This window comes from Homo sapiens, chromosome 1, assembly GCF_000001405.40.
Source record: "Homo sapiens chromosome 1, GRCh38.p14 Primary Assembly".
NCBI classification, from domain to species: domain Eukaryota; kingdom Metazoa; phylum Chordata; class Mammalia; order Primates; family Hominidae; genus Homo; species Homo sapiens.
This window is the reverse complement of record NC_000001.11, coordinates 24,249,262-24,484,430: the sequence shown is the minus strand read 5'-3', so window position 1 is coordinate 24,484,430 and position 235,169 is coordinate 24,249,262. Positions and strand designations below refer to the sequence as shown.

General features: G+C 45.9%; 3 protein-coding genes and 1 long non-coding RNA gene across 36 annotated transcripts, besides 28 other annotated features; 2 read left to right on the top strand and 2 right to left on the bottom strand.

Moving 5' to 3' along the window:
- Positions 3,141-3,250: an enhancer, noted in NCBI's record as "active region_401". NCBI's record gives its function as "activates an Ori minimal core promoter by ATAC-STARR-seq in GM12878 lymphoblastoid cells {active_cell/tissue: GM12878}" and the evidence as "EXISTENCE:reporter gene assay evidence [ECO:0000049][PMID:35858748]".
- On the bottom strand, positions 11,448-70,907 carry NIPAL3 (NIPA like domain containing 3). 23 transcript variants are annotated; one of them, NM_001322855.2, is made up of 13 exons: positions 68,527-68,629; positions 68,132-68,406; positions 64,791-65,140; positions 44,191-44,259; positions 42,205-42,376; positions 39,187-39,246; positions 34,805-34,950; positions 30,927-31,023; positions 28,158-28,293; positions 25,455-25,543; positions 23,887-23,950; positions 20,311-20,405; positions 11,455-15,445 (listed from the first exon to the last, which is right to left on the bottom strand). In NM_001322855.2, exons 3-13 carry the CDS (start codon positions 64,881-64,883, stop codon positions 15,246-15,248), a joined length of 1,221 nt encoding a protein of 406 aa, NP_001309784.1. In that variant the 5' UTR covers positions 64,884-65,140; positions 68,132-68,406; positions 68,527-68,629; the 3' UTR covers positions 11,455-15,245. The 23 variants fall into 23 exon arrangements, 20 of the variants coding, with proteins under 20 accessions (NP_001309786.1, XP_011540110.1, NP_001309784.1 ...); NM_001322856.2 differs by having other exon boundaries at positions 68,132-68,363; NM_001322862.2 differs by lacking the exon at positions 68,132-68,406 and adding an exon at positions 51,218-51,327.
- Positions 26,321-26,822: an enhancer, noted in NCBI's record as "H3K27ac hESC enhancer chr1:24784099-24784600 (GRCh37/hg19 assembly coordinates)". NCBI's record gives its function as "activates a minimal SCP1, AML or CMV promoter by ChIP-STARR-seq in primed H9 embryonic stem cells {active_cell/tissue: H9 hESC(primed)}" and the evidence as "EXISTENCE:reporter gene assay evidence [ECO:0000049][PMID:30033119]".
- Positions 28,106-28,618: an enhancer, noted in NCBI's record as "H3K27ac-H3K4me1 hESC enhancer chr1:24782303-24782815 (GRCh37/hg19 assembly coordinates)". NCBI's record gives its function as "activates a minimal SCP1, AML or CMV promoter by ChIP-STARR-seq in primed H9 embryonic stem cells {active_cell/tissue: H9 hESC(primed)}" and the evidence as "EXISTENCE:reporter gene assay evidence [ECO:0000049][PMID:30033119]".
- Positions 64,648-65,847: an enhancer, noted in NCBI's record as "CDK7 strongly-dependent group 2 enhancer chr1:24745074-24746273 (GRCh37/hg19 assembly coordinates)". NCBI's record gives its function as "activates an origin of replication core promoter dependent on BRD2, BRD4, P300/CBP, MED14 and CDK7 cofactors, with strong dependence on CDK7, by STARR-seq in HCT116 cells {active_cell/tissue: HCT116}" and the evidence as "EXISTENCE:reporter gene assay evidence [ECO:0000049][PMID:35650434]".
- On the top strand, positions 69,387-127,432 carry STPG1 (sperm tail PG-rich repeat containing 1). 6 transcript variants are annotated; one of them, NM_001199014.2, is made up of 10 exons: positions 70,649-70,757; positions 82,975-83,112; positions 92,364-92,507; positions 92,752-92,870; positions 100,428-100,529; positions 104,608-104,778; positions 110,621-110,729; positions 114,592-114,757; positions 123,390-123,580; positions 125,812-127,432. In NM_001199014.2, exons 5-10 carry the CDS (start codon positions 100,515-100,517, stop codon positions 125,886-125,888), a joined length of 729 nt encoding a protein of 242 aa, NP_001185943.1. In that variant the 5' UTR covers positions 70,649-70,757; positions 82,975-83,112; positions 92,364-92,507; positions 92,752-92,870; positions 100,428-100,514; the 3' UTR covers positions 125,889-127,432. The 6 variants fall into 6 exon arrangements, with proteins under 6 accessions (NP_001185941.1, XP_047289637.1, XP_011540705.2 ...); NM_001199012.2 differs by lacking the exons at positions 70,649-70,757; positions 92,364-92,507 and adding an exon at positions 69,387-69,520; XM_047433681.1 differs by lacking the exons at positions 92,364-92,507; positions 92,752-92,870 and adding an exon at positions 69,387-69,520 and having other exon boundaries at positions 70,628-70,757.
- Positions 71,034-71,153: an enhancer, noted in NCBI's record as "active region_400". NCBI's record gives its function as "activates an Ori minimal core promoter by ATAC-STARR-seq in GM12878 lymphoblastoid cells {active_cell/tissue: GM12878}" and the evidence as "EXISTENCE:reporter gene assay evidence [ECO:0000049][PMID:35858748]".
- Positions 92,124-92,373: an enhancer, noted in NCBI's record as "active region_399". NCBI's record gives its function as "activates an Ori minimal core promoter by ATAC-STARR-seq in GM12878 lymphoblastoid cells {active_cell/tissue: GM12878}" and the evidence as "EXISTENCE:reporter gene assay evidence [ECO:0000049][PMID:35858748]".
- Positions 96,429-96,655: a silencer, noted in NCBI's record as "fragment chr1:24714266-24714492 (GRCh37/hg19 assembly coordinates)". NCBI's record gives its function as "represses an EF-1alpha promoter that drives an FKBP-Casp9 reporter gene in an ReSE screen in HepG2 liver carcinoma cells {active_cell/tissue: HepG2}" and the evidence as "EXISTENCE:reporter gene assay evidence [ECO:0000049][PMID:32094911]".
- Positions 99,862-99,911: an enhancer, noted in NCBI's record as "active region_398". NCBI's record gives its function as "activates an Ori minimal core promoter by ATAC-STARR-seq in GM12878 lymphoblastoid cells {active_cell/tissue: GM12878}" and the evidence as "EXISTENCE:reporter gene assay evidence [ECO:0000049][PMID:35858748]".
- Positions 118,415-119,614: an enhancer, noted in NCBI's record as "P300/CBP strongly-dependent group 1 enhancer chr1:24691307-24692506 (GRCh37/hg19 assembly coordinates)". NCBI's record gives its function as "activates an origin of replication core promoter dependent on BRD2, BRD4, P300/CBP, MED14 and CDK7 cofactors, with strong dependence on P300/CBP, by STARR-seq in HCT116 cells {active_cell/tissue: HCT116}" and the evidence as "EXISTENCE:reporter gene assay evidence [ECO:0000049][PMID:35650434]".
- Positions 118,918-119,212: an enhancer, noted in NCBI's record as "tiled region #15224; K562 Activating DNase unmatched - State 4:PromP". NCBI's record gives its function as "activates a minimal TATA promoter and a strong SV40 promoter by Sharpr-MPRA in K562 cells {active_cell/tissue: K562}" and the evidence as "EXISTENCE:reporter gene assay evidence [ECO:0000049][PMID:27701403]".
- Positions 119,104-119,153: an enhancer, noted in NCBI's record as "active region_397". NCBI's record gives its function as "activates an Ori minimal core promoter by ATAC-STARR-seq in GM12878 lymphoblastoid cells {active_cell/tissue: GM12878}" and the evidence as "EXISTENCE:reporter gene assay evidence [ECO:0000049][PMID:35858748]".
- Positions 119,949-165,074, bottom strand: GRHL3 (grainyhead like transcription factor 3). Of its 6 annotated transcripts, none has more exons than NM_198174.3 (16): positions 164,863-165,074; positions 152,819-153,005; positions 149,725-149,786; positions 147,604-147,949; positions 147,280-147,353; positions 146,642-146,795; positions 146,328-146,439; positions 144,669-144,763; positions 142,158-142,316; positions 141,659-141,737; positions 141,406-141,539; positions 139,500-139,534; positions 137,790-137,878; positions 136,878-136,963; positions 134,309-134,373; positions 119,949-120,246 (listed from the first exon to the last, which is right to left on the bottom strand). In NM_198174.3, exons 1-16 carry the CDS (start codon positions 164,877-164,879, stop codon positions 120,060-120,062), a joined length of 1,881 nt encoding a protein of 626 aa, NP_937817.3. In that variant the 5' UTR covers positions 164,880-165,074; the 3' UTR covers positions 119,949-120,059. The 6 variants fall into 6 exon arrangements, with proteins under 6 accessions (NP_937817.3, NP_001181939.1, NP_937816.1 ...); NM_001195010.2 differs by lacking the exon at positions 119,949-120,246 and adding an exon at positions 129,113-130,057 and having other exon boundaries at positions 164,684-165,074; NM_198173.3 differs by lacking the exon at positions 119,949-120,246 and adding an exon at positions 129,113-130,057.
- Positions 131,964-132,013: an enhancer, noted in NCBI's record as "active region_396". NCBI's record gives its function as "activates an Ori minimal core promoter by ATAC-STARR-seq in GM12878 lymphoblastoid cells {active_cell/tissue: GM12878}" and the evidence as "EXISTENCE:reporter gene assay evidence [ECO:0000049][PMID:35858748]".
- Positions 132,901-133,030: an enhancer, noted in NCBI's record as "active region_395". NCBI's record gives its function as "activates an Ori minimal core promoter by ATAC-STARR-seq in GM12878 lymphoblastoid cells {active_cell/tissue: GM12878}" and the evidence as "EXISTENCE:reporter gene assay evidence [ECO:0000049][PMID:35858748]".
- Positions 133,071-133,160: an enhancer, noted in NCBI's record as "active region_394". NCBI's record gives its function as "activates an Ori minimal core promoter by ATAC-STARR-seq in GM12878 lymphoblastoid cells {active_cell/tissue: GM12878}" and the evidence as "EXISTENCE:reporter gene assay evidence [ECO:0000049][PMID:35858748]".
- Positions 141,058-141,872: an enhancer, noted in NCBI's record as "H3K27ac-H3K4me1 hESC enhancer chr1:24669049-24669863 (GRCh37/hg19 assembly coordinates)". NCBI's record gives its function as "activates a minimal SCP1, AML or CMV promoter by ChIP-STARR-seq in primed H9 embryonic stem cells {active_cell/tissue: H9 hESC(primed)}" and the evidence as "EXISTENCE:reporter gene assay evidence [ECO:0000049][PMID:30033119]".
- Positions 145,652-146,278: an enhancer, noted in NCBI's record as "H3K4me1 hESC enhancer chr1:24664643-24665269 (GRCh37/hg19 assembly coordinates)". NCBI's record gives its function as "activates a minimal SCP1, AML or CMV promoter by ChIP-STARR-seq in primed H9 embryonic stem cells {active_cell/tissue: H9 hESC(primed)}" and the evidence as "EXISTENCE:reporter gene assay evidence [ECO:0000049][PMID:30033119]".
- Positions 146,279-146,907: an enhancer, noted in NCBI's record as "H3K4me1 hESC enhancer chr1:24664014-24664642 (GRCh37/hg19 assembly coordinates)". NCBI's record gives its function as "activates a minimal SCP1, AML or CMV promoter by ChIP-STARR-seq in naive H9 embryonic stem cells {active_cell/tissue: H9 hESC(naive)}" and the evidence as "EXISTENCE:reporter gene assay evidence [ECO:0000049][PMID:30033119]".
- Positions 148,893-149,515: an enhancer, noted in NCBI's record as "NANOG-H3K4me1 hESC enhancer chr1:24661406-24662028 (GRCh37/hg19 assembly coordinates)". NCBI's record gives its function as "activates a minimal SCP1, AML or CMV promoter by ChIP-STARR-seq in naive H9 embryonic stem cells {active_cell/tissue: H9 hESC(naive)}" and the evidence as "EXISTENCE:reporter gene assay evidence [ECO:0000049][PMID:30033119]".
- Positions 161,301-161,816: an enhancer, noted in NCBI's record as "NANOG-H3K27ac hESC enhancer chr1:24649105-24649620 (GRCh37/hg19 assembly coordinates)". NCBI's record gives its function as "activates a minimal SCP1, AML or CMV promoter by ChIP-STARR-seq in naive H9 embryonic stem cells {active_cell/tissue: H9 hESC(naive)}" and the evidence as "EXISTENCE:reporter gene assay evidence [ECO:0000049][PMID:30033119]".
- Positions 161,817-162,334: an enhancer, noted in NCBI's record as "NANOG-H3K27ac-H3K4me1 hESC enhancer chr1:24648587-24649104 (GRCh37/hg19 assembly coordinates)". NCBI's record gives its function as "activates a minimal SCP1, AML or CMV promoter by ChIP-STARR-seq in primed H9 embryonic stem cells {active_cell/tissue: H9 hESC(primed)}" and the evidence as "EXISTENCE:reporter gene assay evidence [ECO:0000049][PMID:30033119]".
- Positions 162,402-162,541: a silencer, noted in NCBI's record as "silent region_432". NCBI's record gives its function as "represses an Ori minimal core promoter by ATAC-STARR-seq in GM12878 lymphoblastoid cells {active_cell/tissue: GM12878}" and the evidence as "EXISTENCE:reporter gene assay evidence [ECO:0000049][PMID:35858748]".
- Positions 162,440-178,503, top strand: GRHL3-AS1 (GRHL3 antisense RNA 1). Its single transcript, NR_183722.1, has 2 exons — positions 162,440-162,765; positions 173,614-178,503. It is a non-coding gene; the product is annotated as a GRHL3 antisense RNA 1 (long non-coding RNA).
- Positions 175,438-175,732: a silencer, noted in NCBI's record as "tiled region #347; K562 Repressive non-DNase unmatched - State 12:CtcfO". NCBI's record gives its function as "represses a minimal TATA promoter and a strong SV40 promoter by Sharpr-MPRA in K562 cells {active_cell/tissue: K562}" and the evidence as "EXISTENCE:reporter gene assay evidence [ECO:0000049][PMID:27701403]".
- Positions 186,280-186,527: a silencer, noted in NCBI's record as "fragment chr1:24624394-24624641 (GRCh37/hg19 assembly coordinates)". NCBI's record gives its function as "represses an EF-1alpha promoter that drives an FKBP-Casp9 reporter gene in an ReSE screen in HepG2 liver carcinoma cells {active_cell/tissue: HepG2}" and the evidence as "EXISTENCE:reporter gene assay evidence [ECO:0000049][PMID:32094911]".
- Positions 197,134-197,732: an enhancer, noted in NCBI's record as "OCT4-NANOG-H3K27ac-H3K4me1 hESC enhancer chr1:24613189-24613787 (GRCh37/hg19 assembly coordinates)". NCBI's record gives its function as "activates a minimal SCP1, AML or CMV promoter by ChIP-STARR-seq in naive H9 embryonic stem cells {active_cell/tissue: H9 hESC(naive)}" and the evidence as "EXISTENCE:reporter gene assay evidence [ECO:0000049][PMID:30033119]".
- Positions 197,398-197,692: a silencer, noted in NCBI's record as "tiled region #530; K562 Repressive non-DNase unmatched - State 21:Repr". NCBI's record gives its function as "represses a minimal TATA promoter and a strong SV40 promoter by Sharpr-MPRA in K562 cells {active_cell/tissue: K562}" and the evidence as "EXISTENCE:reporter gene assay evidence [ECO:0000049][PMID:27701403]".
- Positions 197,733-198,331: an enhancer, noted in NCBI's record as "OCT4-NANOG-H3K27ac-H3K4me1 hESC enhancer chr1:24612590-24613188 (GRCh37/hg19 assembly coordinates)". NCBI's record gives its function as "activates a minimal SCP1, AML or CMV promoter by ChIP-STARR-seq in naive H9 embryonic stem cells {active_cell/tissue: H9 hESC(naive)}" and the evidence as "EXISTENCE:reporter gene assay evidence [ECO:0000049][PMID:30033119]".
- Positions 205,479-205,980: an enhancer, noted in NCBI's record as "H3K4me1 hESC enhancer chr1:24604941-24605442 (GRCh37/hg19 assembly coordinates)". NCBI's record gives its function as "activates a minimal SCP1, AML or CMV promoter by ChIP-STARR-seq in primed H9 embryonic stem cells {active_cell/tissue: H9 hESC(primed)}" and the evidence as "EXISTENCE:reporter gene assay evidence [ECO:0000049][PMID:30033119]".
- Positions 229,044-229,610: an enhancer, noted in NCBI's record as "H3K27ac-H3K4me1 hESC enhancer chr1:24581311-24581877 (GRCh37/hg19 assembly coordinates)". NCBI's record gives its function as "activates a minimal SCP1, AML or CMV promoter by ChIP-STARR-seq in primed H9 embryonic stem cells {active_cell/tissue: H9 hESC(primed)}" and the evidence as "EXISTENCE:reporter gene assay evidence [ECO:0000049][PMID:30033119]".

The window sequence follows — 235,169 nt, the reverse complement described above, 5'->3', positions numbered from 1 at the left end:
TGGTGAGGGGAACCCTGCTCATTAAGTCTTCTGAGGTTAGGCATGGCCTGTAGGCTCACACGGAGCCATTTCCAGGGGCTGCTGAGGGCCTGTGCCCTGTCTTGTGGGGAAAACCCACGGTGGAAGGCAGAGCAGGTGGGGAACCCCTGGCAGTGGGAGGTGAGCAGCAGGGGGCTGCCGTGTGCTGGTCTTGAGGGGCAACAATAGCTGAGCAAGATGAGAAAACCCAAGAGATGTTGCAGAGTACACGGTATGCTCAAAGCATTCCCTGAGACTGTCTCCAAAAAACAGAAGATGGGGATGGGGGAGAGAAAATGTCACATTAAGGTGGGCTAATTTCCAGCTATTAGAACCTTGTGATGTAATCATCTGATAGAAAAAGGAAAAGCATTATTAGCCAAAGTCATGGTTTGGTGAGGCCTGAGACATAAGGGTCCAATTGAAATATAAATTAGACAAACTTTTTTTTTCTCTGTTGCCCAGGCTGGAGTACAGTGGTGTGATCTTATCTCACCGCAACCTCCGCCTCCCTGGTTTAAGCGATTCTTCTGCCTCAGCCTCCCTAGTAGCTGGGATTACAGGCGCATGCCACCACACCTGGCTAATGTTTGTACTTTTAGTAGAGACTGGGTTTTGCCATGTTGGTCACACTGATCTGGAACTCCTGATCTCAGGTGATCTGCCTGCCTTGGCCTCCCAAAGTGCTGCTATTACAGGTGTAAGCCACCGTGCCCGGCCAAATTAGACATTTATCCAAGTGGGACATTCGACCAATCAGGCTGTTGGTGTCAGGTGATTTGGCTTGAAGTGAATTGACTCAGAGCCCTACCATCTGTGTATCTCTCTTTTACTTCAAAGGTTTCCCATGCGGTGCTGAGCTTTTTCTTGATTTACAAGTCTTTGATTTTTCAAAAGGCAGCAGTGTATTGCAGGTGCCCACAGAGCAGCAGAGTCTATTTTCCTTCTTTCTTTGAATCACCGTAACTTATTTTGATGGAAACTGATGCCTACAACTTTTAGGAACGTGCTCTTTCTCTTAGATGAGGCATGTCTTGAGCTGGATTCAGAGCAGCTTTCACACTAAGAACCTACCAGTTTGTTACTTTTAGTCCAAAGAAGTGGGCATCGCCTGAATGTCCTGGAAAGGCCCCCGCTGGACAGATATCCAGGGCCTGCTTCCTGGGCACTGTGGACTGTGCAGGGGCACAGCGCCCCACACTCTAAAGGGCCTCACACTTGGTTTAAATGCCCTGCATTTATCATCTTGAAATCCTTAACAATCTCATCTCTGAATATTTTTCCATCTGTAAGCAAAGTCAGATGGGACAATGCAGCCGTGGGCAGATTGGTACAGTATATGTGTCTGCTGTTGTTTGCTGCCCATTCACATATAGCATTCGCCATGCCCCTGAGCACCGAGTTCTGTTGGATCCATCACGTGTGTGCAAAGCAAGTCCACGGTAAGTGTGTGATGGCCGGGCGCAGTGGCTCACACTTATAATCCCAGCACTTTGGGAGGCCAAGGCGGATAGATCATTTAAGGCCAGGGGTTTGAGACCACCCTGACCAATATGGCAAAATCCCAGCTCTACTAAAAAAAAAATACAAAAAATTAGCCAGGCATGGTAGTACAGGCCTGTCATCCCAGCTACTCGGGAGGCTGAGGCATGAGAATTGCTTGAACTAGGGGAGGCGGAGGTTGCAGTGAGCCGAGATCGCCCCACTGCACTCCAGCCTGGAAGACAGAGAGCGAGACCTTTTTTTTTTTTTTTTTTTTTGAAGACCGAGTCTTGCTTTGTTGCCCAGGCTGGAGTAGTGCAGTGGCGCGATCTCGGCTCATAGCCACCTCCGCCTCCGGGGTTCAAGCGATTCTCCAGCCTCAGGCTACCAAGTAGCTGGGATTACAGGCGTGCGCCATCACGCCTGGCTAATTTTTTTGTATTTTTAGTAGAGACAAGGTTTCACCATATTGGCCAGGGTGGTCTCGAACTCTTGACCTCAGGTGATCTGCCTGCCTCAGCCTCCCAAAGTGTTGGGATTACAGGCGTGAGCCACTGTGCCAGGCCGACCCTGTCTTAAAACAAGGTTAAGTGTGTTATGTTTATGATTCTGTGGGGGGCCAGGATGGGGGTGGGGAAGGGCTGGCCTAATGGGAGGCCATGCTTTCTCTTCCAACCCAAACTTTCTGTAAACACAGAAAGAAGGCTGTGGACAAGGAGCCCTATCATGTCCTCCTTACTAATGCTACCTCCTGTGTCAGCCAACAGCTTACACTGACAATGATGACATAGAGAGACAGGAAAAGGTGGGGCAACCCACAGTGTCTTTTCCTTTCAGTCTTTTTTTTTTTTTTAAAGAATCGGGGTCTTGCTGTCACCCAGGCTGGAGTGCAGTGGTATGATCATAGTTCACTGCAGGCTTGAACTCCTGGGCTCGAGCCATCCTCTCACCTCAGCTTCCTGAGCAGATAGGACCACAGGCATGTGCCACCACTCCTGGCTAATAATGTTTAGTTTCTGTAGAGTCAAATTCCTGGGCTCAAGCGATCCTCCTGCCTCTGCCTCCTGAGTAGCTGGGACTTCTGGCGTTTCCTTTTAGTCCTTCTTGACTCATCAACAAGCTGAAGGCAGAGAGAGGTGGTAGAATGTGTGCAATCAATAAATGAAATAAACACAGTTGAGTGTGTTTCATGCAGGGTTCTCACTGTTCTGGTAAGAACAAAATACGTATGTATGAGCTATGAAACACAAATTCTATACTACAGTGATTACAGATACGAGTTAAGTGCTCTTATATTTGCATTTAAAATGGGTATTGCAGAAAACAAAGATGAATGGGTAAAAAATTCATGCTAATCATTTAAAATTTTAATTTGCCTTTACTGAAAATGACATTAAGTAACACATTTAAAAAGTCAAGAGAGAGACTGTTGTTAAAGAGAGAAAAAAGCTTTTAGAAGTCCCTTGGTGGCACTTTTTCTTGGTTTTTGAACTAAGGGCCCCTCCATTTTCATTTTGCACTGGGTCCTGGGGAAAGGAAAGCCTCCAGGCACAAGATACACTGCCTGCTCTGTCACTGCTAGGGCCACCCCCACAGCTTCCATTTCCCTTTCTTGGTTCTCTCGCTTCCTGCTTCGTCCTGACACTGTGAAGTGTCATTGCTCCCTCAGTTATAACATTCACCACACTTTATGTGGTTTGCTTTAATTTCTGACTGCTCTGCATGGGGGAGGGGCACTCTCTCTCCTTCTCCACTGTATATCCAGTGCTTAGCTCCTAGTAAGTGCTCAGTGACACTTACTTTTCATTTTTTACTATGAAAACTTCACATAGGCTGGGCGCAGTGGCTCATACCTGTAATCCCAGCACTTTGGGAGGCCGAGGTGGGCGGATCACCTGAGGTCAGGAGTTCGAGACCAGCTGGCCAAGATGGTGAAACCCCATCTCTACTAAAAATACAAAAATCAGCCAGGCGTGGTGGCGTATGCCTGTAGGCCCAGCTACTTGGGAGGCTGAGGCAGGAGAATCGTTTGAACCCGGGAGGCAGAGGTTGTGGTGAGCCGAGATCGCACCATTGTACTCCAGCCTGGGTGACAAGAGCGGAGCTCAGTCTCAAAAACCACTTCATGTAGACATAAAATAGAGAAAGTAATTTAATGAACCACTGCCCTGTCTGCATTATCCTGCCATTCTTATATTAACTCAATTATTTTATTTTTTAAATTTTTTGAGACAGGGTCTTGCTCTGTCGCTCAGGCTAGAGTGCAGTGGTGCAATCATGGCTTACTGCAGCCTCCATATCAATGGGCTCAGGTGATCCTCCCACCTCGGCTCCCCAAGTAGCTGGGACTCCAAGTGTGCACCACCATGCCCATCTAATTTTTTGTATTTTTGTAGAGACAGGGTCTCACCGTTTGTAGAGACAGGGCCTCTCATGCACCATGCATTGTGTGCATTGTTTTACCAGGTTGCCCAGGCTGGTCTCAAACTCCCGGTCTCAAGCAATCCTCCCGCCTCGGCCTCTTAAAGTGCTGGGATTGTAGGTGTGAACCACTGTGCCCGGCCTCAGTCATTTTAGTCTCTCTCTTTCAAGCTGTTGAATTTCCTCAAATGTCTTGCGATTCTTGGTGGACAATCCCATTTATAAATAAAGAACTACAGTACTTACTAGAGATTTCCTTTGCAGTTGTGTGCATTTGTTTACCCGAAGGCGTACCATCATCCCCTGAATGTGAGGGGGGATTTTCATCTTGGAGGAAGTGAGCAGGCCTGGTCATCGGCTTCCTCCTCAGGTGCATGAGCATGGAGCTGCTGGCTGCCTTGGGACAAGACATCTGCTGAAGGACATGGGACTCGGCTCCAGCTCTCCATAGGTCTGTCTCCCGACAGAACAGAGCTGGAGGTCCATTCGTTTCCTTGCCTGCTGCTCCAATATCCCTACCATGGGCCGTCCACAGCCAAATCTACCACTCTTTTTTTTTTTTTTCAGACGGAGTCTCAGTCTGTCACCCGGGCTGGAGTGCAATGGCGTGATCTTGGCTCACTGCAACCTCCGCCTCCCAGGTTCAAGCCATTCTCCTGCCTCAGCCTCCCGAGTAGCTGGGATTACAGGTATGTGCTCCCATGCCTGGCTAATTTTTGTATTTTTAGTAGAGATGGGGTTTCACCATGTTGGCGAGGCTGATCTCAAACTCCCGACCTCAGGTGAACCACCCGCCTTGGCCTCCCAAAGTGCTGGGATTACAGGTGTGAGTCACCGCGTCTGGCCATCTTCCGCTGTTTAGAGTAATTCTTAGGGTTCCCTCTGGGGCTGATGTTGTTCTGTGTCCACAGGACCTATAAATAGTCTTCCCTTTAATCCAGATTGCTGCCCATAGCACACTTGTTCTTCTCACTTACTGTCTGAGCTCAGAGCCACTCTGGGGCAGAGAGGAGGTGAATGTGTGTGCCTAGGTTGCCATGTTGAACAGGAACCACTAACAGATATTCTTGGCATGGTTAAATAATTGTTTTCTCTCCCACTTAAGGTCAGGGAGTGTCTCTTTTTCAATCTGTGGTCTCCAGGGCTCATCCAGAGCCTCATGGGTCTGGGTCTCCTTTTTTTTATTTTTTTCCCTGAGACGGAGTCTTGCTTTGTCACCTAGGCTGGAGTGCAGTGGTGCAGTCTCGGCTCACTGCAACCTCTACCTCCCGGGTTCAAGCAATTCTCCTGCCTCAGCCTCCTAGGTAGCTGGGATTACAGGCATACACCACCACGCCCAGCTGATTTTTGTATTTTTAGTAGAGATGGGGTTTCACCATCTTGGCCAGGCTGGTCTCGAACTCCTGACTTCAGGTGATCTGCCCACCTCGGCCTCCCAAAGTGCTGGGATTACAGGCGTGAGCCACTGCACCTGGCCTGGGTCTCCTTTTTATAGGGCCTCTCCTCTAAGCTGAGACACAGCATCAGCTAGTGAGGCTGCCTCCTCAGTGCTTGAGTTTCAGCTCCACAGGGCCCCTCCTCCAGGCACCTGCATTTTAATGATTCCAACCTGTTACCTGTCTTCCCCCAGCCCTAGGGGTGGCAGCTTCTGACAGTGTCCTCTCCACAATACCTTAGCCCTCTTTCACCCTTTCAGTTACCTTGTAAAAAAAAAAATGTATACTTAGTTAACAATTATGTATGTATTTATTGTAGAGACAGGGTCTCACTATGTTGCCCAGGCCGGTCTTGAATTCCTGAGCTCAAGCAATCCTCCCACCTCAGCCTCCCAAAGTGCTAGGATTACAGGCGTGAGCCACTGCATCCAACCCTAGTTAACAATTATTTATGTTAAATTTTCTGTTCCAATAACTGCTGTGGCTTCTGTCTCCTGACTTGACCCTGATGGACATGACTGCCTAAGAAATGATACATACCTGGGCTAGGCAGAGTGGCTCACGCCTGTAATCCCACACTTTGGGAGGCCAAGGCAGGCAGATTGCTGGAGTTCAGGAATTCAAGTCCAACCTGGGCAACATGGCAAATCCTGTCTCTAAATTTTTCTAAAAAAATTAAAAAAAAATTTTAAATTAGCTGGGCCTGGTGGTCCCTCCTGTAATCCCAGCTACACAGGAGGCTGAGGTGGGAGGACCACTTGAGCCCAGGAAGTCGAGGCTGCAGTGAGCCGTGATCACACTATTGCTCTCTAGTGTGGGTGACAGAGTGAGACCCTGTCTCAAAATAAATAAATAAAATAAAATAAAGAAATGATACATGCTGGGCACAGTGGTTCATGCCTATAATCCCAGCACTTCAGGAGGCAGAGGCAGGTGGATCACCTGAGGTTAGGGGTTCAAGACCAGCCTGACCGACATGGTGAAACCCCGTCTCTACTAAAATACAAAAATTAGCTGTGCGTGGTGGTGGGCGCCTGTAATCTCAGCTACTCGGGAGGCTGAGGCAGGAGAATCGCTTGAACCCAGGAAGCAGAGGTTGCCGTAAGTTGAGATCGCACCATTGCACTCCAGCGTGGGCAATAAGAGCGAAACTCCGTCTCAAAAAATAAAAGAAAAGAAAAGAAAAAGAAAAAAGAAAAAGAAATGATACACTACGTATATCAATGAAAGGACAGATGGCCTGGCCCAGGGAGTTTATGAAGACTGACAAGCTAATAGCTGTCATGCTACTCAGAACCCAAGGAAGTTTCATTCTATGCAAAAAATAAATAAAAATAAAGAATTTAAAATAATAGTCTATTGATACATAGAGGACTGAAATTTTTTTTAAAATACAGACTTTGAAATCAGTCATATGTAGGTTTGAATCCAGGCTCTGCCACTTACCCACCAGGTGGCCTTGGACAAATTACTGAACTTCCCTGAACCTCCGTTTCCACATGTGTATCATATAACAGGGGTTGAACAGCTTCCTTGTGGGGCCGTTGTGAGAAGAAAATGCATAAAGTATGTAAAGTGCCTGCCCAGAGTGAAAGCTCAATAAAGGGTAGTGGACCTAGAATGTAGGCGGTGTTAAGAGGATGAGACCAGAGATCATAAGACCTGAGTTAAAGTTCTGAGCCTGCAACTGACTAGCCAGTGACATCCTCTCTGTGGCCCTCCCTCTCCTTACACCTATACCAAGACCAAGCGTGGCTCTACAATGCTGGTCTCATCTTACCGGCTTGCAGCAAAATAGGCAAATAATGACAATGTCTGACATTTTTCATAAAGCTAAATTATTCAGTTTAAAGGATTATTATCTGAGATTTTGTTCTTCTTACTGTTTTGGTGTTAATGTCTTTTTTAAATGAAATGACAGGATAGTAGGGTATTTTTTTTTCCTTCCTATGTTCTGATTTGACAAAATAAGTTTGAAGAAGAGCAAGGAGCTGAGACTTGCCCAAACAGATTGGAAACATATTGGAAAGCCTTGATAATTGGAACAGTGTTACTGGTGAATGTATAGGCAGACCACTGGAACAGAATGGCAAGTCCCAAAACTATAGATATTTAGTGTATTATAGAAGTGGCATCCAATTCTTCAGGGCAAATTGGACTATTCCATAAATGGTATTGGCATAGCTTGGTAGCTATCTCAGCAGAATAAAGTTGGATCCATACCTTGAACTGTGCACCAGAATAAACTCCAATGGCTTTCAGATGTAAACACACAACCAGACTATTGTCTAGTAAGTCCAACATAAAAAAAAAAAAACTAAAAAGACTCAAAGATGACGTGGGGAATTCTTTTATAATCTTGGAGTAAGTTAGACCTTTCAAACTATGTTTCAAAATCCAGAAGCTATAAAAGAAAAGACACTCGATTGTGTAATACAAATATTTATATAAGTAAATAACATATTTATATAGACATAACTATATGTAAAACAAAAAACACAGAAGAAAAAGTCTCTTTCATAGTAAAAATAAATACTAGAAGCAAATCAAAAGGCAAGTAACAAACCGGGGGGAAATAATTGTAGGTGTTATCACAGAGAAAAGGTTAATTGATACCAAAGAGCACTTTCAAATAAATAAGAAACCAAAAGAACCATCGAATGGTGAGCAAAGCCTATGGACAATTTACAAAAAAAAAAAAAAACAAATAGTGGCTGGGCGTGGTAGCTTATGCCTGTAATCCCAGCACTTTGGGAGGCCGGGGCGGGTGGATCATCTGAGGTCAGGAGTTTGAGACCAGCCTGACCAACATAGTGAAACCCCATCTCTACTAAAAATACAAAAATTAGCCAGGTATAGTGGCACACACCTGAAATCCCAGCTACTTGGGAGGCTGAGGCAGGAGAATCGCCTGAACCCGGGAGGCGGAGGTTGCAGTGAACCGAGATCACACAATTGTACTCCAGCCTGGGCAACAAGAGCAAAACTCTGTCTCGGAAAAAAAAAAAAAAAAAAGTACATGAACATATGCAAAGATGCTTAGTCTCATTCCTACAAAGAGACATTTGTGACTTGACAATTTTGATAGAAGATATTTTCATAATTATAAGACAATATAAGAGATTGCTATCTAGTTTCCTGAATCATCCCAGGAGACCTACACAGCTGAGCTTTGTAAGATCAGAGTGTAGGGACAACCGCATAACTGTATTTCTGACGCTATTGTTTAAAAGACAAACAGGAGAGTTAAAGATAGGGCTTTCTGGTTTTTTTTGCGTCTTTTAACTTCTTAAAAAGTAATCCTGAGAATTAAGTGCATCAAAGTTTCTAGAGTGCCTCACATTTCAGTACAAGCTGGAGAAGGCAGAAAGCAATGCTCTCACTGCCATGTGAATCTTCTCTCCTTACACCTGGGCAGCTTTCACAGCACTATGCTCCTACCTGAATACCTTATGGCATCACAATGGGAAAATGTTTGTTTCTTGGCTTGCATTTGCTTTATATTTATAATTTTAATATTCTGCTTGGTGCATTTTGACATTTAATAAGGTCATGACAGAACATGGTGCTGCTGCACCAAACATCGTCTTTTTCTTAAGCAAGCCTTGGACTTTGTTTCCTTTTTTATTGTTTGTTTGAACAAAGAAAGCTGATTTTGTAGAGAAACTAATAAGAAACCTATTAAAGAGAACAAGATTAGCTACAGAGTTAGTAGCCTTTTGCCAATCTCTATTTAAAAATTTTTATTTCATGAAACCAAAAAGTAAAATAAAAACTGAATAAACAAAAAAATTAATGAGAACAAGATTAACGACATAACCTTTTGCCAATCTCAATCTAAATATTTTATTTCATAAAACCAGAAAGTAAAAACTAATAAAAATAACCACTGAATAAGCAGCAAAAAATTAATGAGAACAAGATTAACTATAAACAGTAACTCTTTGTCAATCTCTGTTTTAAAATTGTACTGTTTCATGAAATAAAGTCTGAGAGTTGTGGATGATTCTGAAATTCCCTCCAGGTCTCTGAAAGGCTGAATTTTTTTTTTTTTTTTTTTTTTTTTGAGATGGAGTCTCACTCTGTGGCCAGGCTGGAGTGCAATGGCACAGTCTTGGCTCACTGCAACCTCTGCCTCCTGGGTTCAAGCGATTCTCCTGCCTCAGCCTCCCAAGCAGCTGGGACTACAGGCGTGCACCACCACGCCCAGCTAATCTTTGTATATTTATTAGAGACGGGGTTTCACCATGTTGGCCAGGATGGTCTTGATCTCTTGATCTTGTGATCTGTCTGCCTCAGCCTCCCAAAGTGCTGGGATTACAGGCGTGAGCCACCGCACCTGGCCGGTAGACTGAATTTTATTCCCTCATCTGGTTTGCAGGTGGGACCATTGCAAACGTGGTCCCCAGAGACTCAGCTAATGAGCTTCTGTCCTTCAAGTCTGCACCTTCCTTTGAAACTGGGCCAAAGGTGATGTCCTAACCCATGGCAGACCTTACTCCCATTAAAATCCTGTTTGCCCACACCAGGAGAGGCAGCACAGTGAGGGAAGAGCTCAGGTTTTGGAGTCAGGCAGTCCTGGGCTCAAATACTGGCTCTGCTGTTCACCAGCTATGAGACCTGAGTCTCAATTTCTTTTCTTTTTGAGATAGGGTCTTGCTCTGTTGCCCAGGCTGGAATGCAGAGGTGCAATCATGGCTCACTGCAGCCTCAGTCTCCTGGGCTCAAGCAATCTTTTCACCTCAGCCTCCTGAGTAGCTGGGACTACTGGCACACACCACCATGCCTGCTAATTTTTATTTTAATTTTTAATTTTTTTTTTAGTAGAGATGGGGTCTTGCTATGTTGTGCAGGCTGGTCTCAAATTGCTGAGCTCAAGTGATCCTCCTACCTTGGCCTCCCAAAGTGGTGGCATTACAGGCATAAGCCACCATGCCCAGTCAGTCTCAGTTTCTTCATCTGTAAAAGGATATGATTAAAATTTACCTCATGGAACTTTTATAAAGGAGAAATGAGATATAAATATGAGGTCTTAATATATCATGTGGCATACAGTAAGTGCTTAATATATGAGTATGTATATATGACTCTGTATTTTATTTTTGTGACTGTACAAATAAATATATAGGTACCATACTACACCTGCCTTTGCAAATTGGAAACTTGGAATGAAGAGACATATGTGCTTAGAAATACTTAAGATCAAAAGTGTTCATTATATAATTTAAAAAAGAATAAAGAGAAAAAAACCCCATTGTTTCAATATAATACAATGCCTTGATGGGATGCTCAATATAGTTCTAAGACTTTACATCTATTAACCCATCCAATCCTAAAACAATCCTTAATAATGCTGTTATTCCTGTTTCACAGATGAAGCACAGACAGGTTAAGTAACCTGCCCAATGCTACACAGCTAACAGGTGAGAGAGGAATCAAATCCAAGCAGTGTAGACAGAGAGTCTGTGCTTTTTTTTTTTTTTTTTTTGAGATGGAGTTTCACTCTTGTTCCCTCTTGTTGCCCAGGCTGGAGTGCAATGGTGCAATCTTGGCTCACCGCAACCTCCACCTCCCAGGTTCAAGGGACTCTCCTTGCCTCAGCCTCCCGAGTAGCTGGGATTACAGGCACGTGCCACCATGCCTGGCCAATTTTATATTTTTAGCAGAGACGGGGTTTCTCCATGTTGGTCAGGATGGTCTCAAACTCCTGACCTCAGGTGGTCTGCCTGCCTCAGCCTCCCAAAGTGTTGGGATTACAGGCATGAGCCACCGTGCCTGGCCAAGAGTCTGTGCTTTTAACCACGGTGAAGGTTGCAGGGGAAGCTCAAGTGAGCCTCAGCTGCAATAATGGGCATCTCTAGATCTGTACTGTTAATATACGAACTATATGGAAATGTAATTAGATGAAATTAAACATTCAGTTCCTTGGTTGCACTAGCCACATTTAAAGTGTTCAACAGCCACCTGTGGAGAGTGGCTACCATGTTGGGCAGCATAGACATAGAACACTTCCATCATCGCAGAAAGTTCTACTAGACAGTACTGTTCTAGATAATTCTAGGAAGTATTAGCCAAACATAAGACACGAACTCAGCTGTCACTGCATGGATTTTTAATTAAATACCACTTCATAATGTTATTTGCACCTAGTACTTTTTTTTTTTTAAATAAGACATGCCATAAGTCGTGAAGTTAACAAAATATAAGCATCCGCACAGAATATATTCTAAGGTGACTTCATTTACACCGCTTCTCAGAGAAACACACAAGTAACCTTTTGTCTGCCTATCAGCCAGTGTTGAAACAGCTTTGGAATTCACATGGAAGGCTGCCGGGCTGGTTCCCCAACACTAGCCTGATGGAGTCCTGTATCCGCACCGTGCCGTCAAACTGGCTGGTTTCCACTAGAAAAGCAATGGAGAGTCAGCTCTCCCTTCTTTACCCAGCGTTCAACTCCACACTGCAAAAACTGCATAACCTGAACCCTGCTGTGATGGCAACTGAAGTTTAAACCCAAGTTTGGTGACCTTGCTTTAGGTACCTGGGCTGCTCAAAAGGAGACCGAGGTGTGATATTTAACATTGCTTGCAACATTCAAGAGGGCTTGGGGACGTCAGAGCCATGAGTAACAATAACGAACCAGGGCTATGAGTGGAATCCTGATGTACCCCTTCCCCATCTTAACAGCCAGTGCTGCGTATGGCCATCAGCAGACAGTCCATTTATACCACTGGACAAAGATTGGGAGGAACCAGCCCAAGACAGATGATGGCTCCACACCCACTGTGCTTCCTGACTACTCAAGTGACCTACGTGTGGCTTCCAGTCAGGAAACTACCATTTAACTTTCTGCTCAGCCCTTTCATGGCTCAGGTTGGTGGGATGATGCCACTGCTCCAAACCCGAAGGCAAGGGAGCTTCCCAGGCCTCAGCAGCAGTTCCTGGGTGGCACTGTCCCCATGATCTGAAGCAGACATGAAATTACAATACGCTTTTATTCACTCATCTCAAGAAAGCTGGCTGGCCCAAGCCTAAAAGGCCCATACCAAAAAAAAAAAAAAAAAAGGGAAGGAAGGGGGCAGAGTAAGTTTGGGAGCATATATATGCCCAAATTATTAATGATCACCCGGGTTTGACACATCTAAATAGCCTCCCTGCTCACCTTCTGTTTCTCCCTCCTGCCTCCACTCCCAGCTTTAGAAAAATCATTTGGGAAAGGAGAAATATATAAATAGCAGTGAAACCTGATTTTAATTTCTGCTTTTTGTTTTTTGTTCTTGCAGGCTCGGAGAAGGTAACTTATTCCCCCTTCTGATTCTTCCTCCACACTGAACAAGCCCTCCTTTTCAATCAGTGCTGGTCCTGCCCTTCTCTTCCTCATGAACCATCAGTGGCTCCCACGTCCTCTTGGATACACTTTAAACTCCTTAGCCAGGTATTCAAGACCCTCCATGATTCGGCCTCCACTGCTTATCTTTTTTTTTTTTTTTTTTTTGAGCCATGGTCTCATTGTCACCCAGGCTGGAGTGCAGTAGCATGATCATGGCTCACTGTAGCCTTGGCTCTCTGGGCTCTAGCGATCCTCCCACCTCAGCCTCCTGAGTAGCTAGGATCACAGGCATGCACCACCACACCCAGCTAATTTATTTATTTTTAATTTTTAGCAGAGATGAGGTCTTGCTATGTTGCCCAGGCTGATATAAAACTCCTGGGCTCAAGTGATCCTCCAGCCTTGGCCTCCCAAAGTGCTGGGATTGCAGGCATGAGCCACTGTGCCCAGCTTCCACTACTTAGCTTTGAGACTCATCTCCCACCACCTTCCCTGGCTTTCCTTTCTTTGCCCAGCTCCTCTTAGCTCTGTGCCTTTGCAAATGCTGGCCCCTCTGCCTCGGGGGTGATCACCCTATTTTATATGCTTTATACAAATCTTAGATTTGCCACCCATCTATGAGTGGGGCCAAAATCATCTCCACTTCTGAATACCCCTTTGGGCTCAGGGTCCGACCTTTAGCAGGGTCTCCATGACGGTCATTTTCTGTGGCCCACGACCGCACTTCACACCCATCAGAGATTCCTGGGTATTTGTGCCTCCCTCTGCTGGCCTGGAGGGCAGGAACTATGTCTTATTTTGTAGCCTGGGTCTTCCAAATGCTTAGCACACAGTAAATGCCTTATAAATATTGTTGAATTGATACCCATCCTAAGGGAAAGGGGCCCACTGCCCATTGCCGCCTTAGGCAGTTAAGACCACACAATACAGAAGTGGTTAAGACGCAATACAGAAGTGGTTATCACAGACAACAGATGTCAGTTTTTGGAGTCAAGATACTAAATCAGTATTAAGCACAATCCATAAAGATAAGTGATCTATCACACTGGTCTATTAACACTGTTATCATGCCTATTAAAGGCTGTCTAGGGAAGTGGTGAGTGTAGCTCTAAGTAGTATTCATTGGATGGAGAAATGCCACAGATCCTATGGGGAGTATTTAACCTTCCAAAGGAACCCTAGGGAGGAAATTTTCTAGCAAGACTGCATGGGGCCCTGGGGGTTTTAGCAGAACATCTTTGTAAATTCTTAGGCTTTCCAGATGTGAAATCTCGGGATTGAAGCATCGCATCAGAATCACTGGTGGTACCAGTTAAGAATGCAGACCCGTGGGCCCCACTCCAGTCCCACTTAACAGTGTCTGCAGTTGGGGTGCAGGAATCTGCATTTTACATATGCTTCTAGGGGATCCTTATGCCCATTAAAGTTTGCAAACCTTTATCCGCCCCTCTCAAAAGTATACCATCAGTCTAGGGGAAGACAGTCACATATGCGGCCAGGAAGAAAGCAACAGCCCTGTTTTGGAGAATGCTTGCTTCTCCCAGACATATATGCATGGGGATGAGGACCCAGAGAGTCTCTATTGACTTCAAGGAAATTAACCAGTAACTCAAGCTTGGCTTGTGGCTCTGTAATGGAGAGACGGAGGACAGGTGAAGAGGCTGTCTCTGAAATGAGCATCCCCATCTTTCCAGGGGGCACTGGTATGCAGGAAAAAAATAACACATAAAATGGCCAGATTTTCTACCTATCCTTTTTTAAGTGGTGCAATCACCTTTTGTAAGAGTAAGGGGAACTTTTCTTCCTTAATGGGCTAAAGCATCATCACCCTCTCCTATCCTCCATATTCTTCCCCTTCTCTTAACTTCCTAATTCCTTTGGTGGAGGAGGTGGACAAACAAGTAGTCCTCACAGGACCAAAACCAAGTTTCGTTTTCAGAGTAGATCCAATTTGAACATATCAAGCACATCTTCCCTAGAAGGGCACAGATGACTGGAAGGCAGATGTACATTTCTGAAAACACAAATGTCAGAACCTTCCACCCAGGGTTGGCCCAGCCTGCCATGTGAAGGCAACACGAGTGCTATCACAGATGCGGCATCAGGAGTGTCAGGGTGAGATCAGGCATGCACATGAGGTGGAGGAAGACGAGATTTAGAGATGTCCAGCCTTTCGCTGGATTTGAGAATTAACAGCAGACTCTCTGTCTTGCCTTAGCTCTGAAGGATACAGCATCCTTTGGTCACTGTCAGAGGAAGCTCAGTTACCATCCTCAAGGATGGTAGAAAGGCTTTCCAAATCCCCCTGGGCTAATCCAGGCAGAGGCTGGATTCTATCCCGTCCACCTGGAATAATGCTTCCATCCCCCAACCCTCATCATTTGAAATTTCCAAGACCAAGATAACGCATCCTTTCCCAGAGACAAAGGCTTTTTGAGATCATCATCCATAGAGTTCTCAGTTAGAAACAAAATGAGACTTGAAAGGCAAGTTTTAGGATTCAGGGTTGAACCACTGTCAGCCTGGAGGGGACAGTTATAAATAGAGGGAGGCGAGTCTCATTCCTTCTTGGTGTGCTCTAGGACTCGGTAGGGGACCCCAGAGGCACTTCTGGAGCCGTGCTCTTCTTGCATGACTGGCAGGGTGGCAGGAGCGTAGATCTCAGAAATGTTGTCATTGTTTTCCAGAGCCCCATAGGAAAAAGAAGCTTTAAGTTCAGGCTGGACAGTCATCCCTTTATCGTGCATGTTCTGCATACCTGAAATGAAATCCATTTTCTCCAAATCATTACGCGGTAAGGGGGCCAAGGAGGCCGCATCTCCCTCTATCCCGCCACAGACTAATTATAGTGCTCAGCAGCTAATCATGTGCATTGTCAATTTCCTGAATGCTTTAGATTTAAAAGAGAACACCCACAAATATACACTGGAACTATTACGGTTGCTAAGCAACAAGGGATGAATCTTCAGGAAATATGCACACAGACCAGCTGCTGTCAGGAGGAACCCTCAGTTGGCCTAAAGTGAGGTGGGAATGTCGGTGTGGGCCCCAGGTGGAATGGAACTAGCACTGTGCTTTGAACGTGGTAGATGCCAATGCTTCACTGCTGAATTAAATCAGGAACCAGGAAACTTTGTTACACTGTCGAGGAAAGAGGGTAATTTTTGTGTCATGGGCACCTGAAGGTGACAGATGCATCCTGATGCCAGAGGGAGCATCTTGGACTTTAACTTTAAATTCCCTGGTCCACTTATAGGGGAAGGTGAGATTTGCTTATTATTACTTCTGGGTACTTTGACAAGGGACTCCTACTTACATTTGAGGGCAAAGCCTTTAATCTTTAATTCCTTTACCTTTGTCCTACAATTCCCCTAGTCAGGTCAGGAGGGACGCAGTTTGTTTGTTTATTTATTTATTTATTTATTTATTGAGACAGGGTCTTGCTCTGTCGCCCAGGCTGGAGTGCAGTGGAGCGATCTTGGCTCACTGCAGCCTCAACCTCTGGGGCTCCAGTGATCCTCCCACATCAGCCTCCTGAGTGGCTGGTACTACAGGTGCATGCCACCATGCCTGGCTAATTTTTTGTGGGTTTTTTTGAGGGGGAGAGATGGGGTTTCAGCATGTTGCCCAGGCTGGTCTCAAACTTCTGGGCTGAATTGATCCACCTGCCCCACCTCCCAAAGTGTTGGGATTACAGGTGTGAGCCATTTCGCCAGGCCGATTACTTTTGAGGCCAACTTTTCCTGCCAGGGAATTAAGACTTCAGATTCTGCCTTCAGGCCGAGTCATAAGAAATTGAATGCAATGAAACTATGATGATAATAACAGCTGACATCTAACTGTTTAATATGCCCTGGGCACTGGGCTAAAGCACTTTCTTTTTTGAGGTAGAGTCTATGTTTTCCAGGCTAGTCTTGAATACCTGGGGCTCAAATGATCCTCCTGCCTCAGTCACCCAAGTAGCTGGGATTACAGGTGTGAGCTACAACACCTGACTGGGCTAAGCACTTTAAATAGTAACAGTAACAACAATAGCAATGACAATGGCTTATGTGTATTGAGTATTTAATTGGTGGCAGATACTGTTCCAAATAGTTATAAAGTTCTATCTCATTTGATCCTCAGGATGACTAATAACGAAAATGAAGCAGCAGAAATGAAGCATGTAATTTGCCTGGGATCACACAGCTAGTAAGAGGCAGTGCCAGGGTCCAAACTCGGGGGTTTCAACTTGGAAGTCCATACTTTTTATTTATTTATTTTTTTTGAGACGGAGTCTCACTCTGTCCACCCAGACCCAGGCTGGAGTGCAGTGGCGTGATCTCAGCTCACTGCAAGCTCCACCTCCTGGGTTCACACCATTCTCCTGCCTGAGCCTCCCGAGTAGCTAGGACTACAGGCACCCGCCACCACGCACAGCTAATTTTTTTTTTTTTGTATTTTTAGTAAAGACGGGGTTTCACCGTGTTAGCCAGGATGGTCTCGATCTCCTGACCTTGTGATCTGCCCGCCTCGGCCTCCCAAAATGCTGGGATTACAGGCGTGAGCCACCGTGCCTGGCCGGAAGTCCATACTCTTAACTGAATGCTGTGTGGCTTCCCTATATACCTGCACTTAATCCCTAAACAATCCTATGACAGAGATGAACTACTGTCCTCATTTTCTGGATAAGAAGAGATTCAGAGAGGTGAAGTAACTTGCCCAAGGTCACACAGCTAATGAGAGACCAAGGTGGGATCTGCCACCAGAGACCAAGGTGGGATCTGCAGTGCTCTTACCCACTCTGCAAATGGCCTGGGAAGACCCAGTCTGTGAAAGGCCCTTTGGCTCCCTATTGCATAAGACTTAACTGATGGTTCTTTGAAGGGCACAGTTTAAGAGTCTGTGCTTTGGATTTTGGGGGAGGGCAGAAGAGGGAAGTGGAAGAGCTGAGGAGGTGCCCGTTCTCAGGGAAGAGAGCTGGCTTAACAGGCCTGGATTACCTTTTGGATTTTGTCAATGCCCTCCAGCCAGAGACCAACAGGAATACACCTAAAGTCTAACAAATATGGGTTTATTGACACATTGCAATGAGAGAGGTGTACACGGCGGGGAACCACGAACCATGTAAGAGGGGGTTAGAAAGGAGTTATTGTGGGGTTGGCTTGGACTAGGTGATTTTTGGGGAGGGTTCAAGGAAGTGAGGCTTTGCTTTGGGTTGGATGCTGTCAGGAAGCAGGGCTAATTCCATAATTGGAGATCTTAGCTTTTACCTAGAAGATGCCTAGATTGAAGCTAAAGCTGTGCCTGGTAAAGAAGCGGCAGTCTCTCACATTAGCAAGGTCAGAGGGATGTTTGGTGTTTTTCATGATTTGGACAATGTCCATTTTTTGTCTATGTTTAGTCAGGCTAGCAGAGTAGTCCTGTTTGTGTTCTTTTATTTATTTATTTATTTTTAATTTTAGGAAAAAAACCCTTTTCTTCCCATTCCACCTGCTTGTGTCCTGATCCATCACAGCTGCAGAGTGGCCTTGTCTGCTGCTGATGTTCTGTGAAATTGTTTCTGTTCCACAGGAAAGGGCCAAGGCCTGGCTGAGAGTGCCAGGCTAGTTCCTGGAGGTCAGGGGCTGTTTCTCGATCTCATTTTTAAGAAGTCTTTCAGGTGCTTGAATTACTCAAAGGCTCTCCAAATTGTGATGTGGTAAATTTCTGGAATTTGAATACCTCTTGAACAGCAGTTGTCTGTTGTGAAGATATGAATCTAGGTAGACAAAAGGCAAGATCCTAATGCTGACCAGGGAAACCAAGTGGCTGGAAAAGCACCTCTGTTTAGACTGAGACTGTTCAGCAGTTTTATTCTGCATGTTCTACCTGCCACCAGGTCAAACAAGTGTGTGAAACTTCCAAAGGTTTTTAAAGCAAAAGGGAAGTGAAACCAAATATAACCAGGCATCTACCATGTCCCAGACACCGTGCAAGAGGCCTTTACACATATGACCACTAGCCTGAAAGAAGGAATCCCAGTTACAAGTGAGGATGAGAGGCCTTGGGAGGTCACACAGCAGGAAGGTGGTAGAGTTGGGATTTGAATCCAGGTCATCTGAACTCCAAGCCCACGCTCTTCACAGTACAGAACACCTACAATCGGAAGTGTCCTGACAAGCCACTGCAAGGGCAGGGTCTCCCTGATTCAACAGCTGACTTCCCACTGGTCACAAGGTACAAAGAAAAAGCTGAGAGCCACACCCACAAACATACCACAGAATGTTGATATCTAAGACTACCTTAGGTTACCTTCTATTTTCCACCAGAAAATACATCTATATATATATATATATACACACACAAATACTGATATTGATATATACACATAGTTTGTAAACACACAAACACACATATACATACACATACTTGCACACACAGAGTTGACACCTCACCTATCTGGAATTCAGCTATCCAGCGCCCTCATCTATCCGGAACACAGCCGAGAAACAAGGAAGTTAGCAAAAAAGGAATCTGAGCAGCCAGATTAGACGTTTAAAAAGTTCATGCACCAAAGCTCATGCACTTAACTCCTAGGAGAAATCTTAGGCCCCCAACTCAGAGCTCCTTCATTTTGATTTTATTTGTAATCTGAACAAGCTGGGTTGAAGGAGCACATTGACATTGAGTTGCTATACTCAGGCAGGCTGGCTACAGCAAGAAGGACAGACAACAGCTTAATAACGAGAGAGGAGGAACTAATATAAAAAGTAGACACATAAACCCTGGGGCCATTTAATGTAGGGGCACACCAGTCAACCCTGAGAACACACCTGCATCACAGCGTTACAGCATGAAAACCTCTCGAGTAAGCAGTCCTCTAGACCATCAGTGTGTTTATATTTTGTTCATGAGATTGTGTTAATGAAGGACAGGAGATTATGTTTTAGAGAGAGTTCCATCTTGTATAAATAAAATTAAAATGTTGAGTTAAGTGTGAAAGCTAATGGTCACCAGCAACCTACAGAGTTTAGGTCAGCAAATCTGAGGTTGGTCCAATGTCTTAACTTTTCTAATCCGAATTCCTTTAGGCTAGACAGGCACTCTCCAGTCCTCCGCAGGTCCCACCACTCCCTGCTGGGCAGTATTGGGCTGATTCACATGCTTATGTTACTGTCAGGGCTTACAGACATTTAAATTTGTGTTTCTCGGTATGAATCCTTAGCTCGCTAGGAAATTAGGCTTTCCAGAATGATGCACTCCCTTGTGGCATCCAGGGAGTGAGATTATAATATTTTAATTTCATTCCACTCATTCTCCTTCCCCTTTCTGATCATTTCATTCCAACTAGATGAATGGATTTTTCCATTTGCAGGCATGAAGCCTGGGGCTGCAGATCCTAATTATATTGAGTATGAATCAGAATTTTATTTAAAAGATCCCCAAATAGACACAGAACTGGCAAGATGTGCTCAAAACCAACCGAGGTGCCTCAGCCATTGCCTACCCTTTTGCACAAAATTAAAAAGAAAAGAAAAAAGACAGTGAGAGAACAGTCACACGATAAAGGCACAGCACAGCAGTTGGTTGTCTCTTTTTAAACAGGAAGTAGCAGTCATTCTATATGGATGTTCAGCTAGACCCACGGGGCTTTAACCTTACCTGGCATGGCATCCATGGAAATATAGGGCTCAAATGGAATGGGCTTCTTCCTGTTACGCGTGATTAAGAAGACGCCCAAGAATGCAATGAGGCACCTGCGGAATGGAGATAAGATAGGAAGAGAAATAAGGCCAGGAGCAAGGTCGGGCAGGCACACTTTCAGGCTCAGGTGATGGAAAGAGGTAAAAAGGCTTGCAGGCTGCGGAGGAGGGCTCACCGCCCAAGGAGCCCTGAGAGGCTGCCAGCCTCTCAGGGGATCAGCAGGGGCAGATGCAAGTTGAATAACAATAGCTGGAGTGGCCTCACATGCCCTACACTCTCCATGAGCTGTAATCAGAATAAATTAGACTCTCCTGGGCGAGCTTCTCATGGCTCTTCACTTCCATTCAATCAGGATTCTCGGAAGCTTGCCTTTTAAAACATTTTCTTAAATTGAAGTCATTCATTTCAATCATTACTGAAGTATAGATAGTAAAAATCAATAAAAATTGGAGAGTCCCTGTACTCCTGGTCTCACTCGGCCAGGTAGGTGTATAGCCTTCCAGGTTATTTTTTGTTTTGTTTTTTCCCTTTTTCCTATAGCTTACATAAACAAGCATACTTTCTAAACATTAAGGTATAATTTATAAGCAGCAAAATGCACAAACCCTAGATGTCTAGCTGAATGAATTTTACTTGGGGAATCATCAACCAGTTCAAGACAGAAAATACGTCCATCCCCCTCAGAAAGTTTTCCTGGGCCCCTTTCCATTTCATGCCAGCCCTTCCCCAGAGGTAACTACTATCTTGACTTCTCTCACCATGGATGAAATTAGTCTGTTCTTTAATTCATGTAAGTTAAATCATACAATATGTACTCTTTTATGTCTGGTTTCTTTCATTTGATAAAATGTTAAGATTCATCTTCCTTTTTTATTTTTTTGATTTTTTTTTGAGATGGAGTCTCGCTCTGTTGCCCAGGCTGGAGTCAAGTGGCAGGATCTCGGCTCACTGCAACCTCCACCTCCCAGGTTCAAGCGATCCTCCTGCCTCAGCCCCCCAGTACCTGGGATTACAGGCACGTGCCAGCATGCCAGGCTAATTTTTGTATTTTTAGTACAAAATTTTGTATTTTGTATTTTTAGTATTTTGTATTTTAGTATTTTTAGTATTTTTGTATTTTGTAATTTTGTATTTTTAGTAGAGATGGGGTTTTGCCATGTTGGCAAACCACCAGGCTGGTCTCGAACTCCTGATCTCAGGTGATCCACCCGCCTCAGCCTCCCAAAGTGCTGGGATTACAAGCATGAGCCACCATGCTTGGTCAAGATTCATCTTCTTTATTGTATGTATTAGTAGTTCATTATTTTTTTTCGAGACTGAGTCTTGCTCTGTCGCCCAGGCTGGAGTGCAGTGCTGTGATCTTGGCTCACTGCAACCTCTGCCGCTCGGGTTCAATCCATTATACTGCCTCAGCCTCCCGAGTAGCTGGGATTACAGGTGCAAGCCACCACGCCTGGCTAATTTTTGTATTTTTAGTAGAGACAGGGTTTTGCCACTGTGGTCAGGCTGGTCTCGAACTCCTGACCTCAAGTGATCCTCCCGCCTTGGCCTGCTAAAGTGCTGGGATTACAGGCGTGAGCCACTGTACCTGGCTTATAGCTCATTATTTTAATTGTTGCGTAGAACCCATTGTCTGAATATACTATGTTTTTCCTACTCTCCTGTTGGTAGACATTTGGGTTGTTTCCAATTTAGACCTATGATGAATAAAGCTACTATATAAATACTCATGTGCGAGTCATTTTGTCAACAGATGCTGATATGGTTTGGCTGTTTCCCCACCCAAATCTCATCTTGAATTGTAGTTCCCACAATCCCCATGTGTCATGGGAGGGACCTGCTGGGAGGTAACTGAATCATGGGAGCAGTTACCCCCATGCTGTTCTCATGATAGTGAGTGAGTTCTCACGAGATCTGATGGCTTTATAAGGGGCTTTTCCCCCTTTGCTTGGCACTTCTCTCCTTCCTGCTGCCATGTGAAGAAGGACGTGTTTGCTTCCCCTTCTGCAATGACTGTAAGTTTCCTGAGGCCTCCCCAGCCATGCTGAACTGTGAGTCAATTAAATCTCTTTCCTTTATAAATTACCCAGTCTCAGGTATGTCTTTATTAGCAACATGAGAATGGACTAATACAGATGTACTCTTTCTTTTGGGTAAAGAATCTAGAGGTGAAATTGCTGGATTATAGGGTAAGGCCACTTTTTTTTTTTTTTGAGACAGACTTATGCTCTCATTGTCCAGGCATGCAATGGCATGATCTCAGCTCACTGCAACCTCCACCTCCCAGGTTCAAGTGATTCTCCTGCCTCAGCCTCCCGAGTAGCTGGGATTACAGGTGCCTGCCACCATGCCTGGCTAATTTTTTTGTATTTTTAGTACAGACGGGGTTTCAGCACGTTGGCCAGGCTAGACTCAAACTCCTGACCTCAGGTGATCCACCTGCCTCAGCCTCCCAAAGTGCTGGAATTATAGGCACGAGCCACTGCACCCGGCCAAGGCCAAATTTTTAAAAGTTTGTGATTTTTTTTTTTTTTTTGAGACGGAATTTTGCTCTTGTTGCCCAGGCTGGACTGCAATGGCGCAATCTCGGGTCACCACAACCTCCGCCTCCCGGGTTCAAGTGATTCTCCTGCCTCAGCCTCCCGAGTAGCTGGGATTACAGGCATGCACCATCATGCCCAACTAATTTTTGTATTTTTAGTACAGACGGGGTTTCTCCATGTTGGTCAGGCTGGTCTCAAACTCCCGACCTCAGGTAATCCACCTGCCTCGGCCTTCCAAAGTGCTGGGATTACAGGTGTGAGCCACCTCTCCCAGCCTGTGATTTTTTTTGATGAATGTGTTCTAGACATGGATCTGTGTCAGCACCTACAGACTGGCCTCAAGTTTTCAAAATGGCAGCATGGCATGCTATTATCTGGATATGGCATAATTTTTTAACACTTGTATTCTACTGCTGAGCATTTCTATTGTTTTCAATTGTTTGCTTATACAACTAATTTAAAAATTAATAAATAGCCTCATACATGTGTATTTGCATCCCTGTTGAAGCATTTTTCCAAGATAAATGATTAGAATGGAATACTGTATCAAAAAGTATGCTTGTTTGGATTTTTTGTTGCTGTTGTTAAATTTTCCTCCCACATTCAAGTATGCTAACAGTGTGGTAGTAGGCGGGCCTCCTCATCTTCTTGCCAATGTGGAATACTATTAATCCTGTTAGTTTTTGCAAAATGATGGTATCTCATGTAGCTTCAATATGCATTTCTTAGATCCGAGGTGAGGTTGAGAGACTTTTCATGTGTCAAAATGTGATATTTGAGAAATGCCAAAGAGATTAGAGTCCAAAAGAGAAGGGGAAGATAAAGCCCTTAGAGGAATAAAACGCTCACCTCTGGGGACAAAGCTCCAAAACCCCACAGCTCCTCTGACTCTAAAGGATGGGGCGGCTGTAGCAATAAGGGAGAGAGAGGGGCAACCTGCTTGGAATTCTACACACAATGTTTTGGGGCTGGCAAGCAGGACAGAACTCACCCCAGTGCAAACATGCAGATGTGCAGCACGTCCTCCCCGATGAAGTCCAGGTAAAATATTGCACCTGCAGCAGCAAATCATAGAAAATACCGCTGAGCTGTTTTCAAATCACCCATCTGCCAGTCTGTCTAGGATTTGGCTAAGCTCTCTTCCATTTAGGAAACTAAAATGATCAAAACTTATGACTGTGCCTTACAAGAAGAAAGGAATAAAAGCCATTTAGGGGATCAGGTTGTCAACTTTTTTCCACCTTAGACCCCTCTGATCTCCATGTTGTTTTTTAACTTTTATTGGGGGATAATATTAGACTCACAAAAATGGTGTAGAGTTCCCATGCACCCTTCCTCCAGCTTTCCCCAGTCATATCTTCCATAACCACAGTGCATAATCAAAGCAGGAAAACGACAATGAACACTTACTAACCAAACCACAGACCCTATTTACCAGTTTGTGCCTGCAGTCATCTCCCCTCCATCTTTCTTAAGATAGATAAACAAGGCTTTGTGCTTATGCTGTTAGAGCTTTCTAACCTCATGTGGCCAGTAGATCCCAAGTCTGTGGGTCTACTCCTGTGGTATGGGAGTGGGGTGGGCCTACTGCGCCTGCCCTGAGCCAGCCTTTGTCCAGAATCATCTCACCCACACAGGCCTCCAGCTGTATTCCTGAGCTCCTGATTCCCTGCCTTGACTTCTGTTCTCACTCAACCATGGTGTTTGTGATTCCTTTCAACCTTGACTGGACTTCACGCTTCTTGACCAAGCTTCTTGACCCTGACTTAGCTTATGGCTTCTGGCTGCTCTGGGTCAATGCCTCATGGCCCCTGGTGCTGCTCACAGCATGGGCCCTGGAAGCTGTGCGCCTCGTGTGTTCCTCCTGTGTAGACAGGAACTGCGGCACCACTTGTCTTAAGTGTTGGCAGAGCATAGGGCTTTACAGCCAGGCTTTCACCAAAGGAAAGCACTTAGTTCTTATTGGATTTTTTACTCTGAAGATTTTAGTCACCTATTATGCCATTTAAACAAATTAACAAACAGCTTTATATGATTGCAGCCTCTGAGGCCACTACAGAAAGAAAATGCAAAAAAAAATTAGAGGTGAAATAGAGGAAAAGGGGGCTGTAATGCTAATGATCACTTATTGAGCATTGATGATGTTGCAGTGCTATGCATATTCATAATCTCTAAAATTATACAGAAGAGATTTGTGGTCACTTAGCCAGTGGGGGTTGTGGAGCTAGAAGATAGCAAAACTTGTTAAAGTACACACAGTATGGCATAGGGCACATTTGGATCATACCCATTACAATTCTAGGAGCTAAGTGTTATCACTCCCATTTTATGAATGTGGAGCTGAGGCTCAGAGAGGTTAAGTGATGTTTGCAGAGCTGATGTGCGTCTGTGCTGGGATACAAACCCGGGTCTCTCTGTCTGGAAATCCTGCACATTCTCCATGAACCCATAAATCACTCTACGGGGAGAACAAGTCAGCAGAATCAGCCTCCCTCTGCCCTGGGATAATACCCTGCTGCTAAAGTAGAAGACAGAAATCTAGCAATGGGTCACCCTTACCTGCTGTGATAGCAATGGTTGTGGACAGAATGTAGCCCACACTGGCAATCAAAGAGGAGTCGTACATCTGTGAGGCTTGACTCAAAAACCTTCAACACAAAAGCACTCCAGTCAGTGGGCTGTGGAGACGTTGGAAAGGCTAAGAGCTGACAACAGTAGAGTTTGGTTTGAAATATGAAGATGATACATTTAGGAATGTTCCTTGGGTTTCTAAAAATGCCACCCTCATGTTACAGGACATTGTGTATCCCTAGTCTGGGGCCCATACTTGATTCCCACTCTTCCCCTAGACACACAGCTAAGGCCCATCCCCATTTCCCAATTGAACCATGCCATCATGGTCTCACACCTTTGGCTGCACGGCTCCTGTCACCTGAAATGCCCTTCTCCTCACCCCCCGTATCCCCACCCCACTAAAAAGAGCCATTCCTGCATCTCTTATACCCCTGCCCCCAGAAACTCTTACAGCACTAATCACGTTCTGCCTAGTGTCATAATTATTCTTTTAAACAAAATTTCTTTTTAATTTGAAAATAATGTGATCACTGAAATAAATACAGGAAAAAGAGAAAATTAGAGTCCTTCCTAATCACTCCATCTATGATAAACAATACCCTTGTTTTGGAAGATATTCTTTGCCCTTTCTCTGCATAGTTGCTTACACCATGCTCACCACTCAATTGCTTTTATTTTTTTACTTCGCTTTGTGGCCTAGGCTGGAGTGCAGTGGCAAAATGACAGCTCACCACAGCCTCTAACTACGGGGCTCAAATGCTCCTGCCTCAGCCTCCTGAGTAGCTGGGATTACAGGTGTGAGCCACTGCATGCAGCTTGGCTGTACTAGTTTCTTCACTGGCTGTCCCCCAGCCAGGGCCGTGAATGCCTGAGGGCAGTGAGTGACTACCCTCATCATCTCTGTGTGCTGAGCACCCTCAGTGGGCTGCACTGGCTAGGGAATGAGTAGCTCCTTAGGAGGTGGGCGGTGGCATCTGAGCCATGTTTGTGACACCTGGAGTGCTCAGCACAGGGCCTTTGACTGGCAGGGGCTTCCAGGTGATGACTGGAATTGTTGTAGTGGGACCAAAAATAATAACCAAAATAACAATAGCAAGGCCAATAATCATAGAAGCAGCTCATGTTTACCGGGCATTTCCCTAGAGACATTCTCATAAGAGCTTCATGTGATTCTCTTAGGTAGGGACTGTTGTTCTCATTAGCAGGTGAAGAATCTGTCTTGGAGAAGCTGAGTAGGCGACAGAAGAGCAGAGCAGTGAGGGCATGGGCTGGGGAGCCAGACACCTGGGTTCAGATCTCAGCTCCGCCACTTTCTAGCCTCTTACTCTCTCCGCATCAGTTCCTCGTATGCAAAATGGGGATAATATCCTGTACATCAAAGGAGTGTTGTAAGGACCAAATGAGCTGGTTCCATAAAGCACTGAGAAAAGAGCTGGGCTCACACCGGGCCAGCAGCAGCTGCTCCTATGGTGCCTGGAGGCCATGTAGCTGGTGGACCTTCAGTCTGAGCCTGAGCTTCCCAGGTTGAATCAGCCTTGTGCGCTGCTGAGTCCTGTGTACCTACACAGGTTTTGTCACCTACAAGATTCCTAGAGCCTCTCCTCCCAGGCCCTCTGTTGGGCTCCAGGACTCAAACGCAAACAAGACACAGGCCCTGCCCTCAGGCTGCTGCCTTTTATTTAACTTCATGCTTAGAAAGAGGAGGGGGCACTTTGCCTTCCACTCAGGAAGATTTGGAGGTGATATACTGAAGTCAAGAAATGACAACTTTTCTTTCCAACCCAGCAGACAAGCAGGTGCCTCCTAGGGATGGCCATGCTTCCGAGGCCCCTGAGACGATCATCTGCCCCGGAGAAGATGGGAAGTAAGGCTGCCTCCAACCACAAATTTCTCACATTCTGGCCAGGTGTTGTGGCTCATGCCTGTAATCCCAGTACTTTGGAGGCCAAGGTGGGTGGATCACTTGAGGTTAGGAGTTTGAGACCAGCCTGGCCCACAAAGTGAAATCTCGTCTCTACTAAAAATACAAAAATTAGCCGGGTGTGGTGGCATACACCTGTAGTCCCAGCTACTTGGGAGGCTGAGGCAGGAGAATCGCTTGAACCCCAGAGGCAGAGGTTACAGTGAGCCGAGATGGCTCTACTGCACTCCAGCCTAGGCAACAGAGTGAGACTCTATCTCAAAAAACAAACAAACAAGCAAACAAACAAAAATTATCACATTCTGAGGGAGTGGGGAAAAATCCATCCACTGCTGGCTTCGTATTTCTTTCTTTTTTCTTTTTTAATTCTGTGTCTCAGCTTCCTGAGTAGCTGGGACTACAGGCATGTGCCACCATGCCCAGCTAATTTTATTTTATTTTTTTGTATTTTTAGTAAAGACGGGGTTTCACCATGTTGGCCAGGCTAGTCTCAAACCCCTGGCCTCAAGTGACCCACCCACCTCAGCCTCCCAAAGAGCTGGGATTACAGGCGTGGGTCACTGAGCCTGGCCTGGCTTCGTCTTTTGAGTGGCAGGTGTCCCTCCAGGTGACAACTCAGCAAATTAGCAGCTCCTCTCTCCATGCTGGATGCCAGGCCCTGGGGCATGTTCTGGCCTCCTTGTGGCTTCACAGCATACGTCATCAGGCCCCCAAAAGAGAAGCAGCCCGAATGGCAGGGCCCAGCAGGAAAAGGATTTGTAACTCACGCAGCCTGATAGACGGCGGTTGCCACCATGCACACGAACATCACGTAGAAGATGGGGTAGTCAAGCTGCAGGTTCCCTTGAATGGACAAGACAAGCATCCCAGCCACGGCCTTGACTGTCACCACTGTCATGGAGCCTGCAGATGGGAGACAAGGGCGAATGGGGAGCCTCAGGGAAATGCAGAGAGTTAGGTCCGGAAAGCCAGTCTATAACCCCAAAGGACTTGGGGAGACAGAGGGGAGGGAACAGGAACAGAGTCAAGCCGGCAGTTTGCACAGTGACAGACGCCGTTTGCACTGGGTCTCGTGTGCACCTCTCCCATGGACTCCCATGCTCTGTGCTGACTACATCCTAAAGGAGGGAGGAAAGCCAACCCCCTGAAGGTAATCCTAGACATCACTTCTAAACTGCCAAGCATGGGCAGTAAGTTCAGTTCTCTGAGGCCCGGAGTGCCCAGCACTGTGGCCAAAAGGATCCGAGTGGATCAACGAACTTACCAGTCTCATGGCAACCACAGGAAAAACATGTGTTGGGTAAACAGCTTAGGAATTGTTGGGTTTTTTAGTGCTCAGTCACTTGTATTTTTTGTTGTTGTTGTATTTTTTTTTTTCCTTTTTGTGGACAACAGGGTCTCGCTATATTGCCCAGGCAGGTCTTGAATTCTTGGGCTCAAGCTACCCTCCCATCTCTGCCTCCCTAATAGCTGGGATTACAGGCGTGAGCCTCCGCGCCCAGCTGGTCACTTGTATTTTTAAAAACATTTCTCCAGTGTTTTGGAATGCACACCCCTGTGCATATGTGCAAACATTTCCAATATGTGTGTATCTGTTTTCAAATTAAAGTCATGTGACCCTGAACTTAAATGGTAGGCATGTTATAAAATTTGTACAGGAATATAATTTAAAAGGCAGAGAAAAAATGATTGAAGTTCTAATATTCTCTCTGTGTACCCAGCGAAGCATCCTGCTCACCTCCCTGTGGAGACCCTTGCTCCACCCTACTGTTCAGAAATGTCTTCTAACTGCAGACTTTCAGACTGCCCTGCCAAACAGGAGTTAGAGACAGCCCCCAAGCGTGGTCCAGGTGAAGCCCCCGGTCCCTGCTGCTGTGCTTTGCTTTCCTATTCTTCAGCTTTGGTTTATTTCGCTTTCTCCTGCCAACACCCCCAACACGCAGTGTCTCTTGGGCTCCTCACCCATTAGGCTACTGTTTCCAAACGTCAGCAACCACTTAGGCACTTGTCATCAGGTAGTCCTTCTTAGTCAGAAGGGGATTGGCCAATGGCCTCAGAACCTTCTGGCCTTCCTACGTAAGAGGAGAGGATGTTTCAGGGCCGTGATCCTTCCCATCCACTTTGAAAACAAAGTCACCGAGGAATGAAGGACTGATTCATGCTATGATGTGGGTGAACCTCAGAATCATCATGCTCAGTGAAAGAAGCCAGTCATATCAGGCCACAAAGCATACGACTTTATTTATGAAGGTGTTCAAAAAGGCAAATCTACAGGGACAGAAGATAGCTTAGTGGTTGCCTGAGGCTGGGAAAAGGGGAACAGGGAGTGACTGCTAATGGGCACAGGGTTTCTTTTGGGGGTGACAAAATGTTCTAAAATTAGATTAGGATGATGGTTTCACAACTCTATGAAATACTAAAAACCACTGAATTGTATACTTTAAACAGGTGAACTTTATGGTATGTAAATTATATCTCAACAGAGCTGTTAAAAAATTAAGGAAACCCTGTCTTCGGTGACAGGTATCTATTTGGTTGATGGCTTGTGGCGGTGGTAGGGCACACAGTAGGAAGGTTGGAAGAAAAATGCACATATTAGCCACCTGTGCACATCTCATTTAACCCCCACTCCCTTCCGTGACTTGGATGTTCTCATAGGCCCCCCCTTTAGAGAAGTGGACAGCGTGGCTTAAGGAGGGAGGGTCATTAGCCTGAGGCCACTCAAGAGCAGCGCGGTAGCAGGCTTCACCAGCCCTGACACCAGCCTGCTCCTCCGCCTCTGTCTGCTTCTCCTCAGGAAGGATGGATTCCCCACAGCTCTATTTAGCTATAAAATTATATGCAGTTCTAGCCAGGTACAGGGCCTCATGCCTGTAATCCTGGCACTTTGGGAGGCCGAGGCAGGGGGATCACTTGAGGCCAGGAGGTCAAGGCTGCAGAGAGCTAAGATTGTACCACTGCACTCCAGCCTGGGTGACAGAGCAAGACTGTCTCAAAAAAAAAAAAAAAGGAAAAATTAATATGCAGTTCTAGCCTCAAGCTGATTCAGGAGCTATCTCTTCCACAGCACCCATCCCTCTAAAAGGAAAAGAAAAAATAGATGACAAAATCTAGTTTTACCTTTGAATCAGAATGAATCCCTAAGCTCTGATAGGTTTTGCATGGATCTTTTCAGGGCTCAATCGCTGGGGCATGCTCTACTACTACCGTCTCTGAAACAAACTAACTCACCTCATCCTCACTCTACTTTATTCTTCCTCATTGGAATTGTTATTGCCCAAACTTACATGACCTATGAATTTGGCTAGTTGTTTAGTGCTATTTTCTCCCTTTAGATTGGAGGCTCCTGGAGCACAGGAGTTTGCCTCCGGTCAGCAGGGACCCAGCTCCCCAGAGCCACTGATGGAGACAGAACAACCTCAGCCAGTCTCAAGCAACTTCTGTGCCCAGCGGCTACAGCTCTGCAAACAAAACCCACATTTCCATTTGGTGCTTCTTGGTGGTGGCAAAACTCAATCATCCAGATGCCAACTTACCAAGTAACGCCACCAAGAGAAGAATCACGACAATGTTGTTGGCGTTCTTCTCCTTGTAGAAGTAGAGCAGCAAGCAGAACAGAATGATCTCCACCAGCTGTGGAAGGCAGCAAGCAGGGGGGTCAGTGGGGACCACAGAAGTAGGCGAGACCGGGAGACCCTGGTGGGCTGGGCCATCACCAGAGTCACAGGGTTGAAAGGGAATGACTGAGCTATGATTCAGCATTTCCCAAACTACTGTTAGACGTTCAGGGGAAAAGGGAAACACAGAGTGAATCTCTCTAATCCCTGGCTAGTACTGAGAAGGAATTCCCTGTTGTCCTGAGGCTGAAGCTTTGAGGGTGACGTGCTGCTCTCATATCCACTCTTTCTTGGAGGGCCAAGATGCATCAGGCTGAGATGGTTTCTTCCCACTCCACTGCTCCATGGGCATCCCCATTAAAACAATGGGTTGGTCCAAGAGGGAGACACTTGTTCACCAACCTATTTGGTCAAGAATGTGAGGCCAGGCACGGTGGCTCACACCTGTAACCCTAGCACTTTGGGAGGCCAAGGCGGGTGGATCACCTGAAGTCAGGAGTTCGAGACCAGCCTGGCCAACATGGTGAAACCCGGTCTCTACTAAAAATACAAAAAAAAAAAAAAAAAAAATTAGCTGGGCGTGGTGGCATCTGCCTATAATCCCAGCTACTCAGGAGGCTGAGGCAGGAGAATTGCTGAGATCACGCCACTGCACTCCATCCTGGGAGACAGAGCGAGGCTCCATCTCAAAAAAATAAATAAATACATAAATAAAGAATATGAGTATATACTCCCTGTGCTCCCAGCCAAGCTTCCAGTGTGAAGCTTCACAGAGTAGAATGAGGAAGGCCTTTGGAGTCAGGGAGACCTGGGCTGGAACTTAGGTCTGCCTCTAAACTAGTCGTGTGGCCTTGGGTAAGTCACTTAACTTCTCTAAACCTTAGTTAACCCTCTGTGGAGTAGGGTTAAGAATTCTTTTTATGGGCCCATAATCATAGCTTACACTAAATGACGTCTCCTTGTACGCCAGGCAGTGTTCTAAGCATTTTATCTACGTTAAACTCACTAAATCAGCACAATAACTCTACGAAGCAGGTACTACCACGATGGCGTGGCACAGAGGAATTTAAACCTGGACAGTCTGGCTCCCAGGCCCATGCACTTTCCTGCTAGGCCACACTGTCTGGTGCTCTATCAGTAGAAACTTACCACTAGACGATGGCAAGTCCGAGTTTGAGAAGCTCCCCCTCCTTGCATCAACAACTGTTCCTTTCTACCCCTTAAAAGCCCAGATATTTGCTAACACTTTCCCAAGAAGTTAAGCCAGCCCTAGCGCCCAGTGCAACTAAAGCAGAAAACTTTGACAACAGCTTAGTCTCATTTGCCTATCCCAAACCCCTTATCAAAGCTGATTTAGTATAAAAAAAACCCAGAAACATTAATGGGCATTTTGAAACATTTAAAACATTCCTTCTAATTAGAGACCATAAAACACAGCTGCTTTCATTTCCCCGTTTCTTCTTTGTCTTTGTTCCAGTGAATCCATATTTTAACGAGTTGTCATTATAGTCAATGCACGATTTTGTACTGGGCTGTTTTTAGTTACCATAAACAATCTTCATGTTTTGTGAAGTTGTCATAATTATCTTTAATTGCTGCAGAATACTTCATCAAGTGGATGTGCTGTCAATCATCAACATTCCCAACCACTGTGCCTGCATTTGAGGGGTCCCAATTCTTCAGCCATTCTCCATGATTTTTTTTTTCTTTTTCTTTTTTTGAGACAGGGTCTCACTGTGTCACTCAGGCTGGAGTGCAGTACTGTGATCATGGCTTACTGCAGCTTTGACCTCCAGGGCTCAAAGCTATCCTCCCACCTTAGCCTCCTTAGTAGCTGGTAATACAGGCATGCATCACCACACCTGGCTAATTTTTACTTTTTTTTTTCCAAATAGAGACGGGGTTTTGCCACATTGCCCACACTGGTCTCAAGTTCCTGGGCTCAAGCAATCCTCCTACCTCGGCCTCCCAAAGTGCTGAGATTATAGGTGTGAGCCACCACATGTGGCCCGTTCTCCATGATTCTAAAATGAACACTGGAATAGCACTGGACATTATATCATGAGATGGCTGTGCATATGTGGTGCCTCCCAACAGTCCGTGAGTACTGTGGGCATGTCTCATTTATTTTTTATAACCATAGTGTCTAGCACACAGCAGACGCTCAATAAATATTGACTGAATTTGGTTTGGCCAAATCTCTCCAGCTGGCAGCACTGCCTCCCAGTCATGATGAAGTAAGACAACAGAATCATTCACTGAGCATCTACCACCTTCTGGGTGACTTAAATGCTACTTCCTGGATCTCCCAATAGCAATTTTAAGTCCAGAGATTCTTGCCACTTTACAGAGAGGGAAACAGAGAAGGAAAGCGACTTGGCTAAGGCCACACAGCACTTAGGAAGTCTTGGGCTTCAATCCTCTGAGTGAAAGGCCTGTTCTGGGGTAACGCTTTGCCCAAGGAGGCGGTCTTTTGCTCTGTCACCAACTACATGCTGGGGCTGGCTGCCTGTTGGGAAATGACACAGCCCCCATTTCAGGGGAAGTGATCCTCTGCCTTGTGGATAATCTGAGGAAAAAGGATGTTCCAGGGCCTCTAGACTCAATCAGAGACCAGGCTGTTTATGTCAGAGGAAAACAGTGAACACCTTTGTCGGCAGGCCACGGGGAAGGAAGATGGCACCTGAGGCCAGGTGGGCCCGGCCTTCAAATCCAACCCTGCTTTTATGAACTCTGAGCAGGTCAGCTAACCTCTCAGAGCCCTGGTTTTCTCACCCATAAAATGGGAAGAACATTTACTTTACAGGGTTAAGAGAATCTGAGATGATACATAAAAATGTGTTTAGCACAGCGCAGGGCATGGAACAAGAACGTACCAGTAGCTTTATCACATACTTTAGATGTTTTCCTTAATCAGTTGATTTATAGACTTAAAATGGGATAGAACTGGGGCAGAGGACTGAGCTCTGGCGGAGGGGTTAGGAGACAAAATTTCCCGTGTCTCCTGGGCTTCTATCAGCAGTGTGATACTGGGAAAAAAAATAAAATAACATTCTTAAATGGTTTACAGTTTTAACTTTTTCTTCCCCTTACCATAAAAGTTTGAAATGGTTACTGTAGAAATTTTGGACAATTCATAAAGATGAAGAGGAAATAAGAACTGAGTCATAACACTATCTCCCAGAGCCAACTACTGATGGAATTTGCTTTCCCATCCAGGCCTTCCTAGGTATATTACATGACCACATACCTATACACACCTCTAAAAAATAAAACTGACATCATAATGGTTTTGATATTACTGTGTGGGGCACAGTGGCAGTTCATTCGTTCTCATTGTGTACAGTGATCCACTGTGTGAATACAACACAATTTATCCATTCTACTGCTGGGGGGCACTTGAGGAGTCTCCAGCCTGGAGTTATAAAAAATAATGTTGCTGTGAACATTCTCATACATGTCATTTGAGAAACACATGTATGCATTTCTGTTGAGTATAAAATGAGGGGTGGAATTCCTCCATAGGATATGTGGATATTCAATTTGGTAATTAGTGTCAAATGTTTTTCCCAAGTGGCTGTACCAATTTACACTCCCACCAGTAGAGTTTTGATATTACATAAATGAAACAAGCATTTCGCCATGAGCTGTGTACTCTCCAGAAGCACGGTCTTTCATGCTGGTAAAATGTGCCGCAACTCACGGAATCCCCTATTGCTGGGTATTCACGTTTCTGGTTTCTAGGACTTGATCTCCCTCCTGCCATCTCAGGGGGAACGACTGGAGGCTTCTCTTACCATGTACAAAAGGAAAGGCCAGCTCACGAGGTGCCTGGTGACATTCTCGCCTGTCATCTTCTCGTGACTGTTGGGTGCGAATGTCACCAGCAGGTAGGTACCCACGACAGCCAAACCGCAGCCAACAAAGGACAAGACGTAGCGCCCTGCGGGGAAGAGAGGCTGTCACGGACTCATTGCAACAACAGGCCCAAGATACAGTACACGTTCTCAGCCATGAAAAAACAGGCTTCTCCTGCAACATACCATGACCTGGTATTGTTTGTATTTTTGGTTTTTCTTTACTTTAAAAAATAAATGATTTTCCTTAATTTTGTTAAAAAAACAATTAATGTAAAAAAATAAAAAACTTTAATGAAGTATAACATGCATACAAAAAGTGCTTGAGGAATTCTCCCAAAGTGAACACACTCATGAAACCAGCTCCCAGATGGAGAAAGAGAACATTAGCCAGATACTGAAATTTCTCATTTGTGAAATTGATTACTAGACCCCACCCTCAGGGTTACACTATCTTGACCTGTAACAGCACTGATGGCTTTGCCTAGCTTTGTGCTTTATACAAATGGACCCATACGGTGTGATCTCTTTTGACTCAGCATGATGTTTCTGAGATTCGTCTGCGTTGTGGGGCACAGTGGCAGTTCATTCGTTCTCACTGTGTACAGTGGTCCACTGTGTGAATACAACACAATTTATCCATTCTACTGCTGGGGGGCTTTTGAGGAGTCTCCAGCCTGGAGTTATAAAAAATAATGTTGCTGTGAACATTCTCGTACATGTCATTTGAGAAACACATGTATGCATTTCTGTTGAGTATAAAATGAGAGGTGGAATTCCTCCATAGGATATGTGGATGTTCAGTTTGGTAGTTAGTGTCAAATGTTTTTCCCCAGTGGCTGTACCAATTTACACTCCCACCAGTAGAGTAAGACAGTTCTAGTTACATTCTTGTCAACACTTACATTTTGTCTTTTTCATTTTAGCCATGATGGTATTGCACTGTGATTTTAATGTGCATTTTACAGGTAACATTTTAAAGCTAAAATCACTTTATGGGCAAACTAAAAAAACAAATAAAATAAAACATAAAGGCAAACCTTCAGAGCTCAACACGTACCTTTTAAAAATTACCTCATCCTTTCTCAACTGGCTATTTAACCTAACGCCAAGGGAACTATATAATAACTATATAATTACTATCAATATTCTACGCCACAGACCTGTCAGAGAACTGTTAGTGGTCCAGGTGGCATGGCTCTTATCTCTCCCCTGGAGTCTTGTCACACTCCTATTGAACTCTGTAAGGTTGGTGAAAAGCCTCCAAGGTCCGGCCCAGCCCCAGGCAGCCAAAAAATGGCTGAGAGTTCTAAGACACACTTATGGTGACCACAGGCCTCTGGACTTTTCTGGGATAGAACTAACTTTGCCTATTTCATCCCACTGTCTAGAGAAAATGTGATACCATGTTAAATGTCTTTTATCTTTATTCTCAGTACTAGGCCTCGTAAATGTAGGAGGTGCTCAAAAAACGGTTGTTCAATTGTTCAATGAATGAATGAGCCACGGTTAAACTCAATAAAGTAGGTCTGTTATCTAAAGTTTTCTTCAGGCAGGGATGGGTCTTACTCATCTCCACACCTGCAGCGTCCAACACAGGTCTAGCACTGAGTGAATGTTTGCTGAATGTAATGGAACTCCAGGTAAAACAGCCATATTCAGCTGTGCAGGTTGCTCACTGCACAAGGGCACCTGGCTCAATAGGTGAGATGGGCTAAAATCCAGCCCATGGTCTGCTCATCAAGGCTTGTGCCTACAAAACTACAGATGCCCAGAGGGGCCTTCTTTTTCCAAGTCACACAGGGCACTGCTTGGACTAGCACGGCTCTCATCCTAGGATTACCTAGAGTATTCCCAAAGGGATGCAAACTTCTATAGTGGTCTTAGAACCAGCCCTAACCCCCGTGCCCCATCATTAAGACTATTGAAATTCAGTCTGTCATTTGGTCTTCTTGGCAGTAGCTCCAAAGTCTCTACTTTTTTCTTTTGGCAAAGTTCTGCTTTTTTTTTTAGAGTAAAATTCTTTTCTTTTTTGGCCTCTTGGTCCCACCTTGATCTTATTCTATATCAATGATTCAGAGTGGTCCCCAAACTTGGCTGTATATCCACAACATCTTGGAAATTTTCTCTCCCTGAAGTTCTGTTTTAAAATTTTTCAGACATATATTAAAGTTCAAAAAGTTGTATAGTGAGTACCCATAGTCCCAACAGCCAGATTCTAAACTGACCTTTCATTATACTTGTTTTCTCACAAATCTATCCATCTCTCTATCCATGCATTAATTCATCTTATTTTTGATGCATTTCAAAGTGATTTGCAGGCATCAGTATACACTTCACCCTGGGAAGCTCTATAAGAATGCCAATGCCCCGGCCCCGGCCCCAGCCCAGAGCGCAGAATCTCTGAGGACAGAGCTTGGGCCACCATCACGTCACTCCTCAACTCCTCAGTATGGCACATAAGGCCTACACATCAGCCAGTCCTCCATGTCTCACTGATCTCCCTCTCACTTTATTCATTACCCTCTGGCTACACAGCCTTACCGAGACTTGGACAAACCAAGCTTGTTCCTGCCTTGGATCCTTTGCACCTGTGGCTCCTGGTATGTGGAAAACCCGGCCCACAGACCTGGGGATGGCAATCTCCTTAGTATCACCTGGATCTGGGCTTAAAAATCACCTCCTTGTGTAAATTAGTTCAACGATTGTGGAAGACAGTGTGGTGATTCCTCAAAGTCCTAGAGGTAGAAATACCATTTGACCCAGCAATCCCATTAACTGGGTATATACCCAAAGGAACATAAATTGTTCTATTATAAAGATACATGTGCACATATGTTCACTGCAGCACATTCACGATAGCAAAGACATAGAATCAACCTAAATGCCTATCAATGACAGAGGGATAAAGAAAATGTGGTACGTATACACCATGGAATACTATGCAGCCAAAAAAAATGATATCATATCCTTTGCAGGGACATGGATGGAGGTAGAAGCCATTATTCTCAGCAAACTAATGCAGGAACAGAAAACCAAATACTGCATGTCCTCACTTTAAGTGGGAGCTGAATGATGAGAACACATGGACACATGGTGGGGGAACAACACACACTGGGGCTTGTTGGAGGGTGGGGGTTTGGGGGAGGGAGACCATTGGGAAGAATAGCTAATGGATGCTGGGCTTAATACCTAGGTGATGGGATGATCTGTGCAGCAAACCACCATGGCACATGTTGCCCTATGTAACAAACCTGCACATCCTGCACATGTACCCCTGAAATTAAATTAAAAGTTGGGGGGAAAAATCACCTCCTCAGAGAGTCTGACCCTGATCAGTCTAGGAAAGTGTTCCCATCTCCCCAGTCCCCGAAAGCATTCAATTTTCTCTGAAAAACTCACTACAACCTAAAATTATTTCATTTAGTTGCTTGTTTATTGTATCTCTCCCCTCCCACAACACACACACACACACACACACACACACACACACACACGACTATAATCTCTGTGAGCAGAAGCCCCATCTATCCTACTGCTGTATTCCCAGCACCTATAACACAACATGGGACTTAGTAGGTGTTTTGTGGGAAACGCTTCTTCCCCACTTCTTGGGTTTCCATGTGGAGGGACCTCCATTAAAGTGACACTTCTGCCTCTTGCCCTATTGGTCTACATTTCTCAACTTAGGTGGAGCTAATCTTCTTAAAAAAATAAAAAAATTAAATACTGGGGCTTTGATCTTTTTTCTTCCTTCTCTGGCCCAAACTATGTGAGGCAATAATTCTGGCTAAGTGTCTCCACTCTGTAAACCCAAGTGTTTCTTGGGGGGACCCGCCCAAGGTCTGACTGGGAGCTGGAGGGTCCTGTGGGGAGAGTACAAGGACATTCCCTTGGCTGCTCACCTAAGCAGCTTTATGCTTTAATCTAGCTCACCTAAAATGCTCTAATCTAGCTTTTATTAGGAGTAAGGCATGACTTCTGATCATCTGTGTTTGACTCCCATTGCTTTAGAACTCAGTCAGGGAGAGAGGGTTTCTTTTCTTAGGCCTCCTAAAATCCCAATAATAGATGCTCAAAATTGATCCAATGGGGTGGATAAAAGTCCATTTTTAAAAGCCTCACCGATGATTCTGAGGTGTGGCCAGGCTTGAGAACCCCTGATTAAAAAATCCAGCTCTCAGGAGCCTGTTGAGGGCAGAACATAGAACCACAGAGGACAGCAGGAGGCAGATAACCTCTGAATTAGAGTGAACTGGTTTTACAATTAATAAAAAGCGTTCATATAAAATCAAGGACACAGCTCAAATCACTGAACTTACTCAGAAAGTCTTTCGGTTTCCACTTTTCCTTGATGAATATGATTCCTATGATGGCACTAGCTGAAAAATGAAGCACAAAGAAAAGGGAATTGAGGCTGCTGTCAGCTAAAGGGCATCCCTTCACCCATGCCCTCTGGGTGGCTTCTTTGCATTGGAGCTTGGTACTTCCTAACCTGTCACTCATGCTGCCAAAAGCTTGGTTCCTGTGTGATTCCATCTAGGAAAGGGAGGCTCAGAGAGGAGCCTTCCTTCCTGAGGATTTCCTACAAGGCTAGAAGCATTGAGTACCTGCTGTGTGACAGGCAATTTACACAAGTTATTTCTGGCATGTTCACCCTTGGAGGTGGGTACTCTCATTATTCCTATTTGACAAATGGGGACACTGAAGCTGAGAGAGGTAAAGGGCCCACTCGAGATCATGAAGGTGGTAGGGGAAGGCAAGACTTGAACCCAGGACTGCAGGAGGCCAGGCTCTTACTTCTTCCACTGTAACACCCACCTCTGACATTTCCCCCGGCTCTTTCCTCTCCCTGGCTCTTACACGTTCACAGATGTACTCAAACGCCCTTGGGACTGCCCGAAAGGATAGGGCTGGCAGTCACTGTGAACAGACCTGGATCACTCACTACCCTAGTTCTGCCTCTTCTGGCTGTGTGTCCTTGGATATGTCACTTCACCTGAGTCTCAGTTCTCTAGTCTATGAAATACGGTGTTAGATCCAGCTGGCACCAGCTCATAGAATGTTAAATATTTTGTTAAATATTCAGAAAACCATCCGTAGCTTGAAATCAGCCACAGTGGGAGTGATAATGTCTATACCATATAAACTGGCAAGCGCTACAAATCAGGTCTTCCTTTTCTCCTTTCCACTTTTCCATCCCCTTTCTCCATCCCTCCATCTCCTCTTCTTTTTCTTCTCCTTTGTCTCTCTGAGAGGTGGTTTACCAGCCCACCATTGAAAATTACTTTTCTGAATGATAGGGGTAATTCAATGATATATGTAAGTCATTTGGCACACAGTCAATCTCAATAACTAAGCTAATATTATTACTAAAAGTACCTGGAGCAGTGATGGTTAAGTCATAGATATCCAATAAGTGATAATCATTATTATTTTTAATATTACTCCTCACTGGATGACCTCAGAAGCTATAGGGCCCCTTCATTTCCAGTGGCTGATATCTGAAGTTTTATCATTATAACTTGGCCTCTTTAAAAAAAAAAAAGAATTTGGTTATTTGAACCTTATTAAAATTCGAAGACTAATATTTAAAGCACCAGTCACTTAGACACTTATTTCTCATTGTGAAAAAGGTTTGGGAGCCCTTTGGAGATACCTGCAGTGGGCAGAGCAGAGTGATAAGGCTACAGGTATGATCACATACAGGGGCTGGGGAGTAACAGAACACAAATATAGAAAATGGTCTGGAAGTAAGACAACAGGGAAAGGCTGAGACTCTGGCAAACTACTTGCCTCAGCTAAAGACATTCAAATTACATTAAAAAAGTACTGTGTGGGAAAAAACACACACCATGTCTGAGGACCTCATTCACTTTGCAAGCTGCCAGTTCAGCAACCCTGGTTAGGAAAAACCGGGACTTATAACAGGATCAGGGAAAGTAAATAGGTTTCTGCTCCCTTGCCAACTCCTGGTGATTGGTAGTGACTGTTGGAAGCACTGAGAATTCTGAGGCCCCATCTATGCTCTCTAGGAAGGAATGCCATGATTGATTAACGATGTCTGCCTTGAGCACAGCAAGGGAGGGGCACATAGTTACCATGCATCTGCCATCCCTTGCATAGAAGAGAACCTCTTAACTCAAGGAGGAATAAGACCCAAAATATGACTTTCTCCTTTAAGAGCAGAGCAGAGCATCTGGGCAGAGTAGTGCTTGCCAGCAAAATGGAAAGAAATATTTCAAAGCAAGTTCATTGTCCTGGCTGCTATGCACACAAAAAAAGCTATTGTTCACTAATCTACTAACATCTTTTCTTTAAGAAGAATTTTTTTTTTCTAATTCTGTTTTGCTTGTGTTCTCATGAACATTAAAGCTCCCTTGTCTTTTAGTTGGTTCAAATGTTCTGAAACACTGGTTCAGTGATTACAGAAATCACAGAAAGCTGGCAGATGAGAAAGTTAATGGCCAGTGTGGTGGCTTACAATTGTAGTCCCAGCACTTTGGGAGGAAAGGCAGGCAGATAGTTTGAGCTCAAGAATTTGAGACCAGCCTGGCCTGGCCCCAAACCCTACAAAAGCTTAATTTGTTTTTTCAATAGATGAGGTCTTGCTCTGTCACCCAGGCTGGAGTGCAATTGTGTAATCAAAGCTCACTGCAGCACTCAAACACTGGACTTAAGGGATCCTCCTGCTTCTGTTTCCCAAGTAGCTAGGACCACAGATGCATACCACCATGCCCAGCTAATTGTTTTTCTTTTTTGTTTGTTTGTTTCATTTTGTAGAGATGGGGTCTCTCCATGTTGCCCAGGCTGGTCTCAAACTCCTGGCCTCAAGCGATCCTCCCACTTCAGCCTCCCAAGTAGCTGGGATTACAGGTACAAGCCACTGCACTCAGTGACAAGCTTAATGTATCTTGATGGTGAAAAGATGCATGGGTTAAGGTTTATCTTCCTTCTTCTTTTAGAAATAAAAAGCAATTCTAATAAGCCTTCTGAATCTTAAACAGAACCTGGAGCCAGACAGCCCAGTTCATATCCCAGCCCTGTTACTCACTAGCTGTGTCATTTGGGGAAAGTAATTTCATTACCCCGTGCCTCAGTTTCCTCATCTGTTAAATGGGGATAACAACAACATCTCCCTCAACAGGTGGCTGGAGGATTAGCAGAATTAATATCTGTAAGCACTTACAGGGCCTGGTGTGTCTGAAGCCCTTTGTATTAGGCTATTATTATCCAAGCTAAAGCTGGTTTGTTCAATGGGCACCTTTGATCCTGGCGCTGGCACTCTGGTCACGCAGCTGGGAGCACCCCAGGGGAGGGTGGGGCAGCCCTGGTCTTACCTATCACAGAAACTGCGCTGAGGGGCACGATGAGTGACAGCGGCGCGAAGGCGTAGGAGGCGAACACACCCAGCTCGCCCAGAAGCATCAGGAACAGGCCCAGCCACCATGTCTTGGTCTTGAAATAGGCCCGGGGATCCTTGGAGCCTGCCAGGCGGATGTGGCAGTACTTCTAGAAACCCGAGAAATAATGCAATTTGCTCAGATGTTTGGGGAAAAAAATGCTATGATGTAGGTACCCTAAATCCACCCCCAACTTGCAAATAAATTGGGAAGACTTGTCAGGTTCTTGTGGAGTCCTGACTCAGAGAAGAGTAAGACAGTGGGGATCTAAATACTAGATCTAAATTCTAGGACAGTAGCTCTCCAACAGGCTGGGAATCCTTATAATCCCCTGAGAAGCTCTGTCAAAATACCCACCTGGGCCTCATCCTGAGTCAGTCTCGGAGAGGTGTGGATGAGCCTGAAAACAGGCATTTCTAATGCACGTCACAGGCAATGCAGTCTCAGGGTGGGAGCCATAGTCTAAAGATCCCACTTGGCCTGGCCCTTGGGTCGACCTCCTCCCTCTCTCTGCAGTTTCCAGGATTCCCCACGTTTGGATGACTGTGTGTTCGGCACACTCCTTCCTGTCTACATGCCAGCAGCTCTCGCTGGGCAGTTGTGTGGGTATCAGTGGGCCTTGCTCTCCCTGGGGTGGATACGTGGCTCAAGCATGGTCAATATTCTTTTTTGGGGGGAAATGTGAACCTGGGACATCGAAACTGAAGCAGTAACTAAAGCAGGCTAGAAAGTCATGTTGACTTAGAGGGCCAAGTCTGCCATTTGGGGAGGATCATGATGTGGGCTGCCCAGAAGCAGATAAACAACCAGAGATGCTGCCCTGGAGAAAGAAGAGAATGAACCAGACAAGTAGCTAAGAGACCACGTGGTCTCAGCGACACACAGAAACATACACATCCCAGAGCTGAGATGCATAGAGTACAGGTGAACAAGGCACAAGTGTGTGCCCACAGGGATCACAGTCTCCTGCCTGCTCCAGGGAGGGAGAGCAGTTCACTGCAGGCAGAAGCTGGGCAGTGCTGGTGGAGTGAAGCCGGCCAGTGTGCTGTGGGATTCATCCTGTTAGCAGGTACCAAGTCTTATCTGGGTTTCCCAGAAGCAGTCCCTGAGACAAGAATGTGGGAGCAGGTAGTCTGTATGAGATAATTCCAGGGAGCACGAGTAAGGGAAGGGGAAAGTGAGGCAGGGAACAGAGATGAAAGGTGCATTCATGAGCGGATTAGTCCCGTGGGCAACTGGGACTCAGTCCCACAGGGGACCCTCTGAAAAACCCTGTGAATCTCACCTTAGAATCATCCTAGCAGAGGATAAGAGCCTGGGGCATTTATTCCCTGCCTCCCACCCCTGCTGGCAGAAGGCAGCCTCCAGGGGCATTAACGTCCTGCTCCCCCAGTGCACACCCCAACTGTGCCTGCATGCCAGTAACACCAGCTCCTTGGTGCCCCCATGAGAAGCTCATTAGCTATCAACTTGCTACACACCACAGCTGCTTGTGAACTCAGACAGGCCGAGGGGATTTGGAGGTCAGTGGGGGGATCCACAGCAGCTGTAGAGGGCATCCCTGAGGCTTTTAAGTAATGAACAGTGCTGTAATTAGAGTTGAATTTGACAAAACTATGGTAATTCCAGCAGCTTTGCAGCAAGGCAAAGAGGGATGAGACCAGAGCCAGAGAAGCTAGCAGGAGGTCACTGCAAAGCCCAAGGAGAGACAGTGAGGACCTGGCTAGGAGGGCGAGGGCGGGATGGAGTGGGGCCACTGAATCAAGAGAAATCCTGGAACGGCCCACAAGGTATTGTCCCAGGTGCAGCCCAGGGATGCAGTAGGCAAGGCCCTGCAGAGAGGAGGCAGCTGGACCTGGATAAGACACCCTGACTTGTCTGCTGTGTCTCTGTCCCCAGACAGTGCTGGTAACTGAAACTTACCTGGAGGTTAAGTGCAATGCTGACCACGAGGTGCCCGAAGATCGCCAAGAGGGCGCCAATCAGGTTTTCCTGTAAGGAAAGTTCACAGGAGTGGACATGATTTGGGCACAAGCCAGGGGGCCCCAGGACACTTCTGACACTCAACCATTTGCTGCCCCAAAACAAAACCAGAAAAACAATATCAGTGACAAAGCCACACTCCAGACCCACAACTGGAATGTTACTACTGAAGGTTAATCTGGCTGCTTTGCTGGTTTACAAAATGCTGCCCTGAATTGGATACTTTGGTGGCCCGATCACACTGACCTGACAAGGTCTAAACCTGCTGTGCTATTCCCTTTAAAGTATTAACTTGCCACCATCTTGTGCAGAAAAGCAACATTCCAAAATCAGAATTTACAAGAGAAATATAGGCCAGAGAATACTTTTTGCTATCTTGTCAATAGTGTCTTCAATTTCCCAGAGGGTTTCAATGAAACTCTTTTAACTGGCTCACTTGCTTAGGGCATTGTCAATTACTCAATTTATAAAAAGTTAATTTACATCACCTATGAGTTAGGTTCAGACTACCTGGCACGGAATTTTGTACTTTCTAAAATGATTACCAAACATATATTCATTGTAGACTAAATAGGAAATATATATAGATAAAAATAATAATATCTTAGACAAGGTAGCATGAGAAAAAAATGAAAAAAATAACAATAACAACACCACCATAATAGAAAAGTCACTTTTAATTCTATAACCCAGAGATAATGACTATAAACATTTTGGTTCTTATTCCTGCAAACATTTTTCTGTCCATAAATTTACATATCAATGGAAATGTTAATTTACTTTATAAAAATAAGATTACCATCTGTTTTATAATCTGTTTTTTTACTTAACATATTGTGAGCACATTTCCCTGTCAGGCATACCTAATTTGTCATTTTTATTAAATGTCAAATAACTCATTATTTTTGGATGTGCCATATTTTATATCATTGCTTTGCTATTACTGGATATTTAGGCTGTTTCCTTTATTATTAATTTTTCATTTAACTTTATTTTAGAGTCGGGGTAAATGGGCAGGTGTGTTACATGGGTAAATTGTGTAATGCTGAGGTTTGGGTTTCTAGTGAACCCATCACCCAAATAAGTGAACACAGTACCCAATCGGTAATTTTTCAACTCTCACCCCCACCCCTCCCCGTTTTGGAGTCCCCCGTGTCTATTATGTTTCCTTTTAAAAAAACAATGCTGTGATTGAATAGCCTAGTGCACACATTTTTGTGCGTTTGTATGGATTAGTCCCTTGGGACAAATTCTTGTAAGTGGAATTGCTGGGTCAAAGTGTACTAGCATTTAAACCACACTATAGCAAGTCCCCAACACACCCTCCATCCATATTCCACCACTGAACACCAAGGAATGCTCTATGCTGGCCAATGCTGCAACCTCCTTCCCAGCATGTTCTCTTCCCAACCCCGCCTGGTTCCCCTCCCTGGTGAAATCCTGCCCATTCTTTAAGGCGGGGGACAGGCCCTAGGGAATCGGCAGTTAACAAGACAAACAGTCCTCACTGTCATATGTTCAGTCCATCTGGAAAGACAGATAATTAGCAAGCTGCCCCGCAGTGGCCAGAGCTGGCCGAGGCTTCCCCCTCAGGACACAGTCAGCAGTAACAGTGAAGTCAACCCTCCCCCCTGCCCTCTCCTAGATCGCGGGGCTTAGAGAGCTGAGGGCAGGTCTTCCCTGAGAAGGGGCAGTTGGCCAGGGACGGGAGAGGGCAGGAGGACCGAGAGGGAGGCCCACCAACTGAAATCACTATGGATAGCTGTCCTTAACTTCTCTCCCAACAAGGCTCAGCGCTGCCACAGAAGGGAAAGATGTGGAGCCAGGGGACCCCAGTCTAGTCCCAGCTCTGCCACAACCTCACCACACCTGAGATGTGTCCCCCACCTGGAAAAGGTCAGAGCTGGGAACTGATTCTGACTCACCCGATGAGCAGCAAGACAGAATAAAGCCACCTGCAGGCAGAACACGTCCTTCCTGTGGGATGACAGGATCTCAGAGCTAAAAGGCTCGCTGGAGACCTGCCCAGCCAGGGTTTCCCCAGCTGAGTTCCCAGAGATGCTAATGGGGTGCCAAGGCAAGAAAAGCACCATGTAGTTAAAGGCAATGCATCCTCTACCCACTGCTGGGAGGCCCCCAGAGCATGTTAGAGGCTCTCAGGGGAGTTTCTCCTTGTCTAACTCAGGTTCTCAAACTCATTTGGCTCTAGAACTCTTAACCTGGAATCCAGCCATCAGCATCTGGAGTAAACATCTATGACTCTCACTTGACTAACATTTTAATCCTTTCCTTTTCTTCTGATAAACGACACCCTGATTTTGCTGGGGAGGACTCTCCTCCGCCCCCTCCCCATTGGACACGGTCTTATTGGAACTGTCATTCCCAGTGCTCCATCCTCCCTAGACATCACGGCCCAAGTGTGACCCAAGCCAGGCAGCCCAGAATCTCTTTCTCTGGGATCCAGATCTTGGACTGAGAAACACAAAGGCTGAAGAAAGGTTGACTCCCTTCAGCCCAAGGTGAGGCCTGAGCAAATCATTAGTTGTCGCTCCTCAGGACCCTGGGGCCATCCTGGTTCCAGACCTCCTGGTTCCAGACCTTCCTGAAGCCAGGAACAGCCCAATTTTGCTTAAGAACTTGCTTCTGTTACTTGCAACTAAAAAGCTCAACAGAATCAGCACTTTGTGGAAAGCATTTTGGGACATGTTTATTATTAGCCCAACTTCTCATAAACATGAGCGAGGTTTTTTCTTCCCCCTTAGAGCCATGGCTTTGGTGGACAAAAAAGGCAATCTGCTTTTATTTTGTAAAAAGAAATATGTTATTCAAATTTAGTTTTTTGAAATAAAACCTTACCACAGAACTAATTATTATACATCTAACAAATTGTATTTACAAATATAATGAATCTTAGTTTCAATATTTTTTTGAGATGGAGTCTCACTCTGTCGCCCAGGCTGGAGTGCAGTGGCGCAATCTCGGCTCACTGCAAACTCCACCTCCCGGGTTCACGCCATTCTCCTGCCTCAGCCTCCCAAGTAGCTGGGACTACAGGCGCCCGCCACCTCGCCCGGCTATTATTTTGTATTTTTAGTAGAGAGGTGGGTTTCACCGTGTTATCCAGGATGGTCTCAATCTCCTGACCTCATGATCCGACCGCTTCGGCCTCCCAAAGTGCTGGGATTACAGGCGTGAGCCACCACGCCCAGCCAGTTTCAATATTTTAATGCTCCTTGCATACAAAAAATTATTTTATAACTTTCCATTTAAAAAGTCAATTATAGAACATCTGCTTCTGGGAAGATGGAGTAGATGTACTTTTCCCTATTCTTCCTGCTATGTACAACTAAAACCCTGGTCATCACATATAAGGCAAACAAAAGGCTGGGCGCGGTGGCTCACGCCTGTAATCCCAGCAGTTTGGGAGGCCAAGGCGGGTGAATCACCTGAGGTCAGGAGTTCGAGACCAGTCTGGCCAACACGGTGAAACTCCATCTCTACCAAAAAAAATAAACAACCCAAAAATTATCTGGGCGTGGTGGTGGGCGCCTATAATCCCAGCTACTCAGGAGGCCGAGGCAGGAGAATCACTTGAACCCAGGAGGCAGAGGTTGCAGAGAGCCGAGATTGCACCATTGTACTCCAGCCTGGGTGACAAGAGTGAAACTCCGTCTCAAAAAAAAAAAAAGACAAACATAAGACAATTCTGAATGCAGAGAGAAGAAGGCAGACAAGCTAGAAAAGTTGGGACCCCAGGAATGGCATATTGGTGAGCTTCTTGGGTATTCTGTATTCTTTTTGCCTCATACATCCCAAACTTGTAGGCGAAGAAGCCAGCACTCTGGAAATACCAACAGGGGTGGAGCAGGGTAAAAAAAAAACAAAAGCCCCAAGAAAAGCCTCCTCTCACTACCAAAGGACAAGCTGATGGGAAGCTTGGCAAGAAAAACACTTTTAGACAATAACCTCACTATTCTAAACACCACAGAGAACAAGGCATCTGTACATCTGAATGTTTGTGCCCGCTGCCCCCTAAGTTTATATGTTGAAGTCCTAACCCCTAAGGGAATGGTATTAGGAGGTGGTGCCTTTGGGAAGTGACTAGGTCATGCCGGTGGAGCCCTCATGAATGGAATTAGTGTTCTTATAAAAGAGGCCCAAGAGAGGCTGCTCGCCCCTTCCATCACGTGAGGACAGAGAGAGGAAGTGCCGTCTGAGGTGGCGCGCCCTCACCAGACACCCAATCTGCTGGGGCCTTGATCTTGGACTTCCCAGCTTTCAGAACTGTGAGAAATACATTTCTGTTTTTATAAGCTACTCAGTTTATGGTATTTTGTTACAGCAGCCCAAATGAACTAAGTCAGCCCCTCAACTCCCCTGTTGGGACTATCAGGGAAGGCTAAGCAGGGAGCCAGTGGCAAGGTGTCCTCCTCCCCATGGTGTCAACGGAGACCACACAGAGAGGCTAGACTTCTACCTTTGATGCAGAAAAGTTTTAAATTTTGATGAAGTCTAATCTATCTATTGTTTTGTTGTTTATGCTTTTGGTGTCATATTTTGTGACAATAGCATCATGGGTGGGGGAGAGAGATGGAGCTATATAGGTGCGACATTTCATGTACTACTAAAATTAAGTTGGTGTTAATCTGAACTAGATTGTTATAAATTAAGGTGTTAATTGTCATCCTCAGCACAATCACTAAGAAGATAACTCAAAATATATAGTGGAAGAAATGACAAGGGAATTAAAATGGTACACTACAAAATATATCTATTTAACACAAAAGAAGCCACCAATGAAGGAACTGAACTAAAAGAGACAAAAACTTGCTTGATCTAAAATATCACCTTTATTTTCTTCTAAGATTTTTATTTCTTCTAAGAATTTTAGCTCTTACATTTAGCTCTCCGATCCATTTTGAGTTAATTTTTATGCATGGTGTGAGGTGGGAATCCAATTTCATTCACTCTTGTACATGTGGATATCCAGTTATTCCTGTGCTATTTGTTGAAAAGACTATTCTTTCTCCATTGAATGGTCTTAGCATCTTTGTTGAAATCAACTGACCATAGATGTATGGGTTAATTTCTGGACTCTGAATTCTATCCCATTGATTTATTTGTCTGTCTTTATGCCAGTACCATATTGTCTTGACTACTATAGTTTTGTAGTAAGTTTTGAAATCAGAAGTATGAGTTCTTCAACATTGTTCTTCTTCCTCCAAGATTGTTTTGGCTATTTTGGGTCCCCTGGACTTCCATATGGATTTTAGGATCAGTTTGTCTCGAGGTAGTTCCTATAATTTCCCTTGTGATTTTTTTCATTGACTTGTTGGTTATTTAGGAGCGTGTTGTTAAATTTATACATGTTTGTGAATTTCCCACTTTGTTTTTGTGAATTTCCTTTTGTGATTGATTTTTAATTTCATTCCATTGTGATCAGAAAACATACTTTGTATAATTTCAATATTTTAAATAATGAGACTTGTTTTCTGTCCTAATATATGCTCTATCCCAGAAAATGTTCATGTGCACTTAAGAAGAATTTGTATTTTGCTTTTGTTGAGTGGAATATTCTATAGATTTCTGTCAGGTCTAGTTGCTTTACAGTGTTGTTCAAGTCTTCTATTTCCTTGCTGATCTTCTAATTGTTCTATCCATTAGTAAAAGTGGGGTATACGCTATTCAAGTCTTTGGCTATTATCGTGTATTTCTTCCTTTGATTCTGTCAGTTTTTGCTTCCTGTATTTTGGGGCTGTGTAGGTGCATTTATTTTACAATTGTTACATCTTCTTGATGAATTTACCCCTTCATCATAATATAATGTCCTTCTTTGTACCTTGTAACAATTTTATCTTCAAGTCTATTTTGTTTAATATTAGTATAGTTACTCCAGCTCTCCTTTGGTTATTTACATGAAATATCTTTTTCTTTTTTCTTTTTTACTTTCAATCTATTTGTGTCTTTGAATTTAAAGGGAATCTTTTGTAGATAGCACATACTTGAATGTTTTAAAATATATATTCTGCCAATCTCTGCCTTTTACTTGGAGAGTTTAATCTACTTACATTTAATAATAATTAGTAATAAGAAAGGACTTCTGTCATTTTGCCATTTGTTTTCTGTAGTCTCTTTTTTTCCTCAATTCCTCCATTACTGCCCTCTTTTGTGGTAAATAGATATGTTTTCTAGTGTGCCATTTTAATTCCCTTGTCATTTATTTTACTGTGTATTTAAGAGTTATTTTCTTAATGGCTGTGCTGATTATAATTAACACCTTAATTTATAACAATCTAGTTCAGATTAATAGCAACTTAATTTTAGTGTTATACAAAACTTTGCTCCTATATAGTTCCCATCTCTCTCCCCCACCCATTATGCTATTATTGTCACAGATTTCTTAATTCCTTTTAAAACTTAATCATCCAATATGGGTAGACAGAATTCTGCCTTCCTTTCATTTGGAAATTATATCTAACTGGAGCCTCCATGTCTCTCTTTTCCTTCCCAATCAATAAAAGGAACTCAGTTTATGTTTCCTGAATAAGTGACTTAATCTAAGCACAAATAAATGGCAATAATTGAGAGAGTGCTCAGAAAAAGGTGGAATGTCAAAGGAGGAATTTACTCTGGGCACAAGACCTGAACTACTTGGCTTAATATTATGTGGCAAAGGCAGTATGGAAGGACTATAGCTAAAATTTAGGCTCTCAGACTTCCAGCCTGAGGTTTTTTTACATGCCTGGCCTCCTCTTCCAACCTTCACATGGCACCTGGCCTGAGGCAGAGCATACCCAACCCCCTCAACCCATTTGTGGCCTGAAGAGGACTGCAGAAGGCAACCTACAACGTACAGTATCTTGTGGAAACTAAGAGGACATCGTAATCCTAAGGAACTGCTCCAGCACAATAAGTGTGTGGAGTGTGGTTATTCAGAGGTTAGGTTCTAGAGTCAGGCAGACCTCACCTTGAATCCAGCCTCTGTCCTTCATGACACTGTGACTCGGACATATCTTTGGGCATTTGTTTCCTCAACTGTAAAATGGAGTTATTAACGGTACTTACTCCTCAGGGCAGCTGCAAGAATGAAACAAGATAAACCCATGGAAGTAACAAAGCACGATTCCTAGCACAAGTCAGAGGGTTTACGGATACAGATTTCTTTACTATGGGGCTTCTCAGAGCCTTCAATAAATATTAGCTATCATAGTTAGAGTCATCCATCATTAACAATAGGGCATCGTGAGAACTTCCTACGTGTTAGGCACATGCCAGTGGGAGGTGATCGGGTTTACTAGAGAGAGCTCAGCCTTTGGAAACTGACAGACTAGCCTTGTTGTAAAGATTAGAGATGATGACGACAATGATAATCATAAACTAACATTTATCAAGCACTTACTATGTGCCAAGTATTACTCTAAGTACTTTAAACGTATTAACTCATTTAATCCTCATAACAACCTTTTAAGGCAGGTACTATTATCATCTAATTTTACAGTGAGGAAGCTGAGGCACAGAGGATAAGAGATAGCTAGTAAGTGGCTGAAGAAGGATGGGAACCCAGGTAGTCTGACCCCAGAGCCCATGCTCAGAATTATTATGTCAAACTATATAATATATAAAGCTCTATAACAGGCCTGGAACAGGGTAGGTATTGAATAAATAGTAGCTATTATTAGGAGTTGGGGAATTGGTTCTTGACCCAGTGACTCCCAGGCTAGTGCAGAATACAGACACTAAAAATATTACAATCTGGCCGGGCGCGATGGCTCACACCTGTAATCCCAGCACTTTGGGAGGTTGAGGCGGGCAGATCACCTGAGGTTGGGAGTTCGAGACCAGCCTGACAAACATGGAGAAACCCTGTCTCTACTAGAAATACAAAATTAGCCGGGCATGGTGGCACACGCCTGTAATTCCAGCTACTCGGGAGGCTGAGGCAGGAGAATCACTAACCCGGAAGGCGGAGACTGCAGTGAGCCGAGGTTGTGCCATTGCCCTCCAGCCTAGGCAACAAGAGCGAAACTCCATCTCAAAAATATATATATATAATCTATTAGAGATGGGCACAAGAAGTACAGAGAAGGGAGGAATGGCACTCCAGTCACTTGTTCCTTCAGTGCCTAGTTTGTGCCATGCCCTGTCCTTGTCCTCACATAACATACATTGAACTGACTACGTAATCACATTGTGGTTAGGGCTACACAGGAAAGGCACAGGGTACTCTACGTGACAGGGACCTGATCTAGTGTGTGTGTTGTGGGGTGGTCAAGGAAGACATCTCTGAAGAATGATTTCTGAAGGGAGGGCTGAAGACCTGGAGTGGTGGGGGTGGGGTGCAGAAAGCTGTTCCACAACGCATAGGAAGCTCCGGGGGTGGGAACCAGCAAGTACTTTTGAGGAAGAGAAAGATGGCTGGTGTAAGGGAAAAAGACTCAGGGAAAAATGGGATCGGGGAACTGACTAAAGGCAACCCCCTTTAATTCAGTTTTAAAAGGGGTCCAGGGAAGATGGAAAGAAACCAGAGAAGCCCTATTCCAAGACATTGGACCTGGCCTTGGAGATGACAGGGAGGCTCTGAGTGATGTTATTAGGACTATGTTTCTAAAAGAGAAATTATTTCACTTGAACACTTAAAGGTCATAAAATAAATTTTAAAAAGATAGAAATCAGGGTTGCAAGGACCAGAAGGCCATCTTCTTTGGACTGGGGCCAGAGATTTTCTTCCACAAGGTGATACTGACAGTCTTAGGGGACTTGATCACCTATCTTCATGTCCTTCCATGTTCTTTGCCAGCTTTTCGTATGTTCCGCTTTCTCATTTCACCTTTCACGGCAGTTTTTTCCCGTTTGATCAAAGAAAGGCTTGTCCTTCATTTACCTTAGAATCTTACTCTGGTACATTGCCAAGTTGTAAAACCACCAGGAAATCAAGGGGAATTCTGAAATTTTGTTTCCCACTTTTTTTAGTGATAATCAAGATGCTGTAACGCCCATCCCAAGAATGACTTTTCTTCCCTCTGTCATCCATATTCCTGTTAAGGCATGACACTGGAATGGGATAGTTTGGCCCTTGTTGGAATATTCCTAAGCCAGAGTCTGGTTTGACTGATGTTTGGAAAATAAGGACTAGCTTTGTTAATTAGGTTATATTCCAGATCTGTTACACAGATTGAATGAGCTAAATTTCCTGCTCTAAGCTTTGACAAAAATATATTCAAAGCTTGTTCTAAAATAAAATCATTTATACTTGAACTATATGTACAAATACTTATACATTATACTACATAATAAATGTAAAAATATATGTGCATTAAAGTACAGCATAAGCAAAGGAATAGTAAAAATAATATTTCAATTTCCCTGACCCTTTCTAGATATATCAGGTTAACACAAGGTGCCTTTAGGTGAAAAAAGTTACAGGCATAATCGACAATGCCCTTTTGGTAAACGTCACAGAAATTGTGAAAGCAAAACAAATCTTGTTGTTGTAATTAGGAGTGTCCAGTACTTTGCTTTGAACAAAAATGAAGGTGGCTCTGATTGTATCGTTAGCTGATGAAAATAGTTTATCATGATGTGACTTTTAGCATGTAACTTGGAAGGAGTTTAAAGAATTTAGTGATACTGGAGCCTAGCACGGTGGTTCATGCCTGTAATCTCAGCACTTTGGGAGGCCAAGGCGGGTGGATCACTTGAGGTCAGGAGTTCAGGAACAGCCTGGCCAACACGGTGAAACCCCATCTCTACCAAAAATACAAAAATTAGCCAGGTGTGGTGGCTGGCACCTGTAATCCTAGCTATTTGGAGGCTGAGGCAGGAGAATCACTTGAACCTGGGAGGTGGAGGTTGCAATGAGCTGAGATCGCGCCATTGCACTCCTGCACTCCAGCCTGGGCAACAAGAGTGAGACTCTGTCTCAAAAAAAAGGAAAAAAAAAAAAAAGAATTTAGTGATACTGCTATACCAACAGTCCTTCCATTCCAGGTACTTATACTAATGTGAATAAAGTTCTTAGCACTTTAGCTATGGGAAACAAAACTTGCAGTAGAATAGATGCTAAACTCTACCTCATTCTAGCAATCAGTAATATTTATCTTGAATACAGAAATTAATTTTTAAAGAAAGTCTTATTCTTCTCATTCAGATATTCATTTCTAATACTTTTTTTGCTTAATAATCATTGTAAAATTTTACACTGCATTAACAGCTTTCAGTCAATCATACCAATAAATAAACTCTTCTGAACCTCATATCCAAGGAAATTTTAATAAATGAAATTTGATTACCTATTCTACATCTTTTCTTATAGAGAAGTATGAAAAAATTTTCACTGGGAGGCCATCAGGCTGAGACAGCTGTAGGGCCTTGGGTTCCTATGTAAGCAAACTGAATTGCAATGTAACCAGTAAAATGATACTTAAGCACAACCAATCAAAGCATCAACTAACCTCTAACTAGGGACTTTCCTCCAATCAGACCCAAATAAAGCAAGCACCTATCTGTAGCCAATCAAGCCATTTCTTTGCTTTGCTTCTGCATTCAACCTATAAAAGTGTGCTGCTCAGGCCACTAAAGCGGAGCTCTCTGAACCTCTTCCGGTTCTGAGTGCCTGCCCAATTTTGGAATAAAATTCTGTGAGGGAAATAGAATGGAAATACAAATTCAAGGAGAAAAGGGAATGATGTAAAATTTTCAACACATAAAGAACAGCTTATATATTTTTCAGAAGGCTGATAGTGGGTACTGAATGGTCTTTATACCAAGGGCTTCAGTTAACAGTATCTAACAGTACTCAATACTGTTAGATAAATAAAAAATGCCAAGTTTAAATTTGCCAGAAATGGTTCAATACATTCTCCTGCCTCGGCCTCCTGAGTAGCTGGGACTACAGGCATGTGCCACCATGCCCAGCTAATTTTTTTGCATTTTTAGTAGAGACGGGGTTTCTCCATGTTGGCCAGGCTGGTCTCAAACTCCTGACCTCAGGTGATCTGCCCACCTCGGCCTTCCAAAGTGCTGGGATTACAGGGGTGAGCCACCATGCCCGGCCAATATTCAACCATTTTTGATGCATAAAGATGGTAGTTTCATATGGTTCCACCTATAACTGGTAGCTGCTATTTTATTTTTACCGCAAGAGACCAAGATGAGATGGCCTCAGATGAGTGGTTGACTAAATCCACGAGGATTTAGTCTGTCTTCACAGACTAGCCTGAGAATGTGTTAACTCACTACCATGGAAGTGCAGAGCTGCAGAAGGGCAGAGGGAGGCCACTGTGGCCACAGAGACAAGTCAGGGAGTGTGGCAGGGAAGGGTGGGACCCAGAAGTGAAAACTATAAACCTCACAAGGATGAACCCACCTAGGCAGCAAAAACATTGGAGGCCAAAAGGTTATGTATGGGCCAAGGGAAGACTTCCCCATTGCCCTTGGAAGGTTCGCTGAAAATCAACTGATGAAAGGCAGATTAATAGGAGAAAAGGCGTACAAATTTATCTCATCATCATTTTATGTGACATGGGAGCCTTCAGAGAGAAGACCCAAAGACACAGGAGAAACTGTCATTTTTAGGCTTAGGTTCAACAAAGTATGGACGACTGTGTAGAAATATGATTGGACAAAGGGGCCTGATCTAATGCTGATTGACTGAGTGGGGAACCCAGCCAGGTCTGTCTGTTGAGATTCTTCTCAGCCTCTCTGGGCAGCATTCCTTCCTTACATGAGTCAGGACCCTCTCTGGAATGGGGGTCTTCTGACCTATGATCAAACAAAGGTCTGATAATTTCCTTATGGCCAATTTTTACAAAAAAAAGTGGAAGAAAATTAGAGTAATATTTTAGGTTTTATAGCTGGCTTTGGGGAAAGGTTCTGGTGTCTCTCTCTCTCTCTCTCTCTCTCTCTCTCTCTCTCTCTCTCTCTTTCTTTTTGAGACAGGGTCTCGCTCTGTCAGCCAGGCTGGAATGAGGCTGGAATGCAGTGACGTGATCTCAGCTCACTGCAACCTCCATCTCTGGCTATCAAGCCATACTCCCACCTCAGCCTCCTGAGTAGCTGGGACTACAGGTGCATGCCATTGCACCCAGCTAATTTTTGTATTTTTAGTAGAGACGGTGTTTCACCATGTTGCCCAGGCTGGTCTCGAACTCCTGGGCTCAAAGGCTGCCTCGGCCTTCCAGAGTTCTGGGATTACAAGCATGAGCCACCTCAGTGCCTGCAGGGGTTGTGGTTTCTATGACCTGCCCTGGGGAAGAGGGATTGTAGATTCTATGGCTAGCCTGGTGGAGAAGCGGGGCCAGAGAAAGGAGAGCAAGAAAAGGTCAGAGAGGAACTTTTGCTTCTGAGGCTTTCTTTTTCAGGTATGGTTTTCTGATCCCCGATAGTTACTATGATAATAAAGGCTGGTATTGATGGAGCACATGGTGTGCTAAGCCCTTTCTGTGCACCCTTCTCTTAGGGCCACAAACAACACTATGAGATGGGTGTTACTATGAGTCCTATTTTTAGCATCTAAGCCTGACTTCCAGCCTCTTGATGATAATTACTCCTCCAGACTGTCTCCATTGTGTTCTGTGAAGTGTCCTTCAAAGGTGGCACAATCAATTAGGAAAAAAAAATAACCTTATCAGTGCCACATTTCCACTAAGGACACAGATGGCTGAGGTTTCTTTTAAAAGCCATTTCCATAACATATGAATGTCCACATGTAATAACCAGTTACAGACAGACATGATTAGCAATAGCATAATATAACTCCACCTAAGCATTTCAAAGGGCTTCATCAACATTAATTATGCCCCCAAACCCTTGTGAAGTGATGACGGGTCCAATTTTATGAGCATTCAAAGACAGGCCAAGAAGTTGCCACCAGCCCTGGGCTACACTGCTTGTACACACACCTACGAGGCACCCTGCAGTGCCTGGCATAGGGCAATGGGGAGGCAAGGATGACTCCTGCCAGCAAGCTCTTCCTCCAACCCTCAGGTTGGAAACCATAAATGCGGGTGCCCAGTTCTGCTGCAGGGAGGGAATGGGTAGTGCCTGGCCAGCTCCCACCTCTGGACCCCGCTGGCAGCCTTCTCTACCTATTCTGCTCCTCTTTTTCCTGAGGAACCACCTTGTATGTCTTCACTGGGGTTATTTTAGGGGTGGAGCATTCACAAGTACACGTGCATGGTTAACACAGAACAGGGATATTCCACCTTGCAATCAGTGACTTTGTCCCTTAAGCAAAGACACGGTGCAAACTGGAACATATGGTTCCCAGCTGACAGGCAGGGGTGAGAACTGTCTTGGGTGGCTCCAGGCTTGGGCACTGCCAGATCAGGTTGATTCTTCTGAGGCAACACCCAATCAGGTTCCCAACTTTTCTCGAGTTGACAAGGCAGAGTAGAATTGACACTGTCCATTGAGGTGGAAGAGAGGGGAGAAGGCAGGCAAATATCTCAGGAGCTGCTCCCAGTGGAGATGTGTTACCCAAGAAAGCCCAAGACTTGGCCAAAGTCACGGAATAAGCGACTGTCAGGGTCTCCCCACACCGCTCTGGTTCCAGTATTTTATGGGTGAGGAAGTATGAGGCCTCCCAACTACCAGGAGCCTTATATTTAGGATAACTGTACACCTTCCAAATAGGAAGACTCCTCAGATCACCTGAAGTCAGCAGTTCAAGATCAGCCTGGTCAACATGGTGAAACCCTGTCTCTACTAACAATACAAAAATTAGCTGGAGGTGGTGGCACACGCCTGTAATCCCAGCTACCCGGGAGGCTGAGGCATGAGAATCACTTGATCCCAGAAGGTAGAGGTTGCAGTGAGCCAAGATCACGCCACTGCATTCCAGCCTGGGCGACGGACTGAAACTGTATCTCAAAGGAAAAAAAAAAAAAGGAAGACTCTTGAGAATGAAAGGGGGCTCTATTAACATACACAGGCATAAGGCACAAACCGGGACCACGGTCACTCTACCCATGCTGCAGTCTCTCAATGGAGTGTTACTGGCGAAAGAAGTGAGGTGAAGGCAAAGCTACTCACCCCAACTACGCTACCCATTGACTGTGTGGCCATGGGCAAGTTAATTAACCTCTCTGCGCCAGTTTCGTCACAGGTAAAATGGGGTTATAACCGTACCTATCTCATGAGAGCTTTTGTGAGGATTAGCACAGTTCCTGTTCTATAAGTAAATAATGTTAGTTGCTTTTATGATGATGATTACAATAATCATTGTTAATTGGCTATGAAAGGGTGGCTAAAGGACCTATATTTTATTGCCAGGAAGACTGACAAAGGCTTCATGGATGAAAAGGTGACACTTGCGCTGGAAGGCTGGGTAGGATTTCCGAAGGCAGAAGCAGGGGGTGGTGCAGGCAGCTTCGGTTTGCTTATCTGTAAATTCCGGTCATTCTCATAACTACCCTATAGGATGGGTATAAGACTTACCCACAGAGGCATTACATGATTTTCCCCAAGTTATAATGCTAGAAAATAACAGAGCTGGTGCAGAGAGCTATAATCACTATGCACTCAGCCTGGGCCACACAGGAGACTCTGTCTCCTAAAAAGATAAGAAGAAAGGTAATAGGGCCAGGGATTGGAGCCAAGTCTCTGATTCCAAAGGTCATGCTCTTAACACTCTGTTGTATCTCTATTTTTGTGTCGAATTCTGTCTTGAGGGGTAAACACTTGTGAAAATGTATCTTCCCCACCTCCCTCCTAGACTGTAACCAGGGAAGATCTGTCTTGATGATTTATATTGGGGTGTTCAATCTTTTGGCTTCCCTGGGCCACATTGGAAGAAGAATTGTCTTGGGTAACACATAAAATATGCTAACACTAATGATAGCCACTGATGAGCTTAAAAAAAATCGCAAAAAAAATCTCATAATGTTTTAAGAAAGTTTATAAATTTGTGTTGGGCTGCATTCAAAGCTGTCCTGGGCTGTGGGTTGGACAAGCTTGATCTATATAGCTCCCGCCCCACCCAGCACAAGCTGGAGAGAGTAGGTGCTCAGATGAAATGTCTACTCACTCAACAGAAGAATTGAGACCTGACTTTTCCCAGCTGAGGTAAAGCTTCCACAGTGTCAATGTCCTGCTGGGAGCTGCTTCCTGGGCAGCTCAGCCTGGGGGGCTTCCTGTAGCAAAGTGCCCTCCCCAGCAACCAAAATTTATACGCTGATGGGCAGGGCAGAGGGCAGGGCTGAAACTCAAAGGCAGACAGCTTGCTCCTAACTTCATCCCACCCATCAAGCTGGACTTAAGAGTCTCTCAATATTTTCCTCCTCCCAAAGGTAAGAGATGAGTTGCGAGCAGCCTGCCCAGCCCACATGACCACTTTTCTGAGACCTGCCCATAATGGTAGAGCCTCAGAAACCATGTCTGCCAGGTGGCATCAGCTGGGTGGCACTCCCTGGCCATCACCGACTGGACCAGGTAGACACCTTACCCAAGCTGGCCACTCAGGTCTTCCCTCTTTTAAAGGGGAGGTATGAGTTCTAGAACCTTCCAAGCCCCATTGCCTTTCCTGCCACTGGATTTCATGAGCTACCCTGTAGCCTTATAATAATTTCCCTTTTTGCCTCAGCTTCTCTGAAATGGGTTTTTACTCCTTGCAATCAAAATAGCCTTAACAAAATCGAGAAAGGAGATGGCTTTCCCTCAAAACCCCTCTCCCCATCCCCACGCAGAATTAACCACACCGTCCCCTCTACTCTGTGTACCTTCATCTGTTCCTCTTGGAAACCCCGTGGCATTTCTGAGTCACATATTTCCAGCATGCCTAGTGCATGGTCAGACACTGTGTTAGGTGCTTTTTCATTGATCCACACAGCCGTTGGGAGGGAAGGATGAAAACCAACATTCTACAGATAAGGCAACAGGAGCTCTGCAGGGTTGTACCATACACCCAAGGTCACTTAGCTAAGAAGGAACACTGGGGATTTGGACCCAGGTCCTCTTCTCTTTACCCCACCCAGTACTTCAGTCAACTCAATCATCATCACAACCATGCCTGTCCCTCACCTCAATTCATACATCCTTGGTAGAGTCACCATGAATTCAGCTTTGCTCTGGCATGAAGATATTCCATACTAGGCAACTGAATTGAATTTGTGATTAAAATGGAAACTTACTAGAAATCTCATCAGGGAGAGTGCTCTGAGTTTTCTTAGATTCTTATATTTGTCCATTTGGCATTCATTCATCACAGGGCCAATTGTATTAACTGATTTTTTATATTCTAAGGAGCATGCCTTTCATATGCTAACTAACCAATCCAGAGCTGCAAACATCTCCTTTATTAAATAAACTCTCACACCCCAGATCAATATTTTCCCTGCTCTAAATCAACCCAGGGCTACGTACCAGACAACCCAGAGTTCTTCAAATCAGCCAGTCCTAAACTGTTCGCCATCTTGCCATGCCTTTCCCACAGAAAAACACAATAAAGGCTCTGATCTAAGCTTTCCCCACATGCCCTCTGCTTCTAACCAACTGACCTTGGTGTGTCCCGTGTGGCCCTCTGCAGCATGATATGCCTTTTTTGTGTGTGTGTGTGAGGCGGAGTCTCGATCTGTCCCCCAGGCTGGAGTGCAGTGGTGCGATCTCGGCTCACTGCAAGCTCTGCCTCCCGGGTTCACGCCATTCTCCTGCCTCAGCCTCCCCAGTAGCTGGGACTATAGGCACCCGCCACCGCACCCGGCTAATTTTTTTGTATTTTTGAGTAGAGATGGGGTTTCACCGTGGTCTCGATCTCCTGACCTCGTGATCCCCCTGCCTCGGCCTCCCAAAGTGCTGGGATTACAGGCGTGAGTGCCTCCTTCTTTTAGGAAATGTAAGCAACAAAAATCTTCTTCAATGGCATTAGCCATCCATGGAGTTACTCTGTCATCTCCATAAATTAAGGCCCAGGGAAAACTCAAGAGAACAGCTTCTATCATTACATTAGAAATGGTGTAGACTCTGAATATCGAAAGCAGAATGGAATGTTCTGGTTCCTTCACAGAATGAAAGCACTCAGCACCTTCAATATGTAAGGCAGTATTCACTCAAGCTGACCAGTAGCTCCTGAATTTCCTCTGAAGTCAAGACTGTGCCACCATCAATGTGTTTTCTGACTTGAAGAGAGGGTGATTACCCCTGCGGGGAGGGGAGTGACTAGCAGGGGCACAAGGAGACTTTTGGGTACTAGTAATGTTCTGTTTCTTGATTAGGGCGTCAGTAACATGTATGCACCCTCTTCATTAAAATTTAACATCTAGAGCTTATGATTTGTATATTTTTCTGTATGCATACCATATGTCAATAAAAAGGCTAGATAGGAAAAGTGTTTTCTGATTTGAAACCCTGTTCCATTTTGAATAATGCTCTGTGAAGCACGTGGACACCTCCAAGGATGCGAACAGTAACACTGCCTACTTGAGAAGAGTGTTTTGCTCACTTTGAATATCAGTGCTGCTAAGACGTGGTGGCCTGAGATCTTGATTTCTCAGGATGATGGAGTTGGTGTGGGAAGGAGCTTAGCAGATCATGTGGTCCAGAAATTCCCACACCTGGCTGATTATCTGATTTACCTGAAGAGGTTTTACAAAATGCACGTTCTGGGTTTCTAGCCTAGCTATGCAAAACCACAATTTGCAGGGGAGTAGAGACGAGGGGGTAAAAGGGTGAAGGCAGGGAGAGATGAGTCTGAGGCCTAGAAATCTGCATGTTTTAGAGCTCCCCAGGTATTTCAGGTGGTTAGGCAGGATTGGGGACCATCTATGAACTCTACCTCTTCATTTTACAGAGACAGAAACTGAGGCATAGAGAAGGGATGACACTTGCCCAAGATCACACACCCAGAGATGACAGAGCTGGCCCAAGAACTCAGGTCTCCCAGTTCTCAGTCTGATACCCTTCCCAACAGAGCCCTAGATGAATACAGTAGCTGCATAGGAAGGGGAAACAACAGGCTTTCATGGAAAGAAGACCAAGGAGCGAGATGCCAATGCTGAAACAATCATGCCATCTTGGCTCTGAAACTGGTTTGCTTGGTGAGGCAGAGTCCACTGAGAATGTCAGAGTCAATCTTCGCTCTAGAATGAGTCTAATTCCAGACAAATGTTCATAATTTCCATACATATTCCATCTGGCTGGTCAGAAGGAATTAAAATGACAAAAGCCTTTAATGACCTGCAGAGTCCCCTCCTTGGGCATGCTGGGATGCGGTGGCAGCAGCAGGAGTCAGGACACCGGAGAGTCAGAGCAGCGCCGCAGTTAGGAGCATGGGTTCTGCAGCTGGTCTGACCCGGGTTTAAATTCTGGTTGCACAACTTACTAGTTGTGCCAGTCAGGGCCATTACTGAACTTCTCTGTCTCAGTCTCCTTGTCTCTAAAGTGGGGATAAAGATGGTAACAGCTAGCACTTGACAAACACTGGCCATTATGTGTGGGTCATTGCCTAAGGGCTTCACATGAATAAATTCATTTCATCCTCACCACCACCAGGAGGCAGTTACTATTCCACAGAGGAGGAAACCTGGACCTACTGTGTAGTGCTAGTGTGAAGATTACTCAAGGAAAGGCATGTGACGAACTCAGCACAGTACCTGGGATAGAATAAATGCTCAATAAATATTAGTCACTGTTATTATGATCATCATTATTATCTAAAATTAACAATAGTTCTAGCTCTTCCTCTCAACTTGCTATAGGATCTTAAGAATGTCGCTTCTCACCTCCCAGCCTCACTGTTCCAGTCCATCAAATGAGAGGTTTGATGAGATGATCTCTAAAGTCTCCTTTAGCTCTACGGTATTAGCAGTCACTGATCTTTTTTTCTTTCTTTTTTTTTGAGGTGGGGTCTCACTCTCTCACCCAGGCTGGAGTGCAGTGGTGCAATCTTGGCTCACTGCAATCTCTTCCTCCCTGGCTCAAATGATCTTCCCAAGTAGCTGGGACCACAGGTGGTCCTACCACACCTGGCTAATTTTTTGTATTTTTTGTGTGGTAGGTGCCCTACCACACCTGGCTAATTTTTTGTATTTTTGGTAGAGACAGGGTTTCATCATGTTTGCCCGGGCTGGTCTTGAACTCCAGAGGTCAAGCCATCCACCCGTCTTGGCTTCCCAAAGTGTTGAAGTTACAGGCATGAACCACCACACCTGGCCTCTCTGATCTTTAAAAAAATAATTTTCAATAAATCCCAGTAATCAGATGCTGCACTGATAGGTATTTAGGAACACTTAAATTTGTCATTAAAATCCCCTTGTTAAAAAAGGTGCATTCCCTTTGACCTATTCGTTGTACCTATATGACTATATCTAAGGAAAGGATCAGAGATCAGCACAGAGATTTACACTCCAGGATGTTCATGGTTTACAGCCACTCCAGATTAGAGACAGCCTGAATATCCAGCAATGAGGATCTGTTGAGCAAATTTTGACACAGCAGCTCAACGGATTATTGGGCAATCATTCGAAAAGTATGCTTTCAGTCACTACTTGATGACATGGGGAAATATTCCACAAGTAAGGTCAAGTTAAACAACCAAGATACAAAACTTTATGTGCAATGTGACCCCAAATTTATAATACTAGAAAAAAACAAGGAGATATACTGAAATCCGAATGAAAATTATCTCCAAGTAATGGAGTAGGTGATATACATACATACCTATATATATATATACTTTTTTTTTGGCATCAGGGTCTTGCTCTGTCACCCAGGCTAGAGTGCAGTGGTGCAATCATAGCTCACAGCACCCTCAAACTACTCTTAGGCTCAAGCAATCCTCCCGTCTCAGCCTCCTGAGTAGTTAGGACTACAGGCACATGCCACCACACCTGGCTAATTTTCAATTGTTTTGTACAGGCGGGGTATCACTATGTTGCCCAGGCTGGTTTCAAACTTCTGGCCTCAAGAGATCCTCCCGCCTTGGCCTCCCAACGTGCTGGAATTACAGCCATGAGCCACCACAACTGGCCCAGAGTAGGTGATTTTTTAAAAATCAAATCTTCTAAGTGGGAATGCATTCCTTTTATTCTATACCTTTTATGGTGTTTCTCTGCCTCCCTATTTTTATGTATTTTAATGAGCATCTCTTTTTTTTTTTTTTTTCCTTTTGAGACAGAGTCTCACTCTGTCACCAGGCTGGATAACAGCGGCACCATCTCAGCTCACTGCAACCTCCACCTCCTTGGTTCAAGTGATTCTCCTGCCTCAGCTTCCCGAGTAGCTGGGACTACAGGTGGGCACCACCACGCCCAGCCAATCTTTGTGTTTTTAGTAGAGACGGGGTTTCACCATGCTGGCCAGAATGGTCTCAATCTCTTGACCTCGTGACCCGCCCACCTCCCAAAGTGCTGGGATTACAGGTGTGAGCCACCACTCCCGGCCCATCTCTTGTCTTTTGCTTACACATTCCCTTGTCTGTGTGAAGAGCCTGCCTGTTTCTACCAGTGACAGGCATGCAGACCCCATACATATCTGTTAGCCAATGCAGAGCACTGTGTAACTTCCTTGCTAGGAAAATACAAATTCCCAAACCCCAAAAAAGCCCTTGCCTTGTAGGAGAAGGAGGCCTCGCTTACGGCGCTGGAGCTACTTGTGGGAGGCAGCTGCTGCAGCTTCAGGGCTGCGCTGTGGGATCCGTCCATGGTGGTCTAGTGGCGCATCCCACAGGGCCTGGCCTAGGAGGTGGAGCTGCTGCTAGGCGGGGCCCAGGCCAGATGCCATCTCTCCTTGTGGTGTTCACCTCCCTCCAGCAGCCGTCACTTCCTCATGACAAAAGAATACTTCAAGGCTGTTTTGGCAGATTTACAGCCTTCTCCTCAGCTTCACTCAGAGAAGTGCCAATTTCCGTGGCTCTCCCAGGCAGACAGAGAGGGGTGTGTTTTCCAGTTCTTGCGGTGCTCTAGGGTGGTGGAGAGGAACATTAAAAATGCATGGACAAGGAAACACTGAGCCCAGCTTTGTTATCTGAGAAGAGAATACCATTCAGATAAAACGTAACCGGCCATGACAAGTGAGTCCATTAAAAAAATTCTTCAAAATTCAATTCTAGCAGTTAAAAACAAGTCCTATCATGCCTTTGTCCTCCCCTTAATACAAACCTGACTCATCTATCTCAAAAGCTTTCTCCCTGGCCCTTAATGTTCCCTTTCCTCCTCCACTCTGCTTCCTTCCTCCCATCGCACCCTAACTTAAATCCTCCCTTTTTCCATAGCTCTTGAGCACAAGAAGTAGAATACTAACTTCTCCAGGTCTCAAAAAAAAAAAAAAAACAATTCCACTACCACGAAAAGGGAACTATTTAAGTTTCAGCTTAGGAAGAAAAGAATCAGAAGAAAAGCTACATCCATGGAAAACAGAAGAACTGGCCTGCTACCGAGGATTGGCCTGACACAGGTGAGGTGACACTGGTCTCGGAGGTGGAAAACCTGTGTGACCAGGTAACTCTGCCTCTCAGAGATTCAGTTGCCTCCTCTGTAAAGTGGGGGTAATAATGTGGCCTCAAATAAACCCAGCAATGATGAGAATCCCTACTAATTTCATCGGACTTATATTTTCAGTGCTTCCCGAACTTTTCCTTTTTTTGGAGACAGAATCTCACTCTGTCATCCAAGCTGGAGTGCAGTGGCACAAACATGGCCTCAAGCTGGGCTCAAGCAATCCTCCCTCAGCCTCCCAAGTAGCTGGGACCTCAGACGCGTGCCACAAGGCCTGGCTAATTTTTTTGTAGAGACAGGGTTTCGCCATGTTATCAGGCTGGTCTTGAACTCTTAGGCTCAAGCAGTCCACTTGCCTCAGCCTCCCAAAGTGCTAGGATTACAGGTGTGTGCCACTTCTCAAAATTTGCTACCAAACAGAGAAGAGAAAGTATACTTCTAGTGTCCTAGGAGGCATGGCCAAAACCCTGCTTAAAAGTGTTAGGGTTTTCTTTGAGGACTTTTTATACATTTTTTAGAAATGTATTCTACTGCATAGTCTATGTTTATTTTAATAGAAAAATGTTTTAAATTGCTTTTGATGTGCCATGTGCTACCTGTTTTACCTTTGCCAGGTCATTTAACTTTTCAGCCAGTTTCTCCAGCTGTGAAATATAGATAATAATGTTCCCACTCCACATGGCAGTCATGAGAATTTGATGAAATCATACATGTAAAATGCAGGCATAGCAAATGGTCCATGAATGTGAGCTGCTGTTAAGATTAATTTTATTCTCTCCTGTTTAATTATTTATTTTGTCCATTCCTTTCTCTCTCATGCATTCATCCAACAAATATTTACTGAGGGCTCACTGTGAGCTAAACAATTTCTGCCACTCCCTGAGGCTTCAGAGAGCTGCCTCCTGTGTATCCTGTAGCTTCCAGTTCCTTCTGCTATCCGGCCCTAGGCCCAGGAATTCTGGTTCATGGTGTGGACAGCACATACATATGTGATAAGGGGAACACCATGTCCAGTCCTGGGATACAACAAATGCAGGTTTAGCATAGGGACAGCTACAGAAACCATTTGGCTTGGTTTCACTTTGTCAGAGGGCCTCAGGATGAAATTATTGCTACTACCTGCAGACGAGGTTATATATCCAATATACAGACATGAGATGTAAGCATTCACCGGGTAACTTTATCAGGTAATTCACATCCCATAGCTAGACTTCCCTGCCTGTAAAACCCTATGAATATGTGTTTGCAATCTTGTGGAAAGCATAATTGTTCACTATACTTTCACGTACATGTGAAAAGCATTATTGTGTTACATTTCTGTAAAAATGTTTTAGCATTTGTAATAATCATAAGAGCCTTAAGAGTGGCTCAGGGTTCTTTCTACCTCTGAGAGGCCCCGGGAAGCATTCAACCATGAAGCAGTCATGGAGTTGAGGAGCGCAAACTCCAGTGAGGTGTTTGCGGAATACCCTGTTCAGTTGCTCCCAGCTGAGATCTAGCCCAGAGCCTGACAGTGACTTCTATACATACCAACCAACTGACTAAATGAGATCTAGCCCAGAGCCTGACAGTGACTTGTATACATACCAACCGACTGACTAAATGCAGGCTGGTTAAGCACTGGGTGCACTGTGGCCCCTTCGCAGTCAAGAATGCCTTTCTAAGGCCTAATCAACCACAACTCCAGAGCTTCAACAAGCAGATATACTCAGCCCCACCCACAGGAGGTCAGAGAAAGCCAACAGACCTTAGCGACATGTCAATCAAGGGAGTGGTGGGAACCCAGGCCTCCTAACATCCTTCAGAGTAGTTTGCCCAAGTGCTTTTCTGGTTTTGCTTTTGTTTGTGGTGGTTGGCATTGCTGTGGTTTAATTTTTCTTTTAAAAAGCAGCTTCCCTCTCTGCCTCAGGAACTCGCAGGCCTCTGAAGCATCGCCTGCAAAGATTGAAGGCTCTCCCTCAGCTGGGTGGGAGTCCGGACTGAAAGCCTGGAGGAACCCTTTGCAAGCTGTACTCCCTTATAAGACACATACTTTTCACCTGGTGACTCTCTTTTCCTGATTTCGAAGCATTTCTTCAGGACCTACATATGCCCGAGAGGCAAGCAGTCACCTCTGCGTTGTCAACCACCCCACAATTAGAGCACGTGGTCACTGACCCAAGGAAGGAATGAGAATTCACTAGGTGCTCTGCTTCCATTCCCACCCCGTTTATCTCGATGACGGATTTCACCAATCCCACAGAGCACGTTTTACAAATGAGACAGCCGTGGCTCATAGCGTCTGTATTCGAATTTGCCTCTTTCTGAACAAATCAATAAAACACGCTCTTTCCCACCACCCGACGATCTGGCTTCTGGAGGTGAGCGCCAGTTCCCTGCCAAGCTTCCCGTTCCTCGGCTTTGGCTCACGAGAAGGTTACATTCTTCCGTCCCGTCCCACTGAGCTGGAAACTTACAACTCGAGGAGACAGCACCTCTGTTCCAGAAGCGGGCTTAGACCAAGAACGCCTCCCCTCATCCCACCTGCTAACTCCACCATCTGCTGCCGCCAGGAAGCCCGAGCCGCTCGGCACGAAGAGGAGAAATTCTGGCAAAGTTAACTCCATGTCACTTCCTGGTTTGGTAGAGCCTGGCATCACCTTTAGTAAGGTAGCCCATGCCCCCGCTCCTCTTGGCCTCGATGCAAAACTGGAAAGAACATTCCAAGGCAACGGGACCCAGGTTGGCGAGGCTGGTGACAGTAAGAAGGAAGGGTATGTACACTAGGGGACGTTAGGTGACTTCGCTTTTTCCAGAAAAAAACGAAGGTTAAATTCAATTCCCCTTCCTCCCGGTGTTAATCACTACTCACCGGCGGCGTCTCCTCTAAGGCCCACCTATCAAAACCTTCTGAGAAATGACTCGGACTCTTCGTGCAACCCGGAGGCACAGCCTCCTTCATCCCTTCCCAATTCAGAGCTGCCAAGATGCTGCAGTGTTTTGCTTTCAAAGGTCGCGATTTGATTTGCCAGACTGCCTGCCAGTCAGAAGTTGGCAGGCATTTCGCGCAGGCAAGTGGCTGCGAGGACGGGGAGTAGGCGGGACAGCCCCTGGCAATTGGCTGCGCTGCAAAGCTTGCTTGAAGCATAAGGGAGCGACCTGGGGCTAGAGCTTGGCGCTCACCTGGAGCGGGGACCCCCTAGCGGCCACAGGAAGAATGGTGCGGCGACTCCCCTGCCCCCTCTCCCGCTGTCCCAGAGAGCTTAGGTGGTTGCTCGCCTCCACCTGCCCGGCAGGTGGGCCTGGTTTTAGCAGCCTGCCAGGTGTCCTCCCTTCTTATCCTCATAGCCACCTTCCGGGCTTTGCTCCTGCTGTTCCCCTACCCGACGCTCTCACCAAGTATTCAAATCCAAAACGTCCTTGAAGACCCAGCGCTCCCCAGAGCCCTCGCGAGACTTGGGACCAAACATATCTCTCCTTTCCTGCCCTCCTGGAACACCTGTCGGATACCAAGCCTCCCAGCAATACTGAAGGTCCTGAAACGAGCCCAGCGCTTGGTTAATGTTTCTATAATGTACATAATTATCACGGCCATGATAATTAACATGCGCATGGAGTTTTACAGATGACAAGCTTCTCATCGCTCACACGTTGTCATATACACGCATTTGCTTTCAGATCGTCACAGCCATGAGTGAGACTTGAAGCCCGTTTTACGTATGAAGAAATGTCATTTGGGCCTAGACATCAACAATGAGAAAGAGGCAGTTCTAGTCTCAGATCGTGGGGCAGAGAAAGCTCCTTGGGAACATGGGAGAGGAACGAGTTGGTGCATTGTAGAAACTGCCCGAAGGCCAGCAGGGCTGGTGAGAGATTTTTCTGGGGGCGTGGTTGGGCCTGCGATCTGAGGGACGGGCCAGGGACAGTTTATAAATAACATATTTGGGGGCCGGCGCGGTGGCTCACACCTGTAATCTCAGGACTTTGGGAGGCCAGGAGGATCACTTAAGCCCAGGAGTTTGAGACCAGCCTGGACAATATAGTGGGACCCCATCTCTACAAAAAAATTTAAAAATTAGCCGGGCGTGGTGGCGAGCGCCCGTGGTCCCAGCTACTCAGGAGGCTGAGGCGGGAGGATCGCTTGAACTCGGGAGGCGGAGGTTGCAGCGAGTCGAGATCGCGCCACTGCACTCCAGCTGGGCGACAGAGCAAGACCCTGTCAAAAAAAAAAAAAAAAAAAAAAAAGCTTGGATTTCACCCTAAATTTAAAGGCGAGCCATTGGAGGACTTTAAGCAGGGGAGTGACAAGGTCGCTGAGACCGCCCTGCCCTGAAGCGTGTGAAGAGGGGCTCCTGGAATACTAAGTGGCTGCCCTTGTATAGTCGCCCATGTCAATTTTTTTTTTTTTCTTCTGTTAGAAACAGGGCTTGGGGCCGGGCGTGGTGGCTCACGCCTGTAATCCCAACACTTTGGGAGGCCGAGGCGGGTGGATCACCTGAGGTCAGGAGTTCGAGACCAGCCTGGCCAACGTGGTGAAACCCTGTCTCTACTAAAAATACAAAAAGAATAGCCTGGCGTGGTGGCGAGCGCCGGTAATCCCAGCTACTCAGGAGGCTGAAGCAGGAGCATCGCTTGAACCTGGAGGGCGGAGGTTGCAGTGAGCCAAGATTGCGCCACTGCACTACAGCCTGCTCGACAAAGCGAGACTCTGTCTCAAAAAAAAAAGAAACAGGGCTTGGATGAATGTTAATTCTTTTAGGTATATTCCTTGAAGCAGGATTTTTGAGTGAGCAAAATTCTGAGGCTTTTGGTTTATCACAAGATTTTTGAAGCATGGCCTAGATAAACCTCTTATTAGTTCCCCACCCCGCTACAGGCCCTGATGTAATTAACCTAAGCCCTAAAATTCGGCCGGCTTCTCTGCGGACTTTGAAACGCCTCTAATGATTGGTCAACAACTTTTCACGTTAAAGAAACAGAGGATGCCATTGGCTGGAGTTACCTCGCGGACGGCGGAAGGTGGACTCGCGAATGTTAGGCCTGTGGGTGCCATAGCGACCGGGAGGTTGGGCTGGCCAGATTCAGCTGCCGGGACCGGACCAGGTAGGAAGCAGTTCCGGCGGGGGGACCGGTCCCTGAGGTCGTGGGGAAGAGGACACGGCGCACCATGTCCTCCGCATGGGACGCCCGCGGAGACCCCCCGGCCTCCGGGTGCTTGCGGAATTCCAGGGCTGAGCTAGGTGGAGCCCCGAGGGCGGGAAGAAGCCACCATGGGAGTTGCCCCTGCGTCGGGGCGTGTCCTCGGTGTTTCCACCCGAAAAGTGGTGACAACTGGGGCTTGCCTGCTCCACCGAGCTCCTGCCAGGGGCGTGGGCGTCCGACCCTTCTGGCTCAGGCTCCGCGAGTGCGCAAAAGTTGGGAGGCTTCAGTGCCTGGCAGTGGGTGGACGCCAAAGACCTGATCTCTACTCATAGGTTCACCCCAGCTCAGGGGGTGTCCCCCAGCAAACGACTTCCCTGCTCTGGGCCTCGATTTACCCATCTGTAAAATAAAAGGGTGAGATTGGAACCTGGTGGTCACTAGCCCGCCGCTAAATTTCCTTCCAGCTCCCTGATACACTTTCTCAGCCTATGAAGACTATCGAATGGGTTATTTACCTGAGAGTGCTTTGAAAAAATGTAAGCTGCTTCCAAGATGCTTATAACTGAGTAGATAAAAATCGCCTACAGACGAAACTACTCAGGACATCCAAAAAAATTCTATCTAAAGTAACAGTATACATAGTTTAGTACATGTTTATATACCCTGTACAGTAACATGTATAATGTAAACTGTAATACTTAGCATATATAACGTTTTTTAAAAACACAAGAGATGATAAAATGAAACTGTGCCTATAGTTGTGATCATGTGAGCTGTCCTTGTAGAATCTAACTCCCGCTGGAAATATATTCTGAGCACAGCTGTACACACAATTGCTAAAAGGTGTCTACCTCTAGTATTCATTCATTCATTCATTCCACCAATATTTATGAAGAAAATACTAATTTTAAAAATTCTCAATACTATTATTATTATTTTTGTAGAGACAGGGCCTTGCTATGTTGCCCAGGGTAGTCTTGAACTTCTGTCTCAAGCCATCCTTCCCCCTCAGCCTCTCAAAGTGCTGGGATTACGGGTGTGGGCCACCATGCCTGGCCAATTGAGCAAATACTGTATGTGAGGAAATAGACTGAAGATTCAGAGTTGAACTTTCTACTGGGGAAGATCATAAACAAATAAAGTAATAAACATACAATATAATGTTGGGTAGTGAAAAGTGCTTTGAAAAAGATAAAGCAGAGTAAGGGGCTAGAGAGAGATGGGTTGGTGCTTCTTAAGAGAGGGTGGTCAGGGAAGTCATCCCTAAGAAGGTTTGAGCAGAGAGTCTCGTGAATTTTGTGACAGGACTGCAGGACGATGCCTGGGTCCGGTGAGGAAAGGAGCTCCCCATGCAGCAAGGAGATATGTGGCAAAAGCCAGGGAGGTCCCATGTGGAGAAGAAGATTAGTCTTTAGGTGGTGGGGCACGACAACTGCCTTCAAATTCTTGCAGAATAGTCATATAGAACAGTGGCTTTCAAACCTTTTGACTGTGACTCATGGTAAATGCATTTTATATTGTGACCCAGCATGCACACACGCATATGACAAACTAAAACTTCACAAAAGACTACAGACTATGACTTGCATTTTGAAAATCACCAATGTGGAAGAGAAATGAGACTTACTTTGAGTTGGTTCCAAGGGTGGGAATTAGGACGGATAGAAAAAGAAAAAAAGAGAGAGAGAATCAGCTTTGATACAGGAAGGAACTTTCTAGCAATTAGAACTGTCCAACAGTGAACTTCCCCCAGGAGTTTTTAAACTGTGTTCTGATGAAACCTAGCATTCTGTGAATATTCAAGAGAGTCAAATATTTGCCCCCACCCAGCCATCCCTTATTTGCTTTATATTTTGAAAACTATATGCAATATTGTAACTTCAGAAACCCAACCAGGTAAGGCACGGTGGCTCACTGTAATCCCAGTGCTTTGGGAAGCTGAGGTGAGAAGATCACTTGAGGCTAGGATTTCGAGACCATCCTGGGCAGCATAGGTGAGACATTGTCTTTACAAAAAATTTTAAAACTAGCCAGGTGTGGTGGCAGGTGTCTGTAGTCCTAGCTACTCTGGAGGCTGAGGTGGGAGGATCACTTGAGCCTAGGAGTTTGAGGTTGCAGTAAGCTATGATTGCACCACTGCACTCTAGCAAGTGGACGACACAGCAAGATCCTATTTCTAAAAATAATAATAACAAACCAATCATACCCACTCGGGTGCTAAATGTCAAAATTTAGCAAGTTAATATTTAGTGTGTGCTGCCTGAGAGGTTATTATAGAGGTTAAGGAGTGAGTAGAAGTCAGACTTCCTGAGTTCAAAGCCTGATTCCACTTTTCTTCTAATGTGACTTTGGGCAAGTCACTTAACCCCCCACCAAACTTAAGTTTTCTCATCTGTAAAAAGTGGGGATTATACCTCACTGGATTATTATAAAAATTGCATAAGGTATTCCATAGAAGGCATTTAGGACTGTGCAGGCTCAATAAATGATAGCTATTATTTTAAGTTGTTAATACGATATCCCTGTGCGTATATTAAAACCCTACATTAATACAAGCCTACTGCAGGATAGGCAGTGTTAACCACTTCACATGGATCAGCCTAAGAGGAAGGTACTGTTATCACTCCCAGTTTATGGAGGAGGAAATAGGCTCAGAAGTTTAAGTGACTCATCGAGAATCAGAGCTATTAAGTGGCAGGCCATAACCTTGAACCCAGGACTGGATACTCTGGACTGCTGCGCTGGCCCCCACGTAGGAATCGCTTAAACATATGTTGTTGATTCGGAAAGTGGTATATCTTCACTGCTCTTTCTTAGATTCTAGGTCCATGCCATCCTGTCATGGACAGTTATACAGGTGGACCAGTGAGGCACACCTGGGCAGTGCTCTGTTCACATCTGTCCTGCACCTGCTCTCATCCTGCCTTCACAGGTATGCAGTGAGAAGACTGGAAAGCATTATTAACAGTGTGGTCTTTTGGTGGTAGGATTGGGGATTGTTTTTTATTTGTTTGTTTGTTTGTTTTGAGACGGAGTCTCGCTCTGTTGCCCAGGCTGGAGTGCGGTGGCGCGATCTTGGCTCACTGCAATCTTCACCTCCTGGGTTCAAGCGATTCTCCTGCATCAGTCTCCTGAGTAGCTGGGACTACAGGTGCACGCCACCATGTCCAGCTAATTTTTGTATTTTTAGTAGACATGGGGTTTCACTGTGTTAGCCAGGATGGTCTGGATCTCCTGACCTCATGATCCGCCCACCTCGGCCTCGCAAAGTGCTGGGATTACAGGTGTGAGCCACAGCGCTCGGCCATGGATTGCAGATTGTTTAAAGTTTTTTTGTAATTTATCATATTTTCTTAAATGTTGACAGTGTACATACATTATTATTATAGTAGTCCTCCCTTATTCAAGGGGGATATGTTCCAAGACCACCAGTAGATGCCAGTGAAACAGTGGATAATACCCAAACTGATTACTGTCAATCAGACTGTTTCTGTTCATATCTTCCACTCACAAATTTAATGCTTTTTCCATCTTAACTAAGCACTTATCATGCTCTGTGGCAACAGCTTTTTATAGTTTGAGGTGAAGCACCAAAACTAGCACCAATTTTTTTCCCCTTTGAAATTTGATGGATAGAAGTTTTATTCTTACTGTAGATCTTAGCAACCTCAGAATACAGTTTTTTTCTTGCCTTATTAAGTCAAGAACTTTCACCTTTTCACATAAAGGAGGCACTTTACAGCTTGTCTTTGGCATGTCCAAAGTGCTGGCATCACTACTCTTGTGCTTTGGGGCCATTATTAAGTAAAGTAAGAGTTACTTGAACACAAGCACTGAGACAACGTGATGGTGGATCTGACAATCGAGATGGCTACTAAGTGACTAATGGTGGGGTAGCAAATACAGCTTGAATGTGCTGGACAAGGATGATTCACATCCCAGGTAGGGTGGAGTCAGACGATAGGAGATTTCATCACATGCCTCAGAATGGTGCATAATTTAAAGCTGATGAATTATTTATTTCTGGAATTTTCCATTTAATATTTTCAAACCACAATTGACCATGGGTAACTGAAACTGGAAAATAAAGCTACAGACAAGGGTGGACTACTGTAAAACAGGAAGCTTAATATTTTTCTAATCACTCATAATTCCAGAACACTAATACATTTTTTAATAACAGCTTTATTAAAGCTAGGGCAGTAGATGGTTCTTACTAAAATGGTATAACACTGAGGGGTGGTAAATGAATAGTGGCTGCTTTGGTTATTTTTTGAGACAGGGTCTCACTTTGTCACCCAGGCTGAAGAACAGTGGCACGAACATAGCTTACTGCAGCCTTGACCTCTTGGGCTCAAGTGATCCTCCTGCCCCAGCCCCTAAGGTAGCTGGGACTACAGGCACATGCCACCATGCCTGGTTAATTTTTATATTTTTTGTAGAGACGGACTTTCACCATGTTTCCCAGGCTGGTCATGAGCTCAAGCTATCGCCTAACCTCGGCCTCCCAAAGTGCTGGGATTACAGGAGTGACCCACCACACCCAGCCCTAGGGGCTGCTTTTATAGATACTAAAAGACCTTGTTAAGCTGGATTGGTGATTGTGCTTTGATCATTATTGATTTGTTTCTGTTATTTTGAATCTCTTAATTTCTTGAAGAATGTTGTCAATAATTCTATTAAATATCAAATTTTTAGTATAGATTGTCCACCAAAAAAAAGTTGAAAATTGCTGCTGTGAGGATTACAGAATAAAGTAAGGAAAAATACTGCATGGAAAAGGACCAGTAGAGTGTAAAATCATTTATTCAATCCTTTACTCATTAGTATATATAAATGGTATAAGTTCCTTAGGGAAAAAAATGGGCAAAATGAAACCCAAGTCTGCTAATAAAAAATAATTGCTATGGAAATTAAATTGTGCCCTTGCTATTAACAACTAAAAAGTAGTTAAATGTGTTAAACAACTCACATTGGACAACAGGCACAGTACAATAATCCCTGAAGGAAGAAAAACACGGTGAGTCCTACAATTGCCCCCATTTAGTACTGGGGTCAGTTTTTAGGCCATATTGTAGGAAATCCAAATGAATTCTAGATTTCTGAGTTGAGAAGATAAAAATAAGAATTCAGAGAGGCCAAAGAGGCTAGAATTTATAGGGAGAACCCTAAAGGAAGGAGCTGCACCAAAAATGTTCAGAAACCTGAAGAGAGGTCTCCTTAAGTTTTTGGCTGAGCAGTAATCTGCACATGCATGAGAAGAAACTAAGACTGGGGAAATACCCATCAAAAGGCCATAGGCTGAACAATTTCTGGGGCTTAAACAGAACTGGGAATGTTGCATGTTACCATAAACCAGAATGCAGAGACATGGTATTAGATAGGAATTGGGTAGAGTTCACAGAAATGTCATGCCTTAGTAGTGGGGATAAATTATTCCCAGAATAAAAGCTGCTCTGGACTTGCCATAACAAAGTTTAAAAGCTTGAAAGGGTCAGATGGATCTACAAGTTACTGAAAAGTGTGCCACATCCTTTGCAGGAATATATCAAAACCCAGCACCCAGCAATGTAAAATTCAAAATGTCCAATATCTAATACAAAATTACCAGACATGAAAAGGAAAATATGACCCATATCTGAGAGGAAAATCAACCAATAGGAACAGACTTAAAAATGACAGATTATAGAATTAGTACAAAGAAACCTTAAAGCAGCTACTATGAATCTTACAAATATTCCTAAGGATGTAAAGGAAACTGAACATGATGAGGCTAGAAATAGAAGACATAGAAAAAGAGCCCAAATGTAACCTCTAGAAAGAAAAAATACAATATTTGAAATAAGAATGCAATGGATGGGATTTGCAGCTGATGAGACTTCAGAAGATCAGTGAACTTGGCCGGGCATGGTGGCTCATGCCTGTAATCCCAGCACTTTGGGAGGCCAAGGCAGGTAGATCACAAGGTCAAGAGTTCAAGACCAGCCTGGCCAAGATGGTGAAACCCCGTGTCTACTAAAAATACAAAAATTAGCCAGGCATGGTGGCAGGCACCTGTACCCAGCTACTCGGGAGGCTGACACAGAGAATTGCTTGAAGCTGGGGGCAGAGGGTGCAGTGAGCCGAGATTGCGCCACTGCAATCCAGCCTGGGTGACAGAGCGGGACTCCGTCAAAAAAAAAAAAAAAAAATCAGTGAACTTGAAGACATGACAATATAGACTACCCAAATGAAGGACAGAGAGAAAAGAGACTTAAAAATATTGAACAGAATATCAATAACCTTTGGGAAAATATGAAATGATCTAATATAACTGTAGCCCCAGGAAAGAAGGTGGCAGAGGCAGAAAAACTATTTGAAAAAATAATGGCTGAATATTTTCCAAATTTGGTGAAAACTGTAGCCTACAGATTAAAGAAGTTCATTAAAACCCAAATATTAAAGACATAAAGAAAATTATGCCAAGGTACCATGAAAATAAAATTGCTGAGAGGCACATAGAATAGTCAAAGTAATAGAAATAGAAAGTACAATGGTGGTTGCCAGGGATTGCAGGGAAAAAGGAATGGGGAAATACTGAGGAAACACCATATTGTAGGAAATACTGGGGAAGTACCATATTGGTTAATGGGTATAGCATTTCAGTTTTTCACAATGAAAAGATTTACAGAGACGGATAGTGGTGAGGGTTGCACAACATTATGAATTTGAATTCCACTCAGCTGTGCACTTAGAAATGGTTGAGATGGCAAATTTTTATGTTATGTGTATTTTACCATAATAAAAAATTAGGAAAAATCAAATTGCTGAATGAAAGTGATACACAGAAAAGCTTAAAAGTTGATGGATAAAAAAAGAATTATTACTGACAGAGGAATCAAAATAAGCATTACAGTGGACTTCTCATCAGAAACTATGCATGTCAGAAGACAAAGGAGTAATATAAAAGTTCTTGGGAGAGGTAGGAAGAGAAAAAAACCTATGAACCCATAATTCTATACTCAGTGGAAATAATTTTCAAAAATAAAAGAAAAATAAAGACCATTTCAGACAGACAAAAACCTAGAGAATGCATTATCAGAAGACCTGCACTGCATGAAAAGTTAAAAGAATTTCTGTAGATAGAAGGACTATGACACTAGAAAGAATCTTGAATTTACACAAAGAATTGAAAAGCACTGAAAATGATAAAATACTTTTTTCTTATTTTAATTTCCTTAAAAGATAATTGAGTGTTTAAAAAAATATGAGATTAATAATATATGTAGAAATAAAATGTATACAAAAGTAGCAAAAAGGATGGAAGGTAGGAAATGGAAGTGTATTTTTGTAAAATTCTTACATTATATGTGAAGTAACATACTATTGTTTGACTGTGATAAATTAAAGATGTATACTGTAAACCTTAATCACTATACATAAGTATAGCTAATATGTCAGAAATGAAGATAAAATGAGGCCATAAGTAATATGCACTTACTCTCAAAAGATCCAAAAAAAAGAGACAAGGGCCAATATAACAAGTAGGAAATTGATAGGTTTAAGCCCAGCCATATCAAGTGCTACATTAAATGTAAAAGTTCTAAACACTCCAATCAAAAGGCAGAGTTTGATTAGATTAAAAACCAGGACCTAATATATGTTTTCTTTAAAAAACCATCTCTAAATATAAAGACACATTCCTGCAAGCAGAAGTGTGAAGAAAACTCAATAATTAAATATAAAGACACAAGCAGGTTAAAAGTAAAAGGATAGAAAAAATATAGTGTGCTAATAGTAATCAAAAGAAAGCCAAAATGGCCATGTTAATATCAGAAAAAATAAGACTTCAGAACAAGGAATATTACCAGGGCTAAAGCAGGGTATTTCGTAATGATAATGGGGTCAATTCACCAAAAAGACATAAAAATTATAAATGTTCATGCACCTGGTAATAGTGCTTCAAAATACACAACAACAATTGACAAAGCTTAAAAGAGAAATAAACAAATTCACAATAATATAATATGGGAATTTCAACACTTCTTAGTATTGATAGAAGGAATACATTGCAAATCAGTAAGGATGTAAAAGACTTGAACAGACTATCAACCAATGCTACCTAATTGACATTTATAAAAAATCCCATTCAACAACAAAAGGAAAATTCAAATCAACAACAAAAAGATAACTAGAGAATCCCCCTGACTACTTGGAAATTAAACATCAGACTTCTAAATAAGCCATGTGTAAAAAAGAAATTACAATGAAAAATAAAAGATATTTTAAACTGAAAGAAAAATGAAAACACAACATGTTAAAATATATGAGATGCCACTAAAATGGTGCTTACAGGAACATTTAAGATATTAAATACATGTATTAAGAAAGAAGAAGGCGCTGGGTGCGGTGGCTCACTCCTGTAATCCCAGCAATTTGGGAGGCCAAGGTGGGCAGATTACTTGAGGTCAGGAGTTCGAGACCAGCCTGACCAACATGGTGAAACCCTGTCTCTACTAAAAATACAAAAAATTAGCCAGGTGTGGTGGGAGTGCCTGTAATCCCAGCTACTGGGGAGGCTGAGGCAGGAGAATCACTTGAACCTGGGAGTTGGAGGTTGCAGTGAGCTGAGATTGTGCCACTGCACTCCAGGGTCTAAATTCAATTATTGAAGCTTCCACCTAAAAAGCTAGAAAGAGAAGAACAAATGAAACCCAAAGTAAGCAGGAAGAAAGAAAAAATAATCATAGAAGTCAATGAAATAGAAAATTTAGGAAAGCAGTAAAGAAATATCAATAAAACCACATGCTGTTTTCTTCTGAAAAAATCAATACATTGGTAAACCTATAGCGAGACTTAACAAAAATATGTAAAACACAAATTACCAATATCAGGAATGAAGTAGGGACATCACTACAGAACCTGCAGATATTGAAAGGATAATAAATGACTTTATGCCCGTAAGTTTCGTGATAGATGAAATGAAAAAAATTTCTTAAAATACACAAATTACCAAAGCTCGGTTAAGAAGAAATAGATAATCTGAAGAGCCCTGTATGTATTAAGTTAATGGACTTTGTCATTAAAAATCTTCCCGCAAAGAAAACTCCAGGCCCAGACGGCTTAACTTGTAAATTTAAGGAAGAACTAATACCAATTTTACGCAAACTGTGCCAGAAATTAAGAGAAAAAAACACCTTCCAACTCATGTGATGAAGCAAGCATTACCCTGATGCCCAAATCAAAGACATTTTTAAAATGAAAAGGAAAGCTACAGATTAATAGCCCTCATAAACACAGATGCAAAAATCCTTAACAGAATTTTAGCAAACTGAATCCTTCAATATATAAAAGTGATAATATCTTATGACCAGGTAGCATTTATTCCAGGAACACTAGGTTGTTTTAACATTTGAAAATCAATCAATGTAATTCAATTAATATATTCACAAAGAACAATTGTATGATCATCTCCATAGATGCGGAAAAAGTATTTGATAAAATTGATCACCTGTTCCTGTTAAAAACTCTTAGGAAACAGATTAGAAGTGATAACGAGCTTTTATTTTAAAAAAACCTACAACTAACATTGTACTTAATGCCAAAAGACTGAATACTTTCCCACTCGAGCCAGTAACAAGACAAAGATGTCCATTATTGTCACTTCTGTTCAGTATTGTACTGGATGCCCTAGTCATTGCAGTATTACAATAAAAAGAAATAACAGGCATACAAATTGGAAAAGAAGAAATAAAATGTTTTATTCACATACAACATGATTATATATGTAGAAATTCCTAATCGACAAAAAAGCTACTAGAACTGAAAAAAAAAGTTTAGCAAAGTTGCAGGATACAGCATTAATATATATAAATTACTTATATTTCTCTATACCAGCAATAAACAATGAGAAATTTAAAAAATTTTAAGACCATTTTTTTGACATAAAATATGAAATACTTAGGAATCAGTTTAAGAAAATATATGCAATATTTGTACACTGATAACTGTAAAATATTGCTGAGAAATTAAATAATATCAAAATAAATGGAGAGTATACCATATTAATGGAACATAATACTCAACAAAGTTAAGATGTAAATTCTCCCTAAATTGTTCTATAGATTCAATGCAATCTCAATCAAAATCCAGGGAGGTTTTTTCTTTTAGTAGAAATTGACCTGTAAGTTATATTCAAAAGGGCTAGTACAAGAGCTAATATAGTCGAAATAATTTTGAAAAATAAGACAAAGTTGGAACTACCTGATTTTAAAACTTACTCTAAAGCAAGATAGTGAGCTGTTGGTATAAGGATATACACAGAGTTCAAAAGAACAGAATAGAGAATCTAGAAATAGCACTATGTATATCTAAATAAACACATACACACAGTAGATTTTTGATGAGTGTGCCAAGATAATTCAGTGAAAAAAGGGTATTCTTTTTAGCAGATGGTGCTGGATTAATTGAATCTCCAAATGCAATAAAATGAAAATAAAATGAACCTGACCCTTACCTTAATACTGTATACACAGTTTAATTCAAAATGGATCCTAGGCCTAAATGTAAGAGCTAAAACTATAAAACTTCTAAAAGAAAATGTAGGAGAAAATATTTGTGACCTTGAGTTAGGCAAAAATTGCTTAGATCTGACAAAAGAAATCTTAAAACCTTAAAAGAAAATTTTGACAAATTTGATCAAAATTTAAAAATTTGCATTCATAAGATAGTGTTAAGAAAATAAAAAGGCAAACCTCAGCCGGGGAGCAAATATTTTCAAAACATATATGATAAAAGGCTTGTATCCAGATGTATTAACTTGTACAACTCAATAAATAACCCAATTAAATCCAATTGTTTTTGGGTTTTGTGGTTTTTTGTTTTTTTGTTTTTTTTTGTTTTTTTTTTTTGAGATAGGCTGTTGCTCTGTTGTCCATTCTGGAGTGCAGTGGTGCTGTCATGGCTCAGTGCAGCCTTGATCTCCTGGGCTTAAGCAGTTCTCCCACCTCAGCCTCCAGAGTAGCTGGGACTACAGGCTGGCTAATTTTTTATTTTTCGTAGAGATGGGGTCTCACTATGTTGCTTAGGCTAGTCTCAAACTCCTCGCTTCAAGCAATCCTCCCGCTTCAGCCTCCCAAGGTGTTGGGATTATAGGTGTGAGCCACAATGGCTGTCCCCAATTTTTTTGTTTTAAAGGTAGAAGATTTGAACACACTTCACTAAAGAAGATAAATAAGCACATGAAAATATCCAAATTAAAATGACAATGAGATACCACTATAAAATCACTAGAATGCCTAAAATTAACAAGATTGAGCAAACACATGTTGGTGAGGATGTAGAACAACTGGAACAAAGTACTGATCTATGCAACAATATGGAAGAATTTCAAAAGCATTACACTAAGTGAAAAAAGAGTGTCTATGATTGCATTTCTGTGACATTCTAGAAAGGCAACAATTGTGACAGCAGAGCAGTGGTTGGGAGGGTGCTGACTGCAAAGGGACACAGGGAGCTTCTCAGCATCATAGATAAATTAATATCTTAATTGTGGTGGTATTTAACTTGGCTGTAAACATTTGCCAAAACTTGGAATTGTACAACTAACACTGATGAATTTTATTTGTGTATACATTATGTCTCAGTAAAGCTAAATTTAAATAAAAATAGGCCAGGCATGGTGGCTCACACCTGTAATCCTAGCACTTTGGATGGCAGAGGCAGGCAGATTACCTGAGGTCAGGAGTTCGAGACCAGCCTGGCCAACATAGTGAAACCCCATCTCTGCTAAAAATACAAATTACAGATGGTGGGCGCCTGTAATCCCAGCTACTGAGGAGGCTAAGGCAGGAGAATCACTTGAACCCAGGCAGGGGCAGCGGTTGCAGTGAGCCAAGATCACACCATTACACTCCGGCCTGGGTGACAAGAGCAAAACTCCGTATCAAAAAATAAAAAATAAAAATAAAATCCAAGCCTTCAGTAGTTCTGTAAGCAACATCAACAGTGACTTCTTACGCAGTTCCTACTGCAGGCAGCACCAGCACAATGTGCTTGGGACTTTGGGTCACTGCACTTGGTAGATCTCAGCCGGCACCCACACCATTTCTCAGTTTACCCTGTAGATAGAACAGAACCCATTTGCAATAATTAACCAATGTGAAATGATCTCTACAAATGCTGTGTTTTGCTGTTTCAGGTGCTTAGGAGAACATGCAGTAGAACTTTTCATCAAACAAATGGAACACGTCACAGAATTTTGCTAACATGGACAACTCTGCACAGAAAAATGAACGCACTGGCAAACATCCCAGACGTGCCAGTGAAGTACAGAAAGGTACATGTGTCTTTGCAGGGAGGAGATAGCTCCTGACATATGCTTATTTTAGTACATAAGAGCAAATTTGGGGGGAATAGTAAGTCCTGGGTTATATCCACAGGGCCATCCTTACAGGCATACCAAATAGGTGGCTTTAGGCCCTACTGTTTCAAGTGTGACGATTGGGAAGAAACTGAGAAGAAAGGATGAGAGAAGAAGGAGGAAGTCTGTTAAAAAATAAAAAACTAATAAACAAAACCCAGACTTGTTAGTTCCATGTATCTGGTAAGAATCTCTATCCTCAAATTTAGATATGTAAGAGATCTTTTTTTATTTCCTAGAACTCAACTTGAGTTATGACTGCAAGTCCCCATTCTGCTGGGTTGTTGGAAAGGATAACTCCAGCCATTATCAGCATAAATCCTATCTCCCTCGTGATTGTTTCAAGTTCAGAACTTTCCCAATAGTTAGTGTGATCCCAGGAGGCTGGGTTGGGGTGGGGAGGAATACTCAGGTCATTGGTCAACCATCCACATTGGTGAGATCCCCAGTGTCCCAGCTCATGTGCTCCCTTTGGTTTTGCTAGTGTTCGCCAACTAGTGTTCTGGTTCGTTAGTGTGGCTTAGGAATTATTGCTGAGACAGGAAACCTCATTTTGAGATCCCCCTAGGCTCCAGCGCTTTTTCTTTCGAGGCTGTTACCACCTCCCTGGTGGGCTTCCAGAGTCGCTGCTGCTCTCAAATCCAGAGAGATCTCTCTTTCTTCCTCCTATCCTCTGATTTTGCACTCTCTTTTTCTTTAACATTTCTTTAAATTGAAGCATAAATATATATTCAGAAAAAGTGCACAAATCCTAATTGTATAGCTTAATGAATATTCACAAAGAAAACACCACCTATGGAATAACTTCTCAGACCAAGACAGAATGTCAGCAGCATCTCAAAAGCCCTTGTCCCTTCTCAGATATTATCTCCCTTCCCTGCAAAAGTAAACACTACGGTTATCCTGACTTCTCATATCATTAATAACTTTAGTTTGTTTTTGAATGTTATGTAAATGTGAATCATACAATATGAGCTCTTTTCTCTCAGGCTTATGTTTCAGAGATTTAACTTCATGTTGGTTTGTCTTATCTATGAGTAATTTGTTCATTTTATTACTCTTGTTTGAATACACCACAATTTATTTATCTATTCTACTACTGAAGGACATTTAGGTTGTTTCCAGTTTGGGGCTATTATGAATAAAAACTTCTGTAACTATTCTTGTACTTGTCTTGTGGGACACATATTTATGTATTTCATGGGTCTATACCTGAGGAGTGGAACTGCTGGGTCATAGGGTATGTTTAGGGTAAGCTTAGTTGATATTGCCAAACAGTTTTCCAAAGTAGCTGTGCCAATTTTACCTCCTTACAAGCAATGTATGTGAATTCCAGCTGCTCCAAATCCTCACCAACATTTTAAGCTCATAATAGTTTTAATTTGCATTGCCTGAGATCAATGAGATTGAGCACTTTTTCATGTTGACTGGCCTTTTGGATATTCTCTTTGGAGAAGTGACTGTTCAACTTTTTTGCCCATTTTCTTCTGCTGGGTCTTGTCTTGTCTTTTCTTTTTTTTATTTATAGGAGTTCTTTAAACCATTCTGTCCTTTTCTTATTTATAGGGATTCTTTATTCTAGAAACAAGTCATTTGTTAGCTGTAGGTAAATGTCATCCCTTATCCTGGGACTTTCCTTTTCACTCTCTTAACAATGTGCTAAGACACAGAAACTCTTGATTTTAATATAGCCCAATTTATCAGTCTCTTTATGTTTAGTGTACATGTCTATTTTATTAATACTTAAGAAATCTTTGCCCATCCCAAGATAGTTTCTTCTAGAAACTCTATTATTTTACCTTTTACATCTAGATCTACAATTCACTTGAAATTGTTTTTGATTGAGGAAGATGCCCGAGTCTGTTGTTTTCCATGTTGACCCAGCACCATTTATTGAAAGGCTGCTCATTCTCTACTACTCTGTATTGCTGTTGCTACCTTTGTCATAAATCAAGTGTCCAGGCATATGCAGCTCTGCTTCTTGATTATTTATTCTGTTCAAATATCATACTGTCCTAATTACTGTAACTTTATAATAACTCTTTAGTAGCATAAGCCCTTCAACTTTGTACTTCTTTGTTTATGCTGGCTATTCTTGACCCCAGTGCATTTCCATATAAATTTATTTTACTTTTTTATTTTTAATTTTTATGGATACATAATAGTTGTACATATTTATGGTGCACACATGATATTTTGATACAAGAATATAATGTGCGATGATCAAATCTGGGTAGCTATACAAATTTTACAATCAGCTTATTAATGTCTTAAAAAAACTCTACTCTCATTTTAATTTGGATTGCATTGATTCTAGAAATCAATTTAAGGATAATTTACATCTTTACAATAAATATTAACTTCTCTAATCCATGTATAGATCCTTTTATTTAAGTTACCTTAAATTGTTCTCAATGTTTTGGAGTTTTCTATGTAGAAGTCTTGCATATCTTCATTATATCTATTGTAGGCATTTGATTTTTATGCTGTTATAAATGGTAATTTTAAATTTTATTTTAAATTGTTTGTTGCTGCTGTACAAAAAAATTAATTGATTTTTGTATATTGACCTTGATTCTGGTGACCTCACTAAATCCAACTATTACCTCTTATAGGGTGTCCACAGATTATTTTGCAATTTCCCCATACACAATCTTGTAATCTGTGAAAATGACAACTTTATTTCTTCCTTTCTCATCCATATATTTTATGTATTTTTAATATATTTTATGTAGGCGTTTGTATTGGCTAGAGACCTTCAGTACAACGTTGAATAGAAGGATAATAGCAGTTGTACTAGTTTCACTCCCTGTCTCAAGGGAAAGCCTTTAATATTTCACAATTTGGTATCCTGTTTGCTATAGGCTTTTGTTATAGACACCTTTTATCAGATTAACAAAGTTTGCTCCTATTCCTAGTTTGCTAGAGTTTTTCTTTTAATCATCAAAGGATATTAGATCTTATGAAAAGCTTTTTCTGTATCTACTAAACAGTTACTTCACCAAAAAAAAGATATACAGAGGGAAAATAGCATATGAAGGACTGCTTAGCATCATTAGTCATTAGGGAAATGCAAATTAAAACCATAATGAGATACCATTACATACCTAATGGGATGCCTGAGATTAAAAAGACTTCCCATTGCTGATAAGAATGTGAAGTCATAGAAATTTTCATACGCTAATAGTGGGGATGTGCAAAAGTACAACGACTATGAAAAATAGTTTGACAGTTTTTTAAAAAGTTAAACATATGATCTAGTCATTCCACTCCTAGGCATTTACCCCGCAAAATGAAAGCTTATGTCCATTTAAAGACTTGTAGATAAAATGCTCATAGCAGTTTTATTTGTAATGCCCCCAAACTGGCGACAACTCAAATTTACATCACCAGTGAATAAACATCATGTTTTTATACAATGGAATATTACTCAACAATAAAAAGCAATGGAGTATTGATATATCAGCAACAGAGATGAATCTCATAGTAATTATGCTGAGTGAAAGAAGCCAGACAAAAAGAGTACATGTTACAGGTATATGATTTTTTTAATCTGTTGAGATACTCGTATGGTTTTTCTTTTTTAGTCCGTTAATATGATGAATTATATTGATTTTTAAATATTAAACTATTTTTGCATTACTGGGGTTGGTCACGATGTATTATCTTTTTATATATTGTCTGGTTTGATTCGCTAAAATTTTTCTAAGGATTTATGTATTTATGTTTATGAGGGCTGCTGACCTCTAGTGATCTTTTTCCCTCTTGTAATGATGCCATATAGTTTTGGTATCAGGTAGTGGTTGCCTCATTGAATGAGTTTGGAAATGTCTTTTCCTCTTCAGTTTTCTGGGACAGCTTGTATGGAATTGATAGGTGGAGTGTTCTATAAATGCCAATTAGGTCAGGTTAGGTAATAGTTTTGTTCAGGTTTCATATATCTTTACTGATCTATCTACTTGTTTAAATTATCGAGGGAGATGTTTTGAGATCTCTGACTATAATTGTGAAATTTTCTATTTTTTCTCGCAGTTTTATCAGTTTCTGCTTCTTATATTTTCAATCTCTTTTTATTGGGTACATCAGCATTTAGGACTGTTATGTTCTCTTGAGGAGCTGACTGCTCATAATGACCCCATTATGAAATGACCCTCTTTATTGCAGGTAATATTTTTTGCTCTGAAATCTACTTTATCTGATAATATCTAACTATCTTTTGATTAGTGTTAGCATAGTAAATCTTTTTCCATTATTTTACTTTTAACTTATTTCTGAGTTTATATTTCAAGTATGTTTCTCCAAGGTAACATATAGTTGGGTCTTTCTTTCTTATCCAATCTGAGAATCTCTGTTTTTTAATTGGGATATTTAGATTATTTACATTTAATGTGATTATTGGTGTATAAGTTTAAGTCTATCATCTTGTGACTTGCTTTCTATTCGTCCCATCTGTTCTTTATTTACCTTTTCTCTGTCTCTTGTATTATTTTTAATGCTTCAATTTTATCTCCTTTGTTAGCCTATTAGGAATAACTCCTTGTAGTATTTTCCTAGTGGTTACCTTAAAGCAACAGTTGGCAAACTTTGCTCCTTGGACCAAATCTGACCCACTGCCTATTTCTATTAATAAAGTTTTATTGGAACACGGCCACCCCAGTTTGTTTATGTATTGTCTGTGGCTGCTTTTACTCCATAATGGCAGCACTGAATAGTTGCCACAGAGAATAAATAGACTGCAAAGACTAAAATATTTACTATCTAGCCAGGCATGGTGGCTCACACTTGCAATCCCAGAACTTTGGGAGGCTGAGGCAGGAGGATTGCTTAAGCCCAGGAGGTCAAGGCTGCAATGAACTATGACTGCACCACTGCACTCCAACCTGGGCAACAGAGCAAGACCCTGTCTCAAAATATAGATCAATAAGATAGATAGATGATAGATAGATAGATAGATAGATAGATAGCTATAGATGGATAGATAGATAGACAGATATGTACTATCTGGCCCTTAGAAAAAGTTCGTTGATCCCTACATACTTTAGAGTTTATAGTATATATCTTTAACTTATCATGGTCTACCATCAAGTGATATTATAACACTTCACATATAGTAGAAGAACCTTAAAACAGTATATTTTTATTTTTCCCTTCCTGGCCTTTATGTTATTGTTGTTAAACATTTTACTTGTACATATGGTATAAACCCTACAAAACAGTTGTTATTTTTGCTTTACATAAATTTTTTTTTTTTTGAGATGGAGCCTTGCTGTGTCGCTCAGGCTGGGGTGCAGTGGCGCAGTCTTGGCTCACTGTAACCTACACCTCCTGGGTTCAAGCAATTCTCCTGATTCAGCCTCCTGAATAGCTGGGATTACAGGCACCTGCCACCATGCCTGGCTAATTTGGTGAGGAGGCCTCCCAAAGTGCTGGATTACAGGCTACCACACCCGGCCAGTAATCATTACTTTTTAAATGTTTAAAATGTTATATTTAAATTATTCAAGGCTGGGTTTGGTGGCTCATGCCTGTAATCCCAGCACTTTGAGAAGCCGGGGCGGGCAGATCATGAGGTCAGGAGATCGAGACCATCCTGGCTAACACGGTGAAACCCCGTCTCTACTAAAAATACAAAAAATTAGCCGGGCGCGGTGGCGGGCGCCTGTAGTCCCAGCTACTCGGGAGGCTGAGGCAGGAGAATGGCGTGAACCCGGGAGGCAGAGCTTGCAGTGAGCCGAGATAGCGCCATTGCACTCCAGCCTGGGCGCAAGAACGAGACTCCGTCTAAAAAAAAAAAAAAAAAAAAAAATTGTTCAATTTATACTCATAATTTTATATTTTCTATTTACCCACATATTTACTATTTCCAGAGCTTCATTCCTTTATGTGATTCAGATTTCCTACTGGTATCATTTTCTTTGGCCTGAAGGGCTTCCCTTAACATTTCTTGTAGCTCCCATTTGCTGATGATTCTTTCAATATTTATATAGTTTTAAAAGTTTTTATTCTGCTTTTGCTTTTGAAGATATTTTTACTGAGTACAGGATTCTAGGGTGACAGGTTTTTTTTTTCCTTTTATTGCCTTAAAGGTGTTGTTTTCAGTATCAATCTGCTGTCATTCTCGTATTTGTTTCTTCATATGTGACATGTCTTTTTTCTCTGCCCAATTTTAACATTTTCTTCTTATCACTTTTTAAGCAATTTGATTATGGTTGGCCTACGGTGTCATTTTCTTCATGTTTCTTGTATTTGATGTTAAGTGACTTTCTTGAATCTGTGAGTCAATAGTTTTTTTAATCAAATTTGGAAAAATTTCAACCATTTTTTCTTGAACTATTTTTTTCTATTTCTTCTCTCCTCATATTTCTTTTTTTGAGAGCCTGATTACATATATATTAGGCTCCTCAAAGTTTCCACACAGCTCACTAATCCTTTTTCTTGTCCTTTTTCTGTTTTATTTTGTATAGTTTTATTTCTAGGTCTTCAAGTTTACTAATCTTTTTTTCCTCTAATGTCTAATTTGCTATTCATCTCATCTAGTGTATTTTTAATCTCAGACATTTAGTTTTCACATCTGGTAGTTCGATTTGGATCTTGTCATTATATCTTCCATATCTACTTAATATGTTCAGTCTTTTCTCTGGCTTCTTGAACATATGAAATACAGTTAGTGCAGCAGTTATAATGTTCTTCTCCACTAATTCTATCATCTGTATCATTTCTGAGTTGGTTTTGATCATTTATTTTCTCCCCACTTTGAAGTATATTTTTCCTTCTTCCTCCTATTAATTTTTTATCAATGCCAGGTATTTTGAATTTTACCTCTTAGGTGCTATTTTTGTAGTCCCATAAATATTCTTGTGCTTTGTTCTGAGATGCAGTTAAATTATTTGGAGACAGTTTGATCTTTTCAGGTCCTGCTTTAAAGCTTTGTTAGCTGGAACCAGAGCAGTATTTAGTCTAGGGGTAATTTTGCCCCATTTCTGAGGCGAAACCCTCCTGCATACTCTATGTTCCATGAATTATGAGGTTTTCCCGCTGTGACTCATGAAAACAGGAGCTATTCCCGGCCCTGTGGAAGCCTCAGGGATTGCTCACTTGAATTCTGCCAGGCGGTTCCTTCTCCAGCCCTGGGTAGTTTTCTCATGCCATGTGTTGGTCAATACCCAGGAACTTACTCAGGGGACCCCGTTGCAGAGCTCCATAGCTCTCCATCTGGGTAGCTCTCTCTTCTCTGGTACTCTGCTCTGTGAACTTAGCTGTCTTGGTCTTTCTGGACTCCCAGATCTATTTCCTCAACTCAGGAAGACCACGGGGCTCCATCTGGATCCCTTCTTCCTGTGCTGTGGTCTTGAGATTTTCTCCTGGCAGAAAGCTGGGGACCATCTTATTGCCAACCTCATTTACTTTGCTTCTCTCAGGGATCCCTGTCCTTTGTTGCCTGATGTCCAGTATCTTGATTGCTTTATATATCTTGCCCATTTTTAACTTTTTTTTTCCAGCTGGGAGGGCAAATCTAGTCCTGTTTTGGTAAGAAATAGGAGTTCAGTCATCCAGAGTGTTTTTCAAAAATTCTACTTTTTAAATTGTTTCATCAAGAGGGCTGCTCTGACACATGCATTTCTGTTATAGCCAGAAGCCTTGGATCTCCTTTCCAGTCAGGCAGAAACCTCTCCTTTCCCCAGGAGAATGTCCTTCCTTTAACCTTTTTTAAATAACTCTCTTTTTACTGCCTCCTCTGCACACTCTCTTAGCTGTTCTATAGGCTTAGGCTTTTAGAAACAAAAGCCAGGAAGTCTTGCAGCTGCTTCTGCCTTTTGATTTGCTGTATAGCTCTCTTAAAGCAAACAAACCAAAAACATAGCCATTCATCTACTTAAATGGGGAGGGGAGGAGAAGAATACATTTACTGTATATTGGTATCCCCAAATATTTTCTACTTAAACACGTATTCAGCTCCTTTTACTTGCTTCATCCTCCACCCAGGCAGATTAGGCTTCAGTGTCCCTCTCCCCATCGTGTTTATTGAGCACTTACTAGAGGCCAGCTCAGGAAGAGGAAGCACAGCTCAGAGCTCAAGAGCCTGGACTCATTAGGCAAATCATGTTCACACCCTACCTGTTCCGCTTAAGTGCTGGGTGATTCGGATGAGTAACTTAATCCCTCTAAGCCTCAGTTTCCTCAACTGTGAAGCTGGTTCATGATTGTACCCCTTGAGGGGTCCCTGTTGTCTTCAGGCTTCCTGCTCTGAAAAGGAGTATTGTTTTTTAAAAAAATTCAGAGATGAAGAAATGAGCCTTACTGATAGTTTCCATACAAACCACCCTCTGTCATGGCTAACACATACTTTCTTCTTTCCTTCTCTTGACTGTTTTTTTTCCCCCATTTCTGCGCGTATTTCCTCTCTGAAGGTTAGGATTCTGATGTTAAAATAATTTGGCTTACTGTTGTGAACAGCCTACAGAGTCAGGATGCACCCCCCCACCCAAAATTTGGTTTGGATGTCAAGACTTACGGTGCCACACACACGCTCATGAAGAGTGTAGGAAAAGGCTTATCACCCACATAGTGAGGCCTTCTGAGGACAGCAGCACAGCCTTCCTAACCTGATCCAATAATGGCTTGAGAGAGCAGGGAAAGGAGCCTGGCTTGGGGGTTTTCTTATGGTTGGAAAGCGAGGCTGGACTGAGGGCAGGGGTCTGCGTGGTTTGAACTTCCAGCTGGTGCCACAGGAGGGAGCTCTGGGCTTTCTCATCCGCTTGCCCAGTGGTAGGGCAGAAGGGAATGAGGGAGTGGTGAAGCTGAAGAGCTATCAGCCATCAAACATCAAAAAACTGGAGTCAGAGTCCATTACACTTACAGGTTAGAGTCTATAATCAACCTGCTATGCAGACAGATGCTGCCAAGTTCTAGCAGTTGTGGAAGTCTCAGCAGGAGGGGAGTTTATACATCAGACATGCATGTATACATCGCAGCCTAGACAAAGGAACTTTTAACTTCAGTTTCTATAGATGATCCCTTTCTGCTTTTTAACCCCATGTCTGCTCAAAACAGAAACGAAAACTTACACCTGTCTTGCACAGTGCCCTGAAAAGTGAGAGCCAGCCCCAGGCTGGGATTTCCCTAACCTCTTTGGATTTTAACGGCCTAATGCTGGTGTCTGAATCTAGGCCAAGGAGCAGTGAGGACGCTTCCTCTGTCCTGACCGCGCCTCGTCCAGGCTGCTCCCAGAATAGTTTTGCTGTCTCCTTCCTGCCTGGCAAGAATGTCTTTACTATCATCTCCTTCCTTTTCTCCGGGACAGCCTGTTTAAGGTACTTTATGTGACCACATCTCACTAATTTAAGAGCTGGAGGGGGGAAGTCCGATAAATTGCCGAGAGGGAAAGAAAGTGGGGAATTTTTTTTTTAATCCGGTTTCGTGTCTGTTTCCTGTCAAAAGGCAAGTTTCTCTTCTCTACCATTTAAAATAAAACTTTAATATACACCTTTGTGTTTTCCACATTTGTCAATCATTGTTTTGTATTCATTTTGATTTTACTCCATTTTTGTTGTTTAGGTTTTACTGCTGCATATCCAACACAATCCTCCATTCCTTTTAAATCTCAAGCTTCAGTAATCCCAGAATCAGAAAAAAAAGGATTCAATAGTCAAGCCAAGAGATTTCCTCATAAGAAGGTAATGACGTTGTCTCAGGGGTTCTTTCGTTTTAGTCTGGATTTTAGCCTTGCGGGACAGGCACGTTCTGTCTGGCTGCTGTGTCTTTCTGTGGACAGTGGAGGGCAGTGTGCTCCCAGGAGCCGCGGCACCAGCTCCACTGAGGGGCACCGACTGGACTAACTGTAAGAACGAGCCTGAAAAATGGGACATCCAGGGAAAAACAACTGTGTCTGGATTTATGGCGCCAAAAATATTGAACTGGACCAAAACTATTTTAAGAAAACAATATATTTTAAAAATCATCATAAAGCTAAAAAATTGCAAAAATTCCCAAGTGTTATCAATTAAGTAAAAGATTAAAAAAAAATCTTCCCCATCCTTGTGAGAGGAAATCACATGACTTCAAATAACACAAGAGGAAAAGAAGAGTCGAATACATCTAGAATTACCTTTGGAGGGCCGGGCACGGTGGCTTATGCCTGTAATCCCAGCACTTTGGGAAGCTGAGGTGGGAGAATTAATTGCTTGAGCCAGGAGTTTCAGATCAGCCCAGGCAACATAGCAAAACCCAATCTCTACAAGAAAAGAAAAGAAAAGAAAAAAGTACAAAAATTAGCTTGGCATAGTGGTGTGTGCCTGTAGACCCAGCTACTCAAGAGGCTGAGGAAGGAGGATCACCTGAACCGAGGAGGTCGAGGCTGCATTGAACCAAGATAGCGCAACTGTACCCTAGCCTGGGTGACAGAGCTAGACCCTGTCTGAAATTAAAAAAAAAAAAATTACCTTTGTAATGAGCCCTGCCCTACTTTAAAAACAAAAAAACAAAAAACAAAAAAAACTTCCTTAAACAATGTGTTATTAGCCGGGTGCAGTGGCTCACACCTGTAATCCCAGCAGTTTGGGAGGCCAAGGTAGACAGATCACCTGAGGTCACAAGTTCGAGACCAGCCTGGCCAACATGGTGAAACCCCATCTCTACTAAAAATACAAAAATTAGCTGGGAGTGGTGGCGCACACCTGTAGACCCAACTACTGCCTCTCCTGAGGCAGGAGAATCACATGAACCTAGGAGGCAGAGATTGTAGTGAGCCGAGATCGCACTACTGGACTTCAGCCTGGGCGACAGAATGAGACTCCATCTCAAAATCACCACCACCACAACAACAATGTGTTATCATATTCCTGTGTCACCCACCACCCCCCCTTCCCTAAATCTTGCCGCATCTCTTTTCCTCTCTAACCTGGAAAGTTCTGCGTGGTTCCTGACCGGTCCTTATTTAATCTTTGGGATTTCTGGGACCTGACTTTCTCCTCTCTCACCAGCAGGGGACAGAAGCAACTCACAGGCGTCCTTAGAGTCTAAAAAGTTTTTCATTCCTTCATTCATTTAAGCAAGACCTTTAGAATACTGTTCTTTTGGAGGAGTCCTCATTTCACATATCTTTTGCTGCACTCTAAAAATGGTTTTCATCTTATTACCTTGCCCAGATGGCAGAGAGGGAATGAGGAGATCTAGGTTCTGAACGGAGCCAAGGCATGGAGTGAGGGGCCTTGGCCAGCCCTGGTGCCCTCAGCCTGATTCCTCCTTGGTAGATGAGAACGCTGAACTAGAGAATGTTTCAAGTTTCTTCCACTTCTGATATTTTAGGATTCTAAGAAAGCAAATAATAAAGAATAGAGTGTACGCACACAAACACACACACACAGTTTTAAATCACTTGTAGGTTTTCTCCAAAGATAATACATATTTGCTCAGGAGTTTTCTTCTCTCCCTAGTTTCTCTGTTTTAACTGTTTGGCTCTTTCCCATTTTCTGTCTGGTTTCCCATTTGTCAATTTAATGATAATATATTGTCCCTCTCCAGGATATTTGCAGCCCAGCCTCCGATAAAAACAATAGCAGCCACCATTTACTTATCCTTACTATGTGTACTTTTAGACTGCCTTTTATCTCTAATCCTCAGAACAATGCTGAAAGGAAGGGTTTATTATTTTAATTTAACAGAAGAGGAAACCGAGGCTTAGGGAAGTTCAATGACCCACCCAAGGTCACACAATGCAGGGTTTGGCACTTAAGAGGCTCAAAGTAAATGTTTGCTGAATCAATGTTGAAAGAATTAGACCTCAACCCAGGTCTAGTTCACTCCAAAGCCTCTTGCTCTTTCCACACACTGCACCACACCTGCCTTTGTGGCCCGCAAAGCTGTAAATTTGGCCTGTGAAAGTCAGCAAGTTTCTGAAAAGGCCTTAGCAACACAGACCAAGCTGAAGACAGGGGAGGATGTCAGCTACCGTGGATGGGCCCCATTCCCCGTGATCTAGTTCTGAACACTCAAATTCAGAAAGCAAGCCGGCTCACTTGTCAAGTTAGTGTTTTAAAAGATGATTGCTTCTCAGAACGTTTTTGACTAAAGGAACCAAGGAGGCAGGTAGCCAAACCTACAGGCAGCATCGAATAGAGATGGGAATTGCTCAGAGATTGGGTTCCAACTTTTTAAATGTGGTCGTGTTACTTGACAACATGAAAACTTTCATCTCAGCATTTGTAAGCATTTTAGAAATAAGGATGGAATTTTATGGAAAGGGCAGGGGATCCATCAATCAGGCTTTCCGTGTCCTACTCTGTCACTGGCTGTGTGCCTTTAAACCAGTCACTTGACTTTTCTGGGCTTCAGTTTCCTCAACTGAAACATAAAATTTGTATTATATAATTTTTGTGGTCTCCTCAAGTTATAAAAACAGAAAAACAAATTCCTATTCTATGTTCGTTCTCATTTTTCCCGAGGGAAATGGCCATTGAGAAGTTAAAGATCTTGTTTAACATCACCTGATAATTTAGTGAGGCAATACAAATTAAAGACAGATTTGAAAACTCCAGGGCTTCACCACCCTTCTTAAAGCATTAGTCACCCACACCGTTGCTCCAGATCGAACATGGCTGCCTCCTCGCAGTAGTCCTGTGGCCCACCTTAGCACATCTTTGACACAGAGAATCAGTGCCCTTTGAAATGTGCACTTACCTTGTGAGGCTAACTTTGCAGTGAACCATCAAGGTCTCCTTGCCCAGCTCACATTCCCCATGAGAATCTTACTGCAGAGTACAGTGAATCCTTCACAGAGCTCAGTGTCGGGACTGGCAATTTTGGCTGCTAGAAATGAAGTCTGTTTTCCTGAACATTTTCGAGTTATTTACAGATGTGCTGGTAACTTTGCGTAGGTGAAGAGACATGCCTGATCTATGTGGCAGAGCATGGCCCAGCAGCCTGCCGGCCATTTTCTACCCCCGCCTCCCTGTTTCTGTCTCCACTTCACCCTGGATTGTGGTCACTGTTTCCCAAACTGTGTACCCCTAAGGACACCACTTAATGTCTTTGCTTCTCTGTTTCCTCATCCTAAAAATAAAGATGTTGTAATAGGTAGGTAAGCCCTTGCCAGGAATGAGTATTTCATGGTTCTACACCTCATCCCTTCCAGGCTTGAATAAATAAATACAGGTAGGACATAGGTACCATGTGCTCTAGATGGGCACAATTTAAAAATATATGTTAATACCATTACATAGTAAATCTACCCTCCCAAATGGGAAGCCAGCCAGTGGTTAATTTGTGATGAAATCGTACAAAGTTAATATTGTTCACTTATTAACTTGATATGACACTAGACCAGGGATGTTTAAATGAAAGAGGTTCAGTTTGCAGAAGTCACCATGTTCAAGGGGACAGCTGCCCCAAGTGTGCCCTCAGCTGCATATCTGACCCACAGTAGGGTCTGTCCTGCCTCCCTGCTCTGTGAAGCCTGACTTCTCTGTATCAGTCACCAGTACCCCTTCCTAAGGGGTCTGCAAACACTGGGCTGGCACTCATGACATGCCAGGTACCCCTCAAAGACCTTTGCATTTATTACCTCATTTAATCCCCATAATAACCCCATGAGCTAAATCCCATCATTATCCATACTTTTCAGATAATGATCCTGAGATGAAAAGAGGGTGAAGTAGCTGGTGCAGTGGAGGCTGGGCAGAGTGAGGATGAACCCAGGTAGCAGCTCCTGGTCCTCAGACCCTGTTTCCCCAGCATCTTCCCGAGGTGGAGGCACCTCCCACAGCTCGTCTTATGCCCTTGACACAAGGTTAATGTGTGTGCTGTCTTACCTCCACCACCTGCCTAGGAGCTCCTTGGGCAGTGGTCATTGCTGTCCTTTCCAGACCCCACAAACCCCTCAAAAATGGATCAAATGCCCCCAACTCAAATCTGCGCATTTCCCATGGAGTCACGACCACACATCCATCCATGAGCACTGTTGTGATACATCTCCTTCCTCCCATTCCTAAACCCTGTGAGCTGCTAACAGGTTGCGCCTGTATCTTCCATCCTTGGCACAGGTCCTGATGCACAGTAGGTTTCAATCAGTGTCCGCTAAATTGCATTTTTGCCCCCATCCCACGCAGGGCACTTCAACAGGCTGCTAATAAGCTGCTCAGTCCCACTCTGAAGGTTTGTGACTCCCAAGGGAGGGTCCTGGCTCCATGGAGGCAGTAGCAGGCAACATCGTGCGTGGTGATGGTGATGGTGATGATGATGATGGCGGGCCGCATCGGCGCTGTTCCACCCACTTTATGTGTATTGACCCCTTCAATCCTCACACTTAGAGGCAGCAAAGGAGACAGTGGGTAGGGCTTCCCTAGAGCACTAGTAAATGCGAGTTCTCTTCCCTTCTCCCTCCCCATACATGTTTTTGTTTTGTTTGTTTATTTGGTTTTTGCCAAGAAACCAAGGAGTGGCTAAGTTCACACCAGTCACAACTTGGATTCTCGTTCTCTGGGATTTGCTCTGAGAGGCTAAATTCATCCAAGTCACAGAATGTCAGTCGCAGGAACTGTTTTTGCACAGGCGAAAGGCCTCTCTGAGGGTGGCATCCGCCCACCTCTAGAAGTCACAGGAGAACGCTTGACATTTCCCTCCCAGAGACCTACTTGGGCGTTGCACGAAGGCGGTGGTGTGCTGGTCAACCACCATTTACCCTCCTCGAAGAAAAGTGCTGAGATGTAGCATCTGCCCGTTTTTGTGACATAAATACTGCCACCGTGGCCAACTTCAAGCCACCAGCAGCAACATTTTGGAATTTTTAACAGTTGTCCTCACAAGCTGCCGCTGGCCAGCTCCAGCTGCCGCTGCCTGGAGGACTCTCTTTTTGCTCACTAAGAACAAACAGGCAGCACTCCATTCCTCCAGGCTAAGTGGTAACAGCCTTCTTGCCATTTGCCTTGGACTCAAGCCAGTATGCAAAGTGGCAGAATTAAAGTGTGTTAAAGCCCAGGAAAGTTGTGAGCTTCAGCAAATGAAAACACGAGATGTCCAGTTAAATTAGAATTTCAGATAAATGGCAACTCTGTTAGTACAAGTATGTCCCAAATATTGCATGGGATATACTAAAATCATCATCTGCAGTTTATCTGAAATTCTAATTTAACTGGGCAGGTAGGATGGAGCCGGCATTTAGGTCTTGCATTTTGTCTGGAACCCCTAGCTCCTCAGACACATATGAGTGCTCAGAAAATTCTTGCAAACTGATGGTCAGGTTCAGAGTGTGGTGATAACCGGGAGCTAGAGGTGTGTGTCTTCACTATCTACTATTTAAACCTAGAAGAGTCACAGTGACACTTCCTGTGTCAGCTTTCCTAGATTCAGGGACTCTGGAAGCTCAAAAGCACCCAAGGCCCAACACCTTGGACTTACAAATAAGGAAGCCCAGAGAGGTGACTTGCTCAAGATCACTTAGCGTGTGGCAGCACTGAGACTACAATTTCTGATTCATAACCCGGTGGGGATTTTTTTAATCCTATGTAATCTCATTTGAGAATTAGTTTGGTTTCGTGGTTAAGAGCAGACTCTGTGGTCAGAATGCCTCGGTTCTGGCTCTGACATTTACTAGTTATGTGGGCCTTATCTCTTTTGGCCCCAACTTCTTTAAAATGGAGATTAAGTGAGCTAATAGTACATGTAAAGTCCTCAGAACAGTGCATGGCACAAAATGAGCACTCGAGAAATTGATGCTTGCCCTGAAAACAGTTGCCTAGAAAAATCTCTTCCTTGTCTCCCCATAGCCCTTCGCATCTGCATCCACAACACGAGGGTTCTCCTGGGCTCTCGGCCTGGGGTGCTGGAGTACCTGGCTCCACAGTGCCTCCTGCTGCCTGCCTCACTCTCCATGGCAGTCAGTTCCTCTTCCGTCCACCGGGGATCATTCTCACCTAAAGCAGGAATCAGCACCCCTGTCGTCACCTCCCATGGGGCAAGGGTGAAAGGACTCACTGCATTTAAAAGTCAGCACAGAAGAACCCGTTAACAGCACTTTGACCCTATCCCTTATATGAAACCATAATTACACACTGCCCAGCCAGACTGGAAAGTCCTGGAAGGCACTGATGGTACCTTGGGCTTTCTACCCTAAGGAAGGCAGTAGGGATGGTGGAGACAGGACAGGCCTGAGTGGCAGAGATTGGAGACAGCAAGCTCTGGAGTCGGGCTGTCTCGGTTCAGCTCTGGGGTTTGCCACTTACTAGCTGTGTCTCTGGGCCTCACTTTCCTTAAAGTAGCCCTGATCATACCTCACTGTAAAAGGCTTGTTGTGAGGAGTAAACAAGACAGCACACACCGTGCGCTTGGCACTGAAGTCAGGTACTGCCACTTACAGCAGCGGGACCTTGGGCAAATTCATCTCCACGTGCCTTAGTGTCTCCATTTATCAACGGGGGACAGTAATCCCTTCATCACTGGCTGATGGTGAAAATGAGACCAACTTTGAAAAGCTTCTGACACCAAGCAGGTACCCAGGAACCTCTTGCCACAGTGGAGCATCCTTAGCATTTCACACCACTCAGCCAACTTCTGTCAACATTTACTTCCCCCTGGTAACTAGCATGGGAAATGCAATGAAAGCCCGATGAGCTCCCGCAGCAGAAATGAACTTGGAAGTGACCTCTCACTTATTCCTCTCTCACATGCCTGCATCATTCAGCACTTGAGCCTCAAGAGCTTGCCTCTTTTTGTCTGAGAGTTAGAAATGGCCTGGTTTGGGTTGAAGGTTGTTTTTGTTTCATTTTGCTTTATAAACAGAAACACTCCCTGGTTTCTCTTCTGAAAGGCTGAGGAGGAAGCTGAGTCAGGTGGGGTGGGGTGAACATGAAATCGCTCACCCTTCCCTTGCCGTGGGTCTGGCTTACCCAATCACTGCACACTGACTTGCACATCAGCCGCATTCAGTGTCCCACTTTAGGCCCATTTCTCTAATGACTTGAAAAAACAACTGTGTTCTTTTGGAATGCGGCAGGGCATAGTGGAAAGAGCAAGGGCTTTGGGAGTCTAGCCTGGCTTGGAATTCCAGCCCCACCACTTGGTAACTGAGACGAAGATCGGGCAAGTCAGGAAATGGTGGAGCTAGGCTGTCACCCACCAAGTGGTGGTAGCGCCTGTGCTGTGGGATTACAGTAAGGCTTAGTGTTAATGGATGTAAAGCCTGTGGAAAAGCACAATGGAATTGAAGTATCTCGATGACACCACCTTCTCTTCCCTTTCAGAATGATATCCCAGGACCTGGGTTCTACAATGTTATTCACCAGTCACCGGTGTCCAACAGTGTCTCATTGTCCAAGAAAGGAACTTGCATGTTTCCCTCAATGGTGAGAACCACTTCTCTTGAGTAAAGCATTAACTGGTCAGTAATTTCCTTCATTCATTGCATAATTATATATTGGACATCTGGTCCTTTCTCTCCAAAGGCCTATGGTTCTAATTAGGAGAGTAACTGCCTCCTCAAATTTCATGCAAGTAAATTGGACCCTGTGTCTCTAAGTAACTTTTTCCCATCTCTACCCACTGCCAGGGTGGGAAGAGAAGCCAGAGGAATCTTGAGAACTTGATCCTTCCAAACCAATTTTGTTATCACTGAGTGCACTAAGCAAGTATTTTCCTGAGATGTTTAGGCATGCCAGGAAATAGTTACTCTTACACATCTTGGTGTAATATGATTTTTACAATGCTTAATCTAATTGGTTGTCAAACTATTGAGAAATCTGATAGGACTAAAAAGAAAGCCGGCAGTGGGCCTGAAAAGTACTGGCCCCACCCCTTTCCTTCTCTTCGTAAGATATGGGACTTAATTTTTGTTGAGGGCTGTAACAATCAAGTAGCTATATGAATTGCCAATGACCCTGACCAGAGTTGGGCAAAGATAGGCTTCTTAAAAATGTTTATACATTGTCAAGAAAAATAGATACAGCAAAATAGATAAATGGTCAAGAAAAACAGATACAGCAAGGGGAAAGATACAAACTAGGGTAAGGCTACCTGAGGAAGAAAAGTGAAAAGTGGACAGGCACGGTGGCTCATGCCTATAATGCCAGCATTTCGGAAGGCCAATGCGGGAAGATCACTTAAGCCCAGGAGTTCAAGACCAGCTCGGGCAACATAGTGAGACCCCATCTCTACAAAATAATTTAAAAATTAGCCAGGAGTGGTGATGTGTGTCGATAGTCCCAGCTACTCGGGAGGCTGAGGTGGGAGGATCACTTGAGCCCAGGAGGTTGAGGCTGCAGTGAACTATGATTTCACCATCACACTCCAGCCTGGGTGACAGAGGCAGACTCTGTCCAAAAAAAAAAAAAGTGAAAAGAAAGCAAGCCCAGACTCTAACATTAAATTAACAAACATATGCCATCTTGTCCCTTTAAAAGTTATAATAATTTCTTGCACAGATGTATTATGATGCCTGACATTGGAATTGATTTTTTTTTTTAACCACACAAAGGGACCATTTAAGACACACTAAATGTAGCTACATCTTATTGGAATTCGAATTTGGCAGAATCGGATACTCAAGGAACAGACCAGCTTTGGAGTTAACTCCCCATTACCGAAGAAGCTGAGTTTGTACATGGCCTCAGTAGGTCCACAGAACAGCCATGCCTCTACCTATTTTTCTGCCACCAGCTCTGCTAGGAAAGAAGCTCAAAAGAAGTGCCGTCTCATGAAGTCCTGGTGTAGAAGACAAGACTTCAGACCTGATCCTGCCTCAGCTGTGGATTCTTGACGTGACCTCAAGCACGTCACCCTTCTGTGTCCCAGTTGCCTCATGAAAGTGGAGACTCCCTGGAGGCACTGGGCAAATTAACGTTGCAATGAGTGAAATGCTCTTTGAAACAGCAAAGCATTATAAACATGCTAAATATTATGATTGTTACCACCTGAGTCACAAACAATACTTCCTGCAACACCTAGGTTTTCTCTCCGAGAACTTCTTTGCTAAATAATGGCACTGCCCATTCCTTCTTGGTGCCAACAAAGAGACTGAATCAGAGGACACGATTGGTTGTCTACAAGGCTTTGCGTGCGGTAACTTTCCAAATGAAAAGCCTGACTATCTGGAGGAGAAGGGGCCCAAGGCAAGAGCTGAGTGTTACAGAACCTAGCCACGCCTTTCAGGCCTTTAAAAAATTCAGAACCAAACCCTAAAGAAGGCAGACTTTGAGCTGCTCAGGCTTCCCCCTCTCCTCCCTTTCACAAATATGGGAATTTGTATTTATAGTTATGTTACACTCAGGTATAAGCACTTAAGGTCCTGTACCTGGGGATGGGTGCCTGAAGTGGTCGATGGCGATCTATTAGGAGATCTCTGCGTTTTACCTCATTCCCGTGTGAACTGGATGAGAATTTCATATCCCCCACCCCACCGCCTCTTTCAGTAACTTTCACCTTTAGCACCTCCTCCGCTTCTGCATCCCAAGACTTAGAGGGAATTAAAAGTAGCTCTCATCAGAGAAAGATCAGAATGACCAGTAGGAATGTGATTATGGGTGAGGCTGACCAAAAAACTCTGTGGGTCTATAAATTTTAGAAACTTCCTCATGACTGTTGAAACAACTACACCCAACCTTTTGAGAGACCTGTCATCTCTCTAAGTCTGAATGATATAAAGAGCTTTATTAGTATATTCCAAATCTTTGCTCCAGAATCTTCCACAGGACTGACTAGGAGAAGTGTATGAGGCAGGTGGGTGGAGAGTTTGATGGCCTCTCTGTATTTGCATGCTGGCAGGAGTGGCTCTAGAAAAGTTAGTAGGTGCTGGAGAGAAGTTCATAAATGCCGGCATTTGGCCAGATTGGAGGCCACAGGCCTGGCAAGTAAACCAAGGGGTGTGTAGTGTTGGTGAGTGAGTGTTACTGTAGCCACATTCTGAGACTAATTCTATTACGATACTTTATAAAACATTGCCTCTACTGGGACTTTTTTGGGAAGAAGTTTTTTCATTTTCAAAATGTAAGTTGTAGGTGTTCTAAACCAAAAAAGAGTCTATGATTGAATGGGCTTGCTGTTATCCCAGAGCCATGTCGCTCAACCCTTTCCCCTTTAGAATGGGCTCTCTGATCCATGTCATGTAGTGGAGGCTGACTGCTTGGGTAGGAATGCTGGTCCTCCGCCTGAATTAGCTGGGGAAGTTCAGCTTCCTCATCTGTAAAGTAGAGATAATCATAAGATCCACTGCTCAGGGTTGTCCTGAGGATTCAACACAAAAACCCACCAAAGGTATTGGTTAACTCTTGGCCAGAATGAAAAAGATGAAGCACGTTCAAAGCTGGGGTGACCTTACTTCTAGGAGCATCAGCAAATCCTTACACACTGCATGTAGCCACTTCTTATTAGAATTCGAGTTTGGCAGAGTTGGATACTCAAGGAACAGATCAGCGTTGGAGTTAACTTCCCATTACTGAAGAGGCTGGGGTTGAGCTGGGGCTTGAACCCAGGTTAGGCTCTGAACAACTTAGGCTCTGGACAAGAACACTCCCGCTTCTGGTGCTACACCCCCCCAAATGCTAGTGGGGGTCCATAAACCAGACGCTGAGGACCGTCACCACCAAGCACAGAGTGAAGTAGGGGGGCCCTAATGCCTTCCTTTTGGCTCACCCACTTTCTGTGTTTGTGTAGTTATTGATTCCTATCAAGTGAGAAAATCCAGGGCAATGTTCTCAAGCTTTTGACCATTAAATAGTGGGAAATTTTTTGTTTTATCAGACTCCAATACTTGCCATGCTATCTTAGGGGAAAGTGATGTTATCACTGAGTTTCTGTGACTTTTGTCCCTGTTCTTTTGACAAACATTGATTCTGTTTGTTTTTTAACTGAAGATAATTTATCGTGGCTTCCTGAAAGGGTGGGATTGGTTCTGTTAAACCGTGAAAATACTGTAGGATTTGATGAAAACAGTAATTTGGTGGAGGGTAGGAGGCACAGATGGACAACAAGCCCCCTGGAGCTTTGTTTGAAGCAAACTCGTTGCTTAGGCAGTTCAGATCATTTAACCTTAGAAACAAGATGTGAGATTTTACTCAGAAGAAAAGCCTAGGCTGAGAAGAGCATCTAAAGCTTCCTATCACATAAATTACCCAACAGCTGATGAGTCAAGGGTAAGTGGCCTGGAACAGGATTGGGTGGAAATGCATTTATGGCAAAATCATTTTTGCCAAGTCCCAAACAGAAGATGAATAATTTGAGTTAGTTTACAGAAGCGAGTACAGGTCTGAACTTGCGTTTTCCAAGGGAAGATCCTCAAAGCCTGAGGTCAGTTTATCATTGTTACTGCCAGAGTTTCGCCTTTTATAAAATGCATTTAGACCTTGTGCTGGTCACCATCTTTTTGACATCTGTCCTTCAGATCCACAATATTATGTGACAATGCTGATTCCTTTGGTTGTCTCCTTACAGTGCGCCCGATTGGACACCATCATTTCTAAATACCCTGCAGCGAATGCATACACTATCCCATCGGATTTTATTTCCAAGAGAGACTTTAGTAATTCGTGTTCCAGCATGTTCCAGTTGCCAAGCTTTATGAAAGCTCTCAAGTTTGAAACTCCTGCACCAAACTATTACAATGTAAGAACTCTGCCTATGCTTGCTAAATACAGATCGAATTAATGGTTTACTAAAATAAAAGGAAGAGGGGATCTTGGGGACATCGTATTTTAATGCAGTTGTCAAGCCAGTTAGCATTTGTTGACTACCCAATGGGTGCCTAAGGCTGTACAAGACTCTTACAGGGAATTTGCAGACCCCAGAGATCAGGATGGGCAACATGGAGGCCAGTATCAAGCTGTGGGGAGGCCACTGCCCTGAGAAACACATATTCTAATTACTCTTGTCCTGTAACCTTTCTGGGACGTAGTTTTCTCATCTGTAACAATGGGTGTATTATTTACCACTTTGTCTGCAGCCACTAATGATTTACTTTTTAGGTTCTTCTAGGGAAAATAAACTTTCATATCAGAAAATAGGTGTTTTAACAGTCGTGCCCTGCTGTGCCAATTATGATCGCTTTGTATTCACTGACGCAGAATGGCATGGATGGTTAAGAGATGGACTCAGGAAGGTTTGGTTTAGCTCTCATCTGTTGCCACTTTCTAACTGTGCGGCCTTCGGCAAGTCCCTTAACCTTTCCAGGGCTTAGTTTACTGATCTGTAAAATGGTGATGTATGTTCACCTCATCGTGTTAATGCAAATATTAAATGAGATAATGTATGCTTCATGCCCAGGACAGCACCAGTCACACAAGGACCACACAATACATGGAGATTGGTAGGGCTGTCTTTGTTAGTACATGAAGGGTATTTACTTACCCTTAAATACAAGCAAGTAAGTAAGTCACAGCCCCCACTGTACAATGGAATCAATTCTACTTGCCCTACAGGGTTACCATAAGGCAACGAACGTGAAAGCACTCTGAAGTGCGCAAGATATGAATTGTACTTAAGACATTAATGTTATGCCATTTTCCAAACTATTTTGGTTTTATACATTTATTATACCATTTCCTTTTTTCCTTCATAATATTGATAATTAATAATTATTTTTCTGACTACAAAAATCCTGCCCACCTTCTATGATGGATTCAAGCTTTTTTTTGAGACGGAGTCTTGCTCTGTTGCCCAGGCTGGAGAGCAGTGGTGCAATCTGCAGGCTCCACCTCCTGGGTTCACACCATTCTCCTGCCTCAGCCTCCCAAGTTGCTGGGACTACAGGCACCCGCCACCACACCCGGCTAATTTTTTGTATTTTTAGTAGAGATGGGGTTTCACTGGGTTAGCCAGGATGGTCTCAATCTCCTGATCTCGTGATCCACCTGCCTCGGCCTCCCAAAGTGCTGGGATTACAGGCGGGAGCCACCGTGCCCGGCCTCATTTAAGATTTTCTAGTAGCCACATCTAAAAAGAAAAAGGGACAGATGAAGTTAATTTGAGTAATATAGTTTACCCAACAGATCCAAAATATTATCATTTCAACACTAATCAATATAAAAGTTATGAATTTTATATTTGAGGAAGACTATTTTCCTTGTAGTGAGTCTTTAAAATCCAGTATGTGTTTTATTCTTCCAGCACATTTTAATTTGGGCCAGCCACGTTTCCAGGGCCAATAGCCACATGCAACCTGTGGCTACTATACTGGGCAGTCCAACTCCAGGCAGTCTTCCCTCGGCATAATCAGAGCCTGAAAATGATGAGGAGGAGGAGGAGGAGGATGAAGCACTTCTCATGTACTAAGTGCTGGTCTAAGAGTTATGTATTAATCATATTTAATACTCACAAGTGAATCCATAAAGTGGATTATCTTGTTCCCAGTATAAAGAAGAGAAAGCTAAGGCTCAGAGAGGTGAAGGGACTTGCACAGTTACCCAGCTTGAAGGCATCATTTGCACTTCAGTGGGCACCAGTGGATGGCTGGGGTGGAAAGCTGGGGAATGATCAAAGTCACCTCATTCCAGCCCTGACAGGCTTCCCTCTGTGGATCCTGTTGCTCCTCTGTGCCAGGCTGGTGATACAGCTTAGATTCCAGTGGGGAATTCAGAAAAGAACAGGTAAACAAACAAAATAATTACAAACTGTGGTCAACTTTGAGGGACAGCTGGAGCTTGAGGGAGAATATGTGGGAGATATGGAGGTTGGCAGTACCAAGTCAGCCTTCTCTGACTTGGTGGTCAGAGAAGGCTCCGAGACTGAGACCCAAGGATTGAGGAAGAGCCAGGGTTGGAGAAAGAGCATGTGCCAAGGTCCTGGTATAGCAAGGAGCCCAGCCCACGAGGACCTTCAGGAAGGTTGAGTGGCTAGTGTAGGATGAGCAAGAGGAGAAGGGAGAAGGGGGCACCAGACAGACACCGGCCAATTCACACAGGGCCCTGAAGATCCCAGGAGGAAGTTCACATTTTGTTCTCTGGGTCCTAGGAAGCCCATGAGTGGGGCTGGAGGTATGGGGTGGTGTGATCTGATGCTTTTTTTTTAGATGGAGTCTTGCTCTGTCGCCCAGGCTGGAGTGCAGTGGCACGATCTTGGCTCACTGCAACCTCCGCCTCCCCAATTCAAGTAATTCTCCTGCCTCAGCTGGGATTACAGGCACATGCCACCATGCCCAACTAATTTTTGTATTTTTTTTTTTTTAGTAGAGATGGGGTTTCACCATGTTGGCCAGGCTTGTCTCAAACTCCTGACCTCGTAATCCATCCACCTCGGCCTCCCAAAGTGCTGGGATTACAGGCATGAGCCACAGCTTCCAGCCAATCTGACATATTTTTTAAAAAGTTCCTTCCAGCTGCTGTGTGGTGAATGGACTGCAGTGTGGGTTGGAGAGTGGGTTCTGGAAAACCAGCGAGGAGATTATTATGCTAACAGGAGAGATGGCAAGGTGTGATACAAGAAAGTGATCAGAAAGGGGCTTAGCCATTGCCCCTTTGTCAGTCCCAAGTGGGAACCAGGCTACTTGGGAGAAAAACACAGGCACCGACTGTCTGTGCGGATGCCCCTCTCTGCAGCCTCCCGGTTGTAGCTGAAGGATGCTGCCGTCAGTGTTTCATGCACCATTCTCCCCGAATCACTGTCTACTCCTTCACCCGGCTTCCTGTCTCCAATGCCCAGCACAGGTCCTGGGATGCAGTAAGCATCCAATCAATGTTTATGACATCAAAGGAATAACTTTCCAGTAGTATGCAGCTGTTAATCTAGAAAGGACCTCTTCCCAAGATAGAATTGTGTCCTTCTGCCAATAGATACATTTAGGCGCATGTTTTTTGTTCATTATTGTCTTAATATGACCCTGAAAATAATACACGCTCATCATAAAATATATTCAAGCCCTGTAGAAACCCATTAATTAGAAAGTGGAAGTCCCTTATAATTCTACTTCCCAAGGGAAACCACTGCATCAAAAACCAGGTGCAGGCCAGGCACAGTGGCTCACGCCTGTAATCCCAGCACTTTGGGAGGCCAAGGTGGACAGATCACCTGAGGTCAGGAGTTTGAGACCAGCCTGGCCAATATAGTGAAACCTCGCCTCTACTAAAAATACAAAAATAAGCCAGGCATGGTGGCACACACCTGTAATCCCAGCTACTCGGGAGGCTGAGGCAAGAGAATTGCTTGAACCTGGAAAGTGGAGGTTGCAGTGAGCCAAGATCACACTACTGCACTCCAGCCTAGGTGGCAGAGTGAGACCCCATCTCAAAACAAAACAAAAACCAGATGCAATTTCTTTCATATTCTCTCCTACCTCTGTCCCTCCACCAGTATTAGCATTATTCTGTACACAGCACACATGCATTTTCTTCTTAGATTTCTTTCCATGGCAATACAATAAATCTGCTTCAGTCTTTTTTAACCTGCTGAATATTTTCCTGGCCCCATGGGGAAATCTTCCAGCGACACACACTCAGCGTATACAAAAATGCTCCCTTTTTCAGTTGCTTTTCTGTCTGGGTGAAAAATAAAGCTGAAGTGCTGTTTTGTCTACAGGTGGCTTTTTTTCAGGCCAGGAGAACAATGGTTGAGTCAACTGGTGAGGAGTAGAAATGCAGTAATCCTGTTAGCCACACTGTGCTTTGAGGTCTGTCAAAGCCTTTCTCTGCCTTTGCTGCCACCATCCCTCACTTGTATATTCGAGTCCTCTTCCTTGGTAATGTGTTATTACCTTCTCTCCGGCAACCTGGCTCCTCTCCCCAACTCTCCGTGTCCAGTAATTAACCTGTCCCATCTGGTCTCTTTGTTTGCCCTCTCTGCATGCCGTCTAGCCATTAGGGCCCTGGGAAAAGCTAAATTCCTCCACCTTTGTAAACACAAAATCAAAATGCCATCTGCATTTCTCGAGAAACATTTTTTTTGACAAAGGAGTATCACAGCAAATCAAACCATCCTGGCCCCAGCAAATAGTTTCACTCATTCAGCAAATATCCCCAGCAATCACAGGTTTAATTTGTATTGCCTCTGTTCTCCAATGAATACAGGAGACCGCAAATTGGCATTTAAAATATTTATGATTCACGTGTAACAGAAGAATGATCTCAGGGTTTTTTTCCTATTATTTTTAGAGTTCTGAACACATCGCGCACTCTCAAATGTATTTCGTGAGTTGGCCAGAATTCTTAATTTCTGGTCAGTTCAGGAAAGTTGAGACAAGGGAATGCTTGCAAATGTGATCACAATCTTAAATGATACGACTTTCTTGTGTGCCCCAAATGCTGCATTTATAGAAGGGCTGTTTGAACAGTGAGCAATGCACCTAGGAATGAGGATGGGGATGGGTAGGACTACGTGTCCTGAAAACAGTAAAAATAGTAGAAAACCAGGTGCAGTGGCTCACGCCTGTAATCCCAACACTTTGGGAGGCCGAGGTGGGCAGATCATTTGAGTCTAGGAGTTCAAGACCAGCCTAGGCAACATGGTGAAACCCCATCTCTACAAAAAACACAAAAAATTAGCCAGGTGTGGTGGCGTGTGCCTGAAGTCCCTGCTATTCTGGAGACTGAGGTGGGATGATTGCTTAAGCCCGGGAGGCAGAGGTTGCAGTGAGCTGAGATGGCATCACTGCACTCCAGCCTGGGCAACACAGTGAGACTCAGTCTCCAAAAACAAACAAAAAAAAAGTAGCAACAATAATGAAGATAATTTGCGGGTGTAGCATTACACACTTAAAAAAAAACACTTTCCGGCTGGGCGCAGTGGCTCACGCCTGTAATCCCAGCACTTTGGGAGGCCGAGGCGGGCGGATCACGAGGTCAGGAGATCGAGGCCATCCTGGTTAACATGGTGAAACCCTGTCTCTACTAAAAATACAAAAAAATTAGCTGGGCGTGGTGGTAGGCACCTATAGTCCCAGCTACTCCGGAGGCTGAGGCAGGAGAATGGCGTGAACCCGGGAGGCAGAGCTTGCAGTGAGTGGAGATCTCGCCACTGCACTCCAGCCTGGGAGACAGAGCAAGACTCTGTCTCAGAAAAAAAAAAAAAAAAACAAAAAAAAAAAACACTTTCCTAGCGGTGATCTCTGCTGGGCCACCCCCACTCCCTGACAGAACTCCACAGCAAGTGGAGCTGACTGTCCAATCCGTTTTACAGATGAGAAAACTGGGTTTCAGAGAGGTTACAGAACTGATGCGGGGCCACACAGCCTGTCCTTAGCAGAAGTGAGCCTGGAAGCCACCCTGCAGCTAGCTGTGTGTTCTGTTCCTTGTTGAGTGACCAGCATTTTCCAGGGATCACAAACTCATAGACCACTTGAGCTGGGATGACAGGGAAGCCACAGCCAGTGTGACGTTTACAGCTCACATCTGTTCATTTGCTAAGAAGGACAGGTTTCGGTTTGATTTTTTTTACGTAGATTTGCCACTTGTCCAGGCATGATGACGAAGACAAAGAAAGGAAAGGTACTGAGTACATTGGGTGTATTTTCTCCCCCTAGGCCTCTGTCTCTTGCTGCAAGCAGAGAAACAACGTCTGTACTCGAGCCGGGTTTATGTCAAAAACCCAAAGAGGATCTTTCGCTTTTGCTGATAAAGGACCTCCCCCAGGTAAGCAGCTGCTTTGCACTGGCCTTGACCTAAGGGTTAAGTGTCCCAGATTTGATTTGCAGGGCACCTACTTCTTCACAGGGAGTCTTTGGAAGGATTTAGTCTTTGGGTGGGGAGGAGTAGCAGGCAGGTACTGAACAAAGAGGAGAGGTGAGAAGACAGCCAGCAATCCCCACCAGGAGGACAATGGCTGGCTCTGGAAATGGGCCTCCAAAGCAGCTTCCTGGCCTCCCCTTTTATGATCTGGCATACCTGCTCTGGGCAGCCAAGTGGAGAAGTGGCTTCTCACCTCAGAAATGTGCACATTCGTATACCCCAGCTGCCATTAGGGGCCACTGGGGAGGGGCAGGAGATACAGGGCATGACCATACATCCTGTTCCTTCAACACTGAGCTGCCACGTTCATTTTCTCCTATGCTAGAGGTGACTTCATCATCCAGTCATAAAACAGAGGAGGCAGCTCTGTTTCCGGAGCACCCACTCCACGGTGAGTGGTTTCCATGCAGTCTTGCAGGTCTGCCGTCATAGGTTCATCCACTTAGCCCTACTTTTCAGATGAGGAAGTGGAGGCTCAGAGAGTTGAAATGACTTGCCCAGTGTCACACAGCCAGTAAATGGCAGACACAAGCCCAGAGGGGTCTCACTAACGAGCCCACGTCCTCCATCATTCCATTGTCCCTTCTGGAACCTCCAAGATTCAGGAATACACAAGAGCTTTCCTGCAAGTGTTTCCCCTGCCGGCCTTGGGGAAGGGTGTTGCACCTCTCCTGTGCTCTCTGACCTCCAGTGCTGGAGCACTTATTATATTAGATTATCCCAAATAGGTCCCACAGACCACACCCCAACCCCAGAAGCCCTGGGCACCAGAGCTGCCCCAGGAACCTTGGGCCCCAGAAGCAGGAGGAGGAGCAGGGAAGGTTTGCTTCTGCAATCATGCCTCTTGCAGAGGGGTGTGGATAAAATTGTAGTGCATGTGAGATTTCAGCAAATCCAGATTAAAGTTGAAAAGATCAATCTGAAGCTGAATAACAAAACCAGCGCTAATTAGGAGGCTCAGCCCCAGTTCATGCTCTCCTGCCTTGCATCATCCATGGGCAAAACCCCACCTTGTCTATTTATACAGAAGAACAAAGCCAGCATCCCTGGGGTTGGCCAGAGTCCCTGCCAGTGAGCCCTGGGATGTGGGCACCTCCACAGTCTGCCCCTGCTCCTGCTCCCTCCCGGGGTGGGGGGATCCTGAGAAGCCCCCAGCCCCTTATAACACAGAACAGGAGGGGAAGTGTGGGTACTAGCATCTGTTAAGCTCCCCGTGGGTGCCAGGGGCCTTACATTCATTATCTCACTGAATGCTCCAAAGCCCCATGGAGCAGGTACTCACCACATAATCATGGGCTCAGAAAGTGTGAGCTCTTCTTCTTCTTTTATCCCCACTTCACAGGCAGAGGAGATAGAAAAGCAGGTGACAGGCCCAGTGTCCAACAGCTGGATTTTTTTGTTTTTGTTTTGTTTTGTTTTGTTTTTTTGGAGATGGAGTCTTGCTCTGTTACCCAGGCTGGAGTGCAGTGGCACGATCTCGGCTCACCGCAACCTCCGCCCCCCGGGTTCAAGTGATTCTCCTGCCTCAGCCTCCCAAGTAGCTGGGATTACAGGCATGCGCCGCCACGCCCGGCTAACTTTTGTATTTTTAGTAAAAACAGGATTTCACCATGTGGGCCAGGCTGGTCTCAAACTCCTGACCTCAAGTGATCCGTCTGCCTCGGCCTCCCAAAGTGCTGGGATTACAGGTGTGAGCAACCACGCCCAGCCCCACAGCTGGATTTTAATCCAGGCTCATCTAGTTCAATATCTGGTACCTTCAGCTCACCCTCCACCCCAGCTTCCTGGCGGCTGGCTCTCTCTGGTAGTGGCAGCATAAATGCCTTCTATTCCTTGCTTTTGCTTTTCATTGTTTTCTGTATTTTGTAATTCAAGTGTTGCTATAACCTTTTTAGTAGAAATATATATACAAAACAGAGAATATGAGAGATAGTTATCCAGTATTGTAAATGCTGCTGACATCTGCTTCTTTAAAAATTTAAGCATATACTGGGAACATTTTTTTTTTTTTTTTTGAGAGGGAGTCTCGCTCTGTTGCCCAGGCTGGAGAGCAACGGTGCAATCTCGGCTCACTGCAACCTTCGCCTCCTGGGTTCAAGTGATTCTCCTGCCTCAGCCTCCAGAACAGCTGAGAATACAGGTGCACACCACCACACCTGGCTAATTTTTTAAATATTTTTAGTAGAGATGGTGTCTCACCATATTGGTCAGGCTGGTCTCAAACTCCTGACCTCAAGTGTTCTGCCCACCTTGCCTTCCCAAAGTGCTGGGATTATAGGTGTGAGCCACCGTACCCGGCTGATACTGGGAACGTCTTTTCATGTTAGTAAAAATCCTTTCGGAACATCATTTTAAATAAATATATAGTATATTCTTATATGATAGTACCATAAATTAAGGAGCCAGTATTGTCTTATTGAAAATTGTGATTATTTTGAATTGATTGCTAATATGAATAGAGTGGTGGAGAACATCCATTCACAGGGCTACTGACAACTTAGGGGTGAGATCGCTTCCTCTTCACCCCAGTTTTGGTCATTCTCTTCTTCCTTAAAGCTTTGTACACAAATTCATTTTATTCTGTCACAGTTTCTTGAGACAGGGCATTGTGGTGTGGTGGGGAAGTGTGGGCTTTGGAGACAAGCAGACCAGTCTCTACATAGTGGTGCTCAACACATACATGTTAGCTGGGCATGATGGCTCACACCTGTAGTCCTAGCACTTTGGGAGGCTGAGGTGGGGGGATTGCTTGAGCTCACAAGTTCAACACCAGCCTGGGTAAAATAATGAGGCCTCATTTCTACAAAAAAAAAAAAGCTGGGCACAGTGGCTCACGCCTATAATCCCAGCACTTTGGGAGGCCGAGGCAGGCGGATCACGAGGTCAGGAGATCGAGACCATCCTGGCTAACATGGTGAAACCCCATCTCTACTAAAAATACAAAAAATTAGCCAGGCGTGGTGGTGGGCATCTGTAGTCCCAGCTACTTGGGAGGCTGAGGCAGGAGAATGGCGTGAACCTGGGAGGCAGAGCTTGCAGTGAGCTGAGATCACGCCACTGCACTCCAGCCTGGGCGACAGAGCGAGACTCTGTCTCAAAAAAAAAATTTTTTTTTTAATTTGCAGGGTGTGGTGGTACATACCTGTAGTCTCAGCTACTCGGGAGACTGAGATGGGAGGATCACTGAGCCCAGCAGGTCAAGGCTACAGTGAGCTGTGATTGTGATTGTGCCACTGCATTCCAGCCTGGACAAGAGAGCAAGACCCTATCTCAAAAAAAAAAAAAAAAGATAGTTGTTGATTGCATGATATTTACAAAGCATCCACTATGTGCTAGGAACTTAAAATATTATTCAACTGTCATAACAACTCTGTTGTCAGAAGAATTATTATTCTTAGTTTATAGAGAAGGAAAACTGGGCTCCAGCAAGGTGGAGAGATTTGTCTAAGTCCCTGGTTAGATGAATGTCCTTTGGCAAATTATTTAACAATCTCTGAGTCTCAGTTTCCCATGTGTAGAATGAAAGCAGTAATACTCATCTTGCCAGGCTAGTGCGAGAACTAAATCAGCTAAGTGTGTGCTTCCCGTGCCATCTGTTCTCTGCATGGTGAGGATTGTTTTTGGCTATCTCAGTCAGCCCTTCCACTTGGCCATCCTAGAGTGATGGTGCCTTGCAGCCATCAGGTGTGTTCTTAGGGGTAAGGTACTGCTTTTTATTTACTTGAGAAGAGTTCCTTATTCTGTCCTAAAATTTCTTTCTCCTTAGGGCATTATGATATCAACGAATCCCTTGTGAAGCAGTCGCCAAATACATTAATGTCTTGTTTTAAATCAAAAACCAACCGTGGATTAAAACTGACGTCAACAGGCCCGGGACCTGGTTATTACAACCCCAGTGATTGCACAAAAGTTCCAAAAAAGACTCTTTTCCCGTGAGTCCCAATCATTCTGGTCTTTCTTTTGAAAGGTGGTTGTGGGGAAGAAGCCCAACATAGAGAAAAGGATGGGGTGTCACTGCTTGGCAGAGCACAGTGCCGGGCCACTCTCTTCAGGGGCCCTTAGTCACACATAATGATGCTCAGTAAATGCCTGTTGAATGCCTGATACTTATTGAGCAACCACTGTGTGCCAGGAACTTAAAATTGTATTCAATTATTATTATAATCCTGTTGTAAGAATTGTTACTCTTACCCCATAGAGGAGGAAGCAAGGCTTCGGATTTGGCGGGACATTTGCCCAAGTCCACACAGCCAACTTGAGGAGCCACAGGGAATTGGCTCAGGACTAAGTCTTTCCTCATTCCCTGTGATGCTGGATTCCCCTGGTGCTGACATTGTTCTATTTTTGTAACATAAAATCTTCGCTGGAGTGGCAGGACATTCAGAAGCAGTCAAGCTCTCATAGCTTTATACCGATGGAAGTTTAAGCCCTGACTTTCGAGTTGGTGATACCTGCTGGATTTGTACTTCAGCTCTGCTGTTTTTATGCTCTGTGACCTTGGGCAGAGTTCTAACCTCTCTGAGCCTCCATGCCCTCATCTGTAAGGTGGGAATAATTCCTGCCTCGTAGGATTTTGCTTTCAGAATTAAAAATACATGTTTGGCTGGGCGCAGCAGCTTGCGCCTGTAATCCCAGCACTTTGGGAGGCCGAGGTGGGCGAATCACTTGAGATCAGGTGTTCGAGACCAGTCTGGCCAACATGGTGAAACCCTGTCTCTACTAAAAATACAAAAATTATCCAGGCATGATGGTGCACGCCTGTAATCCTAGCTACTCGGGAGGCTGAGGCAGGAGAATCACTTGGACCTGTGAGGCCCAGATTGTGGTGAGCCGAGATTGCGCCACTGCACTCCAGCCTGGGTGACAGAGTGAGACCCTGTCTCAAAAAACAAAAAAAGTAAATAAAATATATGTTTGGCATTGGCATTGCAGCTGGTGACTCAAAATTAACACAGATTTTTAAAAGTAAATACAGGGATTTTTGTTACCCTGTTTAATATCCTACACATTTTATATTACTCTCACCTAAGAGGCTCAAATACTCACAGAGCTTATTTATTTCTCGAATGGTTCTAGAACTTCTGGAACTAACTGCAGTTAGGGTTAGTCCTCCTGTTACCATCTCAGCTCTCACCCATGCGTAGCCCCTCCAGACAGAGCTGGCCACTGGGAGGGCTGGCCAGGTGGGACCAACAATATATCCTCTTGGGCCCCTCCAGAGAGATCAGGCAGGTGTTAGGAGCCATAGCCACAGTGGGTCAGAAGTCCAGGCAACCCAGGGAGGCTGCCAACATTGGGCATAGTCTGATCATCAGCCTAGGGCAAGGGGACCACAGTTAGAGAGAGGTGCAAGTTGTGAATCTGCCAAGTCGAACTTAAGATCTGGAGAGGGGATTGAGACCTCAGCTGGAATCCACCAGAGGAGTCCCTTCTGCCCTCCAGGTCTAGGGCTCTGCAGGCTGGCCTTGTACAGGCTGTAGGGCTAGGGGCTGGGGCAGGCCAGTCTCCAGGAACAGCTCTGTCTCTGGAAAGTCTCTCTCCAGAGACCTCCCGCCTCCAGGCTGGCATGCGGCATCTCTACAAGTAACTATTCCCTTACTCTGCCAGAGAAAGAGTGGTCAAGAGGACAGGTGTTGGAGTTGGCCGACCAGAGTATGAATCCCAGCTCTGTACCTTCCAGAGACTTCTCCTCTCTGAGCCTCAGTTTTATGTTATTAAGTAGAGATAAGGATCTTATCTCGTAGGGATTCCATGAAGATTCGATGAGAAGATGTTGGAAAATAGCTATTACCGGTTGGGCATGGTGACTCACGCCTGTAATCCCAGCATTTTGGGAGCCCAAGGCAGATGGATCACTTGAGGCTAGGAGTTTGAGACCAGTCTGGCCAACATGGCAAAACCCCATCTCTACTAAAAATACAAAGCTGGGCGTGGTGGAGGGCGCCTGTAATCCCAGCTACTCAGGAGGCTGAGGCAGGAGAATTGCTTGAACCGGGGAGGTGGAGGTTGCAGTGAGCCGAGATCATGCCACTGCACTCCAGCCTGGGTGACAGAGCAAGACTTGGTCTCAAAAAGAAAGAAAATAGCTATTACCCTTATAATGATAGCTGTGGTTATTGTATATCCTATAGACCTACTAGGCTATATTATACAATACAGCTGTTATTTGGCATGGCAGCTCAAGCCCCCAGCCCAAATTTGGAAGCTTCTTCAAGGAAAATGGTGAAATAACATAAGAGTGGAGGATGCTCAATTTTTAACTGCTTTATCTGGAGAAATATCTTCTGGCTTTTGCTCAAGTTTGAACAGGTGGTTTGAGATCGTTCTTATTTTATGGCGTTTGCATTTGTCAGTCAGCAGACTCTATAGATTTCTAGTTCTGTACTGGAGGCTCAGGTGAACAGGACACCACGCCTCCAGCCAACCTCATCTGGGAACAGCCTCGAAGCCAGGTGGAGGAGCCTGCAGCAAAATGCCGGGTTAGGTGGCCCCAGGGGTGTATGGCCATGTACAACCCATGGGGCCGTCTTCCCACTGGGCAGTGCAGCGGGACTGCGTGTCTGGGGCTTCTAGGGCTCGCTGGCTCTCTGTCAATGCTTCACAAATAAAAGGTCTTTGGTTAATAAGTCTGAGAAGCACTGCATCGTAACCCTCTGCCCCTGAGAACATCGCAGTCTGCACAGGCATCTTAAAGGCTCTGAGAAGGCCTGCAGTAAAGGAACCTATTAACCCGCTGTCTCCTAAACTTGGGTTCACCCTGATGAGGGGATGGTGCCCCAGGCTCTATAGCACGACATTTGTATAGCTGGCTCTGTGGTCTGGGGCTGCTCTGGGCACCTCTCTGGGTCTTCATTTCTCTATAAGCGAAAGAAGGGTGTCTGCATTTCTGACACATCAGAATCCCAGGTTTGCTCACCATGGACTCAGGAGAGCACACAGGGGACAACGAACGTGGAGCCAGCCTGGACCCACAGAGGAGGTCCAGATTATGTATTTTAAAATTAACGTGGGAAAGATGAAGCTAAGAAATTTATCATTTTATTTGGAAAGCAAGAAGATAAGACTGGTAGGCTTTGGACTATTCTAAAAAAAACATTTATCTGTTCCCGATGAATGATGAAGAAAATGATGTAATGAAAAGAAAAGACAGCTGAATATCAGAGTGTTGAGGAAATATCCAAAATCCAGTTTCTCAAATTCCAGTTCTGTTTTCTCCTGTGTCCCTGGAGGGAAGAGAGGGACAGGAGCTACACGGGTTCCTGAGGTCAGTAGACCCCTGAGGTGACCCCATCTGCATGCACCTTCCCTTAGGACTTTGTCCACATCAGAACTAATCCTCTTTAGCTCTCCACGGCTACGTGGAGCGGCGGTGACTTGCCGCCATGTTTCTTTCTCGGGAACACACGCGTGCCATGCAGGGGGAGACCTGCCCTCATCTGTCTTGGGTTGGAGTTGATGGGCTTCCCATTCTTGGGCAGAGTTACAGCTACAGAAATGCTTTTCTGGATCTGCTTTCTTCAGGGTGCAGGAAGCATCAGTGCAGATATGAATTCTCCCTGGAGTTTTTAGTCTCATGTTACTGGCCAAAAAATGTAAAGCCCAGCCGTGAGAGGATGGCTGGATATGACCAAAGCTCAGGAGGCCACCATTAGGGCAGGGAACGGCTGATCACGTCCCCTGAAGAGGCCATGGAGGCAGCGTGGGCAGTGGATTGATTAGCGTAGGCCCCAAAGTCAGTACCATGGAACCTCCACTTTCCCTGCTCACCAGCCCTGTGGGCCTGGGGGAAGGGAGGTCACTTAACTCCCAGTGGGTTCAAAGTCATCCTTGGTGAACCAGGATAAGAACACCTCATAATGTGGTTGTAAGGATAAAAGGAGATAACCCACAAAATTCACATGGTAACTTGTATTTTTATCAAAGCAGGTGAGCGGGTCCTCTGTGTCTTCCTAGGGTTTCTAGTGTGGCCCCGCAGGGCGGATGCTGTGCTTGGGGCTGGCTGTTTGTTAGCACTGGCATTTCTGAGCTCCTTAGCTAAAGGTCATGCCATCGGGTGTTCCTTGGCCATGGCCACCTTGCTGACTCAAAGCTAAGAGGACTTCTCAGCTTCCAGGGTGTCTTCAGAAGCAAAGTGAAGTATCAGCCAAGGTTTCGCTTCTGAGGTCTTCAATATCCGTCACAGTGATGACTCAATCACTTAGGGTGAGTCAGGGTGAGAGTTTTGGAGATCAAAATAGTTCCTCCTAGGCAATGCCTTCCAACTCATGCTCCCCAGCAAGGAGGTGCAACACTCAGGGCCATTTTTCTAACCCTTGATCTGCTTCCTGGAGTTTTAAGCCACTGGATTTGCACAGACACGCTGTCTTGTCACAGCTAGAGCTGAAAAATCAAGCCCCGTTGGCCCCACTCCAATTTTGGTAATTAGATTGGACCCACCCTAACTTCCCCTGGGATTTTCAATTAGATATGGGATGCTTCTTCCCAAGCAGCTGTAATCTGTCACCCGCTACCCTGTTAAACAGATACTGCATTCCACCCCAGAGGCAATCGGCTGCCCTTTAATGATGAGAAAAATTGCCCCTTTATCCCTCCCAACCCTGGGAATCCCTGAGGCGAGTGAATGTGTGCCTGGGAGTGTCTGGAGGGTCTCAGATGCTTTCCCCAAGTGGCCTGCTGAGTCCTCTAAGACATTCATTATTCTTAGGTGATTTGCAAACAGCTCACATTGGAAGCTGCAAACACACTTAATCCAGTTGTGGCCAACTCAGAGCCTTTGATAGATGTTTTCTTTCCACGGGGCAGGGCCAGGTTGGCTTTTATAACTGAGCAATGAGGCTCATAAAAGCCCTGGTCACAATGCACTGTGGGCTGCCCTGGGTTTGATCCAGCCTGACCTTTGTGATTTGTCAGCCCCACCTCGACATGGAGGGACCAGCCCTGGATGAGGATGAAACTGTCATGTGGGCCTCAGATGCCTGGGCTCCTTTACATGCTGCCAGCCCTCTGCTTTTCTCTGCACTTCAGCAAATGTTCCCGGGATAGGGCTAGGGGCCTCAAAGCTGAGGAAGACACAATACCTTCCCTTAAAGAGCTAGGCAAGTAAAAGCCATAGAAAATGCAACATTTTAAATGCAAAGTAATAGCCAGAATGTATTCAGGGGCCACATACTCTGAGCTGAGAGCTCTCAGATGTGACCTGCCGTCGTCCTTCCACCTCTCCTCCAGGTGGGTGTGTCATTCCGAGTTTACAGTGAAGTGCAGGCTGTTGACGGTGGTGGGGCTGGGATTTGAATCCAGGTCCCTCTGCCTCCAAAATCCATCTCCAAAACCCATGTTCCTCACTTGAGTCACAGGATGGGAACATTCAAGACAGTCAGGTGGGGGGTGGCGAGACAGGCGTGGGTGGAGGAGAGAAGTTTCCCTGGAAGAAAGTGAGAACGTCAAGAATTGAATTCGAGTTTGCAGGGAAAGTTGGTGTTTCTCACAGAAGGAACAGCAGGGACAAAGGCATGGAGTTGCTGAACTGTGTTGTGTTGGGTGTTTCTGGAAGGTAAAACGGAAGCAGCAGGACATGGGAGATTAGGCTGGATTGAGAGGCCATAAATAGATCTTGCCTTTAAGTTTTCATCAGGGTTTGTAAGTGGGGAGTATCAGAAGCAAGTGAACAACCCAGGAAATCACTGGTGAATGGAGGGTTGAAGGCAGTCTAGGTGCTCAGCGTCTGTCTCCTTGTGTCCCAATTCCTGCCATAACAGCTACAGCTTTCCCCATTCCATGCTTTTGCTCCTGCTGTTCCCTCTGCTGGAAATGCTCTTCCCCACCTGAAGATTTTCTGGATTTCTGGATGGATTTCTGGATTCATCTTGTTGGAATTAATGTCCCTCTGTCTCTGTCTCTTTCTCTCTGCTTTCAATGCAGTTTTTTATTTTAACCTCTATTCGAACAGATTTCATGTTTTTAAACAAATGTTACAAGTAAAGCACAATCTTCCTAACAATCTGGGTAGTAGGTATTATTTCCACTGTTTTACAGATGAGGAAATTGAGGCTTAAGGAGGTTAAGAGCCTTTTCTAAGAACACATAGCTGTTGAACGGGGAAGTGGGGATTCAAACCCAGCTCTGTCTGAGTGCAAAGCCTGTACTGCCTGAAGTTGTCACCAGTCATGGCTGTTGCTGGCAGCGGATTGTCAAGCCCTTAAGGACACTCAAGTCCGTGTCTTAGTACAGAACTGCCTGGATTCCCAAGCATGCCTGGCCCAGAATCCCACACATGGCTGGTGCTCATGAAAGATCCATAGTGCTAGGCTGAAGGTTCTGAGCCTCTCCTGGGCATACTGAAGGAGTGGAAGACAAGAAACCTCTCTAACCCATCTTGCCAAGAACACTGGTGAGTCATTAACTCAGCGTGCTCCAGCCTTCTGCAGGCTGTCCTTGGCTAAGAAAGCAGACACCTCATGGTTTTCTCAAAGAACAGGGTGGGAATCTTGGGCTTGGAGTGACCCAGACCAGTGATGGGGTGACCTCATATAATGGTTGATTTGTTCCAGCTGTAATTTCCAGGAATCAAACCTGTCTCTCCATGATGCCAGCCACAAACTCATCAAATGTCTGGAGGTGTTTTGAAGGGGGAGCCACAAGCCAGAACAAGGAGAAGCCAGCTTTTATTTATAAGGGGAGAGGTTGTTGATTACACCCTGTAACCAGTTCTTCCATGCAGATTCATAGCAAACAGGGAGGCAGCATGTCCCCCCTTTCCCTGTGGGTACCTTTGTTCTAAATATAAGCATCCACGCCAGCTGCTCCTCCACCACAAGATGTGAGCCCAAGCACATTTATGATGGCTTTCAGTGTCCTCTCTGACCAGGGGGGTGTCCCCTGCCTCAGCATGACTCTGGGGTGGAAGGGCCCTGTCAGTCTTTTACGAGGCTCAGTTGCCTGTCTGTCACCAAGCAGCACACATTGATGCTGACACAGGGATCATCAGAAGAATAACAACTACCTTTATTGAGCACCTACTATGTGCTGGTGCTCTACTAGGTGCTTTACATACCTTTTCTCTGTTCATTGTAACTCCTTTATAAAGTTAGTGTCATTGTTCCTTGCAATGCTGTGTATACTGACGCTAAGCTATAGAGAAATCAGGGGCCTTGTCTTACAGCCAGTAAGTGGCATGACTAGAATTCAGCCTCAGGTTTGTGTGTGACCCTTAAACTCAGTCCCCTCCGCCATCATGCTTTCTCCATATTGCTAGGTGCCAAACACTTGAGTTCTATGCCAGCATTCCTACAAAGGTGCCTATAACTGGATCGGTTACTTTGTCTCTCCGGACACCAACATTTTTAGAAAACTAAGGAGGTTGAAGAAGACATCACTTGGGTCCCCTCAAGCTCTCTGTGTTTAAGAAGTTGTTGGCTAAAGTGCAGTAGTGCCCCAGTGGCCAGGAATCCCAAGTCCCCTCCTTTGCTTGGATGGGCTGGCTCCCTTGGTCATTGAGTGCTGGGGGAAGCTGGGGAAGGCTCCCTTGGCCATTCAGTGCGGAGAACCTCCTCTCCCCTTTTGGTGAGAAGCCTTTTAGAAGAAGCCTTGGGTGTGAGCCAGAAGGAGGCGGCCCTTCTATTACATGGTTGGGAGAGTAGCATGATTCCTGTAACAAGCGCAGAAGTCTCTGACAACCCAGTGGAACTTTGAATCAAGGCCTGATGAAAGGTCACAGCAGGAAGGGACCTCAGAGGTCATCTTGTCCAACCCCTTCCTTTTACAGATGGGGAAACTGAGGCCCAGAATGAGTTAGTGACCAAGCTAGGACTCAAGTACAGGTCCGGTCTTTCATTTCATGTCTCAATATCAGAGATAAAAGATAGACTCCCTTTCTGGAAGGAGGGGAAGACAGACTTGAAAACAATGGCGGTGTGAGTGGTAAAGGGTTATGCAGAGTCTCTTGATTTCCAGCCCGGTGCTTTTCCACTCCTGCCTCCTGCCTCCCCAGGATGATATTTAGTAGGATTCTGGAATGTCAATGTTACAGTGGCCTCTAAAGACCTGCTGGTCTTGGGATGGCAAATCTGTGGAATGTGGGATGCTTCTTTCTCTTCCCTGACCATGGCAGGCATCACAAGTGGGTCACTAAGGCCTCTTCCCATTGAGTCCATATGAGGCCTCAGTTTTTTTCACAGAACTCCAGCCAGGCACTACCAATCAATCAGAGTTGGCACATGAGATATACACGGCCTGCCATTTCTGGTTAGCTCCACATCTCCAGCAATGCACACTGAGCTCTCACTGTGTGCCAGGCCTATCCTGAGTACTGTGTTTTAGGTACGTCATCTCATTTATCCTGACAACCCTGACCTCAAAGTAGGTCCCATCATGATTGCCATGTGCAGATGAAGAAACAGATCCAGGGGTCCCCAGCTCACTACCAGTGGAGCTAGGGCTCTGCCCCAGTGCCGTGACCAGTCCTCTTCCAGACAGCTTGCTGCTGTGCAGGTCTTGGCTGTGTCTAGAAACTGTGCCTTCCCCACTAGACTGCCTTAGTGACATCTTCCCGTTTTATCTTTCCCAAAGGAAAAACCCCATCCTGAACTTCTCTGCTCAGCCTTCGCCTCTGCCTCCGAAGCCACCTTTCCCAGGTCCTGGTCAGTATGAGATCGTGGACTACTTAGGCCCCCGCAAGCATTTCATCTCTAGTGCATCATTCGTGTCCAATACCAGCCGGTGGACAGCGGCGCCGCCTCAGCCAGGCCTGCCTGGCCCAGGTCAGAGGATTGTTTTAAATGATTGTAAAAACCAAATCTTCTGGAACTGTTTGTCATTCTTGGGTCATCAAATGCCATTGATTTATAGGTTGTTTCCCAAATAGGTTACAGGGATGAGGGTAGATTTGGAAGCATTATCAGTTCACATTTTCACAGTACAAAAATGTTTTGTTTTTTAAGGTGAAAGGGCTCTTAGAGATGGTCCAGGCCAGGGATTCATACTGAGGACCATGAACATCTAAAAGATTCAAAGATAGTCTTGAAGGGGTCTGTGACTCTGCAGTTGGCTGAAGAATTGGCACATATAGACATTATTTTCTGGGAAAGGAGGCCATAGCTTTTGTCAGAGTGTCAGAAAAGTTCTTTTTCTTTATTATTATTAATTTTTTTTACTTTTATTTTTTTGAGACGGAGTCTCGCTGTATCGCCCAGGCTGGAGTGCAGTAGTGCGGTCTTGGCTCACAACTTCCGCCTCCCAGGTTCAGGCAATTCTCATGCCTCAGCCTCCCAAGTAGCTGGAATTACAGGTACATGCCACCACACCCAGCTACTTTTTGTATTTTTAGCAGAGACAGACAGGGGTTCGCTATGTTGGCTAGGCTGGTCTCGAACTCCTGACCTCAACTGGTCTGCCCGTCTTGGCCTCCCAGAGTGCTGGGATTACAGGCGTGAGCCACTGTGCCCAGCCAGAAAAGTTCTTTTTCTTAAAAATATTTAAACTACTGGTCTAGTGTGGCCAGGTTATTTTACAGCTGAGGAAGCCCTGGAGAGCAGGTGGGCCACAGGTCCGCAGCGAGTTCGTGGCGGGCAGTGCCAGGTGTTTCCCCATTTATGCCTTGTTTGTTCATGAAATTAACCAGGGACTGTCCAACGGAGCAGCTCTTTTGAACCTTCTAGCGCCACACTCTTTTTACAGGCAAGCATAAGTAGGGATCCCCTGTTACATCTGGGATCTACCTGGGAGCTAATATCATGAGGGACTCAGTCCAGTGGGCGGCCTCTGTGCTTCCTGACCTATTTGTAGCTCTCTATAGAGCGCTTTCGCTATTACCACAGCCTGACCATGGCCAAAGCTGGTGGCACTGGGGACTGACATGTGTGGCAGGTGGCATGGGAGGATGAAGGCAGAGCTGTGATGACTGCCAGCTTGGTTACACCCAGCCTTTCTGTGAGTGTTGACGATGCTCCCGTGCGAGGGAGCCAAGATGACCTGGGCCCCAGGTTTGCCCCCAGAGGCCACAGTCAGGTGGGGAGATGCCGTCAGCTCCATACTCACAGGTGAGACTAACATAAGGCAGACTGGGCCAGGAGAAGGTCATTCTCCTAGCTTTGGCCTTGCAAATGTGGTGATAATCACACCAGCAAGGCTGTAGAGGTTTGATCTGGGGCTCATCTAGTCAGTCGAGGAGAACTCAGCATTGCAAACATGCAAATGCTCCATACAAGGGGTGAGCTCCAGAGAGGGTAGGGCATAGGCAGGGATCCTGCTTTGACCCTGCTCTACCACATCCTCTGGAAGCATTGCCCGAATGACTTTTCCATGCCGTATGTGGTGCTAGGCACCTGGCACACAGAGACAGGCAGCTCCTGCCGCTCTGATCACCCATGCCAAGGTGGGCTTCTGCGAGGGGTTTCCTGGGCACGTGCACGTGCCGGCATCTGCCTGCTCAGCTTCCAGTAAACTCAGGTATACCTGGACTACCATGGGCTCCCCTGAGCGGCTTTCCAAGTATAGGAACAGAGAGGCTGTGCACGGGACCCTCATTAACCAAGTCAGTATCAACATGAGTTTCTGGTCACCTGGGGCTACAGTTCCCAAGCCCTGCTCATCTCCTATAGAACCATGTCCGCAATTGTCATGGCTTCTGCTTTTATGGAAACCCCTGAACTAGATCAAAACAAGACCCCATGAAGCTAACACCTTGCTTCTTTAAGAATATTGCTTTACTCAATTTCTTTTCGAATTTCATAGAAAATAGTTTTGTAAATTTTGTTCTGTTAAAGAAGTTGAAAAGAATTAAAGAAGGCAGGAAGTCAGAGTTTGACTTCCCCTGGGCCAGTTAAGAGCCAAATAACCTCGGGCCAGTTCCTTCCTCTCTGTCTCCCCACGTGTAAGATACAGGGGCTGGCACAGGGGTCCCCAGGCCTTTCCAGCTCTGAGGTAGAATGCCAGAGACTGCAGCAATGGGCCTTTTCTCTCTTAATGCCTCCGCCTCTCTGTCCCCTCACAGCTACGTACAAGCCAGAGCTTCCAGGAAAGCAGTCCTTCCTCTACAACGAGGACAAGAAATGGATCCCGGTTCTGTAGGGATGTCACACAAGGTCAAGGAGAACTCCAGCCACCAGCCCACCCTGCCCAGCGTCCCCAGGACATTCCTCAGGAGGAGACCGATCATGAGTGTGGCAGCTGACAACTTGGGGGGTGGCTCTACCACTCTGGCCTGGCATCCTAGCCGGACTGCTGCCATTGCCTTTGTCTTGAGCTGGAGACATTGCTCCCTGGAGACTTCACCCCAGCCCCACAGACTCCAGTGGCTTCCTGAGCAGAAGGGAGGAGTGGACAGAGCCCCCTGGCTGCTTCCCCACGCACCCATCCAGGCTGCCTTCCGGCACGACTCCCTGCCGCAGACTGAAGGGACTCCTGAAGCGCAGACTTCAAGGAGGATCAGTCCACCCTGAAGGTGGCCAAGCCTGGAAGCCCCACCCTTCCCTGTTTCATTCCTTCATTCATTTACACATTCATTCATTCCCTCACTCCTGCCTTTCTCATTTGTCCCTTTCTGACCTCACTCACTTACGGTATGTCTACTGGGCGAAAGCTACCTGCAGGCAGGTGATGCTTTTTCCACCAGTCCACAGCTTCCTTTCTAAAGTGACCACCTGTTTGGAAAGACCTCTCTTTACTCCTTTTAGACCTTTTTCTCTTTGGAGTGGGAGATCATCTTGGAATGGCAGTGGCCGGGCCCGGGGGCTGCGCTTTTCCCTGACTTTCTCTGCTGGCGGGACTGAATTTTCTCAAGGCTTACAGGCCCTTCCATGGAGTCCACATGGCCTGTCTAGGCCTGATAGCTTTCGTCTCTCTATGTGGAGGGAAAAAGAAATGTGCCCTAGTGGTTTTGGTGGAGGCTGCACAGATTCGCGGTGGGTGGGGAGCTGCCAGGCTCCTTTTCTGATCTCCCAGCAGGCTTTGACTGACGCTGTTTAGTCTTTCTGTACATTAACCCCGCCAGATACCGAGAGGTTACAAAGCCTCCAAGGCCTGTACAACTGTGGCCTCTCCAGAGAAGTGGTTCTCAGCCTTGACTGCACACTGTAATCACCTGGGGACTTTAAAAAGTACTGAGGCCTGGGGCCCACCCACAAATGCTGATTTAACTCCTCCAGGGTGGGGTCTGGGCAGTGGGGAGGCAGGAGCCACCCAGGTGATTCCAATGATAGGTGTAGGTTGAGAAGCGCCACCTTCCAGCTTCCTAACTGGCTCTGGGAGGGGAGCTGGGTGGGAAGTTCAGGAGGTGGGAACTTTGTACACGCAGAGCACCTGGAGCACCTACAGCATGGCTGTGGTTCCACACTCCTCTGTCATTTAACCTTCACACATCACCTCGTTCTGACATCAAGGGTGCGTCACAGCCACAGTGAGGCCTCGCCTGGGCAGAGCAACTCTGGGTGCCCCACTGGGTCCCTCCCACAGGGGCAGGCAAGCCTAATGGGAACCCGAGGCAAAAGGAAACATCAGTAATACGAATCCTGTCTTTAAAACTGTGATGTTTTGTTCACCATGGATTTTTTTTTTGGGGGGGGGGGCCTTAATTTTAAAAATATTGCATTAAACTTATTTATCTTGCTTATTGAGCTTTTGGGTACCCCTTAATTTTTGTGCCTTAGGCTAGAGACTCACCTGCCCATAGCCTTGACTCTAGGTAGGGGCTTGGGAATTAGGACCACAGACTGTCAGCGCTGGGAGGTTCTTAGAGGGATCATGGTTTTCACACCTTTTTAAAAAAAGTTTTACTCAGACAGATGTTTACGAGAAACCCAAATATTTAAGTGGAGAGAAGCAGAGCTGCAGTGATGGAGTTAGGGAGGGTACGCAGGGACTGCTGCAGCCCCTTCCTCGCATTGTAGTGGCCTTGGAGACCCACCAGTGAGCCCTGAGGCTCTGAAGATGATAATTACAAACAACCAACAGAGATCATGACCTGCATTTTATAGCCAAAGAAACTGAGGGCTACAGGTAGCAGTGGCTGGTAAGTCTGCTCTCCCAAAGGAAGAAAGACCCACTTCAACTTGGCAGCTTAAAAAAGATAAATGTGGCCGGACACGGTGGCTCACGCCTGTAATCCCAGCACTTTGGGAGGCCGAGGTGGGTGGATCATGATGTCAGGAGATCGAGACCATCCTGGCTAACACGGTGAAACCCCATCTTTACTAAAAATACAAAAAATTAGCCGGGCATGGTGGTGGGCACGTGTAATCCCAGCTACTCAGGAGGCTGAGGCAGAATGGCGTGAACCCGGGAGGCGGAGCTTGCAGCGAGTCGAGATCGTGCCACTCCACTCCAGCCTGGGCGACAGAGCCAGACTCCGTCTCAAAAAAACAAAAAAAAAGATAAATGAGGCAATGGAGGAACTGATCTAAAAGAGACAAAAACTGGCCAGGTGCAGTGGCTCACGCCTGTAATCCCAGCACTTTGGGAGGCTGAGGCGAGTGGATCACAAGGTCAGGAGTTCGAGACCAGCCTGGCCAATATGGTGAAACCCCGTCTCTACTAAAAATACAAAAATTAGCCAAGCGTGGTGTCAGGCACCTGTAGTCCCAGCTACTCAGGAGGCTGAGGCAGGAGAATCGCTTGAACCCGGGAGGCGGAGGTTGCAGTGAGCCAAGATCATGCCACTGCACTCCAGCCTGGGTGACAAAGCGAGGCTCCATCGCAAGAAAAAAAAAAAAAAAAAGATAAATGAAAAGAAAGCAAGCCTGAATCTGTGATTTGTTCTCTAAGGAAAATAAAGGCCTTGATTTGTAGCATTTGTCAATTTCTGACTGTCACCATGGCTGATTTCAATGTGCCAACATGACCACACTCCTTCAGAGTTGGGAAGAGATACCTGCAATTGCTTCTGTGAGCTGTAGGAGCTGGCTGCAGGGAACGTGGCTTGGCCTAGAGAGTAGGCGCAGAGCTGGCACAAGACTCAGGTCATGTGGCTCCCAGCCTTGGGTGCTGCCTGATGGCCTCAGCTGTGAGGTCCTCTTCAAGCTCATTCTACACCCTTCCCAGGACTTTCTCTGCAGAGTCAATGATCCTGAGGCTGTAACATTCAAACACAAACATCTGGGCATCAGGAATCTGCTGCCTTCCAGAGGGGGCACCTCTGCTCCACCGGTGCCCTGCACGTCCCAGCATCCTTCAAGTCCAGGGCAACCCGTTCTCCGCACAGAGCCAGAGCGAAGGGAGAAAGAGGAGCGAGGCCCCGACCAATGTAGCCATCTCTTTCCAGCAGACTCTCCCAAAAGGAACGAGAGCAGCATGTGAAGTAATGTGACGTAATACATAGATAGATTTTTATTACTAAATACCACGTGAGTATACAAAATGCATCACTGAATAACAGCTAAAAAAAGTCCAAGAAATGTGAAATACACATTTTTTGAAATGATAAAAACATATCCATGAAAAATATAAAATGTTGCATATATATACAGTATATTTATATATATATATAACAAATGAAAATCGTAAATAAGAAATGTATACAACAGTGAGTGGCAAGGCAGTAGTTTTACACAGCGGTCACTTTGTTCCAGTCGATCGTTAGTGCTATTTACATCCTGCGCTGAGGAAGTCTGAGAAAGAGACTCCAATATAGTGTCTTTTAAAAGTCATTTGCACTGAAAATCAAGAGTTTTCAAGTTAACTGACCAAAGGTTGAGAAATCCTTTGTCTGAAGTTGAAGGAAGACAGAGAGTGGGGGCCGCACCAGCTGGCGTGGTGCTGCGGGAGGGAGCGTGTGCCGCCACCATCTTAACGGGCAGCCTGCAGGAGCACCACTGCAGACAAGGGTCTTGGGAGGAGGGAACAGTCTTCTGGGTAGGTGGTAACCATGGTGACATTGTTTTGGGGTACGGGGAGGCACTGGCAGGAAGTTCAGGGAGCAGATTCAAGCATACCATGGGGATCCAGGCCAGGGGACCCCCTAGGTCTCTCCCTGGCCCTGACGTCTGTGGGTCTGTGACTCAAGGGCCTCTTCCCTCAGGGAAGGCATTCAAGTAACAGCGCTGAGGCATGTGGAGAGGTTGTGTGTGGCGTGGGGCCACGTCCCTGCTGGCCCCTTGCAGGTCGTGAGGGTTTGGATGCTCGAGAGGCCTTACAGCTCCTTAAGGATGATCTGAATTTTGCCGTCCAGCTCCCCCATGTCCAGCAGGAAGGCGACGTGGTTGCTGTAATGCTGAATGATGTTGTTGTCCATGTTGACTAAGATTCTGGAATGGAAGAGGGGATGTGGTTGGAACACAGCAGGCGCCCTGTTTTCAGGCCTTCTGAGTGACCAGGATGAGTGATGGGTCATACCCAGTGGGTACCTGCCACATTTTAGGCACCTCACAAACCTTCCCTCTGATCCTCACAACAACCCCACGAGGTGAGGGAGTCACAGTCTCCTTTACTGCACAATGCCCAGTGGCCGAGCCACAACCCAACCCAGGCCTGCTGGCCCCCACACTCACAGCTACTGCGCCGGATTGCCTCTCTCCTGGTACACCCGAGGATGGACACTCAAGCAACTAGTATGTAGATCTGGGGGAGACGCAGTGCTCCCTTAGTCACCATATTGAGGACTCGGACATGAAGTGTGAGTTCAAGCCCCGGAGGGGTGGTGGGTTGGGTTCAACAAGAGGCTAGGATGTGTCCCTCAGGCATGCCTGAGCCAGAGGCAGGTGCCACACAAGCCCCTCCCAGTTCCATTCCCAGGAAGCTGAAATCTCAGGAGGATTGTCCGATAGACTTGAGGGGCTAGGCCCACTCTCTCCCCATATTCTCCAGGCAAGGACCTGGGTCAACCTGAGAGAGACGGAATCTTCATGGCTGTGGGCCCCTGCAGGGAGTCAGAGCCATTGTTTATGCCAAAGAAAGAGCAGCCCTCTAGAAGCTGCTCCTGATGAAGGACCCACCAAGATGTGACTTGAGCTGATCACATCAACCTTCTCCTTGCCCCTTCCCTGCTGTCTTCTGAGCATGTAATGGAGTTGGGTATATCCACCCACACATTCACCATCCACCATTCATTCACATACACACACTCCCCATCCATCATCCACCCACCCAACCACACCCCCATCCACCATCTACCCACCCATACACACCCCCATCTACCCTCTACTACACACCCACACACACACCTACCTGGCATCTACTCGTCCATCTACCCACTCATGCACCATCTACCCACACCCCCACCCATCCACCATCCTCCATCCACCTGCCCACCTGCCGTCATCTTCCCATTCATCCCCTATATTCACTGAGGCCTTTCCATGTGCAGGGCTTTGCTCAAAAACAAGGACCATATGGAGATGAATTAGACCTAGTTCCTGCCTTCCAGGAGTTTTGAATCTAGTAGGGACTGGGAGGATGAATCCTCATATTACCCCAGTTCATAAATGGGGAAGCTGAGGTTCAAAGAAACAAAGTTATTTGTCTAAGGTCACACAGTTCATAGATGGCAGGGCTGGGATTTGAACCTTTTCTCTTTCTACTGTATCATTTTTAGAAGGAAACAAAGCCCTATAAATACAAGTTAAGAAGCAGCAGATAGAAGGAAGGCAAAATCCAGGGCTATGGGAGAGTTCTTTGAAGTGGCGCAGGAGCGGCAGGCACGAGGACCCCCCGAGGGCAATGGAGACAACATGGACCCGAAGGCATGGCCCACATCCAGTTGTCTCTCCCTGCCGCTCTCAGGAAGAAGGTCCAGGCTTGGGCTGTCAGTGGTTTGAGCGCTGACTGCCAATGTGTAATCATAGGCTCCCCTTTCTTGGGTCCTGCCTGGAGTTCCTTCATTTCACAGAGGGCTCTTTGGGCACGGGAGGTCGGAAACAGACCAGGGGAGACCAGAACTGGGCAGAGGGGTGGGTCCTTTTTCAAAATCAGGGTTGTTTTGTCTGCCATTGATTGCGTGCTTCTAGGTGCCAGGCACTGTGAAGTAACTGATATGTACCAGCTGGAAGGCTGGATCCGTCCCACTCCCTAGCAGGGCCTTCCAGCGCCCTGAGCTCACACCTGCTCACATCTGCCAAGCTCACACCTGCTCACACCTGCACAAGAGGGCTTCCAGATGGGCCCACAGACCCCTCTTCTCAAAAGTTAATGACAGCGGGCCCCTGAGAGGCAGTACCACTGTCACCAAATGTGGGCCTCTTGTTACTTGCCACCTTCTAGCTGTCTTCAGTCCTGAGTCACATTAAACCCCTGGCCAGCTGCCAGCAAAAACAATGTATTTGCTCATCTTTGCAGCACTTAGTGGGGCCTGTAAAGCTGACTCTATCCACCTTCATCCAGAGGACTTTCGGGAGGGTTTTATGAAAATAAACCAGGCCTTTGATCAGAATTTCCTGTTTCTCACATGAGGACTCAGAGGGAGGCAGAAGATGAGCCTGGCCTCTCCTCTCCTAAGATCTATTTTGGGGAACACTGTCATTCAGACATTTCAGACAGTCCTGGGGCTGATGTTTTCACGGCCGTGGGGGTGTGTGGGGTGCCTGTGAAGGGCTGCTGAGTGATGCCCTGGCTATGGTGCTGGGCAAATAAACTGGCCAGCCTGGCTGCATCCTTTATTTGCACATTGCGTAGTGATTAGAGGAACAAGCAGGAGGCAGGATAACAGAGTGGATGCCTGTACAGGCTTTAGAAGTCCAAGATGCTTCTGCCAGTTCCTAACTCATGACCTTGTAACTACTGCAGACCTCAGTTTCCCCATACGTACAAACAGAGATAATGATACCCAGCTCAAAGGGTCAACGAGATGATGCTTGGGAGTGATGCAGCCCAGTGCCTGGCATGTAGGAAGTGCCCCATAAATGGAAGGTTTTAGAATTATGATTTCAATAGCTGGCTGGGGCTTAAGGGGAAGCCTCTGGCAACTCAGCCAGTGGGGCTGGGGAACATCCTTGTACACACACCCCACCCTCCCACCCCCCCATGCAATCACACAGCCTGGCCTGGAGTGGGATTGGTAAGGGAGGCCTGCCACAGGTGGGGCTGGAGCCAGGGGGCATGGGCACTGGAGCTGAAGGGAGAGTGGGGCTGGGCTTGTCTGGGGAAAGCAGAGCCTGCCCTTTGCCGTGAAGTGGATTTCACTCTACAGAGCATGTGAGACTCAGATGGAAACCGAAACTTGGAAAAAAAAGACACACGAAAAACTCTAGACATGCATGCAGCTAAAACCAAAAAAAACCCCCTTCCCAGGGGCTGCAGGGATGGACACCTTCCCCCACCCTCAGCCTTCTATGGAAGGCTAGGAAGGAACCAAGGAGGAGGAAGGCAGGCAGGGCTGGGCCTGTGAGGAAGGCGGCCAGGCCCCTAGGCCTGATGAGATGGGGATTCAGCTTGAGTACAAAACTTGCCTCGCTTTGCAAAGTCTTCTACAAAGGAAGATCCACTTGCAGTAGCCACGGGGCAAGTGGCTGAGCACCTCCAAGGGGCTACTAGCAAATGTCGCTCGAGTTAGACTATCCACAGCAAGAGGATCAGATTGGAGCTGTGGGCAGAGGGGCTAGGAGTGCATTTCCCAGGGCTCTGGTTCTGGGGCCTCTGGGCTGGCAACAGCAATGACAATTCCTCACTGTCTGGGGGCCCTATGCCAGGCTGGTGAAGTCACCTACTCAGGAAGGGCTGCAGAGGACAGGCTCACTAGCTCTGACCAGGGGACTGATGTCTGGAGGACAGTTACCATGTGACCCTACCTCCCTTTCCCAAGGGATCTTCTGAGCAGACAACAAAGGTACTCTGGTGCCCAGGAGCCCATGGTAGGCAGCCAGGCACTGCCTGCCCCCTGGAGGGTACAGCTTTATTCCTGGCCTAGTCTGTCTAGCAAAGATGGAGGAGGCCTGTGGAGCATCCCTGGCTGGATTCCCTCAAAATGACTCCCAATCACAACTCCTTTTCCAGACTCATCGCCAGCCACTCCCTTCCTGCCTACGGCTCTGTCAGTAACAACTTTGTTGGGCCTGCCTGCCTCATGCCTTTGATCCACTTCTCCTGCCCCTGAACACTGCTTATTACCTCTGAGCCTCAGTTTCCTTATCTGTCAAATGAGGACTATGGTATTTACCTCTTAGTATGGTTGTGAGAGTTAAGTAGTGTGTGCTTAGCCTCGTGTCTGACACATAGTGAGTGCTCAAGGGGATGGTGGTCACTATAATCATTATCTTTATAATCAAATGGCTTGGTTTCCCAGTGGCCTTGAACCTGGGTCTTCTGACACATGACCCTCCACTTCTCCCTCCACCCCACCCAGGAGGTCATATATGTAACAACCCTTCCACTTGTCTCCCACTCCCATCCTTCCCAGTTGTGACCCATGTCTGGTCTCTGCAGATGGAGAGGTGACCAGTGGCTTTGGCCTGGCTGGGGAGCTCTCCACCCCAACTCCACATCCCCTCAGCCCCTCCACAAAGGCCAAGTACAAACATTGCTCAGCACTGAGCAACCAGCTGGGGGAGGGTGAACTAGGCACTCACCCTCGCTTGCATTTCTTGTAGACTTTGTAAATGTTCTCTTCAGGGAACCCATACTTCTCAGAGATCTGGAAGGAAAAGACAGGTGATTCATTGCCTGCTGCCCACGCTAGATTTATACAAGTCTTTTATGCCATCACTTTTTTTACTTCCTGATTACAAAAGTAAAACATATGCATATTGTGGGCAAATATGAAGAAGAAAATTACAATCATCTATAATCCTGTTTCTCAGAGATAGACACCATTAACATCTGGGTGTGCATCTTCCCATCTTTTGGTCATGTGTACGTACGGTTGTGTGTATAAATGTTTTTAGGTTCCACATGGTTTTATATATCTTTTTACTTATCATCCTAGTATAAGCCTTCCTATGTCACAACAAACACTTGTCAAGCAGCATTTTTAGTGGCTGAAAAATATCCTGAAGAGCATCTACCATTTCCCTGAACTTGCCCATGAGATATTGAAACTGTCCTAGTGCTGAGGGTGCACCCATGTACCAGCTGGCTGGCCTCGTGCAAGCTACCTGTGGAGACAGGAACAGTGCCCACCTCAGAGGGTTGCTGGAAGAATTAAGTGGATTGATCCACATTAAACACTTAAGACAGCTCCTGGCGCGTACTGAGCCCTGAATAAGCGGTCAGTGTTGTTTTTTTCAGAAGCAGAGCAATGAAGATGCTGCTTGCCCTGCTGGGACAGGGGAAAGCCCAGACATCTCCCCCTTTTAGGCCGGAATTATTAAGCCCATTTGTTGGGCGAGCATGCGGAGCTCAAACAGCATAAGCCACGCGCCCAAGGCCTAGACCCCAGGTTAACTGACTCCGTCACATCCGAAAATGTTGGAACTTACTTCCCTGCATGAGGAGACTGTGGGTCAGAGGCTTGTTGAGTGACCTGCCTGAGATCACACAGCCAGTGTCAGCCTGTCTCCCCAGAGCTTCTGAAGTTTCCTCTGGGGCAGGCACATCCAGTCTGGTCCCAGCTGCACCACCTGGACGTGCAGAACTTCGAACAGGCCACTCTTACTTCTCTGAGCCTCGGTTTCCTCACTTGTAAAATGGGCATAGTAATAGGATGTACACACACTGTGGTTCTGCACACGAACTGAGACGATTGTGTAAAGGGCTCAGCCCAGTGCCTGTCCCAGGGAAACAGCTCTGTAAGACGTCGGTGTTGATTAGTACTAGCTGCCTAGAAGCTGCAGCAAACCTCAGGTCCTGGGTTTCAGGTGGAGGTCATCCTCTCTGGGCATTTTAGAAAAAGGATCAGGTTCAGCTTCTCAGTTATTCTCTACCCTAACAGAGATTCCTCCTGGCAAGAGAGTTCTTAGACGACTATTTCTTTTAATGATGATGTGACTGAAAGCTACCAGGAAGAAGATCTCAAGTCAATCTAAGGAAGAACTCAGGAACTCTCTCACCATCAATTGGACAAATTGGACAAAGACACCATGGGCTGCCCCACAGGTAGTAAACTCTCCATTCCTGGAGGTACACGGGTCAAAAGTGGGCACCAGCTTGGAAGCGCTGCTGGAGAGAGGGAGTGCAGGCACTAGATGGGGAGCTGACCCTTTAAGGTATTGTCCAACCCAAAGCCTCTGAGTCTATATTTAGGTGACATTAATGGTCTTTTGTGAGCCCAGCTTCCTGGGGCTGATGCCGAGCAGGGCTGACGGTGCGTAAAGAGAACAAGCAGCCGAGTAGCATGAGGAGAGCCTGGGCTGGCATCCCGGCTCTGTCACCTGGAGCTGAGTAACCCTGGCAAGTCACCTGACCTCTCGGAGGCTGTGTCCTTGCGGGAAATGAGGAGATACGAATAGTACCCACTTTTCAGGGTTGTTAAGGGCACATGATGAGCCAGTGCAGGCGGCATGTCTGACCAACTGCCTGGCACATAGTGGGCCTTCAACAAAGGTCAGCTAGCGTTACTATTTGATGCCATTTTCACTCCGCCAGCCTGAAATCTTGACACCATCTGGCTTTTCCGAGTGGTTCCACCTTCAGCCACAGCTGACCCTGGTGGACGCTGTGTTTGCTTAGTTTTTGGTGGAGCCACAAAGCTGGCTATGGGTTTTATTCAGGACTGGGCTGTTTTGCCCACTCTCTGGTGGTGTGGGGGGCTGGGGAAGGTCTCCTTGCACAGACATTGCCTTCAGCTACCCCAGCCAGCGGCCCCCAGCCAACCACAAGCAGGCAGAATGAGGCCCCCTGGGAAAGAAAAAGAGAGCGTCTCTGGGGCCTGGCCTTTTTGGGTTCCATTCCCATTAAAACAGAAACAGGTTTGCAAAGCCAACAAAAAACCCTGGCCTGTCAGACAGCAGCCATCAGATCAAGGAGGATTTATGGTGTGTGCGACTCCCAGGGTGGAGTCAGGGTTCTGGCTGGGAGATAACATCGCAGAGGCACACCCCCACCGGCAGGGCCCCTCAGGCCCCCTGGACAGGGTGGGACGGGTAGGCCACCGGCATGCCAAGGTTCCCTCCTGTGGGAAATCAGAACTGCGTGGTGAGGAGTGGGGACAGGAGCCTAGAGGGGGTCTGCCATGGGGGGCGGGGTCCACAGGCAGCTTACCGCATTCCTCAGCCCCTTCAGGTCTGGGGTCTTCAACATGAGCGCGTCAAACACCTCCTCAGTCTCCCTCCGCACATACAGCAGAACTGAAAAGCAAGGGCCAGCTTGAGTGCAAGGAAGATAATGTGAACAGGATCATCTCAGGGGCTGGGGAATCTGAAAACGTTACTTGAAGATTGACTTCTGCTGCGGGTCTTTGCCCAGCTGGGAGGCCCTTTGGCCGGCTCTGCAGATTCCCATGCACCCTCTTAAGCTGTGCTTATGTGGGGGTGTCTGAACCCCTGCTCTACTACCTGCCAGCCAGGTGACCTTGCAAACGTGATTTTAACATCACGGAGCCTGATTTTATTTGCATGTAAAATGGAGGCTCTGTCCGCTGTTTCGTAGAGTCATTGTGGGAATTGATGGCAGTGTCTGGAAACACGAGGTGCCACGCAAAGCTCGATTCATGGCTGCTGGAAGCTTTTGAGCTTAGCTGCTAGTTGGTTTCTTCCTGATGGCCAGCTACAGCCCCCAGAGGTTTGGGCTTGTTCCCCACCCCAAGGAAGTAACAGATTTAGAGGGTCAAAGCAAGAAAGCCAGACATCAAAACCCCACCCTTCTCCCACTCCCCATCAGAAAAAGTGGGAGAGGGGGGACTCGCCCAGCATAATCAGCCTGCTGACTATGCCAGCTGCCCAGGACTCCCACGTCCACACGAGGTCAGGAGACAGAAGCCGCCAGTCCTGTGGTGGTCTCTCCAAGCAGCCTGAGGTTCCCTCCTTACCCCCACCCCCAAGTCTTAACCTAAACCTAGCTCCAAGGGGTAAGGCAGCGCCTCGTGCCCCACCCCAAGGAGGCTTTGGGAAAGCCCATGAGGGAGGTGGGAGCTGGGGTGGGCCTGGTGAGTAAATGAGGAGGGCGGGAGGTCACCTCTCTGAAGGTCGCCTTCCTTGGCCTGCTTGGAGGGCAGAGGCTCAAACTCCTCAGTGAAGGGCGAGCAGGTACGCTTCAGAGGCAGCCTGTGGGGATGGCAGTGGGGGAGCTTGTGAGAAACTTGGGGACCCCTAGAGGCTCAAGGACCCTGCTGGGCCTCCAGGGGCCCTAGAAATGGGGAAGAAAACACAAGGGTGGATGCAAAGCAGAGGGACAGTGGGGGTAAAGCAGCAGGTCTGGAGTTGGACTGCCTGGGTTTGAATCCCAGCCCTGCCACGCACTAGGTGTGTGACCTGGGTGAGTCCCTTAGCCCATCAGTGACCCCATGTATAAAATGGGATGATGAGAAAGCAATGATAGCAATACTTCATAGAGGGATGTGAGGCCACAGGAGACCATGCTCACTGCGCTTAGAACACTGTGACGCACAGGAGGGCCTCAATAAATGTGGACTCATCGTCATCATCATCGTTCCTTTTTAAAAGAAGTCAGGTCAGATGTGAGGCGGGGTGGGGGGGTGGAAGGACTGGGGGCTTTGGAGTAAGACAGGCTTGGGGTCCAGTCCTGCTGCGGTGACTTTCACAGCTAGAAGGCACTTCACTTCTCTGAGCCTCAGTTTCCGCATCCATAAAGCAAGGCAATAACCCTGCTTGCCTAACTCTGAGGCTGTTGTGAGGTGACAAGTGACATAATTTGGGGTGAAAGCACCAAGTGAAAAGTACATTTTGTTCATAGGGAAGAAACTGATCATAACAGCAAATGATCTTCATAAAGTGCTTTCCCACTTACGAAGATTCCATATCCACACCGCCCTCCTCACCCTCTCGAGGCTGTTTTCCTCATCTGACAAATGTGTAGGCTGAGGCTCAGAGAGGTGAAGGGACTGCTCAGGGCACTAAGGCTGTGACTGACAGAGGGAAGGACACAAAGGCCCTTCCTAGGCCAAAGTGTCAAGGGGTGCCGGCCCCAGCTAGGCCCCCCAGTGGGGGTGTGTTGGGGAAGGAGATGGAGGGTTTTCATCCCCTAAGCCTCCAGCACAGCTTCCCTCTTCTCTCTGAATCTGCACCACCACAGACTCTTTTCCTTTCCCTTTTTACAAGCGGGTGTCTCGCCAGAGATTCGCCGACTTTTCACATAAAACAAACCCATAAAAACCCAGGCAGTTTCAGTGAGAAAGAAGCATGGATCTAGCTTGGGGGCTGGGGGCAGAAGCTGGTGGCTTCCTCCTCTGGCCCCACACCCTAGCTTGCAAGGAACAGGGAGAAAAGCAGGCTGGGGGCAATGGGCATGGTACAGTGGGCATGGTACAGAGGGCACAGGTGTAGAGGGGGTACAGGTGTGGCGGAGGCACAGGTGTGGAGGGGCACAGGTGTGGAGGGGGCACAGGTGTGGAGGGGGCACAGGTGTGGAGGCGCACAGGTGTGGAGGGGGCACAGGTGTAGAGGGGGCACAGGTGTAGAGGGGGCACAGGTGTGGAGGGGGCACAGGTGTAGAGGGGGCACAGGTGTGGAGGGGCACAGGTGTAAAGGGGGCACAGGTGTGGAGGGGCACAGGTGTAGAGGGGGCACAGGTGTGGAGGGGCACAGGTGTGGAGGGGGCACAGGTGTAGAGGGGGCACAGGTGTGGCGGAGGCACAGGTGTGGAGGGGGCACAGGTGTGGAGGGTGCACAGGTGTGGAGGGAGGCGTGTGGTTGTTTCTCTCCATACCTGTTGGAGCTGCTGGGTCCTGCCGAGGGGGCTGCCTGCAATGAAGTGAAAAAGACATTTTCCATCACACGCAGGAAAATGAGAGGAGCCCCTGGCTGCTGGAGGCTCTCTGGGAGGAATATTTTTGGTGGGAGGTGGGGAGAATACTGTTACAATGCCTTTCTAGCCCATTCTGCTCAGACAAGTGCCCTTAAGTGACCTGAGATGTTGAGTGGAAAGGAATCACCCAGCCCGAGCTGGATGGGTCAAGGACTCAATGAACACACAGGAGGTGCTAAAGCCATGTTGTCAGAGCAGAGTCACACTGAGCCCCACCTGGGCCCCAGCATGCCCAGAAGGGCTGGGAATTGCAGATGGTCCTGCGGCCGGTAACTAGGCAGTTGGAGCTGAGGGCCAAGGGAGCAAGGGCAACAGGGCTTTTTTTTTTTTTTTTTTTTTTTTTTTTTCTGGGGGGAAAGAGTCTCCCAGGCTGGAGTGCAGTCCCACCATCACAGCTCACTGCAGCCTCGACCTCCTGGGCTGAAGCAATCCTGCGGCCTCAGCTTCCCAAGTAGCTGGGATTACAGGTGTGTGCCACTAAGCCTGGCCAGAGGCCCTCTTCTTGGACCCTACAGTGTGCCTGGCACTGTGCGGTGTGGGGCAGGCATCAGTCAGTCTTGTGAGGTAAGAAGCTGAGGCCTAGAGAGAGCAGAGAGCTCTAGAGATGACACGCCCGGCAGGAGGCAGAGTCAGGGTTCAAACTCAGGCTCTCTGTTGGCTATTGCCCTGGGCTTCCCCTCTCCCAGGCTCACAGGTGTGGAGACTGGCCCACCCTCAACCCCCACAGGTTGACTGTCAACCTAGCCACAGGGGCCTTCACCCTGAGTGGTCATCTCCTTACTGAGGGCCTCTAGTTGGTGAGAGAGTGAGGAGAGCCAAGAGAGAACAGGTTCACACAGCCGCCTGTGCTGCGGGGCCACAGCGCAGCTCCCAAGATGGCAAAGAGAGGAGGGACACAGACAGTGCTCTGCGCCTGTGCCAAGCTCTGTCAGCACTGGCCGCTCTTCTCAGCGCCACTGTCTACACCTCATTGTCCTAAGTCAATACACTAAACATGCCTTGTACACCAAGGTCCATTTGTATAAATATTCCTGAAGAAACAGTGCGGAGCTGTACCCTTAAAGGAAGGAAATGCTCAGACTCTCCAGTATGGAAGCGCACTAGGAGACAGGCTCTGGGGTCTTGACCCTGCCATTGAATTGTTGTGGGACCGTGCCTGGAAAAGGGGGTAGGTGCAGTCTCTCGGAGGACAGCTGTAACAGGGAACCCAGCCCACTCCTGGCTGCCAGGCGCTCAGTCCCGGCTGCTTGAGAGGCGGAGCAGCTAGTGGGGAAAGGTGTGGATTCTGAACAGGTGCCTCAGTCCAGATCCTGGCTCTGCCACTTACTAGCTGTGCAATCTCAGGAGGTTTCTTAACTTCTCTGTGCCTCCATTTCTACCCCACAGATCCAGGGAGACATTATTATTGACTTCCCAGGGCTGTAGAGAAGGGTAAGGACGGTGATGCCTGGGAAGCGCTCAGAGCCGCACCTGGCACACAGTGAGCACCACAAGTGCTGCCGTGAGAATTCCATGGGGCTGCAATCAAATTTGGGGTCAGATATCAGAAGCCTCCTCTTTGTGTGCCCTAAGCATGAACGTTTTAATGGTTACGAAATCTGTTTCTTCATAACATTCTTCTCTTCAATACAATAGGTCACTGAAGCTATAGGACCATATATACATGTTTAAACCCCTATGATTCAATAAAGGTCTTGAAACTGGCTGAGGGGCAGGCTGCTCCCCACTGGTCTGTGCTAAGGCAGGCCCCACCTAGGAGCCAGGACCCTCTCTCGGCTCCTTCCCGAGACCCCAGCCCTGGCCTCACCCCTCCAGAGCGCTGCAGGCTGGAGAAGTGCACATTGGGGATGAACAGCACGGGTGGCGTCTCCAGGTCAGTCTCTGGCCGAAGGTAGGTCGTCTCATTGCCCCTGAAGCCCGACAGCAGGCAGCCCTTGACGCCTGATGGGAGAAGGAAGCCAATGTGCCCCGAGGTCCCTCCACTCAAGTCCCTCCCACCTCTGGTCTCCTTCTCCCCTTCACGCCAGCCGAGCCCACCCAGGCCCTGGATCCCCACTGACCACTGTTGCTGGAGTCAGGGCACTTGACCTTCCTCCGGAACTGCTTCCGCTCGTCATCGCGCATCTTCCTCTCAGCTCCCTGCAGGGGAGAAGGAGAGAGGGTCACCAAGGGCCTGGGAGGGGCTAGCTACTTTCACAGCTGCTGCTTTGCATCTTAAATATGGGCCAAGCTTCTGGTCCTTCTTTTTTCCAGAACAAGACCAGGAAATGGGAAGGTACCAGCACTTACCTGGCCCAGCCTGGCCAGTGGGGCCTGGCCCTGCTTGCCTGAGGTCACTACAGGCCATGAGAGAGGCGGACAGACAGAAGACAGAAAAGAAGAAACTCAGAGAGACAGAGAGATGGAGGAGTGGGGGTGGAGGAGGAGAGGGGAAGGAGGAGAAGGGATAGAAAAACAGAGAGAGACAGACAACCCAGAGAAGCTAGGAGGACGCACGGGTCAGGGTTTGGCCCTTCTACCTCCCCGGGACCCAGTATAGGGTCTGCCCAGTCCAGCCACCTTGTCACAGAAGATCTTGATCTGGCAGACAGCACGGTGTACCAGGCGCTCAGTGCCCAAGCCACAGTCATAGGTGTCAATCTGCAGGTTCAGGGGGACACCCTTCACCCCCTTTTGTGAGGAAAAGTCTGTGCTCAGACAGTTTACGCCGATGAACACCTGGAGACAGAGGGGGCCGCTGGGTAAGTGGCCTGCCCAGGTGGCCAGCCCCACCGTCCCACAGTGATCCTGTATTTCTAGCTTTCTGTGTGCCTGCTGCTCACCCTTAAGCCTCACTAGGCCCCTAGAAGGCAAACATCAGCACTCCTCTTTCACAGATGGGGAAGCCAATGCTCAGAGAGGTGGGGCAACTTTCCCGAGGTGACACGGGCAGTGTGTGGTGCAGCAGGGGTTTGAACCCAGACTCACAGCCCAGGCTTTTCACCGCTGTTGGTACAGTTTCCGCTAGACTGCCAAGGGCAGCCCAAGGGGTGGAGACTGGGGGGGATGTCAAGAGTCCTATAGGAGCTTAAGATCCAGAGCCTCGTTTTTCTGCAACTCAGGACAAGGAGGTGGAAAAGGGCTGAGTCCCCTGTCCCCAGCACAAGGAGACCACTTTCCTGCTGGCCCAGAGACACAGCCCCTCTCCACCCCAACCACCCACTCCAGCCATAGCAGGACCCTCTAGTGAGAGGTTCTTTCAGCTGATTTGATCCCACCCCACATACAGCAAGGGAGCATCCTAGTCACCCCATCTTACAGCCGGGGAAACAGATGCTCTGAGCAGGGCTATAATTGCTGCCGTTCCCCTAGGGAGTCAGGCGTGGGGCATAACAAAGTGAGCCTGGAGGAGGGGCCGCCCACATCTGCTGCAGGAAGCTGGGCTCTGCCGCTCACTAGCCATATACGGCTTCAGACAAATCCTTTCACCTCACTGAGCCTCGGTTTCCTTGTCTGCAGAATGAGGATAATGAAACCTATCTTGTGTGGCTGTGGGGTGTGTAGGCTTGATATGTTATAACCGTTGCCATGAGAGGGACAGCTGGAAGTCTCATCCCAAAGCCTATGCCCAACTGATGGTCGCCTGGGGTCAGTCTCAGCGGGGCAAACCCTGGCAAGGTCACCTGGTGATTGTCCTCCTCTGGGGCTCCATGGGAACCCCGGTCCCCCCGACGCAGGCTGGCCCCTGGTCTTTGGAACATTTCCTTTGGAAATGACCCTGATGCAAACAGGATGTGGGGGGGTGTGTCTGAGCAGACCCCCTTCTTTCCCTGGCTGTGCAGACCAGGCCCCCAGGCACATGCCAGACATACCTCCCCCTCAGCCAGCTCTGCCCTCATGCAGCCCCCGCCCAGCTCGCACCTGAGAAAGACCCAAGCCTGGGGGCTTAAAAGGCTGTGAGAAAATCCCCACCGAAACCCATCTCTCCCTTCCCACGAAACTCCCCACTCCCTGAACCCAAGGCCCCAGCTCCTCCTCCAGCCCGGTGCCAGTCTGAATAATAATAATCCCTGCCTTTGTGCTCCCTTTGTGTTTTCTGAGCTCCTGCACCTCCATCTTCTCCAGGCAGCCTGGCCATCCCTGGAGGCAGGCAGGGAGGCAGGGGTTAGCTCCCCAGCCTCTCCAGGCCAGAAATGCCCCTGAGATGAGCTGGACCTGACCCTGCTGAGTGAGGTAAGCCTGGTCCAGGGAGGGGAAGGGACAGGCCGAAGGTGCTCAGCTCCTGACTCCCACACTAGTGCCTCTCCACCATGCTGGCTCTCTAAACAGCAAACCAAGACACAGCGAGGCCCATGCGCACATGGCAAGCCCGCGGCTGGGCTCAAGCACTAAGGCTGGAAGAATCTTAATGGCTTAACTACTGGCATGAAAACATCACCAGAGGCTCCATCTCTCAGGCCTCTCCGGTTTGTAGACATGCATGATCTTGTGGGCTCTGCACTCCAATCCTAGCAGGCAGGTTACTGTTCTCATTTTTACAGGCTCAGAGAAGTGAGATAACTGGGATTCGAGCCCTCATTCACCGGACTCCTTCGCATTTCTCCTGCATGCGACATTCTGCGCTGGCCAAGAAGTCAGGAAACGTGGGTGCCCCCAGTGGCTTGCTGTGTGACCATGCAAAAGGCTCAGTTTTCCCATCTAGTAAATGGGTGGACTGGAGTAATATCAACAGTTGCCACTTTTGGGCCAGGCGTGTGCTCCACCTTTTACTTATCTCACCTGCTCCTCACTACAACCTACCAGTTGGTACTATGATGCCACTCCTATTTTATAGTCAAAACAACTTAGGCTCAGAGGGACTAAGGCACTGGTCCAAAGTCACACTTTGGACCAATAGGTGGAAGGGTGGGATGCGGACCCAGCCTGCCTGGCTCCAAAGCCCAAGCTTCCATACTACACTGCATCCTGCCTCCTCCATGAGTGCCCTCGTCGGAGCAAATGACACTATCCTAGGTGCAAGAAAGCCTCTACCCCAGAATAGGGACTTCCAGGCAGCCCAGTCCCATCCCAGCCACTGCCCTCAGCACTGACCTTGGCCTCTTCATTCACGTTCCACACAAAGGACAGTGCATTATAGGCCACCTCCTCAATGTGCTCCACAGTGTTGAAGTTTTCTTTGCAGTCAGCTGAAACCACAGGAGACCAGAAGGAGAATCAGGAAGGAAGGGATCTGGGACCACTTGAGGAGGGAGGCATTAAAAACTGGGCCTCACTCGGCCGGGCGTGGTTTCTCACGCCTGTAATCCCAGCACTTTGGGAGGCCGAGGCAGGGGGATCACAAGGTCAGGAGATGGAGACCATCCTGGCTAACATGGTGAAACCCTGTTTCTACTAAAAATACAAAAAATTAGCTGGGCATGGTGGCAGGCGCCTGTAGTCTCAGCTACTCGGGAGGCTGAGGCAGGAGAATGGCCTAAGTAAACCTGGAAGGCGGAGGTTGCAGTGAGCCGAGATCGCGCCACTGCACTCTAGCCTGGGTGAGAGAGCGAGACTCTGTCTCAAAAAAAAAAAAGACAAAACTGGGCCTCACTCTTGGCAGGGGCATACATTCTCTCCCCCAAGAACCACACTTCAATCCAGGGAGGAAAAGGGATTCCTGTGCCCTGGATTACAGATGGGAAAACAGGTCCAGCCTGAGAAGCAGATCTGCCCAAAGCCCCAGAGGGAATCCCAAGCTTTGCCAAATAGTCTCATCATGTTGGGGGTAGAGGTTATACTTTTCACCAGGGCTGTGATTTGGGACTTCTCCCAGATGAAGCAGCAGCAGCAGTATGGTAATAACAACAGTAATAGGGGGAGTAAGAGCAGTAGCAAAAGTAGTAGGACTAGCAAGTGCCATTTCTTCAACACTTACAATATGCTAAGCCCTCAGTTCATCCTTCACAACTATGCTTTGAGTATTCAGTTTACATATGAGGAAAACGAAGCTCAGAGAGGTTTGGTTACTTGGCTAAGGTCACTCAGCTAATAAAAGGCAGAATAGGGGCTGAAGCTCAGATCTGTCTGGCTCCTGAACCCATGCTCCTCACTGCTATGCTATCCAGCCTCTCGGACAAGTCATTAAACAGTCCCGTGTGTATCATGTTCCCCAGGGCACATAGCTGCTAAGCTGAAATCAGCATTGTAAGCAGGCAAGGCAGCTGGCCTCAGCCCATTTGAGAGTTGAACAAACTGAGGCTCAGGAAGGTGAGGTGACATAGATCACACAGCCAGGAAGGGAGTAAGGGAGCCAGAAGCTGAAGACTTGAGGGCGGGCTGTGCCTCCCACTTGTTTCAGGGCTAGGGATGGGGACCAGGTGGCCCCCACAGGGAGCCTTTCCCCCGCCCAGCTCCCAAAAGCTGAACGTCCTGTGCTGTGCCTCAGGCCTTCCGAACCTGCTGCCTGCACCTTATCTTGTGCATTTGTGTCTTCATCAGCCTCCTGATGGAGACAAACAGGCCAGCATCGCAGGAGCCTATTTATCTCACACTGCTAGGGTCCCCAGGGCCCTGTTTATCCCAAAGCAATACAGAAAAGACGCCACAACTTCTAGTCAACAGATGCAAATCCTTGCAAACCCCACGGTGTTTGACCTGGAGACAGAGGTCAGAGCCAGGTAGGGAAACAGGGGTGAGTAAGAAAAAGGCCTGATTGATGCGGGGGTGGGGAGAGAGAGGGGAGCTGGAATGGAGGCTTGAGAAGGCTCTCACCCACGTCAATGACCCGCTGCTTGGCAGTGGGTTGCCGGGAATGCCAGTGCTTCCAGAAGCGCAGCTGCTCTACTGGGACCTTCTCATTGTCGAAGACAACCATCACCACACTCTGCAAGCACAGTTGGTCACAGTCACTCCCGGCCTCTTCCTAGAGCCTGGTTCCAATGGCCTGCCCTTTTGCCTCAGTTTCCCCAACCCTGTGGCAATGGGCTATTATCAAACAGCCTTTCCCCAGGGTCCGTGGCTAGCCCAAGGAGGAGGTATATCTTGCCCCATTCCACCCCTTCTGAAGCTGCTCCAGGCCAACGCACCTTGACTTTGTTGGAGGACAAGGCAAGGCCTTTGCCACCTGCTGGGGTCCGCAGGGTGACGGGGTAGAACTGGCCTTTGTTGAGGTAGGCCATGGGTGACTCGCCTGACTTGATGTGGATGGCTTTGGGGGAGCCCAGGGTGTATTCAAAGTCACTGCAGGGAGGAGGGAGAGGACAGTGAGGCTGGGCTCCCAGGCAGGAAGTCTCCTAGAGGGCAGTGGGGCAGGAAGCCTGAGGCTATGTTACAGACTTGCTGTTTGACCTTGGAAAATAACCTTACTTCCTTGGGCCCCAGTTTCCTCAATTTGGGGGTTCTATTTAATGGCTTTGTTGAGCCACAGTCCTGCTGAATAATGAGGGCCCAATGAAAATTAGAGAGAACCTTGAGGGGTGACAAAACCAGGGAAAACTAAGGATAAAAGAACCTCAGTTTTCTGATAAGGTACAAGTTCTGAGCTCCCTATCACAGCCCGGGGACAGGATGTGGGAATCATTCTGTCTCCCTCTATCTATCTGCCTTCATCCCCCACTTCTCATTAATTGATTGTGCCTGCTATGCTCTGGGGACAGTGTGGGGCTCTGTCTGCAGCCTCCTGCCCACTGCCCAGGTGTCTGAGGGTCCAGGGAGACCAAGTTACCTTTTGAGGCTGGGGTAGTCCTCTGGACATGGGGGTTCCGGGGAGGTTTTCAGGATATCTGGGAAGAGCATCGACTGCAGAGAAACACAGCCCCAAGAGAATAAATGCTCACATTCACTCTGGGAAGCCTCAGCCCAGGGCTGTGCATTACAGCTATGCAGGTTGTACAGTGTACAACTTGGACAATAGTACATGGCAATCCCGTCTCAGCTCTAGGATGCTTTCCCCCATGGATTCCAAAGCTCTGATCTGTTCACTATCTTCTCTCATTCTGTATATGCACACACATATCTATGCTATAGGGGAGCGGGGATGCGCCCTCACCTCCTGTGGGTCATCTTTGAAGGTGCTGTCTGGCTGCCAGCGCTGTGTGGGCGGCACCCCATGAATGCTCTCAAACAAGGAGTTGAGGGAGCCATTATCATACATATCAGTGGTGGGTAACAGGTAGCTGTCCACAGAGCCGGCCTCCAGCTTGCTGGGGCCTGCAGGGAGGGGAGCTGCCTTGCCAGGGGTGGGCAAGGCCCCCTCCAAGCTCATCAGGTTATTCTTCTTGAGCAAATCTGGGTACTCTGGGGTTCCAGACACGTTCTCTGTCAGGAATTTCATGAGGTGTGTGGGGCTTTCAAGGGGAGTGAGGTCCGTCTCATATTCCATGCCATGGTAGTACCTGGGGAGAAAGAAAAGGGGCTGAGTGTACTTCTCTCTGGGGGTAAAGGGGGGTCTTTGGCTAGAGTGCAAGGCAACTGACACACTGGCCTTTGATCCAGTGTAATGTTTAGGTCCATCCAGCATGCACGAAATAAGACACTGTAGCAGCCCAATTGGCCACAGGGATGAGCAGGGAGGTGCTGAGAATGGAACCAAGCACAGGCTCAGGGTTAAGGGAGCAACATCTGTTTTATCCATTACAGTACTTATTAAAAAAAAAAAAAACCCTGAAAGTTTAATCGTTTATTTTTAGCCAAAGTCAAATGTCTCTGTGTCAAAACGTCCCTACTTCAAAACAACTGTATTGAGTCAACCCTAGCGGGGTGTGTACAAAGTGGGGAGGGTGGAAGAAACGTGTATCTCTGAGTACAATTAACACATGTTTAGGAAAAGATCTGGAAGGATGTACCCCAAACTGTTAAGCGGGAGAGGGGTACAGGATTATAGGAATTTTTTTTTTACTTTATACATTTCTGAAGAGTTTGAATCTTTTGCAAGAGACTGGTGTTGCTTTTGTAATCAGAAGAGCTAATGATATTTTTAAAAATTAGTTTTGAGTGGCAGGGCGCGGTGGCTCACGCCTGTAATCCCAGCTCTTAGGGAGGCCGAGGCGGGCGGATCACGAGGTCAGGAGATCGAGACCATCCTGGCTAATATGGTGAAACCCCATCTCTACTAAAAATACAAAATATTAGCCGGGCGAGGTGGCGGGAGCCTGTAGTCCCAGCTGCTCGGGAGGCTGAGGCAGAAGAATGGCTTGAACCCGGGAGACGGAGCTTGCAGTGAGCCAAGACCGCGCCACTGCACTCCAGCCTGGGCAACAGAGCGAGACTCCGTCTCAAAAAAAAAAAAAAAATTAGTTTTGAGAAAGGTCCCCATGTACCCAAACCCACTGTTCCTGGCAGTGGAGGGGACTGGCCCTGAGCCAGCTGCAGGCCCAGGCTGGGTTATGAGATGAGCTGCAATGCCTGTTTGAATTTTTCAAAAGGCTTCCCAGCAGAGGCCCTACAGGGTCATTTGTGAGAAGTCACCTGATTGGCCAGGAAGGAGAAAGTGGAGAAAGAGGGACAAGGTCTTTCCAGTGCCCATCTAGTCTTAAGCATGGCCTGGGCCGCTTTCTAAAGGAAAGGAACATCAATGCCCTGGGGCACTAATGCCAGGGGAAGAAGTATGGGAACCCAGATGTCCCTCCCCCAACACAGGTCTCCCTCCCCCAACACAGGTCTCCCTCTCCCAGAGGCTGTGGGTCTTCAGGGGAGAGGGTTTTGAAGCTGAGAAAGAAAAGCTGTCCCCAGGGCTTTTCTATTACTAAGGCTTTGAAGTTTGTTTTCAGTAAACTCCAGCCCACATGGCCTATAGGCATCTGGGGTGTGTGTCTGTGTGTGTGTGTGTGTGTGTGTGTGTGTGTGTGTGTGTGTGTGTGTGTTTTCAAGCTGAGTTTCATTAGGACTTTCAAGAGCCCTAGGCTCTGCCTTCACTGGCCTCTTCCAAAACATTTAAAAATATCTTTAGTAAGTACAATGGTATAAAGATGAATATAATCCAAGTTGGATTATATTGATTTTTTTCTTTTAATTTTAAAATAAATGAAAACATTATCATGAATCCCAAAATGTGTTGTGGGCCCTCAGCACTGTGCCTCCTGTGCCTAATGGATAAGTCAAACCTGTGTGGAAGAGGCTCCAGGTGGAGGTGGGGAAGGGCAAAGAGGCAGAGGGTGTTGGCAAGCCTCACCTCTTTCCTTGGTCATTCCTGCCCCCAGTGCTGGAGGACAATATCCGCTTCTCCTTGGGACCCTGAGAAGAGAGAAAGGAAGGATTTATGCATGGCTAAGCTTCTGCTGGTAGGAGCCTCAATCCCCTCCTGCAGCTTTGGCCAGGCAGGGGAGTAACTTTGGTGATATGGTTCGGCTGTGTCCCCACCCAAATCTCATCTTGAATCGTAGTTCCCATAATCACATGGGAGTGGGAGGTAATTGCATGATGGGGGTGGTTACTCCCATGCTGCTGTTCTCGTGACAGTGAGTTCTCATCGTATCTGATTATTTTATAAGAGGGCTTTCTCCCTTTCGCTCGGGACTTTTCCTTGCTGCCGCCATGTGAAGAAGGATGTGTTTGCTTCCCCTTCCTCCATGATTTAAGTTTCCTGACGCCTCCCTGGCCATGCTGAACTGTGAGTCAATTAAACCTCTTTCCTTTAAAAATTACCCAGTCCTGGGTATGTCTTTATTAGCAGCGTGAGAACAGACTAATACACTTGCTCACTAGAAAACCCTCCAGTCCTTCCCACTGGCTGGAGCTCTAGCTATGATTAGTCTGAGCCCCAAGTCAGGGAGTGGGAAGAAGAACCTCAAGCTTGATAGTTAAGGAGCATGAAATTTGGAGTCAGGCAGGCCTGGCGTAAGTCCTAGAAATGCCACTTGAAAGTGCACTGTGACTTTGGATAAATGACTACACCTCTCTGAGACTCAGTTTCTTCATATGTCAAGTGAGTGGTTATAATACCTACTTAAAGGGGATTATGAATATTTGTTAATAAAAAATACTCCCTTTTTTAATAGAGTACTTCATATGGGCTAGGCATTGTACTAAGTGCCTTCTCATCTCTTAATCCTCACAGTCACTCTGAGATGTCTACTAGTATCATCACCATTCTATGGATGAGGAAATGGGGGCTCAGAGAGACTCTATTGTCTTAGTACTTACAAGCATAGACTCTGAATCCAGCTTTCTTGGGGTCAGTTCCTAGACCTACCACATACTAGCTGTGTGACCTTACACAAGTCCCTTAACCTCTCCATTCCTCATATCCTCATCTGTACAGAGATCATCATATAATACCAAACTCAGGGGGTCACTTTGAACACTCAGAATAGCACCTAGCACATGGAGAGCACTATATAAATGTGACCTTTCATGAGTATAATTATAATATTGTTATATCTTAGAACATTCTAATGCATTTGTCTCTAAGGCTGATACAGCTAGAACCAGGACCCCAACCCAGCATAGCCTCCAAAGCCTGTACTCTTAATCACCCCAAGAGAGTATGAAGGAAAGTGCCTGACACAGTGGTGGACATTCAATAAGAAATGGTAAGCAGTTGCCTTTAGCACTATATTACCCGAAGCCAGATTTGTGGCAGGACTAGGTCTCAAATTCCCGACTTGGTGCTCCTTCCACACCATCAGACCATGTCATCACTGTCCAGGGGGCTGCTCTGAATCCAGAGTGCTCTGGAATGGGGAGGCCAGGGCAGGTGTATCTCACTGAGACACTGTACTTCGCTAAAACCAGTATTATCAATGTCACCTTCAGAGCCTCTCTTCTACCATACTGGCCCTGGAATGGCTTCTTGCCAAGGGGACAAGGAGTTGGATTGTATCTGATGGTCGATCCTCAACCTATAAATCCCAGGCTGCAGTTTGAACCTAGATCTAGAATTCTGGCTCCTACCATGGCCCCAAGCCAAGGCAGCCATTCAAACTCCTCTTCCATCGACCTGGGCTGAACACTCTCTGGATGCCACCAGTCTGCCGGGGAGGAGGGAGGTAGGGTAACCAGACCACTCCAGAAGGAGAACCAAAGCCAGAGGATAGTTTTGGGCTTTCTCCTATCTGGAACCCACTTGGCCTCTCAGTTCAAACAAAGAATTTGCCTTTATTCTTGAGGTAGAGTGGATAAAACACTTCTTGGGCTAGTAAGTTTGAGGTCTTCTGTACAAGGTGGCTTTAAATCTTCAAGTTTCTCAATAATTGGCTAGCTGTGTGCCCCCATCCCCCAATCTAGGAAAGTTTCTTGGAGCAGTTACCCAGCCCAGGGACAGCAAGTCAGTTTGCTGTCTTGTGACAATTCAGACAGATAAGTAGGGCCTACCTGGATTACTACATTGACAAAGATTCTGCAGCCTCCTGTGCCCTTCATGAGAATGCAGGCTGCAATCCATTAGCAATGTCTAGCACACGCACTGGAGGTGGGAGGGGGGTTGTGTCATGTGTTATACCCTCGTGATTCCTGACTGGTCCAACCCCTACTTATCAGATATGGGAGGACCTAATTCCTATTCTCAGGAGCTGACAGCCTCTCAGAGACAAGGCCAAGACCCTAGAAGTAGTTAGAGAACAGTAAAAGACATAATGGCAGCTGGAGTAGGAAAGACAGTAAGACCCTCAGGAGAGGGAGATGAGGTGGCAGATGGCTTCTAAGAGAAGGTGGGCCTTGGGAAGGCCCCGAAGGAAGGGAATGGGTTAAAGAGTAGGAGGTATACTCCAGGTGGTGGGGCTGTACCAGGTAGGTTGGGATGACAGGGAAACGTAAGATCCGAGGACAGGGGCAAAAAGAAGATGGTGGGGTATGAGAGTGTTGCTGTCACAGAATGTGCTTGGACCAGGCAACGAGTGGGTCAGGCACTGTCCACTTGGTCAACACGTGTCACAGACTGTGTGGCAGGCTGTATGGTGTGCTGAAGACTCAGTAATGATCCTCTAGGAGCTTAGTCTCGTGCAGAAGATGGAAGAAATAAATGTGTAAACAGCAAGCCTCTAAGCATTCTTGATGGCATCAAGGACGACGATGGTGGTTGCTGAGGGCACCCAGACAAGAAAGCCTCCTCTCCAGTGAATGAATGAAGTGACATTTAAGCTGAGACCCCAAGTTGAGAGTAGGGGTTAGCCATGGGAAAGGGAGGGTGCCAGGCAGAGGGAACAGCATTGTGCAAAGGCCCAGAGATGAGGGGCTGGGGTGGTCATGGTGGGCTGCTGAGCCATGAGGCCTGAAGTGAAGACACCCATTCAGTCAAAACGGGGCATGTCCAGAGGGGGTAGACGTACCATGTAGTAATCATAGAGGAAGCTCAAGGCCGCAACACTGTCATCATCTCCATTGACTCTCATCATGGCCTTTGTGGCAGCTGTCAACGGGTTTTCTAGGTACGTCTTCCAGGCCTCATCCTCACTAGTGTAAGAGAATTTCTGCAAGTTGACTGGGTCGTTCTTTAGCAGCCGCACAGACCTGAAACTGAATGCAAGTAAGGAGAGTCAAATTTAGGCTATCCCAGAGGAAGGTCCGTGAATGGGCAGCCGCAGGCCAACGCCCAGGAATTCAGAGTTATTAGCTTTGAAAACATGAAACTGCCTCTTCTGCCACCATTAGGCAGTGTGGGGCAGCAGAATGGACACAAACTCTGGAGCTGGATCGATTCCAAATGTTGCCATGTAGAAGCTGTTGACCTGGGCCTTAGTTCCCTCTTCCACAGCATGAAGGCCATCATCCTGATCTTCAAGACTACAGAGTGGATTCAATAAAATACTTTCATAGTGCGTACTTATTCAAAGAGAATTCGTGTAATGAATGGGAAATGCCAATGATAAGCTGCAATGTGATACGAATAAAATTTCCAGATAACCCATCATGAGTTCTACTGAAGAAGTTGTCCTCAAGACTGTGAAAGGCACAGAAGGCGTAGATCATTTCAAGTCTGGGAGAAAGCGTGGTCTATGACAGAGAGAGCCAGGGCGAGGAAGCCCTTAGGCAGAACCTGGTCTGGGAAATGGCATTTCAGGCCAATTTTATTGTAGAGTTTTGAGCAGTTGCTCAGAAGCCAGGAACTGGAGTTGAAGGCTGCAGGGCACACAGAGGCAGGAAGGACCCGGGTACTGGTGCTGAGAAGCTTGGACAAATACAAGGCATTATCTCGCTCAAGAGACAAGCCACAAGGGCTCAAAGGAAAGAGATCAGGAAAGGCTTTCTGGAGCAGGCAGACATTTTAGTTGGGGAAACTCAGCACTGGGGATTATTTCACTCAGCAATGTGGGGAAGGAGCAGGGACCTAACAGAAAAATAAGAATGGAAAAATAATAGCTACTCTTTATTGAACACTGGCCATGCGTTAGGCACTAGCTAAGCACATTTCATAAATTACCATGTTACTTGAAACAACCCTGCAAGGCAGATACTATTATTATTCCTATTATACAGTGGAGGAAACTGAAGCTCAGATAAGTTGAGAGTTGTCCAAGGTCCCAGTAAGTGAGTGGCCCAGAGGGGATTCAAGCTCCTTCAGGGTGATGCAATGGTACAGAATAATGTCCTCAAACTTTAGCTGCATGAGAATGACTTGGAAGGCTTGTTAAAACATAGATCGCTTTCACAGCAGGGTGACTACAGCAAAGAACAATGTAGTGTATACTTCAGGATATCTAGAAGAGTAGATTTTTAATGTTATCATCCCAAAGAAATGATAAATATTTAAAGTGATAAATATGGCAATTATCCTGATTTGGTCATTATACAATGTAAAGGTGCACTGAAATCTCACACTGTACTCTATAAATATGTACAATTATTATATGTCCATTATTTTAAAATTAATTTAAAAACACACAGATTGTTGGGCCCCACCCCTGGAGTGTCTGATTCACTGGCTCTGGGTGGCTGAGAATGTACATTTCTAGCGATTTCCCTGGTGCTGCTGATTCTGGTAGTCTGGGGACCACATTTTGAAGAATCACTGGTTATTGCACATGCTCTTAACCACAAACAAAGGCATAGAAGCAGAAAAGTTCTAGTTGTGTTCAATTTAGAGCAAAGAGTGTATGAAGATGGGGTGGTCCAGGCTATGAAGAGAGAGCCCCAGAGATGAAGTGGGCACTGGCTGGTCTCCTGGTTTCCCAGTGCCTCCCTTTCTACATGGGCCAGGCAGAATCTCCCATGTTAGGGACCTAAGAACAATGCCAGCTGCCATTTACGATAATGCATATGAATGTTCTCTGTTCGTTAGGCCGTGCTTCTTACAAGGACACTACAAGGTAAGGATCATTTGCTTCGTCTGTTAAGATAAAGGAACCTGAGTCTTGCAGAGAACGAGAAAATGTCCAAGATCATCCAGCTGGTCCGTGAGACAACCAGGATTTCAACTCAGCCTTATCGAGCACAAAGGCACACACTTGCCACGCAGCCACACTGCTTTTCCGTTGATGCAGGGGTGCAGTCTTTATCACAGCAGAAAAATGTGTTTGTGGTAAAACTGTGGCACAGTGGCAGACTAGTGGGTGGGCAGAGACCCCTGTAATCAGGTGCATGAAGTACCCTCCTGCTGCCAGGCCACTAGGGCCCATATCCTCAGACTGCAGTGGGAACAGCAGGCCAGGCCATACCTCAGCATACAGGAGGCGGCAGCTCTCCCAGCGGCTTCATCCAGGACAGTGTCTCCCATCCCACCAGGCCCCAAGGTGTGAGGAGCTGGGCTCTGAGAGGAAGGGAGGTGGAGCTGTCACGCAGGAAAGAGAAATGACAGAAACTTTCCTGTTCTAGGGGTGCGGAGAGCGGGAGGCACACCCTGAGTTTCTGTTGCTATAAATCAAGGGGCCTCAAGGAGAGGTGAGAAGAGGCCCCTCCTCATTGCTTCCTGGGCCTGGGGTTTAGAAGAATTTACTGAGCAAGTCCAGGGTGGCCACCCTCACTGTCTGCCCAGCCCGGAGCTAATGGAAACTCCCAACCAACGAGGCATGGGAAAAGCAGGGAAATGCCTGACTGATCCCACCCCCTGGATCAACAGGGACCACCAGTGCTTAGCACTGTTCCTCATTTGTAAACGAGTCTAATAAAAGCACCCACCAAATAATATCATGAGGATAACGCATCAGCACAAGAAAATGCTTAAAACTCTGACTGGCACAAAACAAGTGTGTAATTCATGCAAGCCATCACTGTGTTCCAGGTCAGCTTGGGGCAAGACATCAAGGGGTTGCAAAGTGGTAGAAGACATGGTTACTCTGCAAGTCAGTGGCAGGTCTGGGCCTGGAGCCCCAATCTGCTGACTCTAGGGGTTGACCATTATCAGCTTTGATGCTGTGAGTTACCTTACCCTTTAAAAAAGATAAATTTTAGAAGACAACGATAAAGTGACACCGAAACAAAAGAACAGACAATGTCTGCTATTCACCTGGGTGGGTCTCTTGGCCTATAAGGTCTCCAATCTATCTTGTTGGTATCCCAAAGTCTGATTCCTTGATAAACAGCAGCTTCTGTACTTTAAACACTTACCACTGGCAAACATAGTGCCATCTGTTTTTGTGTGTCATCTCATCTACTCCACACAACAGCCCTGAGAGATAGGAATTATCATCTCCTTTTATAGAAGGGGAAATTGAGACTCAAATAGGTGACATCACCTGCTCAAGGTCACTCAGCCAATAAGTGATGGAGGCTCAGCTTGAACTTGGAGCTGTCGGACTACACAGTAAAGCATTCAAGCCCTGTGCTAGTCTCTTTTCTAGATGCCTTTCCTATTCTGGAAATTTCCCTTCTCAAAATACATTGAACTAATTCTCTGTTGCAAGGCAGAAAGGAATTTCCCACCCACACAAGGCAGGAGGAAGGCGGCAAGATGATGACTGGAAGAGTTTCTGGTCAGGGGCTGGGAGTCCCAATGCCCTGGTTCCCATGCCTGCTCCTGCCACCAATAACCTCATGTTCTAGAACTAAGAATTTGGCTTCTAGAAAGTCTTAATGAATAAGGTTAGTATTGACTTGTGTGTTGAATCCTAAAATCCAAGAACTTTTGGCTCTCTGGTCTCTTAAAGATTACAAATAAGGATTGAGGAGCCAGTAGGTGAGAGAGGGGGAAAAAAATAAGTTGTCCCAGGAGCTGATACTGGATCAATGTGAAAAGAGTTCTAAGAAGGAGTGAGTCCTACTCATGGGTGATAGGGCCAGAAGAAAGAAGGGAAACCAGGGGACTCCCAACCTATGAGGTCAGCTTCCCTGGGGCCTCCACAAACTCTCTGTTGGTGTCCTTGTCCAAGACTGAACTAAACTATCAGAAAGTGAAAAGGAAAATGAGGGAGGAGGGAAGACCTGCCATGGATAGCCTGCCATCAGATCTCTACCAGACACAGCACACCTGAACCTGCAGCACATAGAAGGAGGCAGCACCAGGGTCACAGTGTATGGGTTTGTTAACTACATGTCCTTGGGTAAGGCACTTAGCCCTTCTATTTCCTCATCTGTTAAATGGGTCTATTGAGTGTCTTCTATGTGCCAGTGTGCCAGTCAGGGACTCTTCTGAGCACTGGGAATCAACTAAAATGAGACAGATAAGACTCTGCTTCCATGGAACTTACAATCTAATTGGGGAAGATAGACCATAAACAAGTAGGTAAATTAGTTATTTTTAGTTAGTAATAAGTGCTATGAAGAAAATTAACATAGTAAGATAATGGAGAGTCAATAGGGGTGGCTACTTTACAGTAGGGTTCATCTCATGGGTTGTTAGGAGAATTAAGTACATTAAGGTAGGAAATGTGTTTAACCTAGAGCCTGCCAGAGAATAATTGCTCAGTTAATAATAACCATCATCACCATCATCATCCCAGAACCTCCAAATGGGAGTAAAGGGGATACTCTGCCTGAGGTTCTTAAATTTTCATCCTCCCACAAGCCTCCTGTCTGTGAATGGGGTTCTGTTCAAAAGAAACAAAAGAGATAGTGTAATAACACCTTGCCCAACTTCCATTATCTCATAGAGCCTCCCAACATACATGATGTGTTATTATCCCTACTTTACAGACCAGGAAATATACAATAGAGATGTTAGGTGACCTGTTGCAGGGTACTGAATGAGTGAAGCCAGGACTCCTAGGGTCTGGCCTGGGAACTCTATGGCTAGCACTTTCTCAAGAGGGAAAAAACTACTACTTTCCAAGAAGGGATGTAGGAGAGATTTAAAAAGCAATAAACCTGGGTGGCATCCATCCACGTAACCATCCATCCCTCATTTTTAACAAATATTTATCAAGTAACTACTATGTGCCAGAACCTGTCCTGGGAGAATAAGATAACGAGGTCATCCCTGCCGACACGGAGGTTGCATTTTAGTGGCAGTAAGACCTACATGACCACAAAAACAAACAGTTAACATTAGATGGGTGAAGAGAGCTATGAAGAAAAAGAAACAAGAGGACTTCTGACCTGCCTGAACCCAAGGGAGTGACGGATGTTGGTTAAGAAGAGGGGTGGAGGGGAAGAGGGGTGGAGGGGAATAGGGGTGGAGGAGAAGAGGGGTGGAGGAGAAGAGGGGTGGAGGAGAAGAGGGGTGGAGGGGAAGAGGGAGAATGGAGATGAGTTGGGAGGACCTTGGACCTTCCAGATCAAAGGAAAGGCAAGATCAAAGGCATCAGCCTGGCACAGCTCCCAGAGCTTGTCCGCCTACTGTGTGCCAGGTGTGAGCCAGGTACTTTGCATATGCCACCTTGTTTTAAGGAAAGCCAGCCCACTAAGGAGGAAATCCAAGATTTGATAATCCCTCACATTTGCATAGTGTTATATTTTTCAATGTGCTTCTCATACATCTGTCATCACCTCTGATCTTACAACGCCCCTGTCAGGTAGGGAGGGAAGTTATGACTGTCCTCATTTGAGGAAAAACTGAGCCATGGAGAGGGCCACTGGCTTGCCTAAGGCCACTGAGCTTGTACCTCAAGGCATCAGGCCTAGAACTGAGGTCTCTGGCTCCCAGCATCCAGAACCTTCACAGAGCCGCCTCCTCAGAGTCTCCCCGTCTGGCTTCTCCTCCATTTAGGAGAGAGCAGGCAACAAGATCAAGAGAGAGGAGCTCAGGGGTCTACCTGATAGGCCTCACTTCTTGAGGCCTCCCGTCCAGTCTGTGAGGAAGTGCAAATTGCCGGGGCCAGTGCTCTGGGAGGAGGGGATGGGACCTTTCCCCAGTTCACTGGCACTCGGCACAACAGGGGTGTGGTGCCAGCTGCTCCATGCCCAGTCAGCCTCAGCCTTCATGGCTCCAACATGCCTCATTCTGGGCACCAGGATGGTGAAAGTCTAGAGTGGTAAAGTGGGGTTTCATCCCAACAAGTCTCTTCTGAGTCAAAATGCCCACTGCTTTCTGGCTGAGCTACTTAAAACCCCCAATAAGACCAAGGAAATGCTGTCTCAGCCATCAGTTGAGAACTTTTGGTATCATTTCCTTCTGTTAGAATCCTAGCAATTTAGGATGCAGACAGACCTCAGAGGTCTAGTTCCAGAGAGGCACCTGCCTAAGGACATGCAGCATACGGCAGGATGGGACTCAGTAGTTAAGCTACAGAAAAGAAAGTACTCACTCAACTTTCCAGAAGGTGGGAAGAAAACCCAACACCAAAGGAGGTGGTCTCAAGCTCCACCAAAGAAGGTGTGTGGCACAGGACAGATCCAGCAGGCTAGACCCCACTTCCCTTCAGCCAGAGAAGGAAGAGTTCCAGGGGCCGCCTGAGCTGGGTGTTGACACCCAGATACTCCCAATGACTTGCTAAATCCTGCCATGAGCCACCCAACCTCATTAACAGTGATCAATCACTCTCTAATCACCCACAGGGAGGCCCTGACACAACTGCTCACAGAGGAATCATTTTCCAGTCAGCCCCACACACGATGTTCCCTGGGCACGACAGGGGCGCCCCAGGGTTCTCGTGCCTGCCAGTGGCCCATCTGGTTTTCTGGGTGTACAGATTGTGAAATGTGCCTCGTCACATGGGCTGGGGGCTCATTTGGGGGCCTCAATGGGGAAATGGCAGAGTGTAGGGCATGGCTCTGTAATGACTCCAGTTTGCATGAGGCAGTATGAACTCATCGTTATGGGAGTGGGCCCAGAGCTTTGCAGACCTGGGTTCCAGGTCCAGCTCTGCTACTTACTGGGTGACTTTAAGCAAGCAACCTGACATCTCTGTGCCTGTTTTCTTACCTGCAAAATGTGAGGCAATGAGAATGCTAACCTCACAGAATTGCTATGAGAGCTACCGTTCATTGAGGGATTACCAAGTACCGGGTGCTGGCTAACAACTTCTAGTCATTGTCTTTGTTTTTTACAACTTTGTGAAGTATTACTGTTGGAAGATGCAATGAGGTAATGCAGGTAAAGCGATCAGCATAGTGCCAGCACATAACAATGTGAACTACTTTTATTATTATTACTAATACTTTGTGGGGTAGTCCCCAGCAAACTGCACAATTCACAGCCTTTTCCAGCCTATGAATCGGGATATCTCTTCCTAGCTGGCAGAATCATCCTGATGCTTGGAGATTTCCACTTAAGAGGAACACGCACTACCAGCTTCATCGTCAGGACCCAGGTGGGCAAGTTGACGGTGGTCAGGCTGCAGCAGACACTTTTAGTTGCATGTAAATTATCTAGGTGCCCTTTCCTAATTAGAGAAGAAAGTGAGTTTCTGCTATTTTAAAAATTCTTCCCTGTATGGGAATTTTTCTTTCATGCTATATTCTCCTCTTGGTGTCTTGTCTAATTTTCCTTTTCTCCCCCCATCTATTGTTCAACTGAGGTGTGAAAGAAGTTGAAATCCACCTGTAAACCCGGGGGTGCCACATCCCTTCATTTATTCACTCACTGATTCACTCAACAAACATTCACTGAGGATTACTCTGTAAATGGCCACGTACTGGGTGCTGAGGACAAAAAAGGTGAAGGCCACTGCCATTCATGTGGCTACACTGTTCTGTCCCCTTTCGGTCCCTGCCCTTGAAAGTTCCCAATTCTTGCTGACCTCCTGGAAAAGCCTAGAGAAATACCATCAAATAACGGAGAGATAATTTCCCTTCAAGACTTTCACTAGGTCAGTTGTTCTAACCTTTTTAGGAGGCAAAAGGAATAGAGAGGGGGAGGCAGCCAGCCAGGATTATTTGCGGCATTTTAGATAGGAAAGCTGAGTTCCAGAGAGGGGAGGGAAGGCAAGAGAGGGAAAGGAACTCAATTATTTCATAGAGTCAGGCCTTGTGCCTTTTTATTCTCATACATGCCTTGTGAGGTGGGTATTTTTATCATCATTTTACATGGGCAAAAACTGACACTTAGGTTAAGGAGCTCATCCAAGTCACCCAATCTATAGGTGGCAGAGCTGGGCTTAAAACACAGGTGTGATCTTGGAACTAAGCTCTCAGCCTGCTGACTCAGCAACTACACTGCAGGTCAGTAGTGGATTTGGGAACCTCCTGCTTCCCAGTCCTCTGCCTGGTCTTCTAGGCCAACAGTTTTACAACTTGGACACGCATCAGAATCACCTGGAGGGCCTGTGAAAACACATAACGCTGAGCCATACCCCCAGTTTCTGATTCAGTAGGTCTAGGGTGGGGCTGAGAATTTGCATTTTTAACTAGTTCCCAGGTGATGATGATGATGATGATGGTCCACGGACCACAGTTTGAGAACACTGTTCTAGGTGTTCTCTTTCAAAATAATGACTCCCTCTCTTCCCCTTAACGACTCCAAAGGTAACATAGGTTTGTAAAATACAACAAATATATAACATGTAGAACCTACAGAAAAATAGGAAGAATGGAATTCATCCACATTCTTCTGCTCAGAAATAACCACTCTTAACAGTTTGGCACATCTCCTCTGTCTTCTTTTCAGAGGCTAAGCACAGAGGAAGCGGGGTGGCCTATGGCTGCTCGGCTAAGACCCGGTTAAGATCCCAGTGCTTCCGTGAGACCTTGGGCAAGCCTGAACCAGGTCTGGGTCCCCTCTTCGGCAAAACTGCATTTACACTCCCATCCCGCATTAGTTTGTTGGGAGGGTTTAAAGAAGAGCGTGTATTTATCAAGCACTCGACACAATGTCAGATGCGGAGTCAGCGCTCCATAAATGTTGGCTGTCATTTTTGTTCTAACGTAAGAGAAAGCTGGATGATCCCATCTGGGTTTCAGCCCCGTTTTCCCTCTTCACTCCTCCGGTGGGTCAGTGGGAGCTCTGCCGACCGCCTGGCTGCGGCCACTCACTGCTGGGACTGCGCAGCCTGCCCGCTCCCAGCAGCTGGCGGAGCCGCAGGACCCCCGCGCCGCCCGGGCCGCCGCCGTTAGGGTTGGCTCAAGCCTCTCGGCCCAGTCCGCCAGTTTTACAGCCCGAACTCAAAGAGGGCTTTTAACTTTTCATTCAGCAGCAGCGTAGCTCCGACTTTTAATAACACACCTCGTGCACGACAAAAATTTGCTCCTGGCAATCATGGTTTCGACCACAAAACCACAGCGGGGAGGCGTTCCTGATTAACTCTTTCAGCGCTCCAGGCAGTCTGGAGCCGGCGCTCCTGGAGATCAGATAGAACGGCGGCGGCGGCCGCGGTCAGGACTGCGACGGTTCTAGTCCCCTTCCCCCAACCGAGTCGCGTCTCTGCGAGGCTGAGGGGAGACTCCAGGCGGCAGCGGTGGGGCCCAGAGAGCAGGGAGCGAGGCCGCGGGGGACGCTCCTGCCTCGGTGCCTTAGACCTACTGTGTGCCAAGCCCCTTTGCGGCGAAACTCTCCCTTCCTGGGCTGTCAACGGGGCCTGCCTGGAGCGCCGGCCGGCCCTCCAGAGGGGAACAACAGGTCACCGGGGAGGTCGCCTGCGGCTCCAGCTCCCCGGGGGCCCCGACGCACCTTCAGGAAAACCCGACGCTGGGCAGCTCGCGGGCGCCGGCTGTTTTCCTGCGAGACCCAGGCGGTCGGCGGCGACTTCCGGCGCCCTCGGCCGCAGCCCAGGATCCCTTGCGCCCTGCGGTAGCCCGGGGCTGCCCAGGGCTGCGGGCTCCAGGCACCCAGAGCGCTGCGACCACATGAAAGGCCCGGCGCTCAGCACCCGCCAGCCACCTCCAGCTGGTTTCTAACTACACCGCCGGGGCCTCCATGCTTCTCAGAGACCAGCCTTCGAAGTGCCGCCTTACACCCGGGGCCTGGCCACCGGGCGGGCGCGGATGGAGCTCTGGTCCACATTTGGGAGCTCACAGTTGTTCCTGCCAGGTAGGTGTTACAGACAGATGAGCAGACTGAGGGTCAGGGAGGACAAACAAATTCACCAGGATCCTGCTGTTGGTAAGTGGCAGAATTTAGAGTGACAGGCAAGTCCCACTTTTGCCACTATATCAAGGCCTGGCCAGAGTTGGCCATTCCATGAGGGCCCAAGCTGTAAGCTATGGCCAGTCCTCTTAACTTGGCACTTTTTAGGAGAATGTCGAGGCCGCAGAAGCAACAGCAGCTCAGAACTTGCAAGCCAAGCGCCGGGTGCCCTCCCCTTACCAGTAGGGGCAGCTGAGCCCCCAGGCTCTGCCACTGTAATCTCAAATGGTGGCTTGGAGTCCGCCTGCAATTACTCAGCAGGCAACTGGCTTCCCTCACCCCACCCCAAACTGAGAAGCCTCAACTGTCAGCGGATCTGACTTCAAATCCAAACCATTAGGGAGGAGAAAAGCAAGAAACCTTTCTGTTCAAGTAACCCAGCTTCAGAACACATACCCCCTAACGTGCAGTAATGAATAGATTCTGTCTGTAGCCTCCGCAGTTTTAGCCAGCAAATTTAAGTGGGATGGAGACACATGTCAAGATTTTTTTGCGCGTTCAAAGTATGGAAAAATAGCAAGAGGTTTGGGAATGCTCATTGATTGGTTAGTTCTACATGAAATGACAATGGTGTTACTGGTGTGTTCTCCACCAGCCTTAAAAGCAATCACTATTCTAAAATTGTCAAATCCTCTAACAACCCCATGAGGTGGATACTACTGTTGGCCACTATTTACAGATGAGGATTAAGGGACTTGCTCAACATCACACAGCTATAAGTGCTAGAGCTGGGACTTGAACCCAGGTGTCAGTACCAATGCTCCTGCTCTTATTCTCATTGCGGTCCAATTGTCAATACATTGTCAACCCCGGGAAATTCATTCAAAAGAAATGTGCCTGTTAACCCAAGTGATTGTGCTGTGAACATGAAGAGCTGAAGGGCTAGCTAGAACATAGAATCCGGTCTGCAGTCAGGACCTAGCACTGCTGTCTGCCCACAGATCTTCAAGTTCTTAAAAGTCTGTTGAGGAGCAGTTAGAAAAAAGATGGTACAATCCTTGCCTCTGCCCACTCACCTCTGAGGGTGGCAGGAAAAGGAGAGCCTGTGTTTAAAGGATTCTGGCTTCTCCTGCCAGCTCCCTGAACCCAATCTAAAGCAGCCCAGATCCCAGCCTCACCCTACCTTCTCTAAGGTCTGGACCCCAAGAAGGACATCATGGTGAAGATCAGCATCAGTCAGTCAGGATCTTAAATCTCAGATGTGGGCAGGAAGGCACATGCATCCTCCCAGCCAAAAGAGGTGACCTACCAAAAATCACTTCTCATCTTCCCCAGCCTTAGAACTGCCTCTGAATGAGAGGAACCACATTTTACTGAACGCATCTTCAGACCATAGCTTTATGCTAAGCATTTTACAGCATTTATCACACTTAACTCTTTCCAGAATTCTACAAAGCATTCTTGTACCCATTTTCCAGATGAGGAAAATGAAGCCCAGAAAAATTGAATGTCTTGTCTGAGATCACCCAGGGACAGAGCCTGGATTTGAACTTAGGTCAAGCCCACTACAAAGAGTACACATGCTTAACCACCACACTGTAACCTTCCCACTTGGGACTGTTCCAACCCAGCAAACAAGTCCCTTTAGAGAAACCCAACTCTCTGCCTAAGACAGCTCTTAGAACTACCTTAAAGAAGTTCCTTTTGGCAAGAAGATAGAAAGCCTCGATGGGATTGGGGTCGTCTGATTTCCAAGGCCCCTTCAGAGGATCAAAAAGTGGTGCCAGAAACCTTCACAGTTTCAGTCTTGTGTTTCCCTGCCTGGCTCGAAACTGCTCAGCAAAGAGAATGAGAAAAACTATTTTCCCAGGGAAACACTCACCTCTAGCTTGAGACTGGGGCTTGCCTTGACACGCCAAAGTAAGATCGTCAGCCCATTCATTTACCCTTACAAATTGCTCTGTGAATCCCGGTGCCGGCCTCCCCGCTCTTCCCCCTCCAGGAAACCCCATCCAGCCTCCACGCTCTGAGAGCGGCAGGTATCCACCGATGTTTACTCACTCAAGTTCATTCGACATCTTCCTGCTCCCAAGCTCCGACGATCAGCACTGAGGCTCTGCTGACCGCTTGTCTCTAATTCTTGCCTGACACAGACATTCTCTGCCCGGGAAAGTGTTTGATTTATGTTGAGGTTTGGGTGTCGAGATTTTGCTGACAGGTAGGTTCCCAGCAGCGCTGGCGCTGATTGGCTACAGGTACAGGTGCCGGCGACTGGAGGTATACCTCAACAGGTGCAGCTGTTAACTCTTAGCCCGCCGAGGAGGGCGGAGCTATGGGGGACTGGCTGGGTGGAGCTGGCCAATTCCTTCCTTGGTGAGGGGGTGGGGGGTGGAGATGAGGGAGGAGGGATGGAGAAGAAAATGTTGGAAAGAAGCAAGATAACTAGAGGAAAAGTACAGGGACAAACAGATAACTTGGCTTAAAGGAAAACTTGATTCCTGTTTCTAGTCATTGTCCCAGATACCCAGAAACATCCCCACCCCCAAATTTCTTTGCCCCCTCCTTCTGTACCACTGGGGAATTCTCAAAGGAGAGAGCAACTTTTCCCAGGTAGATCTTTGTATAAGTTCCCTTTTTTTCAGTTTCCCCTTTAAGGTAATATTTTTGAATAATCTTTTGCAGTTACTCAAGTGACTTCTTTTGGTTCTTAAAGTAACCTACCGTGGTAGATTTATTATCGCTTCCCCCTTCCTCTTCAACACATATTTTACAGATGAGGGAGGAAATGGAGGCCAGAGAGGCAAAGTGCCTTGCCCAAGGGCACAGCTAGCGAGGTCCCAGCCCAGATCCAATCTGCAGTCATCTCACTCCAAGTCTGGCTGCCCCTTGGGCTGAAGTCAGTGGCCTCAATTCAGTAGACATTCATTGAGCACCCGTTGTGTGCCAGACCCTACTCTGGGTTCTGGAGAAACTGAGGCCAGAAAAAACAGGGGTTACTGTTCTAAAGGAGTTTACAATCTGGGGGGTGTGTGTTGGTGGCAGGGGGTGGGGGAGTAAAGGAGAACAGGCTTTTATTGGGTGTGAAGGGGGTGTGGGCAAGCCACATACCTCTGGTCAGCACAGAAGGGATAGAAAAGTTGAAGGCTCCTCTGAAGCCTCAGCCAGCTGGTCATTTCACAGGCTCCAAGTGCTTCGTTCTGTATTGGGAACTTGGGAGAAATTCAATGCCTGTCAGATGAAGTAATTGTGGAGTAATTGCTGTGAGCTGTCTACTATAAAGAACAAGCTTGGTAAACCCCAGAATATCCACAAACACAAACAGGAGAATGTAAGAGCTTTTTAAAGAGCTTCTTCCAGGATTAGTTTGAAATTAAATCTAAGCCAGAGATCTTGGCATCTTTTTTTCCCTCTCTCTCTTTCTATTCTCCCCTCCCCCACCCTTCCCCTTTTGGCAAATTATCTCTTTGCTGTGTCTTCCTGGAAACCTCAACTTGGCCCACTCCTCTCTCTCTTCTCTGGGAACGGCAAGTGAGGTTTCAGCTACCCCTGCCAATTTATGGAGGTTTTTCAGGGTAAAGTCAGAATTCAAAGGAGCCCTCTTGGGGTGGGGTCAGGGCTCTGGAGAGGGGGTACTGGGTTTGAGAACTCTCAGAGATTGGTTTCTCCCTGGAGGCTGTGTTGGGGGAAGCCCAGGGGACCCTAATAAATAATAGTAAATAATTGCTAATAAAGCCACCTCCTCAGAGCAGCCCTCTTCAGTCACCCTTGTTAATAAAGTAGACATTCAATCACTCTGGATCACACTACTTTTTGTTCTCTGCAGAGCCCTTATGACTTATGATACAATGTAATATGACCTATGATATTTTTCTAATCGTTTATTGTCTTTCTCCCCTTCCTCTGGAATGTAAATTCCATAAGAGCAAAGACTTTGTGTCGCTCACTGTGGAATCTCCAGTGTCTGGCACCTAGTAGGTGCTTCATATACCACAGGCACCGGGCATTGTGCGCCTTTGCATACATTGTGTCGCCTAATCCTTACAGCAACCCTGGGAGATAGACATTTTTGATACCCCCATTTTATAGATGAGGAAACTGAGGTACAGAATACTGAAGTAAACTACTCAAGCTGCAGAGCTAGGCAGTGGTAGAGCTAGAGCTGGGATTTAATCCGAGAGCAGAGCCTGGGTGCCCAACCACTTCACAGAGCTTATTGGTGGCTGAAGGGCTATTTGGTGCCAACTGTAACTGCAAAGCTTATTGCAGTCCAAAGGATGGCACACTCCTCTGTATGTACCTGTCTGCCCACCTCATGGAAGGCTGTGGAGTTTCTGTCAACCGTGTTGCAACCCACAGGTGAAGGGCTGTGGGGTGACTCATGCTGACTGGGCTCAGGGGAGGCTGGGATTCCAGGTGGCGTGTCTGTGCTCGCTGGGGTTTTAAAAATGGGTCCTCTCCCTCTGCCTCTAGGTTTTGCCTCTTTCATCACCCGCACCCATCTTCAGAGATCAGCAGAGACCCAAATCACAGGGCAGAGGGTTTCTACGTCTCCACACACAGGAAGGCTACAGAAGTGTCCCGGATGGGATAGAAGGACCGGTGGTCTGGGCTAGGTAGGCAGGAACGCCATGAGCCAGTTTGCAAGGTCACCAGGCCCCTCAGTAGGAATTATACCTCCCAGGCAGGAGGTACAAGTGCTTTCTAGGCCTTCATCCCAACAACCCAGAGATGCCAGGCCTTTAAAGAGACACTCCCCGTGCTTTGCTGCTGCCCCCTTCCTGCTCCTGTGGGGCTGAGCAAGGCTGGCACCTACTTCCCCTTCATGGATCAGCACAGCTCTTGGTTCCTCTGCAGAGGAGATTTAAAACAGAACAGCTATTCCAAAAAAAAAAAAAAAAAACAAAGTTTAAAAAAACATAAACAGAGACCAGCCAATTACTTGTAACATAATAATTATATCCACAATAATGACAGTAAATAATGAGGGCTGCTGTTTAGTTAGCGTTTGTATTTTGCAAGCACTGTGCTAAGACTTACCTATGTGTTAGGATAGTATTGTTCTGAGACTCACAGGCCTCCTTTCAAATCTCAGCCCAACTAGCTACATGATGTCGGGCAAGTGGCTACAGCTCTTTGAGCCTCAGTTTCCTCACCTGTAAAGTGTATATAAAAATTGTATTCCTCCCTTATGGGGTTATTGTGAGGATTAAAAGATAATGCGTGTGAAGTGCATTATCTGTACCTGGCATCTAGCACTCAATACTTGTTAGAAAAGCCTTTTTTTCCCCCCTTAATTCTCATTTAAATCTAATGAGGAAGATATTAACCTTATTTCACAAGTGAAGAAACAGACTCGGAGGTTAAATGATTTGTTGGAAGTCAAAAGTTAGCTGGGTGCGGTGGCTCATGCCAATAATACCAGCACTTTGGGAGGCCAAGGCAGGCAGATCACTTGAGATCAGGAGTTCGAGACCAGCCTGGCCAACACGGTGAAACCCCGTCTCTACTAAAAAAACAAAAATTAGCTGGGCATGGTGGCATACACCTGTAATCCCAACTACTTGGGAGGCTGAGGCAGGAGGATTGCTTGAACCTGGGAGGCGGAGGTTGCAGTGAACCAAGATCGCGCCACTGCACTCAGCCTGTGCAAACAGATAATGTCAACAACAACAACAACAAAACAAAAGCTAATAAGTTAAAGAATTGAGATTTGAACCCACATCTTTCTGATTCCATTCTTGCAGGACTGGACTAAGTTAGGGAGTGCCCTGCGCTCAAGTTCTGCCTGACCTCTGGCTACTTATTGTGTGACTGAGTAAATTCTCTCCTCTCAGAGTCTCAATTTCCCTCTATAAGAACAGATTAGTGAATCACTATAAGGGGGGAGTTCCCTATTAAAATCATCTTGATTTGCTTTTCTAGATTACTGATGTTCTTTCTCCAGACGTTCTGATCTGCCCTCTTGGAGGACTGCACAGTCCTTCATCCCTCCCCTCCTTTCCACGATCATGCCTGTGCAGAAGCCACTGTTCCCAAAGAGTATGACACTTCTCCTTGGCATGTTGGGGAGGAGTAAAAGTTAGGGCCACTGTAAGTGAGCACTGAGAGCCAGGGCTCCTCTGTGTGTCTGTGAAAGTTGTGTACTGAACAATGACGGCACCATTTACCAGACGGGACATGCGCTGCTGAACATGAGGACCTTGCTGACAGCCGTCCTTTTCTAACACTTGAATGCTTTCTAATTATCCAGAACTCTTAATGCAAATCTGTTGACCTATATTCAAATATTGAAAGAATATATACCCACATGTCAACAGTGCTTCTCTGTGGGCACTGAAATACCAGGATTTCAATCTTTTCTCCGTCTTCCCCCAAACGGGCTACATTGAACTTGCACTGCTTTTGTAATTAGAAATTCTATACAAAGCCCCAGTTTAAATGTCATTAAACCAAAATAATTTCCCATTGACAAATGGCCATTGTGTCCCTATCCTTCCTGGGACAAGGGCAGGGATGAAGAGAGTGAAGACTGAGTCCTTGCCCAGTGATCCCCTGGGAGGCACAGGAATGGAGACGGGGGGGCTGTCTGGCTTGCAGGGGGGCTGTCTGGCTTGCAGGCTCTCAGCAGCGAGCTCAGCTATCTGATCTCATTTTGATTTTGCAATTAAAATTACTATCATTTATTGAGCACTTAACGCCATAATGCTAGCTGTAGATGCTCTATCCCATTCCTACCTGTAAAATGGGGTCACATGGTTGGCCAAGTTACTAAAGAACGTCAGCTTTGAGGGTGACTGCCTGAGGCCTTGGACAAGCAACTTCACTTCCTTCTGCCTCAGTTTGTCCTCAGTGAAATGATTGCTATGAGGATTAGATAACAGTGTCCATAGTATGTGTCAGGCACTGTTCTAGTGCTTGATTTTATATATATATAAATATATAAATATATAAATATATATATAAATAATATATAAATAAATAAATAAATAAATATATATATATATATAAAATCATGTAATTCAAGAGGCCTGTGAAGTAGCCGCCATAAGTATCCCTGTTTTATACAGAAGATGGTAACAGTCCCAGAGAGGTGATATAACATCTAAGGTCACCTGGCTCTCCCCTTAGTGACAGAGATGAAATCAAACTGAAGTTGGCCTGATCCCAAAGTTGTGGAAATAGTCCTTTCAAGCTTCCTAGTCCCTGTCTGGAACAAGGTCTAGGAGGGATAGATAGAAGGGAGATGGGAGGGAGGGAGGGAAGAAAAGTAGATAGGTTGGTTGATAGTATCTGCAAGGCAGATAGGATTTGTAAATTTCTGGAGGGCAGAAACCATACAAGGAAAAATAAATCTCACATAGCACTTGTCCTGTGTCTCAACATAATAGGTATTCAATAAATGTTTGTTGAATAAATGAAAAACGGATGAATGAACATAATTTCACACATTACTGACATTCTGGGCAAATTAGGTATTGCCTTCTACCCCCCACCCCACCCACCACCACCCAAGGGAAGACCTCCGAAGTTTGAATTCCTCTCCTCCCTCTTATTTTCATGCACCAGTGCCTTCTCTTTGCACCCATGACTTCAGGTCTGTATGTAATTTCCCATCATGCTTCAGTGGGGTCAGCCTGGGGATTAAATTAAATGAGATATTGACGTAAAACCTATGGCAAATAGGTACCCAATAAAAGGTAGCTGGTGTTATAGGGAGCACCCAGCTTAAAAAAAAGGCCTCAGCCACTTCCCATTTCCAGCCCCAGTGCACAGCTAAGTTCACAGCATTCAGCCCTCAACCTCCCCTCAATACAGCCTCTGCTAGATGTAGAGCTCTTTTCAAAGTGTTTTCCTGTGCTTCATCTCCCCTGATCCATACAGCCATCCCAGGAGGAAGGGACAAGAGTGCATGGTTGGCCCCATTTGTTAGACTGAGGTTCAGAGAGAATGCCCCTGGTTAAGTGAAGAACTTTGGATTGACCCTTGACTTTCAGACAAAGCATCACCCTAGATACCATTATGGGTCCTAAGGGGTCACAGAAGTGCTGTCCTGGGCACTCACTCAAAACTCATTAAAATATTCTGTAGCATTTCATTTGAACATTTAACATTTAAAGTAAAAGCTTCATTATAATGTTCTTAAGCAGAGGGGTAGGCCACACACCCTACATAGAGAATATGCCCCCCCACCTTTTTTTTTTTTTTTTTTTTTTTGAGACAGAGTTTCGCTCTTGTTGCCCAGGCTGGAGTGCAATGGCACGATCTTGGCTCACCACAACCTCCGCCTCCCAGGTTCAAGCGATTCTCCTGCCTCAGCCTCCCTAGTAGCTGGGATTACAGGCATGTGCCACCACGTCCAACTAATTTTGTATTTTTAGTAGAGATGGGGTTTCTCCATGTTGGTCAGGCTGGTCTCAAACTCCCGACCTCAGGTGATCCGCCCGCCTCGGCCTCCCAAAGTGCTGGGATTACAGGCATGAGCCACCGCGCCCGGCCATGAGAATATGGCCCTTCTTTGAAGGCATGGATGGACCTGGAAGTTGTGCCTGCAGAGCAGCAGGACATGGAACGGGCAGCTCTCAGGCCCTTTTACATTCTGTACTTTAGATGGTTATCACAGTTCTTCCAGTAAGACCACCTACATTCCTTCCTGGAGCTTCCTTGGACATGAGGAATCATGGAGTCTAAAGTCACCCTGAAAGCTCTTCTTAGAAATAAGTCTCCGAAAGCAAACAAGCAGTTGTTTTTGTTTTGTTTTTTTTCATTTATCCAGTTGATAAAGATGAAAGAAAATGCTAATCACAGTATTGGCAAGGGAAAACAAGCATGCTCCTTGCTGGGAGGAGAGTGAGCCAGTCTAAGCTTTGGCTTTCCAGTTTAGCTCATCCTTTGATCTAGCAATTTCACTCATAGGAATTTTGCCTAAGCAAATAATCTTTGTGTGCAAAGAGTTACCTACAAGGATGTGCATCAGAGCATTGTTTATAATCCTGAAAAATTAGAATTAATAAAAATACCCTTCACAAGAGATTCAGTGAAGTAAATTAAGATACCTGAATGTAGCTGCATGCCCCGCTACAGTTTAAAAGGATGCTACGGAGGCTTCCTGTGTACCATGGAAGTTATTTACTGTGCTTTCAGTACAGTTGTTAGCAATTATGTGTTTTTATGATTGTTCCAGGCATTAGGCTCAGTGTTTGACCTCGTATTATTCTCACAACCACCTTATGATGTGAGTACTATTATCTTTATTTTGCAAATGAGGAAAGTGAGGCGCAGAAGTGAAACTTACTAAGGTTATTTTCAGGGAGTTTCTGAGCTAAGTCTTGAATCTGGGTCTGATTCCCTACTTTTAAGTCTTCCATTTACTCTACTTTTAGTAAATTAGTCCATTCCTATTTTAAAAATCCATTTATATGAATAGAGAAAACAATAATTCACCCCAGGGAGTATTATGGATATTGGGGTCAGTGGTGATTTATGCTTTATTTTTGTTTCTGTGGACATTATTTCTTCTGTTAATAGGAAAAAGAAACTTTATTTAAAAGTAACAAATCAGAGAAGGCTTATCCTCTGCTCAGGCAGAGAAGGAAGAAGCAGCCAGTGTGCTGTCTTGAGATTCTTTCTCTGTTGCCAGGAACCAGCCAGAACAGGAGGCAGCCAGGGAGAGGGGAGCCAGGGAGAACACAGCCTCAGTCCTGGAAGGAGAGGGCCTGCTGGGAAGAACAGAACCCAGCTGTCTTGGCCCCAGGTGAGCCCTCACCTGTGCCTCAGGCCCCAGCAGCCCAACCACTATTGCTGAGTCTGTCTTAAAAGAGGCCATTAAACAAGACACTGCCCACTTCCAAATAAAAGACAGCATCGCAGAGAAAAACATATTTATCCCCACTACCCCCACGGCAAACACTGGAAACATATTTCCTCCTCTGTGCAGGGGTCAAACTGGGGCCTGGAGGGTTAAGATAGGGATTTCCTTGAAATGCTACAGAGGAAAATTGGCCAAGGTCTGGCTTGGACAGAGGGTCTTGGTGCCCCAGTGCTGAATGGAATGAGTAGGTGGCCAGGGTCAGTGCTACCTTCCTAGGTTAGGGTGGGGTGGGGTGAGGTGGGGCAGGACAGGGCGGGACCTGCTCTGCTTAGAGAGGTTCAGATAGGCACAACTAACCCATAAGGTCCTAACCCGTCCTGTTTCTTAGGAGTGTTCCTTCAAAGGCTGCCATTGGTGTTTATTTAGATCTGATCTCACTGGAGAGGGTGGGGAGAGGGAGGGTTTTGCTGAGGCCTTTCTGGGCCCTGTATCCCCACTAGGAAGGCAGAGGCCATGTGGTCAGAGGTTAAGTGCTCAACCTTGGGCCTTGAACATTCAGGTGAGGGGTTTTCTGAATCCACCGCTGGCCTGCTAGGGAATTTTTCAAGGCCATCAGTTTGGGGCCTTATGGTCCAGCAGTGGAGAAGAGGAAGGACTTAGAAACTGTGGCCTGCAGGGGCCTAAGAACCATATCTTACGCCACGATCAGGCCCCTCTGGCTCTTCTCTCAGGAAGGTAACCGCTCAGAAGTCACCATCAATCTCCCCACTCCTCACTTGCCCCTGCTTACCCTTTCAGCCAGTGCTCCGGACAGGCTGCCACATTGACTAGGCACATGCGTTATTCATTTATCCATTCATTCAGTGAGTATGGAGAGTTATTTAATCATCACCAATTATAATAGCAGCTCTCATTTTTTGAGCACTTAACTCTCTGTTCGGGTCTGTACACTTTACCTGTCCTGTTTCACTCAGTCCTTACAAGTGCCCACCTCTATTTTATAGATGTGGAAGCTGAGACTTAAAGAAGCTATGAAACTTGATCAGGTCATGCAGCGCCAGAGGACCCAAGGTGGGATCTCAACCCAGACTGTTTGGCTCCAAAGCTGAACTGCTACATTACGTTGCTTCAGCAAACAGTCATTCAGGTAACTTGGTGAGGACGTGCTCAGTTCAAGTAACTATGCCACAGTCTGGGGAGAGAAATGAATAAGGTATATTCCTGTACACAAGCCCACTGGGGAAACCTTGATGAAACCCTTCTACTCGAAAACCTTTCCTCTGCTTGCAACTAGATGTTTGGAAACATTGTTTTGTTGTCAAATTTCACAAAATATCTTGTGTTGGAGGAGTCTGTTAGACTTCTCTAATTTCACCCTTCAGGTGATGCAGAAGTCTCTACTGCCGACTACCTGCCCTCACACACACATACACAGAAGGTGGAGCACATCTAGCTTGGATTTTAGAGCCAGTCTACGTGAGTCTGTATCCTGGCTCAACCATTCACTACTTGTGTGACCTTGGGCAAGTCCTTTGAGCTCTCTGAGTCTCAGTTTCTTCATCTGTAAAATAGGCATAATTTCACCGTTGTGAGGTTTTTGCAAATAAGGTAACACACTGCAAAACATTCAGCACCACTCTGGTGTATAGTTAAGACCTGATAAGTGTCAGCCATTGTCTTTTATCATTAGGGATGGGCATCTCTTGCCACCCCAGTGAAACAGTTCCTTGTCCTGTCTCTTTCTTTGCTTCTGCCTCCCGGGGCACTCAGCCCAAGGCAAATGTGCCTGAAGATGGGGGTTAGTCATCAGGTTCCCCTGCCTCAGAGGATGAGAGCATGACTGCTGCTCTCTGCCCAGTCTCCTAAGAAATCTGATTCATGCCTTGCCAGTACTCTATGAATATGCATACTTCACCTGCAGCCCTGTCTCCTTTCACAATGAGCTCAGTCATTTGTACCTCCTGGGTCATGTGCAGACATCCTCAGTATTACCCACTGATGGGTGTTGGAGAAACTGCTAAGAAGATGAGTCTTGATAGGCAGGTGACAGTGACTTGACTCTCTAGTCCATGGCTTTGCCTGTTTCGCCATATTTCAAAACTGCCAGGGGCTTCTGAATTGACTGATGACCCAACATAGGGTCACAGTATTTCATTTGGCTGCTCTTAGACTGAAGTGACAACTTGGGATAGCCCCATCTGAATGGGACCAGTTTGGGAGCCTTTTGTTTCACCCTCTTTCTCTCTCCAGTCTTTGTGGGTTCCCTGAAACGTGTGAGGTGGTTTGGGGATGTTGAAAGTTAAGCCCCTCAAAGAGAAGACTTATGCCTTAGATTAGTGTTAGTGATTACAAGCTCCGGGTTTTGAGACTGATCTGGGTTTGAAACCTGGCTCAGCTTTTTGTTAGCTGTGACCCTAAGCTTCATAACTTGTTTCTCTGAGTCTGTTTCCTTATCTATAAATGGGATTAATAATAGTATTTATTTCATAGGATGGTCGTAAGGATTAAATGCATGTAAAGCACTTAATATAGTGCCTGGCACAAAGTAAGTGCCCCATAGCTGTTACCAATATTAGGCAGCAGGAGAGACAGCACAGGACCAAGGGGCAAGAGATCAAGGTTTGAGTTCCAGCTCTGCTGCTTGCTGGCTGTGTGACCTCAGGCAAGTCATCTTCCTTCCCTGAGCCAGTTTCTCCAACTGTGAAATGAATGGTTTGAGTTTGAAGGTCACTCAGGTTCTTTCCAACTGTCTGAGATCTGTGACTTTGAAGGTGACAAAAAAAGAAAACACAGGAAAAAATAATTAGTAGCAGATGCCTTTATCAGCCAAGATAACATTTCATAAACCCCCGGGCCTCGACACCATCTTCAAAAGCCACCCCATCCCGCAGCTTCTAGGCAGAACCTTCTTGACCAGATAGGGTGAATGAACTGTTTGCAAGACTTTCTGGAGCCACAAGGAGGCCTCAGGGAAGGTGTAAGGCTAAAAAGCGAAGCCTGCATCACAAAGGGAGCAGGCCTGAGAAAACCAGCTAACCCCAAACATCAGACCTGGGGGATTCTGCCTTTTGGTGCCTTGGGCGAGAATCATCCTCCACTTGACCAGAATGGATTAGTTTATGGTAAGGGAGGGATGTTGTCTCTAGAGCCTGGGGATGTCCTGATCTGTTGTAAAACAGGCCCCACCTGGGAAATAGAACATTTTCTTTTTTGGGGCCTAGTGACCTCTGACACCCCCACCCCCTTCTTCCTGGCCCACTGTGCAGTCTGAGTCACACCCAGCAGGAGACCAATGCTGGGAATGGAGGAGGCATTCAGCATCCCCCTTACCCACAAGAGTCTCCACCGAGTTATTCTTAAGCCCTGCTTGAACCCTGAGGGGGATGACATGGGCAGGATTTACAGAAAATAAAAAAACAATCAGTTTCAACTCGTTCTACCAGTTTTTGCCCCTTACAGTACAAAGTCTCTTAACCAATCTTAATGTAACAAATTTCCCTTTACAGAGACAATGGGCTTTAGAGGAGTTTAGTGATGTTACTAACAAACATAAGTACCTTGTACTAACCTCCTGGTGCCCAAGTGTTTGAGGTGAGAAAAACTGAAACATGAAAAGCCCAGAGAGGTAAAGTGACTGGCTCAAGGTAAGTGGTGGAGTTGGTATTTGAACCCAGATCCCCTGTTACTTCAGAACCTCAGCTACCGCTGTGACTTTGGGTGCAAACCTGTCTGAAGCCTGTTGGTGAAGCTCTGCCCAGCTATGAAGAGGCACAGATCTGCCTGCCTCCCTTGGAAGGCTCAGACTCTTTTTCTGGAAGGCCTACCTTCTCATCCTTTGGCAGTTGGGGGAACTGAAGCACAGTGAGGGAGATAAGCGTGCCATACAATGAGAGGACAGAGCTCAGCGCTCTTCACTCATGTGCCTGTGGGAAAGAGCCAGTTCTAGGGGTGGGGATCGCGAAGGAGCACCCTACTTCCCTGTCCTTGTCACGTCCCATGGCCAGTAGCCATGTACTTTTTCCTCCTTTTTCTCTTGCCCAGCAAATACAGGCTCCAGCTGCAGCCACTTTGAAGATAAAGTTTCCTCCATAGAAATTCTGCAATACAGATGTCCTTCCGCGGTCCCAGTTCAGTCCTGCACCAGTTCCTTTTCCCACTGGGAAATTTCTTTCCTCTTCCTACTTCCATGCAACTGCGAGGCAAGGCTCAAGCCCACTTCCTTCTCCTTTTCCTGTGCCTCCCTGTGGAGGGAGCTCCCTCTTCTTCACAGCTCCAGGCTCTTCCCTACTCTGGCCCAACCTTATGGGCATTTTGCTCCATAACTCTCCTCGATCTGAACTGCTTCTGATTTCTCTCAAGTCATGTCGGGGAATCTCACAAATGCATTCTGAGAAATACAAGAATGCCTGAGATGTTCCCGGCAGAAAAGATTCCAGGATCAAAACATTTGGGAAAAGCTTCACATCTCTCCTTAGAAATGAACAAGGCATAGTCATCAAGCATCTGAAAAGTCCTGCAGTCAGGAAACCTACCTTGTTTGTTTTTTAACCCAGTATTTCTCAAACTAAGATGGCCATGATTTCATCTCCTCCATCCCCACTGACTCCTATAACAACCTGTAGAACCAGTGATCCACTGTGGAACACACTTTGGGAAACACTGTCCCCAGCCCTCCAAGAAGGCATAGAGTTGACCTTGCCTTCATTGATTTAAACCCTTCCTGTTTCTCTGGGCTATTTACTTATTATCTCACATACAAAATAATCTAAGGTGATGTCTGCCCAATTGGGTTTTTAGGAAAGACATACCCAATGGGAATGAAGATTTTCTTAGCAGGATTTGATGAGCCCATTACTAGAAAAAAAATCAAGGATTTCCCAGACTTTCAGGGTGAGGAGAGAATTTGATACAAGCAGCAGAGGCTGGGCGTAGTGACCCATGCCTAGCACTTTGGTAGGCCAAGGAGGGAGGATTGCTTGAACCCAGGAATCCAAGACCAGCCTGGGCAACATAGTAAGATCCCATCTCAATTTTTTAAAGAAGGATTTATCAAACTTGTTTCCTAGTCAACGGATAAAGCCAGAGAGGTAATGGCCAGAAACCCAAAATCTAGAGAGTACCAGATAAATACTTTTTGGGTGAATGAATGAATGAGCAGGCTATTGATCACAAAGTTGGCAGACATTGTGAATGAATGGATGAATTAATAAACAATCAAATAACTGGTCTCCAGGCCTCCAGACTTTCTGAACTTCATTGTATCTACCTGCTGTGGCCACATATATATCTCCTCAAAACCCAGATCTCATCAGTCCACTCTTCTGTTCCCTGGCTGGCTCCCTGTTGCCTTCAGGATAAAGTCTACATGCCTTTGTCCTGGCATTGAAAACTCTGCAAAACAAAGCTCCAACCTAGCTTTCCATCCTTCTTTCTCTTCCCCATTGGGTACCCCTTACTCTAGTCACACCAGTCCCCAATTCACTTTATCCGTCTCCTTTTCTTTCTCAAGCTATTCTCTATACCTCACCTTTTCTCCCCTGCCTCCATTGTTGCTTATTCAACCCTAGCAGTGCTTTCAGGCTCAGCTCAAACCTTATCACCCATGTTAAATGAAAGAAGCCAGACACAAGAAGGGGACATTCTGAATGATTCCATTTATATGAAGGTTAAGAACAGGCAAAACTATTGTGGGGAAAAAACAGAACTGTGGTTGCCTTTGGGGAGTGAGGATTGATTAGAAGGGGTTTTGGGGGTATGAAAATGTTCTTGATCTTCATTCCAGTGGTAATTTCATGGGTGAATACATTTGCCAAAATTCACTGAATTGTACACTAAAGATCTGCATTTCTCTGTATTGTCAATTTAATCTAAAAATAAAAATCTTACCACCCAGATCTCCCTGGCAAGAATTCACTGCTTTGTCCATTATTCTCTCAATGCACTTTGTCTATACTGGCAGCATTTCACTTAACATAGACTGCCTTCTTTGAGAATAATTTACGTATATGTCTGTTTGCCTTCGCTACCACATAAGAGCTTGCCTCTAGGGCCTTCACACAGACACTCAACAAACGTTTGTGAGATTGAGTTAAGGCCCAAAACCAACAAACAATGGCAGCTATCATGTATTAAGCACGTACTATGTGCCAGGCTGCATGCTAAGTTCTTTACACACATATTTAATTTTATAATATAAAATATGTAATGTATGTATACATACATACATATATACATATATATATATATATATATATATCTCCCATGAGCTCAGATCTATCTCATGAGCTACTCTGTATCTGAAAAGAGGAAAATATGCATAACAAATGTGAATGGTATAGCTCGATTACATTAAAATACAGGCAAAATAAGTGTGTTTCCAAACTTTATGGTTACTGTGTGATTAAGGACATGTATGTTGAATTTTCAGTCTCTATTTTACATTGATAATACTGAGGCCCAAGATACAACAACATACAGTGCTAGAAATAGGATACAAACCCAGGACAGGCACATCTCAAAGCCATCAAGCTTGAGTACCTCCAAAGTGGCATCACATAAATCTAGGAGAAACAAAACAAAACAAAAGAAACCTCGTGAGATCTTTCTGGCCAAGAGACTTGAAAACAGCAAGTCCTGAAATTGAAAATGTGTGTGAAGTGCGTATATGAAGCACGCCCTGAGAAGAGGCTCTCTGGGGGCTCTGCAGGGCTCCAGGTGGGTGGTTAGCAAGAGGAGGACTTGGGTTTATAATCCTAACTGCTCCATTTAGCAGCAGTATAACCTTGGACAGTTATTTAGCCTCACTCAGCCTGACTGCTCTCCCACTTGCAAAATCGGTGTAATGACAGTGCCCACCTCATGGGGTTTCAAGGGAAGATTCAATGAAATAATGCATATAAACCCCCCAGCATGTGTAAGTACTCAGGAAACATTTGTTGTAGTTTATTAACATTTTGCTGCTTTTACTATGATTACAACCACCTGTATCCCTCCTCCTTGTCCTCCCCTACACCTCCACACCCCCCACAACAGTATTTGGCCTTCTCCCCACCCCTTCCTTTCCTCAGATGGTAGAAGCCCAGCAGGTAGTTCTCTAACAGCAGTCGTGATGGACAGTTTCATAATGAACAGCTATCACAATAGCCAGTCAGCCCTGTGAGTACAAAAAGGGGTTAATTCCTTGGTGGGTAGTGACTCTAGGGATCCCTAGCTAATTTGGAGGGAAAAAAAATCTTTGTTTTTAAATAATCTTTGCCACCTGCTTTGGGCTTGTCCTTGCCTAACTCATTCTGAAATGAGGTGGTGGGAAGGCTTCCAACATGATGAATGGGGCCACTGAGATCGGGGTGCCCACCTTTGAATTGCTAGCGAAAACCAGGCTGTGGAATTCAGGGCTGATGGGAAGATGGGAACCTGCCGGTTGGAAACTCGCCCTTTGGGATTTGGCCTGAGGGGCTGGCTGGGGATGAGGGTCCTCCATTAGAGTTCTGAAGACCAGACATTAGGGTTTCCTGTCCTCCATCTGAAACAACCCTCTGGCAGGTAGAGGACTTGCCAAGGATAAACCCTCTTATATGTCAAGCTTTTCATTTTTGTGATTTGTGAGTTCAACAGGCCAATGTTATTTGAAATAAAATAACTTTTTTTCTTCTAATTACAAAAGCAACCAATGCTCATTGAGAGGAAAAAAAGCAATGAAAATGCAGATAATTATAATGAAGAAAAAATTAAATATTTATAATTCACCATCCCAAGAGAACCACCATTATTCTCCCATATGATTTTCTTTGCCTACAGGAAAGCAATTACATCCGAGTTAACTGTACAGGCTCTCAGAGCCAAACTTCAATCCCAGCTAGAACATGTGGGCTAGTCCCTTACACTCTCAGAGCCTCAACTTTCTCAACTGTAAAATGAGAATAAAAAGAGCACCTATAAGGCTGGGTCCACACCGGTGGTCTCAGCTACTTGAGAGGCTGAGGCGGGAGAAACACTTGATCCTAGGAGTTCAAGGGTGTAGTGCGCTATGGTCACACCTCCAAACAGCCACTGCACTCCAGCCTGGGCAACAGTGAGACCTGTCTCTAAAAAAATAATTATTTTTATTTATTTTTTTGAGATGGAGTCTCCCTCTTGTTGCCCAGGCTGCAGTGCAGTGGCGTGATCTCAGCTCACTGCAACCTCTGCCTCCTGGTTTCAAGTGAGTCTCCTGCCTCAGCCTCCCAAGTAGCTGAGATTACAAGCGCCCGCCACTACGCCCGGCTAATTTTTGTATTTTAGTAGAGACGGGGTTTCACCATGTTGGTCAGGCTGGTCTCAAACTCCTGATCTCAGGTGATCAGCCCACCTCAGCCTTCCAAAGTGCTGGGATTACAGGCGTGAGCCACCGCGCCTGGCTATTTATTTATTTTTTTGGAGACGGAGTCTCACTCTGTCACTTAGGCTGGAGTGCAGTGGTGCAATCTCGGCTCACTGCAGCCTCCGCCTCCCAGGTTCAAGCAATTATCCTGCCTCAGCCTCCCGAGTAGCTGGATTACAGGCACCGACCGCCACACCGGCTAATTTTTATATTTGTAGAGAGACGGGGTTTCACCATGTTGGCCAGGCTGGTCTTGAACTCCTGACCTCAGGTGATCCGCCTGCCTTGGCCTCCCCCCAAAAAAATTATTTTAAAGAGTACCTATGATAGTTAAGAGTTTATTAAACAATTTTTTTTAAAAAAGGGTATCTGTTACAGGGTTGAAATAATGCCTAAAAATGACTCTACAAATGTTAGCTCTTACTGTAGAAAATACATATTCTTTTTTGTCTTTTTGAGATGGCGTCTCGCTCCGTCTCCAGGCTGGAGTGCAGTGGCGCAATCTCAGCTCGCTGGAACCTCCGCCTCCTGGGGTCAAGCAATTCTCATGCCTCAGCCTCCTAAGTAGCTGGGATTACAGGCGCCCACCACCACACCCAGCTAATTTTTGGAAAAGACTTGTTCTTACTGAAAAAATGCTGCCACACTATTTGATGGCATTTTTGTATCCTGCCTTTTCTCCCCACTGGGTAACAATGTGAACCCCTGTAGCATTAAATATTCTCTGGTGACCTTGCTGTGGAAGACCCATGTCTAATTTACCAGTCCCCCATTGACGTACAAGGGTGTATCCAGTATTTCATTATCATAAACAACGCTGCACAAACATAATTATGGCTAAACCTTTGTGCCCAGCCATAATTATTTCCTTGGGGCCAATTTCAAGAAGTAGAATTGCAGGGTTATAAGGGTAGGCACAGTTTTATGACTTTTGATAACTGTTATCGAACTGCCCTCTAGAAAGATTGGACCATATTCCTTTCCCACCAGCAGGGAATAAGAGTGACTGTTTCCCTGCACAGTCACCAACACTGAGTTTTATCATTTTTGTCCATTTTAAAACAATTATTCTTGAGCAAGGGAATTTCTTCTATCTGCCTGATTCAACTGAGAACTCCCAGAGGGCAGGGCGGGAAGTAGTTCCTTCATCTCTGCGTATTTCCAGTACATAGTACATGCTCTGCCCACAGTAGACACTCAAGAAATATTTGAGCTGAATCTTAGAAGCAGCCAAGAGTGGTTTTAAAAGCACCCTAGACAGCCAATTCTTATTAAGTGCAACACTTAACAACTAAGAATTGTACCTGGATGAAATTCAGAGAGTATGCACTGAGGAAGGCAAAGACATTTCCAGAAACGCACCCCTGATATTCAGATATTAATCAGCTAAGTGATACTTTCTGAGATTAGCCTGGGTTGGGGCTGCTTATCTGCCAACAGATTTGCATGTGTAACTTGAGATCCACTCCGGTTCCAAATACTTGGGGGAACTCTGAGCCAGAATATCTGGGTTTTGCTCTGTCACCATTTTGGCGGTGGTCCAGAGCTCATCACTTCATCCTGTTGAGTTTGGTTTCCGCATCTATTTAATGTGGAACATACTAGGATTTCCATCAGAAGTATTTTAACAATCATAGAATTCTGCCTTCCTCTCCCTCTAGCATTTATTGAGGACACAGCCTCCTACCTGTACTGAAAGCAGGTCAGCATGGTGGACGAGGAAACAGGTTCTGGAGCTGGACTACTTGGGTCCAAAATCCTCTCTGTCACATTCTCACTATAGGAACTTGGATTTGCTGGGAGGATTAAATAAGCTCATCTGTGCAAAGCAGTTAGGACAGTGTTTGGTAATAGTAAGCACCAAGTGTTGGCAACAGTTACCTTATTTAAACCTTTCAGTAACCCTGTGAAGTCACTATTTATTATTTACTCCATTTTAAAGATAGAGAAACAAGGCACAGAGAAGTTACACAGCTGGTAAGGATAAAGCTAGGCTTTGATCCCACGTCTGTCTGACTCAGGACTGTTTTCAAAACTCTAAAATGTTAAAGCTGGAAAACACCCTATAGATTATCTAATCCAGTCCTCTCATCTGACCCACGAGGAAATCAAGACCCAGAGAGCAGAAAGAACTTGCCCAAGGACACAACAAAACAGTGATGGAGCAGGGCCTGGGCTCCAGTCCCTGCTTCCCAGAGACAATGTAGCCTCTCAAGTTGCTGCCTTTGCTCCCCCGCAAAGGAGAGGAGCACAGGAGCTTGCAGGTACTTGAGCAAAAAGTGCCTTGAGCAACTCCGCAGCCTGGCGCAGGCCAGGTGCCAGGAGAAGGCAGTGTTGTCATTGGCCACTCCAGTTACTCCTTTTGTCCAATTAATCCAGCCCTGAGTGCCCTCCCAGGGGGAAATCTACCAACTCCTGCCTGGACCTGTGCTTTCTGCAGCTCCCCTAAGTGCCAAGGCACAGCGACTCCAAAAGTGGCTGCTCCTCCCAGGCCCTCCCTCGCCCCTCATTCCAAGTCCACCACTGGGTGCAGGGAGTTGAACAAAGAGACCCGGGGAGGAAGGTCCCTGCCCTCCCTCCCCGACAGTCGCACCTCCTCTGCTTTGTTTCTAGGCTTGTTTTTTTCAATGGTATATTTTACTGAACCCCATATATAAAAAATTATTTTGGGCCGGGTGCGGTGGCTCACACCTGTAATCCCAGCACTTTGGGAGGCTGAGGTGGGCGGATCACCTGAGGTCGGGAGTTCGAGACCAGCCTGACCAACATAGAGAAACCCGGTCTCTACTAAAAATGCAAAATTAGCCAGGCATGGTGGCACATGCCTGTAATTCCAGCTACTCGGGAGGCTGAGGCAGGAGAATCGCTTGAACCCGGGAGGCGGAGGTTGTGGTGAGCCGAGATTGCACTGTTGCACTCCAACCTGGGCAACAAGAGCGAAACTCCATCTCAAAAAATCAAACAACAAAAAAAAACCAACAACAACAAAAAAACTTATTTCAAAATGTATTGAATATAAATAAATTATTAATGAGGTATTTTTATTCTTTTTTCTGTAAGTCTGATTTACCTTTCCAACACGTCATTTGAATGCTATATTTTCAAGGGCTAGTAGCCAAAAAAAATGGAAACATCCAAATGTCCATCAGCTGATGAATGAATAAACAAAACGTGGTACATTCATACAATGGAATATTATTCAGCGATAAAAGGAGTAAAGTACATCATGGTTGAACCTCAAAAACATATACTAACTGAAAAGAACCAACACAAAAGACACATACTGAGTGACTGCATCTATATAACATGCCCAGAATAGGCAGATCCATAGAGACAGACAGTGGACTAGTGTTTGCCTGAGGCTAAGGGTTAGGGAGGAATTCAGAGTGACGGTTGATAGGTATAGGTACGGGTTTTATTTGTGGGGGAGGGGTGATAAAATGTTCTGGAATTAGACAGTGGTGATAGTTGCATAACCTTGTGAATATACAAAAACCGCTGAGTTGTAACACTTTAAAATGGTGAATTATTTAAAAAAAAAAAAAAAGCCAGGCGTGGTGGTTCACACTTATTATTGCAACACTTTGGGAGGCTAAGGCAGGAGGATTGCTTGAGCCCAGGAGTTTGAGACCAGCCTGGGCAACACAGTGATGTCTTGTCTTACTAAAAGTTTTTTTAAAAATTAGCCAGGCGTGGTGGCTCACACCTGTGGTCCCAGCTCCTCAGGAGGCTGAGGTGGGAGGATCCCTTGAGCTGGGGAGTTTGAAGCTGCAGTCAGTTGTGATGGTGCCGCTGCATTGCAGCCTGGGTGACAGAGCCAGACCCTGTCTCAATTTAAAAAATGAATAACCAAAAGGTGAATTTTATGGTATGTGAATTACATCTCAGGAAAAAAAATTAACAATAAAATAAATAAAATTAAGATGTAGTCCTACCAAAACAATAGTTATATTTAATAGGAAAATCTTTTACACTGATTCGGTTTCTAAATCTAAATATAAGTTAATTAAGATTATAAAATTAAAAGTTCACTTCCCTCATTAAGGCAGCCACATTTCAAGTCATAATAGCCATGTGGGACCAGAGGCTACCATAAAGGATGTGGTACCTCTGAGAGCTCGCTGCCCCTGGATGCCAAATGAGGTCCTGAGTGGCCATCCTCTACCACTCCCTGGGTAAGTCCTGAAGGAACCAAAAGCAGGCTGATAAGAGGACGCTAGAGTGAACAAATGAAACTATATCATACAGACCCTTTTTCTTTCCACCATAATGCAGAATCACATCAATTACATCATTTCTTTCCAGCAGCAACTCTATCTTATAGGTGAAGAAAGCCATACAATGTCAAAACCAGAAGGAATCTTTGAGACAACCAATCTTTTAAAAGTTTAAAAGTACAATTCACTCTTTATGGCATACAGTTCTATGGATTTTGGCAAAGGTATGGATCTGTGTCCCCTCTACCACGATCAACATACACAATCGTTCCATCACCCTCAGAGGTCTCTCACGCTGCTCAGTTATTGTTTGAAGCTTTCATTCATTTCTTGTCTATCCACTGTTTACTAGGCTCCCGCTCTGCACTGCGATCTTTCTTTTTCTTTCTTTCTCTTTCTTTCTCTTTCTTTTTTTCTTTCTTTCTTTATCTCTTTCTCTCTCTCTTTTTCTTTCTTTCTCTCTCTCTTTCTTTCTTTCCTTCTTTCCTTCCTTCCTTCCTTCCTTCCTTCTTTCTTTCTTTCTTTCCTTTCTTCTTTTCTTTCTTTCTTTTTTTTTGACAGAGTCCCACTCTGTTACCAGGCTGGAGTGCAGTGGCCTCGGCTCACCACAACCTCTGCCTCCCGGGTTCAAGCGATTCTCCTGCCTCAGCCTGGGACTACAGGCACAGGCCACCATGCCCAGCTAATTTTTGTATTTTTAGTAAAGATGGGGTTTCACCATGTTGGCCAGGATGGTCTCCATCTCTTGACCTCATGATCCGCCTGCCTCGGCCTCCCAAAGTGCTGGGATTACAGGCGTGGGCCACCGCACCTGGCCAACTGCAAACTTTCTTAGTCCCCTTAACCACTCTGTGTAGTGGGTATTTGGTTCCCCTTTGCTCAAGGCCACACAGCTCTTAGTGACAGAGCTGAAATGTGAACTCAGATCCACCAACTCTAGTCTTAACTAGGAGTTAACTTAGTAGTTCTTAACTGCTGCTATCCAAGACTCGTTCATTTGCTGACTGCCCACCAGAGGCTGGGTGTTCATTGAAATACTTATTGAGCACCAGCTATGCGCTGCCCTATTCCAGGAACAAACAGGCCATGATCCCTTCTGGACGATGCAGCTTCTGCCCTGGTCCCAGACTGCTGGGGTGCTGGGCTCTCACCTGCCTCACCAGGGGCAAGTTCAGCGGTACAAAAGCACATGGCTGCCCTCTCTTCTTTTTCTTCCTCTTCCTCCTCCTCCTCTTCCTCCTCCTCCTCCTCCTTCTCCTATTCCTCCTCCTTCTCCTCCTCCAGCTGCTCTCCCCTCCTCCTCCTCCTCCTGCTTTCCTTCTCCATGTGCCAAGCCTGACAGCTTTCACCAGGAGAACTGAGAAGCCTCTCCCGAGGTCTGTTAACAGTGAGCTAAGGGCATGTCCCCTCTGTCATCCTTTTCCAAAGGAGAGGAAGATGCCCCACTTGACTAGCCCTCCTCCTCACCCAAGCCTTCCCTTAGGGTGGACATAACCTCCTCCGAAGCAGCAGCAGGGCTGCAGGACCAGGTGCACAGGCGGCGGCTTGGAGGGCCCTTGCACAGACCACTGTGTTTTGCAACCAGGAGCGGAAGGGAGGCTCAGAAAACATCCCCAGGAGCAATGACCCTGGTGGCCTGAGGGCTATTTCTCCCATCACATAAGCAACTACTGTCTGGGGTTTCAAAATCCTTTTTCAGGCTTCATCACTAAAAAGTGTTTTACTCCCAAATGACCTGTTGTCATCCTCCTGATCTTCTAGAGCTTTTTTTTTTTTAAATAAACCCCTCCCCTTGCTCAAGGTGAGGTGATGCCAAGACTGTCTAGGCTTAGCTTCAGGCTTCCAGCTGAGGAAGCTGAAGAGATTCAGTAGCAGAAGCCTCATAAAGAGAGGCTTCCCCCAGGGCCCTGCTTGTTCCTGGCTCCTGCTGAGGAGCAGACATAGACCAGACAGGCTGGGACATAGGGCTGGTTCCATACTCAAAATCCTGGTTGCCTTAACCTGGGTTTAAACAGCACATTTTGATAAACAGCCCCGCTCTGAGAACTGTACAGTGTTGCTAAACCCAGCCTCTCAGGGTAAAGCAAGGCAAGGGGAAAACAAACATTTTATGGCTGTGGAAAGACAGCCACTCCGGCCCCGTGCCCTTCTGTGACAGCTCTCATTACAGGAGAAGCTAGATCTAGAGGGAAAAAAGGGCCACACAGTCAAATACAAATATGGTGAACAATGATTTCTCTTTATTGTTTTGAAACAGAGTCTCGCCCTGTCACTCAGGCTGGAGTGCAGTGGCGCGATCTCATTCACTGCAACCTCCGCCTCTGGGGTTCAAACGACTCTCCTGCCTCAGCCTCCCGAGTAGCTGGGATTACAGGCGCCCACCACCAGGCCCCGGCTAATTTTTGTATATTTAGTAGAGACGGAGTTTCACCATGTTGGCCACGCTGGTCTCGAACTCCTGACCTCAGGTGATCCACCCACCTTGGCCTCCTAAAGTGCTGGGATTACAGGTGTGAGCCACGGCACCCAGCCTAATGATTTCTCTTTAGCTTCAACTCCCTGGGCTTTCTGGACGGTAGGGCTGAATTGAAGAAGGCATAAAAGCAGAAATTAGCCACTGACCTTGAGATATTTTTGTCTGAATCTGGGAGACAATTTTAAGCTAAGCTGGGGTTGGATTTACCAGAAATATCCAGGGGTTTACTTTTATTATTTATTTCAAATGTAATATATGTTTGTGGGAGAAAATTTTCAGAATTACCAAAGGCAATAAATAACTAAAAATTTAAAAACATTACTCCACCATTCAATGCTGATATTTTAAAACCTTCCAACCTATTCTTTCCATAGTAGATTTTTTTTCACAAAAATGGAATCACAGACAAGATATTATGTTTTATAAGCTTGCTTTTTTCTTTTTTTTGAGATGGAGTCTCGCACTGTCACCCAGGCTGGAGTGCAGTGGCGCGATCTCAGCTCACTGCAACCTCTGCCTCGTGGGTTCAAGCGATTCTCCTGCCTCAGCCTCCCGAGTAGCTGGGATTACAGGAACCCACCACCACGCCAGCTAATTTTTTTTATTTCTAGTAGAGACGGGGTTTTACCATGTTGGCCAGGCTGATCTCGAACTCCTGACCTCATGATTCACCCGGCTCGGCCTTCCAAAGTGCTGGGATTACAGGCGTGAGCCACCGCGCCCAGCCTAAGCTTGCTTTTTTCCAAAAAATGTATCAATAGATTTTGTTGTTATTAATGAATGTATCAATAGTTCTTAAGCCCACTGGGCAAATTATTAAGACTCTGTAACTAGAAATGATTCCCCCGCAGCATCCTGAGAGATGAACATGATTCCGCACAGTGACTTCAGGGTGGCTTATTAAGGGGATAAACTCCTCCACCTCTTCTTGTTAAGCATGTCTGTTCGACAGTCCAAGCCCAAGATGAAAGGCAAGTGGCATGGCTGAATCAGCACTTTGGTCCCACCATGCCTGCCACCTGTTTTATTAAGCGTGCCAGTGTGTCAAGTGCTGAGGAATGAAAAGAAGGGTGTTGTTGTCAACCGTGACTTTATCCCCTCACTCCAGGCCTTCCCTCAGCCACCTCAGCTGGAGAGGCCTTGAGGCTGAGGAAAAAGTGCCTTCCAGGAAAGCAACTGCACACATTTACCTCAGAAAATAGGAAGCCCCCAAGAGCAGTGAATGAAACATTACTTTGCTGTCTTTGGAGGCCAATTTCCAGGTCTCTCCATTTTAAAATGAATGCAGATACAAAATCTCCTCAGTCCCCTGTAGCCGCGTGTGTCGTGTTTGTCCCCTTGGGACAGAAAATGGTGAGCTTATGTCCTGTGGTGAGCAAGAGCCCCCCTTGACCTGAAGTAGCTTCCATCCGTCCCTCAGCCTCCCCCTTTTCCTTTCCAGTAAAGAAACCCAGTTGCCTGGTACAGTGTCAGACTTTGCAAGGCTGTTAACGACCTATAAAAGTCCAAAGACAGACTACTCCAGAAGGAGGAATCACTGACTAAGGAAATCCTGAATGCCCTAAGCCTGCTCATTAACAAGAGGCGAATAATAACAGCCAAAGTGGAGAAGCTCATAAATTACCCAAGGAAGCCCAACGAAGTTGGGGGGTGGGGCCTGACCAATGGAATCCAGGGTTCACTTCTGGGGTTAATGGAATCCTGGCTGGTCCCTGGGATTGCCCAAGGCCAGGCGTGGTGTTTCCTTCCTGCCTTGCTGGGAGAGGTGTGGAAGTTTGAGGGAGGTGATTATTGCAGAGTCACCAGCAAATCAGGGCGATACTTGCTCTGGGCCACAGAGGGAAGTGGGTCACGCACTGGAGAGTATTAGAACTCCAAGCTTTGTCTTGGCGATGTGCTCCCAGATAAGTAAACAACATCCCTCCCTTTCCCTCCCCCTACTGGGCATCTTCCACTCCCAGTCATTTATCACAGGCTGAAGAAAACACATTATTAAAAAGAAAAAGGAAAGGCGGGGAGGAAGACCTAGGACTTCTCAAACCCCTTTCCTTCCAAGAGCTCCAGGCTCCATGCTATGATCACTATGAGCTTCCCGGACGGGCTTCCACACCCCCAGCAAACTGGGGGATGAGTTTAATTTGCTTTCCATTAAAGCTCCTGCTACTTACTAAAGATTTCACAACGTAATGGCTCAGTATAAGCAAAATGGAAGCCCCAGGCATGACTCAGCCCACCTTTTCATGACTCAGGATCTGGAAGAAATTGGAGAATGTATGATCAAATCTCGCCTGTGGCACATCCAGTACGAAGAGGTTTCCCAATGCCCTGATGTTTGTGTCTGTGTAGACGGTGATTTCATCACTCCACCAATAAAGCCTAACAGTACCAACAACAGCAAAAGAATATGGTAGCTGACCCTTATGGAGCCTTATCCATCCCAGGCATTAATAGACACACACGTTTCCTCCTCCGGCCCTCATGCTAAACTCAAGAGGAAACCTAGGCTCAGAGAGGTGACGTGACTGCCCAGATCGCACAGGGTGAGAGCCATGGCCAAACTCGGGGCCCAGTTCCCTAACTGTAGGACTACAACCACATTTTGGTGCCATATTTGATACAAACTCAGGTAGAGGTTAAGATCACGGGCCAAAGAGCCAGAAAGTCCTTGGAGACTGTCTTGGCCGCATACTTTAGGGTGAGTCACTTTGCCTTCCTGAGTCTCACCTGTAAGATGGGGGAAATAATACCGTTTGTGAGGATTAAATGAGATTCTTCACATAAAACGCTTAGCACACTTGTAATAAGTTGTCTGTAACTGTAGGTTGCCATGGACTGGGAGTGCCGGCTTCTGGGGGCACCCAGGTGGGAGGGTTTGGGGAGGGCCCCAGCAGGGCCCTTAGAGGAGCCGCAGAAAGCAGCGTTTGCCATTTCCACAATTTCGATGAAACCCATAATTATAACCCCTCCTGCCACCCCTGGCCCTGGGGCAGTGATAGAATCTTGCTGCTTTCGGGGTCAGGCCTAATCACCACATGGATGGGCAGGCACAGGGTGCTGTGGGAGATGGGTGGGGGACAGGTGGGAGAGGGCACTTGTGTCTGAGTCAGGCAGCAGGACACACCCAGAACTGCACCGTGGCGCACCCACCCAAATGCAGAAGCTGCTGCGGCCCCTTTCACAGGAGATCGCAGAGTGAGATTGCAAGGCCTAGAATTTCTGCCCAGGTTTTTTTCCCTCCTCCCACCCTAGGAGCACATATGTAACATGCTGAATTTGAGCCAAAGTCATATTAAATAACAGCTCCTCTGAATTGAGTTCTTACCGTATACCAGGCCCTAGGCTGGACACGTTTTATTTATATTCTAATTTAATCCTCACAACAGCCCCATGGGATGGTATCAGTTGGGTACACATATGTAGCAGTTACTATGTGCCAGGCACTGTTTTAAGCATTTCACGTCTATGACTATCCACGCCTATGAGGGGAGTACTATTATTTCTCCCTTTTTACAGCTGGAGAAACCAAGGCACATAGAGTGAAGTAATCTGCTCAAGGTCACAGGGCTAGAAAATGAGGGAGCCAGGTCTCAAAGCAGGGCAACTGGACCTGTGCACACACTTAACTTCTACATTACAAGCCTTCTCTACCCCACGAGCTACTGTTATTATCCCCATTTGGCAGATGAGCAAACTGAGGCTCAGAGACCAGAGCCAGGATCTGGCGCCAAGACCCATGCTCAAATCGTTATACCAGACTGGCCTACACTCTGACTGCAGTGCGTCTTTTTTTTTCTTTTTTTTTTTTTTTTTTTTTGAGATGAAGTCTCGCTCTGTCGCCCAAGCTGGAGTGCAGTGGCGCAATCTTGGCTCGCTGCAATCTCCGCCTCCCGGGTTCAAGCAATTCTCCTGCCTCAGCCTCCCGAGTAGCTGGGACTGCAGGTGCGCACCACCATGCTGGACTAATTTTTTTGTATTTTCAGTAGAGACAGCGTTTCATTATGTTGGCCAGGCTAGTCTCAAACTCCTGATCTCATGATCTGCCCGCCTTAGCCTCCCAAAGTGCTGGGATTACAGGCATCAGCCACCGCGCCCGGCCAGTGGGTCTTTTTTCAGTAGGACATGAATGATGTGATTTAAGGAAAAGAGAGGGGCAGAGAGCCCCAGTGCCTAGAAATAACCACAGCCAGTAGCCCTTACACCTGTAAGTGTTACTTTTCTTCTCATTTTATGTATGAAAAAAATTAAGTCCAGAGAGGTGAGGTCCCTGTCCTGCCAGGGAGCAACCGGGCTGAGGCTTGAACCCCTGACTCCTGAGCCAAAGCCCCAGTGTGTCTCTTCTTCCAGGCAAGGTGTCTGAAATTCCACTCTAAGAAATTCATTATTTGGGTCCTGAAAGTGTTTGGCCTTCAAATCATTTAAAAAGAATTTGTTGAGCAGCGACCTTATTCCAGATGTTGTGCTGAGTCAGGGGTTTTCACACTGTGTTTGAGGCCTAGAAGCTCTGAGACAGCGTCCCTGGTGGGTCTGAGATGCTCACACAGGTGGGGCTGCCCCCAGTCCCCTTCCCCATTCTGCCAAGAACTGCTTTCTTATATCTGTTTTATTTTGAGATACGTATAGATTTTGCTTTTGAAGAGAGAGTTCCACAACTAAACATGCTTTAAAATCACTGTATTTGGTCCTGGGGACGTAGAGGTGGTCTGTCATGTCCCAGCTTCAAAGAGCCACCTGGGACAGACAGGAAAACTCATTGCAGTACAGCTTAGCAAACCCCCAGGCAGGTGTGAAGTGCGGAGACAACGCAAAAGAAGAAGTGATTTAGCTCTGGGGCAAAGGAGGGAGAAGGCTTTCTAGAGGAAGGGACATTGAACTGAACTTGAAAAGACTCTGGATTCTCTGAGCAGCCGAGGTAGAGAGAGCATTCCAGGTGGAAGGAACAGCATGGCCAAGGCACAGAGGTGTAGTGGGAAGTGTATTGAGGGAACCTGAAGGAATCCTGGAATGGAAGGTGTGGGACACCAGCACATCGTCATCAGCTAGTGGCTGAAAGTGGAGTAGGTCACTTTTAACCATGCTTTTACGGTTAGTGTACTTATGCCGGGTCCTATGCTGGGCAGCGGGGACAAGGATATGAGCTAGACAGAGCTCCTTGCTCTCCCAAATCTCAACATCTGGGGTGGGGAGGGGTGAAGAAATTCAGCCCGGCTCCTGGTCAATGAGAGTTTCTTAGGGTGGGATGTGGGGGGCTGGAGATGATCAAGAGTTAGTTACTGAAGCCCAGAGCAGGGCAAGGCGTAATGCATTTTAAACAGGGATGGCCAGCGAGGGCTTCACAGCTAAAGTGGCACCTGAATTGGACTTGGAGAGGTGGGGATGATTGTGAGAGTCGGGGGTGGGAGAACACATTCCAGGCCAAGGAAGGAACAGCAGCAGGAAAAGCCTAGACACAGGAATGCACAGGGTGTGAGCAGGGAACAGGGAGTAGCTGGCTTGGGTGCAGCATCGGGTACGGGAAAGGACGTAGAAGGAGATCAAACTGAAAATGTCTGTTAGAGCTAGACTGTGGAGAAATGGGCAAGAGGCAAGCAAAGGAGTCCACACCTGAGGATCTGAGCAACAGGATGAGCAGGGCACAATACCAGCCCTGTGTCATCACCACCTGTGGGGGGGTCCACCTCCTGAAACACCTCAGAGGGACCAAAGCAATCGCAGCCCAGAGGGCAGCCTCTGGAGCCAGCTGCTCCACTAAGCAGCCACACGACCTTGAGCTTGTTACTTGGCTTCTTGGAGCCTTGGTCTGCTCATTTGTAAAATGGGCACAGTAACACATCTCCTAGAATTGGTGTGAGAATTAAATTAGTTAATACACTCAAAATGAACAGAACACAGCTGGTCACATGGTAAATACGGCTATTATGCTAGCGCTTATTATTTAAAAGACCAACTCATTTAATTTATCTCCTTTTCCAATGATGAGAAGGAGAGTTCTCCAGAGAAGGAGAACTACGAGAGGAATTCCATTTCATTCGTTTCTCGGTTCTTTCATAGTTTGGTCATCCAGTTGGTGGGTCAGGCATGCCTCTTCTTTCCTTCTTTTTCCTCTCTTCCTCCCTGCTTCCACAAATACTTTTTTTTTTTTTGACATGGAGTCTCGGTCTGTCACCCATGGTGGAGTGCAGTGCACAATCTTGGCTCACTGCAACCTCCACCTCATGTGTTCAAGAGATTCTCATGCCTCAGCCTCCCCAGTAGCTGGGATTATAGGCACCTACCACCACGCTTGGCTAATTTTTGTTTTTTTTTTCAGTAGAGTTTCATCATGCTGGCCCTGCTGGTCTTAAACTCCCGACCTCGAGCAATCCACCCGCCTCAGCCTCCCAAAGTGCTGGGATTACAAGCGTGAACCACCACGCCCGGCCCACAAATACATATTGAGTGCTAACTCTGTTCATCGCTTTCTATTCCGTGTCAGGGAAGTTTGGGTGAGACACCCAGTACACTCTAGGTCACTATTTTTTCAACTCATAGCCCTTCACAGGGCACTGATCTGTGCCAGGCCCTGTGCTGAGTATGGGGAATACTGATGCGTAAGCTGCTTCCTGCCCTGGGCGAGTTGCCATCCTGGCCCTGCGCCCGGGACTCTTGACTGTTAACCATAACCCCGTGGGATCCATGCTAAGCAGTCCCATGGGAAGCCCAAGGAGAGAGTGGAGAGCCAGGGCCACAGCAGAGGAGAGGGGAAGGCTGTCATTGCAAAGCGGAAAAGTCCTGATTTGGCCTGTGTCATGAAATCCTTTTATTGCTTACAAGTTTCAACATTCAGATTATTTTCTGAATAGCCAGAGAGGAGCTGAATGGGACAAAGAATTTATGAAAATGATGCCAGCCCGGAGTTCTGGTGCAGACAGGCCTTCTCTAAACCTTGGTTAAAATCACCCTGTGTATAGAACACAGGGTCCTGGGCCAATGATGATAATAGTAACAATGCACTTTTTTGTTTTTTGTTTTTATGAGACAGGGTCTCACTGTGTCACCAGTATGATCATGATTCACTGCAGCCTCCAGCTCCCAAGCTCAAGTGATCCTCCTGCCTCAGCTTCCCAAGTAGCTGGAACTACAGACATACACCACCACACCCAGCTAATGTTTAAAACTTTTTTTTTCTAGAGAGGGGATATTGCTATGTTGCTTAGGTTGCTCTTGAATTTCCAGCCTCAAGTGATCCTCCCACCTTGGCCTCCCAAAGCACTGGGATTACAGGCATGAGCCATCTCATAATGGCCGGTTTTTTAGCACCTACTGTGTATCGGGCACTGTGCTAGGTGTTTTACAGACATCATTTCATTTAATTCTCACAACAACTCTGCAAAGGAGATGAAATCTAGTTCAGATATGGACACCTAAGGTCACACAGCTGACCAGAGGCCTGGCGTGGCACCAGGGAGCTCGCAGAATGCCAAGTTGAACCTTAAAAGTATCACCAGTCAATCCTCATCCTTTGCAGATTCCATATTTGTGAATTTGCTTGCTTGCTAAAATATATTTGCAACTCCAAAGTCAATATTCACAGGGTGTTCACTGTCTTTCACACACGTGTGGAGCAGCAAAAACTTTGGGCTGCCCGATGCTACATTCCCAACTGAGGCTGAACAAAGCAAGGCCGTGCCCTCTTGTTTCAGCTGTCATACAATCAACAAATGTCCTATCGTGCTCTGTTTAATTCTGCACTTTTCACTTTTTGTGCTTTCTTTGGTGATTTTGCTGTTTAAAATGGCCCCCAAGGCTGAGTGCAGTGGCTCATGCCTGTAATTTCAACACTTCGGGAGGCCGAGGTGAGAGGATCGCTTGAGCTCAGGAGTTGGAAACTGGCCCGGGCTATATAGTGAGACCCTGTTTTTACAAAAATAAAAAAAATTAGCTGGACATAGTGGTGCATGCCTGTGGCTCCAGCTGCTCAGAAGGGTGAGGTGGGAGGATTGCTTAGGCCTGGGAGTTAAAGGCTGCAATGAGCTGTGATCACACCACTGCACTCCAGCTTGGGCAACACAGCGAGACCCTGTCTCAAAATAAATAAATAAATAAATAAATAAATAAATAATAAAATAGCCCCTAAGTGTAGGGATGAAGTGCTGTCTAGTGTTCCTAAGCTGTGATGTGCCTTACAGAGAGAAAATACATGTTAGATAAGCTTCCTTCATGCATGAATTACAGTGCAGTCAATGTTAATGAAGCAACAACTTACACTAAATAAAGTGTGTTTAATAGAATCACACATAAAACAAGGTTCCATATTGCTTGGTTAATGAAAATGTGATCAGTGGCTCACAGGAATTTCACCTTGGATATATCTAGGAGCAATGGTTCTGTATTTGGGAAGTCAGCGTTTGCGGTGACTTTATAGGAGGAGAACTACCGTAAGTAGTGAGTGTCAACTGTATAGAACAACACAGAAGTTCTTCATTCAATGTACTTATCTCTGTCTCTTACACATGCACACACATACATACATACATACACATTTATACTTTTTTTTTTTTGAGACAGGGTCTCACTCTGTTGCCCAGGCTGGAATGCAGTGGTGCGATGTCTACCCACTGGGGCTCAAGTGATCCTCCTGCCTCAGCCTTCCGAGTAGCTGGGACTACAGGCATGCACCAGTACACCCAGCTAGGTTTTTTTTTTTTTTTGAGATGGAGTCTCATTCTGTCACCCAGGCTGGAATGCAGTGGCGTGATCTTGGCTCACTGCAACCTCCACCTCCTGGGTTCAAGCGATTCTCATGTCTCAGCCTCCCAAGTAGCTGGGACTACAGGTGTGCAGCACAGTGCCTGCCTGGCTAATTTTTTTTTTTTTTTTTTTTTTTTTTTTTTGTCAAGACGGGGGTTTCACCATGTTGGCTAGGCTGGTCTTGAACTCCTGACCTCAAGTGATCCACCCGCCTTAGCCTCCCAGAGTGTTGGGATTACAGGCATGAACCATTGCATCTGGCCGGTTTTTAAAACATTTTTTGGAGAGTTGAGGTGTTCCTATGTTGCCCAAGCTGGTCTCAAACTCCTGAGCTCCAGCGATCTACCTGCCCTGGCCTCCCAAAGTGCTGGGATTACAGGTGTCTCTACACACACACACACACACACACACAATTGGCCAGGTGTGGTGGTGCACACCTGTAGTCCCAGCTACTCGGGAGGCTGAGGTGAGAGGATCACTGGAGCTGGAAAGTTCAAGACTGCAGTGAGTCGAGATTGCACCACTGCACTCCAGTCTGGGCAATAGAGTGAGACCCTGTCTCAAAAAAATTATAAAATAAAATAAATGAATCTAAATGGGATCCTACTGTGTATATTCTTTTGCAGTTTTCTGTTTTTGCTTCACAGCAGGCTGTATGTGCTTTCTGTGTTGCTGTGCCCAGAGACCAGCCTCACTCTTTTTAAATATCTGTGTGATGTGAATGTTTGTTCTCTCGTGTGCTTAACCATTTGCCCCTTTGATTGACATTTAGGTTGTTTCTATTTTTCATTACAACAAACATTTCTTGTCCATGACAATAGGGATCTGTAATGGGCCCTTCCATTCCTTCATAGAGGGTTTTCACTGGGAGAGACTGGGGCCAAGACTTGCTCAGATCTCTGGGCAGAGCTAGAGCCAGAGGACCCAGAATCCCAGCAGAGCTCCAGTTACCTGTGAGAGAAACAGGGGCCTGCGAGGGCAGGGAGGGTGGGCGGAGGGCGGTGGGCACAGAGCCCCCGCTCCCTGGCAGTGCGTGTGGTCCCATTCCTCAGGTCCTTGTGCAAACACCGCTTTGTCCCTGGCTGAATAGGAAAGTCAGCCCCAAATTAGCACTAATGTGAGGGCGTTTAACCCTCTTGTGAGGCCCTTTGAGAAAGCACAAAAGAACTTTTTCAGGGGCTGGGCTGTGCAGCCCAAACAGGTCTGACTTGGAGACACATGCCTAGCAGGAATGCCAGCCCTAGGGAGACTCAGCAACTGCCCTCTCCTGGCAGGTAACCCAGCAGATGGAATCTGAACACAGCCCCCGGTCCTGGAAGGCCTGCACCCCAAGGGCTGTGGCAAGCAGGGGCAGGCCACTGTGCCAGAAGGCAGGATCTCATGGCTGGTTAACTAACGTTTTGACATCAGGGAGATCTGGGTTCAAATCCTAGCTCTGCTATCACAAACTGAGACCCTCTGAGCACGTCTGTTCCCCATCTGAGCCTCAGCTCTCTCAGCCATCACATGGGGATGATAATAGTGATGACCAGAGGAGCTTATTAAGAAGGTGACCTGAGACGATACAGTGTCACCTTCTCCGGGAGCCTGATCAGGCTGTTTAAAACCACAACATTAGGTGGGGCACAGTGACTCACGCCTGTAATCCCCAGTATTTTGGGAGGCCAAGGTGGGAGGATCTCTTGAGCCCAGGAGTTTGAGATGGGTCTGGGCAACATGGTGAAACCCTGTCTCCACAAAAAATACAAAAAAGAAAAAAAAAAAAACAGAAAAATTAGCTGGGCGTCGTGGTACACACCTGTAGTTCCAGCTACTTGGGAAGCTGAGGTGGAAGGATGGCTTGAACCTGGGAGGTCGAGGTTGCAGTGAGAGCGGTGATTGCACCACTGCCCCCCAGCCTGGGCAACACAGCAAGACCCAGTATCAAAAATAAAAACATAAAAAAAAAAACAAAACCACAGCATTCCCCTGCCCAACTCCACTCCTCTCTCCTCCTTTGCTACCTTATTTCCCTCCACAGCACATGCCCCTTCTAACCTGCTGTATAAGTTACTTATTTGTTTCACTTACTACGTGCCTTTCCCAACCATAAGCTGCACGAGGGCACAACTTCATACCTCCTCTGTGCATCGCTGTATCCCAAAAGCCTTACACGGTGCCTGGAGCACAGTGGGCCCTCAATAAATATTGGTCATGTACAGAAGGCTTAGCACGGTGCCTGGCACATAGGAGTCTTTGATTTTAAAAGACAACTTTGGCAGCTGCCGCTGTTGGCATTGTCCTTATTCTCAATGTAATTCCCCAGGGCACACAGACAACCAGGTCCCTGTGCCACTAGGCTGTGCCTATTGGGATTCTCACCCTCCTCAGCTCATAAATCAAGAAAGAGAAATATTTGGGCCCATACAAAACCACAGCAGAGGGCTGGGCCTTGCCCAGAAGTTGCCTCTGAGTGGAGTCTGTACGTGCGTGCGCGTACGTGTATTCGTTGGCCTGTCTGTGTGTTTTCCCATCAGCACAGGTGCCTGCTGGGGCCACGCTGTACACCACAGGCTCTCCTCTCTCTCAAGATGGAGGTCGGGGTGTAGCTGCGTTTGGGGAGCAGCTGCCACATCTCCTTAGGCATGTAGCAGCCTGCGTGTGCTCCGGAGACAGAGCAGCGTGGGTGAGGCTCAGGGTTTGCCTGCCCCAGTGGCCTCTGCTCCAGAACAGGCTTGTCTGGGCCTGCCCACCCTTAATCTAACCACAGAATTGGGGAACTGACTGAACCCCAATTTCTAGGGGGGTACAGCTTGAACGCCAAGGCTTCTGCCACTGTCTCCATGGCCTTGGCCCAAACCTTATTGGCAAGAGGCCAAGTCAAAGGGCCTCACGTGGGTGCTGGAGGTTCCAGATCCACAGGCCATCTCCTGGGTTCTGAAAGGGTCACTCGTGTTTCCCAAGTGCCCACTAAGTGCCAGACCTGCATGAGGAGCGGGATGGAGGGGTGAGCAACAGAGACCCAGCCCTCCCCCATGGGGCTCCTGGGCTGGGCCAAGGAGGCAGATGTTAAACAAAGAGTTACTTAAATTACAGATGTGATGAGGCTGAGAAGGAAAATTCAAGGGACTGTGTGTGCTTTGAACTGGGCTGAGGTGGGTGCTTTGAACTGGGCACCTGAGCTGGGCTGAGGTACTCTCTGAAGAAATAATATTTATTTATTTATTTAATTTTGAGACAGGGTCGTGCTCTGTCACCCAGGCTGGAGTACAATGGCATGGTTACAGCTCACAGTAGCCTTAACCTCCCGGTCTCAAGCAATCCTCCCACCTCAGCCTCCTGAGTAGCTGGGACCACAGGCACACACCACCACACTGGGCTAATTTTGTTTACTTCTGTAGAGACAGGGTCTGTGTTGCCCAGGCTGGCCTTGAACTCCTGGACTCAAGCAATCTGCCCACCTTGGCCTCCCAAAGTGCCGGGATTACAAGCATGAGCCAGGGCACCCAGCCAGAAATGATATTTAAACTACGGCTGGAAGGATGGTTGGTGTCAACCAAGTTGAGAGGCTGGAGTGGTGATGGGAAGAGAGGAATTGTGTCTCAGAAAAAGGGAACAGCATGTGCAATGGCCCCGAAGCGAGCCTGATCCGCGGTGTGATTCTATTGAAACCTGCAACACCCTAAGAGGGAACTTTTAATTTTGCTGATGAGAAGACGAGGCTTGAGGAGGTTCGGCCACCGGCCTGGGACTCAGCAGGTTGCATCCTGAGCCCCTGGGGTTTTCCTGAGGACTCAGCCTGAGTCACCCAGGACTCAGCCGAGTCCAGAAGACCAGCCTCCCTTACCTGTGGAAAATGTTCAAAAAGTTTCAGGGTTAATGAGGTTTCTGGGGGGGAAACTCATTGTGAAGGAGAAAGCATTAAAAAAGAGCATAATCCTGATTCTGAGGTGACTGGGAAGGCAATTCCGGGATTCCAGCATCCTTTCCCAACCCGGTTCCTCCTTGGATGTGGTCCCATCTGATATAGCTTTCCCAGAATGAATCACAACGCAAAACTGTCCAGATGCATGTAGATAAGTAAATAAATAAACCCAACAAGTGGGCCAATTCCTTCTTCCTGGAGGAAGTAGCTCAGTAGAGTCCACAGATAACAAAACAGAGTGTGTCTTAAGATTTTAATTAATCACATTGTTGATTTTCCCTGGGTTATTGAATAAGGTCCACTCGGAAATAATGAAGACACCAATGTGCCTGGGCTCCTGGGCGAGTAAAGAGAAGGCAGCATTTGGCAATGCCTGGTGAAGGCCTAAGTGAGGTGCGGGTCATTCACTGTGATTTGCTCCACATTTATTTACAAGCCCAGCAAGCTGTCCCTACTGTCCCAAGGTGAGCAACCATAGCTTGACTTCCTGGGCTAGAGCAGGTGGCATCTTTTTTGAGGAGGCCCCAAATGGCATCCCCCATACTCCCTGATATGATGACTATGACTGGGGCCTCCAAGTAGTAGGTGAGGCGTGGGCACCCACCTGTCTCTGGGTAACCACACCTACCTGAGTAAGCATTGGGTAACCAGGCATGAGGCACCCATCTGCATGGGCAATTTGTACAATTACCCCGGGTGCCCAGGTGAATCAATGTTTACTTGCTGCAAAGCTGGGGAACCTCAACCTCGCCTGTGGTCCAGGGACCTCCAGGGCAGCAGCATGGGAGGAATGTCTGGTCCAAACGGCTAAGGCATCCCTGGCCCAGTTTCAGGTACAGACTCCAGCAGACTCTCCAGTATCCATTCAGGGTTGAGAATGTTGAGGAACCTGGAGATATTTGAAAAATAACTCCAGAAACAAATGAAGCGATTTTTAAAAACAGGGCACAGTGAGGTGAATTAACTCGCCCCAGGTCACACAGTGAATACACAGCAGAGTCAGAACTTGAACCAGGCACAGGCAGACTCCAGCATCCCCTTCTACTCTTGGGTTAGTATACTTATATCTACTGTTGCATATGTATGGAATAGAAGGTCTGGAAGCATGTACATCAAAGTGATTTTTCTTTACTAGTGAGATTATTGGGGAGGGAGGGGGGCTTTCACTTTCTATTCTTCACAATCATGTATTATTTCTTCTTTTCATAACCTGCATTAATTTTATATTTAGGAAAAAGTGAAAAGATGTGGTTTTGATCTGGTGCTCCAAATTGATAATGTTTATCAAAGGCTTTAAAAATATCCTAAGGGAATAATCACATGTAGTCAAGAGGATACAAGACTGTTTCTGGAATCACTGATCTTCAACCCACTGCTTTATCACCTGACACAGTGCAGCACCTGTTGCTGGAACATTCCACAGCCTTTAGGAGTGGAGTTTTGAAGAACATGCAATGACATGAGAAAATGTTAATGACATAGAGTTAAATATAGAAAGGAGGGTATGAAATTGTATACAGAGTATGATGCCATTGGTGTTTTTAAACAATTCCAGGCTGGGTACAGTGGTTCACGACTGTAATCCCAACACTTTGGGAGGCCAAGGTGGGGGAATAGCTTGAGCCCAGGAGTTTCAGACCAGCCTGGGCAACAAAGTGAGACCCCCCCCATCTCCACAAAAAAATGAAAAAATTAGCCGGGCATGGTGGTGTGTGCCTATGGTCCCAGCTACTCAGTAGTCTGAGGCAGGAGGATTGCTTGAACCTAAGGGGTTGAGGCTGCAGTGAGCCAAAATCATGCCACTGCACTCCTGCCCAGGTGACAGAGTGAGACTGTGGAAAAAAAAAATTAAAAAAAAATTTTTAATCCTATATAGAAATACTAGAAAAATGCACCAAATATTAATAACAGTTATCTTTGGATGTCAGGGTTATGGTAACTTTAAGCTTCTTTCTACTTTTCTTCATTTTCTATGATAATTGTATGTAACTTTTCTACTCAGATAGAACAATAACAAAACAACTAATGTTTACTAGTGTTTTCTGTGCTAGGTATGTTACATGTTCCATCTTATTTAATCTTCACCACAAACTTATGAGTAGATGTGAGGGAATGAAGACTTAGAAATGGGAAGTAATTTGTCCATTGTCACACAGCTGGTATGTGGTGAGGCTGGGGTCTGAACCCAGACAATCTAACTGCAGAGGCCACTCTCAACCACTATAGATGCTATTTTTCTTTAAAATAAAGATAGTACTTCAAGGGCTGGCTCCTGTTCATCTTGCCCAGTAGGCACAATGGAGACCTGAAGCACAGCCACCATGGATCGTTGGGCAGGCTGTGCTCTGCTTGCTAAGCGGTGAGTCTTGGCAAGGAACTGTATCCATCTGGAGAAAGAGGTGCTTTTTCATAAAAATGTGAATTAAAACCACAGTGAGCTGCTACTACATACCTACCAGAAACATTAAAAAGATGGACAATACCAGCCAGGTGTGGTAGCTCATGCCTGTAGTCCCAGCACTTTGGGAGGCTGAAGTGGGGTGGATCATTTGAGCTCAGAAGTTCGAGACCAGCCTGGGCAATATAGTGAAACCCCGTCTCTGCAAAAAATACAAAAATTTAGCCCAGCATGGCCACACATGCCTGTAGACCCAGCTACTTGGGAGGCTGAGGTGGGAGGATCACTTGAGCTTGGGAGGTGGAGGTTGCAGTGAGCTGAAATCGTGCCACTGCACTCCAGCCTGGGTGACAGAGCAAGACTCTGTCTCAAAAATAAAATAAAATAAAATAAAATTAGACCAAATGTTGATGAGGCTGTGGAGCAACTGGAACTCTCATTCATTGTTGGTGACAAAGTGATACATTGTTGGTGGTGCAATAAAATGGTACCACCACCTTGGAAAAAGATCTGTCATTTTTTTGTAAAATAAAACATACACCTACCCTGTGACCCAGTCGTTGTACTCCTAAGTATTTACTCAAAAGAAATGAAAACACAAATTCACAAAAAGCCTTGTAGAAGAGTGCACATAGCACCTTTCTCATAATAGCCCCAAATTGTCAACAGCCCGGGTGTCCATCAATAGGAAAATGGACAAACGAACCGCAGTATAGGCCTACAAAAGAATACTCCCCATTAATAAAAAGGAATGAATTAATGATATGCAGGAACAACATGGATGAATCTCAAAACACTACATTGAATGAAAAAAGCCTTACATGAGAGATTATATAAGGTATCATTCCATTTATATGAATTTTCAGGACAGGCAAAACCAATCTACTGTGGAAAAATATTGGTACAGTGGGTTGCCTAGTGTGCTGGAGGGGAGAGTATTGACTGGGAAGGGGCATGAGGGAACTTCCTGGAGTGAGGGGAATATTCTTTATTTTGAGAGGGTTTGGGATCACAGGTGTATGCATTTATGAAAACTCAATAAAAAGCACTTGTGCATTTCATCATATATAAATTTTACATCAAAAGGATAAAAGTTGTGAGCAAATATATGTGCATGCTGAAGTAGTTAAGGAAATTGTATTGATGTCTGCAATTTACTTTAAAATTTATAATGAAGTCGAAGCATTAATGAATGTCTAGAGGGATGGCTTTATGTGAAAGAAAAGCAAGTACAGTACAACATTCATAGAATTTAAATGGTGAGTTTAAGGATATTCACTATAAAATGCTTTCAACTTTTGCTGTGATGTTTGAAAACTTTCATAATAAAACATTGAAAAACAGGCTTCCTGTACACAAACATAATTATGAAAGAAGCCAGGCACAAAAGGACACACGATGTGTGATTTCATTTAGCTAAAGGACAAAATGAACTGATGAGATTAGAAGTCAGGATAATGGTCAGGACAGGGGAGTGAGGGGGTGTGTGTTACTGGGAAAGTTCTGCTTTTGCACCTAGGTATGGATGGCGGTGTTCAGATTGTGAAAATTCATGATTGGTGCACTTTTCTATAATGTATATTACACTTTTCTGTACATATGTGTATTGTACTTAATAAAACTGGGTTTTAAAAGACTTGTCATGTTACCAACTCCTGCTTCAATCAATATTTGGTAATAATTCACCATCTGTCTTACTCACAGAGAAATGTGGGTTCAAATTCTGGTTCTGCCACTTAGCAGCTGTGGGATCACACAAGTAACCTCCATGGGTCTCAGTTTTCTCCTCTGTTAGGAGGAATAATGACATCTCTCTCAGGGGAGGTGATGTTGAGATGGAAGGAGACCATACACACTCATTGCTTGACCCTGTGCCTGCCACATGGTATTAGGTTGGTGCAAAAGTTGACGAGTTTTTGCCATTAAAAGTAATGGCAAGAACCGCAATTACTTTTGCACCAACTTAATAACTGCTTTCAACGAGATTAAACGGTGGTGATTAATCAGTACCCTCAGGCTTCCCCTGTTTTCACCACCACCAGGGATGTCAGGACTGGGCAGCAAGAAAGGCTTTTGGATTGGCTGAGGTCCTTTGGGCCACTTGCTTAACTTCAACTTCTCTGAGCCTCAGTTTCCTCATCTACAAAGTACAGATGATAATTCCTGCTGGGCGGGGTTGCCGTTAGCACCAGAAAAACTTTAGATCCATTAGCTTGAAGATGTCCAGGGTTTTCTAAGGACCTTCTTGTGTTTTTTGTGTTTTTTTTGTTTTTTTTTTTGTTTTGTTTTTTGAGACAAGGTCTCACTCTGTTGCCCAGACTGGAGTGCAGTGGCTCGATCTCAGCTCACTGCAACCTCCATCTTCCAGGCTCAAGTAATTCTCCTGCTTCAGCCTCCCAAGTACCTGGGATTATAGGCATGTGCCACTACTGCCCGGCTAATTTTTGTATGTTTTAGTGGAGACGGGGTTTCACTGTGTTGGCCAGGCTGGTCTTGAACTCCTGACCTCAAATGATCCACCTGCCTCAGCCTCCCAAAGTGCTGGGATTACAGGCATGAGCCACCGCGCCCAGCCCCTTCTTGAAGTTCCAAACCCCACTATGGGGTCAATGGATGTAGCTTGGACATCTTGGAATAGAGGCTCTGGGGTCCTCCCCAGGATACAGTGACAGCCCTTGTGGCACCTGCCCCTGGAGGCCAACACGGTAGCCTTGCTGGCACAGCCTAGCAATTGCTCCAGTTAGTAAATCAGGGATTGCACTTCAGTGAGTAACCTGCCACCCAGGAGCAGTTATCTGCTGCTGCCACCACACAAAGGAAGCTCTGTTCAGGCACAAAGCGACTGCTTGGGATGCTGGCAAGACCAGAGCTTCCCCTGGCCCTCAGGCCAGGACTTGGGACTGGGTGTCTGGCCCTGAAGGTGGGTATCAGCTTCCCAAAGGTGACTGCCAAGCTCAGAGGCATTAGGACGTGCTCATTTCTGAGCTTTGAGACAGCTTGTCTTCCACCCACCCACTCTGCCAGGACCCAGGCTCGCTTTCCTGGGGGCAGCTGGTCATTCTAGTGTGGTATGTGTGTCAGCCATGGACCAGATGGTCTATAAGCCAAGGATCCTCAAATGGAGACCCTTGACCCCAGCCCAGGACTCCTCAGCTGGAGAATCAGCCCACTCCTGCCCAAGAGGGACAGGTGCTTAGGACCAAGTGGGCAGCCAGTAAACATACATTAGAGAGAATAGTAGCTAAGGGCTTAATTGCCGGGCAGCATGCCAAAGCATTACACCCATTGTCACATTTGGACTGTTATTATCCCATTTCTCAGATGAGGAAAGTGAGGTTTAGAAAGATGATGTAACCTGCCCCGGAATCCATGGTTTTAGCCCAGCTTGGGTGACTTTGAAGGGCCCCCAATCTTTTTTTCTTTTTTTTTTTTTTGAGACAGTGTCTTATTCCCATTGCCCAGGCTGAAGTGCAGTGGCCTGATCACAGCTCACTGCTGCCTTGAACTCCTGGGCTCTATTGATTCCACTGTCTCAGCCTCCCAAATAGTTGGGACTACAGGCACGTGCCACCATGCCCAGCTAGTTTTTTTTTATTTTTGGTAGAGATGAGGTCTCATGATGTTGCCCAGGTTGGTCTCGAACTCCTGGATCCACCCTCCTCGGCCTCCCAAAGTGCTGGGATTACAAGCGTGAGCCACTATGCCTGGCCAAGCCTCCACTCTTGCCCACCTTGTTATACTAGCAGCAAGTGATGACAACAATGATAACTGACTTTTAAGCACGGATAGTACATGTGCTAAGCACTGTACATTCATTATTGGATTAAATCACTCGAACGACCCTACGAAGTAAATATGATTATTCCCCATTTTATGGAAGAGGAAACTGAATAAATGAATGGCTGGTGGGCTTCGCCTCTCAATAGCTAATTTTTATCACATACCTTCTCAACAGAATTGGGTATTAGGACAGACACATTCATACTGATGATAGCCTTTCATCTCCACAACCCCAATAAGACGTCAGTGTTAGTTCTTTCACTTTCTAGATGATATAACTGAGGCTTGGAACAGTTACATTTCCTGTTACACAGCTAAAAGCGCTAGAGCTGTGATTCAAACCCTAGGCAATCTGCCCCCAAAACACACATTCCTGCCATTCTAAACTACTGTGCCAAGCCTACAAGCCAGTTGCCTTTAGCCATGCTTAATTGAAGAATGATGCCATATGGAATATGCCTGGCTAGGCTGATTAAATTAATCGAATGTCAAAATATCTGGGTGGACAAGAAGACAAGTCAGTGTGAGTCGAAAGGAATGCGTAACTGCCCCAGGCCCCTGGTTTTTGGGGGGCAGTGTTGCTTAGTGGTAAGGAGCCCAGAGTGCCAGAGCCAGCCTGCGTGGGTTCAAATCTCAGCTTTACCATTGACTAGCTGTATGACCTTAGGCATGTTGCTTAACTTTTCTGTACCTAGTTTATTCATCTGTAAAATGGGTATGATGATGGCAATATGACAGTGCCCATCTCCTACGGTTAATAGGATAATTAAACCAGTTAATATATGTAAAGCACTTAGAACACAGCCTGGCATGCTGTCAGCATTATATAAGAGCCTGTGATTCCATCCACGAGTTGGGCAATGTATGCAAGCACTTAAGTTTTGTCACATGCAAAAATATCTTTGCTGAGTTGTGATTTGATGTTATACCCTAGTTTTTATAGAGGGTGGATGTGACAAATAGTTATTGAAGAATGTGTCAGTGTCACTGACGAAGCTGAGGACATTGTTCACCATGTTGCACAACGCCCTTTATCTCAACATTCCCATGCTCGCTCTGTTCCTCCCGGAGCTGAACATCAGGAAAGACCATGTCTCTCCAGACCAGCACGTGTGATGTCTGGGAGCAGCACAAGACCCCTTTGGCTGTCAGGAATTTGGAAATAAAATGAAAGGTGCTGTTCATTGGCTTAAGCTGAGGTCCTAGGACATTCTCCTTTTCCTGTTGTTTGTTTTCTTTATCAAAAACATTGTTTTAACTTTGATGTTTTTGAAATGGAAATTGTTTTATAGATTATTTCTGATTTTAAAACATATGTATCTTGATTGTAAAGAAAAATATTAATATTTTGATGTATCCCCTTATAGATGTTTGTATATACATTTGGGTATGTATAATGTACGTGTGTGTTATGTATATTATATGCATCTGTATGTGTAAACATGGATATGTGTGTGCATATGTTTTTGGAAACAAAATTTTAGAAAAGGGAAAATGGTGCCATACTGTTTTGAAACCTACCATTTGCTTTTAGCTTACTGCAGACATTTTAAGGAGTTACAATACCTCAGGGTATGCTTGTTGAAAAAGAAAAGAAGTTACAATAATAGCAGTCATAACTTTATTCATTCATTTAGCAAAATATGTATGATACCCGTAAGTATTTTCTAGGCACGCTCTCTAGGCTCTGAGAACATAAAGCTGAACAAAATAGATAAGATATGCCCCTCATAGGAGCTATCAAACCATAAACCACTAAAAATGATCATTTCAAATGCTGCTGTGAAGAAAGTGATGCCCATATGTTGAGGGCAACATTGAAAAGGGGGTCATAAAAGCCTGCTTAGGTGAGGCGCAGTGGCTCATGCCTGTAATCCCAGCACTTTGGGAGGCAGAGGAGGGTGGACCCCCTGAGGTCAGGCGTTCAAGACCAGCCTGGCCAACATGATGAAACCCAATCTCTCCTAAAACACAAAAAGTAGCCAGGCTTGGTGGCGGGCACCTCTAATCCTAGCTACTCAGGAGGCTGAAGTGAGAGGATCACTTGAACCCGGGAGGCGGAGGTTGCAGTGAGCCGAGATCATACCACTGTACTCCAGCCTAGGTGACAAAGTGAAACTCCATCTCAAAAAATAAAAATAATAAATAAATAAACATTTTTTAAAAATAAAGCCTGCTTTGAGGAAGGGATGTGTGAGCTGAAGTGTGAGTCATGAGAATGGGACAGCCTTGACCGCATCCTGGCAGGAAAATGGAGGAATTGGCAAGTGCACAGGCCCTGTGGTAAGAGCAAGCGTGGTCCATTCTAGGAACAGCAAGAAGGCTACTGTGGCTGGAGCTGATCAACACACAGGTGGAGAGACCAGAAGGGCTCAGTTCTTGCAGATCCTGGGGAAGGGCTTGGGTTTTTCATTCAGTGTCATGCTCTGATTTAGCCATCTGAAGATCAAGATGACTGCCTGCTTGGTGGGGACTGCAGGGACCAAGAGTGGAAGCCAGGAGAACAATTACAGGAATCCAGGTGGCATGCACTAGAGTGGCAGCAATAGACATGCCAAACCCTGGCTGGATTTAGACTTAATTTTGAAGTAAGTCAAAAGAGGTACTTGCAGAGGTAAGGAATAGGGGATTCAAGGACAGCTCTGAGGCTTTGGATAACAACAATAGTTATTATAGTCAGCCCTCTGTTCCAAGGATTCAGCCAACTGTGGATGGAAAATATTTCTTAAAAATACAATAACAAGTGGGCGGCCGACAAGATGGCTGAATAGGAACAGCTCCAGTCTGCAGCTCCCAGCAAGATCAACACAGAAGGCAGTGATTTCTCCATTTCCAACTGAGGTACCCAGCTCATCTCATTGGTACTGATTAGACAGTTGATGCAGCCCACGGAAGGTGAGCCGAAGCAGGGTGGGGCGTTGCCTCACCCAGGAAGTACAAGGGATTGGGGGAACTCCCTCTCCTAGCTAAGGGAAGCCATGAAGGACTGTGCCTTGAGGAACGGTGCATTCCAGCCCAGATACTACGCTTTTCCCATGGTCTTCGCAACCCATGGATCAGGAGATTCCCTCGGGTGTCTGCATCACCAGGGCTCTGGTTTTCAAGCAAAAAACTGGATGGCCGTTTGGGCAGACACTGAGCTAGCTGCAGGAGTTTTTTTTCATACCGCAGTGGTGCCTGGAATGCCAGCAAGACAGAACCATTCACTCCCCTGGAAAGGGGACTAAAGCCAGGGAGCCAAGTGGTCTAGCTCAGTGGATCCCACCCCCATGGAGCCCAGCAAGCTAAGATCCACTGTCTTGAAATTCTCGCTGCCAGCACAGCAGCCTGAAGTCGACCTGGGACACTCGAGTTTGGTTGGGGGAGAGGCATCCGCCATAACTGAGGCTTGAGTAGGCGGTTTTCCCCTCACAGTGTAAACAACGCCTCTGGGAAGTTTGAACTAGGTGGAGCCCACTACAGCTCAGCAAAGCCACTGTGGCCAGACTGCCTCTCTAGATTCCTCCTCTCTGGTCAGGACATCTTTGAAAGAAAGGCAGCACCCCCAGTCAGGCGCTTATAGATAAAACTCCCTGGGACAGAGCATCTGGGGGAAGGGGTGGCTCTGGGCGCAGTTTCAGCAGACCTAAACGTTCCTGCCTGCTGGCTCTGAAGAGAGCAGTGGATCTCCCAGCACAGTGCTCGAGCTCTGCTAAGAAACAGACTACCTCCTCAAGTGGGTCCCGGACCCCCATGCCTCCTGACTGGGAGACACCTCCCAGCAGGGATCAACAGACACTTCATACGGGAGAGCTCTGGCTGGCATCTGGCAGGTGCCCCTCTGAGACAAAGCTTCCAGAGGAAGGAACAGGCAGCATTCTTTGCTGTTCTGCAGCCTCTGCTGGTGATACCCAGGCAAACAGGGTCTAGAGTGGACCTCCAGCAAACTCCAGCAGACCTGCAGCAGAAGGGCCTGACTATTTTAACGAAAACTAACAAACAGAAAGGAATAGCATCAATATCAACAAAAAGTATGTCCACACAAAAACCCCATCCGAAGGTCACCAACATCAAACACCAAAGGTAGATAAATCCATGAAGATGAGGAAAAACCAGTGCAAAAAGGCTGAAAATTCCAAAAACCAGAATACTTCTTCTCCTCCAAAGGATCACAACTCCTCACCAGCAAGGGAACAAAACTGGAGGGAGAATGAGTTTGTCGAATTGACAGAAGTAGGCTTCAGAAGGTGGGGAATAACAAACTTCTCTGAGCTAAAGGAGCAATGCAAGGAAGCTAAGAACCTTGCAAAAAGGTTAGAGGAATTGCTAACTAGAATAACCAGTTTAGAGAAGAACATAAATGACCTGATGGAGCTGAAAAACACAGGATGAGAACTTCGTGAAGTATACACAAGTATCAATAGCTGAATCGATCAAGTAGAAGAAAGGATATCAGAGATTGAAGATCACCCTAATGAAATAAAGTGTGAAGACAAGATTAGAGAAAAAATAATGAAAAGGAAAAAACAAAACCTCCAAGAAATATGAGACTATGTGAAAAGACCAATCCTACATTTGATTGGTGTACCTGAAAGTGACAAGCAGAATGGAGCCAAGCTGGAAAACATTCTTCAGGATATTATCCAGGAGAACTTTCCCAACCTAGGAAGACAGGCCAACATTCAAATTTAGGAAATACAGAGAACACCACAAAGATACTCCTTGAAAAGAGCAACCCCACGACACATAATCGTCAGATTCACCAAGTTTGAAATGAAGGAAATAATGTTAAGGCAGCCAGAGAGAAAGGTCGGGTTACCCACAAAGGGAAGCCCATCAGACTAACAGCTGATTTCTCTGCAGAAACCCTACAAGCCAGAAGAGAGTGGGGGCCAATATTCAACACTCTTAAAGAAAAGAATTTTCAACCCAGAATTTTATATCCAGCCAAACTAAGCTTCATAAGCGAAGGAGAAATAAAGTTCTTTACAGACAATCAAATGCTGAGAGATTTTTGTCATCACCAGCCCTGCCTTACAGGAGCTCCTGAAAGAAGCACTAAATATGGAAAGGAAAAACTGGTACCACCCACTGCAAAAACATACCAAATTGTAAAGACCATCAACACTATGAAGAAACTGCATCAACTAACGGGCAAAATAACCAGATAGCATCATAATGACAGGATCAAATTCACACAACAATATTAACCTTAAATGTAAATGGGCTAAATGCCCCAGTTAAAAGACACAGACTGGCAAATTGGATAGAGTCAAGACCCATTGGTGTGCTGTATTCAGGAGACCCATCTCATGTGTAAAGACACACATAGGCTCAAAATAAAGCTATGGAGGAATATTTACCAAGCCAAAAAAAAAAAAAAAAGCAGGGGTTGCAATCCTAGTCTCTGATAAAACAGACTTTAAACCAACACAGATCAAAAAAGACAAAGAAGGGCATTACATAATGGTAAAGGGATCAATGCAACAAGAAGAGCTAACTATCCTAAATATACATGCACCCAATACAGGAGCACTCAGGTTCATAAAGCAAGTTCTTAGGGACCTACAAAGAGACTTAGACTCCCACACAATAATAGTGGGAGACTTTAACCCCACTATCAATATTACACAGATGAATGCGACAGAAAATTAACAAGGATATTCAGGACTTGAACTCAGCTCTGGACCAAGTGGACCTAACTGACATCTACAGAACTCTGCACCCCAAATCAACAGAATATACATTATTCTCAGCACCACATCACACTTATTCTAAAATTGACTACATAGTTGGAAGTAAAACACTCCTCAGAAAATGCAAAAGAACAAAAATCATAACAAACAGTCTCTCAGACCACAGTGCAATCAAATTAGAACTCAGGATTAAGAAACTCACTCAAAACTGCACAACTACATGGAAACTGAACAATCTGCTTCTGAATGATTACTGGGTAAATAATAAAATTAAGGCAGAAATACATAAGTTCTTTGAAACCAATGAGAACAAAGGCACAGCATACCAGAATCTCTGGGATACAACTAAAGCAGTGTTTAGAGGGAAATTTATAGCACTGAATACCCACAGGAGAAAGCAGGAAAGATCTAAAATTGACACCCTAACATCACAATTAAAAGAACTAGAGAAGCAAGAGCAAACAAATTCGAAAGCTAGAAGACAAGAAATAACTAAGATCAGAGCACAACTGAAGGAGATAGAGACACGAAAAACCCTTCAAAAAATCAATGAATCCAGGAGCTGGTTTTTTGAAAAGATTAACAAAATAGATAGAACGCTAGCCAGACTAGTAAAGAATAAAAAAGAGAAGGAATCAAGTAGACACAATAAAAAATGATAAAGGGGATATCACTACTGATCCCACAGAAATACAAACTACCATCAGAGAATACTATAAACACCTCTACGCAAATAAACTAGAAAATCTAGAAGAAATGGATAAATTCCTGAACACATACACCCTCCCAAGACTAAACAAGGAAGAAGTCAAATATCTGAATAGACCAATAACAAGTTCTGAAATTGAGGCAGTAATTAATAGCCTACCAACCAAAAAACTCCCAGGACAAGACGCATTCACAGCCGAATTCTACCACAGGTACAAAGAGGAGCTGATACCATTCCTTCTGAAACGATGCCAAACAATAGAAAAAGAGGGACTCCTCCCTAACTCATTTTATGAGGCCAGCATCATCCTGATACCAAAACCTGGCAGAGACACAACAAAAAAAGAAAATTTTAGGCCAATATCCCTGATGAACATCGATGCAAAAATCCTCAATAAAATACTGGCAAACTGAATCCAGCAGCATATCAAAAAGCTTAGCCACACGATTAAGTTGGCTTCATCCCTGGGACGCAAGGCTGGTTCATCATATGCAAATCAATAAAGGTAATCCATCACATAAACAGAACCAATGACAAGAACCACATGATTATCTCAATAGATGCAGAAAAGGCCTTCGATAAAATTCAACACCGCTTCATGTTAAAAACTCTCAATAAACTAGGTATTGATGGAATGTATCTCATATACGTAATAATAAGAGCTATTTATGACAAACCCACGGCCAATATCATACTGAATGAGCAAAAGCTGGAAGCATTCCCTTTGAAAACCAGCACAAGACAAGGATGCCCTCTCTTACCACTCCTATTCAACATAGTATTGGAAGTTTTAGCCAGGGCAATCAGGCAAGAGAAAGAAGTAACGAGTATTCAAATAGGAAGAGAGGAAGTCAAATTGCATCTGTTTGCAGATGACATGATTTTATATTTAGAAAACCCCATCGTCTCAGCCCAAAATCTCCTTAAGCTGACAAGCAACTTCAGCAAAGTCTCAGGATACAAAATCAATGTGCAAAAATCACAAGCATTCCTATACACCAATAATAGACAAGCAGTGAGCCAAATCTTGAGTGAACTCCCATTCACAATTGCTACAAAGAGAATAAAATACCTAGGAATACAACTTACAAGGGATGTAAAGGACCTCTTCAAGGAGAACTGCAAACCACTGCTCAAGGAAATAAGAGAGGACACAAACAAATGGAAAAAGATTCCATGCTCATGGATAGGAAGAACCAATATTGTGAAAATGGCCATACTGCCCAAAGTAATTTGTAGATTCAATGCTATCCCTATCAAACTACCATTGACTTTCTTCACAGAATTAAAAAAAACTACTTTAAATTTCATATGGAACCAAAAAAGAGCCCATATAGCCAAGACAATCCTAAGCAAAAGAACAAAGCTGGAGGCATAATGCTACCTGACTTCAAACTATACTACAAAGCTACAGTAGCCAAAACAGCATGGTACTGGTACCAAAACAGATACACAGACAAATGAAACAGAGCAGAGGCTTCAGGAATAATGCCACACATCTACAACCATCTGATCTTTGACATATCTGACAAAAACAAGCAATGGGGAAAGAATTCCCTATTTAATAAATAGTATTGGGAAAACTGGCTAGCCATATGCAGAAAACTGAAACTGGACCCCTTCCTTACACTTTATACAAAAATTAACTCAAGATGGATTAAAGACTTAAATGTAAGACTTAAAACCATAAAAACCCTGGGAGAAAATCTAGGCAATACCATTCAGGACATAGGCATGGGCAAAGACTTAATGACTAAAACACCAAAAGCAATGGCAACAGAAGCCAAAATTGACAAATAGGATCTAATTAAATGAAATAACTTCTGCACAGCAAAAGAAACTATCATCAGAGTAAACAGGCAACCTAAAGAATGGGAGAAAATTTTTGCAATCCATCCATCTGACGAAGGGCTAATATCCAGAATTTACAAGGAACTTAAACAAATGTACAAGAAAAAAAACAAACAACCCCATCAAAAGGTGGGCAAAGGATATGAACAGACACTTCTCAAAAGAAGACATTTATGCAGTCAACAAACATGAAAAAAAAGCTCATCATTGCTGGTCATTAGAGAAATGCAAATCAAAACCACAATGAGATACCATCTCATGCCAGTTAGAACAGCAATCATTAAAAAGCCAGGAAACAATAGATGCTGGAGAGGATGTGGAGAAATGGGAAAGCTTTTTTTTTTTTTTGAGACGGAGTCTCACTCTGTTGCCAGGCTGGAGTACAGTGGCATGATCTCAGCTCACTGAGACCTCCACCTTCTGGGTTCAAGCAATTCTCCTGCCTCAGCCTCCCGAGTAGCTGGGACTACAGGCGTGCTCCACCATGCCCAGCTAATTTTTGTATTTTTAGTAGAGACGGGGTTATACTGTGTTGGCCAGGATGGTCTCGATCTCTTGACCTCATGATCCGCCTGCCTCAGCCTCCCAAAGTGCTAGGATTACAGGCTTGAGCCATCACACCTGGCCAGGAATGCTTTTACACTGTTGGTGGGAGTGTAAATTAGTTCAACCATTGTGGAAGACAGTGTGGTGATTCCTCAAGGGTCTAGAACCAGAAATACCATTTGACCCAACAATCCCACAGTATAATCCTTTGGGTATATACTGGGTATATACCCAAAGATTATAAATCATTCTACTATAAAGACACATGCACATATATGTTTATTGCAGCACTGTTCACAACAGCAAAGACTTGGAACCAACCCAAATGCCCATCAATGATAGACTGGATAAAGAAAATGCGACACATATACACCATGGAATACTATGCAGCCATAAAAAAGGATGAGTTCATGTCATTTGCAGGGACATGGATGAAGCTGGAAACCATCATTCTCAGCAAAGTAACACAGGAACAGAAAACCAAACACCACATGTTCTCACTCATAAGTGGGAGTTGAACAATGAGAACACATGGACACAGAGAGGGGAACATCACACACCAGGGCCTGTCAGAGGGTGGGGGGCAAGTGGAGGAATAGCATTAGGAGAAATACCTAATGTAGATGACGGGTTGGTGGGTACAGCAAACCACCATGGCACATGTATATCTACGTAACAAACCTGCATGTTCTGCACATGTATCCCAGAACTTAGAGTATAATTTAAAAAATACAATAACAAATAACATTACAACAATAAAAATAATGCAAATAAAAACCAATACAGTAGAACAACTATTTACATAGAGTTTACATTGAATACAATGTACATGATACAAGGTATCATAAGTAATCTAGAGATGATTTAAAGTATACAGGAGGGGGCTGGGCACAGTAGCTTACACGTGTAATCCTAGTACTTTGGGAGGCAGAGATAGACAGATCACTTGAGGTCAAGGGTTCAAGACTAGCCTGGCCAACATGGCAAAACCCCATCTCTACTAAAAATACAAAAAATTAGCCAGGTGTGTTAGCACATGCCTGTAATCCCAGCTACTCAGGAGGCTGAAGCACAAGAATCCCTTGAACCCAGGAGGTGGAGGTTGCAGTTAGCTGAGATCACACCTCTCTGGGAGACAGAGTAAGACTCTGCTTCAAAAAAATAAAAAATAAAGTATACTGGAGGGGACTGGGCACAGTGGCTCATGCCTGAAATCCCAACACTTTGGGAGGCCAAGGTGGGGACGGATGGCTTGAGCTCAGGAGTTCAAAACCAGCTTGGCCAACATGGTGAAACGCTGTCTCTACAAAAAGTACAAAAAAATTAGGATATGGTGGCACATGCCTATGGTCCCAGCTACTCAGGAGGCCAAGGTAGGAGGATTGCATTTGCCTAGGAGGTCAAGGGTGCAGTGAGCTGTGATCACACCACTGCACTCCAGCCTGGGCAACAGAGCAAGACCCTGTCCCCTCAAAAAAATGTATATGGGAGGATGTGCATATGTTATATGCAAATACTACATCATTTTATATCAAGGACCTGAGCATCCTCAGATTTTGGTATCCCTGTGGGGTTCAGGAACGAATCCCCCTCAGACACCGAGGAATGACTATATTTACTGAGAAGTTACTAACGCCAAGAACTGTGCTAAGCCCATGTATAGATTGACTCCACAGTTCCCCAAGTAGGTCTGTGGTCTGAGGTATTAGACCCACCTGCTGTGGTCCTGAAAATGCAGGATTTATATTCATATCATTATTCCAGGGATCTCATTTGTGGCCAAGCTAGGGGATATCAGTGCACATTTAATCATTCAACAAGTCCACAGGTAGGACTTTGTATATTAGTTTTACAGAGTGGGAAAGTGAGGCTCTGGAAGCATAAGTGATGGCACTAAGTTGACAGTCCCTCTGACTTCACAGCTGGGCACCTAGGCACTACAGTCCAAACACTGGCAATAAATATGGCACCACCCAGTGACTTAACAGCTGCCCCGGATTCTACTTTATGGATTACCTCGTACTAAGTAAACACAATCTTTCCTTTTTACCTTTTCTTTTCATTACTTTGGGGTGTGACATGGACTTGGGTTCCAAACCGTGGGCTTAAAATCCTTTCTAGATGTAGCCAGAGTGAAGCACCACTTCAGTAGCAGTTAATTACCTTTAATGATAATTGGTAACACTAATAATTGCAGCTCCCATTTACTGAGCGCTTACTACAGGCCAGGCCCTGTGCTACGGGTGATGTGTGCCCTTTGAACACATCATCTCCTTCATCCCGCCCAAGTGAGTGTGGGCTGGGGATATTCACATCGCCCTCAGCTCCCTCCCTCCCTCCCTCCCGGGTATGCGGGGAGACAGTGATACCATCAGTCAAGCCTGGTGATTAAGCATCTTGGGCCTTTGCTACTGTTTCCATAATAAGGTAGTGGCTTTTGACCTACTTCCTGGGCCAAAACCCTCTCTGGGGATTTGATGGCTCTGTGTAAAACCTGACCCGTGGTCTATCTCCTTGTGGTCAAGAATCAGGGTGGGGCAGTGGGCGCTGGTGGAGAGAAAGGGGGAGGAAAGATTGCAGCATGAATCAGACCCTGGCTCCACACTTAATGGTCACCAAGAAGTCTGCCCCACCGTGGTGGCATTCCAGAGGCCAGAGGCCAGTGTGACTACTGCAGCTGGAATCTGACAACTGTGGCTTCCACCATAATGACACCTTGAGAGACGCTTGGTGGTCACATGGGGTGTGTTTTCTTCCCTACTTTTCTCTCACAGTCTTTTCCACTCTCAGCCAGGCCCTTGGGCTGTCCCTGGGGAAGGGAGCAGAGAGCTATTCGAGTAGAATGCTTGGTAGGCAAGCACTTCCTCTGGGGACTCTTGTATTCATGCACTCATTGGTTCCTCTGTACATCCATCCATCCATCCTTCCATCCATCTATCCATCCATCCATCCATCCATCCATCCATCCATCCATCCCTCCCACCCTCCCTCTATCCATCCATCCATCCATCCATCTATCCATCCATCCATCCATCCATCCATCCATCCATCCATCCATCCTTCCATCCATCTATCTATCCATCCATCCATCCATCCATCCATCCATCCATCCAACCATCCATCCATCCTTCCATCTATCCATCCACCCACCCATCTGTTTATCCATCCAGCAAATGACTATGTCTAAGGCACACTTGTAGATATTTGGGGCTATGGGAAATAACAAGGAGTAAGACACAGACCCTGCTCTCAAGGAGCCTGCACTCTCACGTGGGAAATAGAAGTAAACTGACAATGCCGTAAACTTTGGGAGTAGTTTCTAGGAGACATATTAAGCTGTGCTGAACAAGTTCATTTGAATTACTCAGAGCCAGTTTGGCCTCTGGAGGCACACATCCCTGCTCAGATCTCAGCTCCACCAATTATCATCTGCATGGCCTTGGGTAAGGCACTTCACTTCTCTGAGCCTCAATTCCCTCATCTGTAAAATGGGAGTAATTATAATACCTACTTCACTGAGTTGTGAGAATTAAAAGGAATATGTATGTACAGGACAATGCCTGGCCTGTAGTAGATGTGGAATCATCGGTTAGTTCATTTCTCTTTTCTTCTTTAAGCTCTCTGGGGGGTACAGAAATGGATAAGCTCTAGTTCCTATCACAAAGGGACTTAGAATGTAGTAAGAGAGAGTGACCGTGGGTTTAGCCCTTGCTGCTTGCCAAGTACCATGAAATACTTCCTGTTTATTTTCACATTTAGTTTGTACAACACAGTGAAGGCTTTATAATTCCCATTTCACAGATAAGGTAATGGAAGCTCAGAGAGTTAAATGACTTGCCAAGTTTGCACAGCTAATAAGTGGCAAAGCTGGGATCTGAACCCTGGTTTATTTTACTGCCGAGTCCACAGTCAAACACTAGGTTATAGTGTCTGTACACAGCTGTGCATGGTAGAAGGTAATAAGTATCCTAATAAAGTGTCAAACATATTGTTCTGAAAACATGGAGAAAGAACTTCTTGGAGAAGATGGTATTTGAGCTCCATTGTGAAGGAGAGAAATCTAGAATATCAGTCTCATTTCACAGAGATCACAGGTGGCAACTGTGGTCTTCCAGGCAGACAGCACAGCTTGGGTAAAAGCATGAAGGCGAAAAGTGTGCAGTGCTTTAAGGGAGTAATCCCAGAATCACATACCATTTATAAAACCTGAACATCATGTTAGTCCGATCCCATTATGTCACCGGTGACAAAACCGAGGTCCTGGCCCAGGCCCCGTGGTAGTGAGTGGCAATGCTGGGGTCAGCCCAGCATTGTTGGAGTGCAGAGTGTGGGACAGATAAGGCTCACCAGAAAAGTGGGAGTCAGATTACAGAAGACCTTGATTCTAGTGTGAGGAGTCTGGAAATAGAGAACGGTTGAAGGTACCTGAACAAGGTGAGTTCCAACCTATTGATGGCGGAACTGGAGGGACCACAGCCCCACGGGATAGGAATCTTTGGTGGGGTCCAGCAAATCACTGGCTTCATGGGATTTGAGCCACTTCAACTGGTCTGGAGCTCTTCATCATGGGGACATTCATTTGCTTATCAAAAAAATAGGTTTGCTTGAGGACTGGCAGTTCTAACAAGGTGTTTTGATTTCTAGATTTAGAGGTCTCCCCTGTTAAATAAATGCCCTCATAGAACTCTGTATTTTCTCCTTTGGAGCACTTATCACAGTGTATCATTAAAGTTAATTGTGTGAAAGTAGTGACTGTCTGGCTCCATGGTGGGATCAAAGCTGTCGTCTGTTTTTTTCAACACCATATACCTAACATCTAGCAAGGGCCTGGCATAGAAGGGCTTAATCAAAATTTTTTAATGAATCAATGAACCAACCAATGAATCAAAACTAAGTTCAGCCCGATCAATTTCCAGATAAGAAAACTGAGGTCCAGAGAGAAGCAATTCCTTCATTCAACTTGACACGTATTCCTTGACCTACTATGCACCAGGCAATATCGTAAATATAATGAACAAGACAGACGAGGTCCCTGTCCTCAGAGGGATTAGGAGTGAATAAACAATACGTGAGTAAACAGATACATTGAAAAGGCAGTTCTGTTAGGTGCCTGTCTTGAGAACAAGGTTTCCCTTGGAAACAGGATGGGCTGGCCAGAGATGACTCTTCTTTTCCTTAGCACACACTTCATCCTCTACCTCCTCCAAATATTTTGAAGGTTTTGGTTTAAATCAACATGTGGGATCAACTCTCAGGCATTTTCTCCCAAACCAGATTGAACATTTGGAGTTCTGGGATGATGAGTTTGAAGCCACCAATAGCATTTGTGGAGCACACTATCTGCTTCTAGAAATGTAGGCAGGCCAGGCACAGTGACTCATGCCTGTAATCCCAACACTTTGGGAGACTGAGGCAGGCAGATCACTTGAGCTCAGGAGTTCAAGACTAGCATGGGCAACACAGGGAGACCCAGTCTCTACAAAAGAAAATACAAAAAAAAAAATTAGCTGACCTTGGTGGTGTGCACCAGTAGTCCCAGCTACTTGAGAGGCTGAGGTGGGAGGATCTTTTGAGCCCAGGGGGCGGAGGCTGCAGTGAGCCATGATTGTGCTACTACAGTCCAGTGACAGAGTGAGATCCTTTCTCAAAAACAAACAAACAACAACAAAAAAAAACAAAAAGAAAGAAAAAAAAAGTAGGGCAGACCAAGAGATAGAGCCCACAGCTTACATCATCCCAAAGGTCAAATTCCACTTGATGAGGCAAAGAGAACCATGGAGGTTCTCATTATTGTTTGAGTTTGCATTTCCTTGATTATGAATGAGGTGAAACATCTTTTCACACACTTCCTGGCCATTTGAGTTTCCTCCCCTGTGAAGTGGTTGTTCGTGGCCTTCTTTTTTTCTATGACCTCTGCCTCCTTTCGCACAGGAGGAAACTAAGGTTGACAGTCAACATGACTCGCCTAAAATCAGATAGCTATTCTACATAAAATTACAGAAAACTATGTTATCTATCGTATGTTGCCTTCCTCAAGGTAGGTACCTGCTCAAGACCTGTGTGTTGGACCGAATTTAAATGAATAGAGAACAACCCTGAATGTGAGACACCATCCTTGGGTGGTGAAAGGAACAGAGATCTGGAGTCAGCCAGCCCGGGAGGGCACTAAACCTGGCTGTGCTGTGTGATCTTAGATAAGCACCAAGCCTCTCTAAGCCTCCATTTCCTTATGGAAATGTCAGAATCTCTACCCCCAGGTGAATCAGGAAACCTACTACAGGGCTTGCTCAGGGACCATTCTTTTTTCCCTCTCGCCCCTTCCTGGAGGATGCCGAACAGCCAAGTGCACAGGGTTGTGGAGGCCAAATCAAGCAGGCACAAATAGGAAAGCAGGCTGGATGATGGCCCCTAAAATGTGCAGTCTTAATCCCCAGAGCTTGTGAATATGTTACCTCACCTGCTCGAAGGGACTTTGCAGATGTAATTAAGCTAAGGATCTTGACACGAGAGATTATCTGGGTGGACCCAATGTAATCACCAGGTTTTATGGTCAGAAAGTTCAGAGATACAGAAAGAGAAGTGAGGACAGAAGGCAGAGGTTAGAGTGATGTTCTTTGAAGATGGAGGAAGGGGTCACAAGCCAAGGGATGGAGGCAACCTCTAGAAATTGATAAAAAGAAGAAAATAGATTCTTCCCTGGAGCCTTGGAGGGAGCATGGCCCTGATGACATCTGGATTTGATCCAGCAAAACCCACTTCAGACTTCTTTATTTTTATTTATTTTTATCTCTTTGAGACAAGGTCTCTGTCACCCAGGCTAGAGTGCAGTGGCACAGTCATAGCTCACAGCAGCTTCGACCTCCTGGGCTTAAGCAATCCTCCTACCTCAGCCTCCTGACCAGCTGGGACTTCAGGCACGCACCACCACACTTGGTTAATTTTTTTACTTTTTGTAGAGATGGGGTCTCACTATGTTGTCCAGGTTGGTCTCAAATTCCTGGCCTCAAATGATCCTCCTGCCACAGCCTCCTAAAGTGCTGGGATTACAGGCATGAGTCACCGCACCCAGCCCCATTTCAGACTTCTAATACGTAGAACTGTAAGAGGATACATCTGTGTTGTTTTAAACCACTAAGTTTGGGGTAATTCATCGCAGTGGCAGTAGGAAACCAACAGAGATGACATCTTGGAAAAACCAAGTTTTCTGAAGGAGGGGAGAGACATGAATGGTGGTGAAGAAACAATAATAGCTCCTGTGTTTTTTTTAAGTGTTTATTTTATACCAAGAACTGTTCAAAACCCTTGTTTCAAATTACTTCATTTAATCCTCACATCACCAAGTGAGATAAAAGCCGTTATCCCATTTGCCAACCAAGAGAACAAAGGCCCAGCAAGGGCGAAGAATTTAGTCCTGTTAAGTTAGTGGAGGAGCTGGGATTGGAACCCAAGTCCACCTGTCACCAAAACACCATGATTTTCCCGAAGTGGAAGTCTATGGCTTGGCCAGAGGCCAGAGGAAGTCTAGGCTTTAGTTTTAGAGCTGGCAGGTTGCTGCCAAGTTCACTTATTTTGTGCCTAGCATTGCACTAATGCAGGGGAGCCCCATACTCCCTGGGAGACAGGATGTGGTGGAACACAGAGACCCAACCTGAACGATCCTGAAAATATAACCACGTTCTAAAATGCCTAATTGTGTTTAAATGAAGTGGAGAGGGGAAGAAAAAGAGATATTGGGCCTAGCAGGGTGGGCTTTTGAGAGAAGGTGGAGCCTTAACTGGTCCTTGAAGAATGAATAGGAATTAGGGAGATGGGGAGAGGCGCCTCTGATGGGGGAAAGGGCTAGAGAAGGGGATGCTGCCTGTGCCATCCCAGACTGTGATGTAGCAGAAACTCAGTCCTGGGAGAACTTATACAACTCTACGAGAAAAACCTTGCAGATGCCGAAAGCTAAATGGATGAAGGAAAGGTTAGAAGACAGGAATAAGCAATTCACGAACACATGGAAAGATGTTCCGTCTCATTAGTTATTGAAGGAATTAAAAATTAAAATGAGATGCAAATGGTTGCCTATCAAATCAGCCCAGATTTGAGGAAATGATAATAGCCAAGGTTGCCAAGGGCGTGGTTGAAAGAGGAGCTCTCATTCGTGGCTGGTGGGAGTGGAAATTAGTACAACTGTTTTGGAAAACAATTTGGCAATGGGTCTTAAAAGCCCTTGATATGTTGATATCCTTTGATCCTGTACCTTCTCTTCAGGGAGACTTGCTTAGGTTATTGTGAACAGGGAAAACCCTTGTATATGAAATTCTCACTGCATCCTTACTTATACAGTGGAATAACTACCACAGCGTCCCAGAGGGCAATGTGAAGTAAATTACGGTATCTCAACCTAGTGAAATATGATGTATCCATTCAAAATAATGGCAGCAAAAATCTAGATTTGCTTTAATATTTTACATTAAGTGACTACAGCAGGACACAGACTTTCACCTCTAGTAGAGCAGACACATACAAAGTGTTTTTTGTAATTGTGGTTAAAAAAAAAAAAAACCTCCACAACATAAATTTACTCCCTTAACTATTTTTAAGTGTACAGTAGTGTTAACTATACGCACGTTGTCATATAACAGAGCTCTAGAACTTTTTTTTGTTTTGTTTTGTTTTTTGAGACAGAGTCTCACTCTGTCGCTGGGGCCGGAGTGCAGTGGCACGATCTCGGCTCACTGCAACCTCTGCCTCCCGGGTTCAAACGAGTCTCCTGCCTCAGCCTCCTGAGTAGCTGGGATTATAGCCACCCGCCACCATGCCCGGCTAATTTTTTGTATTTTTAGTAGAGACGGGGTTTCACCATGTTGGCCAGGCTGGTCTCGAACTCCTGACCTCGTGATTCGCCCCCCCCTTGGCCTCCCAAAGTGCTGGGATTACAGGCGTGAGCCACCGCGCCCGGCCAGCTCTAGAACTTCTTAATCTTGCATGACCGAAAATCTATACCCACCAAACAACTCCTCATTCCCCTCTCTTGAGTCCCAGGCAACCAGCACCCTACTTTCTGTTTCTATGAGTTTGAATGACTTTAGATACCTCACAGAAGTGGAATCGTGCAGTATTTGCCTTTTTGTAACTGGTTTACTTCACTTAGCATAATGTCAAAGTGTTTTCTAAAGGATTCAAATAAAAGATGCCAAAACTTGTGGTTGGCTTTGAGTGGTGGGTCTAAATATGGTTTTAAGAGTTCTTTCTACATTTCCCTTTTTCCAAATGGTTTAGGCGTGTAGTATTCCTTTAATAATAAAATAAGACTCATTTCTTTTTAAGGAAAAAGGACGAGAAAGTGGGTCCCAGAGGCCTAGGAAGTAGCACATTCTTAAACTTGTCACATGCTATGGAGGTGATAGGCTGGCACAAAGAAGACCTTAGGCTAAAGAAAAGGCTCCAATAAGAGGCCCAAAGCATCCAAGCTTCCCCTTGCCATCTTGCCTTCCCAGAAGACCAGTTGCCTTCTGGGTAAGGCCTGAGAGTCAGGGACGTAGAGGACACCCTGCCCCGGTTCTCTTCTCCGAGAATCTACCACTTCTGGGCCCAGATTTTTTTTTTTTTTTTTTTTTTTTTTTTTTTTTTTTTTTTTTTTTTGAGACGGAGTCTCACTCTGTCGCCCAGACTGGAGTGCAATGGCGCGATCTCGGCTCACTGCAAGCTCCGCTTCCCAGGTTCACGCCATTCTCCTGCCTCAGCCTCCCGAGTAGCTGGGACCACAGGCGCCCGCCACCGCGCCCGGCTAATTTTTTGTATTTTTAGTAGGGACAGGGCTTCACCGTGGTCTCGATCTCCCAGCCTCGTGATCCACTGGGCCCAGTATTGATTAGCGACAGGGCCAGCTGACATTCACCACCCAAGACAACTATGATTCATTCCTCCCTCTCCCAGGGAATGTCAAATAGCTGTCTGCTCTTGGCTGTCTCTAAACCCACCCAGCCAAGCAGCCCTCGGGGACTTCAGCCGAGCTCCACCCGCCACGTGCAGACTTAAAAGGAAGGACTGATGCTAGGTGGGCATAAATTAGGAAGTAGGTGGAGGGGGCAGAAATACATCCACCCAGTACTGTGTTTTGGGTCCACTGCTGTATTGGAAAATCCTTGCGGGCCCAGATCTTTTGTTGTCCAGCATCTCCGCCCTCCAGCCCTGATTACAGGGTTGTAGACCTTGTAGAGACTTCATAAATATTCATTCATTGGATGAACCAAGAGCATCCTATCATTTGGGCAAACAGCTCATTTGAGGTGTGGTGCATTCATCTTGGGAAATCATCAAGACACCGGAAAGTTACAGCAACAGGCAGAGGACAGGCAGGGAGGAGACCTCAGGCAGAGGACATGCAGGGAGGAGACCACAGGCAGGGAGCTGGAAAGGATGCCAGGCCCAGCAAAGGGGATCTCAGTTACCTTCCATCCCGCCCTGCTTCCATGCTGCTACCTCTGAGTGCCAGACCCCTCCCCAACTTGATGTCTACTTCTATCCCTAAGAAGCATGATATGAACATAGGCAACACACTTCTCCCATCCTATTCAGGTCAGCTGGAATACAATAAGCACCGACTGCTACCATCCCTCAGGACCAGGAAAACCAAGTGTGAGTCCCAGCTCTGCTGCTTACGAGCTGAGTGACCTTGGGCAAGTCATGTATCCAAGGGGCAACAGACTATATAATAACTATGTAAGGAATACCTAATTTTAAAATATTCATTTTTTGAGTTCTTGGAAACTTTACAAATAGCACCTACTTCTCGCAATGCCCTGTGACGGAGGGACTATTCTTATCCCCATTTTACAGAGAAAGAAAGCCCAGATTCAGAGAGGTTTAGAAAATTTCCCAAAGTCATAAGGTTATGAAGTGGTAGAGCTGAGATCTGGACCAGCTCTGATGACTTTACAACTTGGGCTCTGCCATCAGGCCATGCTGCTTCCCATCCACAACTACCTAAAAAGCATTGCTGTAAGGCTCTAAAATGGGGTCACGTATGTGAAAGCGTGTTGTGAACTCCAGTGCACCACATGATTGTTAGGCTGGCTGTGGAGACATTCACAGGACAGGGAGAGGGGAAGGGACTGGAAAATCTCAGGACCACCTACCACACCTGCATCTGTCCCTATAAGCTTCTCAATTCCCATGAGGGTGTTTGGCCCTCAGGCAGCCCTCCCTCCTAAGATGGACCGGAAGAAATTCTCCTTGCTCTGGAACTAAGAGTAGTTTCACAACTAGGGCTGTGTCCCATGAGCTCTCTCCATCAACCAATTGATCTTTCCATCAGCTGACAAGGTGTCCAGAGTGCCTAATATGCATTCAGCACAGCGCCAAGCCCTCTGCCTTCACTGGGGGGCCAGGCCAGGCTTCAGGAGGCAGGCTTTTGCCCCAAGAGAGCTGCCTAACTCCAGGGCTCTGGGGAAAGAGAGGCTGACTAGAGAAAGCCCTCTTTCAGATGTCACTGGAGGTAAGAACTCATAGATGACAAAATCACATGCTTTGTAGGTCTGGCTGCCTGAACTGGCTGTTGATTGACTCAACTGTACAATTCATCACCCATTTATCATGGTTACTGAACAACTTCTCAGCAAAGCTGGGTGGCACAGCGATCAACCACGTGGGCTCTGGAATCAGACAGACCTGTGTTGAAACTTGGCACTGTGTTAATGAAATCACTTCAACTTTCTGATCCTCAGTGGCCACATCTGCAAGATGGGGTAATATGATCCATTCACAGAATTTCTGTGAGGAGTGGAAGAGATGATGCATGTGGAGGCTTCAGCACAGTGGGTATGTAGTAAGTGCTTCAGCATGTAGTAGGTGCTCAGTAAATGTACCTGTGTGTGGCCAGAGCTACTTAGATAGGTAACTAAGATGAATAAGAAAAAGGCTTGCCTTCAAGGATTATACATTCAGTAGCAGGGTCAGAAAACCGCAGTCTATACTGTAATCATGACTGCACTTAATATTTATATTTAGTTATTCCATTCAATCCTTGCCCAACCAAGATCAGGCAACAAAAACTTTGTAGAGCCAGGATTTGAACCCAAGTATGGCTTACTAAGATTGAGACATTAATTTGGAGAAAAGGATCAGACCTAGAGTTAGGAGACCCAGGAATGAGTCATCTTTTTGGATCAATTTTCCTAGCTGTCATATATATATTTGGACATTTGGAAATGAATGTGCTGGGCACTTACCAAGTTGATGATTATTACATATGGTGGTAGAAACTGAAACCAGACATAGTCCTACAGAAAGTAAATTAGAGGCAAGGTCTGAAATCCTTTCTGACTTCTGAGCCTGTGCTCTTTCCCATGTGCTATGTCGACCTGCCAGCCTTGAAGGTCTGATGAGAAATTCACCACGGGTCTGCCAAGGCAGCAATAGGCTTACCAATCATTCATTGTTCTATTGTCAATCACTAGTTTTGAGGAACTGATGGATTTGTACTAAGGTAATTGTGTCTCCTGGGTGACCTAATCATGACACCAGGCAATGAAGAAAGGAGACAAGAGAGAATACTTTCACGGAGCCTGCATGTATTCATGACCTACTGTGTGCTCAGCCCTATGCCAAACCCCAGCATACAGGTGTCATGCCCTCCCTATGCTTCCAGGCTTGTGGTGAGCCAAGGCAAACACCCAGGAAGTATCCAACCACACAAGACTCTAACCAGAAGCTCAGTTTTACTTTGAATTATGAAGACCTTGGAGTCATACAGAACTGGGTGCAAAACTGAGTTCTGATACTCAGTGCCTGTGCAGTTTTGAGCAAGTCACTTCACCTCTCTGAGCCTGTGAAATGGAGACGAGAAGGATGTACTCAGGAATGTTGGCTGACAAAGACTGTGTTGGGTTGTGAAGACAGGGTGGGTTCCAAGACCACCTAGGGGGAACACTACAGCCTTGTGGTTGCCAACTAAAGAAAAATCAGGCTTTGAAATAGTTTTTATTTTTTATTTTTTGAGATAGAGTCTCACTCTGTTACCCAGGCTGGAGTGACATGGCGCCATCTCGGCTCACTGCAACCTCTGCCTTCTGGGTTCAAGCGATTCTCCTGCCTCAGTCTCCTCAGTAGCTGGGATTACAGGCGTGCGCCACTACACCCGGCTAATTTTTGTATTTTTAGTAGAGACGGGGGTTTCACCATGTTGCCCAGGCTGGTCTCGAACTCCTGACCTCAGGTGATCTGCCCACCTTGGCCTCCCAAAGTGCTGGGATTACAGGTGTGAGCCACCGTCCCCAGCCTAAGAATTAGTTTTATTAAGAGGATCGCAACCTGGTAGTCTTTCAGAGAGTTTATGTTAGGCTGCTTCAAAGCAGTATTTAAGTCCAGTTTATATGAAGGTGGAAGTGGTTCTGCATGTGCTCAGAAGTTACATCAAACCTACTAAGAAGTTACATTAGAGCAAAATCTTATGAAAGTTTGGGTGCGAGGGTACATGTGTTTATAGATTACAGAGGCACAATCATTAGTCCTGTCAGTACCTTATGCACAGGAAGAGGCAAGGGCCAGGATCATTGAACTTATTTTTTTCTAAAAATGCTGTGATTCGGGCAAGAGATGTGGGAACCTGTGCTCTATCCCGCTCATCATCTTAAGAGCAGGAGGGCTGCGCTGTCACGAGTCAAGGGCTTTGTGAAATTCTGCTGGGAGCAAACATTGCTCCTTACCTCTGCTACTTTGCCTCATGTGGTTAAGAGAGGACTTGTGTAACAGACAGACCGGGGACAGAATACTAACTGCTCCATCATAGCTGCATGACTGTGCAATTTATTCAATTTCCCAGGTCTCTCTGTTTCTTATAGGAACAGAATGCAGTGATAGCAAGCTATCTCCTGGAGGAGATAGAGACACATCACAGAACAGGAATAGCAAAACTCCAGGGGCAAAGCCCCCAAAGAGCGCACCTATGATATTCGGCTGGACTTAAAAAAAGAGAGAGCGAGTCTAGGGGGTGCCACCAGCCCTGCAGCAACCCTATAAGGGCCTCATGCAGCCGACTATGGGTGCGACTACCTGTTCCTCCACAGGCAAAGATGGAGGCCCAGAAACACCACTTCTGGTGTTAAAAGCTGAGGGTAAATTTCCAGTCCCAGGCTGCACCACGCAGCTGAGCTCTTAGTGGAAGGCCCTGATTGGGTCTGCTTGCCACCGTCCAACATTGAGCTCTCCTATTGGACAGAGCCTCTGCGCCAGCATGCCTCTCTGTATCACCATGAGCCAATTAGCAGAGGCCGGGCTGTGAGGTCACCCAGGGGCCAGGCCTGGCTCCAGCTATAGCTGGGAAGGAGCCGTTTCCCACAGCGTCCAAGACTCCTCTGCAGTTCATAGCTTGACCTGGCTTTCTTCCCTATGTGCCAGCTCCTCACGGTCATTGATCTGCAGATGGACTCGAATCTGTCCTTCACACGCACGTTTATGAGGCACTGGCCAGAGTGGTGTCGTCTGTGGCCCTGGGACGGAATTTGTGTGCCTAGCAGCATTGCCTATCCAAGACCAAGATGGTGGAAATTACCCGCTCCTTACTTGGAAGTCTGGACAGGACTCGATTGATGGCTGCCGTAACCTAAGCACCAGGTGGAGCATCAAGATGATGCACACGTGCCCGTGTCCACAAAGAGCATCTGCGTCCTTGCGGAAAGAGGAAGGTAGTTGCAGAAATGTAATACAAAGTAGAAAATATCTGTGCCTCAAAAGAGGTGAAGATAGCTTGCAAAAGAGGTGAAGATGTAGTGCTCTGGGAAGGCTGCTGGAGCTAGAGCACGAAGGACGAGAGCAGATGGCTTTTTAGGACAATGCCACTGTGGCCATCACTGAGTGTTAGCGAGGAACTCACAGTCCTCACAAGATCTCTCTTAGAGGGAGACAGAGGAGTATAGTGGTTGGAAGCTCAGGCCTTGGAGTTGGCCCACTGGTTTCAAATTCCTCTTCTATTTTCTAGCTCTGTGAACTTATGAGATGAAAGTACCTCGGTGCCCGGCATATCAACGAATGGTTATTATCAATTCTCAAATGAACTATCACATGCCCTCAGATAACACATCACAAACTCCGGGATCCACAACGACAGGACTAGAACCTTAGCCTCTTCCGGTTCTTCGGTAATCTGCAATTCACGTTGAATGGTGAGAAGAGAGGATGGAGCAGACAGACCCACAGAGGCCTTTACTCAACTCCACACCTCCTCTCTGGTGGCCTTAAGTGAGGCAGGGAAGGCTTACCCGAATCCCTGAGGTGAGCACTCCATCTCGCCCTGATGTCTGCCTGGTCTGTGATGGCGTCCTGGCCTTCCCGCAAGCCTTGGTCGGGGGCTGACCTTTCACCAGATGAAATGGACCCCTTCAGTGGTTGAGGAAGAGAGAGACTTACCCCTGCCTTCTGTAGCCTGTCATTAGGGGGCAGTCAGCAGCCTAGGGACATGCAAAGGTTTCTAGCCCTTTAACTCTTGATTCTCAACTCCTTCCTTCCCCGGCTCTCCCCCAGGTATCTTATGAGCAGGGGAGGCTTCTAGTGTGAAGCTAGCTCCTCCACAGCTTTAAGATAAAGTTTCATCACTGGTTGGCACTCTCCTTCCAGTTGTTTGTTACCATATTCTCATCTGTAAGAGATATATTTTAAAGCCCCAGCAAGGAAAGAATTGTTGGGCCTTGCTCTGTGTTTTGCAGTTGCCTTTATTTTAGTACTAACCTGAAAGTAATTATCTGTGGCTGAGTCTGCTTCCACTGGGGTCCTCGAGGGCCGGATCTGTGTCTGATTCATCTCTGTGCTCCCAGAATTGAGTATAAGGCCTGGTACAGGGGGGTGCCCCATGAATATTTTGAGGGGTGGATGGATGGATGGCATAGCTCATCCATTTGGGCCTAGACGCTTGGGAACTCACATCACAACAGAAAACTGTCCCAATTTCTCACCCTCTTACCTGATCTAGGTTATTGCCTAAAATTCCCCCATTTGACAGTTCATCTCTTTGAATTCATCATTTACCGCCTTGGCCTCCTGGAATTTGGATTCTCTTTTAAAATCAGTTCGTCAGGGGTTCTGGAGGGTTTTAAGTGTCTGGGGGGTTTTAAGAGGTTCATGAGTCCCATGAAAGTGTTGGCAGGATTTTCAAAATGTGTGGGTACAGTTTCCTGGTGGCGAGGGTTACCACTAGCTTTCTTCAGATTTCCAAAGGGGCCGTGACAAGAAGAGGTGAAGAAATACCGTGAGGATAGAGGGCTGTAACGCGGAGACTTTCTGAAGACCCTGGGTCATCAGTCCTCTCATTTATAGAGGGGAGAGAACGGCACTCACAGGGTTGTTGTCAGAATTCAGTGGTTTTTGGAGATTCCTCAAATTGTACTGGGTCTCCTACATACACCCCTGAGGGCACACTGGAACTTCCTGGAAGGATTTCTATGGCTCTTGAAGTCTTTCTGTGGCCCACATGGCCCTCCAGGCCCTCTCACAGCTTGCTTTCCTGTCTGTCCCCTCAAGCCACAGCTCTTTTTACTTCCTTGAGTGACCCCTGCTTCCTCCCATCATGGGTTCTTTGCACTTCCTGCTCCCTCTTCCTGGAATGCTTTCTCAGAGGTGCCACCCTCATTCCCTCTTTGCCTGAATAACTCTTGCTTTTCCTTCAGATCTCTGCACACTTATCTCTTCAAGGATGACTTCCCTGACCATCCTGACTAGACCAAAACCCTCCTTCACAGGCCCTTAGAGCACTGGAAACTGCTTCAGCACACTGCTGAATTAGTTTTATAATTTTACACTGACTTTTATGATCCCTTAATTGGTGTCTGGCACCACCACTGCATTGCGGGCTCCAGGGAGGCAGGAACCACATCCATTTTTTCCTCTGCATTCTATTCCCAGGACCTAGCACAATATGTACACATAATAGGTGCTAAATAAACTGGTGTTAGGAGCCTCAAAACTCTTGTTTTCGTGTACTGGAATGCTTTCTCTAATGCTTTTTTTGTTGTTTCTGCAGAGTTCATGAGGAGGGCTTGTTCTCATGAATAATGTGGGATGGTCATTCTGGGTGTGGACTCTAGAACCAGACCACCTGAGTTCAAATTCTGGCTGTGCCTCTTACTAATGTAGGTCAATCCTACATTTTGGAAATGAGGAAAGTAAGGCTCAGAGAGGCTAAACTATGTACCCAAGGTCACACAGTGGAAAAAACTAGGATTTGAAAATAATAGGACTGACTCCAAAATCTATGCTGTTTTCATTCTAATACTGGGCATTTTTGTTAGAAAAAAGCTCTGAAAGTTTATTTGGGGTGATAGAACAGTTCTGTATCCTGATTGTGGTGATGGTTATACAAGCCCGTACATGTGATAAAATTTCAGAGAAACATACACAAGCACACACACAGAGTGCATGTAATGTAGAAACTTGTAAAATCCAAAGAAGATCTGTTTTTGAGTTAACGGCATTGTACCTATGTCAGTTTCCTGGTTTTGACAGTGTACTTTGGTTGTGTAAGATGTTATCATTGTGGGAAGCTGGGTGAAGGGTACACAAGAACTCTCTAAACTATGTATGCAACTTATTATGAGTGTGAAACTATTTGAAAATAAAGAATATTATTTGTTAAATGAATTCTGACAGTCAATAAAGGGGGAGTTGAGACTGGCTAATAAACAATGGACATCCCTATCTTACTTAAGGTCTCTTGGGCTGGGGATCAGGAGACTTGCAGAGGCTGAGCAAGAGGCCGCCCTGCCCCTGTGCCTACCCACAACCACAGCGCCCCACCGCATGTCCAGTGGACACCCCTGGAGTGATGCGATTGACAGTAAGGCTCATTAGTAAGACAGACTCTGGTTGGTCTGATCCAGGAGTGTACTGAAGCCAGCTTGAACCAGCTCTCCAGAGCCATTGTGTCCATCTCTTCCTAACTCTGCATGTAGTAAAGTCAGAGTGATAGCTTAAAACTAGCCATGGTGGGAGTCTCTACAGCATAGAAATCAGCAAATGCAACAGATCAGAGTTGGTTTTTTTTCCTGAACAGCACACCACTACCCCAATCTACATCATATGCCTACACTAGAAAGATTATCTTGTGCTTCTCGAAGGATGACAGGGTTCCTATTATAGGGGCTGGCTGTAGCACCAGCCCAGTGTCCAGCTGTCTTTAGCAAGCCACCAAGATCTGCCAGCCACTCACACACAAGGCCTTGTGACCATTTTGGTCACTCTGAGTTATGGCACTAGTTAGCGCCTCAAAATCTGCAGATGACAAATCAGGTGAAGTCTTCACAGCTGTGTTCTGAACAAGCCAGAGGGACTGCAATGGGCAATGTGGCACAATAGACACAGTCTTGGACTAGAAGTTCTAGGCTTGGTTCTATGGCACCTTGGGCAGGTCAGTTCTCTCTGGGTCAGTGTGCTGAAGAAGGGAAGGAAGGAGCATTGAGCTAGATGGTCCCTGAAGGCCTTATCTAAGAACAAGTCACTTTCAAAATGAGAACTCAGCCCTTAATCTCTCATCTACTCCCTGCGTGGCCTCTCCGAGACCTCAGTTTCTGCATCTGCAAAACAGGATAAGAATCTCTTATTCAAAGAATTGTTCTGAGGCATAAATGAGTTTTAGAAGATGTGTTCCCTGCCCTCAAGGGGTCCCAGTCCTGTTGGAAACATGAAACAAACCCACCCAGATCAGTGAATGCTGACTTTCCTGAAGTGTGATCCAGGAGACGATTTCAGTTCATGTTCAGACTCATGTTTTCTGTTAATAATTGCATATGTATGCATTTATTTTAAGGTATCTCAGGAAAAAATAATAGTGATTCACTATTATTTTATGAGGTTTTTTTAAGGTACCTCAGGAAAAAATAATAGTGATTCACCCAAGAGTGCGTGGACACTATTGCTAAGAATAATAATTTTTTAAAATTGAATTGTTTAAAATCCATCTTAGAAATGTTCAGTAGCTGGGTGCAGTGGCTTGCAGCTGTAATCCCAGCACTTTGGGAGGCCAAGGTGGGCAGATTGCTTGAACCCAGGAGTTCGAGACCAGCCTGGACAACATGGAGAGACCCATATCTACAAAAACTACAAAAATTAGCCAGGTGTGGTGGTATGCACCTGTAGTCCCAGCTACTTGGGAGGCTGAGGTGGGAGGATTGCTTGAGCCTGAGAGATGGAGGTTGCAGTAAGCCGACATCACACCACTGCACTCCAGCCTGAGTGACAGAGTGAAACCTTGTCTCAAAAAAAAAAAAAAAAAGTTTGGTAAATAAAAACACAGATTGTAAGGGAAATCTCAAAAGTGAAGCTTTGTAGATGCTGAAATGAAAAGTCATTTTCAAAATGGAGGCTCCTGGCTCCTTCAGTTCGGATACTGTGGGATAATGGGTGGGAGATGTGGAGAGGCAAATTTGGGAGTCATACATGAAAAACCTTGACAGCGTTTCTACCTGTTAACTAGGGAGAGAGGCTGGGCTCTGAGGGGTTCCTGGCCGTTGACAAGGTTGTCCTAGAAGCCATCAGATCAGTGAGGGTGCTCTGGCTGGGAGTAATAGAAACTGTGACTCAAAGTAGCCTCAACAAGGAGGGATCTTATGGGCCTCATCACTGGAAGTCCAGAGGGCGGGCAGGCCTCAGGGCTGGTCCTGTAGCAGCCCCACAGTGTCTGCAGGGTCCCAGCTTCTTCCTGTCTTTCTGCTCTGTAGGGCACAGTGCTGGCCCCGCCTAAGGCTGGTTCCTTCTGCAACCTTTGAAGGATGGCCACCTTCTGGTTTTAGTGTTTACTCCGGCCACATGCTTCCTTCTTCACAACTGGAGGAAGAGAGAGTGCCTCTTCCTCAACCATCAAACAAAAGTTCTTTTCAGTCTGACTGGGACAGCTTGGGTCCCCTGCCTACCGCTGAGCCCATAACTGTTGCCCAAGGAATGCCAT

Bases quoted from the DNA above. Each gene is read 5' to 3' on its own strand.
- NIPAL3 (NM_001322854.2), bottom strand. From the start codon at position 64,883: ATGGACGGATCCCACAGCGCAGCCCTGAAGCTGCAGCAGCTGCCTCCC. The intron at 42,377-44,190 runs GTAAGTTTCAGT...TCGGGTTTCTAG, and splicing joins GCATTGCACTTAACCTCCAG to AAGTACTGCCACATCCGCCT. The intron at 34,951-39,186 runs GTAAGTTCAGTG...TCTTCCCCGCAG, and splicing joins GAAACCGAAAGACTTTCTGA to GGCGCTACGTCTTGTCCTTT.
- STPG1 (NM_001199012.2), top strand. From the start codon at position 83,043: ATGGACAACTCTGCACAGAAAAATGAACGCACTGGCAAACATCCCAGA. The intron at 110,730-114,591 runs GTAAGCAGCTGC...CTTTCTCCTTAG, and splicing joins TGATAAAGGACCTCCCCCAG to GGCATTATGATATCAACGAA. The intron at 114,758-123,389 runs GTGAGTCCCAAT...TCTTTCCCAAAG, and splicing joins CCAAAAAAGACTCTTTTCCC to GAAAAACCCCATCCTGAACT.
- GRHL3 (NM_198174.3), bottom strand. The intron at 146,796-147,279 runs GTAACTTGGTCT...TCCTCCCTGCAG, and splicing joins GACTACCCCAGCCTCAAAAG to TGACTTTGAATACACCCTGG. The intron at 146,440-146,641 runs GTGCGTTGGCCT...CTGTGCTTGCAG, and splicing joins TGTCCTCCAACAAAGTCAAG to AGTGTGGTGATGGTTGTCTT.